Source organism: Microcaecilia unicolor, chromosome 9, assembly GCF_901765095.1.
Source record: "Microcaecilia unicolor chromosome 9, aMicUni1.1, whole genome shotgun sequence".
In the NCBI taxonomy this organism is placed as follows: Eukaryota; Metazoa; Chordata; class Amphibia; order Gymnophiona; family Siphonopidae; genus Microcaecilia; species Microcaecilia unicolor.
In genome coordinates, this window is record NC_044039.1 from 202,645,244 (window position 1) to 202,933,601 (window position 288,358).

The following is a 288,358-nucleotide window of genomic DNA, read 5'->3' on the forward strand; positions in this document are numbered from 1 at the left end:
CCTGTTCCATGGTGCATGACCTGTGCTCATTATTTACATCAGGTGCCAAAATTGCATCCTCATTTAGAGAGTTAAGAAGCTCTGGTTACTTAGAGAGACACATGGGGTGTAATTTAGTACAGGTCGCCTAACGGGGGCTGGGATGCTACACACTTAGTGCAAATTTTGTCTTGGCAATTACTAGCTTAAATCATAAGCAGAAAGATGTGGTAGCCATGTTAGTCCACTTCTAAAGCCAGTCAATAGAAGTAAAAGAAAATAAAACATAAAAAGAAAATAAGATGATACCTTTTTTATTGGACTAACAATACATTTTTTGATTAGCTTTCGACGGTAGCCCTTCTTCGTCAGATCAGAAACAAGCAAATTTTGATAAGTAGCAGCATATAAGTGAAGCATCAAAGTATTTCAGTGACAGTCTGAAAAGATGAGGGAGGGGTGGGCTAAGTGAGAAACAGAGAGGGTTGAGAGGATGGGGGGCATGGGGATATGCATGGTGATCAGAGGGCGAGAAAGCAGTGAAATTTCATGGTTTATAATGGGCTAGAAAAGTCCTGTCTGGTGGGTGTCAAAATATTTAATCATTTTGACTTCAAAGGTCTTGCGTTCCTGTATTACTTTAAAGTTTCCTTTTAGTATTCTCACTATAAAATCATTAGTACAGGGTTCTGATTTTGTAAAGTGCCGTCCCACAGAGGTAACATCTTGATTGGCACTGGCATTTTTCATATGTTATCTATGTAAATTAAACCTCTTCTTCAGCATCTGTCTTGTTTCTCCAATATAGCACCCTTGGTCACATTTTTTACACTGGATGCCATATACTACATTGGAAGATGAGCATGTGAAGGATTCCTTTATGTTGAATATTTTTCCTTTGTGAAAGACTGTGGGGTCTTGTGAAATGTTTTGGCATAGTTTGCAGCTGGATATATTGCAAGGATGTGTGCCATTCTCTTCTTTTTGAGTCTCTGTTGAGAGCTTGCTTCTCACTAGCTTGTGTTTTAAATTGGGTGGAGTCAGAAGGCAAGCACTGATGGGGGATGGGACTCTTTCAGTAATTCATCCTCCTTAGTACATAAGTGTAGGCCATACCCCAGACCTGCCCTTGCCCCTCCCACCATCCACACCCCCTTGCTGTTACGTGTTAAGCGCACAACTGTGGAACACACTGCCAAAAGCAGTAAAAACTACGCTCGACCACCTAAATTTTCAGAAAGCACTAAAGACAGACCTGTTCAGAAGAGCATACCCCACCAACCTAACATAAAAATACCTGGTCACTTGCAACACAATATAACCAAAGACTGTAACGGACATTACCTGATTCTTCTTCCCCATTTCCCTCCCTAAGTTCCCCCCCCCCCCCCCCCAACTGTTCCTACCATACATATACCTCATTATACCACAATATCACTTTGTATTTATTCATACCATGTATTTGTTCAACCCGTAATCGGCTAATGCCGTTAACAGTTATATGTAAGCTACAATGAGCCTGCAAAAGGTGGGAAAATGTGGGATACAAATGTAACAAATAATAATAATTATGACCAAGTTCAGTTACACGTTAACTGTAAATTAACAATTAGCACAGATTAACTCAAATTAGGTGCTAATTGGTTATAATTGACCTATTAAGTTACACGCTTAACTGGCACTATCCTATAGTCTGTGTATGTAAGTTTGCAGGCTAAGTGCACAAATGTGCAGGCGAGATTACAGAATGAAAAGGATGGTACACGTGATTCACATGTTCTACCAGAGCTTCAGCCACTTCATTACAGCATATGGTTAACTAGACGTCTACTGCCACCTGCTGTTTAAAGCAAACATTACATGCCAAGTTGAATACATTCCAGTTGCTAATACAGTTCTGCTGTCTTCCCCCAAACTGCTCAAGGAAAATGCTCACTAAAGTCAGAATGCACTATATAGGCACAGCACAGAGGAACAAGGCGAGCAAACAGCTGAACAGAAGCAGACCACATCAGCAGCTTTAGGATAGAATAGCATGTGCACCCACCCTCTCTCTCTCCTCCTGGCCACCGTTTGGAAATTCTGTCATTTTCATTTATTGCCCAAAAAACAACAAGGCAAACTATCTGCAAAATCCAATATGGGAAAGAAAGCCAGCAGATCAATGTCACAACAAAAATATTTTATTGAAGATACCGTGTATGATACACGGTATCTTCAATAAAATCTTTTTGTTATGACATTGATCTGCTGGCTTTCTTTCCCATTTTCATTTATTGTACTGCAGTCATCCCTGTTTCACTACAATCCCACAGATGAAGCGCAGGGTAATTTTTAAATTTGATTTATGCATCACCCTGCGAAGTAGTGACACAATAAGCATTAAGTAAATCGTTCATTTAGCAGGACTTTTTTTCACTGCCAGAATCTCTGAAAGAATTATATAAACAAAAGTAATTCCAAAACTACAATTACCCTTGCACCAGTTGATGCTCCCTCCATTACCAAACATTTTTTAGTCATGACAGCTGTAAAACAGCACTCTCTTCTGGGGCAGCAGTGGCTTTCACAAAGTCTCTCTCTCCCCCCGGCACTCTTCCCAGTGTATCCCTTTACCCATGCCACTTGTACTCCATATTGCTTCTCGTCTTCCCCTGCCTCACAACATCCTCCTTTTCCCCTCAATTTTCTGCCTAGCAGTACCATCCTAATGGCTTTGCCCTCTTTTTCACCAACCCACGACCCACTCAGCATCTTATTTCTCTGCACCAATTACATTTTTCCAAGCACTTGTCCTCCTCCCCACCCCCCATTGCAAAATTTTTAGGTCTCCTCCTGTCATCTCCAACCACAGGTGAAATAAGCTTCACCAACAGCTCCAGGGAGGAAGGGGAGGGGGGTTAATCACCCTTTGGTCAATGACTAGATAAGTTCTACCACAGCCCCCACACCTCAATTTTCAAATGGCAGGGCCAGTCCTGAAAGAGCATCTGCTGTAGACAGTCAGTCCGTCTGCTTGTCCAGTCACTCACCTCAACATACATATGTATATACAGACAAAAGAGGAACCCAAGAGCAGCATGCATGAGCCCATCACCTGAAAAACATGGAAGGTAGGAGCATGTGAGGAATGGGATCATCAACCACTAAAAGGTGCAGCTCGCTGCAGTAGCAGTCAAGAGAGAAGAGCTGATCTCCACACTTCCCCACCATGTTACTACCCATGACATCTTCCATTCATACATACATATACATACATACCCCATTCACAGCATGACCCAGCATAATCCATCTTTGTGCAATGCTTAAAGCATGAACTTTTCAACTGGTTTCCTAGCAGTGCTGCTTCAGGGAGGAATATTAGAATGAAGAGTGAATCAAACCTAAAGCTACTCAAAATGAACGTCATTTTTAATCTTAAAACAGTCTATTAATTATCAGAAAAACAATATAGAAATACTCCAAAATGGTATGCATGTTCAAAAACAAAAGCTATCTGTACCAAATTTATTTGATGGCTTACAATGCAGAAACAAAGGAATACTGTTCACATTCTGCAGACAATGACAGTGGCACTAAACAGTTTTCCCTCAAACTCAGACCAATAAGCATCAGAATGTTTGCATTCTTCTGGGACCACAAGAAATCTCCTGCAATTTGCACCTGTTATTGACTGTCTTACACAGATTTTCGAAGAGCATCAAGGTCACTCTATAAGCAACTGCAGAATCATAGGTTTCAGGAGTTACTTTAGAAGCATCGGTACAGGGGAGCAGCAGCGCTTAAGTCAGTGTTTTTCCAAGTCTGTCCTGGAGTACTTCCTTGCCAATCAGATTTTCAGGATATCTGCAATGAATATGCATGAGATTGATTTGCAAACAATGCCTCCATTCTATGCATCTCTCTATCATGCATGTTCATTACAGATATCCAGAAAACCTGACTAGCAAGGGGGTACTCCAGGACTGACTTGGGAAACACTGGCATAATTGTCACCTGCAGAAAGCCACTATTTACATACAGAGATCCACACCATGCTGAATAAGGGGGTGACACAAACATTTGCAAGCGTATTCCCCATTTTTACAAAGGAAATGTACATACAGTGGGGGAAATAAGTATTTGATCCCTTGCTGATTTTGTAAGTTTGCCCACTGACAAAGACATGAGCAGCCCATAATTGAAGGGTAGGTTATTGGTAACAGTGAGAGATAGCACATCACAAATTAAATCCGGAAAATCACATTGTGGAAAGTATATGAATTTATTTGCATTCTGCAGAGGGAAATAAGTATTTGATCCCTCTGGCAAACAAGACCTAATACTTGGTGGCAAAACCCTTGTTGGCAAGCACAGCGGTCAGACGTCTTCTGTAGTTGATGATGAGGTTTGCACACATGTCAGGAGGAATTTTGGTCCACTCCTCTTTGCAGATCATCTCTAAATCATTAAGAGTTCTGGGCTGTCGCTTGGCAACTCGCAGCTTCAGCTCCCTCCATAAGTTTTCAATGGGATTAAGGTCTGGTGACTGGCTAGGCCACTCCATGACCCTAATGTGCTTCTTCCTGAGCCACTCCTTTGTTGCCTTGGCTGTATGTTTTGGGTCATTGTCGTGCTGGAAGACCCAGCCACGACCCATTTTTAAGGCCCTGGCGGAGGGAAGGAGGTTGTCACTCAGAATTGTACGGTACATGGCCCCATCCATTCTCCCATTGATGCGGTGAAGTAGTCCTGTGCCCTTAGCAGAGAAACACCCCCAAAACATAACATTTCCACCTCCATGCTTGACAGTGGGGACGGTGTTCTTTGGGTCATAGGCAGCATTTCTCTTCCTCCAAACACGGCGAGTTGAGTTCATGCCAAAGAGCTCAATTTTTGTCTCATCTGACCACAGCACCTTCTCCCAATCACTCTCGGCATCATCCAGGTGTTCACTGGCAAACTTCAGACGGGCCGTCACATGTGCCTTCCGGAGCAGGGGGACCTTGCGGGCACTGCAGGATTGCAATCCGTTATGTTGTAATGTATTACCAATGGTTTTCGTGGTGACAGTGGTCCCAGCTGCCTTGAGATCATTGACAAGTTCCCCCCTTGTAGTTGTAGGCTGATTTCTAACCTTCCTCATGATCAAGGATACCCCACGAGGTGAGATTTTGCGTGGAGCCCCAGATCTTTGTCGATTGACAGTCATTTTGTACTTCTTCCATTTTCTTACTATGGCACCAACAGTTGTCTCCTTCTCGCCCAGCGTCTTACTGATGGTTTTGTAGCCCATTCCAGCCTTGTGCAGGTGTATGATCTTGTCCCTGACATCCTTAGACAGCTCCTTGCTCTTGGCCATTTTGTAGAGGTTAGAGTCTGACTGATTCACTGAGTCTGTGGACAGGTGTCTTTCATACAGGTGACCATTGCCGACAGCTGTCTGTCATGCAGGTAACGAGTTGATTTGGAGCATCTACCTGGTCTGTAGGGGCCAGATCTCTTACTGGTTGGTGGGGGATCAAATACTTATTTCCCTCTGCAGAATGCAAATAAATTCATATACTTTCCACAATGTGATTTTCCGGATTTAATTTGTGATGTGCTATCTCTCACTGTTACCAATAACCTACCCTTCAATTATGGGCTGCTCATGTCTTTGTCAGTGGGCAAACTTACAAAATCAGCAAGGGATCAAATACTTATTTCCCCCACTGTATATGGGAAGACATTTCCACCAGCTCAAAGTCATGTGCAGATTTTTTTTAAAATCAACTATAGTATATGTGTGCTCGAACGCAGATCGACTAATAATTTATAGTATTAGGTTATGATATGGGTATCTTTCAACAGATAGTGCGGTAGAAGCCCTGAAGCAGCCTTGCGAAACGCTGGCCACCGTCGGCCCTGCACCAGTTGAGAGCAACGAGTACAGCGCAGTTAAGCTGCAAACATCCACCCCAAAGATAAGTGTGGAATTAGGTGTTTACTATAACATAATCACGGTTAATCATAAATGAATATTCGCACAAGCAGTGGTTTTTTATGCCAGTGATGATGAAGGAGGTCATTTGACCCGTTATATCTTTTTGAATCAATTCAAGATTTAAAGGGACTTTGAGGCTTTTTCCACTGCTATTTAAGTGCGGCAAGGGTCTAATCTTTTTTTTGACTGCAGATCTGTAATTTTTTGTTTCAGATTTTTTTTAAACCAAATTAGAGCTTCCAGAGTGTAAAATATTCAACAATTCTTTCCTAAAATCAATACACTCTCCTATTTCTACTATTCTGGTATTATATTGGAGGGAAAAGCCTCAAATACGGATAGGCACGGCCCGACTCCGGCCGAGTTTCAACTTCTGCTTCAGGGTGCCGTGGTGTCTTTGAATCGATATTTATCGTGCTCAATCAGCTTGCTCAATCTATCAGCTGATAGATTGAGCACGATAAATATCGATTCGAAGACACCGCGGTACCCTGAAGCAGAAGTCGAAACTCGACCGGAGTCGGGCCGTGGCTGTTAGATATATCGACAAAACAGCTATAAGTGATCCCTACACATTTACAAATTTGAGTGTTAGGAGTCACACCATTAAAATCTATGAGGTTTTTATAGCCTGTGATGATTAGGTAGAAGCTCCCTTAGGTTGAAGTCCAACAAAGGAGTTTTCTATCCGTATTTGAGGCTTTTTCCTCCAATATAATACCAGAACAGATTTTGTTTTTAGCCAAGGCTTTACACAAGGGATTAGATTCTTTATTTTGGAGATGAACTTAAAAACTGTAGATTCACTACTTAATTGGTAGCTATCGGGCTAGATTCTACATAAGGCACTTATATATTCTATAAGCCATGCTAAAGTAAGGCACAGTTTATAGAATAGCACTAACGTCTTGGAATCACGCCCAACTTTAGGCGCAGCCATTTGCTGCAACTGAACCGTGGTGCCCTTCTACGCGCGTAATTAGATGCATATCCCTGTCATTCCATAACAACATGTATTCATTTTAGGAACCCCCCCCCCCCCCCCCCCCGTTATGCCCATGACTCCTCCCAACCCCTTTTCAGATTGCACTGATCCTGTGCCTAAATATCAAATCTAATTAGTGTCCTCCATAATTGCTTGTTAAAAAGGCAGTTGGCACTAGTTGGCTCATTATTCAATTAAACTGCACTTGCACCCAAATTTGCATGCCCAATTTTTGGCAACTTATACAATTAGCGAATAATTTGCAACATGAGAGAGCTCCACATGGTAACTGCGAAATCACCAAATTGCATGTGAAGTGCCAGGTTCAAGCTGCTCTTTTTACATGTAATACATTTGTTAAAATGGCTGCAGCTGCTGTGCATGTCAACAAAGACACATGCACGTGCCCGTGTCCATATAGCAGGGGCGTAGCTAGGTGGGGCCATGGGCCCCTGCAGATTTAGCCCTGGCCCCCCTTTCACCCCCTCCGCCGCCAACCCTCCCCCGCCACCGCTGTCAGGTACCTTTGCTGGTGGGGGTCCCCAACCCCTGCCAGACGAAGTCCTCTTCAGCGCCAGTCTCCGGTGCGTTCATTGATCTGAATTCTGTTTCTGCGAGTCCTGACACCCTGCATGTAGGAACTTGCAGGACGTCAGGACTCACAGAAACAGAATCCAGTTCAGTGAACGCGCCGGACTCGGAGACCGGCGCTGAAGGGGACTTTGGCTGGCGGGGGTCGAAAGGAACGGGAGAGGGGCGGCAGCGCTGGGGGGGGGGGGGGGGGGGGGGGCTAAAATGTGACCCTCACCTCAGGCTCTGGACCCCCCCTCCCACAAAGTCTGGTTACACCCCTGCCGTATAGGTATTTTACTAAAAGGACCGTGTTCAAAGTCAATACCATGTAAAATGGCATTTAATATATGAAGCAGCAAAGCAATACTGAAGGCCTGAGAATAGCTCTTTGTTCCGACAACTGGTTCTTGTAGATTAAATAAAAGCAAAGAACAAATTCAGAGGCAATGCAAATTTATTTTCAGTAGTAGCCTTGACGTTAGTATTATAGGTGCCCAGTTCTGCCAAACCACACCAATAAATACCTTCCTGAACCAATAAATATAGACAAATGTTAATGCATCACTGTTTATTCCATCACCATTACGAGTATGTTAAGAGCTACAGCACAACTGGCCCAGGTGACTCAGCACCAGGAAAGCACGGTAGGAAACCAGAACTGCAGAGTCAACCCCCCGGTCTCCCCCTCACTGGTGCTGTTCTAGGGATCAGTGGTCTTGATGCTCTGCCGACAATACTCAGTTTTCTGACAGCAGGGCAATCTTAGCAAATCCACCTAGACAGGGGACCTTGGAAGAGAAAAATCTCACTATAGACAAGATATTCACCCATCCTCTGAGGACACTCAGACAGGAGGAAATTAAAACGATCAGAAATAAACAAAACAGAAATACAGTTCTACAATCATCTGTCTTATCGCTTTTCAAGCAAGGTAAAAACATCCAAAAGAGTCTGCTATTTGGACATAAGAATACACCCTGCACTTTAATGTCTCTTCAACACCTTCATTGCCAGGCAAATATAGGAAGTAAGGCTTTGCTGGTAATAAAAGGTCTATTTTCTTCCACAACTTTGGCAGCTTTTATTTTTTCTCCTGTCCTTTATCTGCGTCTAGAAGCGCCGACCGCATTCCCAATTTTTTCAGCTCCTCCACCAGGTCTCCATTCTGATGCATCTGGAGCAGGATGTCACAACCACCCACAAACTCTCCGTTCAGATACACTTGAGGGATGGTTGGCCAGTTGGAATAGTTTTTAATTCCTAGGTCAAAGAGAGAGACAAAATACAAACATGAGCTCTTCCAAAACAGAAAAATACGTGCAAAGCCTTAAACCATCTGTAATGTAACTGGCGCTTGGATTTATGTCTCTTACACATTAGGAGTATATTGGATCCACTGCCCCCCCCCCCCCCCCCCCCCCCGAAAACATTTCTTATGAGTTTTTAGTTCTTTGTTTTGTTTTACTGCACTTTTTGGGGGGAATTCTCTACCTTTTACTAAGGCGTGTTAGCATTTTTAAGACGCCTACAATTAGTGAGCACACTAACCGTATAGGTGCCTATAGGGATATTGTAGGCGCATTCAGTTAATGCGCGTTAAAAACGCTAATGCGCCTATTACATGGCTTAGTAATAGGGCCCTTAGTTAGATTGGAGACTATTTTTTTTTTGTAAGAATTTGAAAACTTTCCTATATGATAACTGTTGATTATTGGAACTGGGTGGGTTGATTTTGTATTATTTTATATTTTAATCTGTAAGGGATATTGTGGTATACACGTGTTACATTGACATAAAGTGCTTGCAGGCCTGTAGTCCATGGTTAAGTGTGAGAACTGCCTAGATAAGTACTATTGTATTTTAGTAGGTGCGTTTATATTTTTAATGATGTTATTATGACATTTTATTATAAGCAATCTTGGACTGAATTTACTCAGAGGTGACATGCTACAAACATGATCATTACCAATTCACTGTATGATGACAGTGTTGGCAGTATTTCCGCCTCTGGATTGCTTCTGAAACTGAGGTGCCTTGAAATGCCTCCTGCAGTTCTACACATGTTTTATCTTTCTCTCACAGCCCTTGAAATTCCAGGAAAAAGAACAGCATGTTGCAATCATAGTTCAATGACATCAATATGGACTTTCACTAACATTAACATAGGCTGACTGCTTTTGAAGCAACTAATGGAAATCCTTTGTGGTCAAACCTTACTGCATATGATCAAGACTAAAGGAAAATGTCTTCACATTTAAGTTGCTCTCCCTTATTTGCTGCGGGGCTTTTTAAATCCTTGGCTACTGCCCTGAGCAGTGCACCAGACACCAGCACAAGTACAGCTCTCCCTAGACCATATGCCTGGCCAGTCAGGGTGAAATACTATTTTTAATATTTCTGTATTTACATCCACAAAAACGTATGAACACAAATGGGACTGCCTCTTTACAGATGTAGTTTCTAAAGCTCCTTATCCTACAGTGATGATGGCCAACATGTAAAGGGCCCCTTACTGATGTAGTATATTGATATTACATAAGTAATGCCACACTGGGAAAAGACCAAGGGTCCATCAAGCCCAGCATCCTGTCCACGACAGCGGCCAATCCAGGCCAAGGGCACCTGGCAAGCTTCCCAAACGTACAAACATTCCATACATGTTATTCCTGGAATTGTGGATTTTTCCCAAGTCCATTTAGTAGTGGTTTATGGACTTGTCCTTTAGGAAACAGTCTAACCCCTTTTTAAACTCTGCTAAGCTAACCGCCTTCACCACGTTCTCCGGCAACAAATTCCAGAGTTTAATTATGCGTTGGGTGAAGAAAACGTTTCTCCGATTTGTTTTAAATTTATTACCCTGTAGTTTCATCGCATGCCCCCTAGTCCTAGTATTTTTGGAAAGCATGAACAGACGCTTCACATCCACCTGTTCCACTCCACTCGTTATTTTATATACCTCTATCATGTCTCCCCTCAGCTGTCTCTTCTCCAAGCTGAAAAGCCCTAGCCTCCTTAGTCTTTCTTCATAGGGAAGTCGTCCCACCCCCCCTATCATTTTAGTCGCCCTTCGCTGCACCTTTTCCAATTCTACTATATCTTTCTTGAGATGCGGCGACCAGAATTGAACACAATACTCAAGGTGTGGTCGCACCATGGAGTGATACAACGGCATTATAACATCCTCACACCTGTTTTCCATACCTTTCCTAATAATACCCAACATTCTATTCACTTTCCTAACCGCAGCAGCACACTGAGCAGAAGGTTTCAGTGTATTATCGACGACGACACCCAGATCTCTTTCTTGGTCCATAACTCCTAACGTGGAACCTTGCATGACGTAGCTATAATTCGGGTTCTTTTTCCCACACGCATCACCTTGCACTTGCTCACATTAAACGTCATCTGACATTTAGCCGTCCAGTCTCCCAGTTTCGTAAGGTCCTTCTGTAATTTTTCACAATCCTGTCGCGAGTTAACAACTTTGAATAACTTTGCGTCATCAGTAAATTTAATTACCTCGCTAGTAACTCCCATCTCTAAATTATTTATAAATATATTAAAAAGCAGCGGTCCTAGTACAGACCCCTGAGGAACCCCACTAACTACCCTTCTCCATTGTGAATACTGCCCATTTAACCCCACTCTGTTTCCTATCCTTCAACCAGTTTTTAATCTGCAATAGGACTTTTCCTCCTATCCCATGACCCTCCAATTTCCTCTGTAGCCTTTCATGAGGTACCTTGTCAAACACCTTTTGAAAATCCAGATACACAATATCAACCGGCTCCCCTTTGTCCACATGTTTGTTTACTCTTTCAAAGAATTGAAGTAAATTGGTCAGGCAAGATTTCCCCACACAAAAGCCGTGCTGACTTGGTCTCAGTAATCCATGTCCTTGGATGTGCTCTGTAATTTTGTTTTTGATAATAAATAGCCTCTACCATTTTCCCCGGCACTGACGTCAGACTCACCGGTCTATAATTTCCCGGATCTCCCCTGGAACCTTTTTTAAAGGTGGCATCCATCCACTTACAAAGACCAACATAGTCAGGATTTCAGGTGCACAGAGGTGGCTGTATATGAAGCTGAAAAAAAACTAGGCTAACAGGAACTGCTGCACAAGACTGAAGTTATAAATTCAACTGACAAGTGAATACATTGTATGCCTTCAAACAAGTTCTACAACAAATAACGAAAAAAACAGTATAAGATGGCATTAATGCCAATTTACAAGTACCTGCTGGTCTCCATGAGTATTCTCAGAAGAGAAATCCAGTTAGTACTGCGTTTGCCAGGTCAAGACCCCAACAGTAAAGAAAGTTGCCCTCCACTGATACACTATCAAGGCCAACCACACCTCTTCTACAATGGAAAGCCCTGCAAACCACCCTGGGCAAGAAGGAGGTAACACTCACTGCACTTGGAGGCCACTCCTGATCACCCACTTAATTCTGACGTATTCAACCTTCCCTAATTGTCTTCATTCTTCAACATTCTTCAATATACAAGCATGGAATTATGTTCTCCGAACTTTGGCACCAGTGAACAATGTTTAGGAGCCAGGGGGAAAACAGCTTCCATTTTTTGTTGTTTTGCTGTTGCTATTTGGCTTCCTTTATTAATGAGTTTTTTGTTTGTTTTTTTTAAGTTAAATGTTTTCTTCCTTTATTTTTTTTTTTACTTTTCTGAATTTGAAGAACACAAATGACCTGGTTCCTGGTATTATGAACTGTGCACTGAAGCAGGTTGTCACTATTGTTTTAAATCACATAAAAAGCAGACAATGGTTCTTAGGAGAACTGAAAAACAAGGTAACACTCCGAAACCCACTCCTCTCCCCCCCCCCCACCTGGAAAAAAAAAAAAAGTTACAGAGAAAAAATGCTTAACTAGATTTGTTTAAAAAATGTGCTCTTCTTTGAAGCCACCAATTCAGTACAATAATCCTCTGCACTACGAGTCTGAATGTTTCTTTGCTAAAAAACAAAATTCTTATTTTATCAAAGGAAAAAAAAATGCAATGCCTTTACCCCCCGCCCCCAAACAGCAATTCATATAATCCAGAAATCTGTGGTTTTAAAATCCTACCTCTCCTTTCCTTAATACAAAGAAAACACTGTACACAGGTGTACTTAAATCAGCAAAAGAGACGAAGGGTAAGTAATGGGCAGGGTAAGCAGGGAGCATGCTGAAATTCAGGAGGAAAAAGCAAGGAAGACAGAACACCAGGAAGGAAGCTCAAACTAACCAGGACCAACAGCAGAAATCAAACTGGACAATTTGCAAAAAAAAAAAAAAAATTATATTATATTATATATATATATATATATAATCAGATGGCAAGAGAAGGAGCATGCATGGAAATCTTTTGTTCATTTCTGAGTTAGTTTCAGACATATTTTGAGCTTCTCACATTCATTTCAATAAAACATTTGAGACACATGTTAACCACTAATACACATGAGTTTGTAAAGTAATGTATTAATGATGTTACAAATTGTTAAAATGCACTAATGAATGTGCATTCGTACTATGGATTCAGAAGACTATTTGTGTTCCTGCAGGCAGCGGCGTACCAAGGGGGGAGCAGTGGGGGCGGTCTGCCCCGGATGCACGCCACTGGGGGGTGCCGCGGTGCGCGCCTGCTCAGAATTCACTAAACTTCTTTGCTCGTTCGCTGCAGCTCCCTCTGCCCCGGAACAGGTTACTTCCTGTTCCGGGGTAGAGGGAGCTGTAGCGAACGAGCAAAGAAGTTTATCGAATTCGGAGCAGGCGTGCACCACGGCACCCCCCCCCCCCAAGCGGTGTGCACCCGGGGGGGGTGTCATTTCGCCAGAGGGGGGGGAAGGTGTCATTTAGTGGGGGGGGGGGGCGCATCGGCGCTCCGCCTCGGGTGCCATCCAGGCAAGGAACGCCACTGCCTGCAGGTATCCTGTATAATAAAACGCACCTCCAACATTCTGAAGCTGACTGCATGGCTGAGGCATTCCTGCTCTCTGTATCCATCTCCTGAATTGACATGAAGTACTTCCGGGTTCGTCACAAACAGAAGTGACCAACCACACGAGGTTTCTCGGCTTCAGAATGTTGGAGGTGCATTCTATTCAATAGGATTGGTCAGTTCCTTGAAGCACAGCCAGAGCTCAGCGCCCTGCACTGTAACGCTCAGACACCAGAGAGAGAGAGGGGGAGGCCTGACACCAGAGAGAGGGAGGGAGGGGGAGCCTGACACCAGAGGGGGGGACGTATCTCTGTCACAAACACACTCTCTCTCTCTCACAGTCAATGTCTTTCTCTCTCTCACTCTCAAACACTGTCTCACACACACTCACCCACACACTCTCTTGGTCTCATACACTCAGTTTCACAGACAGTCTGTGTCTCTCACACACTCTCTCTCTCTCTCTCTCGCACACACTGTGTGTGTGAAACACTCTCTCTCACACTGTGTCTCACATACGCACTTGCACACACACTCATTCTCTCTCACCCAGACTCTCTCTCTCACACACTCACACATTCACTCTCTCTCACACATTCTCTCTCACCCAGACTCTCTCTCTCTCTCACACACATTCTCTCTCTCTCTCAGACTCTCTCTCACACACACATTCTCTCACACACACATTCTCTCTCTCACACATTCTCTCTCTCACACACACATTCTCTCACACACACATTCTCTCACACACACACACATTCTCTCTCTCACACACACACACACTCTCTCTCTCTCACCCAGACTCTCTCTCTCACACACACTCTCTCACACACAGTCACTCTCACATACATTCTCTCAAACATACACACTCCGAGGAAAACCTTGCTAGCTCCCATTTCATTTGTGTCAGAAACGGGCCTTTTTTTACTAGTGTTTATATAAAATCTTGATATACTACTGGGACTAACAAGCAGATCACACTGGTGAACACTTAAAATTATCTTCAAAGAAAGAGTGGAAAGAAACTCCGTAAAATAAAAGGAAAGATACATTCATACCTGTCTGGAGGTGCTAGTTACATACTGCACACTATTCTATATGGAGATTTATAATCTGCTTTTAAACCGTAAGGTGCAAAGCAGAGAACATCTCTTTAATAAAGCGTACCACAAAGAACAACTAATGTGAATATGCACAACTCATCCATCTATATTCAGAACTGTTTCTTAATATCTGCTTTGTTTTAGTATCATCATGCTGACCAAGATCCTGCAATACTAAATGTTTATTTACTAACATTCTTCCACCACTCATGATGTACTGTAAGCCACTTTGAGCCTGCAAAGAGATGGGATAAGGTGGGATACAAATGCAACAAATAAACAGAATAAGAAACTTCCCAATTGGAAGGAATTTATCTAACATTTTACAGTTAAAATATAACAATAAAAATGCTCAAAATTACATTATCATCAAGATGTTTGGTCTGGTAAACAAATATATGTCTTAAGTGTCTTACAAAAAAAAAGACTAAGAAGTCATAGTTCGTATTTCAGATTTTACTGGCTTGAAAGCCGAATGAACGTTCCCAGCATACCTTAAGAGCCATTGCTTTAACTGAGGGGATATCCAGAGTTAGATTCAACCTACGTCTCTCATTGGAGGGTCCTTTTACTAAGATGCGCTGAAAAGTGGCCTGCACTGGTGTAGACGTGTGTATTGGACGCACGCAGGTTCATTTTTCAGCACACCTGCAAATAAAGGCCTTTTTTTTTTTTTAAGCTGAAAATGGACGTGCGGCAAAATGAAAATTGGTGCGTGTCCATTTTGGGCCCCCGAGACCTTACCGCCACCCATTCACTTGGCGGTAATCGTCAGTGCATGTACAATGCAGATTACCCCCCTGGCACTATTTTTACAGGGGGTTACCTGGTTACTGCTGGAACCCTTACTGCCACCTCACTTACATCTGCACCAAGCTCTGGAACAATCTACCTAAAGACCTAAAGTCCATAAACTATCTACAATTCAGAAAACACCTGAAAGCCCACTTTTTTAGATCATCCTATCCCGCCAAACTTTCGTAGTTCAAACAAACAACCTACTAGCGCCTCAAACACAAACTCGACTTAAATCAGAACCTGTTCCATTACTATACATGACCCTATACCATCTATCTACCACAAATCTCATGGCAGCAATCTGCCTTCAGCATAAAACCTGACTTTCCTAAGCAACCTGTAACGCCAACTTGAACCTTACTCTGTAGTCTGCTTTCCTATATAACCTGTAAGCCACACTGAACCTACTCCAGGTGGGAAAACGTGGGATACACATGCAATAAATAAATAAAAATATTTTCTTCTTCTCCAACTCAACGCATTCTACCTTGGTTTGTCCTACACCCGAACAGAGTCTGTATCTTGTGCCCTCTCTGGCCATATTCAAATTAAGTGTGAACACATCTTTTTTAATCGGCTTTGAAATTTTAACCATAGTTCTATAATTAATATATTTCTCTAGACTTGTGTTTGTCACGTATATTTGTCTTGACCAGAATTAAAGCTACACAGAATAGGAACTGTCTCTTGTGTGACTTTGGACAGAACTGTATACCCCTAGCAATAGTTTAGATATAAAGTTGTGTTAGCTGGGTACAAGAGATAGAGCTTGCTAAAAGAAACCCTGAAGCCTTCATGAAAATATGCTATTTAACTTGAACACTGTGGTTATTTTAAAATCACAAAAGCCCAGACAGCATTTCAACGTCAAACAATAGATCAGTGTTTCTCAAGCTGTCCTGAAGTATCCTCTATCCAGTCTAGTTTTCAGGCTACCCATAATGAAAACGCATGAGATAAGATTTTCCTGCAACAGAGGCAGTGCATGCAAATCCCTCTCACCTATTGTGGATATCCTGAAAACCAAACTGATTAAGAGGGTCTTTTACTAAGGAGCACTAAAATTGTGGGCGCGCTAAACGTTAGAGATGCTGATGTATTCCTATGGGCGTCTCTAACGTTTATAGCGGCCACAATTTTAGCGCACACTAAAAACGTGAGCATGCCTTAATAAAAGACACCCTAAAGAAGGAGTGGGAAACCTCAGTCAGGTTTTCAGGATTTCCCCAATGAAGATCTATTTGCATGCATAGCAGATAGATCCCATATATATTCATCGATGCAACTGCGATAGACTTTAAGACATTTATTTCACTTTATCAACGTTATCATATATTGTATTTTTTTTCACAAAATTGTTATAAAAATAAATGTTTTAAAATCTATCGCAGTTGCATTAATAATTAGTTACTATACAGCGACTGGATTAAAATTCAGGGTACTTGTAGGAGTTAGTTAATACATATTCATTGGAGAAATCCTAAAAACCCAACTGGGTTAAGCACCCCCCCCCCCCCCCCGACCAAGGTTGCTTACCCCCAGGCTAAAGAGTTTGCCAAGAATGGCTACACATTCACTGCAGGGACTGTCCTTCTATGTTAAATTGTACAGCGCTGCGTAACCCTAGTAGCGCTTTACAAATGTCAAGTAGTAGTAGTGGATCACCCAAACCCAGGAGTGTGGTGGGCCTGAACAAATTTAATTACAAGGTAGGAAGCATCAGTGCCACGTTCACAGGCGAGCAAAAGAATCCTTTTATTTGAAAAGTGGTAACGCTGCATACGACTTGTAAACATTTTAAGAAAAGAGCAACACTTACACACATTTAAAGGTGAACAGTAAAAGTCTAAAGTTGTTTTAAACTTTTACTTACTCAACCCCTTTTGTTGCATTAGTATATCTGTAATGTATGTACTCTCTACCTGCCTGTTCCACCAAATTTCACAGCTTGTGTGTCTTGGCTAGATTATAGCCTACAGAAACTACAATCCACAGCCAAAATCCAAGAGTGTCTCTTGTGATGGCCGTTGTTCCTGTTCCGTTTATCCTCTAATGAAATAGTTTCTACTGTAGACTCTACCACAACCAGTCACTTCCCAATGGGCGAAAGCGTAGGACAGAAAAGGAAAATGCTACTCCAACATCCTGATTACAATTTAGGATCCACTTATTGTCTTGTATATTTGTCTGTAAATAACTGTAGGACTATCATAAGTACATGTTTCTCAATAACAGCATTCACGTTTTAATTGAAAGCCTATAAAATAGATAAAACAGAAGAGACTGGGAAATGCATTGAAAAGAGCGACTTGAGAAAAGAATTAGGATGAGGAGACAAAGAGAATGAGTTAAAGGAGGGGGGGGCAGAGACTAGTATCTGATCATGGTCAACTCTGGGCTTGCTTTTCCTAGACAAATAGGTTATCAATAGAAATCAAACAAAATCAAACATGGAAAAAAAAATAAGATGATACCTTTTTTATTGGACATAACTTAATACATATCTTGATTAGCTTTCGAAGGTTGCCCTTCTTCCTCAGATCGGAAATAAGCAAATGAGGTAGCAGATAGTATATATGAGAGAAACATCGAAGCATTACTTTGACTGGCTGACAGAGTGGGAGGGTGGGGGTATGCATGGGGACATCAAAGCATTTCATTGATATTCTAACAGAATGGGTGTTGGTAGGTGAGAGGAGGGTAATAAACAGAGAAATAAACAGAGAAATACAGCTTTATGTTTTATAATGAGTTAGAAAACCCAGATCCTTATTAAGTCCTGTTTGTTGGGTGTCAAAATATTCAATCATTCTTATTTCAAAGGTCTTACGTTCCTGTATGGTTTTAAAATTACCTTTCAGTTTCTTACCGGTGCCAGTCAGGCCCCCACCCCTGTCGGCCAACACTTCACAAGACCAGAACACTGCACCAGTGATTTCACAGTATGAATACTAAAAGGTAATTTTAAACCAATACAGGAACGTAAGACCTTTGAAATAAGAATGATTGAATATTTTGACACCCAACAAACAGGACTTAATAAGGATCTGGGTTTTCTAACTCATTATAAAACATAAAGCTGTATTTCTCTGTTTATTACCCTCCTCTCACCTACCAACACCCATTCTGTTAGAATATCAATGAAATGCTTTGATGTCCCCATGCATACCCCCACCCCTCCCACTCTGTCAGACTGTCAAAGTAATGCTTTGATGTTTCTCTGATATATACTATCTGCTACCACATTTGCTTATTTCCGATCTGACGAAGAAGGGCAACCTTCGAAAGCTAATCAAGAAATGTATTAAGTTATGTCCAATAAAAAAGGTATCATCTTATTTTCTTTTCCATGTTTGATTTTGTTGATTTCTATAGATTCTACATGGAATGTTGCTATTCCACTAGCAACATTCCATGTAGAAGTCGGCCCTTGCAGATCACCAATGTGGCTGCGCAGGCTTCTACATGGAATGTTGCTAGTGGAATAGCAACATTCCATGTAGAATCTCCAATAGTAGCAACATTCCATGTAGAATCTCCAATGGTATCTATTTTACTGTCATAGTAATGCTTGAATGTTTTCACTTATATACACTGTCAGCTAGCACATTTGCTTATTTCCGATCTGAGGAAGAAGGGCAACCTTCGAAAGCTAATCAAGAAATGTATTAAGTTATGTCCAATAAAAAAGGGATCATCTTATTTTCTTTTCCATGTTTTATTTTGTTTGATTTCTATAGATTCTACATGGAATGTCGCTATTCCACTAGAAGTCGGCCCTTGCAGATCACCAATGTGGCCGCGCAGGCTTCTGCTTCTGTGAGTCTGACGTCCTGCACGTACGTGCAGGACGTCAGACTCACAGAAACAGAAGCCTGCGCAGCCTTCTACATGGAATGTTGCTAGTGGAATAGCAACATTCCATGTAGAATCTCCAATAGCAGCAACATTCCATGTAGAATCTCCAAGAGTAGCAACATTCCATGTAGAATCTCCAATGGTATCTATTTTACTGTCATAGTAATGCTTGAATGTTTTCACTTCTATACACTGTCAGCTAGCACATTTGCTTATTTCTGATCTGAGGAAGAAGGGCAACCTTCGAAAGCTAATCAAGAAATGTATTAAGTTATGTCCAATAAAAAAGGTATCGTCTGATTTTCTTTTCCATGTTTTATTTTGTTTGATTTCTATAGATTCTACATGGAATGTTGCTATTCCACTAGCAACATTCCATGTAGAAGTCGGCCCTTGCGGATCACCAATGTGGCCGCGCAGGCTTCTGCTTCTGTGAGTCTGACGTCCTGCACGTACGTGCAGGACGTCAGACTCACAGAAACAGAAGCCTGCGCAGCCTTCTACATGGAATGTTGCTAGTGGAATAGCAACATTCCATGTAGAATCTCCAAGAGTAGCAACATTCCATGTAGAATCTCCAATGGTATCTATTTTACTGTCATAGTAATGCTTGAATGTTTTCACTTCTATACACTGTCAGCTAGCACATTTGCTTATTTCTGATCTGAGGAAGAAGGGCAACCTTCGAAAGCTAATCAAGAAATGTATTATGTCCAATAAAAAAGGTATCATGTTTTATTTTGTTTGATTTCTATTGATACCCTTTAAGAGTGGACTAACACGGCTACCACACCTCTCTACCTAGACAAATAATAATAAACCCCTAGTTGGAATGGGCCAAAGGCGGGGCTGACCTTGCCGGAGATCCTGGTCTTCCAGCACATTGTAGGTGGCGTAGTCCTCCACGCCGTGCATGCGGAGAATCTGCACCACGGCGTTACTAAAGCCGCACAGGGGCTGCGCGGGGGTTCCCTTCATGAACACCACCACTTTGTCCTTCTTCACCAGAGCGTCCAGGCGCTCGCGGGAGCTGCTGTCCTGACTCAGCAGCCGGCGGCAGGGCTGAGGAACGGGCCGGGCCCTCAGGGCGCGGGACAGCAGGCGGAGACTGGTACTCATTGCAACCGGAGAAGGAGCAGAATAACGGCAGCGAAGCCCAGCACCCTACCTTAACTCCCAAGACCCTCCTCTCCCTTCTATTGGTCTAATACTGACCTCGGGCTTCCCATTGGACCAGGGCAGCCTAAGATATTGTTCAACCAATCGGATCCAAGGCCGCGAGGAGGCGCGGATAGGAAGAGGGGGAGAAACGATTTGCACGCCCACTTGGTTAGAGACAGAACAGGAGGAGACGGCATGAGCCTATCGGGCCCATGATATGGTCTGAAGCTAGTAGGCGGAGCTTGCCGCCCTATCAATTAGATTGTTTTGGATTAACAATATGGCGACGGATTCTGCATTGGCGAGAATGAAAATCTCCTTGGGTGGGCCGGCTTCTGCATTGTGACGTCACGACATGTTGTATCTCCAACTTTTTTTGGTTCAGCTTAATCCTTGGGTTGGGAAAAAAAAATAAACTGCTTCCAGGAGGAGGGCGATGATGATGAGGGTGCGTCACTTCCGCTGGCCGGAAAAAAAAAAATCTTCCGTTAAGCAGCTTAAAAGCTGCTAAATTCGAATCTGTGATGAATGGATTGGAAAGCACGAGGTGTTGTAGCAGGTACTTGAAGTGTATGGTGGTGTCTTTTTGGGTTGGTTTGTCTGTTAAGCAGTATTTCGTTACGGGGATGCTCTGGGAGTTCGGCAGAGTGGTCTGAGCAAGTCTAGAATTGTCTGCCTGCTTTTCCGATCCCTTAGAAAATGCCCAGCGCTGCAGTTTCTGATCGCCTGGAGGATAAGGTGCGGGTGAGTATGTTTCGCCTACTAGCAGCACTGCTCTCCGAAGGTTGGCTTTCTGCAGTACTGCTGCAGGTGGTTGAGGGAGCGGATAGAAATCAGAAAGTTATCTAGTCTGCTTCATATGTAAATTGTTTATGGAGGTGTCAACACTTTCAGATCGGTAGTATTCAACTTAAAAGGCTATTTTGAAGCGTGTTAGCTGCTATAATAAAACACGTGGTCAGATATTTGTTATAGCAAACTATGTAAAGTAACAGCAATCTGTTATGCCTGCTCTGTACTAGATCCCAGGGATGGGGGGGAGGTGTAGAATTGGAAAAAAAATTAGAGGGGCAGGGAGATCAATTCCTTCTCTTTTCCCTTACTTTATCTCTTTACATTCTAATTGTAATTGTACAGATACTAATTATATCTGATATCCTGGAATGAACATGTCATAACAAAATTCTGTAAGTCACATTGAGCCTGCAAATAGGTGGGAAAATGTGGGATACAAATGCAATAAATAAAAAGGAATTGGGAGCTATCTTTATTTTCCCTGTCCCCTTTACATTTTTGTGGTGTTGAGTCCGAGATCATGCAGTGTATTTACACCGCAAATTAATAAATAGGGGTAAGTTTATACCTGAGTCAATGAAGGGTGAAACAACTTGCCCAAGGATAAAAGGATGTGGATGGATTGCCCTTATCTGGCAGGTTGACTCCTAATGGTAGTACCATGAGACAACTGGTAGGGCTCAGAACCACTATTGTGAACCCAGAAAAGCTACGAGGGACGAGCAGAGGGGGTCTGCTCCTATCAGAGAGACCCCCGGGTGAGTCTGGGTGAAGGTCAGGGATTGCATAGTTGGAGGGGGAAAGGCTTCTCAGTTGGGAGAAGTTTCTTGAGGGGGTGAACTTGTAATACTTTATATGTATATCCAAGTTTGATTTGTCCCTGTGTTTCTCGGGGCACAGACCGTAAAAGTCTGCCCAGCACTGTTCCTATACTAACAGTTCTGAAGCCAACGTCAAAGCCCCTTAAAATTTACACTTCAGCCCCTCCATATCTATTCAGTCACGATCAGGCCACAGACTGTAGAAGTCCGCCCTGCACCGGTTTTATTCTCCAAATACCGGTGTCGCCACCCTTTCAGGGGAGCATGCTGTTCAAGGGTTGCATTGTATTGTGCCACTGTGGCGGCTGACTTTTTCCTGATAGCAGAGCCTGCTATAAGTGTTAATGAAAGGCAGATGCCAGCCATGCCTCTTGCATTTCTTACACAAGCTTTGTCCTTACCACACCTGAAGCTTTGCGCTTAAGATGCAGTAAGTGCAAAAACTTACTGTACTTTAGTAAAAATGCCCCTTATAACATAAATGCATAGTGATGTACGTAAAGTAATCCCAAACACCAGCATAAATTGCTGGATTCTGAGTTACAAGTCACCGCACAAGAAAAAGATATTGGATAATATGTTGGACATTTTCAGCCCAGTTGAAGCTGCTAAAAAAAACCCCAGAATATTAAGTATTGTTAGAAAAGGGATGGAGATCAAAGCTGAGAATACATTGCACCTTGGTTCTAATTGCCTCATTTCAAAAAGGTTCAGAGAAGAATGACTAAAAAGATAAAGGGGATACAATACTTCCCTTATGGAAAGAGGTTATAAACAAATTAGGGCTTTTCAACTTTGAGAAAAATAACTGACAGGAAATATGCTAGATTTATAAAATTGGATGGGGCGGAATGATTAAATAGGCAACAGTTTTTAACATGTCACACAGTATCGAGTCAAAAAACAGCAAGGCAGGTGAACCGTCAAATTCAATATGGAAGATAAAACAACAAGACAGACCTTGTAAGAAACAGGGGCAGTAGGTGCAGAAAAAAACCCACGATTGCTATGCTAGACTCCGTTACTTCGTGCAGCTATATATATATATATATACTTCACGTCTTTTTAAAGTGACCTACTGCCTCTGACACAGCCATTTGTACTGGCGAAACATGGCCATGTCGGATGTTTTATGTTGAAATTTGGGAGCTTTTAATCTATTAATAAAGACTGTTTCTTACAAGATCAGCTTTGTTTTATCTTCCACACAGTATCAAGAGGACACTCCCTGAAATTTAATGACTAGCAGATTTAAAACAAATCGGGTAGTTTTTTTTCACGCCGTGCATAAAAGCTGCAGAATCTGTTGCTGGAGGATGTAGAATTCAAGATAGGATTAAACAGGTTAAGAACATAAGAATAGCCATACTGCGTCAGTGGACCATCTATCCCAGTATCTTGTTTCCAACAGTGGCTAATCCAGGTCACAAGAACCTGGCAGAAACCCAATTAGTAACAACATTCCATGCTACCAGTCCCACAAGCAGTGGCTTCCTCCATGTCCATCTTAATAAACAGACTATGGACTTTTCCTCCAGGAACTTGTCCAAACCTTTTTTTTAAAACCGAGATAACGCTAACCGCTATTGCCACATCCTCCAGCAGTGAGTTCCAGAGCTTTGAGAGAAAAAATATTTCCTCCTATTTGTTTTAAAAACTCCTAGAAGAAAAGGCCATAATAATTATTACCACAAATGCGGGGGCGGGGGGGGGGGGAACAAATTGTAAAAATGGATGAGAAAGGTAATGAACCTTCAAAGCATTAAATTCCCATCTTAGTCTCCAATCCTAATAGCATATTAATCAAATATCTTTAATAACATTTCCTCCTATACATAAAACACTGTGTATAGGACCGTGCTCGTATGCTTTTTTTGGGGGACAATCACCGACTTGAAAGTTCAAAAGTCTTCATTGGACTGTCCAGATATATAATCATAGCACGTGTCTGTTTCAGTGGAGTGGAGGAGTGGCCTAGTGGTCAGGGTGGTGGACTTTGGTCCTGGGGCACTGAGGAACTGAGTTCGATTCCCACTTCAGGCACAGGCAGCTCCTTGTGACTCTGGGCAAGTCACTTAACCCTCCATTGCCCCAGGTATAAATAAGTACCTGTATACAGTATGTAAGCCGCATTGAGCCTGCCATGAGTGGGAAAGCACGGGGTACAAATGTAACAAAAATAAAATAATAATTGCCTCCAAGTGCTTTTTACCACCCTTTGTGCAAAAAACCTTTTTAACTTTAAGAAAAAAAAAAGCATTCACTTAGCTTAAGAGCACCCACTGTAAGCTTTAGAGTGCAGGGGCGTTTGTCATTGCCAACAACACACAAGCTTCACTGGTGGGTGTCTTGAAACAGCCTCGGCGAAACATGAATCATGTCGAGATACACGTTTAATTCTTAAGCCAAGTGAATGCTTTTCTTTTTTAAAAAATTTTTAAGGTTTTTTGCTCAAAGGATGGTAAAAAGCACTTGGAGGCAATTATTGCACTGAAACAGGCACGTGCTATGATTATATATCTGGACAGTCCATTGAAGACTTTTGAACTTTCAAGGCGGTGATTGTCCCGAGAAAGCATACGAGCACGGTCCTATACACAGTGTTTTATGTATAGGGGGAAATGTTATTAAAGATATTTGATTAATATGCTATTAGGATTGGAGACTAAGATGGGAATTTAATGCTTTGAAGGTTCATAATAATTATTAGCCAGGTAAAATAGTGACCTAGTAAATGACAGATAAAATCAGCATGGCCCACCTAGTCTGCACCATAAGATTGGTGGTGGTTTGGGTTGTAACTGCCACTCTGTGGGCCTCAGACTGACCCAGCATGGCTCTTCACGTGCTCTTAAGAGGAAAGATTTATTTCAGGGAATTGCACTTCCAATATCTGCAGCCTTAGTATTGCCCTTTGTTGTTTGTACTTTGGGTGTTTAAGGCTTGCAGAGAGAGTTTTCAGGAGGAAGCCGAGGCATGGCTGTGCGAGCGTTAGCAGACTCATGTGCAATGTTCCTCCAACACTCAAAGCTCTGTTGCCACGGAGGTAATGACTGTTCCCGTGTCATTATCTATCAGTCAACAGGAGAGAAATGTAAAGCAGTAAGATATTGATTGCAGAACAGAGAAGTTTCTGCTCATCACTAAACACCTGCTACAACTATTCAGTGGACTTCACTGAAGAAAAGTGTAAGTTTGGGGGGGGAGGGGTTCTAGGATCAGTACTGCTAATAGAATTCATAATTATAGAACAACCTTTCAATCTCCATCTTTGCTTGCACTAATAGTGTGCATTTTTAATTGAGATTTTGTGGAGCAGTTGTTGGTGCAGATGGTGCATTAAACAATTGGAAAGATCATTTGTTGAAACTAGGGCTGTACTGAATATTTGTATTTGATTTGATTCGGTCCTAAATATTGTCCTGAACACATTATTCGTATTCAGCCGAATAGTGATTTTTTAAAATTCAAATATGAATAATCCAGGGCTCTATTGTGCTAAATCCTACTGAAATAAACACTTGATCTCTGATTTCACATTGCTTCTTTTTATTATTTGCTAGTAAAAAAAAAAGGCCCGTTTCGCACACAAATGAAGCGGGTGCTAGCAAGGTTATCATGTAATGGCTATTATGTTTTTAAGGGAACCATTAGGAGAAATGTTCTGTCATGATAAGTAATAATCAGGAAGGGTGTATAATGAGTAATATTCTCCAGGGGTATGAGATACGGATTGTTTTTATGTTTTTTTATTTTAATCTTTCTTTTTTTTGTGATTTTTATTTATAGTATTTTTTTAAAAAGAGTGCACAGACTCCGTCCATGTCCAGCATTTCTCCTCTCTTCCCTCCCCTCCGTCCATGTCCAGCATTTCTCCTCTCTTCCCTCCCCTCCGTCCATGTCCAGCATTTCTCCTCTCTTCCCTCCCCTCCGTCCATGTCCAGCATTTCTTCCCTCTCCTCCATCCATCCATGTCCAGCAACTCTCCATTCTCCCCTCCCTCTCCTCCATCCACCCATCCATGTCCAGCAACTCTCCATTCTCCCCTCCCTCTCCTCCATCCATGTCCAGGAACTCTCCATTCTCCCATATCCAGCAAATTTCCTCTCTCCCCTGCCCCTAGTCATCCATCCATGTCCAGCAGTTCTCTTCTCTCCCCTGCCCTCTCCTCCATCCATCCATGTCCAGCAACTCTCCATTCTCCCCTCACCTCCTGTCCAGCGATCTTTTTTGTTGTTGTTTTTTGTTTTGTGAGACCACAAAATCTTATCCTAAACATCATTGAATATAGCATTGCAGATGCTGGTATCTTATTATTAGTACAATTAGGTGCTTATTTTTATAAGCACTATTTGTCATGCTTAAACCAGGCATTTAGATGTGAATAATGCTTGTACGTCTGAACCCTGATTTTTACAAAGCTAGGATACAGACATCTGGGGTGGGGGGAGTGTATTCCCTATTCCCCACCCCCCTCACACCACGCAAGGGAGTACCAGGTTCTGTGACAGCATGAGGAAAAATACATGTGTATGTTTCTAAAGTGCCTGACATATATGTGCCAGCAACAGTGAGCCTGTTCATTTTAGATATTTATGGTTCTAAAATGGATGCCCACTGCCGCATGTAAGTGGCACATAAATGTCCAGTCTTACACGTATTTTAGAACAATCCCCTAAATACCTGTGAAACGTATCAAATTAGATTGAAAATAATTGTGCTCATAATCTTGAGATGGAAATGACATCAACAGGTGTCAGCAAAAAGCATCTCAGCAGTTTTGGTTTTTTTTAATCATTGCACAAAATTATTTTGAAAAAGTGATCATAAGGAAACATTTAAGCCAAAAAAAACCCCCAAAGAACAAGCACAGAGGTGTGCTCTAAATATCCAGAGTAAATGCAAACCTAAAACGTTTATTGAACTTTATGATATGATTGGGGTGGAGACTTGGAACTTTTTTATTGACGCACTTTAAGAACTCACATGAATCAAGAAGTTGAAATAGGTGGTGGTTTCATTTAAGATTTTTTGGTTGTTTTTGTTTTTAATTCTGATGGGGGTTTAACTTTCAGATTTTTTTTTTCTCCAACTGAAACATTTTTGTTGCTCTGTATATATCCTTTCTAAAATCTGCCTCATTATCCTGCAGCGTGTGCTGACATAAACACAGTTAACAGCTTTCTGTTTTTTTCTACATTTTGCAGATAGAAGACCGGCCTGGCAGCAGTACAAGTGGTCGGATGCTTTTTCCCTCTTTCCCAAGAAGGCTTGTTGTCTTGCTTCAATAACAAAACATGAAGATTCTTATCAAATTAAGGAACTCGTTACCACACCTCAGCTGCAAATCCAGTCTTGTTGAGGAAAAACCAGGAGGCAATTATCCATCCGTAGCAAAACGTTAGAATTAGTTTTAACCCTTTAATGCTACACCTGGGGCAAGACTGTGCCATGCAGATTTTACACAGACCTCCCCTCCTACACAAAACACTACAATTTTTTTTTATAGAATTTGGAATAGGGATTAGGAGCCAGTGCCTCTTGCAGGAAGGAGGAAATAGTAGCTGACTTCAGGCCTTGCTTGGACAGAAAGGTGGAGTAATAGTGAGCCAGCATCTGCTGCCCAGGTGATAAAATGAGACTTAACAGAAGCAAGAGGCAGTGTCGGGGTAGAGAGTTGAGGATCTGTCTTATTGGCGCATATATCCAGCCTTATCAAAACCAATGATTTGCCCAAGGTGGTTTAGAACAAAATTTTAAGTTTTAACAATTTTTATTGGTGATATTATAAATACAAAACAACCAAGCAACTCGTCTTTTACCATCAAATTAGTAACTTAGCTATGTTACCCCCCCCCCACCCACCCATATCCAAGCCCCGCCTTCCCCTCTGGACCTTATAGTGGACAATAAGTTTTGTCAAAGTTATAACAGTAAAACAAACACTGGAAATTTTCCCCCCTCCCTCCCCTGCTGAGAGATATCCAGACCCCCACTTCCTATCCACATGGATAGCCTCATCTCATTGTACGCCTAAAGCGAATTCACCACTAAACTCCGTCCTTTAGGAGACAAACTTTGGATATACGGCCCCCAAATGTTTAGAAACCGCCTCCGCTGCCCAGGGGAGCTGCCTATACCCCTCCTTTCAAACAACATGAACTCATGTAGTCTGTTCCGCCAGTGCCAGAAATCTGGGGGGGGGGGGGTCTCCCCTACCCTACCCATTGGCTCAATATTAGTCTCTTGCCAATCAAACAGGCTTTCTGAACCAATTGGCAGGCTGAACCACCTTGTAGAAGGAAAGCCTCGTATTTGTCCAACAAAATTCCCGTGGGGGGAGCACATGACTCTCAAATGCAAAAGATCTGCCAGATACTGAACAATGGAATCCCAAAAATGTCTCACTTTATAACAACTCCACAAACAATGATAAAGAGACCCCGGAGCCCTCCCACACAAAGGCGTGGATACCCCTCCCATTCTAAATATCTGAGCCTTTGTTAGGTAGGCCCTATGCAGAGTACGATATTGGCATTCTCTTAAGTCCTGCATTGCCCGTCAAGCTTGGTATTCTGGTTGTCAAAGCATCGAAGTCTAGGGTAATATTCGGCCGCTCCAAGTCCCCTGCCCACCGCTGATGTATACGCTCTCGATCTTTGGGCGTTTAGAGTCCTCCCTAGCACTTTATGTAACCCAGAGATAGAAAGACGCTCCCTCTGTACTGAGTGGAAAAATTGCCGCAAAAGGCGACAGTGCCCAGAGCCCAAGGCCTCTCTTTCTAATGAATCTACGTAATGTTTCAACTGAGCATGGGCAAATATTCCTCCCATATCATAACCTAACCCTAGAACAAAATTTAAAAAAAAACAAAGAAGATTTGAGTCTGGGGTATGTGCAGAAAGCCAGCCAGTGAATTGGGAGCCTGGAGGGGGGGGGGGGGGTTGAGAGAACTAGAGAGAAAGCTAGTCTTGAGGAGTTGAGTCTGCAAAAAGAAAGAGAATTAGGGAGGAGGAGACAATACATTAATCCTGGATGGGGGGAGGAAGGAGACTTGAAGAAGTTCCACAAGAAAAGTCTACATTTTTGAATAACACTTTTTCTCTGGCTTGTATCTGAAATTGTTAATGGGTTAGTACTTATATAGTACCACATAGACAACATCCTGGACACATCCACCCTCCCCTGGTTTCCCTGTTGCTTTCGTTCCTTCCCCATCCTCTCCATTATTTCTTATGTAGGTTTTATTTTGGATTAGCTTAATTTACTGGATTGGCGTTTTGCCTTTGCGGTGTGATGTAAGCCACATTGAGCCTGACGCAGTTGGGAAAATGTGGGGTATAAATGTGATATAAATAAAAAAAACCATATGCAGAATCTTAAAATACTGTATGCTGATTTTGTAACTTTTTTTTTCCCCCTGTGGAAATCCTCAAGGACTACTATTTGTGAAGGATTCCACATGAGTCTGGACAGATAGCTTCTGTTCCCTACCTTACTGAAGGCTGAGTGTCACAGCACTGCACATCAGTGACTTGTAATAAGACACATGTATGTTGATTGTAGGACTTGTACTAAGATATTGGGATTAGGATGAATCCTGTGCATAATGAGGGTAAAAACTCTACTGAAAACGAGAGCTCATGCCACCAACTCCCTTTAGTGGCCAGTTTTGCATGAGCTGAAGGCCAAAAGAGCATAAGGACAATATTGACTGACCTTTTCAATAAAAATCACTATGAATGTACATTTAATCGTAATTGTGTCAGGAATATGAACATAAGGAAGGTGGTCTGCTCATTTCTAGAGGAAGTCTAGATGGAACTAATGAAACTGAAAATAGCAATGGGGCCACAGAAAAAGAAATAGTGGGATAGTAGAGTCAGCTCAATCACTTTCTGGAACCAAAAGTGATCTAGAGGAGGGGTGCACAAGCCGACTCTTCAGAATGAACCCCGTTAATAAATATGCATGAGAGTCTTCTAAACCTACCACTTCATTTGTATACAAATGTAATTCATGTAGAGTGTTCTGAGAACATGACTAGCTTGTGCCCCTTGAGGAGCAAACTATTTCACCCCTGTCCTAGACAAAAAGTTCTATGTAGATAGAGCCCATCGGCACCAAAGTGGAGGCTGCATGCGCATGTTGCTGTAATGGTTGTTAACTGGTCTCATCTTGCAATGCAGCACACCACGCGCCTTCCTCCAATGACACAAGCTTAAGCACCTCTTTAGTAAAATCACTTCGCCACACTTCTCCCCTGGAATTCATGTAGAACCACATTTCCAATAGTTTGCTCAAGATAATAAAGTAAAATAACAGTATTATCAGTTTACAAAACTAATTACATGTTAAAATGCAGTTCACACAGATTTGGGGCCCTTATTTGCGGGTGTTGAGTTTCAGAGGGCGCAGTTTGCTTCTTAATAAAATGTAACATGATCTTAGCAAGAGGCTCCATGAGCACTCCTGAGGCACACATAGCTCCACGGGGGGGGGGGGGGGGGGGTATTCTGGGACTATCAGAGCACAAGGCCTATGGAATACAAGGTGGGGGGGAGACGTAAGATTGCTGGGGGGAGAGGAAGGAGGGGAAAATGGGGGAGGGGGGAATGATGATGGAAGAAGTGTTTTATGTTTAAATCTTGTTTATTCAAAAGATCAACCAGCAAGATACAATACGAACCTTAGTGTTTCCTAACATAGGATGATCAGTGAAACCAACCCCCCTCCCTTGTTCTTCCCCATCCCTCTCGTCCTCCCCCCCCCCCCCCCCTTCCCACACAGGAATTTGAAATTATGGGCTTAAGCAGTGTCAATGTCCAGTGACCGCCTAGTTCAAGATCCTGCTCCTGGCTGCAGGCTGTAGTGTGTCCCAAAAGTTTGCCTACGCGTTTTGCAGGTGTTCACCCTCCTTGGAGGACATGTCCGAGATCCCACGCCTTTCAAGCTTCAGAAGTTCAATCATTTGTATTCTCCAAACTCCCACAGATGGCGCCGTGCTCTCTCGCCAATGCATCAATATGGTTTAAGTGTTTTAAAAATTCTTTCTTTTTGAATACAGTTTGCATTGTTGTATACTTAATGCAATGGTTATGTATGATGTATTGATCCATCAATAAAAATATTGAAACATAAATGTTAAAATGCAAAATAACTGCTAAAAATGAAAACAACTGAAAATAGCAAGAAACCATTGAGGGTAATTCGATAGCAGGTTGCTACAGTTAAGCAGCCAGAGAGCATGCGGTCGGAGCCTATTCTATAAAGGATGATAGGCGCTTACTTTCCTATGTAGGATACTAGTGTAACTGGTATATATACACCTTTTTAAGCACAAGCATACACTAGCCATAGAGTTGGTGTAAGTGTGAGCACCTAAGTTTGGCAGAGAGGCACCCGTCTACCTTGCAGCATTTTGTAAGTTGTTCATGTAAGTGGGAGCTCTGTCTTGTGTCTCGTCCATGCTCCACAGCTGTGTATGCCTCCCCAAAATGTACTATGCAAGCGGATGTTTGCAGAATAGCGCTTGGGCACTCAAACACATATATGTTCTAGTACTCTAAAAGGCAAAAGTAGAGGTGGCATATGGACCTTCCAAGCGCAACAAAGAGAAAGTATTAGGAGGTCAAGAGATAAGTGTATAAAGGTTTATTGGACATCACCAATGTTAGGCCCAGGGCTGGTTCTAGGGTCTCTGGTGCCCCCCCTGCTCCAGCATCTCCTTTCTCTGTTCTCCCTCCCCCTTTTTCAACCCAGTGCCTTAAAAGGTGAAGAACAAAAGCGTTTTGTTTTTTTTTATTTGACAGCTTTTTAATTTGTTTGAAAGCTTCCCATATGTAGATTACATATGAAATAAAATTGAATATCACTAAAACTGCTTTTGTTTTCACTTAATTTGATTCTGGATGTAGATTGCTGCTTCTTACATGTGAGCTCCGGTATTTCCTTACTTTGTAAAATGTTACTTGTTGTTATGTTGTGAGCTGTTGATTGTAGCTGTATCAAAAATCAATAAAAGAAATTAAACTTAAAATTATTGTAGTTGGTGGAAACAGCACTAATAAAGGCTATATTTTGTGTTCCTTTTTCTATACAATACAGCAATACATGGCCAAATTTCAGTGAGGATATCCTGTTTACGGATGGGTTCATCTTAAATGTTATTGTAATCTGCCTTGGGAAGCCTGGCATTATAAAGATTGGAAGTAAAATTAAACTCTCCTTTCATTGAGGCATGTGGAATCACATCTTCAACTCATCTCTTTTGTACAAATGGATTATTATGGTTATGTTTCAGGGACAAGTGCTTTTCATAAGCCAACTAATGCAGGCCAGTGGGTTTGATATGCAGGAGGGGGATGGCGGCAGTGGGCAAAATGCAGTTACCGTTGTTACCACCACACCCCCACCCACTACAGTCCTACCTTGAAGGGCCCGCCCACCCTGATGGTGTAGTGGCCTCTGCGGCTGTGGAGGAAGAAAGAATCCCACTCTTTACTGCCCACTTCCACTACTACATCTGTACTTTGCTCTTCTGTGCTATGGGTGGTGCTGCTGTGTTTTCAAAATGGCTGCCAAGACTGCCTTGGCAACAATTTTGAAAACAGCAGAGATGGAATAATGGCAATGAGCAGGAAAGAGTGGTATTTGGAGGGCTGTAGTGTGTGGCGGCAAGGGCCAGCGGAGCACAGCACAATGGGTAAGCATGACAGTTTCTGGTGCCCCCTTGCCGTGCATACCCTGCTTACCGTGTTCTGATGGCCCTGGTTAGGCCCAAAGGGGCACTATAAAAACAACAGCTCATCACCAGGAGGATTGTAATGAGGCACTGTAACGTAAGAGTGGATTTGACACAACTGTGTTTGGGTAGCTAATACTTCAGGATTCACAGAGTTGAAGCACTGTAGTGCCTAGCTAGTATGGGTTAAATAGCCTCCATGGAGAAACTGCAGAAATGGGGAAACCAACAGCAGCCAATCCAGTTCACAAGTAAGCTTGCAGGATCCCAAAAAGTAGTTTCCATGCTACTAAACCCAAGCGAGAAGCAGTGACTAGGCCCTGACCGAAACCAAATCTGCGACTGAAATTGGTTGCTTGGTTTCAGGCGAAACTGAAGACAAAAATAAAACAGCCCCCTCAACTGACCAATACGAGTCCTCCCTCCTGCTGGCAGCAGTCCCCTTCCCAAACCCAACTCTCGGCAGCAGCCTCATGACCACCACCACCTCCTGCTGGAAGTCCTGAAAGCCATGTTGAAGGAGTGAGTGTAGATCGCCCCTGCAGCTACAATCCACCAATGAGATGGTAGGCCCAGGAGGGGCTGCTCCTGGGGATGTTAAGTTCACTGAGGGGTGGATCCAGAAGGGGAGATGTTTTGGGGTGAGGGGAGGAGGGTGGGAGTGAAGGTTGCACACAGTTTCAGTTCCAGCCAAAAATGCACAGGCTTTTGCAACTGAAACCGAAACAAGGCCGAACATGGTTTCAGTGCTGAAACCGACATTCAGTTGTGGCTTACCCCAAGGTCTGCCTTAATAATGTTTATACACTTCCTCCAGGAATTTTCCCAAACCTTTTTTAAACCTAGCTACACTGGGTTTTACTACATCTGACAAGTTCTAGTGCCTAACAATACACTGAGTGAAAAGTAAAACTAAAGCAGCTTTAGTCTTACAGCTGGTTTAATTTGCATTTACATTGATGAAACTGCTATAATCATTGGAAATATTTAGATTTAAAGGTGAAAGGTTAGTTTGTAGCTGAATTTGTTTTATCAAATTGTGTCATTGCTTGTCCCTCCTAGAGAACATTTTTGACTTGGCTGATTTGCTGGGATTTATAGTCCCACCCAGCCTTCCCAGGGGTTTCTCATATATAGACAACCCAAAAATCATTAATATTATTCCTCAGTCACTACCTGCTGCATGAGTGAAATGTTGCTTTTTCTCATAGGCATAGGGTTACCATATGGCTCCAGAAAAAGGTGGACGGATTGAGCCCGCCGGGTTAGTACATAAGTACATAAGTAGTGCCATACTGGGAAAGACCAAAGGTCCATCTAGCCCAGCATCCTGTCACCGACAGTGGCCAATCCAGGTCAAGGGCACCTGGCACGCTCCCCAAACGTAAAAACATTCCAGACAAGTTATACCTAAAAATGCGGAATTTTTCCAAGTCCATTTAATAGCGGTCTATGGACTTGTCCTTTAGGAATCTATCTAACCCCTTTTTAAACTCCGTCAAGCTAACCGCCCGTACCACGTTCTCCGGCAACGAATTCCAGAGTCTAATTACACGTTGGGTGAAGAAAAAGTTTCTCCGATTCGTTTTAAATTTACCACACTGTAGCTTCAACTCATGCCCTCTAGTCCTAGTATTTTTGGATAGCGTGAACAGTCGCTTCACATCCACCCGATCCATTCCACTCATTATTTTATACACTTCTATCATATCTCCCCTCAGCCGTCTCTTCTCCAAGCTGAAAAGCCCTAGCCTTCTCAGCCTCTCTTCATAGGAAAGTCGTCCCATCCCCACTATCATTTTCGTCGCCCTTCGCTGGCTCAATTACTTCCATTGAAAGCAATGGAAGTAAAACCCGGCTGGCTCAATCCGTCCTCCTTTTTCTGGACGACTGGCTCAATCCGTCCTCCTTTTTCTGGAGCCATATGGTAACCCTACATAGGCATATCTACTGGCTCTCTGAACTGCTGCCTTTTAGCCTTGCAAGTAGATTTTCCAGGTTCCCTGCTGACATCTCCCTCGGTCACATGACCCCAGCATACCTACTGGCTCTCCAAACTGCTGCCTTTTACCCCTGCCAGTGGCTTTTTCAGGTTCCCTGCTGATGTCATCTCCCAGGGTCACATGACCCCCACATACCTACTGGCTCTCCAAACTGCTGCCTTTTGTTTCTGCAAGTGACTTTTCTGGGTTTCCTGCTGATGCCATCTCTCTTGGTTACATGACCCCCCATAAGACTGCTACCTGAACTACTGAATTTGTGTATTTAAAGAGACTGTTTTACTTCTGCCTGTTTGCTTAGTGAGTACCTGCTCAATGAGTGAAGTGTTGCTTTTTCCAGTAGGCATACCTACTGGCTGTCCAAACTGCTGCCTTTTACCCCTGTGAGTGACTTTTCCAGGTTCCCTCGGTCACGTGACCCCCGTTAGATTGCTACCGGAACTACTGAATTTGTGTATAGAAGGACATTGTTTCTCTGCTGCCTGCTTCATCAGCCTGGATGCTGAGTGGAGGAGTAGCCTAGTGGTTAGTGCAGCGGACTTTGATCCTAGGGAACTGGGTTAGATTCCCATTGCACCATCTTATGACTCTGGGCAAGTCACATAACCCTCCATTGCCCAGGTACAAATAAGTACCTCTATATACTATGTAAACCATTTTGAATGTAGTTGAAAAAAAACACAGAAAGGCAGTATATCAAGTCTCATCCCTTTCCTTTTCCCCCCTTTCTGCAGCCTTGGCCCGTGTGGACATCTGCATGTGTTTCCTCCTTGGCCCCTAATTGGGCGAGTCCTGCAAGAATCAAGAGGCACTGGGGGTCAGTTATTCTGGTTACTCTGGATTGGCCATGGCATCTGTGGTATGCAGACCTGGTCCGTCTTCTAGTAGATGTCCCGCCACGGCTCCCTCTCTCAGCCGATCTCTGGCATCAGGGACCGGTTCTGATGGAGGATCCTTTCCACTTTGGTCTTACGGCCTGGCTCTTGAGAGGTCAAGATAGGTTTTGAGACATGGTCATTGCTACTCTTCTTTGCGTCAGGAAAAGATCTATGACTGCTTCTTATGCTCAGGTGTGGTGCACCTTTGAGGCTTGGTGCGCCGAATGAGCCTGGTCCCCGTTGCAGGGAATGGTTGCCCAGCTCCTGGCCTTCCTGCAGGAGGGTCTGCAGAAGGGGTTGGCTTATAACTTCATGTTCAGGTGACGACGCTTGCCTGTTATCATGGACGCGTCTTGGGCTCCTCCTTGGCAGCACACGGTGATTTGGTTCAGTTCTTGCGCGGCACTGTTCACTTGCGCCCTCCCCTTCATCATCTGTGTCCTACCTGGAATTTGAATGTGGCTCTTAAAGTTTTTCAGCTGATTCCCCTCAAACCTTTGCGCACCGTAGTTAGGAGACTGCTTTGGTATATCCCAGCAGTTTCTGGATGAATCTGCTGCTGATGCATAGGAAGGTAAAATTATGTCTTACCTGATAATTTTCTTTCCTTTAGTCGCAGCAGATGAATTCAGGATCCCTCTCATTCAACTACGCCAGATTGTTCCTTTTTGGCGTCTCCTTTGATTGCTTTAGGGTTCATTTAAAAAATAAAAAAAAACAGACCGTATAAGTCTGCCCAGCACTATCCCTGCCTCCCAACCACCAGTCCCGCCTCCCACCACCGGCTCTGGCACAGACCGTATAAGTCTGCCCAGCACTATCCCCGCCTCCCAGCCACCTGCCCCTCCTCCCAACCACCGGCTCTGGCACAGACCGTATAAGTCTGCCCAGCACTATCCTCGCCTCCCAACCACCAGCCCTGCCTCCCAACCACCGGCTCTGGCACAGACCATATGAGTCTGCCCAGCACTATCCCCGCCTCCCAACCACCTGCCCCTCCTCCCAACCACCGGCTCTGGCACAGACCATATAAGTCTGCCCAGCACTATCCCCGCCTCCCAGCCACCTGCCCCTCCTCCCAACCACCGGCTCTGGCACAGACCGTATAAGTCTGCCCAGCACTATCCCCGCCTCCCAACCACCTGCCCCTCCTCCCAACCACCGGCTCTGGCACAGACCATATAAGTCTGCCCAGCACTATCCCCGCCTCCCAGCCACCTGCCCCTCCTCCCAACCACCGGCTCTGGCAAAGACCGTATAAGTCTGCCCAGCACTACCCCCGCCTCCCAACCACCAGTCCCGCTTCCCACCACCGGCTCTGGCACAGACCGTATAAGTCTGCCCAGCACTATCCCCGCCTCCCAACCACCAGCCCCGCCTCCCGATCTTGACTAAGCTCCTGAGGATCCATTCCTTCGGCACAGGATTCCTTTATGCTTATCCCACGCATGTTTGAATTCCGTTACCGTTTTCATTTCCACCACCTCCCGCGGGAGGGCATTCCAAGTATCCACTACTCTCTCTGTGAAAAAATACTTCCTGACATTTTTCTTGAGTCTGCCCCCCTTCAATCTCATTTCATGTCCTCTCGTTCTACCATCTTCCCATCTCCGGAAAAGCATTGAACAGGAATGGGTAGACTAGATTGGATTGTCACTGACACTGCATTAAAGTCTTGAAAGCAGAGACAACAGAGCCCCCACCCAATATTTGGCAGCTTATCTGCTTTCACAGGGGCTTATCTTTCAGCCCAGTATCTCCAGGGCTTTTCCTTTTGTGCTTAAAAAAAAAAAAGTGATACACTTTGACAGTCTCATAGACCAAACAATAAAACTTTCTCTCCTTTTCATCTTTCACCATAAAGAATTCATTAGATATATGATCTTTTGACCATTGAAAAATGATTTTTAGGGGAAAAGATTGATTTTATTAGTTACTTTCCACTTGCATTGCTTTTTCTAAACAAAGCCAGAGGGACCATGAAGGCATGCTGTAAGAGAAAAGCACTGGGCAACCTACTTCTAAGAACTCTGTGGGGGGGGGGGGGGGGGGGGGAGGAGGGAGGCCGGGGGGGGGGGGGGGAAGGAGGAATCGCTGATGCATTAATTGATGGCACAGCTTATTACAACAGTTTACTCCGTGTTTTCCATTGCAGATTTGTTTTTCACGATACACAATTTATCATCCACTTTTACAGCTATAAAATGAAAATACGACATACTTTCAATTTTCAAAAAAAGGAAAGTAGGAAAGAAAGTACACATCCAACAGAAGGATAAGGGAATTTTACAGTTCACAAGAAATCAAATAAAGGAGTCAAGAAAGTGGTTGTCAATCAATACCGGCATCCGTGCAGATCCTAGGGTATTTATCCTATTCAACAAATCCCATCTGAACATGAAACTTATCCAGAAAATGCTGAATTTTCACTAAACGTTTAGGAGGAAATCATGAAAAGGTCTCCACCTACTTCAAAACTTTGTGGTGGAGCTGCAGAAAACGCTTACAACCCCCAACCCCCGCCAGCCTTAGTCTTCTTCAGCGCCGGTCTCCGGCACGTTCGCTGATCTATGCTGTGAATCCTAACTGACGTCCTGCATTGGGAGGGGTCGGTGTCTGGGGGAGGCAGGCTAAAATGTGTCCCCCCCCCACCTTGGGCTCTGGACCCCCCTCCTGCCGAGGTCTGGCTATACCCCTGGTGTAACATGGGATGTACAACATTTAGCATGCACTAATGTTCATAGCCAGACCTCAACGTTTGGGGGGTCCAGAACCCAAAGTGGGAGGGCACAGTTTGGCCCCGCCTCCATGCTGCAACCCCCGCCCTGCCGCATCTCCACATACCTTGTCTGGCGGGATTCCCTATCCTCTGCCAGCTGAAGCCTTTCTCCAGTGCTGTTCTCTGCGCATTGCCTGCTGCCCTTCTTTCTCTTATGTCGCGTGCATGCTTGGTTTTAGTGAAAAAAGTGCGTTTTAAATGGAATTGAAAATTAGTATGCTAATGGACCCACCTCTTCTTTCAGCTCTATAAGTAGTTAGCTAAAGTGGCTTTTTTGAGTCAGAGGGAAGAATTAACTCTCAGCATCATTATTTTGCCATTAGAGGTATGGATTTTTCTAGCATACTTATCTGCAGTTAATTAGTTTAACAGACCTTTCTGTCAGAATAAATAACCCATGAGCTCAGTGACAGTAAGGAGCTCATTTTTTTAAAGTATTTACATGTGTAAAGGTGACATTTACATGGATAGACAGAGATTTCACAAAGCTGCTATTTACATATGTAAATCTCTTAGGGGTTCATTTACACATTGAGCCCTGCAAAAAGGTGGGAAAAAGCGGGATAGAAATGCAATAAATAAATAAATAAAATAAACAGTGGCCTTAGCAGGCCTTTAGGTCAGTTTTTCCTGCTAGCTAAGACAATTTTTACCACAGCCAGAAAATGGTTGATTGTTTCCCATTTTTTGGAATTAATGGCCAAGTACTAATGTTACAGGAAGCAAACAAGCAGACCAGTATTTCTGAAGCAGTTTATTAAAACAATCACCCAACGACGTGGCCACATTTTGCCTACAGGCCGCATCGGGGATAAAACTTGTAGATAAATAAATACATGAATTAAATAAAAAAGGAGAAAAACTAGTACTGTAAAAATATTTTGATAGAATTCCTTTAAAAAAAGAATCCAACGACTCCATATACAAAATGATCTTGCTCAACTCCAGATCTTGTTTTTTTTTTCTGTAGTTCGTCTGTGGAATGATTTACCGCTTCCAAATTTGTTTGCTTTTAGAAAGGCTTTAAAAACACACTTGTTTTCTAATTAATTAATTTTGCACTCGTATTATTATTGTTATTATTATTTTTTTAATTGTTGTTATATCCTGATGAAATGCAACAGCATCTTTTACGTCACCCCGCCTTGAATTCTGTATTTGAAGATTTGGGGCTCTGTTTACTAAGATACGTTAGTGGTTTTAGCGTGCCTACACTTAGCACACGCGCTAACCATGTAGGCGCCTATAGGGATATTGTAGGCACGTACACGGTCAACGTGCATACATGGTTACCACGTGTTAAAAATGTTAACGCTTTCCTCAGAAATATTTCCTCAATTATTACTTTAAAAGGAGTGAAGCCTGTGAAAACTGGGATTACTTTAAAAATCAGTGGGATTTGAATTAGAGACTTAAGTATATGTATTGTTAAATAACTTCTGGTTTTTAAAAGAGAAAGAATGTAATCAGATGTATTATTTCTAACTAATATTGGACAATAAGTATGTTTTCAATGAAATGATTTGACTATACACCGTATTGGCCTTGAAGAAGCCAACCAGATAATCAATGTGGAATAATTTATTTATTGCATTTGTATCCCACATTTTCCCACCTTTTTGCGGGTTCAGCGTGGCTTACAATATGAGTTAAATGTTGGAAATACAATTTGTTACAGATTGGTTATGGATTACATTTTGCAGAGTTATGCGAAACAATTGAATTGTCGTTAAGGAATGTAACAATGGAGCACAAACATTGAAACATTGGAAGGAAACAATGGGAGCTTAGAGGGCGATAAAAAGGCATAAAGACATATGATATATATCTTTCTGTGATTGAAGGTATGGATGATGTGATATTACGGGAATGAGAGTTCAGAGGTGAATTAGACGAGTAATATCTGGGGATAATCAGGTTAATACCACGTTTTTTTTTTTTTCTGTTTACTATTTAATTGATCTCCTTGTCTTGTTTCACTCTCCCTATTTGGTGGTCTAAGGAAGAGAATAGAATTACCTGATTGAAATAATTCCTATATATTACCTTCTCTGTATTTCTGGCAAGTTGTTTTATCGCTTGTAAAGATTTAAATGGTTATAAATAAAAGTTTTTAAAAATGTTAACGCGCCTATGACGCTGCGTAATAAACAGGACCCCAGGTGGGTTATAAATCCTGTATAACATAACACAAGGGATAGGACTCGACACAACCATGTTTCAGCGATGTTGCCTGCATCAGGAGTCACACAATCTGATAGCTGTATCACACAGGGTTCGGTAGTGAGGTTACAGTGGGGGAAATAAGTATTTGATCCCTTGCTGATTTTGTAAGTTTGCCCACTGACAAAGACATGAGCAGCCCATAATTGAAGGGTGGGTTATTGGTAACAGTGAGAGATAGCACATCACAAATTAAATCCGGAAAATCACATTGTGGAAAGTATATGAATTTATTTGCATTCTGCAGAGGGAAATAAGTATTTGATCCCCCACCAACCAGTAAGAGATCTGGCCCCTACAGACCAGGTAGATGCTCCAAATCAACTCGTTACCTGCATGACAGACAGCTGTCGGCAATGGTCACCTGTATGAAAGACACCTGTCCACAGACTCAGTGAATCAGTCAGACTCTAACCTCTACAAAATGGCCAAGAGCAAGGAGCTGTCTAAGGATGTCAGGGACAAGATCATACACCTGCACAAGGCTGGAATGGGCTACAAAACCATCAGTAAGACGCTGGGCGAGAAGGAGACAACTGTTGGTGCCATAGTAAGAAAATGGAAGAAGTACAAAATGACTGTCAATCGACAAAGATCTGGGGCTCCACGCAAAATCTCACCTCGTGGGGTATCCTTGATCATGAGGAAGGTTAGAAATCAGCCTACAACTACAAGGGGGGAACTTGTCAATGATCTCAAGGCAGCTGGGACCACTGTCACCACGAAAACCATTAGTAACACATTACGACATAACGGATTGCAATCCTGCAGTGCCCGCAAGGTCCCCCTGCTCCGGAAGGCACATGTGACGGCCCGTCTGAAGTTTGCCAGTGAACACCTGGATGATGCCGAGAGTGATTGGGAGAAGGTGCTGTGGTCAGATGAGACAAAAATTGAGCTCTTTGGCATGAACTCAACTCGCCGTGTTTGGAGGAAGAGAAATGCTGCCTATGACCCAAAGAACACCATCCCCACTGTCAAGCATGGAGGTGGAAATGTTATGTTTTGGGGGTGTTTCTCTGCTAAGGGCACAGGACTACTTCCCCGCATCAATGGGAGAATGGATGGGGCCATGTACCGTACAATTCTGAGTGACAACCTCCTTCCCTCCGCCAGGGCCTTAAAAATGGGTCGTGGCTGGGTCTTCCAGCACGACAATGACCCAAAACATACAGCCAAGGCAACAAAGGAGTGGCTCAGGAAGAAGCACATTAGGGTCATGGAGTGGCCTAGCCAGTCACCAGACCTTAATCCCATTGAAAACTTATGGAGGGAGCTGAAGATGCGAGTTGCCAAGTGACAGCCCAGAACTCTTAATGATTTAAAGATGATCTGCAAAGAGGAGTGGACCAAAATTCCTCCTGACATGTGTGCAAACCTCATCATCAACTACAGAAGACGTCTGACCGCTGTGCTTGCCAACAAGGGTTTTGCCACCAAGTATTAGGTCTTGTTTGCCAGAGGGATTAAATACTTATTTCCCTCTGCAGAATGCAAATAAATTCATATACTTTCCACAATGTGATTTTCCGGATTTAATTTGTGATGTGCTATCTCTCACTGTTACCAATAACCTACCCTTCAATTATGGGCTGCTCATGTCTTTGTCAGTGGGCAAACTTACAAAATCAGCAAGGGATCAAATACTTATTTCCCCCACTGTATATAGGATGGCCATACAAACCATAACAAAGGGTTTTGGGTGTGCCAGTGTGTAGAAAATTGCAAATGAGACTGAACATGTGCAATATTGTGTTCAAATCTGGTCGCCGTATCTCAAAAAAGATATAGTGGAATTAGAAAAGGTGCCGAGAAGGGCGACGAAAATGATTAAGGGGGATGGGACGACTTCCCGATGAGGAAAGGCTAAAGCGGCTTGGGCTCTTCAGCTTGGAGAAAAGGCAGCTGAGGGGAGATATGATAGAGGTCTATAAAATAATGAGTGGAGTTGAACGGGTAGATGTGAAGTGTCTGTTTACGCTTTCCAAAAATACTAGGACTAGGAGGCATGCAATGAAGCTACAATGTAGTAAATTTAAAATGAATCGGAGAAAATATTTCTTCGCTCAACGTGTAGTTAAACTCTGGAATTCATTGCCAAAGAATGTGGTAAAGGCGGTTGGCTTAGCGGAGCTTGAAAAAGGTTTGGACGGCTTCCTAAAGAAAAGTCCATAGACCATTATTAAATGGACTTGGGGAAAATTCACTATTTCTGGGATTAGCAGTATAGAATGTTTTGTACTTTTTTGGGATCTTGCCAGGTATTTGTGACCTGGATTGGCCACTGTTGGAAACAGGATGCTGGGCTTGATGGACCTTTGGTCTTTCCCAGTATGGCAATACTTATGTAAGAAGTGCCGACATCAGTGGCTGGAAAGCACACTGCCAACTTCCTCACGCTAGGCGAGATTCAGGCCACAGAGCTCTTCAGCTGGCGGGCCTTGGGCATCCCACCCAGCAAAGGTAACATTTTTAATGGGAGGTGGGGATGGCAGAGAGGAATGGATGTTCTAGCCCGGGGCCCCCAAAATAGGCTGTAAACCACTCTGATTTAGCAGTAGGACGGTATATCAAATACATTAGATAAATAAAGCGAAGTCCATCGATCAAGATGGCGTTCGTGTGAGGGAGTGCAGCTTGCAGCTACCCGAACACCAGACTCTGCTTCAGAAGCGTGCTTTCCTTCAACCATTATGGTGAAGAGAAAGGGAAAAGTCGGGGCGAAAGCCGCTGCTAGCCCTGGCGGTTCTTCAACGCTCCGACAGCCAACTCTGGAAAGTTTTGGCCTCCAAGCTTCAGGAGCCCAGGTACCTACCTTGGTTGGACCCCCGGACCAGCTAGGGGATCTTAGCACGGAGGCGGCGTCTTTAAGTCCGCCATACCAGACTGCCCCGCCGAGACCAAGCGGAGAATCGGGAGCGATGGGAGAACCCCAAGCGGAGGCTTTGGAGGTTAGCGGCGGCCCCGTCGAACACTCGACCCCGGAAGGTACAACAACAGGTCGTAGGGCGGGAAGTATTGATTCCTCGCCCTCCCCCATCCAGGAGGCTCCGCAGATTGGACTCGGAGGGAGGCCTAGGCCGGCAGTCGTTACTTTGGAGACCCTCTGGGATGCAATCCAGACCCTCAATTCATCGCTACTTCAGACAACTAATTTCTTCAAATCAGAACTAAAGGATTTAAAAACATCTCATCAAACTTTGGAGGCGAAAGTTAAGCAGCAGGAGGAAAAAAGTGAGTTGAATTTGTTTGAAATTAAAAAGCTACAGACTGTTGTAACTAATATAATAACGGAAAAAGAACTGACTCAAAGGAAACTTGAATTTATGGATAACCAACTCAGGCGAAATAACCTGAGATTTTTGAACTTTCCGAAGTCTCCTTTGATACCACCTTTGGATATGTTGAGAAAATATTTTCTTGAAATACTTCAAATTCCAAAAGAAGCTTTACCCCCAATCATAAAGGCTTATTATATTACAGGAATTAAAACTACTCAAGCTGGAGCTCCAGATTTAAATTTGACACAATTTTTGGAAACTTCCCTAGAAACTATTACAGAGCGCACTACTCTTCTTGCTTCTTTTGCTTTCGAATCCGATAGAAATCATGTTTTTAGATTATACTTTAAATTTATATCAACTCAATTTCTAGGCTCGAAGATACATATTTTTCCTGATTTGAGTAAATCTACTCAAAAAAGGAGAAGAGAATTTCTGGGACTTCGGTCCCGGGTTCTCTCTTTGGGCGGTACTTATAAATTGAAATTTGCCTGTAGATGTATTATTTCCTTGGAAAATGTATATTTTGTATTCTTTGAACCAGAAAAACTGAGACAATTTATAATTGCTAGAGAAAGTGGTGGTGAATTGGCTATGGAAACCCCGGTAGGAAGCTGAAACCGCTGGCAGAGAATGGACTCTACCCTCACATTAAGTTTTCTTTATTTTTTTTTTTCCTTGAAATGGAATTTCCTTGTATCTTGATCAATATAATGTGGACTAAGTAACAATATCATTTCATGAGTTCTTTCTTTTTTTCTTAAAGGACAAGATTTTTGTCATATATATAATTTCCTGTATTTTCTCACATTTATTATATGTAAATGTTTATTTTGAAAACTGAGAAATAAATATAATAAAAAAAATAAAAAATAAAAAAAGATAAATAAAGCACCAGTGATTATAACACGCTATACAAACCAAATAAATGAAAATACAGTCAGGCTTATTTTCGAAAGAGAAGGGCGCCCATCTTCTGACACAAATCAGGAGATGGGTGTCCTTCTCCCAGGGTTGCCCAAATTGGCATAATCGAAAGCCGATTTTGGGTGTCCTCAACTGCTTTCTGACACGGGGATGATCAAAGTTCACAGGGGCGTGTCAGAAGCATAGCGAAGGCGGGACTGGGGTGTGCTTAACACATGGGCGTCCTAAGCCAATAATGGAATAAAGAAGGGCATCCCTGATGAGCACTTGGCCGACTTTACTTGGTCCATTTTTTTTATGACTAAGCCTCAAAAAGGTGCTCAAACTGACCAGATGACCACTGGAGGGAATTGGGGATGACCTCCCCTTACTCCCCCAGTGGTCACCAATCCCCTCCCACCCTAAAAAAACACTTTTTAAATATTTTTGATAGCCTCTATGCCAGCCTCAAATGTCATACCCAGCTCCATGGTAGCAGTATGCAGGTCCCTGGAACAGTTTTTAGTGGGTGCAGTGCACTTTAGGCAGGCGGACCCAGGCCCATCCCCCCCTACCTGTTACACTTATGGTGGTAAATGTGAGCCCTTCAAAGCCCACTAGAAACCCACTATACCCACGTGTAAGTGCCCCCTTCACCCCTTAGGGCTATGGTAGTGGTGTACAGTTGTGAGGTGTGGGTTTTGGGGGGGCTCAGCACACAAGGTAAGGTAGCTATGCACCTGGGAACAATTTCTGAAGTCCACTGCAGTGCCCCCTAGGGTGCCCGGTTGGTGTCTTGGCATGTGAGGGGGACCAATGCACTACGAATGCTGGCTCCTCCCATGACCAAAGGGCTTGGATTTGGTCGTTTCTGAGATGGGTGTCCTCGGGTTCCATTATGGCCGAAAATTGGGGATGACCATCTCTAAGGTTGACCTAAATTTTGCGATTTGCGCGTCCCCAACCGTATTATCGAAACGAAAGATGGACGCCCATCTTATTTCGATATTATGGGTTTCCCCACCCTTTCGCCGGGATGTCCTGCGAGGATGTCCTCAGGAAAACTTGGGCACCCCTTTCGATTATGCCCCTCAGTGTCTACATCAGTAATTCCCAACCTTGTTCTAAAGAGTTTGGTTGTCAGGATATATTTAACAAATATGCATGGTACAGAGTTGCAAAGCTCATGTATAATCATTGTGGTTATCCTGATAAGCAGACTGACAGGTTAGTTAGTAGATGAGAATCACTGATCTACAGTCTGGTTGCTAGATTATCCAGAGTGAATATTCATTAGAAGGATTTGCATGGATATGATCTAAGTACAAATCTTATTTGTCTAGCTTAGTTAAAACCTGATCTGTGTCCTCAAGGACTGGGCCTGATCTGGTCAGTTTATCTAGTATCTTAATCCCCCGCAAAGGAACCAAAGTGAAATTACATCATCATGTAAAATACAATGCATTAATACATCATATTATAACACATACAAAGTAATTTAAATGAGTCACACTACATTACTTATTAGGTGCAGTGGCATAGTCAGACATTAATTTTTAGGGCGGGGAATAGATAACAGGGTGGCACTAGGTACCCCCTCCTTTCCTCTTTTTCCCCTCCGCCCTACCACCAAAATTAAAATTAAAAATATCTTAGCTGGGCCTGAGACCTTACCGCCACCCATTCACTTAGCAGTCTCACGCATTAACCAGCCGGTAATTGTCAGCGCACGTACAATTCCGATTACAGCCCAGTTAGCACCGTGCTTCAGAAAATAAAAAATATTTGCCGACACGCGTATCGGATGTGTGTAAAAAAATGGAATTACCACCCGGGGCACGCGGTAGCCAGGCAATAGTTCCAAATTGACACGCATTGGACGCTCATAGGCGCCTATGCGGCTTAGTAAAAGGACTCCTAAATAGAAGGAACCCTGTGGTCCTACAGAAGTCCTTTGGGGACCTGGTTTAACATTATAACAATATTATATTTTGTAGTTTTCTTCAGTAGTTTCAGAGAAAATGCATCTCTTGATGCTGCCTTAAGGAAATGAATTAAAATTCATGAACCCTCTAGTAGTGCTGGCATAAAGAATCAAAGATTGAAGCTAATTTAGGAATCCTTTTACTGAAGTGTGTTAAGTTTTGGGCTTAACTAGGTATAATGCAGGAATTAATGTGCGGCAAGCCCAAACCTAATGCTGTATTAAAAAGAAGCGTTCCTGGTATTTTTAATTGCAGGTCATGCATCTTTTGCCCAGTGTGTGGCAGCAGCGGCCAAGAAAGCAAACAGGATGCTAGGAATTATTAGGAAAGGGATGCCAAATAAGGCCAACAATATTATAATGCCTCTGTATTGCTCCATGGTGCGACCTCACCTTGAGTATTGCGTTTAGTTCTGGTTGCAGTATCTCAAAGATATAGTGGAATTAGAAAAGGTCCAAAGACTAATTCCTCCCAAATGAGGAAAGGCTAAAGAGGTTAGGGCTCTTCAGCTTGGAAAAGAGATAGGTGAGGGAGATGTGACTGAGGTCTACAAAATTCTGAGTGGTGTACAATGGGTAAAAGTGAATCCATTTTTCACTCTTTCAGAAAGAGCAAAGACCAGTGGATACTCAATGAAATTACATGGAAATGCTTTTAAAACAAATAGGAAGAAATATTTATTCACTTAAAGAATAGTTAAGCTCTGAAACTCGTTGCTGGAGGATGTGGTAACAGCAGTTAGCATATCTGGGTTTAAAAAAGGTTTGGACAAGTTAGAACATTAAAATAGCCATACTGGGTCAGACCAATGGTCCATCTAGCCCAGTATCCTGTTTCCAATCCAGGTCACAGATACCTGAGAGAAACCCAAATAGTAGCAGTATTCCATGCTACCAATCCCAGGGCAAGCAGTGGCTTCCCCATGTCTGTCTCAATAGCAGACCATGGACTTTTCCTCCAGGAACTTGTCCAAACCTTTTTTAAACCCAGATACGATAACTGCTGTTATTACATCCTCCGGCAAAGAGTTCCAGAGCTTAACTAATCAATGAGTGAAAAAATATGTCCTTCTATTTGCTTTATGTTTAAATCTTTTTTATTAAATGCTCATATATACAATATTCATTATGAAACATCCTGTTACTCCTAACACATAAGATCTGTTACAGGTCAAAGTATTTCTGATCATAACTATGAACTCTCTTGTTTATATTGAAACTTTCTCTCTGCCTTAATCTTTTATGCCTTTTTCCACCTGATCCTGGGCTCTGCTTTGGCTACATTCTTTCAGGTATAAACTTATCTGAGCCCAGGTTGTATGTTAGATATCGCTATGGTTCTTGCTTCCTCTCTATTATCAATTTCTTAATTTATTTAACCCATTAACATCAACGTGAACAACTTAACCTTCATTAACGTTTCTTTTCGTAATTGCACTCAACTTTTAAATTTTAATACATTATGTTTCGAATCTTAATTTCTATTTCTTTCCCCCCCCTTCTCTTCCCCCCTTTTTCCCCCCTCATTGTTCTCTGTCTTCTTCTTGCCTATTGGGTTTGTTTAATCTTTACCCAAAGAGTTCAGTTCTTCTGTCCAAACTCTCCATCTCTGTCTGTTCATGCCCCCTGTTCCACCATCTTCCTCCTCTTCGTTAGAAGTTTATCAGGTAACTGCGGGCTGCATGCGTGAGCGTGTTTAAAAGGGGACTCCAGCACGCTTCAAATTTCTTCCCTTCTATCGATTCCCAGTTCTTCACACCCATCCGTTCTACCCTCATCAACATCAACATTCGTGTCCTCCACTGTTGTCTGAATGGTGGCCTGTGCGAGAGCCATTCGGCCAGAATAACTTGCTTAGCAATTATAACCGTCTTTGAAGCAAATTCTGTATACCCTCTCCTTGTTGGTTTGCTTAGTCTGAAATGACCAAAGAGGATCGCCACATCATAAGTCCAAGGTGCATTCCACAATTGTGACACATAAATGAGCAGTCCTTTCCAAAATTCCACCACTGCTGAGCAGTTCCATATCATATGACCCAAAGTTGCTCCAGCACCATCACATCTGGGGCAGGATCCCCAGGGTGACACACCCATGTGAAAAGCTTGCCTGGGCGCTATATACGTCCGCATAACCAGTCTGTACTGTTGTTCCCAGTGTATTGCGGCAGCCGTGGAGTGCCTCATTCTCAAGATATGTGCTTTTATCTGCGCCTCTGTTACTGTCTGCATCAGATCTGCACTCCACTGCTGCGCTAGCTTTTTGTAATCCAATTCTGCGGCCGTATCTCTGATATACCTGTGATGAAACGCAAGTGGTACTTTCTGCTGCGCTGCCAGGGAGAATGCCTCTGAGATTTCTATTTGCACGTCTTCCGTTAGATCTTCCCACGGTAAAGAATGCACATAATGTTTTAGCTGCTGGTAATGAAATCTGTCTTGATCTGGCAAACCATATTCTCTTTGTAATTCCGCAAAGTTCTTAATTTTGCCTTCTGCGGTTAGTACTTGGAGAAGATACATCACCCCTCGTCGCTTCCACTTCTGAAATGTCCCATATAGCTGTCCCGGTGCAAAGTCCATATTGCCGCATATTGATCGGAAGGGCGTGGCTTTGGCGGAAAATTTATGCAGCTTACATATCCATCTCCACACTGCTTTCGCAGTGGGCATTATCAATGCATATTTCAAGATTTCTGGAATTACTGGCCCTCCTACATGTAGGTAATTTGTGAAATGCCACCCTGGTTCCAGCTGCAATTCCAGATCTGTATTAGAGAACTCTGTCGTCCCTCTGAACCAGTCATTGATGTGCCGCATTCCACTGGCCACCGTCAATTGCCTCACACTTAACAATCCCAATCCCCCATATTCAACTGGGATGGCCATTGTAGTTACTGGTAGGCGCGGTTTCCTCCCCCGCCACAGGAAACGTTGTACTAGCTGGTTTAGTTTCTGTTCATCTTGTCTCTTCAGGAACAGTGGTATTAACTGAAAAACGTACAACCACTTCGGGGTTATACACATATTGTATAAGGCTATCCGCCCTAATAATGAGATAGGCAGGGATCCCCACATGCCCAGTCTGTCTTCTGTCTCTTTTAGCAGTTTGATTACATTTATTTTATATAATTGTCTGAGATCTGCCGGTATCTTTACTCCTAGGTATGTTATGGGTTCTTCCGTCCACTGTAATGCTTGTGTGCCTGTCCACCTCTCCACCCCTTCTGCGCCCACCGGTAGAACACAAGATTTCATAATGTTTAGTTTAAACCCCGAGATTTCCCCAAACCTCTTCACTTCCTGCAATAAACAGCCCAGAGAGTGTGTTGGGTCAGTTAATATCAATAACAGGTCATCTGCGTAGGCCAGCACTTTTATTTGTCGGCCCGCCACTGTAACTCCCTGTATTTCTTGATTGGTCACGATAGTTCTTAATAGTGGTTCTAGTGCCAGCACAAAAAGGAGTGGGGAGAGCGGACAACCCTGTCTAGTTCCTTTGCTAATCCGAAATTCTTGGCCCTTCCCCCCGTTAACAATTACACTGGCTCTCGGGTTATTATATAATGTTTTTAATACCTCCCTAAACCATCCCATGATTCCCATTCTTGTCATTACTTGCTCCAAGTATTCCCAATTGACGTGATCAAACGCCTTTTCGGCGTCTAAACTTAATACCCAAACCGGTACTTTTTTTGTCTTGCATACCGACAAGGCTACCAGTAGTTTCCGAACATTATGCACTGCCCGCCTTCCCCGGACAAACCCAACTTGGTCTGGGCTCGCCAGATCAGGCAAGCACTGCGCCAAACGCTCTGCCATTATTTTTGCTAGTATTTTAACTTCTACGTTCAGTAACGAGATGGGCCTGTAGGACCCTGGTCCCTCTGGTGACTTGCCCGCCTTTGGAATCAGTGTTATATATGCTACATTGGCATAAGCGGGTAGCTCTCCCATCTCAATCACTTCTTCATAATAAGCTAGTAGATGAGCTTGGGCCTGTGGTGGAATTAGTTTATAATACTCCCCTGATAGCCCATCTGGACCTGGGGCTGATCTTAATTTTAACTCTTTTATTGCCTTCTGTAATTCTATTAATGTTAATGGCATATTTAAGCCTTCCTGCTGTTGCTGAGTAATCTGTGGTATTTTAATATTTCCCAAATAATCGTTTAAAGCTGTTTCTGATAATTGTGCTTGGTTGGTGTACAAAGTCTGGAAATACTCAGTGAAGACTTGGGTAATTTCTTTAGGGTTACTGGTTAGTCTACCCTGACTATTCCGTATTGTGGCCACTGTCCTAGAGCCCCCCCATCCTTTAATTACTCCTGCCAACAAGCGTCCCGATTTATTCCCAAACCTATGAAGTCTATATTTATAGTATAGAGCCGATCTATTTTCAATTTCATGTAGTTTAGTATTTAAGGCAATTTGCAATGACTTCACTGTGTCTAGGTTTATCTTGGTTGAATTCTGGGTATATCTCTTCTGAGCTTTTTTCAATCTGGATTCTAATAACAAGATTCCGGCTACTCTACTTTTATTCTTTTTGCTGCAATATGCCAGGATTTCCCCCCTCATAACCGCCTTAGACGCTTCCCAGAAAAGGACTGATTGCGTCTGAACGTGTTGTCTATTGTTCTGGGCGTAGTCTTCCCATTTCGCATGTAGATATTTGATAAATTTCTCATCCGTGTGTAAGTATACCGGGAATCTCCACCCTCTCCCACTTTGGTTATCTGTTTGCAGCTCTAAGTCTATCCATACGGCCGCATGATCTGATATTTCTTCTGGGCCAATGGTTGCTCTTATTAAATGCGGTAGTGTTAAGCTGTCTATCAAAATATAATCCAACCTACTTAATGTATCGTGGGCTCTAGACCTATCCTTCTATTTGCTTTAAAAGTATTTCCATGTAACTCCATTAAGTGTCCCCTAGTCTTCATACTTTTTGAAAGAGAAAAAATTGATTCACTTCTACTCAATCTACACCACTCACAGGTTTGCAGACCTCAATCATATCTCCCCTCAGTCATCTCTTTTCCAAGCTGAAGAGCCCTAAACTCTTTAGCCTTTCTTCATATGAGAGGAGTTCCATCCCCTTTATCATTTTGGTAATTCTTCTTTGAACCTTTTCTAATTCTGCTATGTCTTTTTTGAGATATGGCGACCAGAACTGAACGCAATATTCAAGGTGAGGTCGCACCATGGAGCAATACAGAGGCATTATAGTATTCTCATCTTATTTACCATCCCTTTCCTCATAATTCCTAGCTTCCAGTTTGCTTTTTTGGCCACCGCCACACACTGGGAAGAGGATTTCAGTGTATTGTCTACAATGACCCCTAAATCTTTTTATTGGGTCCTGACCCCCCCAAGGTGGACCCTAGCATCAGGTAACTATGATTCAGATTATTCTTCCCAATGTGCATCATTTTGCATTTGTCCACATTAAATTTCACCTGCCATTTGGATGCCCAGTCTTCCAATTTCCTAAGGTCTTCCTGCAATTTTTCGCAATCCGCATGTGTTTTAACAGCCTTGAATAGTTTTGTGTGCAGGTTACACCCTTCTGTGCCTCTGTTTAGCATTTTATCTGCCGCTCTGTGCAGATTACACCCCTCTGTGCCTTTTCAAAGCATGAAAGTCATTTAAGTTTCACTTTAATTATTACCTCTTGCCAGTGACGTAGCTACGTAGGGCCACGGGGGTCTGGGCCCCCCCGTAGATTTGGCCCTGGACTCCCCTGCCGACGACCCTCTCGACCCCCTCCCGCCGCCAACCCTCCCCCGCCGACACTGTCAGCTACCTTTGCTGGCGGGGGACCCCCACCCCCGCCAGCCGAGGTCCTCTTCTTCCAGTGAAAAGGTTTCGTTCTGCTTCTGTGAGTCTGACGTCCTGCAGACTTACAGAAACAGAACGAAGCCTTATCGACCGAGGGCGACCATCTCTCCTCGGCCGATAAGCACGCCCCAGTCCCGCCTTCACGCCTCCGACACGCCCCCGTCAACTTTGTTCCCGCAACAGACTGCAGTTGGAGGCGCCAAAAATCGGCTCTCGATTATACCGATTTGGGCGCCCATGAGAGAAGGGCGCCCATCTCCCAATTTGGGTCGAAATATGGGCGTTCTTCTCTTTCGAAAATAAGCCAGAAAAGGAACTTAGCTCTTTTGTATGCTAATTTACCCCCTCCCCTTTTACAAAGATGCACTAGTGGCTGCCAGTGCGGTAATGCTGACACAGCCCATTCAAAGTGAACGGGCTGTGTCAACATTACTGTGTGACTTTGTAAAAAAAAGGGGGTGGTAATGTTCTAAGAAATATTTTTACTACCCCCCCCCCCCCCATTTTCCCCAATCATTATTTCACTAATATGTTTTTTTAATGAACAAAAGTAAAATGAGTACATTGTGTAGCTAAATAATTTTGAAATGTATTTCTTTATTTATTCATTCTTATATCCCACAATTTTTGGTTCAATGTGGCTTACAATTAACAGGTACAAATTACAATTGTGTTGTACAGTTACATAGCAGAAATGAACATCAGTTACAAATTCATGAACCATAACATTTCTTGAAAAGGTACATTTTTAATTCTTTTCTGAAATGAAGGACATTTGTAATACTTCTTGCGTCTATGGGAATTGAATTCCACCATTTAGAACCCAAATATGATTCAGGAAAATGAACAGGGTGAAGCAAAAAAAAAAAAAAAAGTAATCCCCTACAGTTTTGGGGGGGGGGGGGGTTTTGCCATTTTCTCAGCAACCGCTTTGAATATTTTACATACTTATTTAGTCATTATACTTACGTATTACTATTAAACATTTATTTATCTTAAGCTATGTTGATGTTACTGACATTAGCATTACTACTTACGGCACTGTTTACTAAGGTGCGTTAGTGTTTTTAGCTCGCATACACTTAGCATGCATGCATAGCAGCCAAGAGGGTGGGCAGGGGGGGACGACAAAATTTCCCGGGCCTCCAAGGGTGGGACTGTGGCGCCGGGCCCCCCTTGGAGGCCCGGCGCCACAGTCCCACCCGCCCTCCGTCGTCAACCGTCTGCCCCTGCATTGAAATGGAAGTCTCACCTCCGCGAGGGCGGGACACAAGGAGGGAAGGAGGGCCGAAGGGAGGCGTTCTGCTCTCTGCAGCACTGCTTTCACGGAGGTGAGACTGCAATTTCAATGCAGGGGGCCCGGCCCGGAGGCGGACGGAGGGGGGAGCAGCAGCAACGACCTCGGGGGGATGGAGGGGGGGAGCAGTGGCTGTGGTGATATCGGGGGGGGGAGCGGTGGCGACCTCGGGGGAGGTGGAGTGGGGAGCGGCGGCGGTGACCTCGGGGTGGCGAGGGCGGGGCCCAGCCCAGTCTCTCAGCGGCCCTGCGTGCACGCTAACCATGTACACGCCTATAGGGATATTGTAGACATGAACATGGTTCATGCGCGTACATGGTTAACATGCGTTAAAAATGTTAATGCGCCTAAAACGCTGCTTAGTAAACGGGGCCCTTAGTGATTTTTGAGCGTTAAAAATGTTCAAGCTAAAACACAGTAAAATAATGTCATTAAACAAGACGATTAACAGTGTGTCAGAATTTCACAGTCACTGTGAATGCTCAAAGTGTCCACCCCCAGCTTAAACACAAGCCTTCAGTCGCTTTGGGAAGTTCTTAACAGCCTCGTTGATTGGTCCCTGTAGCAGCCTGTCCCAGATCAACTGCAGCCCTTCCTTGAGATTCGGCGATTGTTTGCGGCTTTGGGTAGAGCTTGTGATAGGCCTCCAACATTGCTCCTCAGACACGCTAACAAAGGGTCCCTTTTACTAAGCTGCAGTAGGCTCCGCGCGCATGCAGCATGCGCCAAAATGAGACCGCCGCCAGGCCAGCGCGCCCTCCTGAAGGTAATTTCAGATTTGGCGCACACCCATAACAGCTGGGCGAATTATTTCTTTATTTCCTCCTAAACGCGCCCGTTCTGGTGGTAATCGGCATTTGGCGCGTGCCAACCGGTCACCGCGTATGAGCCTTTACCGCCAGATCAATGGGTGGTGTTAAAGGCTCGGGCCGGTTTTGGGCGCATGCTGGTTTCATTTTTACCACAGGACCTTTTCCCATCCCATTAAAAAACACACACACACATTTTTTTGTAGATGCGGTAAAAACTGGCCCGGCGCACGCCCAATACAGGCGCCTGCACTACCGCAGGCCACTTTTTACCACAGCTTAGTAAATTTTCTTCACGGTGCTGACCTTCCAGTTCTCGAGTTAATTCGCAGCCATTATCGCCTTTGCTCCAGAAACCTGTTCACGCAGTGTCTGGATTTTCATTTTGTCTGCAACCGACAACTTACCCGTGTTTGCCGTTGCGATCTGAAATGCTTTTAAAAAGAAATCTGTAAATGATCATATTATGAAATACAAATTATTCAAATTCATATTATTGTTTACAAAAGTCTGTGTCACTGTGACATCATTAGTAGTAGCTGAAGCCCCTTTTTCTTCACTAACTAACTAACTAACTACTAACTAAGTAACATTTCTAAAGCGCTACTAGGGTTACGCAGCGCTGTACAATTTAAACATAGAAGGACAGTCCCTGCTCAAAGAGCTTACAATCTAAAAGACAAGAGAAATCTAAAGACAAGTGTACAATCTAGAGGACGAGTTAATCTGATAGGGTGGATAGATTGGGGGATTCTATATTTCTCAAGCGGTTAGGTGCCGAAGGCAGCATTAAAGAGGTGAGTTTTAAGCAGAGATTTGAAGATGGGTAGGGAGGGGGCTTGGCGTATGGGTAAAGGAAGATTGTTCCAGGCATAGGGTGAGGCAAGGCAGAAAGAGCGGAGCCTGGAGTTGGCAGTGGTGGAGAAGGGTACTGAGAGAAGGGCTTTGTCCTGTGAGCAGAGGTTACGGGCGGGAACATAGGGGGAGATGAGGGTGGAGAGGTAGTGAGGAGCCGCAGACTGAGTGCATTTGTAGGTAAGGAGGAGGAGCTTGAATTGTATACGATATCTGATCGGAAGCCAATGAAGTGACTTGAGGAGAGGGGTGATATGAGTATATCGGTTCTGGCGGAATATAAGACGTGCAGCAGCGTTCTGAACGGATTGAAGGGGGGATAGATGGCTGAGTGGGAGGCCGGTGAGGAGCAAGTTGCAGTAATCAAGGCGAGAGGTAATGAGAGCGTGGACAAGAGTTCTGGTGGTGTGCTCAGAGAGGAAAGGGCGAATTTTGCTGATGTTGAAGAGGAAGAAGCAACAGGTCTTGGCAGTCTGTTGGATATGCACAGCGAAGGAGAGGGAGGAGTCGAAGATGACTCCGAGGTTGCGGGCAGATGGGACGGGGAGGATGAGGGTGTTATCAACTGAGATAGAGAGTGGAGGAAGAGGAGAAGTGGGTTTAGGAGGAAAGACGAGGAGCTCGGTCTTGGACATGTTAGTAGTAGCTGAAGCCCCTTTTTCTTCTTCAAATAATGGTAGTTTTACAGTGCAAATGTTTTTGAACACACGAAAATTGCTGGGTCGTCACACTAAAAAGTCAGTAACTTCACTGTATTTAAAGTTAATAACATTCCACTCTGCACATGTATATTGATAGTAACAACAAATAAAGCTGTACATCAGTGGCGTACCAAGGGGGGGCGGTGGGGGCGGTCCGCCCCAGGTGCACGCCGCTGGGTGGGTGCCGCGGCGCGCGCCTGTCAGCTGAGTTCGCTGACTTCGCTAACTTCGCTGCAGCTCCCTCTGCCCCGGAACAGGTTACTTCCTGTTCCGGCCGGGGCAGAGGGAGCTGCAGCGAAGTCAGCGAAGTAAGCTGACAGGCACGCGCCGCGGCACCCCCCCAGTGGCGTGCACCCGGGGGGGTGTAATTTCGCTGGGGGGGGCCACGCTGCACCCGGGGGGGGGGTCATTTCGCCGGGGGGGGGGGGGGCCGTGCTGCTCCCGGGGGGGGGGGCGCATCGGCGCTCCGCCCTGGGTGTCACGCCGGCTAGGATCGCCACTGCTGTACATTTATCACGCTGAAATTCCAAGTGGTTGCTGAAAAAAACAGCGAAAAGAACTCCAGAGGGTTAGCTGTGGTTTAGGGTGACATAGAAAAGGAAGCAAATTGAGCATACCCCATTATATTTTTTGTCTGCTGTCACATTCTCCATTTCTCTGTCTCAGTTGCAAGCGAGAAGGTCTGCAGCTCTAGCTCCCTGACAAAAGCTACAGTCTGGAGAGGATCATCTTTCTAAGACGATGCCACCACTCAAAGTTTCAAGACAGCTGAGCGTTCTTTTATAACCTGACAGCAACTGTGAAGTTAAATCAAATTTCTTTCCCGTGGCAGGAAAACTTGCAATGTAACTTCACACTGGCCTAAACCAATTGTAGCCTCTGTGACTTACTAATAATTCTTTGATTTTCTGGTTTACATAAAAATATTAGAAAATCCATGCTTTATCAGACCAACATCCACCAAGCACAGAGGTCAATCCAGGTCCCAAGTATCCGGCAGATCCCAAAACATAGATCCAGTTTTTATAGCTCATTTGAAGGGCTAAACCATGGATTTCCTTGTCTATCTGACTATTAATTTGTATTGACTTTTCCTCCAGGAAATGTACAAACCTCTCTTGAACTCCAAGGGAAAGGGGAAGGCAGTGGTGTAGGTATAGATAGGCCCGAGTAGGCACAGGCCCACCCAGCAGTGGCGCCTCACTCCCCTCTCCTGTGCCAGTGGCCTTGAATTTGCCCACTCTCTGGAAACACCCCCACCCCATCCCTCCCTGTTGTACCTCACAGGCTTCCCTCTGCTGCATTCTACCCTCCATGACTTCCTGTTTTCTCACTCTGAATCTGGTCCCACCCTCATTTCCTGTTTCCACAAGGGAAGGCAGAAGACTCGCGAGGCTCTTCACTGCTGCCGCCGGGACCCCAGTAAGGGGTGGAGGGGAGGGTAGCAGAAGGGGGTTGGCGATTTTGGAGGGGGGGCGACGTGCACGTAGGGACGTCTCTGCCCGCTCCCGCTGTTCTTCAACGCGCGTCTCTCACTGGGATCGTAACCCCCTGCTGACGTCAGGCAAACAGGGTTCTACTGCTGGCCAGTGACGTCAGCAGGTGGTTACGATCCCAGGTAGACACTTTAGAATGTTCACATAGCAAATTATTATATTAGATATTTTGGGAGGGTGGAGAATGGGTGTAGAAGTGTTAACCAGTTATTGTGCGCTAACTGACTAATGCTAAGTTGGGAGGTGGTAAGCACTCTCACATCAACTTTTTACAGGTAACACGTGCTAACGCAAACATTAGCACATGGCTAGAAAATAAATTACTCAAACATGCCTTAAATTGTACCACATTGAATCTGAGCATCACATGAAGACACACTAAGCCCAGATTCCAACACCCTTCTGAAAGAGAAAGCAACTGACCCCTATTTAACTGTTTCACCCCTTCCCACCAGGTACCCTATACTCTATATTTACTAGATGGACAAAACAAGGAGTCACGTATCTACAACCCATACTTACGGAGAATGGGAGACTACAATCTTATGTGCAACTACAAGGCCTAAAACTTCTAGGGCCTAAGGACCAGTTTCACTACTGGCAACTAAAACACTATCATGTGTCCAATTTGCCCTGGGAAGCACTTTCAGAGGACATTCAAGAGGAACTTCCCACAGCTTTGTCCTTAAACTCACAGCAGAAGGTACCATTATCATACCATCACAGGCATATAAAAGACACCAAGTCGGAACTGGACTATGCTAAGTATGCTAGAGACTAGAGTAAGGAATTATCGGTGCAGGTAGCTCCTAGCATGTTTAAGGAGCATGTATTGACATTAAAACAAACAACTAATTGGGCCGCGTACTGGGAGTCCCAATACCGGTTTGCCCTCCGGCTTTATATTCCACCGCGAAGGGCTTTCCACATGGGCTTATCTCCGGACGGGGCTTGCCCCAAGTGTGGAGAGGATGGAGCAACTCTGGGGCATATGTTCTGGAGTTGTCCCCGAGTTGTGCAGTTCTGGACTAGCCTAGTTAGGCAAATAACGAAACTGTGGAAGACAAGATGGACATATTCGCCCTTACTATTATTTGGTAAACCGCAGCTCAGCAGGCCGAGACCTAAAGGTTATTCTGAATTTGTGAAAAGAGCCATCATGATGGCAAAGAAAACTATCTTAACAGACTGGTTGGAGGTAAAAGGACCATCGATTCAGATATGGAGAACTCAAATGATACTTCTGATGAGGTTGGAGAGACTAGCATGTAAGGAAAGGCCTCGCACAGAGCTTGATTTATTCATAGACAGATGGAGCCCATTCCTAGGCACAATGCCCTCGGAGGCAAGAAGCCTATTACTGAATATGTAATTATGTGTCATTGCTGTACACCTTGAATATTAATAACTGGGGGAGTAAGAGATGGGTTAGAGGGAAGGGAGGGGAGAATAGGGAAGGGAGGGGAAGGGGTAAGATAGAGTAGGGAAAGATATATAAAACGATGGTAGATGTTGGCTTAGTGGAAGAATGTTTGAATGCATTGTTTCATACCATCAATAAAACTGATTTAAACATTAACTGTTTCACCCCCATTCAAAATTTCACAAACGTCTGTCATATCGCCTCTCAGTCATCTCTTTTCTAAGCTGAAGAGCCCTAATCTGTTTAGCCTCTCATCGTGAGGTTTTCCATCACCTCTATCACTTTTGTCACCCTTCTCTGAACCGTTTCTAGTTGCACTATGTATCTGTTTTGAGATGGGGCGATAAGAACTGCACACAGTACATAGGGCAGTGTTGATCAATGCAAGGCCTGGGTACCAATGGTGGCCCCTTTGGAACCTCTGGTACGGCCTCTGTTGTCTTTCTGATTTTTTTTCTCTGCTACTCTGTCTCTTTCTCCAGGCTCAGGACAGAAAGTTATTTATTCCGCTCTCCCATATAGTTGTCTAATGGAAGAGTAAAAAAATTAGCACGGAATAGAAAAAAGATGCGAATTGCCAATGGCAATGTTGAAAAAAAAAATTTATTCACCACGTTATTTAAAATTATTTTTCTCAACATTGCCATTGGCGATTCGCATCTTTTTTTCTATTCCGTGCTGGATCTTGAGAATCGCCTGCCTATTTGTTTTCTTAGAGTAAAAAATTATACTTGATTTGGAATTGGAATTATTCATGTATGCCTGTTTTTCTTTGATTCTGTATTTCTTGAGTGCACTTGTTAAACGTTACTTAAAATTATAAATAAAGATATAAAAAAAAAAAACCCCACAGCTTATAAGGAGTAAGAGGCCCACTTACTAGCTCTCACTCTAGCACATCTGCAGCACCATGAATCAGATAAGCACTTTCCCATAATAGCTGTTTATGCTTAGACCACAGGTCAAAGGTGACTTCACCAAATATTTAAAAAAACAATTTAAAAAACCCAAATATCTCATTGTGCCCCTAAAAATAAATACAGACCTAATCAAGGTTCTGAGCATTTCCAAATGCATTCTGTTTTGTCTATTGAGAAATGCCTTGTCCTTCAAGCATGCCTTGTCTTTGTCACATCCATATATATATTTTATTTTTGTTACATTTGTACCCTGCGCTTTCCCACTCATGGCAGGCTCAGTGTGGCTTACATGGGGCAATGGAGGGTTAAGTGACTTGCCCAGAGTCACAAGGAGCTGCCTGTGCCTGAAGTGGGAATTGAACTCAGTTCCCCAGGATCAAAGTCCACTGCACTAACCACTTGGCTACTCCTCCACTAGCAACATTCCATGTAGAAGTCGGCCCTTACAGATCACCAATGTGGCCGCGCAGGCTTCTGCTTCTGTGAGTCTGACATCCTGCACGTACGTGCAGGACGTCAGACTCACAGAAACAAAAGCCTGCACAGCCTTCTACATGGAATGTTGCTAGTGGAATAGCAACATTCCATGTAGAATCTCCAATAGTATCTATTTTATTTTTGTTACATTTGTACCCTGCACTTTCCCACTCATGGCAGGCTCAATGCAGCTTACATGGGGCAATGGAGGGTTAAGTGACTTGCCCAGAGTCACAAGGAGCTGCCTGTGCCTGAAGTGGGAATCGAACTCACTTCCCCAGGACCAAACTCCACCACCCTAACCACTAGGCCACTCCTCCACTACATATATAAATCCAAATCTTCTGATCTTGAAATAAAGCATTTGATCTTCTAAAGTACAACCTCATCATTGCACTTAAATCTTGTTCAAAAACAAATTTTACCAATAAGGTCGCTCAGATTGTTCAGATTAACATCTTGTCTGGCCACATGTTCCTTAACTTGGTTTTTGAGTTGACTGTTAATTTCACCTAAGTCTGTAGCCTTGTCTCCAGGATTTTTAGTAGAATTTTTATTAGAAGAAGGTAAATAAGACACCTTATTTAATGGAGGAATATGTTCAGAATATTTTAAAACTTCAATAAGGTATTTCTTAAAGGCATCCCCTAGATTCAGTCCTACAAACTTTGGAAAATTCAACACACGAATATTCAACCATCGATGATCATTTTCAAATTTTTCCAACTTTTTGGGAATCACCAAATTATTTTGAACTAAAGAGCTGTATATTAGAGGGGCACAAGGCTCCAGACTCCATAATATCTGTTCTCCCTCTTAGATAAATAACTACAAATCTATTATATCTAACAGTGTCCACCACAGTAGAACATAGAATTTATATTTATATTATAAAGAAGGAGAGACAGACACAGAAGGCAGGTTCTAATTATAAGAGAAAAAGTTTCCTTTATTATCTTACCAATATAGGCAGTACCGCAAATCAAGGCTAGTCAATCAGCACAGGCCTCAGGCTTTTTCTCAGAGAAAGATGGCACAGGTCACAACTCGCGACTACGCAGTAGTACATCTCTAATTCTAATTGATTTGGTTACATCTTATATACTTTTTCTTGTCCATTGAAGTCTATCACAAACGCATCAGATCACATCATTAGCTCCACCTTCTCAAAGTTCCCTAAATGCTAGTTTCGGGATAGTTTCAGCTTCTCTCTTTACACCATCTGGATTTCTTTTTATCAGCACTTATTTCTTAGTAATCTTTATTCTTAATTAATTAATTTATTTGTAGCATTTATACCCCGCTCTTTCCCGCTCGATAGCAAGTTCAGTGCGGCTTACAATGTATGGGTACAAAGTGTCATAGAGATAACACAATGTGTGGTTACAAAGTATCACAGAGATAACACGATGTATGGGTACAAAGTATCACAGAGAATAACACAGTTGTATAGAAAAGAACAAGAGGAAGAGATGTGGGGGGGAAGGATTGAGGTATGTCAATGTTAATGGTGTGGATTAGGTTCGTAAATTAAGTTGGGTTGTTTGGATAGGCTTGTTTGAAGAGGCATGTTTTCCACAGCTATAAATCATCACGTTTTCTGTTTATTCAGGGTCATAGCTGCGCACTTTCCGACCACAAGTTTCATACCCAATTACTTTGTTCCATATTCCCCTTAATTCCATTTTGGTTATATGGCCTTCTTCTTACCAACAGATATTATAGTTCCTTAGTAACAATGCTCAGCAGCTAACAGGCATGCTCAGTAGCTGGCAATCAGGGTCTTATCTCATGTTTTATTGCAAAGAAGCAATTAACATCTGTGCTCTGTAGCAGAGGTCATTTGAGCAGTTCTGCTTTCACTATGAACAAGTGCAGAGCAAGTGTAGACTTATTCCATACAGCCTTTAACCTTGAGGCCCAGCTACGCACAGATATGCAAGATGTTAAAGCTTCATATAGGGTCTCAGGTCATGTCCAGCATCAAACCTGGAGCCCCCATATTAACAGAGCCAGTCAAATCCTGTAGTGCTTTCAAATCCTTTGTAACCCATCCAACTTGTACAGAACAGTCTAATTTAACAGCTTCAATAGTTTTGGATAGTATTATCGATTTTACTCACAAGAGTAGAGCTGTAGAAATCTTGGCTAAAGAGGCTTCCGTGCTCAGCAAAACATGCCACACTCCTTCCAAAGTCACTACGCTTGTGGCAGAAGCTGAATAAGTGCCTTCAGTGCGTAGTTGCCCAGCGGTGATAGAATCCTGAAGAGAGGTCCCCTCTAGCAGCTCCCCGCCTAAGCCTTCCGCTACTGGTGATTCCACGACCAAACTTTTCGTTCCTGCTGGGCATGGAGGAGGTTTACAAACTGATGGAGACAAAGATAGATCAAAGCCTAAATCTTCGGGTGCTCCCACGCCCAAGGAAACAGAAGGCGCTCCAACTTCGGAAACTATAGGAGATCCGATGGTGTATCTTTCGAGCGTCTGTTGCACAGGAGTAGATGTACTGTTTGTTAAGGGAGCGGGCTTCACTACTCCTTTCCGCTTCGTGTGAGGTATAGTTGTAGGAATATCTTGAGTAAAACAGTCAGAGCCTCAGAGAACACGAGAGAGATGCTACCATCGGTCATGTTGCCATCTTGGATCCGCCCTCCTGCAAATCCCAGGGCAAGCAGTTGCTTCCCCATGACTGTCTCAATAGCAGACTATGGACTTTTCCTCCAAGAATTTGTCCAAACCTTTTTTAAAACCCAGATATGCTAACTGCCATTACCACCTTCTCTGGCAAAGAGTTCCAGAGCTTAACTATTCGTTCAGTGAAAAAATATTTCCCCCTATTTGCTTTAAAAGTATTTCCATGCAGAGGCGTAGCGAGGGGGGCTGCCACCCGGGGCGGGGCGGGGCGGTTCGCCTTTGCACCCCCCCCAGGTGCAGCACGATGACATACCCCCCGACCCAGTGCCCACCCTCCTCCGTCCAACCAGCTCCCTACCTTTAAAAAAATATCGAATCCGAAGCGAAGCGAGGCATAGCGCCTCGCGCCTGCACGTAAAAGAAATGTGCACCGTCTCATCGGGCCTTCCCTCGCTCTGTTTGTCCCACCCTTCGCTGACGCAACTTCCTATTTCCGCAAGGGCGGGACAGACAGAGCGAGAGAAGGCCTGATGAAACGGTGCGCATTTCTTTTACGTGCAGGCGCGAGGCGCTGCGCCTCGCTTCAGATTCGATATTTTTTTAAAGGTAGGGAGCTGGTTGGACGGTTGAAGGTGGGCACTGGGGGGGGGGTGTCGATGCGCCGAGGGGGGAGGAGCTAGCAGGGAGCACACCCCCCCCCCCCCGAGCTGACACCCGGGGCGGGCCGCTCCTCCCACCCCCCCCTTGCTACGCCACTGTTTCCATGTAACTTCATTGAGTGTCCTGTAGTACTTTTGGAACAAATAAAAAATCAATTTACTTCTAGTCGTTCTACACCACTAAGGATTTTGCATACCTCAATCTTATCTCCCCTCAGCCATCTCTTTTCCAAGCTGAAGAGCCCTACCCTCTTTAGCCTTTCTTCATAAGAGAGGAGTTCCAACCCCTTTATCATTTTGGTGGCTCTTCTTTGAACCTTTTCTAATTCCACTGGCACTTAACCACTTATGTGCCAGCCAGCCACACATACCTGGATATTCAGTGCTGGTGCCTGGGCATATCCAGGCACATGGCTGGTGGCAGTGACAAAAAAAAATTGCTGACTGCCAGTAGCTACATATTTATCCTGTTGATTATGTAAACGGATACCGTATATACTGTTAACTACTACTACTATACTTAACATTTCTAAAGCGCTACCAGGGTTACGCAGCGCTGTACAATTTAACACAGAGGACAGTCCCTGCTCAAAGGAGCTTACAATCTAAAGGACAAAAAGTGCAGTCAATCAAATTGGGGCAGTCTAGATTTCCTGAATAGAAATATAATGGTTAGGTGCCGAAGGCGACATTGAAGAGGTGGGCTTTGAGCAAGGATTTGAAGATGGGCAGGGAGGGGGCTTGGCGTATGGGCTCAGGGAGTTTATTCCAAGCATAGGGTGAGTCGAGGCAGAAAAGGCAGAGCCTGGAGTTGGCGGTGGTGGAGAAGGGTACTGACAGGAGGGATTTGTCCTGAGAGCGGAGGTTAACTCATGAAACTTCATAACATGAATGAATAATAAGGACAAAAGTATTAATCTTACAAAGTTGAGATAGTAACGCTGCTAGATGAATCAAAGAAGACTATAACAGAAAAAAAGACAGGAAAAGACCAACAGACCCGTCCATTATCCCTCTCCATGTTGCTTGGCACAAAAATGTCTACTTATAGAATGTCTCACCTTATCCAGGACAATATTTGGTATATTCTTAATCATCTTGGGTAGCTGAGCATACAAGGTCCCCCAACTGATTCACACCCAGAAGCACCCCCAGTCCCTATGCTTCATCACAAAGCTTTGCAATAATCTAAGCAATTACCAGAGCTAGTGTGTGCCTGGTGCCTGAACCTATGGAGGGGCATAATCGAACGGGGATGACCATCTCTAAGGACGTTCAGGCGAAGGGGCGGGGAATCCCGTATTATCGAAACAAGATGGACGTCCATCTTTTGTTTCGATAATACGGTCGGGGACGCCCAAATCTCAACATTTAGGTCGACCTTAGAGATGGTCGTCCCCGGTTTTCGGCCATAATGGAAACCGAGGACGCCCATCTCAGAAACGACCAAATGCAAGCCCTTTGGTCGTGGGAGGAGCCAGCATTCGTAGTGCACTGGTCTCCCTCGCATGCCAGGACACCAACCGGGCACCCTAGGGGGCACTGCAGTGGACTTCACAAATTGCTCCCAGGAACAAAGCTCCCTTACTTTGTGTGCTGAGCCCCCCCAAAACCCACTACCCACCACTGTACACCACTACCATAGCCCTTACGGGTGAAGGGGGGCACCTAGATGTGGGTACAATGGGTTTCTGGTGGGTTTTGGAGGGCTCACATTTACCACCACAAGTGTAACAGGTGTGGGGGGGGGGGGGTGAGCCTGGGTCCGCCTGCCTGAAGTGCACTGCACCCACTAAAACTGCTCCAGGGACCTGCATACTGCTGTCATGGAGCTGGGTATGACATTTGAGGCTGGCATAGAGGCTGGAAAAAAATGTTTTTTAATTTTTTTTTTTTAGGGTGGGAGGGGGTTGGTAAGGGGAGGTCATCCCCAATTCCCTCCGATGGTCATCTGATCAGTTCGGGCACCTTTTCGAGGCTTGGTCGTGAAAAAAAGGGACCAAGTAAAGTCGACCAAATGCTCATGAGGGACGCCCTTCTTTTTTCCATTATCGGCCGAGCACACCCATCTCTTAACCACGCCCCCGTCCCGCCTTCGGTACACTGCCGACACGCCCCCGTGAACTTCGGTCGTCCCAGCGACGGAAATCAGTTGCGGACGCAAAAAAATCGGCTTTCGATTATGCCGATTTGGGTGACCTCGGGAGAAGGATGCCCATCTCCCGGTTTGTGTCGGAAGATGGGCATCCTTCCCTTTCGAAAATAAGCAAGCTAGCCTCCTAAGTGTCCTGTGCAGCCTGCCAGACAGACCCAGCTCCCTCAGCACCTTCATTTCCAGGAGTGCTTCTAGGTATTACTTGCAGCAAGCAGACTGATTGGGCTGCTAGTTAATTCTATTATCACACTCTAGCTTGCCAGACAGACCTGGCTCTGCAGTTCCCTGAATTTCTATTGGAACTTAGGCCCAGATGCATCAAACAAACGTAACAAAATCTAAATCGTTAAAGTCCTTAACGATTTTGAAAAATCGAAGCATGCACCAAAAAAAACAGGTCAAACATGTTCGTTGCGGTATCCAGAAGTTTCTGGTTTGCATTCCGTTTTCGTTATCTGCTAGTGGCTTCAGAAAAAGGACTATAATGCATGCAACGGCCGCAAATTTTGTCGTTAGAGGGTCATTAATGGGTCGTTACAGTTTTGTGCATCTAGGCCCTAGACAGTTTCACATTATGCACTTTGTCACACGTTGGGGCAACCTCAACACTCATGGTTTAATTATTGTAATAGTATGCTTGTCTGACAGTAGATAAGATTTCTGCAGTCTTTCCGTGTTTTTGTTTTTTTTTGTTACAAATAAGGATTGTCTGTGCTGCTTGCATGCCTTCTCAAAGTCTATTAATATTTTACCCACCATTGCCTGTCCAGGAGGGCATTCTGTGGGTAGTGGGGAAAAAACAATATATATATTTCCTGGTGTTGTTTCTGAATCTATTCTCTCTAAGCTTCATATAATGAGTCATCATTCTCGAACTGACTTTCCGGTGAATTAGGTTTATTTCTTCTTTGGTATGTCTCTATCGTATGTCCCCACTGTTTCTTCTGTTCAAGGGCAAAGAAAACAACAAGGCAGCCAATCTGCAAGTGCTAAGCTGAAGATAAGTAGACTAGAGAGAGAGCCTATAGTCAATTTATCCTGTTCAGAAGGAAAGGATCCTCAGGAGCTTAACCGAGATTGGATAGCAGAGCCGGTAGTGGGAGGCGGGGCTGGAGGTTGGGAGGCGGGGATAGTGCGGGGCAGACTTATACAGTCTGTGCCAGAGCCAGTGGTGGGAGGCGGGACTGGAGGTTGGGAGGCAGGGATAGCGCTGGGCAGACTTATATGGTCTGTGCTAGAGCCGCTGGTGGGAGGCGGGGATAGTGCTGGGCAGACTTATACGGTCTATGCCAGAGCCGGTGGTTGGGAGGCGGGGCTAGTGCTGGGCAGACTTATACGGTCTGTGCCCTGAAGAGCACAGGTACAAATCAAAGTAGGGTATACACAAAAGTAGCACACATGAGTTGTCTTGTTGGGCAGACTGGATGGACCGTGCAGGTCTTTTTCTGCCGTCATCTACTATGTTACTATTACACTATTACAACACATAAAACTTTGTTCTACAGCACTGTGAGCCAGATGCACTAACTCCACGGAAAGAGCCATTCCCTTCCCGATCCCTTAGCGAATCGGTAAAAAACAGGCATGCATGAAGGAAATCGCATGCAAATGAGCTGCTCGCTGTTAGCTCATTTTCAGGCGATTTCTTTCCTAGGGGGGGAAGCCAGTCGGTCAGCTCAGCACGCGCAGAGCAGCCAAGCGTTAAGTGTGGCTGCTCTGTGCATGCAAAAGACGGCTTCATACATGTCCTTCTCTCAAAAAAAAAGGGCGTCCCTGACGAGCACTTGGACGTTTTTCCCTTCAGATTTTGTGATGGGTGTCCTTCTCTTGGACGTGTTTCTCTTACTTGTCCGAGATGACCACGCCAGAGAGAATCGGGGATCGGGACAAGCGAGGGCATCCACATCAAAACTATTTGGTCATCCCTTTCGATTATGCCCCTCCACACACCAGGCAAACAATGTTTAATTTTTTTCAACTTGGACTAATATGTTTCCCACAATGGCTTCCCGTTCGTAGATGTGCCATTGCATATTCACCATGTGGACTGACATCAAAGATGAAATTGGTAAGCCAATAAAAATATAATTACAATCGGGGCGTATCTGAAAGTCAGCGGTAGCGGGGGCCGAAGCCAGAGTGAGAGGGCACATTATAGCCCCCCCCCCCAGCCGCCGCCATTTCCGACCCCCCCCTGCCGCCGTGGGTACCTTTGCTGGTGGGGGACCCAACCCCCACCAGCCGAGGTCCGCTTCCTCCTGCCGCTGCGAGGTTTTTTAAATTCATCGGGATTCGTCCTCCGTCACTCTGTGCTGCTGTTCAAAGAAGCTGCTAGCTGAATGCAGTTTCGGACTGAGTCTGACGTCGCTGCTGCACGTTGTACGTGCAGGACATCAGACTCATGTACAACGTGCAGCAGCGACGTCAGACTCAGTCCGAAACTGCATTCAGCTAGCAGCTTCTTTGAACAGCAGCACTTAAAAAACCTCGCAGCGGCAGGAGGAAGCGGACCTCGGCTGGTGGGGGGTTGGGGTCCCCCGCCCGCAAAAGTACCCACGGCGGCAGTAGGGGGGTCCAGGGCGAAATCTGCGGGGGCCCAGGCCCCTGTGGCCTGTTAATATATGGCCTGGCTTTAAGGCTACCACTGGAATAGTGATGGCCAAAGCTATGCAGCCTAAAACAACTGAAAAAGTACTGACTAGGCCAAACAACAAGTAAATGATTTAATATTTGAGAATCTGCAAAAAGCAGGTCTGAACAATGAGTCCTGCCACAAAATGGTACAATTTTTAAATCAAATACAGCACCTGTAATGAAAGAATGATGGATCAGATGAATAAAATGGGGCTTATTATTTTTGTATAAAATGATACAGAGGTCATACAGAGTTCATAAGATGGTATGAAAAGTATTGCAACAGGGAGATGTGACACTGGTATCTCAACCGCAAGATAAGAAAAACAACTTGTTCCCAAAACATGCTGATAAGACCGCGTGGGAAAGTATCATGTAAGAAATTGAGAGCAAGGTATCTCACCATGTACTTCTATGGAGAGGTTTGTGTATAAAAGAGGGGAGATTTTGCCTTAGTTTCGGAGTCCTCCCCAACGCTTCTCTCAGACGGCAGGGCGCTGTGCAGATGAACCCAGAATCTGTCTGATGTCTGTATTTGTATCAACTTGAAGACTTGTCTTAGGGTAAGGAATAAAATGTACCTATCTATTTAAACCTATCTCTGTCTCTATTTTTATTGATTCTATCTTCTCTTTACCTTACATTTAGCCTACAAGGTAGATCCCATACAAGTGACACTCAGTTTTGGACAGAAAGCAGTAGTTATGGGAATTAGTTTTCAATTACGGCTCCTAATGCCACCCCAGAACAGACCCCCTTGTGATTGGGTGACAATGGAGGTTAGAGAAACTATACAGAACCTGTTATATGAAATAAGTACCTTTAGTCCCCCAGTGTGAAAGGGGCAGAAAGAGGTCTTTAAGAAAGGGACATTTAAACAGGCCCCACGCAGATACGCCCCTGATTACAATAATCAAGAGCTGATAAAATCTGTCCTGACATGTTTATTTATGTTTAGTGGATAGTGCCTAAGTGAAAACCAGCTATATTGGGGGAGTTTCAGGGGTGGAGTCAGCAAAACATATGACAAAAACATTCTCAGCTTATCTTATATTCAAAGCGTAAAGGATTTATTTACTAGACAATAGCCTGATTCTGAACCTTTTATTCAGTGCTTTTTTTGTAGGAAAAAAGGTGCCATTACTCATTGTGGGCGGGGTCGCCACATGTGGCTCCACCCCTATTATAGCCACACCCACAGCCACACCCCTTATACCAGGCATGGCGCATATAAACAGACATCATTGAAAATATTATACTAGCATAGGAGAAAAAAATAATGTGATTTTTATTCAATATAAATAATTTCTGTAAGCTGTTACAGGTCCAGTATCCCCAGCCCATCCATATCTATTCAGTCACGATCAGGGCGTAGACCGTAGAAGTCTGCCCAGCACCGGTTTTGCTTCCCAATTACCAGTGTCGCCACCTAATCTCCGCTAAGATTCCGTGGATCCCTTACTTCTAAGCAGGATTGCTTTGTGTTTATCCCACGCATGTTTGAATTCCATTACCGTTTTCATCTCCACCACCTCCTGCGGGAGGACTTTCCACATATCCACCTCCCTCTCTGTGAAAAAATACTTCCTGACATTACTCCTGAGTCTGCCCCCCTTCAACCCCAATTCATGTCCTCTAGTTCTACCACCTTCCCGTCTCCGGAAAAGGTTCATTTGCGGATTAATACCTTTCAAATATTTGAACGTCTGTATCATGTCACCCCTGTTACTCCTTTCCTCCAAGGTATACATGTTCAGGTCAGCAACAGGCTTATTTTCAAAAGAGGACGCTCATCTTTCAACACAAATCGGAGGATGGGCGTCCTTCTCACAGGGTCACCCAAATCAGCATAATCGAAAGCCGATTTTGGGCGTCCCCAACTGCTTTCCATCGCAGGGATGACCAAAGTTCACGGGGGCATGTCGGAGGCGTAGCGAAGGTGGGACTTGGGCGTGCCTAACACATGGGTGTCCTCAACCCATAATGGAAAAAAAGGGCGTCCCTGACGAGCACATGGACGGCTTTACCTGGTCCTGTTTTTCTTATGATCAAGCCACAAAAGGTGCCTGAACTGACCAGATGACCACCGGAGGGAATTGGGGGATGACCTCCCCTTACTCCCCCAGTGGTCACTAACCCCCTCCCACCCTCAAAAAACATCTTTCAAAATATTTTGTGCCAGCCTCAAATGTCATACTCAGCTCCATCGCAGCAGTATGCAGGTCCCTGGAGCAGCTTTAGTGGGTGCAGCGCACTTCAGGCAGGCGGACCCAGGCCCCACCTATCTGTTACACTTGTGGTGGTAAATGTGAGCCCTCCAAAACCCACCACAAACCCACTGTACCCACATGTAGGTGCCCCCTTCACCCATAAGGGTTATAGTAGTGTACAGTTGTGGGTAGTGGGGTTTTTTTTTTGGGGGGGGGTCAGCACACAAGGTAAGGGAGCTATGTACTTGGGAGCTTTTTATGAAGTCCACTGCAATGCCCCTTAGGGTGCCTGGTTGGTGTCCTGGCATGTCAGGGGGACCAGTGCACTATGAATGCTGGCTCCTCCCACGACCAAAGGACTTGGATTTGGTCGTTTCTGAGATGAGTGTCCTTGGTTTCCATTATTGTTATGTGAAGGGAAAGATGGGGCTTGTTTTTGAGTTCAGATTGACCACATTCCCACAGAATGGCTTGTTTCTCAAGCATTCTGTAATTTTCCTTAGCTCTGAACATGAGTTCTAAGCCTAATAAAAAGGGGAGTTTCTTTCAGTGAAATTGGGCGCTCATCTGTGAGTAACATACGAACTGCGCAGAGAACCATGTTTCCTGGTCAAAGAAGCTCCTGGCTTTCGCTGTGAACAGGGCTCCCCCTGCTGATGATGAGAGCCTGGATGATGTAAAGACCAGTGATGATTGTTTATAGTGTATTATTGCTTCTTTTCCTGGTCTAGGAACTCTTAGCATTGCTTAGATATAGAGACCAGTGATGTAATGATTGTTTATAGATAGGTATTGTTTCTTTTTAGTTATACAGCTAATCATTGTGTGTATATATTTCAATCGTTGTATATATTTTAATCATTGTAGATTTTAGAACCTCTAATAAAGATCTCATTTACCTAATGGAGGAGTGGCCTAGTGGTTAGGGTGGTGGGCTTTGGTCCTGGGGAACTGAGGAACTGAGTTCGATTCCCGGCACAGACAGCTCCTTGTGACTCTGGGTAAGTCACTTAACCCTCCATTGCCCTATGTAAGCCACATTGAGCCTGTCATGAGTGGGAAAGCGCAGGGTACAAATGTAACAAAAATAAAATAGATACTATTGGAGATTCTACATGGAATGTTGCTACTATTGGAGATTCTACATGGAATGTTGCTATTCCACTAGCAACATTCCATGTAGAAGGCTGCGCAGGCTTCTGTTTCTGTGAGTCTGACGTCCTGCACGTACGTGCAGGACGTCAGACTCGCAGAAGCAGAAGCCTGCGCGGCCACATTGGTGATCTGCAAGGGCCGAGTTCTACATGGAATGTTGCTAGTGGAATAGCAACATTCCATGTAGAATCTCAAATAGTAGCAACAGTGGAGGAGTGGCCTAGTGGTTAGGGTGGTGGACTCTGGTCCTGGGGAACTGAGGAACTAAGTATGATTCCCACTTCAGGCACAGCTCCTTGTGACTCTGGGCAAGTCACTTAACCCTCCATTGCCCCATGTAAGCCACATTGAGCCTGCCATGAGTGGGAAAGCGCGGGGTACAAATGTAACAAAATAAAATAGATACTATTGGAGATTCTACGTGGAATGTTGCTACTATTGGAGATTCTACATGGAATGTTGCTATTCCACTAGCAACATTCATCTAGAAGGCTGCGCAGGCTTCTGTTTCTGTGAGTCTGATGTCCTGCGCGGCCACATTGGTGATCTGCAAGGGCCAACTTCTACATGGAATGTTGCTAGTGGAATAGCAACATTCCATGTAGAATCTCAAATAGTAGCAACAGTGGAGGAGTGGCCTAGTGGTTAGGGTGGTGGACTTTGGTCCTTAGGAACTGAGTTCAATTCCCACTTCAGGCACAGGCAGCTCCTTCAAGTCACTTAACCCTCCATTGCCCCATGTAAGCCTCATTGAGCCTGCCATGAGTGGGAAAGCGCAGGGTACAAATGTAACAAAAATAAAATAGATACTATTGGAGATTCTACGTGGAATGTTGCTACTATTGGAGATTCTACATGGAATGTTGCTATTCCACTAGCAACATTCCATGTAGAAGGCTGCGCAGGCTTCTGTTTCTGTGAGTCTGACTTCCTGCACGTACGTGCAGGACGTCAGACTCACAGAAGCAGAAGCCTGCGCGGCCACATTGGTGATCTGCAAGGGCCGACTTCTACATTCCATGTAGAATCTCAAATAGTAGCAACAGTGGAGGAGGAGTGGCCTAGTGGTTAGGGTGGTGGACTTTGGTCCTGAGGAACTGAGTTTGATTCCTGGCACAGGCAGCTTCTTGTGACTCTGGGCAAGTCACTTAACCCTCCATTGCCTACTGCATTGAGCCTGCCATGAGTGGGAAAGCGCGGGGTACAAAGGTAACAAAATAATAATACGAATCCAAAAGAATCCACAGTAATTATTGAGTAGTCTGTGTCAGTGAAGCAGGCTGTAAATCCATAGCAGTACAGTGGTGTAGAACAAGTAGAAGTGAATCAATTTTTTTACTCTTTCAAAAAGTACAAAGACTAGGAGGCACTCAATGAAGTTTCATGGAAATACTTTTAAAACAAATAGGAGGAAATATTTTTTCACTCGACAAATAGTTAAGCTCTGGAACTTGTTGCCAGAGGATGTGGTAACAGCGGTTAGTGTATATTCATTTAAAAAAGGTTTGGACAAGATCATGGAGGAAAAGTCCATAGTCTGCTATTGAGATAGACATGGGGAAGCCACTGCTTGCCCTGGGGTTGGAAGCATGGAATGTTGCTATTATCTGGGTTTCTGTCAGGTACTTGCGACCTGGATTGGCCACTGTTGGAAACAGGTTACTGGGTAGATGGACCATTGGTATGTACCGGTATGGCTTTTATGTAACTGTTTTTTTCTATAATTTCTGAAAAATGGCAAGGAAGAAATTGGCCTGAAATTAGCTGATTAATTAGAAGATAGTTTCTTTATTCTAGTCCTTTTAAGACCTGACCCTCCATTAATGGATAGGATGTTGAAATCTTCAGCTCAATGTGCTGCGGCGGCTAAGAAGGCGAACAGAATGTTGAGTATTATTAGAAAAGGGATGGAAACCAAGCATGAGGATGTTATAATGCCGTTATATCGCTCCATGGTGCGACCGCACCTGGAGTATTGTGTTCAGTTCTGGTCGCCTCATCTCAAAAAAGATATAAAGGAATTGGAGAAGGTGCAGAGAAGGGCGACAAAAATGATAAAAGGGATGGGACAACTACCCTATGAGGAGAGGTTAAGACGGCTAAGACTCTTTAGCCTGGAGAGAAGGCGGCTGAGAGGTGATATGATAGAGGTTTACAAAATAATGAGCGGGATAGAGCGGACAGATGTGAAGCGTTTGTTTACGCTTTCTAACAATAATAGAACCAGGGGACACAAGATGAAATTAGCATGTGGTAGGTTTAAAACAAATCGGAGAAAGTTTTTCTTTACTCAGCGCGTAGTTAGACTCTGGAACTCGTTGTCGGAGAAGGTAGTGACGGCAGCTGGCCTTGCTGAGTTTAAAGGGGGTCTGGACAGATATCTAAAGGAAAAGTTCATTGATTGTTATTAAATTTGGGGTTTTTTGCCAGGTTCTTGAGACCTGGATTGGCCGCTGTCGGAGACAGAGTGCTGGGCTTGATGGACCTTTGGTCTTTTCCCAGCGTGGCTACTGTAACAAGCATACAGCAGTGATCCTTCATCATTCGAACCACCCATCATGGTCAGGGTTAAAAGACCAAAGTGCCTCAGGTTTAGAGAGGGCCAAATTAATACCCATACCGTCAACAATAATATCACTACAGTCTGCATGATGTGGGGATTTAGAAAAGTGCTCAGGAATAACATAAAGGAACTTAACAGTAACTTCAATCTTCTAACTCACTACCAGGCCTAATTTTGTGCCTCTGCGTCATTTGCCATGCTGATGACACATCTTGCATTTTTCCTACAACCACGGTAACATAATCTATGATTCACTGTATGATCAGGAAATACCATCCTTTGCTTCGACAGTCTCATTTTGTTTTGACCTGATGAAGGAAGTGTAGCCAGGGCCAACTTTAGGGAAGAGTGAGCAGAAGTATTGGCCAAGGTACTGTTTGCCAAATTTTAAAACTAAAATGGACTGTTTCCCCAAACAACCTTGCTCCATATTTTTTTTTTTTGTTACATTTGTACCCCGCGCTTTCCCACTCATGGCAGGCTCAATGCAGCTTACATGGGGCAATGGAGGGTTAAGTGACTTGCCCAGAGTCACAAGGAGCTGCCTGTGCCTGAAGTGGGAATCAAACTCAGTTCCCCAAGACCAAAGTCCAACACCCTAACCACTAGGCCACTCCTCCACCACTAGCAACATTCCATGTAGAAGTCGGCCCTTGCAGATCACCAATGTGGATGCGCAGGCTTCTGTTTCTGTGAGTCTGACGTCCTGCACGTCAGACTCACAGAAACAGAAGCCTGCGCAGCCTTCTACATGGAATGTTGCTAGTGGAATAGCAACATTCCATGTAGAATCTCCAATAGTAGCAACATTCCATGTAGAATCTCCAATAGAAGCAACATTCCATGTAGAAGTCGGCCCTTGCAGATCACCAATGTGGCCGCGCAGGCTTCTGCTTCTGTGAGTCTGACGTCCTGCACGTACGTGCAGGACGTCAGACTCACAGAAACAGAAGCCTGCGCAGCCTTCTACATGGAATGTTGCTAGTGGAATAGCAACATTCCATGTAGAATCTCCAATAGTAGCAACATTCCATGTAGAATCTCCAATAGAAGCAACATTCCATGTAGAAGTCGGCCCTTGCAGATCACCAATGTGGCCGCGCAGGCTTCTGCTTCTGTGAGTCTGACGTCCTGCACGTACGTGCAGGACGTCAGACTCACAGAAACAGAAGCCTGCGCAGCCTTCTACATGGAATGTTGCTAGTGGAATAGCAACATTCCATGTAGAATCTCCAATAGTATCTATTTTATTTTTGTTACATTTGTACCCTGCGCTTTCCCACTCATGGCAGGCTCAATGCGGCTTACATATTGTATACAGGTACTTATTTGTACCTGGGGCAATGGAGGGTTAAGTGACTTGCCCAGAGTCACAAGGAGCTGTAGTTGGAATTGAACCCAGTTCCCCAGGATCAAAGTCCAGTGCACTAACCACTAGGCCACTCCTCCACTAGCAACAGGACGTCAGACTTACAGAAACAGAAGCCTGCGCGGCTGCAAGGGCAGGCTTCTACATGGAATGTTGCTAGTGGAATAGCAACATTAACATTCCATGTAGAATCTCCAATAGTAGCAACAGAATCTCAATAGTAGCAACATTCCATGTAGAATTCGGGCCCTTGCAGATCACCAATGTGGCCACGCAGGCTTCTGCTTCTCTGAGTCTGACGTCCTGCACGTACTCACAGAAACAGAAGCCTGCGCAGCCTTCTACATGGAATGTTGCTAGTGGAATAGCAACATTCCATGTAGAATCTCCAATAGTATCTATTTTATTTTTGTTACATTTGTACCCTACGCTTTCCCACTCATGGCAGGCTCAATGCGGCTTACATATTGTATACAGGTACTTATTTGTACCTGGGGCAATGGAGGGTTAAGTGACTTGCCCAGAGTCACAAGGAGCTGTAGTTGGAATTGAACCCAGTTCCCCAGGATCAAAGTCCAGTGCACTAACCACTAGGCCACTCCTCCACTAGCAACAGGACGTCAGACTTACAGAAACAGAAGCCTGCGCAGCCTTCTACATGGAATGTTGCTAGTGGAATAGCAACATTCCATGTAGAATCTCCAATAGTATCTATTTTATTTTTGTTACATTTGTATCCTGTGCTTTCCCACTCATGGCAGGCTCAATGCGGCTTCCATGGGGCAATGGAGGTTTAAGTGACTTGCCCAGAGTCACAAGGAGCTGCCTGTGCCTGAAGTGGGAATCGAACTCAGTTCCTCAGGACCAAAGTCCACCACCCTAACCACTAGGCCACTCCTCCACTCCAATATACTCCTAGCCATTCAAACGTTTTATCGGGGGAACAGGGGTTTTCTAAATTCTTTTGTTTAACCTTTACTTTGGTGGAAAAATGAGTAAAGTAGTTGAGTAGATATCATCTTTACTAGGCAGAGAAATGCTTAAAGATGGTTTGTCCCCTCTTTGGGCAATGTACAAAGTAATAATTTAAAAAAAAATAGAATTCTGAAACTGTTACTTCATTTTTATTAACAGTAAACCTTGCGTATTCTGAACAGGGTGTGGAGGGATTGGGGATAGAGTTTTATAGGTGCTATTCGTAAATTCAACACTACCAGCACTACTGTACACCTTCTTTAAAACCATTTAGGTGGCGAGAAACGACTCCTGGACGGTTAAATGGCACTTAACTGACTATCCGGCAATATTGAGCAGGAGGTAGCCGGTTAGAAGGCTTAATCTGCGAATTTCAAATTTTCCAAAACCCTCTGGTGTTTTAGCTATAGAACTCTTTAAGAAATATCTGGTTGAGGTATTAGGTTATTCCTCCTGTTAATAAGGTATATTATAAGCCAGTTGCCAATAAGAAAACCCAGAGAGAGAGTTGGATTTAAATTTAAATGCACCTCAAGAAGCTTCTATGGATTTAAGGAATATCGCGGCAAGTCTGGAGAAGTTTACCGCAGAAGTTCCTCATAGAGCAACTTTCCTGGCGTCTCTGTTTTTGCGCAAGGCCTGAATGCGACACTGGAAACGTTTTCCTGGGGATGTCTAAAGTAAAGTCTAACGTTTGTGGTCAAAAACTGTGGATTTTTCCAGATGTAACCAAAAATTTCCCAGAATTGGAGGAAAGAATTTTTGGCAACAAGAAAGGAGGTTAAAGACCTGGGAGCTGCTTTCCTTCTGTCATATCCCTGCAAATGTGTCGTGAGACATGGCAGAACAAAATACGGTCTTTTTTTTCTTCCTGAGCAGTTTCGTTCATTCTTAGATGTGAAGAAAATCGTCTAACTTTAATTGTGTGGCTAACTGAGCGATAAGAGATAGTCTTCCTGTTATTGCCTTTTCTTATTATTTGATTATTCCTTTGTTTTCCCTTAATAGCTAATCTCCTCCCCTCTGTTACGGTGGTCTAAGAAAGATTCTAATGTTTCTTGATGCATAATTCGTATTTATGCTTTCTTCTATTATTTGCTTTCTCTGTTTCTTGTTCACGAGTTTATCTTGTAAATTGTATTGAAAGTCATAGATAAATAATTTAAAAAAAAAAACAATGGCTGTTAAGTTGGAAAAATTGCTCTGGGACGTGACCACTAACACCCCACCAACATTGCCTTCATAGGCCTGGTTCACAGCAGCCTACTCTCTTTATCCTGTTACTCCATACACTGGTTCCCTATGTGGCCATTTCATGAGATAATGTTTGTTTACTTAACTCACCTCCGTCCTTATCCTTGGAGTAGCCCTGTTCCAAGTTGGGAGGTTTCCATTGTTTACCTGCATGCTCCTGCTAGAGCTTGGCAGCACCTAGAAGGCGATGTGTAATGAGGAACTGAACAGGGCACAGGGTGGCCTGATCACATTCATGCCTATGTGACCAAAGCCCTTACTTACAAATGTCCTAGAGGCGCAGCCATTGCTGAGTGACACAACCTACATTAAAACGTGCAGTAAACAGGCACTTGGAGCTCTGTGTGGTAGCAAATGAACAACCCTGTACTTACATATCCTCAGTAGCCACGGCATTGACGGCCATACAACACACTGTCCTCAAATGGTCAGACTTTTTAATCATTCTGACTTCAAAGGTCTTACGTCCCTGTATTGTTTTAAAGTTACCTTTCAGGATTCTTACTACGAAATCACTGGTACACCAGAACACTGTACCAGTGATTTCATAGTAAGACCTTTGAAGTCAGAATGATTAAAAATTTTGACATCCACCAGACAGGACTTAACAAAGATCTGGGTTTTCTAGCCCATTATAAACCATAAAGTTGTATTGCTCTGTTTATCAGCCTCCTCTCACCTATCCACCCCCCATCCTGTTAGACTGTCACTGAAATGCTTTGATGTCTCACTTATATATACTGTCATCTACCAACACTTGCTTATTTCCGATCTGACGAAGAAGGGCAACCTTCGAAAGCTAATCAAGAGATGTATTAAGTTATGTCCAATAAAAAAGGTATCATCTTATTTTCTTTTCCATGTTTTATTTTGTTTGATTTCTATAGATTCTACATGGAATGTTGCTATTCCACTAGCAACATTCCATGTAGAAGTCGGCCCTTGCAGGTCAACAATGTGGCCGCGCAGGCTTCTACATGGAATGTTGCTAGTGGAATAGCAACATTCCATGTAGAATCTCCAATAGTAGCAACATTCCATGTAGAATCTCCAATGGTATCTATTTTACTGTCATAGTAATGCTTGAATGTTTTCACTTATATACACTGTCAGCACATTTGCTTATTTCCGATCTGACGAAGAAGGGCGACCTTCGAAAGCTAATCAAGAAATGTATTAAGTTATGTCCAATAAAAAAGGTATCATCTTATTTTCTTTTCCATGTTTTATTTTGTTTGATTTCTATAGATTCTACATGGAATGTTGCTATTCCACTAGCAACATTCCATGTAGAAGTCGGCCCTTGCAGGTCAACAATGTGGCCGCGCAGGCTTCTGCTTCTGTGAGTCTGACATCCTGCACATACGTGCAGGATGTCAGACTCACAGAAACAGAAGCCTGCGCAGCCTTCTACATGGAATGTTGCTAGTGGAATAGCAACATTCCATGTAGAATCTCCAATAGTAGCAACATTCCATGTAGAATCTCCAATGGTATCTATTTTACTGTCATAGTAATGCTTGAATGTTTTCACTTATATACACTGTCAGCACATTTGCTTATTTCCGATCAGACGAAGAAGGGCAACCTTCGAAAGCTAATCAAGAAATGTATTAAGTTATGTCCAATAAAAAAGGTATCATCTTATTTTCTTTTCCACGTTTTATTTTGTCTTATTTCTTGTGTTATTCTAAAATCTTCTAAAATAACTTGTTTAAACCTGCATTTGTGTTTTGGGCTGGAACTTCCCAACTATGGCTTTTCAGGTAAGCATCCCTTTGTCCTGGCCCAATGTTCATTAAAATGCAACCAAATATTGCTATTTAAATAAAATGAACTGAGTGTGCACACCAAAATAAAAATGTAAAAAAACTTCAAAGGCTCCAGCGCTTTCTTGCATTGAGTACCATGTAGGGTTACCATACGTCTGGTTTTACCCAGACATGTCCTCTTTTGGAGGACATGGCTGGGCAACCGGGCAGGTTTTGCCAGTCTGCCCGTTTGCCAGGATTTCCAGACAAACAGGCAGGATGGCCTAAGGGTGTCCTATCCTCCCCTCCCCTCCTTTACCTTAGTGTGGTGTTCTGGTGGTCTAGTGACCTCTTTGGGGCAGGAAAGAGCCCCCTCTTTCCTGCCCGGCACATCTGCAGACTGTCTTTCTCCTGGCACCGATTCAGAAGTCTTGCAAGTTCACTCTGGGCAGCCATTTTGAATCAGTGCCGGGAGCAAGGCAGTCTGCAGATGCGCCAGGCAGGAAAGAAGGGGCTCTTTCCTGCCCCCAAAAGGTCACTAGACCACCAGAACACCACACTAAGGTAAAGTGGAGGAGTGGCCTAGTGGTTAGGGTGGTGGACTCTGGTCCTGGGGAACTGAGTTTGATTCCCACTTCAGGCACAGGCAGCTCCTTGTGACTCTGGGCAAGTCACTTAACCCTCCATTGCCCCATGTAAGCCGCATTGAGCCTGCCATGAGTGGGAAAGCGCAGGGTACAAATGTAACAAAAATAAAATAGATACTATTGGAGATTCTACATGGAATGGTGCAACTATTGAGATTCTACATGGAATGTTGCTACTATTGAGATTCTACATGGAATGTTGCTACTATTGGAGATTCTACATGGAATGTGGAAGATTGTTGCTATTCCACTAGCAACAATCCATGTACAAGGCTGCGCAGGCTTCTGTTTCTGTGAGTCTGACGTCCTGCACGGTCAGACTCACAGAAGCAGAAGCCTGCGCGGCCACATTGGTGACCTGCAAGGGCCGACTTCTACATGGAATGTTGCTAGTGGAATAGCAACATTCCATGTAGAATCTCAAATAGTAGCAACAGTGGAGGAGTGGCCTAGTGGTTAGGGTGGTGGACTTTGGTCCTGGGGAACTGAGTTTGATTCCCACTTCAGGCACAGGCAGCTCCTTATGACTCTGGGCAAGTCACTTAACCCTCCATTGCCCCATGTAAGCCGCATTGAGCCTGCCATGAGTGCGAAAGCGTGGGGTACAAATTTAACAAAATAATAAAGGAGGGGAGGGGTAGCAAATGAAGTCATGTGGGTGGAGGGAGGCTGGAAAATTGGGGGTGGGGATCTACATGAGGGGAGGGGGAATCTGGCTTTCTTTAAGGTGGGGGGTAAAAGTGACAGGGGTTGGGCAGGGTGGGGTGTGACAATATGCCCAGGGTGTGACGGGGGGGGGGGGGGTAGGGGTGCATCAGGGAGTGGGCATGTGTCCTCTTTTTTTCTTAGGGCAAATACGGTAACCCTAGTACCATGGGTTCCTGAGCAGCTGGACCAGTCTCCAGATCTCCTCCTTGGAACCTCTTCTGGGCAAGTTCTCAGGACCCACTAGTCTTGTCAACAAAACAAACAAAGCAAAACCTTAACTCCCTGTGTGAGTAACTAGGTCAGTGCCTTCTTAGGCGGTAAAGCTGTGTATGCTAGCTAATTAGGAAAACAAAATATTATTATTTGTCCCTGCTTTAATTTCCCAAAAACCAATAAGGTGTTTTGATACAGTCTCTCTCAGCAGTGCTCAATCACACCAGTGCAGCACACAAATCTCTTTTTCCTTAGGAGACCATAAATTCAGCAAAATGACAAGTCTCAGGCTCTGTCACATCTCTAGGCAGCCTCCAGCCTTGCTCAGATTCCAAGCTGCCTCTTTAGTTCCTATTCAGTGCTGAACATTCCAAGCTGCTTCAAGCTCTGATCTTCCCTTTCACTCAAGAAATCCAGGGAAAACTCAGGAATTACTTTTAAAACACAGTTCTTTCCTGAAATTACACTTCCCCAGAAGCAGGGTTTAAAGGCTCTTTTTAAACCCAAACTCTAAAGACACCAGCTTCTCTTTAAAACAAAATCATGAAATAAACAGCTCTCTCAAATAATCCCCTGTCATATTCCTTAAGGGAATATTGTTTTTCTAAAGTCTCAGAGGTTCCTTAGACCCTTTTCAGAGCTCTTACACATGGGCGTAGTTTGACTGTTTCACCGGGTACCTTTGCTGGCAGGGGTCCCCAACCCCCCGCCAGCCAAAGTCCTCTTCTCCGGCGCACTCGCGTTGCTGATCTGCAAGGGCAGCCTTCTGTTTCTGTGAGTCTGCGCGGCCGCGTTGCTGATCTGCAAGGGCAGCCTTCTGTTTCTGTGCGTCTGACGTCAGACTCACAGAAACAGCAGCCTGCCTTTGCAGATCAGCAACGTGGCTGCGCAGAAGAGGACTTCGGCTGGCTGGGGTTGGGGACCTCCGCCAGCAAAGGTACCCGGTAGTGGGGGAGGGTTGGCGGCGGGAAGAGGGGATCGAAAGGGTTGGCAGTGGGGGGCAGGGCCAAATCTATGGGGGCTAATGCCCCCGTGGGCCCACGTAGCTACGCCCCTGATGAGTAGCATATCCCAGTGACAATTGAGACCATTTCCCCAATTATAACAAAATATACTGCACATCTAGAGCTTAGTACAAGAACAGTACTGGGCAGACTTCTACGGTCTGTGCCCTGAGAATTTAAGGCAAGGACAAATCAAACTCGGGTATACATATAACCAGGGCTTTTTTTTTGAGGGGGTACTCGGGTGTACTGAGTACCGGCACCTTTTCCAGTGTCTGCTAAAATTGACCCATGGACCACAAGTTTTAATGGAAGAGCTCAGGCTCAACACACCAATTCTGCCTTGTCATAGATTCTGTGACTGGTTGCAGGGGGTCCTGGCCAGGGGCGTATCTGCGTGGGGCCACAGGGGCCTGGGCCCCCGCAGATTTCGCCCTGGCCCCCCTCCCCGCCGTCAACCCTCCCCCGCTGCTTACTTTTGCTGGCGGGGGGCCCCAACCCCCGCCAGCCGAGGTCCGACCCGCAATTTCCATATTTCGTCTTCCTCCGTGGCCATGTGCTTCAAGGAAGTAACGCTGCAGTGCTGATTGGTTGAATCCAGTTTGGCGTCTGACGTCGCTGCGACGTCAGACGCCGAACTGGATTCAACCAATCAGCACTGCAGCGTTACTTCCTTGAAGCACATGGCCACGGAGGAAGACGAAACATGGAGATTGCGGGTCGGACCTCGACTGGCGGGGGTTGGGGCCCCCCGCCAGCAAAAGTAAGCAACGGGGGAGGGTTGACGGCGGGGAGGGGGTGGAGAGAGGCGGCGGCGGTGGGGGGGGGGGGAGGGAGGCAAAAATGTGCCCCCCCTCTCTGGCCCCCCCTACCGCCGGATTCCAGATACGCCCCTGGTCCTGGCTATTGTGGGGGTGAGTCCCTCAGTGATCACCCCACCCCTGAAGGGTGGCCTGGCATTTGAGTACGGGCACCTTTTTTTGCTAGAAAAATTGCACTGCATATATAACGTATCACATACCACATATAAAATGAGTTTATCTTGTTGGGCAGACTGGATGGACCGTGCAGGTCTTTTATCTGCCGTCATTTACTATGTTACTATAGTGTCCACATTCGAGTTGAGTTTGTATGAAGCAGTGAGTAGACAAATTAAGCCATCGTGTATTTTTTAAGTGTTCTCTCTCTACCTCGAGCAGTCACAAAACCTATCTTTTCCTGCTATGAAAATGCGGACGGGGTTCCTCCTGATGACGCAGCTCACCGTTTTCGTGCAACGGCTCGTACAAAAGTGCATCTTTCACAACGCTCCCCCCGTATAGATTTGCAAAGCGGCCCCGGGGGTTTCCTTGCACAGTACTTTTCCGGAGCACAAACTGCACCAACGCTGCTGCTTCGTCCACCGACTCCTCTCTCTGACGCAACTTTCTGTTTCCGGCAAGGCGGGATGTAGAGGGAGAGAGAGGGTTGTGTGTCGTGTGTAGTCACCTCCTTGTGTGTAATAGTGGATCCTGGATCGTAAGGGACGGTCACGGGGCGCCGGAGAAGGCAAGCTCTGGGAATTGTTAGTGGATCGAGCTCAGGTAGGAGTTTGATGGGTGTGATATAGCGGATAAGGAGGACAGTGAGTGGAAGATAGGGGAAGAGGTGGCAGATCATGCGGAGAGGAAGGCGATCCCCCGATCTGCGAATGCGTGTGACTTGGGAGGGACGCATTTCATTTTCAAGGCACTTAGACGCACAAAGTTGCAGAGGAACCTATGGAACTTTGGAAGGCAAAGTGCTTTGAAAATATGCGTCTATGGAACTTTGGAAGTCTATGAGGCTCATTTTCAAAGCACTTAGCCTCCCAAAGTTCCATAGAAACCTATGGAACTTAGCCTCCCAAAGTGCTTTGAAAATATGCCTCCAAGTGCTTTGAAAATACGCCCCCATTGGTGGCTGTGCATTGGGCCCCTGAAGCAATCGTCCAGTGCATTAGTTGAGTAAGTTTCAGTGCCTGCTTGACATGGGGCTAATACCTTCCTCCTCCCTAAAATAGTTAAGGATTATTTGGCCCCTGAAGAATGTTGTCTAGTGCTGGGTGATACACAGGTGCAGGTAGGATGTGTGATTATTACACGATCACTTATTTCAGGTGAATCACTGAAGGTGCATAGCCAAGATCCAGTCAGAGGGCGCTCTGGAGTGTTTCTGACATTAGTCAGCCTTTACCTGTCACATGGGAAAAATGTAAACAAACCATTGACTGGTGTACCGTAGACGGCGTGCTCAGAGAGAGAGGATGGACTTGAAATGTTTACACAGAAATGTCCGTGTTGATCCAGGCCGGTGTGGAATTTCTACGTTCTGCATGCAACCGCACCTTCCTAATTTATTTCCCCTTTACCTCGCACGTTCCTCTTTTTCTGCTGTTTAATCCTGATGCATGCTGATTTGGTTTTCAAAGACTTGACATTAAGGCGATAACAACCCAAAGCATGCTGGAGTGATGCAAAACAGCCCTGAGAGAGGGACAACCACAGAGTGAAGAGAACTGGAAATATTGATCTGCTGCAGGTGATAGCTCTTTATTGGACCATGAAGAATAACAGTGAAGAACTTTCTAGAGCTCAGCTGTCTTTATTAGGTCAGTGCAGAATGAGCTAGAGAGACAGTGGTGCTGAAACAGACATGAAAATGACACTTGGGTGAGAGACAGAGCCGGGGCAGGGCAGCCACCGCCCCTCACGACATCCGCGCCTCCCTTGGTCTGGTCTGTCACTCTTCTGTGACCTGGGTTATCACGATGCAATCACCCGGGCTGATACATAGGATCAGGAGAGAGACAGACCCCGGTTACAGCCCTGCACATAGTAGGCATATTTTCAAACACTTAGCCTTCCAAAGTGCCATAGGTTTCTATGGAACTTTGGAAGGCTAAGTGCTTTGAAAATATGCCTCAAAAATTTTGTGAGCATTGAAAATGAGCCTCTTTGTGTTACAGTGGTGGTGTGGGGTGTTTGTTTTCAGATCTGTAAAGGCGTTGTACAGTGAAAGGCTTTAGGGGTGGGGACGTATGTGTGACAAAACGGTCAGCCAAAAACAGATTTTACAACTTGAAAAACCAAGAACCACCACACCACTCTTGTAGTATAACCTGTAATTTTTGTGTACATTTGGGTCACCCTTTCTTCACTGACCTCGTAAAGGGAACATAGCTTTCCAAAGCTAGTAAAATATATTGCGTTAGTAGATTTATGTGGTAAAGCACTGTACAGATGCAGATAAGAGACCGCCCTTGATCCAGGAGCGTACAGTCTAATGAAGACAGACCAGGTAAATAAAGTGTTTGAGGGGAGGAGGGCTAAGATTTAAAGTCTGAAAAATAGCAGATTTACATTCAGGAGGGGGGAGGGCACTTTAGCTTAGTGGTAAGTCTTCAAGAAGTTGTTTTAGTTGGTTGGTTTACTGCATTGAGATCCTCCATTACTGCATTTAAATTTAGGCGGAGAAGATACCTAACAGCTTTTAGTGTTGGAAGATAATTTTCTGTCAGGGGAGGGGTCTGCGAAGGATCAGGTGGACCCAAGGGATGTCTGAGAGTTTTCCAAACCTGTCCGGGGGGGGGGGGGGGTCCAGCCGGTCAGGTTTTCAGGATATCCACAGTGAATCTGCATGAGATCGATTTGCATACCGAGGAGGCAGTGCATGCAGCTCGATCTCATGAATATTCATTGTGGATTATCCTGCAAACCTGACTGGCTGGGATTCCCCCAGGACTGGTTTGGGGATCACTGTCTCAGGCACCAGGTGATATTGCCATTGAGAGAATCAGGATCACTCCTTCTTGTAAGTCTGTTTCTTGGTTTACAGAGGACCTGTATTTACTGAAGCAAGCAGGACGTAAGCTGGAAAGGACCTGGTTGTAAGGAGGACAGTAGAATTTATCATTTACATCTAAATATTTTTACTGCTGTAATTGCCTATTGCTCATGTTTGATCTATTATTATTATTACTAGCCGTTGAGCCCGTGAAAACGGGCTACTTTTGGAATGGGGGGGTTTCCGAGCCCCCCCCCCGGAGTCGCTGCTGCCGCCCCTCCACCCGGCCCGAGCAGCACTGTAAACTTACATCAGCACGCAGCAGCAGGCACATCAGCAAAGCTGCCGTCGGGGCGGGCTTCCTTCTCTGCCTGTGTCCCGCCCTCGTATGACGTAACGTCGGCGAGGGCGGGACAAAGGCAGAGAAGGAAGCCCGACGGCAGCTTTGCTGATGTGCCTGCTGCTGCGTGCTGATGTAAGTTCACAGTGCTCGGGCCAGATGGAGGGGCGGCGGCGACTCCGGGGGAGGGGGAGCGGTTCCGACGTCTGCAGTATGCCAGTAGAGACTTCCCTCTCTGTCCCGCCCCCATCATCACGTATTGAAGTGGGGGCGGGGCAGAGAGGGAAGTCTCTACTGCGCATTTGCGAGTGAGTACGGTCACTCGCCCTTTATATGTTTGATTTGTTACATTTGTATCCCTTTTCCCACCTTTTGCAGGCTCAATGTGGCTTGCATATCACCGTTAACGGCGTTAGCCGATTCCGGTCTGAACAAATACATGGTATGAATGAATACACAGTGATATTGTGGTAGAATGGGGTACATGTATGGTAGGTACAGCTGGGGGGGGAACGTAGAGGGAGAAAGGGGGAAGAAGAGTCAGGTAATGTCCGTTGCGGTCTTTGGTTGCATTGTGTCGCAAGTGAACAGTCATTTTTATGTTGGGTCGGTGGGGTATGCTCTTCTGAACAGGTCTGTCTTTAGTGCTTTCCGAAAATTTAGGTGGTCGAGCGTGGTTTTTACTGCTTTTGGCAATGCGTTCCATAGTTGTGCGCTTAGGTAGGAAAAGCCGGCTGCATAGGTGGATTTGTATTTGAGTCCTTTGCTGCTTGGGTAGTGGAGATTTAGGTGTGATCGTGCAGATTTTGTGGTGTTTCTGGATGGCAGGTTTCTGGACACCAGTGGATTGCAGGACCTAAGGAAGCGTCGTTATTCTTACTGTACACCACCTTGAGTGAATTCCTTCAAAAAGGTGGTAAATAAATCCTAATAACTAAATAAATACCTTTAACGCGGGCCAAGGAAGAGAAGAAGACATTTTTCACAAAGAACCTGCAATTACCTCCTAATAAACCAGAAGAGATATTTAAACTTGTAAAGAGGCTACAGCTGTATGATGATAGGAACTATGTGCCCTTCGGATAATGACATGATTAAGGCTGTCGCAGTTTGTTGCGTTTTCCGGTGATGAAAGTGAGAGTGGTTAGAGATTCCTTAGGAGAAGGGTGTTCAGTTCAGTGGATGTGGGGCAGCGAGTACTGTCTGGTCCAGAGTTTGTGTCCGCGTGCATACAATAGCTTTGATTTTTGTGATGCTGTATCCCAAGAAGACGTTGGTTCACTTAAAAACAAAGGAACAAAAGCCTCAGGTGCTCTTTCTGATCCCCTTTCCTGCATTCCTAGTTACAGAATCTGTGGATGTTCTTTTGTCAGTCAGTGTGTTGAATAGAATGTTGGGTATTATCAGGAAAGGTATGGAAAAGAGGTGTGAGGATGTTATAATGCCGTTATATCGCTCCATGGTGCGACCGCACCTTGAGTATTGTGTTCAATTCTGGTCGCCGCATCTCAAGAAAGATATAGTAGAATTGGAAAAGGTGCAGCGAAGGGCGACTAAAATGATAGCGGGGATGGGACGACTTCCCTATGAAGAAAGACTAAGGAGGCTAGGGCTATACAGCTTGGAGAAGAGACGGCTGAGGGGAGACATGATAGAGGTATATAAAATAATGAGTGGAGTGGAACAGGTGGATGTGAAGTGTCTGTTCACGCTTTCCAAGAATACTAGGACTAGGGGGCATGCGATGAAACTACAGTGTAGTAAATTTAAAACAAATCGGAGAAAATGTTTCTTCACCCAACGTGTAATTAAACTCTGGAATTCGTTGCCGGAGAAAGTGGTGAAGGCGGTTAGCTTAGCAGAGTTTAAAAAGGGGTTGGACGGTTTCCTAAAGGACAAGTCCATAAACCGCTACTAAACGGACTTGGAAAAATCCACAATCCCAGGAATAACATGTATAGAATGTTTGTACGTTTGGGAAGCTTGCCAGGTGCCCTTGGCCTGGATTGGCCGCTGTTGTGGACGGGATGCTGGGCTCGATGGACCCTTGGTCTTTTCCCAGTGTGGCATTACTTATGTACTTATGTCCTCTACTTGGCTCACTTTTATTACATAGAGCAGTGATTTAACCTATTGTGATGTCATAGTGGCTCATTCCACCAATAAGAGCCAACCTCATTAGTGATGTCACAATGGCTTGATTGTATAGAATGTTTGTATGTTTGGGAAGCTTGCCAGGTGCCCTTGGTCTGGATTGGCCGCTGTCGAGGACAGGATGCTGAGCTCGATGGACCCTTGGTCTTTTCCCAGTGTGGCATTACTTATGTACTTATGTCCTCTACTTGGCTCACTTTTATTACATAGAGCAGTGATTTAACCTATTGTGATGTCATAGTGGCTCATTCCACCAATAAGAGCCAACCTCATTAGTGATGTCACAATGGCTTGATTGTATAGAATGTTTGTACGTTTGGGAAGCTCGCCAGGTGCCCTTGGCCTGGATTGGCCGCTGTCGTGGACAGGATGCTGGGCTCGATGGACCCTTGGTCTTTTCCCAGTGCGGCATTACTTATGTACTTATGTCCTCTACTTGGCTCACTTTTATTACATAGAGCAGTGATTTAACCTATTGTGATGTCATAGTGGCTCATTCCACCAATAAGAGCCAACCTCATTAGTGATGTCACAATGGCTTGATTGTATAGAATGTTTGTACGTTTGGGAAGCTCGCCAGGTGCCCTTGGCCTGGATTGGCCGCTGTCGTGGACAGGATGCTGGGCTCGATGGACCCTTGGTCTTTTCCCAGTGCGGCATTACTTATGTACTTATGTCCTCTACTTGGCTCACTTTTATTACATAGAGCAGTGATTTAACCTATTGTGATGTCATAGTGGCTCATTCCACCAATAAGAGCCAACCTCATTAGTGATGTCACAATGGCTTGATTGTATAGAATGTTTGTACGTTTGGGAAGCTCGCCAGGTGCCCTTGGCCTGGATTGGCCGCTGTCGTGGACAGGATGCTGGGCTCGATGGACCCTTGGTCTTTTCCCAGTGTGGCATTACTTATGTCCTCTACGTGGCTCACTTTTATTACATAGAGCAGTGATTTAACCTATTGTGATGTCATAGTGGCTCATTCCACCAATAAGAGCCAACCTCATTAGTGATGTCACAATGGCTTGATTGTATAGAATGTTTGTACGTTTGGGAAGCTCGCCAGGTGCCCTTGGCCTGGATTGGCCGCTGTCGTGGACAGGATGCTGGGCTCGATGGACCCTTGGTCTTTTCCCAGTGTGGCATTACTTATGTCCTCTACGTGGCTCACTTTTATTACATAGAGCAGTGATTTAACCTATTGTGATGTCATAGTGGCTCATTCCACCAATAAGAGCCAACCTCATTAGTGATGTCACAATGGCTTGATTGTATAGAATGTTTGTACGTTTGGGAAGCTCGCCAGGTGCCCTTGGCCTGGATTGGCCGCTGTCGTGGACAGGATGCTGGGCTCGATGGACCCTTGGTCTTTTCCCAGTATGGCATTACTTATGTACTTATGTACTTATATTGTTAATGTTTCTTTGTAGGAAGGGTTTTTTTTTTCCCAGCACAGTGAAAAGAAGCTGCTGTAAGGCCCTGTTCAGAAGAAGAATGATTTAGATCCATTTGTTCAACAGAATTATAGACAGATTTCTTTGGAAATTGGCAGAGCAAGCAGTAGCATTACAATTAGGTGAGATTTTTAAATGAGACAGCTTTGTTGGTTATGACAGACAGTGGTACTGATTCAAAATGAGGTTTATTATATGCTTGGGTTTTTTTGATGATGTATGTTGATTTGTTGCCATGAGTGGGATGGTCCAAAGACTAGCAATCTAAGGGCCCTGTTTACCAAGCTGCGTTATAGTATGTTAGCATTTTTATGTTTCAAAGTTTTTATTGATGATGCCACAGATTAACACAATCATTTGATTAAGTACATAACAGTTTAAACTTTGTCAGTCATATGTACACTAATCCGCGGTCATTATCATCAAATTTGATTTACAATTTCCTTCCCAATTCCCCCCTTCCCCCCCTTAATACTGTCTTTAACATAATCCTTGTATCAAAATAGAACAATAAACAACAATGAACATTACCCGCTATCTGCACTTTCCAAGAATAATAACTTGTATTTGTATCGCAGTTAACCCCTTATCTAATATCTCCCTCCCTTTCATCCCCTTCCCCCCTCCCCCCTTTTATCATGAAATATTCCGCATTCACTTCATGAGCCTTTCGTATGTTAGCATTTTTAACGCACCTACGATTAGCACGTGCTGTAACCGTGTATTTATTTATTTTATTTATTGCATTTGTACCCCACATTATCCCACCTTTTTGCAGGCTCAATGTGGCTTACAGAGTGTTTTTATGATATAGTCATTACATGATTTTAAATAGGCGCCTATAGGGATATTATAGGCATGTACACGGTTAATGTACATTCAAGTTCCTGTACGTGCGTCTGACGTCAGACGCACGCACAGAAACTTGAACAGAGGATGATTGAGGAAGCAACGCCACACGAAGGCCAGAACAGGACTTCGGCTGACGGGGGTTGGGGTCCCCCGTCAGCACAGGTACTTGACGGCGGCGGGGGACGGTTTTCGCCGAGACAGGGGGGTCGACAGGGTTGCGGAAGGGGGGTACAGGAGTCCATAACGCGGAGGGGGGGGTGTTGAAAACTGAGGGAGGGCAGAGTCTGGAACTCGGTGGGAGGGGCGTGAGGGGGCCTTGAACTGGGTGGGTGGCAGGCCAGGGAGGCTGGGAGGAGACAGAGCGACACAGCGAGGGAGGGTGGGGGATTGCCTTGCTAGTGCCCGTTTCCTTGCCTTCAGAAACGGGCCTTTTTTTACTAGTCTCTGTATATAAAAGGCACCACCAACGTTCTAATGAAGCCTCCAGCCGGAAGTGTGAAGGGGGAGAGATATCCGGTTTCCCCATGAGTGTCTGCCCCGCCCTCGCTCTCCCTGTAACACAAACAGTGAAGGAAAACACAGCAAAGCACGAAATCAAATCGCTCTCTCTGTAACAGTGAAGGACTCAGAGGGGGGAGGGGAGAGAAGCCCTCACTATCTCTGTAACACAAACACAGCAGGAAACTTAACACTGAAGGACTCGACTCCGAGGGGGGAGGGGACAGAGAGGACAGACAGCACAGGGGAAGGGAGAGAGGGCAGAAGCCCTCACTAGCTCTGTAACACAAACACAGCACAGCAGGAAACATAACACTGAAGGACTCGACTCCGAGGGGGGAAGGGACAGAGAGGACAGAGCACAGGGGAAGGGAGAGAGGGCAGAGGGCAGGGACACACACACTCCCACATGCACACAGAAGAAAACCTTGCTAGCCCCCGTTTCATTTGCATCAGAAACGGGCCTTTTTTACTAGTTAATAATAAAACAGCTACTTATCTTGTTAGGTAGAATGTTGTATCGCTAAAGGACCGACACCAACGGTCCATGTTTCGGAACCTACATCAGGGCTTAGTCCTAGCTTAGCCTCAGCTTATTCTTAATTCATTTTCAAAAAATGAATTTTTTAGTTACTTTTTTGAAAATGAATTAAGTAAGAATAAGTTGAGGCCCGCATAAATTTTTTTAAAATAAAGCCCCAGAGCCCCCTCAACTCCCCCCTGCCAGTGTTCCCTTCTTTCAAACCCCCAGTCCACATCAAAACCCCACGCCCCCTCCCAGCCATGCAGGCAGGCCCTCTCTCCCGGCCTACCTGTATCCCTGGTAGTCCAGCTGGGTCGTTAGGGGCAGGAGCGCAGCCCCCTCGCTCCTGCTCCTTGCGGCACCGGTCTAAAATGGCTGCCGTGACCTCTCGCAGCAGCTTGCGGTACTACACAAAGTTAAGCCCATTTTCAGCCTCTCACCGCATAAGCCAAACTGCTTACAGATAGGATTGCTATTTATGCAGCCCAATTTACGCGATTTACTTATACGACGAGGGGCTGAATATCGATACTTAACCCGACTCCACCCCTGGAATGCCCACATTAGCTGCTTTTGAATTTAGTGCTAACCGTTAAGTGCTGCTGACAATGACTGGATAGCCACGATCAAGCGTTTTAACGGGTTGGCGGCCTTTTCCGGCTGACGAAATCGTTTTGACTATCGGTGAGATAGTTGATACTGTCCCTAGAATGCCCTAACTCCATCCCTTAGCTCTACATATAGTGCTTTGCAAGTACCCCCAGATTCTTTGAAAGTCGCTGAAATTTGCCAAATGTTGGGTGTGATTCTGAGATGAGTGCACAACGTAATTACTTAACAAGCCAATTGATACCAGTTATTGGTGTTAATTGGCATTTATTTGGATCTGTGTGGACTTTGCTATAAAGTTGCGTGCCGAAATTTTCTCACATGCTACCCAAAAGGGGGCGTGCTGATGGGAGGGACATGGGCTGGTCGGGGTGTTCCCATAATTTAGTTGCGATGTTATAGAATTCTGGGTTTGTACTCGACTTGCGCACAAGGATTTACACCAGGTTTCACTTGGTGTAAGCCCGCGTGCCCAAAGTTGGTTGCGTGAATCAGCACTAAGGGTTAGATTCTATATATGGCGCCGATAAAAGTGCTGTTCTGTAAGCTGCGCTTAAAGCTAGGTGCGGTTTATAGAATAGCGGTTATGCCCTGGAATCGCTCCTAACGTTAGGCGTGACCATTAGTACCAGCTGAAATGTGGTGCGTAGCCCCGATATTAGCACATAAGCACCGCCATACTGGGAAAAGACCAAGGGTCCATCAAGCCCAGCATCCTGTCTCCGACAGTGGCCAATCCAGGTTTCGCGAAACCGGCAACCCCCCCCCCCCCCCCCAAAAAAAAAAAAATTTAATAATGCTCAATGGACTTTTCCTTCAGGAATCTGTCCAAACCCCCTTTAAACTCCGTAAGGCCAGCTGCTGTCACTACATTCTCCGGCAACGAGTTCCAGAGTCTAACTACACGCTGAGTAAAGAAAAACTTTCTCCTATTTGTTTTAAATCTGCCATATTCTAGCTCCATCTTGTGTCCCCTGGTTCTATTTTTTGTTTTTTTTTGTTACATTTGTACCCTGCACTTTCCCACTCATGGCAGGCTCAATGCAGCTTACATGGGGCAATGGAGGGTTAAGTGACTTGCCCAGAGTCACAAGCTGCCTGTGCCTGAAGTGGGAATCCAACTCAGTTCCTCAGTTCCCCAGGACCAAAGTCCAAAGTCCACCACCCTAACCACTAGGCCACTCCTCCACTGTTGCTACTATTTGAGATTCTACATGGAATGTTGCTATTCCACTAGCAACATTCCATGTAGAAGTCGGCCCTTGCAGATCACCAATGTGGCCGCGCAGGCTTCTACATGGAATAGCAACATTCCATGTAGAATCTCCAATAGTAGCAACATTCCATGTAGAATCTCCAATAGTATCTATTTTATTTTTGTTACATTTGTACCCCGCGCTTTCCCACTCATGGCAGGCTCAATGCGGCTTACATGGGGCAATGGAGGGTTAAGTGACTTGCCCAGAGTCACAAGGAGCTGCCTGTGCCTGAAGTGGGAATCGAACTCAGTTCCTCAGTTCCCCAGGACCAGAGTCCACCACCCTAACCACTAGGCCACTCTGTCCGCTCTACTCCGCTCATTATCTTGTAGACTTATATCATATCACCCCTCAGCCGCCTTTTCTCCAAGCTGAAGAGCCCTAACCTTCTCAGCCTTTCCTCATAGGGAAGTCGTTCCATCCCTTTTTATCATTTTCGTCGCCCTTCTCTGCACCTTCTCCAATTCTTTTATATCTTTTTTTTGAGATGCGGCGACCAGAATTGGACACGATATTCTGTAACAATGCACGTTAATTTTAGGAGTATCCCTGTTACGCCCATTACCCACCCATTTCCACGCCTCCTTTTACAAATCACACATAAATTTTAGGTGCGGATCCCGTGCCAAAACGTTACATGCAAAAATGCCAATTAAATCTAATTAGTGCCAATAATTGCTTGTTAAAAAGTTGAGTGCTTTGTGAATATCAGATTCCTGTTGTTCAGGGTTGTAAAATCGTAATTGCTCTGTGCAGGTTAACCCAGTCGTTTTAGAAGCCTGATGCAGTCCTACTCCAGCTCTTCCTGTGCATTAATATTTCCTCCCTCTAAGGTTTCATACAACTAGGTGGGGCTGGTGGTTGGGAGGTGAGGATAGTGCTGGGCAGACTTATACGGTCTGTGCCAGAGCCGGTGGTGGGAGGCGGGACTGGTGGTTGGGAGGCGAGGATAGTGCTGGGCAGACTTATACGGTCTGTGCCAGAGCCAGTGGTTGGGAGGAGGGGCAGGTGGCTGGGAGGTGGGGATAGTGCTGGGCAGACTTATATGGTCTGTGCCAGAGCCGGTGGTTGGGAGGAGGGGCAGGTGGTTGGGAGGCGGGGATAGTGCTGGGCAGACTTATATGGTCTGTGCCAGAGCCGGTGGTTGGGAGGAGGGGCAGGTGGCTGGGAGGCAGGGATAGTGCTGGGCAGACTTATACGGTCTGTGCCAGAGCCGGTGGTGGGAAGCGGGACTGGTGGTTGGGAGGCGGGGATAGTGCTGGGCAGACTTATACGGTCTGTGCCAGAGCCGGTGGTTGGGAGGAGGGGCAGGTGGCTGGGAGGCGGGGATAGTGCTGGGCAGACTTATATGGTCTGTGCCAGAGCCGGTGGTTGGGAGGAGGGGCAGGTGGTTGGGAGGCGGGGATAGTGCTGGGCAGACTTATACGGTCTGTGCCAGAGCCGGTGGTTGGGAGGAGGGGCAGGTGGCTGGGAGGCGGGGATAGTGCTGGGCAGACTTATATGGTCTGTGCCAGAGCCGGTGGTTGGGAGGAGGGGCAGGTGGTTGGGAGGCGGGGATAGTGCTGGGCAGACTCATATGGTCTGTGCCAGAGCCGGTGGTTGGGAGGCAGGGCTGGTGGTTGGGAGGCGAGGATAGTGCTGGGCAGACTTATACGGTCTGTGCCAGAGCCGGTGGTTGGGAGGAGGGGCAGGTGGCTGGGAGGCGGGGATAGTGCTGGGCAGACTTATACGGTCTGTGCCAGAGCCGGTGGTGGGAGGCGGGACTGGTGGTTGGGAGGCAGGGATAGTGCTGGGCAGACTTATACGGTCTGTGCCAGAGCCGGTGGTTGGGAGGCGGGACTGGTGGTTGGGAGGCAGGGATAGTGCTGGGCAGACTTATACGGTCTGTGCCAGAGCCGGTGGTTGGGAGGAGGGGGCTGGTGGTTGGGAGGCGGGGATAGTGCTGGGCAGACTTATACGGTCTGTGCCCTGAAGAGCACAGGTACAAATCAAAGTAGGGTATGCACAAAAAGCAGCAAATATGAATTATCTTGTTGGGCAGACTGGATGGACCGTGCAGGTCTTTTTCTGCCGTCATCTACGTCATCTACTACTTTGAACTGCCTCCTGTATTTCTTTACTTATTGGCCCCCACCTAGCCTTACCACTGTGCAAGTTCTGCCGTGGGCTTGGTTGCTTCTTATTATTGCAGTAGGTTATTCCCTGCGTCCTCCGCCCCCTGAGTACAGCACTGTTTTGTCACATTTCCTCAAACCTCTTTACCCTGCAACTTTACATCATAACCCTTTCTCCTCGAATGTCCTCTTCTGTGGAAAAAAGTCACCTTCCTGTATTCTATTGAAGCTTGTCAAATGTTTGAATATGTCTGTCGCGCCCCTCGGTCCCTTTAGCCTTCCATGAGTAGCTGAGTGGAAAGTCTCTGTGTGTCTGTTACTGTATACAGTTCCTGGACGCTCACCTTGAATGTCCAAGCATTCGCATTTGGTGTGTAAGGAATTTACGAAGGAACACGAAACACTGCTTCTGTCCCTTTCCTGTGTATTCTGCTTTATTGCAGCGTTTGGATGATTGAAAACCCGGTGGCCGCTTGGTGCGTGGTAGACGCTGTTACATTTACAACACCGAACTGAGCCTGTTGTTTCTTATTTTCTGCCTTCCTTTAGTGCTGTCATTAATATCCAGACCATCTTCATGTGGACTGTAGACGTGTGATGCCTCCCGGGATATTATGTACCTGTTGCAGGGCAAATATTTGCAGGCAGCCTGAAGTCCAAAAATAAAACTGTTTAACATCCACAAGGAAGTTTTCATAGAGAGACTCGGCCTGTTTAATTTCAAAACCACATCCTGCTGCAGTGTGGGTGGAAACTTGGTGTAGGCACTCATGACCTCCTCAGATGATCGAGTGCTTCGGGAGAAGTTTAAGATGTAAGATTAGGGAAATTGGATATACATGCTTATGCAGGTGCTCCCTGAGCCCCACCTGGAACCTGTTGTTCTAGTAACTGTATTTATGACCACAAAGATTAAAGAAGGGAAGGGTGATCTGAGTTTAGGACTGAGCCAGACGCCGAGGCATAAGAGCTTCGCAGAGAAACGAGAGCAGGAAAAGGTAGAGCGAAGAAGCAGCTGTGTGACATTGTTCAGATAAAGCAGGGGTGGGCAGCCTTGGGGGTCCTTTTACTAAGGTGCGCTGAAAAACGCCCTGCGGTAGTGTAGGCGTGTGCTTTGAGCGCGCGCAGAATCATTTTTCAGCGCACCTGTAAAAAAAATGCCTTTTTTTAAATTTTTGGCTGAAAACGGACGTGCGGCAAAATGAAAATTGCCGCATGTCCATTTTTGGGTCTGAGACCTTAACCGCCAGCCATTGACCTAGCGGTAAAGTCTCACGCAGTAACCGGGCGGTGATGACCTACGTGCGTCAAATGCCACTTGGCACGCGTCCGATACGCACGTCCGCAAAGATTATTTTTCAGGCCCACGTTATCAGACGCGTGCCAAAAACGAAATTACCACAAGAGCCATGCGGTAGCTCCATTTTTGGCACGCATTGGGTGCGCATAGACGCTTACGCGGCTTAGTAAAAGGGCCCCTCGGTGCTCAAGGACTGCAACCCCGGTCAGGTTTTCAGGATTTCCCCAATGAATGTGCATGAGATCTGTTTGCATGCACTTCCTCCATTATATGCAAATAGATCTCATCCATATTCATTGCAAATTACTCACTAGTAACTGTTTAACTGCTTATGGTGAAAATGGACAGTTTTGGATGTTGCTGACTGACATCATCAATGGTTGTTCAAGATTTATCACTAACGTTACAATGGTTTGTTGGAAAAAAGGACAGAACTCTTTTACAAGTTGGTGATTCAATGAGTCTGATTTGAAGCAAGGCTGAATCTTGTGGGAGACTCTGGAGCAGTGGATTAACACATGACTAAAGAGCTATGATCACACATTGATGTAAAAGATTGCCAGATATATGCTATTTGAACGTGTATTGAAAGAGTAATGTGGAGAATTGTTTGGTTTTAAATGTATTGGTGTATGGATTGGTTAATAACTATGGGTTAAGGGAATGGATTTTATTTTAGGAAAATTGTATTGATCTATTAATAAAGAAATATATTTTAAAATGTTAAACAGTTATTAGTGAGTAATTTGTAATATAATGTGTAACTAATTATAGAGTTGAGACCTAGATTGTAATTGTGATCCATATTCATTGGGGAAATCCTGACAGCCCCACTGGGTTGCGGCCCTCGAGGATAGTATTGGTTTTCTAAGAAAGTGGCTAGGACAGTGCTTTCCACACCTGTCCTGGAGGCTCCATAGCAGTCAGGTTTTCAGCATATCCGTAATGAACAAGCATGCGATCAGTTTGCCTATATTGAGTCTCAGGTTATCTCATGCACGTTCATTGTGGATACGCTAAAAACCTGAGTCCTGTGGATTCTCCAGCGGCCTGATTCTCAAAACCTAACGCTAGCAAACGAAAGGTGAAGGCTCTGGTGTTAACATAAGCTATTAGATAGATACTCAGCAATATTCAAAAAGGTTCTTATGCAATATACCCAATTCTTATTTTTTTTCCCTTTTTTTCGAAGACCTCAGTCAAACGGAGTAGTGAAGCTGTATGATTTCTTGGCTGCCACTCTCCTGTCGTCACCGGCCTTCAGTTTTTTAATTTTTACGTTTGCTTTCGCGGGAGGTGGTGGAGATGAAAACGGTAACGGAATTCAAACATGCGTGGGATAAACATAAAGGAATCCTGTGCAGAAGAAAGGGATCCTCAGGAGCTTAGCCTGGAATGGGTGGCAGAGCTGGTGGTTGGGAGGCGGGGCTAGTGTGGGCAGACATATACGGTCTGTGCTGGGGCTGGTGGTTGGGAGGCGGGACTAGTGCTGGGCAGACTTATACGGTCTGTGCCAGAGCTGGTGGTGGGAGGCGGGGCCGGTGGTTGGGAGGTGGGAATAGTGCTGGGCAGACTTATACGGTCTGTGCCAGAGCTGGTGGTTGGGAGGCGGGGTTGGTGGTTGGGAGGCGGGGATAGTGCTGGGCAGACTTATACGGTCTGTGCACTGAAGAGGACAGTACAAATAAAAAAAAAGTAGCACATATGAATTTATCTTCTTGGGCAGACTGGATGGACCGTGCAGGTCTTTTTCTGCCGTCATCTACTATGTTACTATGTGTTATCTCAAAACTACTCAAAATTTCTTCTACAATCATAAATCAGATATGCCACTTAGCTCAGACAGTTTTCAAAAAGAATTTTTTCCTCAGTTATATCTCAAATGTTGTCAGTTGTCTTGTTGAAGAACGTTTTCAAAGGGGATTTTTATTCGACATGGCGTCATGTTTCGCCCGACAGCTTTATCAAGAATCGAAAGCACTTTCTGGGGACGATTCCCTCCCAGTGCTCCGAAGACCGCGTAGAAGCAAATGTTGGCCTTAACGTTGAAAACTTACTGCCAGCTCAGGGATGACACTCAAGGTTTTGAGGAGAGGATTTCTACTGCATTTCTCACATTAAACTGCTGGTTTCGTGTTCTTTTTGAAGTGGAAGGAAGCCCGTGCAGCCTCTGAATGCCGATAGTGAGAAACAAACACGTGTAGGAGTCCCAGCAAAACTGAAAGTGAAAGCACACATCGATGCCTGTTGTCCTGCACTTAAATATGAGCCTTTTCAAAAATGTAATTGCAAAGAGCACAGAAGAATGGTGCCGATGTGAGCTTGCACGTCTAGGTTTGCCTGGACATGCGAACCAGAGCTGTGCTTACCATGAAAATTTGTACATGTCGCCTGGTACGTTTCTCCTCCGTGTTTTTGGTTTACTAGCACGCATAACATTTGAATGCTATTTGCTTTGAGCGGTACAGGGCTAGGTTTCTGCGCTGTTCTTGCGCTGTTGGCTTTAGAGCCGGAGCTTTGAGCATCGGGGGGCCCAGGACAGGTGTGGGAAGCCCTGGGGTTGGATGTTAATAGGAAGTTTCATGTTCCAATTCCCTATTCAAAAGCAAATGGTTAAAATCTCTTTCAGACGGGATTCTAGTACCTTCCAATTTCTAATAACTTGGGGTCTATTTTCCCTGTTTTAATAGACCAGACCTCCCACCTTTTGTTAACCCTGATAATAGTTCTTCCAAATTTCTCTCCCAAGTAAATGCAAACCAGGGACCTGTACTAAAGCTGTGTAAGGAGAGTGCAGTGTTTCTGTATAAGGTTCTATATAATTAATTTTCTGATTGTTTAAACTAATCTATCATGATTTAAGTTTTATTATTCCTGATTGTTCAAGCTAATTTATCACGATTGAAGTTTAATCCTATACCTTTTATTTCTCATCACGAAAATGAACTTTCTTCCCCTGAATCCACTCTATCACCTCTATGGTAACTATGTATTTCTCTTTTCCGGAATTGGTGGTCACCAATACGGAACAATGTAAGCCACATTGAGCCTGGAAATAGGTGGGAAAATGTGGGATACAGATGCTCAGGGCTTTTTTTGAGGGGGTACTGAGTACCGGCACCTTTTCCATTGTCTGCTAAAATTGACCCACGAATCCCAAGTTTTAATGGAAGAGCTTAGGCTCTACACACCAACTCTGCCTTGTCGTAGATTCTGTAACTGGTTGTAGGCCTGGCTATTGTGGGGTGGGTCCCTCAGCGATCACCCCACCCTTGAAGGGTGGCCTGGCATTTGAGTACCGGCACCTTTTTTGCTAGAAAAAAAGCGCTGCAAATGCTACAAATAAATAAATAAATAAATTGTTCCATGCCAGTCATTGCCGCCAGAAGCCATGTACCAGAGTGCGGTCTGGAGCCTGTATCCTGGGCTACAAATTCATTCACATGGTGTCAACAGTGACCCTCCCCCCTATAGGGGCTGCAGGATCTGGAAGTCTTGGTTGGGCTGGGCAACTGCAGTTCAGAACTTCACCAGAGCTCATCATTTTTGTGAAAACCAGGCCATGAGTACATTTTCACATGCTGCTGAATTCTGCACTAGTGAGCTCCTTTGCATATAGAACGTCACAGCAACTCTTAAATGCAGTATTAAAAAAAAATAATAATCCTTTGCACTTAGCAGACTTTGCACAAAAATGTACTGTTTACAAAAGGGATCTCGGCTTGTAAAAAAAAAAAAATTCAGTCCGTTTTGCAAATGTTTTCACATAAGCATGTCTTTTTGCAAATATCTTTACAGTTTAGCATTTCAGCCGCCTAATGAGGTACATTGTCGTCTGCAGGTCCTCCTTCACAGCTTGCACAAGAAATATGATTGATTGCAGTGTTTGACTGGGATACTCCCCAGATGAAAATGTATTTAAAGGGGGGGGGGGGGAACCCAAAGAACTGATTCATTCAGCATCCGCCAGTGGGACATACTCACTTCTCTTTCTGTATTGTCAGGAAGTGTGGCCTGTTCCTATCAGCAGCTCATTGTTCCTTAAACAAATTTGCTATATTTGCATCTTTGGCAAACAAGCCTGTCAGTGGTTTGTGGAGGAGAGGGTTGTGCTCTTTTGGAGAAGGCTGTCTCTCCACAAGCCACCTTTGGTTATTAGCAGTTTTGATAACCTGGTAGTCAAACCCCTGTACCGATAAGCAGTGGGTTCTGTTTTAATGGGTTGCTGCTGCGAGACTGTTAAGCTGTGCAGAAAATGGATTGGAGAGAGAGAGAGAGAGAGACAGGATTTCTAAACAAGAAATCATTAGGTCCTCAAATTTTCAGTTTCTGCGTAGGTGTAATCTGATGTCGTATTCTGCCAAGATTCAGTTGTCATGATGTCAGCTAATTAGTCAGATGTCGTTTGTCATATTTTTCTGTAATATTTTCATTTTCTCATGGTTTGTGTCTTCCTTTTCCTTTTTTGTTGCTTGTGGATGTGATATTTTGTGTCAGGCACATTATGTCGCATTTTCTTATGTGCTGTGTCCGTTTTGAGCTTCAGAGTATGCAGTTTATGGTACTCGGTCAAAATAGCCCTGACAAAAAAGCTCCCGACATGCCCCTGACATAACGGCCACTGTCAAAACGGCCTGCCCACAATATAGCCCTTGACAAATTAGCTCCCCCCCCCACCCCGACAAAAGGGCATGATCAGGCTGCCCAGAATACCGCACTGCATTTTTTTTTACCTTGCCAAACAGGGTAAGGTTGGTAAAACAATGCAAATGATGACAATATTGTTTTTTTTTTTTAATTAACATATTTATGGAAGAATAGTTTCCTTAAACAACAGAGCAGATCATGAATACCAGTTGGTAGCTGTAGAATTTTGTTTATTTATATATGCTTTACACAATGCAATGCTGGTAGGAGCCTTTTTTTAGTTAGGTCAAATTTTGCCCCCCCCTGACCGCCGAAACAGTAACCCAAGCTATCAGGAAGTTCTCCCACTCTCACTGCAAACTAGATACCTGTCCCAGCTACCTACTGAAATCCATCCCGGAACGCTTCATAACAGACCTCACATCCCACCTAAACCACATGCTACAACAAGGTCGCTTCCCCAAAGAAAATGGCAACATTCTACTCACTCCAATACCAAAAGACACCAAGAAAAAAATACTGACGACATCACCAACTACCGACCGGTAGGATCCATCCCACTGGCAGTTAAACTGATGGAAAGCATGGTAACCAAACAACTCACAGATTACATAAATAAATTCACAATATTACATGAATCACAATCAGGATTTCGCCCCCTCCATAGCACTGAAACAGTATTACTCACTCTCCTAGCCAAATTCAAACAAGAAATATCAATAGGCAAAAGTATCCTCCTCCTTCAATTCGACACGTTTGACGTGGTAAACCACAATATATTAATAAGTCTACTAGATAAGTTCGGGATCAGTGGAAACATACTCAGCTGGATCAAAGGTTTCCTAACCACAAGATCATATCAAGTAAAGTCAAACTCTAACATATCATCACAGTGGAAAGCAAACTGTGGAGTACCACAAGGATCACTGCTATCACCGACCCTCTTCAACCTAATGATGATCCCACTAGCTAAGTCCCTAGCCAATCAAGGCCTCAACCCTTTCATCTACACAGACGATGTAATAATTTACATCCCTTACAAAACCAATCTGCAAGAAATCGCCAACAAAATTGAGCTAAGGCGGAATATCATGGATTCATGGGCCAATGCATTCCAACTAAAACTCAATAAAGAAAAAAACACACTGCCTTGTCCTCTCATCCCAACACAGCACGGACTACCCCACAAGCATCGACACCCAAGGTCACACCCTCCCCATCTCAGACAGCCTGAAAATCCTTGGCCGCAACCTAACACTGGAGAGCCAAGTAAAATCCACCACAAAGATGTTCCACTCAATGTGGAAGCTCAAACGCGTGAAACAATACTTCCCGAGGGTACCTTTCGTAACCTGATACAATCAATGGTAATTAGCCAACTAGACTACTGCAATGGAATCTACGCAGGATGCAAAGAACAAACCTTAAAGAAACTTCAAACTGCTCAAAACACGGCAGCTAGACTCATATTTAGAAAAACATGATTCAAAAGTGCAAAAACCCTCCGAGAAAAACACTGGCTCCCAATCAAAGAACGCATTGCCTTTAAAATCTGCACCATGGTTCATAAAAGGTCACTACTCCATCCTCATCGTCCTCGACCTATCCACCGCTTTTGACACTGTCAATCACAATTTACTTCTTGCCACACTGTCCTCATTTGGGTTCCAGGGCCCTGTCCTCTTCTGGTTCTCCTCTTATCTCTCCCACCGTACCTTCAGAATACATTCTCATGGTTCTTCCTCCACCCCCATCCCGCTCTCTGTTGGAGTTCCTCAGGGATCTGTCCTTGGACCCCTTCTTTTTTCAATCTACACCTCTTCCCTGGGCTCCCTGATCTCATCTCATGGTTTCCAATATCATCTTTATGCTGACGACACCCAGCTTTATCTCTTCACAACAGACATCACTGCGGAAACCCTGACCAAAGTATCGGCCTGCTTATCAGACATTGCTGCCTGGATGTCCAACCGCCACCTGAAACTGAACATGGCCAAGACCGAGCTTATTGTCTTCCCACCCAAACCCACTTCTCCTCTCCCTCCACTCTCTAACTCAGTTGATAACACCCTCATCGTCCCCATCTCATCTGCCCGCAACCTTGGTGTCATCTTCGACTCCTCCCTCTCCTTCTCTACGCATATCCAGCAGATAGCCAAGACCTGTCGCTTCTTCCTCTATAACATTAGCAAAATTCGCCCTTTCTTTTCTGAACACACCACCCGAACTCTCATCCACTCTCTCATTACCTCTCGCCTTGACTACTGCAACCTACTCCTCACTGGCCTCCCACTTAGCCATCTATCCCCCCTCCAGTCCGTTCAGAACTCTGCTGCACGTCTTATCTTCCGCCTGGACCAATATACTCATATCACCCCTCGCCTCAAGTCACTTCACTGGCTTCCGATCAGGTACCGCATACAGTTCAAGCTTCTCCTACTAACCTACAAATGCACTTGATCTGCAGCCCCTCCTTACCTCTCTACCCTCATCTCCCGTTATGTTCCTACCCGTAACCTCCGCTCTCAAGACAAATCCCTCCTTTCAGTACCCTTCTCCACCACCGCCAACTCCAGGCTCCGCCCTTTCTGCCTTGCCTCACCCCATGCTTGGAATAAACTCCCTGAGCCCATACGCCAGGCCCCCTCCCTGCCCATCTTCAAATCCTTGCTCAAAGCCCACCTCTTCAATGTCGCCTTCAGCTCCTAACCACTTTACCTCTATTCCTAACCACTTTACCTCTATTCTGGAAATCTAGACTGCCCCAACTTGACATTTCGTCCTTTAGATTGTAAGCTCCTTTGAGCAGGGACTGTCCTTCTTTGTTAAACTGTACAGCGCTGCGTAACCCTAGTAGCGCTCTAGAAATGTTAAGTAGTAGTAGTAAAATTCTCTATGGTGAAGCGCCAGGATACATGATAGACTTAATCGACCTGCCAACCAAAAACGCCTCCAAATCAACACGATCATACCTATACCTACACTACCCAAGCTGCAAAGGTCTTAAATACAAATCTACTTACGCATCCAGCTTTTCCTACATAAGCACACAACTGTGGAATGCGCTACCTAAAGCAGTGAAAATGACCTACGACCACCTAAACTTCCGGAACATGCTAAAAACCACCCTGTTCAAAAAGGCATATCATCTCGATCCAACATAAAAGACTAACCTGGGCTACACAAGAAAACCAAAGCACATATGATCACAACACTACTCTTCCACATTACGACTATTCTGTGGCTTTGCCATATAAACTTCATCTTAACACAACAGCACAATATATGTGTTCACACCGGAAACAGTAAATTCCGATACTATGTAAGCCACATTGAGCCTGCAAAAAGGTGGGAAAATGTGGGATACAAATGTAACAAATAAATAAAAATAAATAAAAAATCAGTGAAGAGTTCACTTGTTGTTTATAATCTTTTCTTGTGATGTGTTACTTTTGTCTAGGGGCTATTTTGTCAGGGCTGTTATGTTGGGGTGCCGCAGTTTACAAATGTAAGTAATGGAATTAATTTGAATGGAAAGTTTTGAGAAGACATGTGAAGTGGATTGATCTCGGCTGCCATCCTACTGCCCGCAGGTTCATTCCCCCCCCCCCCTCCCCCGGTGCTTTCTATCAGTAATGATGGCTTTACATACATGGTGATATGTGTCGGCTTTAGTATTACCACACCATGAGCACAGTTTTACAGCACAAAGCTTCTGTCTTGAATTTCTTCTTGATTTCTGTTTTGTACTTTTGCCGGTCTAATTTGAAGGAGATTAATTGGTGCATTCTTACATTACAGCTATTTTTAACTTTTAAGAAAATATTTAAAAAATAGTTTTGCATATTCTGAAAATTCCTCCACGATATGCTTCTGCTGTGTCTGGTTTGGTGCAGATAAAAGGCAATTTTTGGAGTGTGTGAGTTACCAGATTGTGGCAGATCATTCACAAACTATGGGGCTCATTTTCGAAAGAGAAAAACGTTTAGAAAGTGTCATAAAGCACCATTTGGACTGATTTCTTCTCAAGACGTCCAAATTGATATTTTCGAAACCTGTTTTACAAGCGCGTTTATCATTGCATTACGTCGTCAATGCGTCCAAATCACAAGGGGGATTAGGGTGGGCTTAGAGCATGCCTAACACTTGGATGATTTACAGCCATAATGGCATCCAAGGTAAAAATATAAACTGTTTGGGCTAGACCTGTTTTGAGAATGAATAAGACACAAAAAGGTGAGCTAAATGACCAGATGTCCACTGGAGGGAATCATGGATGATGCTCCCACCCCCCAAAATGTGAAAAAAATATTACTCACCAGCCTCTATGACAGCCTCAAATGTTTTAGCCAGGTCTATTAGAGCAGCATGCAGGTCCCTGGAGTAGTCTAGTGGTCAGTGCAGAGCACTATGGAGTGGGGGATTCACGCCCCTGTCTCACACTTGTGGTGGAAACTGTGACTCCACCCAAACTGTATTGTACCCATATATAGCTGCCCCCTTCACCCATAAATGCTATTGTAGTAATGTACAGTTGGGGTGTGGTGGGTTTTGGAGGGCTCAGCAGACAAGATAAGGGAGCAACTGTGAGATGTGTCCCTTGGAGTAGAGTTACCATATGTCCGGATTTACCCGGACATCTCCTCTTTTTGAGGGCATGTCCGGGCAACCGGGCGGGTTTTGCCAATTTGTCTGTTTGTCCAGATTTCTGGACAAACGGGCAGGCTGGTGGGCGGACGGGCCCGCCCGCCAGCCTGCCTGCCTGTTTGTCCAGAAATCCGGACAATCGGGCAGATTGCTAGCCTCCCCTCCCCTTACTTACCAGTGCCCTGGTGGTCTGGCGACCTCTTCCGCCTTTGGGGCAGGAAAGAGCCCCCTCTTTCCTGCCCGGAGTGCTGGCCTGCATGCATCCTTCCTGTTGGTGTTCCTCGGTACCGATTCAAAATGGCTGCCGAGAGTTGAAGTGACCTCGCGAGACTTCAACTCTCGGTGGCCATTTTGAATCGGCGCCGAGGGTCACCAACAGGAAGGATGCATGCAGGGCAGTGCTCTGAGCAGGAAAGAGGGGGCTCTTTCCTGCCCCGAAGCGGTCAAAAGACCACCAGGGCAGTAGTAAGGTAAGGGGAGGGGGGCGACGGGGGTATGTGACAGTGGGGAGGGGAAAATGTGACAGGGGGCGGAGCAAGGGTGTGAAAGGGGGCGGGGCGGGTGTGTGGTGGGGCGGGGCATGTGTCCTCCTTTTTGGGGGAGAAAATATGGTAACCTTACCTTGGAGCATTTATATGAAGTCCACAGAAGTGTGCCCCCTAGGGTGCCCCATTGCTCTCCTGGGATGTCTGGGGGACCGGTCTACTAGGAATGCTGGCCCATGCTACATCCCAATGGTTTGATTCTGTATATTTTGTACGTGCACATTTTTTTTCTCTGAAAATGCCCCCCCACCCCCCAAAAAAAAAAACATACAAAGCACAAAACTGTGTTAGAGACAGTATTTAAAAAAAAAAAAAAAGATGTTTTTCTTTTTTCAAAAATGGACTTATTTCCTAGTCAGAATTTGGACGTTTTGCACAAAAAGTCCGACTTAGGCACCATATAAAAAATGCCCCTCTATACCGGTAACTGGCTTAGGGGTGTAGTTATCAACATGGGCTACCATTAAGAAATGTTATTTTACCACAGGTCCCATTTTATGCAATGAGACCTAGTTACTAATAACTGGGGTCAACAGTAAAATAACATGTCTTAATTGTAGCCCACATAGATAACTTCCTCCCCCCCTTAATTAAAGAAAAAAGAAATGTCTTTAGAGGAAGGAAGAGTAGTGTGGAGGAGCCTGACGAGTGACCTGAGGTACCTGGAGGTGTTTACTACTATCTGACAACGTGGCCTCTCGATTCCAACATCAGATGTTAACGGCCGTCAATGCGGGCCGACAGGGTATAAAACATAGCAGTCTCCCGTGGAGAGTGGAGTGGCTCTCTTTGGACTGAGATTTTAGGAGCTGGATTTGTCCAGTTCTTGGATAGGGGTCTTCCCAAGACCAGTGGTGCTTCAGAGGATGGTCATGGTGGCTTGGTCGGGGAAGACTGTCCCCTCTGATCTAGAACTGATACAGTGCTCCCAGCAGTATGCTAGGCGACACTGAGGACACCATCGTGCTGATGAGCCATTACACCAATATTCTGTCTGCTCTGTTGACATTGTTGTCTCACAGGAGTGGTGTCCCTTGGTCAGCTACCACCTGGGGTGGATTGCCGCTGCGCACCCCCCCCCCCCCCCCGAGTGTAGCATTGTCTCCCAGGTGCAGCGTTATCCCCCCCCAGAGCATCATCTCTAACCCCCCCCCCCCCCCCCCAGGTACACTGCTGTTACCTCTTAGGGTGCTGGGAGCAGCCGTACGGCTGTTGGCTCTGCCGGTTCCTTCTCCCTCTGCCCCAGAACAGGAAGTATCACAGAGGGAGCAAGGAATCGGCGCAGCCAACAGCTGCACAGCTGTTCACTGCACCCCCCCCCCTGCAGCATACACCCGGGGCGGATTGCCCCCACCGCCCCGCCCTTGGTATGCCGCTGCCCACAGGCACTTTTTAGAAGAAGTTCCCATGACAAAACTCTAGTCCTGCAAGAAAGAAGGGAAATTTTGGATAGAATAGATACATTCAAATGATTATCAGGCTTCAATGACATACACAAAGGTGCAGTTTTTCCATTGAAATGGAAATCAGTGGACAAGGGAGTCAGAGGAGGTACTGTACTTGGAGAGAGAGAGGCTTGGAAATAACATGAGAAAACACTTATTTACTGAGATGGTGGTGGGTTCCTGGAAGAGCCAACTAGTAGAGTTGGTTAAAGTCAGTACTGTCAGGACTCTCATAGACTTGTTACTGTAAAGTCTTGATATCTTGGAGTATAACCTTGGCACACCAGAAAATACCTGAAGTCTCTCTTATTTTTCTGAAGTCTCTTTTATTGAATAAATCACAGATAATTTACTCACAGTCAGATGTTCAGAAGTGCTGCCCCAGGGCACAGAGACTCCGTAATTCTGAGAACTGTTTCAGTGGTTGGAGGTGAGAAATAGTTGAGAAGATAGAAGTATCTCAGAGCTGGGTGACGGGAGGGTGCGATATCTTATTAGAAATTCAAGGTAAAAAACCAAATTCGTTGCAGGTAGTTCAGCAGGACAGGTGCTGTCTGAAGCAAGATGGTGAATGCCTCATGGCGAAAGGGACAAGGAGGCCAAGAAGCCTCACACAGGCCCAGGGAGGAGGAGGTAAGGACCAATAGGGACAGAGCCTGCCACCGGGTGGCAAGGGAGATGCTAGAGGATGGCCCTCAACTGGAGGGAAAGGTCATACCTGGCTGATCTCTCAGGACAGAGATAGTAACAATGACCAGGAAATGATAGCAGGTAGACAAAGGAGCCAAGCTTGACTGAGAGAGAGAGAAGGTCTGGGCAGCCTCACAACCAGTGGTAACCGTTCTTATACAGACAGACAAGTGTGGTTGCATTGCCTGTGAACTACATTGCACACAATGCCTTGCTTACGTATCTTTGCAGTGAGAACTGCAGCCATGATAGTCCTTAGAAATGAGAATAACAGTAAAGGCATTAAACACATTTTAGGATCACATTATAAACTAGTGCGAGGCTGTCAGAGGACAGAACAAGTACCATGACAGAATTTAAGCACACTGGAAATAGATATTTTTTTATTTATTTAAACTTAGTTCACAATTTTTTCAGTAGCAGCTGAAGGTGCATTGCATTCAGGTACGGTCGGTATTTTCCTGTCTCCAGAGAGCTTACATCTAAGTTTGTACCGGAGGCAATGGAGGGTTAAGTGATTTGCCCAAGGTGACAAAGAGCAGCAGCAGCAGGATTTGAACTGAGCTTTTCTGGTTGTTAGCCTAGTGCTCTAACCTGTTGGCTACTCCATCAGCATTGAAAGGTTAGCTAAAGTACATTTTGGAGCGGAGGCCTGCCTGTTTCTTAAAGTACGGGAACTTGTTTTCTCATCTACCCAGAATAATAGAGAACCAATTGGAGAAGAGAATGAAACCAACTTGGCTAAAGAGCAGTATCCTGAAGGCGCTGAAGTCTGGATGACTGACAGATGGGAGATATCTTGAACTAGAGCAGCGGGGATGGGAACAATCAGACAAATTGGATGGGCCGACTGGTCATTATGAGCTGTCATTTACCTATGTTACTGTCTAAAGTGCTGCCTCCTTCTTTCCCCTTTAATGAATCCATCAGTGAAGGTAGTAAAATCTGTAACTAGTTTAACTGTAGGGACGGATGTGTTTCTCAGTTACTCAAAGAATGGCATATGTCCACTTAGACCAGAGGTTCTCAACCCAGTCCTCAGGACACACCTAGCCAGTCACATTTTCAGGATACCCACAACGAATATGTATGAGATAAATTTGCATACAGTGGAGGTAGGGCGTTCAAATACTTCTAAAACAAATAGGACGAAATATTTTTTTTCACTCATCGAATAGTTAAGCTCTGGAACTCTTTGCCAGAGGATGTGGTAACAGCAGTTAGTGTATCCGGGTTTAAAAAAGGTTTGGATAAATTCCTGGAGGAAAAGTCCATAGTCTGCTATCGAGACAGACATGGGAAGCAACTGCTTGCCCTGGGATTTGTAGTGTGGAATGTTGCTACTCTTTGAGTTCTGCATGGAATCTTGTCACTCTTTAGGATTCCGGAATCTTGCTTTTCTTTCGGGTTCTACATGGAATGTTGCTACTCTTTGAGATTCTGCATGCAATCTTGTCACGCTTTAGTATTCCGGAATCTTGCTATTCTTTGGAGTTCTACATGGAATGTTGCCACGATTTAGGTTTCTGCTAGGTACTTGTGACCTGGCTTGGCCACTGTTTGGAAATGGGATACTGGGCTAGATGGACCATTGGTCTGACCCAGTATGGCTACTCTTATGTTCTTATCATAGTCTGCTATTGAGACAGACATGGGAAGCAACTGCTTGCCCTGGGATTTGTAGTGTGGAATGTTGCTACTCTGAGATTCTGCATGGAATCTTGTCATTCTTTAGGGTTCCAGAATCTTGCTATTCTTTGGGGTTCTACATGGAATGTTGCCACAATTTGGGTTTCCGCCAGGTACTTGTGACCTGGCTTGGCCACTGTTTGGAAAACAGGATACTGGGCTAGATGGACCACTGGTCTGACCCAGTATGGCTACTCATGTTCTTATGGGTTGAGAAGCCTTACTTAGACTGAGGTATGTTGATAGTTGTTGCGTGTTACAGCATTGGCAGGATGCCATTCTGCCTGTGTTGTCACCTGATCTGCCTTTCATATGCTCAGCGTGGGAGGAGGTTGGGCAGTGGGTTTTTTTTTTCCGCAGACTGAAAGAGGTTAGGTGGCATCAGCAGATGTTTTCCAGATCCTGTTGTCAGTAGTGAATATGTTTTCCTCTTTATGGTGGCAGTCCAGGAGCCAGTGCAAACTGTGTTATATGATTGTAGTCACAAGGTATCTTTCATCTCTCAACCAACAGATGCAAAGGGTTTTCTTCCCACACCACTTCTGTTTACCCAGCAAACAACTTGCAACAGAGCACAAGTATCTTTATTCAAGCCAGAATCTCAGAGAATGAGGTTAACAATCATCAAAGCTTGAACGTTTTGTTTGCATGGACACACATTAACATATTTTAAAGAATATATTTATTGAATATTTTAATAAGTAAAGTTACAAACAGAGTAATATAACCATAATGCAACAGTGAACTACAAGTAGAATTTCACATGGGAATAAGCTATATATATATATATATATACTAGTAAAAAAGGCCTGTTTCTGAAAGCAATGAAATGGGCGCTAGCCAGGTTTTCCTCAGAGTGTGTGTGTTTTACAGAGTGTGTGATAGAGAGAGAGTGAATGTGTGAGTGTGTGTGACAGAGAGAGTGAGACTGGGCGCGACAGTGTGTGTGTGAGAATGACAGTTAGTGGCAGGGCCCCCCCTCCCAGTTGTAGTGTTGTGCGTCCCAGTTGCAGTGTTTTCCGTGCCCCTCCCTCCCAGTTGGTGCCTGTTCCTGCAGCACCATCGGCAGGTGTGTGTGTCTATTCGTAAAGTGTCATAGCGCCGCCCTCGACGTCATGACGTGTTTACGCGAGGGCGGGGCAGACACTCGTGGGAAAATTCCGATCTAGACCACCTCGGAAGTTGCAGCTTCATTAGAACGTTGGGGTTGTGAATTATGTGCGGATGGGGCGTGGCTGAGGGCGGGTCTATGAGTGAGAGTGAGTGGTGCTGACAGCCTAGCCTACCGACAGTGCAGGGCTTCAGTGTTTCCCTGCCACAGACTGAGCTTCAGAATGTTGGAGGTGAATGCTTTGAATGCTTTGAAAAAGGCGGTAAATAAATCCGAATAAATAAATAATCACGATTTTAAAAAATGAACCACATTGCTGCATCTCCTGTCTCCTCCAAACATCTCTTCTGCTCTCTTCCAATCTCAATCCCTGTCCTTGGCGCGAGTCGGCATCTGGCATATTTCTCCCCACCCCTATGCCGATCTGCTTTAAGGGTAGCCTTCTGTTGGTCCCCAGCAGCAGCGGTATTGCAATCTGCAGCCTGCTCTGAAGCTTTCCTTCTGACATGTTCTGGCCCTGCAGAAACAGGAAGTGGGATGGGCCAGAGGACAAAAAAAAAAGGAGGAAGGAACAGGTGATGAACCGACCACAATAGCTAGGTATTGAAATGAAAAGCTTCATTGAATAACCATGTTTTAAAAGCTACTTTAAAGCAGGGGCGTAGCCAGATGGCCAATTTTGGGTGGGCCTGAGCCCAAGGTGGTTGGGCATGGAATTCACCCCCCCCCCCCCAGTCCCCCACAAACCCCAAATATTAAATACTTGAGCTGGCGGGGATCCTCAAACCCTGCCAGCTGAAGATTTCCTCCTCCTCGAGCAGCCAGCAGCACTTGCCTCAAACTGATGCTCATGCCAGCAGGCCGTGCATGCTGAGTGCTTTTGCATGTGCGAAAACTGAGCATGTGCAGAAGAGCCGGTCTCAGAGTCAGCTCAAGGCGAGTGCTGCTGGCTGACATTTGGAAGAGCGCTGGCTGCCCAAGGAGAGAAAATCTTCAGCTGGTAAGGTTTGGGGATCTCCACCAGCCACAGCAAGAGTGTCACAATTTTGGGTGGGCCTGAGTCCAAAGTGCCCACCTGTGGCTACGCTTTAAAGTTTTTGAAAGAGGGTTCAGAACGCATAGAGAGAGGAAGAGAATTCCAGTAGTGAGGGGCCTTAAAGAAGAAAGCATTTGTGAACTCGTGCTGTGCTGCTTTGGGACTGGGAACAACAAGGCGGATATTGCTAGAACAACGCAAAAGAGACGTCAATTATTTTTAAAATTACGTCCTAGTGTATTACAACAGGGTGGTTTATTTTGGTTAAATTTCCCGTGCAAATGTGTATTGAAAGTTAATTCAGTTAGATATATTTTTTATGATCCAATTCATCTAACCTCTTTTTTAGATTCTAAGGTCGCCACCACCCCTAAGCAACAATCTGCAACACTATCTACATCTGCTCCGTAATAATTATTGATTTTTTTTTTTTGTTACATTTGTACCCCGCGTTTTCCCACTCATAGCAGGCTCAATGCGGCTTACATGGGGCAATGGAGGGTTAAGTGACTTGCCTAGAGTCACAAGGAGCTGCCTGTGCCTGAAGTGGGAATTGAACTCAGTTCCTCAGTTCCCCAGGACCAGAGTCCACCACCCTAACCACTAGGCCACTCCTCCTCCTCCACTGTTGCTACTATTTGAGATTCTACATGGAATGTTACTATTCCACTAGCAACATTCCATGTAGAAGTCGGCCCTTGCAGATCACCAATGTGGCCACACAGGCTTCTGCTTCTGTGAGTCTGATGTCCTGCACATACGTGCAGGACGTCAGATTCACAGAAACAGAAGCCTGCGCAGCCTTCTACATGGAATGTTGCTAGTGGAATAGCAACATTCCATGTAGAATCTCCAATAGTAGCAACAGAATCTCAATAGTAGCAACATTCCGTGTAGAATCTCCAATAGTAGCAACAGAATCTCAATAGTAGCAACATTCCATGTAGAATCTCCAATAGTATCTATTTTATTTTTGTTACATTTGTACCCTGCGCTTTCCCACTCATGGCAGGCTCAATGCAGCTTACATGGGGCAATGGAGGGTTAAGTGACTTGCCCAGAGTCACAAGGAGCTGCCTGTGCCTGAAGTGGGAATTGAACTCAGTTTCTCAGGACCAAAGTCCACCATCCTAACCACTAGGCCACTCCTCCACTGTTGCTACTATTTGAGATTCTACATGGAATGTTGCTATTCCACTAGCAACATTCCATGTAGAAGTCGGCCCTTGCAGATCACCAATGTGGCCACACAGGCTTCTGCTTCTGTGAGTCTGATGTCCTGCACGTACGTGCAGGACGTCAGACTCACAGAAACAGAAGCCTGCGCAGCCTTCTACATGGAATGTTGCTAGTGGAATAGCAACATTCCATGTAGAATCTCCAATAGTATCTATTTTATTTTTGTTACATTTGTACCCTGCGCTTTCCCACTCACGGCAGGCTCAATGCGGCTTACATGGGGCAATGGAGGGTTAAGTGACTTGCCCAGAGTCACAAGGAGCTGCCTGTGCCTGAAGTGGGAATTGAACTCAGTTCCTCAGGCCCAGAGCCCACCACCCTAACCACTAGGACACTCTTATATCTCTCTTCAATTTCCTATTTTTCCAGTAACTATATTTCATGGAATTTTACCTTGCTTTCCCCCTTGTTTGTGGACTAGAAATGGAGATAGAAATAATATAGACAAAAGTATATTTTGTTCTCAATTTTTCCTGTAATCTAACTGAATTGTTTATTTCATACCATTTTTGCATATCAAGAGTTTCTTGACAAATTGTTAATATTTGATAAAAATAAAATACATTTTTAAAAAGTGTTCTAAATCCGTAGGGTGCAACGGGAAAGCTAAAAAGAAAATAACTTGGTTCTGAAGTTATCTTTATGGATAGGGAATTCCATAGTTTTGCTACCAAATATGAAAAAGCAGAAACATACATTTTGGATCATTTCATCCCTCTTGGACTTGGGAAAATCAACCTTAATGGATTTCTAGCCTGTCACTTTAATGCTTGATCTGTAATAGGAGTCGAATCCACCGTATAGAGAGGGGCCATTCCAGGAATAATTTTAAATATTAAACAACACAGCTTGAACGCAGTTTTGCCTCAATAGTAAGCCAATGTGATTCAGCGTTCCATTGTTGCTAGACATTACTGGAAGGATAGTAGAGGTAGAGGAGTTTGGCAGGAGGGACTGGCGGGCTTTAGAAATCTTTCATTTATTGTGAGACAAATATTCTTCTATTTGTCAGGCGAGGACAAAGAATGTGATACAGGAGCTGGGGAAGGTTGTCCTCCGCACTCTACAGTTTTAAAAGCTTATGTTGGTGCAAAAGAAGATTCACCAACCTCCACAGGGTTCGTGAGCAGTGATTCTGTGTACCCATGAAATCTAACTGGTTTTACAAGGTTCTTTACGGAGAAGAGAAATAGGCCAAGCATCTGCTGAACGTTGAAAAGGTTTGCGCTTGTGAAGCGGAGGGGAGCTGTCAAGAAGTTTGATCGGGACTGGCATGTGGTTAGAGTAGGGAGCTACCGACTTCAGCTTGATTTTCACTCTGTACACCAGTCACTGTGTGACCTTCAGCAAAATCAGGTCGTAGTCCCCATAGCTCTTTAGAGCGTGACTATTATAAATGTGAATTATCGTTCCTATGGATTATATTCCTAAATATAGTACTTCACTGGTAGTGGACATCAAAACTAATAAGAAGCCCACCAAGTTCTGAATAAAAAAACATATTTGGAAGCTAGTGCATCTATCCTCATATTTTTATAAGTTACTTTTACACATTGTCTAAGGAAGTACTTGGACATAGTTTTCGAAAAGAGTTTTGCATCGAACAAACGAGAGATTCCTGGAGTCTTGAAGCTGAACTGTAATCTTCTTATTTCACCATCATAATGGAATAGATTGTTGCCTAGTTGATGACATCAAGGTTTGTTGCTCTTCACTGGTTGCCACTGTGACAATCTTATGCCTTTTGGGGGTTTGTGATTTAGGGGGCTTTTTACAAAGCCACACTAGTGTTTTTAGCTCATGATAAAAATCAGCTGGTGGTAAATGCTGAGACACCCATAGGAATAAAATGTTCTTATCTTTGTGGAAGCTTAAACGTATCAAACAACTCCTGCCAAGAGATATCTTTCGAACCCTGATACATTCAATGGTCCTCAGACACATCGATTACTGCAGTGGAATATGTGCTGGCTGTACACACTACATTCTGAAGAAGCTCCAGATGGTCCAAAACACCGTGGCCAGACTAATCTTTGGAAAATCTCGCTTCGATAGTGCGCAGCCTCTCCGTGAGAACCTTCACTGGCTACCCATTAAAGACCGCATTGAATTCAAAATCTGTACTTTAACACATAAGATCATTTACGGAGAAGCGCCAGTCTATATGTGTGATTTGATTGATTTACCTCCCAGAAATTCATCGGTGTCCTCTCGTACTTATCCTGCAGGAATCTAAAATATAAGTCTGTCTACGCTTCTTCCTTTTCGTTCATCAGCCCGCAATCCTGGAATGCTTTGCCGAGACTACTGAAAGAGACATCGGATCACCGAACATTTAAGAAATTACTAAAAACTTATCTGTTTAGTAAGGCGTATCCCAAAGACCACAATACTCTTTAATCCCCTATTTCCGTTTTGATTGATTACCCGCATTTGGTCTTATGTCTGTTTCCCTCATGTTGCTCCTGTATTCCCATCCGTATTCTTTTATTAAGCTGCTTACGCTATTGTCTTTGTTAATTTTTATATATCTATTTTATCTTGCTGTACTATGTAATTTCTTGTAACTTTGTTAGCCACATTGAGCCCGCACAAGCTGGGAAAATGTGGGATACAAGTGTACCAAATAAATAAATAAATAATGGATGTCTCAGCGTTTACCACCAGCTGTTTTTTTTTTTTTAAAGGCCCATTTCTGAGAGCAATGAAACGGGCGCTAGCAAGGTATTTGTTTTCTGCAATGAATGTTGCGAAAGGGATTTTTTAGGATACTTGTGTTGTGTTGGTAATGATTAATTTACATTGTTTTATTATGTGCAATATCCTTTTTTTTTTTTACATTTTGTTTTTTTTGTAGAGTTGGTTGTTATGTTATTGTATTTGTAGGTTGTAGTAAAAGGAAGTTACATACCTGGGAGTCCAGTGTTTCAGATTTCTTGAGTTTTGTTCTGTGCTTCACAGTGCCACTCCGTTGTGGTTTTTGTGTGTTAGGAGACATAAAGTTTGGCACTTACAGGAAGTGAGTTTGTGTGTATCTGAGAGTGATGCATGGGAAGGAGTATGTCTGCGAGAGAGATGATGTGTGGGTAGGGGGCGTGTGTGGTGATCTGAGAGCGGGCAGCACTGTGTGTGTGACACAGAGAGTGTGGCTGTGTGTCACAGAGATAGTTTGTGTGTGTGTGAAAATGAGAGAGGGTCGTGTTGACTGGGAGGTTGGGTGTGAGTGGCTTTGTACATCAGCTGGCGGTAAACGCCGAGACGCCCATTATATTCCTATGGGCGTATCAGCGTTTACCGCCAGCTGATTTCTACTGCAAGCTGAAAACGCTACTGCAGCTTATTAAAAGGCCCCCTTAATTTTCTAAAATCATATGACAAAGGGAACTAACTAAAACTAAGTTTTGAGAGTCCTTCTTGAAGTCCATATGCCATCGGCAAGCATTTATTTTTTTGTCTTCCTGTCAGTGAGTTACATGGGCTCACAGCTGTAGACGCTGTTGTTAAGTCAGCAGTATGCATGCCATGATCTGTACCAACAGTTTCTTGAATGGGAGATTCCTGACCGGAATTGTTAACCTCTCTTCTGTTTTTAGTAGAGAGCGCTGAAGGTTAATTCCTATCTGACAAACATTTCTTAGGAGTGAGAAGCTGCAGCAGTCACTCCCAGAATGTCTTGTAACACATGTTTAATGAACTAGCTTGTGATATCTTGGGTGTTTTACTACTGAAGAGGAAATATTACCCGTCAGTCTCTCTTACCAAAATTCTCTACCTCTGCTAGCCTACCAGTAATATCTGGCAGCACTGGAATGCTGAATCACATTGGCTTACTATTGAGGCAAGAATTGCGTTCAAGCTGTGTTGTTTAATATTTCAAATTATTCATGGAATGGCCCCTCTCTATACGGTGGATTCGACTCCTACTACAGATCAAGCATTAAAGCGATAGGCTAGAAATCCATTAAGGTTGATTTTCCCAAGTCCAAGAGGGATGAAATTATCCAAAGTTTTTGTTTCTTTTCATGTTTGGTAGCAAAAATATGGAATTCCCTATCCATAAAGATAACTTCCTTTTTAGGAAAGCACTAGAAACAGCTTTATTCTCCAATTATAATCTGTGTAAGAAATGATACTTAACGCCGATTTGATGATTTTTTTGAATTTGCTGTAAACTAAGTTGTACTTTCCAAGGTAAATGACCTTGCTTCTGATTGCAGTCTGTGTTGAACTCACTTTGGAAGTATGCGGAATATAAAAGATGGATTATTTATTATTATTATTATTATGTTTGCAAAGAAACATGAATGTTGGCTATTCTTGTAGGGTTGACTTAACATTCTATTTGCTTTCTTAGCCGTAGCAGCACACTGAGCAGAAGGTTTCAACATATCATCAATGACGACACCTAGATCCCTTTCGTGGTCTGTGACGCCTAACGTGGAACCTTGCATGACGTAGCTATAATTCGGGTTCCTCTTTCCCACATGCATCACTTTGCACTTGCTCACATTAAACGTCATCTGCCATTTAGATGCCCAGCCTCCCAGTCTCGTAAGGTCCTCGTGTCATCAGCAAATTTAATTACCTCACTAGTTACTCCCATCTCTAGGTCATTTATAAATATGTTAAAAGCAGTGGTCCCAGCACAGACCCCTGGGGAATCCCACTAACCTTCTCCATTGAGAATACTGACCATTTAACCCTACTCTCTGTTTTCTATCTTTTAACCAGTTTTTAATCCACAATAGAACACTACCTCCTATCCCATGACTCTCCAATTTCCTGTGGAGTCTTTCATGAGGTACTTTGTCAAATGCCTTCTGAAAATCCAGATACACAATATCAACCGGCTCCCCTTTATCCACGTGTTTGTTCACCCCTTCAAAGAAATGTAGTAGATTGGTGAGGCAAGATTTCCCTTCACTAAATCCATGTTGACTTTGTCTCATTAATCCATGCTTTTGAATATGCTCAGTAATTTTGTTCTTTATAATAGTGTCTACCATTTTGCCCGGCACCGACATCAGACTCACTGGTCTGTAATTTCCCGGATCTCCTCTGGAACCTTTTTAAAAAATCAGCCGCCACCCTCCAATCATCCGGTACCACGCTCGATTTTATTAAACATTACTGTCTGGATGTGGCAGCATGTCAGGATGTGGCATTCGGGGCTTCTGGGATGGATTTTTCCCACCCTTCTTGAGGACTGCTTTGGTACATCCCACAAGTTTCTGGATTGATCTGTGGAATGCTGTGGAAGGAAAAATTAGTTCTTACCTGATAATTTTCTTTCCATTAGTCCCAACAGATCAATCCAGAGGCCCGCCCTTTATAAGACACATTTCTGCTGTTGGTTCAGGTTTAGAGTTTTCATTGTTAAGTAATGGAAGAGTTCCTGCGTGAAGGTGACAAATTTGAAGTCAGTGGCTAGGAAACTGATTATAGCAGTGCCCATTCCTGTGGTAAACTGCCGCCTCTCGCTTCGGCAGTTGAGGTTCTAAATTTGATTCACTGAGGCAGGATTCACATTATTGGGAAGTCTGAAAGTCCACTGCTTTGGTATCGACCATACTGATGAGAAGCTGGCTGCACATGACCTCAACTAGCTATCTCTGACGTTCTCTCTCTGTCTCCATCTGCTGGTAGAGGGACATACTACTACTACTTAGCATTTCTATAGCGCTGCCAGGGTTACGCAGCGCTGTACAAGTTTAAACATGGGGAAGGACAGTCCCTGCTCAAGAGAGCTTACAATCTAAAGGTAAAAACTATGTAGTCAGTGTAGGTATCAGGAATGGGAAGGTGGTTAGGCACCAAAAGCAAGGGAGAAGAGATGGGCCTTGAGTAAGGACTTGAAAATGGGCAGGGAGGGCGCATGGCGTATGGGCTCAGGAAGTCTGTTCCAGGCATAAGGTGATGCGAGGCAGAAGGGGCGGAGTCTGGAGTTAGCGGTGGTGGAGAAGGGTACAGAAAGGAGTGATTTGTCCTGAGAGCGGAGGTTACGGGTGGGAACATATGGGGAGAGGAGGGTAGAGATTGATCTGTTGGGAATAATGGAAAGAAAATTATCAGGTAAGAACTAATTTTTCCTTGCACATGAAGTCAGAGAGGTGATTAAATATTATCCCAGCTAGAGTAGAAGTGGATAAACATGTCTTGCTGCAGTATGTGCAGTCCATGTCACTCCTTGTGTGTGTCTGTGTGAGACTAACAAGTTACTTACTTCTTCCATTAAAGGCCTTGTTGAAGTGCCAAGCTTTCACCTGCTTCCTGAAGTAGTGATAGTCTGTGTTAAGGAGTGCGTTCCAGAGTGTGGGGGGCTACTCTGGAGAAGGCTCGTTTGTGGGTATCACATTGTGTAATGTCATTTGGAGAGGGTGTGGTTAGGGATATTCCTTGGGAGGAACTTAGAGTCCTTGGAGGTTTGTAGAGGGTGATCCTATTTTACTCAGGGTCATTTCCTTTAAGGGCCTTGAAGATCAGACATAGAGTTTTAAATTTAGCCCTGTATTGTAGCTAGTAAAGTCTTTGCAAAAATGATGGGTTGGGGTCGCATCGCTTGCAACTTTCTATTAGCCTTGCTTCTGAATCAGTTGCAGCTGGTGCAGACTTTATAGTCAGACCAGTGTAGAATGCATTACAGTAATCCAGTCTTGATGTTATCATGACATGCACAACTGGAATAAGATTTGCCTTCTCGATGTAAGGAGAGAAGTAGCATAGTTGTCGCAAATAGTAGAAGCTGCTCATGAAGGTTGGTTGGATTTGGGGAATCAGAGTAAGCGTTGAATCTAACTGTATTCCAAGGTTCCTGACTTGTGATTTGAGGGGGAGTTCGTATTTCCCAAAAGAGATTTTGATGTAAGGTATTCGCCCACTTGTGTTAGGGACCCCGAGAAGCTTGGTTTTACTTGGGTTCAGGCAAAGTTTGTTGTTTTTAGCCCATTCTTGAATTGATGTTAGGTTTTGTGGGTTTAAGTAGCTGCACATCATCCGCGTAGATGAAGAACTGATGGCCAGATGCACTAAACTTAACGAGCCATTAACGAGCAAGTGGTAAACCCAGGCATGCGCTAAAGACTTTTTTCCCACGACGGTAGCAGCTAACGAAAACGAAATGCAGATGAGCAAATTGTGTAGAAACCCTATTGTAATGAGATGCACTAACCTTTTCCGATTGCCTTAACGCTGGAAAACGAGAGGTCTGTACCTCTTGTTGAGGCTGTGCGGGATTGAAAAACTGCTACAAAAGTAAAAAAACAAAAAATCGGGGAAAAGGCACGTGCTCGTCAGTGCAATAATAAAAACATCTTTTTTGGCAGTGCTTCACTCAGATGAGAGACCTGGAAGTCTCTGAGCCAATCACAGTGCGTTTAGCTCAGCTAAATGCGTTGTAATTGGCTCAGGGACTTCCAGGTCTCTCAGCTGAGTGAAGCACTGCCCAAAAAGACGTTTTTATTATTGCTGGGGGGAATGACGGCCAAAATGGACGTTTTTTTTTTTATTGGGGGACAGCGGGGAGGCCGGGGCTGCGGGAAGCTGTCTTTTCAATGCAGGGGGGAGGGGGAAGCGGCGGCGATCTCGGATGTCCTTGGCATGCGCAGAGCAGCATAACGCTTGGCTGCTCTGTGCATGCTCAACCGGCTGACTGGCCAACTGTTTAACGACGGAATAGAGAATGCAAGTGAGCTACAACGAGCAGGCTCATTTGCATTCCTATTCCTTGATGCATGCCTGTTCCTTACCGATTCGCTAAGGGAATCGGTAAGGAAAGGGCTTTAACGAGTCTTTAGTGCATCTTGCCCTGAGTGTCGATTGACCAAATCAGCTTGGCTAGTGGCTTGAGGTAGATACTGAACAGAATAGGTGACAGTAGCGATCTTTTTGGTACCCCGCAGGTCAGTGCCGCTGGTGGCGATGAGGTACTGCCAAACATTATGGACTGTTGCCTGTCTGACAGATAGAATCTGAACCAAACAATTACTCTTCCATTGATACCTGTTTCTGCCAGTCATGCTAGCATGATATTATGAAGATTGACTGCACTTTTTTGTCCTTTAGATTGTAAGCTCCTTCGAGCAGGGACTGTCCTCTGTGTTAAATTGTACAGCGCTGCGTAACCCTGGTAGCGCTTTATAAATGTTAAGTAGTAGTAGTGTATGCAACAATTTTTTTTCATTGTTTGTAAGTTGAGGTTCTGATTCTTGATTGGTATTTCATATCTTCTATATTGAAATAAACTCTGCCTAGTAATTCCTGTTAAAGATCTGTAAGAACGGAGTAGTACCAAGCAGGGCTCAGGAGTCAGTCATGGAGTCGGAAACAATTTTGGGTGGAGTCAGAGTTGATAAAAATGTACCAACTGCAACTCCAGCTTCAAAATTAAAAAAAAACCCCATTATATATGGTAGATTTATCATTTTGTACTTTTATGTACGTGTCTTTGTCCTGAATCTAATGTTATATTTACCGGTACTTTAGATCCAGAACAAAAACTTTAAAGCCTAATATCAGTTGGACTTGGAGGTTTGGTGTGCCGAATCCACAGCCCTGGTACCAAGAACCTTTTTTTTTTTATTTTCCAGGATTTTATCTACCATCACGGCTGCGTTTTAAAGTTAGCAGCAATAACAAAACTCTATCCTTTTGTGATTTCCCTAAAGTTATATCTGGCGTTTAACTATTATGCTGCAGAGGGGAGGCCCCATTTCTTCCTGTAATATCTACACCACACGTCTGACTTTACACAGCAGTACTCTCAGCCATGGGATACAGCAATTATGTGTCTCAGTGCACGATTTTCTGCTTTTTTTCCCCAATGGATACACAGAATAGGAGAAAAGCACTAGTGAGTGAGTCAGGCCTTTTTTGTGCAGCCAGAAAGATTTCCCTTCTTTCCCCCTCCTCAGACCTCCCCTCCCCCTCCTCCAATATTTGGAGAGTCCTTTAAAGATTGAAACCATATGCCTGTTTGGTTAGGGCTGCCTGCCGGATACCAGCCTAAAGAATAGAAACTGCTTTAGTACAGGCAGAAAAAATGAGTCACAGGAAGGCATGGTATGCTAGAGTCCAAAAATGCCCACAACCGTTAAAAGTCACGCGAAGCAGTTACTTCTGAGTGGCAGCTTTGTTTAAAAATGTTTGCAATGTTATCTTTCAAAGTTTTGCAGGAGGGGCTTGGAGGATACATGGCTGCCCTCTGTTGTGCTCATGCGCCGCTTCTGTTCTGCAAGCCCTGGGCTGGGCATAAGAATATAAGACCTTCCACTGCCAAACCCAAAGCAGTTTGGATAATCCAGCGGATCCTAAAGAGAAGTTAGCAGCAGGGCCGGTCTTGGCATCTGAGCAAGGACAATTGTGGGCACAAAGCGGAGTGCTTTCAGCACCGCAGCAGGCGTTTTCAAACACCTATGTGTGACCCTCAGCCTAAAAGCTTTTGCAGAGTCAATAAGGTGCACTCTATAGAAATTTGCTCCCCTCCTGACAGCTCTGCTGCAGCCTGCCGGGTGAGCCACTTCAAGGAGGGAAGCCTTGATTCAGTCCTGGCTTTTGAACATCCATCCAGTGAACTGTTAAATTTGCAGTGGCTGCATTCAGTGCAGTGGGTACAAGAGTATATCTGGATGGGGCATGGGGAGATTTCCCCCCCAATATTCAGCCGGTGGCAGGCAGTGTGGTTAGCTGCTGTCATGGTGCTGATCCTGGATATTCAATGTCAGGCTGTATCTGGCATCTGCTTAGATTTCGGCACAGAATCCAGGGGTTAGTGGCTAGATGGTAAGCAGGGCCGGCCCAAGGCAAGATGCCGCCTGAGGCGGAGCTAACATGCCGCCCCCCCCCCCTTCCCTTCGCAGCGTTTTACCTCACGGTGACGTTCCAAACCCGGCAACGATTCCCATAAGCTTGCGTGCCACCGCCGGCACCCGTCTCTTCCCTTTACTGTGGCTACCTGAGCCTCTTGCAAGACAGGAAGTTACATCAGCGAGGTGGCTACAGTAAAGGGAATAGGCGGGTGCTGGAGGCGGCAGGGCAGCTTATGGGAATCGTTGCCGCTGCCGGATTTGGAACGTCACTGTGAGGTAAAAGGCCGCGAAGGGGGAGACACTGCCTCTCCGAGGTGCTGCTCTTGATGAGTGCCATCTGAGTCCTCCGCCTCTGCTAATATTCGGCCAGGGGCGTAGCCAGACTTCGGCGGGAGGGGGGGTCCTGAGCCCAAGGTGAGGGGGCACATTTTAGACACCCCCCCCCCGGCACCGCCGACCCCCCCCCCCCCCCGCCATTGGCGACACCGCCGCCACCACCACCAACAACAACTTTGACCCCCCCCCTGCTGACGACCCTCTCGACCCCCCCCTCCCGCCACCAACCCTCCTCCGCTGATGCCTACATTTGCTGGCGGGGGACCCCAACCCCCGCCAGCCGAGGTCCTCTTCTTCCTTCGTTCTGTTTCTGAGTCTGATGTCCTGCACGTTGTACATGCAGGACGTCAGACTCAGAAACAACAAAGGAAGAAGAGGACCTCGGCTGGCAGGGGTTGGGGGTCCCCCGCCAGCAAAGGTAGCAGATGGCGACGGTGGGTTGGTGGCAGGAGGGGGGGGTCGAGAGGGTCGTCGGTAGGGGGGGTCCAGGGCCAAATCTATGGGGGCCCAGGCCCCCGTGGCCCCACTTAGCTACGCCCCTGTATTCAGCAGAGATAACTGACTATCTCACACTGAATATTAGCACTTGGCCAGCTAAGCACTATTTAACCGGCCAGGAGCCATTCCTGGCCAGTTAAACAGCGCTGAATATCGGGCCCATTGACTTCAAGCATATTTTCTATTTCTGCAATAAGTACACTTCCTGAAGCCTGTTAAGTGTCCTGTCAGTGTGTAAGATCCATGGAGACGGAACTCGCCTTTATATGTGTCTGTACAGTGCTGTGTGTAGCTAGTACTGCTATTAAAAATGGAAAATCCAGAACCGGACCAAAAACTCCCTCCTCGAAGTGGGTCATTCAGTAGCTGTGCCAGTGTCGGCCCTTTGAGAGGTCTAGAGCAGATGCCCTGCCTTTACAGCACAATTCTGTGAAGGATTCGAAACGTTAGGTGCCACAAATCTAGCGGCCTGACATTCAGCTAGCGGGGATCAGCACTTTGCTGACTGCAGCTGGCGTTAAACCCGGAAATTCTGTGCTGGGACATGTCCGGGCACCGGCATTGAATTTCCGGGTTTGTGGAGTCGATATCCAGCGCTTAACCAGATCTGGGACACTGCATAAAGATAGAACTGACTTTTATATGGTCCTATTTATGAAATGACCTTGACTGGTTAAGCGCTGAATTATCGGCATTTAGCCGACCAAATGCTGACTCTGCCCCCAGAAGGTCCCCCAGAATAGCCAGTTTTGAGGTCAGCACTAACCAGCAGGTCCGCCGAGAAGGGGGGGGGGCAGGAAGGACAAAATTCCTCGGGCCCGGGCGTCCAAGGGGGGGGGGCCTGGCACCGGGGTCAGACTCACAGAAGCAGAAGCCTGCGCGGCCACATTGGTGATCTGCAAGGGCCGACTTCTACATTCCATGTAGAATCTCAAATAGTAGCAACAGTGGAGAAGGAGTGGCCTAGTGGTTAGAGTGGTGGACTTTGGTCCTGAGGAACTGAGTTCAATTCCCACTTCAGGCACAGGCAGCTCCTTGTGACTCTGGGCAAGTCACTTAACCCTCCATTGCCCCTTGTAAGCCGCACTGAGCCTGCCATGAGTGGGAAAGCGCGGGGTACAAATGTAACAAAAAAAAAAAAAAAACCAGTCGATTTAACCAGCCAGGAGCAGTTTCTGGATGGTTAAATCTCTTTAAATATCGACCCGTAGTATTTTATAATGGCAAAGTTATGCGTCAGATCCGTTAGAGAATGCTAGTGTAAGTCGGCAGTTACGTGCCAACATTTAGGTGCACCTACTTACTCCTTGTCGATAGCAGGCCTAAACGCACAAACCTTAATTTATTCTATAAGTTGAGCACATTGCTTCATGACATGCCCGCAGCCCACCCGAGCCCCACCCACATTGAACACCCCCCTTTGCAGTTATGTGCTAAAACTCTTAGGGGCCGATATTCACACCACGGCAGGCAGGCCGGCTAATTCCCGCGGTTGGCGGCGAGACTGGATATTCAATGCCGGGCCGTTTCCAGTGACCGGCGTTGAATATCTGGTTTCATTTTGGCCGGTTTAACCGGCCAAGCCATTATTCAGCCCTGGCTGACTTAAGTTTAAGCCAGCCAAAAATAGGCTTCTGTTTGGGTGGCCCGATTTTGCTGCCAAACTTAGCCGTTGATGCGTTGAATATTCGCGGATAGCCGGTTAAGCACTATTTTAACTGGACAGGAGCCATCCCTAGCCAGTTAAATAGCGTTGACTGTAGAATAGTGCCTGAGCACTTCTGCTTGCATCAGTTGATTCACCTTCATTTTTGTGCAGAATTGCCATCGTACACGGAAGTTACGTGGTGCCACACTTTTGGAGCCGTATATAAAACGAGGAGGTTAGTTAGTACCAATGTTCCCTCTAAGCTAAGCAGGAGTCCTCCACCTATAGTCCTGCTAGTGCGTGGTGCTGTTTTCAATAATGGGGGCCGGGCAAGCTCTGCAGGACCAGGGCTGCCAAGAGACTAGGCCGGGCCCAGGGCAAGGCCGCCCCGCTTCCACCACCCCCTCCCCGTCACTCCCCCTGCCGCTACTGCCCCCGCTGCTGCTGCCCTCCCCCCCATCGCTCCCCCCACTGGTGCCACCCCTCACCGCTGCAGTCCGCGATCTTACCTGCCTACCTCCACGGCTCCGGGCCCCCTGCATTCAATGCGGCAGTCGTACATCGCCTCTCTTCGGGCCTTCCCTCCCTGTGTCCCACCCTTGTCTGATGTAACTTCCGGTTTCCGCGAGGGCAGGACACAGGGAGGGAAGGCCCAAAGGGAGGCGATCTGTGACTACCGCTTCGAATGCAGGGGGCCTGGAGCCGAGGAGGCAGGCAGATGAGACCGTGGACTGCAGCGCCTTGGAGGTCCAGCCCCAGGGAATTTTGCCCCCTCTGCCCCCCCCCCCCCCCCCCCTCGGCGGCCCTGTGCAGGACTCCAGGGAGCCTATCTGACTCCAGCAATCGAAAACACAACATTGAAGCACTGCCCCCCAGTGGCAGCAATGCAGTTGGAGGACTGCTGTTCAGCTTGGAGGAAACAGTGGTTAGTACTCAGTAAGTCCATCACCATCCTCCAAAGGCTGATGACCTTCACCAAGCCTGGAGCTCTACAACAATGATGCTGTCTCTCCCCACCCTTCGGTAATTTAAAAGAGACCCTCTTGCGTACAGATCTGGAATCTTTATTCTTTTCTATTCCCAAGCACAGTCTTCCAAAGTCCTTCGGTGTAGTTGGTTCTTTACATTTTCACTTTGGACTTGAGTAAAGTATTACTTAAAGAGCTTGAGGGCCCATTGAAATAACTTTAAACAATGTAATGGTATTAAAGAACATGGAGTACAAAACCCAACAGCTTAAACAGGTAACAAGACTAAAGAGAGAAGTGGTAAACCTGCATTCCAGGGCCGGTTGGTTTCAATCAGTTTCAGGAGGGTTGGAGGAGAGCTTTTGTTTGGAAACTCTTAAAAATAAATTGAATATATAAAGGAGAAGCATACACGGGCCTTGTGGTTATCCAGTCTAGACTATTTGATGTCTTGAACCCTTTTATTTCCTGTTGGTTATGGAAGTGAATTGTTCTCCCTTCTTTTCACTCTCTCCATGTAAAGGGGAAGCAGGCCTTGTCTACCTACCGTGTTTACCTAGGAGAGATGAGGCACTATACCCCTCCTCCTGAGAACAGAAGCAAGACTTCGGGGTACACTGTGCCCCTCCTTCTGAGAACAGAAGCAAGACTGTGGGGTACACTGGACCCCTCCTCCTGAGAACAGAGGCAAGACTATGGGGTACACTGGACCCGACCTGAGAACAGAGGCAGGACTGTGAGGGTACACTAGACCCTCCTCAGGAAAGCAGAGGCAGGACTGTGGGGTACACTGGACCCCTAGAGAGATGAGGCATGACTTTGGGGTACACTATACCCCTCCTCCTGAGAACAGAGGCAGGACTGTGGGGTACACTGGACCCGACCTGAGAACAGAGGCAAGACTGTGGGGTACACTGTACCCCTCCTCCTGAGAACAGAAGCAAGACTTTGGGGTACACTGGACCCTCCTCCGGAGAGCAGAGGCAGGACTGTGGGGTACACTGTACCCCTCCTCCTGAGAACAGAAGCAAGACTTCGGGGTACACTGGACCCTCCTCCGGAGAGCAGAGGCAGGACTGTGGGGTACACTGTACCCCTCCTCCTGAGAACAGAAGCAAGACTTCGGGGTACACTGTGCCCCTCCTCCTGAGAACAGAGGCAGGACTGTGGGGTACACTGGACCCTCCTCCGGAGAGCAGAGGCAGGACTGTGGGGTACACTGTACCCCTCCTCCTGAGAACAGAGGCATGACCATGAAATATACTGGACCCCTCCGCAGGACAGCAGAGGCAAGACTGTGAGAAACATTGTACTCTTTCTTCGGAGAGCAAAGGCAGGACTGGGGGGGGGGGGGGGAGTACACTGTACCTCTCCTCCTGAGAGCAGAGGCAGGACTGTGGGGTACACTGGACCCGTCCTGAGAACAGAGGCAGGACTGTGAGGTACACTAGACCCTCCTCAGGAAAGCAGAGGCAGGACTGTGAGAAACACTGTACTCCTTCTGAGAGCAAAGGCAGGACTGGGGGGGGGGGGGGGGGGGGACACTGTAGCTCTCCTGAGAGCAGAGACAGGACTGTGGGGTAAACTATACCCCTGCTCAGGACAGCAGAGGCAGGGTACTGATCAACACACTGCTCTTCCCTGGGGAAGTAGCCTGGGGGTCCTGGTAGCAGAGCAGAAGTAAGGCCCTGGGGTACACTCTCCTCCTCCCGATGATACGCTGTACCCCTTTCTAGAAGAGCAGAGACACGACCCAGATAGAGTGCATCCAGAGACGCCAAGGACATACCATCACCAAGAGTGTCATTTTACAGACAATACGTACTTTTCTTTGGAGCCTCTGAAAAGATACAGAATGGAGGCAATATAGTTACATTCTCCGGGCTGAAAATTGCTCTGTGCTCAGCACATGCATTTCTGGATTCAAGGAAAAGGGGTGGGGTGGGAGAGCAGTGATTAGGAAGGTTTGCTCAAATTTCTTCCTATTTGGCTTTTCTTTTGTTAGGCTTGAATCTCTTGAAATAAATGATCAGGATTAGTGCACTGATGAATAAAACATACCGGTCCAGCAACGTGTGTTTTTCACCATTTCAAGCTGGTTTAGCAAACACAGAATCTAGCCAAAAATGCACAAAGGGGTTTTGCAGGCTCTTTTCCTTTTGCAAGAACAACCAATGGGAGGTCTGGAGCAGCCGTAGCATGACAGTAGCTTCTCGGCGGAGCAGTCTGCTGCAGGGGCATAGCCAGACCGGCGGGAGGGGGGTCCAGAGCCCGAAATGAGGGGGCACATTTTAGTCCGGCCCCCCCCTACTGCCGCCGCCACCAACAAATTTGACCCCCCTCCCTGCCGACGACCCTCTCGACACCCCTCTCCCGCCGCCAACCCTGACCCGCCGTCACCTACCTTTGATGGCGGGGGACCCCAACCCCCGCCAGCCGAGGTCCTCTTCTTCCGGCGCAAGGCTTCGTTCTGTTTCTGTGAGTCTGACGTCCTGCACGTTCATCGTGCAGGACGTCAGACTCACAGAAACAGAACGAAGCCTTGCGCCGGAAGAAGAGGACTTCGGCTGGCGGGGGTTGGGGTCTCCTGCCAGCAAAGGTAGCAGACGGCGACAGGAGGGGGGGCTCGAGTGGGTCGTCGGCAGGGGGGTCCAGGGCCAAATCTATGGGGGCCCAGGCCCCCGTGGCCCCACGTAGCTACGCCACTGGTCTGCTGCGGAGTTGTCGGCTGTGAGAGTTCCGTGTGGAGCCGGAGAATGGGGTATGGCGGAAGATCAGGCCCCCTACGGCCCTATTAATAACTGGATCCATCAAACCAGCCAGCAATGATCCCGAGTGGGTGCAGCTTGGGGAAGGAGAGAGAAAGCCGGGAGCCTCCCCCAGCCCATCCCCGCTGCTGCCCTGCATGCTGCTCCGGTTCTTGCCCTCGCCACTCCCCCTCCTCCTGCCTTCCGCCACAGCAGCAGCATCGCTCCCTCCCTCCACCCCTGCCCCGCTACAGCCTTGGCACACAGCATCAGCAGTGGCAACTGACAGCATCCCCTTACTCCCTTGCAGAAGAGAATTATTCACGGAGCTGAAGGGCAGGATTGGAGAGGCAAGAGGGAAGGCTGCTGGCATGGGGATGACAAGTAAACCTGGCTGGAGCAGGAGAAGAAAGAGATTCGCGGAGTGCCGACTTTTGCAAAAAAGAGAAGCTACACATGGCTTTCGCACACACAGTTTGCAGGCATATATGAAAGCTGTGTGTAGCTGTTCTGGACATGCGCATAACAGGCAGGCTTAGCGAGTAGCTGCTGTGCACGTGTGCTGCCACTTTCCCCTACTGAGCTGCTCGCTGTTTTTTGCAAGCAGCTCATTTGCATGTGATTTCCTTCAGGAATCGCTGGCTATTTCCACCTCGGTAACTTTTACCGAGGTGGAAATAGCGAGCAGTTGTTTCCGGGGACTTTTGTGCATCGGCCCCTGAGGCTCTAATGATTGAGAGAAGGCAGTTGGTGAATGTGAGAATGAGAGAGTCTTCAAGCAAGTGAGACACACTCCAGTGTGTGAGAGAAGAGACTCATAGCGTGTGCAAGTGAGAGATCATTCAAATGAGAGTTGCACACTCCTAATGAGTAAGGCAAGGGGCTCAAATAGTGTGAGAGCAAGAAGGCGTTCAAAGATTGTGTGAGTGAGAGATCCTTCAAATGAGTGTGACACGCTTAATGAGTGAGAGAAGAGACTCAAGAGTACGAGTGCAAGAAAGCCTTCAAATGAGCGAGACACTGCATCTCTAGGTGTCCCTTTCTAGGACACACAGAGGCATATTTTCAAAGCACTTTGGGAGGCTAAGTTCCATAGGTTTCTATGGAACTTTGGGAGGCTAAGTGCTTTGAAAATATGCCTCATTGTTCCCCTCCCTGGGAGAGGAGAAGAAAGACCTTGACCCTCTGGTTAAGGGAAATTCTAAAATTGTTGCAATTCATTGGTTTTTTTTTTTTATTGGCTCAGCCAAAGGCCCTTTCTCTAGACATGATTTCTGTCATATATTTTTTTAAAATTTGATTTGTATTCACAACTGGCTTTACCTTATATAGATAAGATCAAGAAACGTCCACTTCGCTCTGAAGCAGAAAAATATGAACAGAAATGCGCCCCCCCCCCCCCTCCCACTCTGGTTGTGACTTCTGTCTAGTGATTTTTTTTCTCATTCACCTTTTGATTTGCTGTTTCAGATTCCTCTCTTGCGATGACTCAGCAGCTGCAGGATGAGTTTGAGACCAGCATGGAGAACATTGAAGCCTGGATAAAGGCCATCCATGAGAGACTCCGGGTCAGTGACAACACCCAGGGACCTCGGGCCGCCCTGGAAGCCAGACTGCGGGAGACTGAGGTGAGAGGCCTCCCCCATGGAGAGAAATGGCTCGGAGTGACAATCTTTTTTGTTTTGTTTTTGTTACATTTGTACCCCGCGCTTTCCCACTCATAGCAGGTTCAATGTGGCTTACATATCATATACAGGTACTTATTTGTACCTGGGGCAATAGAGGGTTAAGTGACTTGCCCAGAGTCACAAGGAGTTGCCTGTGCCTGCAGTAGGAATCGAACCCAGTTCCCCAGGACCAAAGTCCACCACGCTAACCACTAGGCCACTCCTTTTGGTGTTTCAAATATTTCCTTTATTGAAGTACACCTCAATTATATACAGACTCGGGCTGCACATACTGCAGCGGGACATGTTTATCCACTCCTACCCTAGCTGAGATCATATTTAACCATCTTTCTGACCTCACGTGCAACTTTCTTCAAATCAATCACCTTACTTTCCAATTCTTCCTACTTTCTTACTCATCTATATGTTACAACTTTGCCTTAACCTTCGCTATCACTTATAATGTTCTATTACGTATTGTGTTGACATTGCTAGTATACCATTCCATATTTTGTTTTGTTTTCGAATATTTTTACTGCTCTAATTGCCTACTGCTCATGTTTGATCTATTCTTACTTGAATTCTTGAGTGAATTCCTTCAAAAAGTCGGTAAATAAATCCTAATAAATAAAGTTAGCATAGTAGTAACAAAGTAAATGACAGCAGATGAAGTCCAGCATAATCCATCTAGTCTGCCCCAAAAAGTGTCCAGGTTGTACCTGGAGCAGATCGCCGCTGTGCACAACGCCCCCCCCCCCCCCCCCGGATGCAGTATTGTCCGTCATCCCCCCCCCCCCCCGGTGCAGCATCATCCGTCATCGTCCCCCCTCCCCGGCGCATGACCTTCAAGCCCCCCCCCCCCCCCCGGGTGCATTCTTCTTACCTGCTGGGGTGCTGGGAGCAGCCGCGTGGCTGTCGGCTCCGCCGGTTCCCTGCTCCCTCTGCCCCGGAACAGGAAGTAACAGCAGAGGGAGCAGGGAACCAGCGGAACCGACAGCCGTGCAGCTGCTCTCTGCACCCCTCCTGAAGCGTGCACCCATGTGCAGCTGTTCGGAACGCCCCTGACACGCCCATGACCACGCCTCCTTTTGAGATACCTTCTAGTATAGTTAGGTGCCATGCCTTATAGAGCAGCTTGCAGTCAGATGCACCCAATTATTGATAGTTAAAGGCTTGTTAGTTGCAACGGAATCTACGCGGGCTGCAAAGAACATCTCATGAAAAAACTCCAGAGCGCCCAAAATATAGCAGCCAAGCTGATATTCAGCAAAAAAACGCTTCAAAAGTGCCAAACCCCTCCAAGAAAAGTTACATTGGCTCCCAATCAAAGAATGGATCATCTTCAAAATCTGCACCTTAGTCCACAAAATCATATACGGCGTAGTCCCAGGATACATGACAGACCTTATAGACTTACCAATAAGAAACAAAGTCAGATCGTCAAGATCCTACCTAAACCTACACTACCCAAATTGCAAAGGACTGAAATACAAAACAACTTACACAGCCGGCTTCTCCTACATAAGCGCACAACTATGGAATGGGCTCCCAAAAGCTGTGAAAACAATCCACGACCACTTGAACTTCAGGAAATCACTAAAAACCAACCTCTTCAAAAAGTCCTATCCCCAAGGACCCCACGTAACCCTCTTCACCTACCAACACAGCATGACTATGATCGAACAGGACAACACGTAATCTTCATCCATTCCGATCCTCCACTTATACCTCATACGATCACTATACAACTTTATATTTGTTAACCACCAACTGGGCAAACGCCTTTGACGGTACTATGTAAGCCTCATTGAGCCTGCAAATAGGTGGGAATATGTGGGGCACAAATGCAACAAATAAATAAATTAATTAATTAATTTGCGTGCGCATAAATTTGGGCGGCATATGTAGAATCTGGGGGTGAGTGATTTTGGCATGTACTTTATAGAATAGCGCCTAGCACTTAATGCGCTTAAATGCCAATTATTGGCGCCAATGATTTGTACAAATGATAATATTCTATAACCTACGCACACATTTGGTGACTAACATTAGGTATCAGCGTATAGAATTATCCTGAATGTGACATTGTTTCCTTCCACAATAAATCTTCTGGATTATTTAAACAACTCATTTGAATATATTCCTTTTGTTTCAGAAAATTTGTGATTTGGAGTCTGAAGGTAAATTAAAGATGGACATGGTGCTGATGAAAGCCGATGCTCTTCTCCATGACAGCGAGGAGGATGAGAAGCAGGAAATCATGTCGAAACTGAAACGCATTAAGGCACTTTTTGAAGACACGACGACGTACATGACTCACTGCCATAGGTAGGAGAGTCTCATAAGCAACTTCTTAATGCAGCCGTGTAACGAGTATACACACTTTCGCTTCAGAAATGCAAGGAGGGGGAGGAGGAGAACAAGAAAAGACGATGCAAATTCTACTTCACAACCTCTAGAAGGGCAATTCTGAAAATGGGAGCCTAGAGATAGTGCTCAGAGAGTACCTGGCAGGAGCCTGTTCTATAAAGGAAAGTAGATGCCTGCTTTTATTATTTTATTTTAAATCAATAATGAAAATAAAACAAGAACATACAAACCCACCAAAACTCCACAAAGTATACTGAAATTCAAGAAACACTCCCACCCAGACCCCTTCCCCAACCCTCCCAAACCACCTCCCAAGAATCTCCACCATGAGGGACATACTGTGATTCTGCAGTGCCCCCCTTTACACCTCAAGCAACCCCCACCCCCAAGCCCTCCCATACACCATTATTAAATAACAAGGCTTGTTATTTATTTATTTATTTATTTATTTTTTACATTTATACCACACATTAGTTCAATGTGGCTAATGGTAAATAACCAACAGACAGGGTTTACAAAGCTATAAACAAAATATCAAATGCAGACCATTGATGGCCAGTTGCAGTCTAAGATACTCCTTCAATGGATAGAAACCTCTCAAAGAAGAGAGTTTTTTTTTCAATTTTTTACTAAATACCAAGTAATCAGGCTGACCCTTGATTGCCATTGGCAGTGAATTCCACCACTTAGGACCTTGTTATCTAAAGTCTGCAGAGTGAACTGACTTATAACACACTCTCTTGCAATCTGGAACAGTAGCGTAGCCACAGGTGGGCCTGGGTGGGCCACGGCCCATCCACTTAAGGTTCAGGCCCACCCAACAATAGCACATGTTTAGTGGTAGCTGGTGGGGATCCCAAGCTCCACCAGCTGAAGACTTCCTCCTGATGGTAACAAAAACGCTACTCTCCATGATACCAGCACCTGCAGACTGCCAAGGTGGATAGAAGCGTTTTCCCACCAGCTGAGATATTTTTTTTTGGGGGGGGGGGGGGTGAGAAGACTTGGTGCCCACCCAAAATCTGTTGTCTGGCTACGCCCCTGGAAGATGAAGTCTAAGGTAGTCCCTAGAACCAGAGGTTATATTGCATAGGGGAATAGTTATTAAGGGCTGCATATAATCCGTTGTCATGCCATTAAGGTGGCGGTAAGGGCTCCCGCACTAACTAGGCGGTAACCGGGCAGCGCACGGCACTGCCCGATTATCATCGGGTACACACCGGTGGTATGCTGGGGTGGGAAGTACTGCCGGGCTGCTGTGGTAGCCCGGCGGTACTTCCTTGTCAGCGAGCGGTAAGGCCACGTTGGGCTTACCGCTGCTTTTTAAAAGGGACCCTATCAGGCCCATTTTCGAAAGAGAAGGACGCCCATCTTTCGACTACGAATGCTGGCTCCTCCCACGACTAAAGGGCTTGCATTTGGTCGTTTCTGAGATGGGCGTCCTTGGTTTCCATTATCGCCGAAAATCAGAAACGGCCAAGTCTAGGGACGACCATCTCTAAGGATGACCTAAATTTCAAGATTTGGGCGTCCCTGACCGCATTATCGAAACGAAAGATGTACGTCCATCTTGTTTCAATAAGACGGGTTTCTCCGCCCCTCCACCGGGACGTTTTGGGGGGGACGTCCTCAGAAAAATTTGCGCGTCCCTTTCGATTATGCCCCTCCACATGAGCCATGCTTACATGTTTTCCGTACTTCTTATATTTGGAGAGTATGCGTCAATGTGGACAACGTTAACTTTATTCCAAGACTCCGGTATAGTGTTATAGCTATTTTGGCACACTGTACTGTTTTTATCTGCCTTTTTTTTGTCGTAGAGCAAAATTATGTTGGAGGCCACAGGTAGAAAATGACACAGGGACGGGGATCTGCGGTAGTCCGCGGTAAATCTGCAGTAAAAGAAAAAGCATCTGGACATTTACCATGGATGAGGGAGCAAAACCTTCTACCGCACTGCGGGAACAGTAAAAAGCTTTGCTCCTGTGGTAAAAAAACAAAACAAAACGGTTGCAGTTACTGTTTCCGGTCCGGCATCGCCGTGCCTGCCTTCCTCCCGCAGTAGCTCTGCCTTATGCAGCCAGGCAGTGGTGTGCTGGAGCCGGCTTGCACAAGCCGTTTATTAATTTTTAAAGAATTTTGGGAGCCCGCGCTAACAAAACGACAGTTGTACAGAATATTGGTTTCTTTTTATTTTTAATACATTAATAAAATAATTTAAATATAAAATCAGAGCAAGGCTTGTACAGATGGGATCCGACAGAGCTCGCGGGGACGGGGACCTAGTTCGCGGGGACGAGGGCAGAAATCGTAGGGGTCGGGGCAGAGACGGGGACAGAGCTCGCGGAGATGGGGACAGACTTTGTCCCTGTGTCATTCTGTAGCCACAGGTTTTCCCAGACACTTGAACCCACTGCTGGGCAGGAATTCCATTCCATGTCCTGCGATAGCGCCGAACTGTGGGTCAGAAGTGGGCTATGGGAATGGAATTTGGAAATCGTCCCAAAATGATTGAGGAAATAGCTTTCAATCACAAGGTCTTTACAGCTACATAACTGCATTGCACCTGGCCATTCTAGCGTAGCCAGCGTGAAAACCTCAGAGCTAGTTAATGTTGTACTAATTCCATTTTTCCTGGAAAAAAACACAAATTGTAAATAATGTTCTCACATAGAAAAAGAATGTATGTGTTAATAGAGGCTGACTGGAGACACAAACATATTCAACGCTCATGAATTCATTCATTCATTTTCTTCTCCACCTTCACACTTACTCCAGTGCAGGGGCTGTCGACCCCAGTCCTTGGGACTCACTTAGGCAGTCAGGCTTTCAGGATACCCAAAATGAATAGGCAGGAGATAAATTTGCATACACTACCTCCGTTGTATGCCAGTTCTATCTCATGCATATTCATTGTAGATATCCTGAAAACCTGACAAATCGGAGAAAGTTTTCTTCACCCAACGCATAATTAAACTCTGGAATTCGTTGCCGGAGAACGTGGTGAAGGCGGTTAGCTTGGCAGAGTTTATGTTTAAATCATGTTTATTCGAACAAAACACACAATAACAGAACTGTTACAAAAAGGAATTTTTTATATTTCTTCCCTCCCCCCCCCCCCCCTTCTATCCCCCCCTACTCCTCCCCTCATTCCCCCTCCCTTTTACTAACATCACATTATTCATATATTCAATAAATGACTTCGTGCTGATGGAGTTAACGTATTCCAAAGAGGTGCCCACAGTTGCTGAAATTTTTCCCTCACCTGTGATTCAAAGTCAACCATCCCCACCCTCTCTATCCGCATCATTAACAACATTTTCAACCGCCACTGGTGGAGGGTGGGAGCGTTAGAAGACAACCACTCCGTTAGGATAATCTGCTTACCAACTATCACGGTTCTGGCTACGAATGCCGTAAATCCCCTCGCCAAGGGCTGCCGCAGAGCTTGGCAGAGTTTAAAAAGGGGTTAGACAGTTTCCTAAAGGACAAGTCCATAGACCGCTACTAAATGGACTTGGGAAAAATCCACAATTCCAGGAATTATTTATTGCACTTGTATCCCACATTTTCCCACCTATTTGCAGGCTCAATGTGGCTTACAAAGACCTGTCTTGGCATCACCATTTCAGGGAACAGAGATACATTTGGTGGTACAAAGATATCAATAATAACAAGGCTAACAGTCATCTCCACCACCTCCCGCGGGAATGCCCTCCCGCGGGAGGTGGTGGAGATGAAAACGGTAACGGAATTCAAACATGCGTGGGATATGCATAAAGGAATCCTGTGCAGAAGGAATGGATCCTCAGAAGCTTAGCCGAAATTGGGTGGCGAAGCAGGTGGGGGGAAGAGGGGTTGGTGGTTGGGAGGCGAGGATAGTGGAGGGCAGACTTATACGGTCTGTGCCAGAGCCGGTGATGGGAGGCAGGACTGGTGGTTGGGAGGCGGGAAGTACTGCTGGGCAGACTTGTACGGTCTGTGCCCTGAATAAGGCAGGTACAAATTCAAGATATGAGTTTATCTTGGGCAGACTAGATGGACCATGCAGGTCTTTTTCTGCCGTCATCTACTATGTTACTATGTTACTATGTATGATCTACTCAAGCGGTTATAGAAAGAAGACGATCAAATTGAGGGAGGGGTGTTGATGTGTTGTAATTAGTTATGGATTCTCGTGGTAAGCCTTGGTGAATAGATAGGGTTTCAACGATTTGCTAAAGTTTATTTCGTTAATTGCTTTCAAGTGGTTTGGGAGAGCATTCCACATCTGTGTACTCTTGTATAGAATGTTTGTACGTTTGGGAAGCTTGCCAGGTGCCCTTGGCCTGGATTGGCCGCTGTCGTGGACAAGATGCTGGGCTCGATGGACCCTTGGTCTTTTCCCAGTGTGGCATTACTTATGTAGATGTGCCCCGAGGACTAGGCTGAGAACCCCTGCTTCAGTACCCAGTAAAGGAGACGGGAACTATAACGGTAGGTAAAGGGTCGTGTATTTGATATACCGCCTTGCTGTGGCTACAACCGAAGCGGTTTACAGATATTGTATGTAGGTATTTTTTTCGGTCCCTAGGGGCTCTCAATCTAAGGGCCCTGTTGACTAAGGCGCGTTAGCGTTTTTAACGCGCCTACAATTAGCGCACGCGCTAACCATGTAGATGCCTATAGGGGTATTGTAGGCGCATACATGGTTAACGCACGTTAAAGAGGTTAATGCGGCCTAATAAACAGGGCCCTAAGTTTTGTATGTGGGGCATTGGGTTAAGTGACTTGCCCAGGGTCGGAAGATCCGAATAGTCGAGATTTTCTCTCTGGTTTTATTCTTGCTTCCTTTCCCTTGAGTAGAAAAACTAAAGATTGTGAGCCCACTAGGGACAGAGAGTCCCGGCATATAATAAATATAAACCGCATTGATTGTACCACAGAAAGGCAACATATGAAGTCCATGACCCTCTACTTTCTATGTCTAGGTATCATAAAGCAGGGGCGTAGCTAGACCTCGTGGGGGGTGGGGGGCAGCGCCTAAGGTGGGAGGCACTGTTTAGCTGTCGACCCCCCCCCCCCCCACCACCACTTTGAACCGCCACAACTGCAACCCCCGCCGCCACATCAGGTACCTTGTTTGCTGGCAGGGGTCCCCAATCCCCGCCAACCAAAGAGTGTTCTTCAGCGCCGGTCGACTCCAGTGCCTTCGTTGTGTGATCTTCTGTTTCTTACGCCTTACGTCCTGCACGGGGCTACATGCACGGTGCAGGACGTAAGGTGCCAGAAACAGATGATCACACAACGAAGGCACCGGAATCGACCAGCGCTGACGAAGACTCTTCGGCTGGCAGAGTTTGGGGACCCCCCACCAGCAAACAAGGTACTTGATGCGGCGGTGGGGGGGGGGGGGCAGATGTAGAGGGGACCAGGACGTAATCTGTGGGGGCCCATGCCCCCGTGGCCCCATGTAGCTATGCCCCTGTCATAAAGGTGCTCGTATTGAACAGTTCTCCTTAAGAGATGAGGGGAAGTCACCACCTTTATCTCTCTGAATACAAAACTGGCAAGTGATATTGGACTCTGTGACAGCTTAGGAAAAATAACTGCTTAAGGGGTCCTTTTACTAAGGTGCGCTGAAAAATGGCTTGCGGTAGTGTAGGCGTGGGTTTTGGGCGAGCTCCGATCCACTTTTCAGTACGCCTGTAAAAATGAAAGGGCTTTTAAAAAATTTTTTTACCGAAAATGGACATGCGCCCAAAATCAAAAAATTGCCACGCATCCATTTTGGGTCTTCGACTTTACTGCCAACCATTGACCTAGCAGTAAATTCTCGTGCGGTAACCAGGCGGTAATGACCTACGTACGTCAAATGCCACTTGGTGCGTGTCCAATACGTGCGTCCAAAAATAAAAATTATTCTTTTGCCACACGTATCGGGCATGCGCCAAAAATGAAATTGCCGCAAGAGCCACTCCATTTTGGCACTCGTAGATGCTTTACACGGCTTAGTGAAAGGGCCCCTACGTTTTTTAAATGGCCGACATAAATATTTATGTTCTGCCATATAAACGTTTATATTTTTATTGTTTATCTGTGACATTTATATCCTACGTTTTCCCAAACAAGTTTGAGTTCAATGTGGCTTAGAATAAACGGTATAGGATACATGACAAAGAATAATGGGTGAATCTCTTCATAAAAGCAGTTAATGTTGGCATTTCAAAACTCAAATGTTTATGTGCCCGTTTTGCCCCACTGGTATTTAATTGTAGACATTTATGAATCTATAATGGATGCTCCTTCTGCATGTAACCCACCTATAATTATCCATTTCTCCACGTATTTAAGAACTGGCTCTGTGGTGGCAAATCCTGTTTTAACAGACTAGTGGAACCAGATGGCTCAATTCCAGTTTGTATGTCCTTTCAAAAACCTGCCTCCACATGTGCCCCTGTTATCGCCGTCGGCTGAATATCGGGCCCTTGGTGTCTGTATTTAGGTGGCAGTTTATAGAATGAGAGGGGGTGTGCCTAAGAAAATAAAAAGTATGTACAGATTAGCTGTAAGACTTAAGAGCAGAGCATCAGATTACAGCTAGCAACCTAAGTGAAAGCTGTTACCTCCCCCCCCCCCACAATATTCAAATGTACTTAATTGACCAGGAACGGTTCCTGGCCGGTTAAATAACAATTAGGGGCCCTTTTGCTAAGCTGCGTAAGCATCTATGTGCGCCCAACACGCGCCAAAATGGAATTACCACCAGGCTACCGCGTGGCTCTTGCAGTAATTTCATTTTTGGCGCGCGTCCGATATGCACGTCTGAAAGATATTTTTTATTTTCAGGCACACGTAACAGACGCGTTGGCGCGCACAGGTCATTACCTCCCTGGTTTGGACCCAAAATGGACACCCAGCAATTTTCATTTTGCCACACGTCCATTCTCGGCAAAAAAAAAAGGCCTTTTTTTTTACAGGCGCGCTAAAAAATGGATCGGCGTGCACCCAAAACCCGCACCTACACTTCCATAAGTCATTTTTCTGCGCACCTTAGTAAAAGGACCCCTCAGCCAGCTAAGTGCTAATTGTCAGCTCGAGATAGCCGGTTATCTCCACTTAATACTAGCGCTTGGCGCATAGCAGCTAACGGGCTATATATCACGTGATATAACCAGCAAGCCGCAAATATTGAGGGCTTTGCAGGCTAAGTTTAGCAGCCTAATTGGACCCCATAAATAGCAGTCCTTTCTTTGGCCACTAGAAACTTAACTGGCCAGCGCTGAATATTAACTTGACCGGTTAAGTTTAAGTTGGCCAACCCCACCCCACCCCCCACCCCCGGATATTCAGTTCCTTCACCGGAAACAGTCTGCCATTGAATATCCGAGCTCAGCCCCGACCATCGGACTTAGCCGGCCTGCCTCCCAATCTCGGAGTTTATTGACTGGAGAAATTTATTACCCCAAAACAGCTAATGCTATTGTTATTCCTGTAAGTGCTGATAATGGCGACTAAGCATCTGTACCCACCTACACTGTCGTCCTGAGCACAAGAGGAGTGGCCTAATGGTTAGTGCAGCAGGCTTTGATTTTGGCAACCTGGGTTCGATTCCCAGTGCAGCTCCTTGTGACCTTGAGCAAGTAAGTCACTTAACCTTCCATTGCTCCAGGTACAAAAACTTAGATTGTGAGCCCTCCAGGGACAGAGAGAGTACCTGCGTATAATGTGTGCAGCGCTGCGTACGTCTAGTAGCACTATAGAAATGATTAGTAGTAGTAACTTTTGATGTGTATGAATGAATATATGGCTCTCCTTATCAGGAATTATCCCTTTCCTCAACAGCCGCATCGAGTGGGTGTGGTTGCACTGGAGCGAGTACCTGAGGGCCCGGGATGAGTTCACCGTCTGGGCCTATAACATGCGGCTGACTCTGCAACCCGAAGTCGAGCTGCAACTGGGCCTTAAAGAGAAACAGTGGCAGCTGAGCCACGGCAAGGTCCTGCTGAAAGACGTTAGGAACCAGAGCGGGCTGATGGAGCGACTGCTGGAGGAAGCCGCTGCCTTGTTCAACAGAATCGGAGATCCCAGCGTGGATGAGGACGTGCAGAAGCAAATGAAGGCCGAATATGAAGACATCAGGGGAAAAGCAGAGGTAGGACGAGGCCCGCAGGCACAAGCCATCAGTCCAGGGGAGGGGAAATGTTACACAGCATAGAGTCATCCGCACTGTGATATAGGATGTGCAGTTTTCAGGGGGATTTTCAGGAACTTTTAATTTTTTTTTTTTTTTTTTGCAAATTTGTCCTGATTTTCAGGGTTTTTTTTTAGATTGTTTGACATGTTCCTTGTAAGAGGAACTTTTTAGTGTGCTAAATTGATTTAACACATACACTAACTGACAAATCAAGGTGTGCTAATTCGATTAGAGCAGTTCAATTAATCTAGCGAGCAGTAAGGGATCCTTTTACTAAGCCCAATACATTACATCTGATACTTGTATGCATCTGATTAGCGTGCACTGACAGGCAAATTACTGCAAAACGCTTTAACGCATTTTGTGGTAGACCAGCCCCTAAGTTTTTTTAAAGTCGTATTAATGAATCAATACCACACCTCTACTGCAAGGAACATGTCATTCATCTCTGGAAAGCCCTCTTAGGAAGACGGTTGCTCTGCTAAGCATATCATTCACCTCCGTAGACCAGTGGCGTAGCGAGGGCGGATGCTACCCGGGGCGGTTCGCCACTGTGCACCCCCCCCCCCCCCCGGGTGCAGCATCAACCCCCCCCCCCCCTTCGGCGCATCACCCAAGCTCCCCCCAAGTGCATTCTTGCCTGCCGTGTGCACCCCACTGGGGGGGTGTCGGTTCAGCTGGTTCCCTGCTCCCTCTGCCCTGGAATAGGAAGTAACCTGTTCCAGGGCAGAGGGAGCAGGGAACCAGCGGAGCCGACACCCCCCCAGAGGCGTGCACCCAGGGCGGACAGCCGCCATCACCCCACCCTTGCTACGCCACTGCCATAGACCCCCTCCCCCATAGTGTCACCCTCTTACATAATCAGAACAGTGGTTCTATAGATGAAGGGGGTATAACGGTTTAAAGGGACCTGCTCTTTGAACTACACAATTTTCTTGTTCTAGAACAGGAGTTGAACCCTGGTCAGTTTTTTTTTTTTTGCTTCAGAAATGAAGGATCACTCTTCCTAGCCAGGGAAACTTTGCAGTCCTTAGAACACAGAAACTACTGCAGGATCATAGCGACCACAGCCAAATCATTGTGGTTCTCTTCACTCACTCACACAAGTGCCATTGATGAAATGATAAGGTGACCATAAAGTTCCAGGTTTAGTTTTGCACCTGTGAATTCCTAGTTGCTGTTTCTAGCAGGGGGGATGTGGGGCTGATGTGCAGAGACTCATTGTGAGTGGAGCTGCTTTTGGATATGTCAGAAGGGGCTGAAGACGGGGCCGTGTGCAAAAGAACCTGTCACATAAAGCTGGGATTGGCCCTGGTTTGCAGATAAAGCAGTTAAGGGCATCCCCCTCCAGTGACATAGAAAGGGAGGAGGAGAGCCCCCTCCAGTGATGTGAGTGTCAATGATCCCCTTTGAGCTGCACAGAAGTAGTGGCAAGGTTGAATTCTGAGAGTGGCCGCCTGTCTCATCCCCCTCTTCTGTTTGTCTGGAGCTGTGTATTGACTCTATAAAATGAGACCCTGTCTGTCAAGGGCTCCAGCCATAAGAACAATCTGGGCCACTGCCGAGCTCCATAGGGTTCCAGAGCCCCACCTCACCATCTACACTGTGTTTTTACATCTTTCTCCACTTCTTTCTTGCACAGTGGCGTACCAAGGGGGGGGGGGGGGCGGTCCGCCTCGGGTGCACGCCGCTGGGGGGGTGCCGCGCGCCGGTCAGCTTCCTTCGTTTCCATGCTCCCTCTGTCCCGGAAACGAAGGAAGCTGGGCACCCCCCTCAGCGGCTTGCACCCGGGGGGGGGGTCTTTCGCTGGGGTGGGGAGGTGTCCTTTCGCCGGGGGGGGGGGCGCTGCACCCGGGGGGCAGGGTGCATCAGTGATCCGCCCCGAGTGTCAGCCCCCCTAGGAACGCCACTGAGCATATGTCAGTTAGAGTGTATAATCCTGCATGTTTTCCACTGACCATTGAAAGTGTTGATTTCTACCCAGCAGAACGTTTTTATTCTAGAATGATCCTTTTGACAGATCCTGTTGAACAGGGATGTGGATTTTCTGCAAAGCTTCTGTTTGTGTGTTTTTGATATGTCTAAAGCTTCTCTCCCCACAGACTTTTAAGCATGGGGGAAAGTGACAGCAGTGCTGCCTCAGGGAACAGGTGCGTTTGGCTCCCATCCCAGGTGTATTATGGTGGGCGTCACTGAAAGGCTGGGGCAGATCCTGCTCAGTGTTTTCTCAGTAATTTCCTCAGGCTCTCTGCATTCTTTGGTCACCAGTCCCCGTCTCTGCTCTTGTGGGGGGGGGGGGAGGAGAGTCAGGGTCTCTGTGAGCCTGGATTCCATGTGCCCTGCACACCAGGGACATCACTACCACCTCCGTTGCCTTTGCAGGCTGAGGTTTAATGATCGTTAACCTGGTTTAATAATTTGCACAGATGAAATTGGTTTCTCCAGGACTAGATCTTATCTGATTTATGCTTCTGTTCAAGCTCTCTGTAAAGCAGATTTGCATGCCTGAGTTTAACAGCTTTTTTTTTTTTCAGTTTGTTTTTTCATTTAGACAAAGAAATGTCTGATCCCTTCTCCCATTAAAACTGACTCTTACCGATTTGCTGAGAAGACCTGCATTTTTCAGTATCACATAAATCTCACCTATTACATAGTCCCTCGGGCTCCATAGGCACCATACCCACCCCTTAACTAGAGCCAAGGAAAAAGATGTAACGCCGTTTATGAGAACTCATTGAATTGCAGTGAACAAACCAGTGACTCCCCCCCCCCCCCCCCCCAGCAATGTCTTAAAAGATGCAGAGAAGGAACACATGGAGACTTATTTTCGAAAGAGAAAAACGCCCAAATTCCGACCTAAATCGGGAGATGGACGTCTTTCTCTTGTGGGTGCCCAAATCGGTATAATCGAAAGCCGATTTTGTGCGTTTCAAAACTGCACTCCGTCGCAGGAACGCATAAAGTTGACGGGGGTGTGTCGGAGGCGTGGTGAAGGCGGGACTGAGGCGTGGTTATCGGCTGAGCAGAGATGTGCGTGCTCAGCCGATAATGGAAAAAAGAAAGGCGTTTTCAGAGAGAATTTAGGTCACTTTTGTTGGACCCGTTTTTTTCACGAACAGGTCCCAAAAAAGTGCCCTAAATGACCAGATGACCACCGGAGGGAACCGGGGATGACCTCCCCTGACTCCCCCAGTGGTCACTAACCCCCTCCCACAAAAAAAAAACGAATGTTAAACACTTTTTTCCCAACTTGTAAGCCAGTCTCAAATGTCATCCCCAGCTCCATGACAGCAGTATGCAGGTCCCCGAAGTAATTTTAGTTTCGTTAGTGCTGTGCGGGACCCATGCAGAGAGGAAAAATCGGAAGAAAAAAAAAAAACAAGCAAGTGCAGTCAGGGACGTCTAAATTACCAGGATAGTAAAAGGGGGAATCAAACCAGCAACCTTCTGATTACAAGCTCAGTGCTCTAGCCAGTGAACCACATCATTCAGGTGCTTAGAGGTCCTTCCCTTTCCATTAAGTCCCTCCAAGTTTCTGTCAGCCAATCACCGCTGTTTAGCTGACACAGATGTCAGCTAAATGAGCTGTGATTGGCTGACAGAAACTTGGAGAGACTTAATGGAAAAGAAAGGACGTCTAATCAGTGGTGCACTGGCTAGAGCACTGAGCTTGTAATCAAAAGGTTGCTGGTTCAATTCCCCCTTTTACTATCTTTTAATTTGGACGTCCCTGACTGCACTTGCTTGCTTGGTTTTTTTTTCTTCCGATTTTTCCTCTCTGCATGGGTCCCGCGCAGCACCAACTAAACTAAAATTGCTCTGGGGACCTGCATACTACCGTCATGGATCTAGGTATGATATTTGAGGCTGGCATAGAGGCATCTCAGGGGGACCAGTGCACTACGAAAATCTGGCCCCTCCCACGACTAAATGCCTTGGATTTGGTCGTTTTTGAGCTGGGACGCTTCGGTTTCGATTATCGCTAAAAAACAAAAACGCCCAGCTCAAAAAACGCCCTAATCCAATGTATTTAAAAAAAAAAAAGATGGACGTCCATTTTTTTCGAAAATACAGTTCGGCCCGCCCCTTCACGGACCCGTTCTCGGAGATGGACGTTTTTACAAATGGGCGTTCGCGTTCGATTATGCCCCTCATAGGGGAAACAACACGTAAGATTAAAATGCGCATAGCACAACATTTACGTAATATCAGATTAAGTAAAATTGACACTCCATTAGTCAGTCATTGGTTGCAATATCAACACTCGGTGGAGGATTTACAATTTGTAGTTCTAGTCAGCATACAGAGAGGTAAGGGTTGCATTGAACGACAGCTAATCTGTAAGGAGCAGCGATCAATATTTAATTGGAACACTGTGGAACCCCATGGATTTAATAAAGAGATAGACTGTCGGTATAAATAGGATCAATGGTCTAACGTAGGTCATCTGATTTAGTGAGATGCTGTCATCACGCCGGAAGTTGAGAGATATCCGGGTGTGTCTGACGCTCTAATAGGGCTGCTTAAGGTATTTCTATTAAAAGGATTTCAAGTTAAATGTGTGGTTATGCATGGGGTTTGTATGTTAATTATATATGCTGTTTATATAAGGTCTCCTGAAGAAGCTATATGAAACACGGCCTGTGTTGAGGCCAAGACAAGGGTTGAGTTATGGTCGGAACATGTGAGATTATCCAAATGGAGCCCTACTGAGAGATGTGCCTTTGAAGGATTTTATCTTAGCTGCTGTGACAGATTAAATGTCAACGCGGAGGTGGTCTGTGTTTATAACATAAAAGTGTCATCTATTGAATTTATATGACTTATCATTGCTGCCTGGACAAGTGACTTGGCAGTGTAAATGGAATACGTTGGAGTGTGAATATCAATATAACTTTGCCAGATGCCATTACGTCAAGATCAGAAGACCATCTCGAGATTTACATATAGTATTGCACTAATGTGCAGGCTGGCTTCTTGGAATTTCTAGTTCGGTGTTTGCATATTTCTTGTTAATTTAAGGTCCCTTATTCTGTATTTGAAGAGGGTTTGTCCGTGTTTTGCTTGTGACTGAGGTGAGGTGTTCTACTGGTACAGCTGCTCTGGCGTCTTCTGTTGTCCCAATAGGAGGTGTCTTGGTGTTCTAGAAACTGTTTTATTTTTAACCTGTCTTTAATAAGCTCAACTGATCCATAAAATAACAGTGGATGAATACAAAAGATGCAGTGGTTTTGTCTGTGTATCAGTCAAAATCTACACATAATGTAGCATAATGTATCACAGTCAAAACAATATAAGCCCAATTATGAACAACAATGAAATTGAAGGTTAACCTGATTGGCAACATTTTCAGTTAAAAATCCCTTTTATTAGTTGCCTTCTCCAATAACAATGGGGCCTGAGCTGATATCATACCTATTCACTAAAGTAGGCATAGTAATCCCAGGCTCCTTCATCCACCCACCCACCCTAAGACCTCCCTTCCTCTCTACCCCCTTCTCCCCTCCCCCTCAAAGCAATCATGTCCTCCCTTCTCCCCTCCCCTTCACAAATTTCAAGTCCTCCCATCCCCTGGTACAAAATAAGTACCTGAATATATGTAAACCGCTTTGAATGTAGTTGCAAAAACCTCAGAAAGGCGGTATATCAAGTCCCATTTCCCCTTTCCCTTTCCCCCTTCTCCCCTCTCCTCACAGCAATCCTCTCTTCCCCTTTACCCCCTTCTCCCCTCCTCTTGTAGCAATCAAGTCCTCCCTTTCCCTCTACCCCTTTTCCCCTCCCCCTCGCAGCAATGAGACTTCCCTTCCCCCCTCTACCCCCTTTTCCCCTCTCCTCATAGCAATCAAGTCTTCCGTTTCCCTCTACCATCTTCTCCCCTCTCCCCTTACAGCAATCAAGTCCTCCCTTCCCCTCTACCCCTTCTCCCCCCCTCACATCAATCATCCTCCCTTCCCGTCTACCCCTTTCTTGCCTCCCCCTCACAATAGTCGTCCTCCCTTCCCCTGTAACACCTTCTCCCCTTCCCCTCACAGCAATCAAGTCCTCCCTTCACAGCAATCAAGTCCTCCCTTCCCCTCACAGCAATCAAGTCCTCCCTTCCCCTCACAACAATCAAGTCCTCCCTTCCCCTCACAGCAATCAAGTCCTCCCTTTCCCTCAAAGCAATCAAGTCCTCCCTTCCCCTCACAGCAAACAAGTTCTGCCTTCCCCTCTATCCTGTTAGACTGTCACTGAAATGCTTTGGTGTTTCACTTAAATGTGTGGTTATGCATGGGGTTTGTATGTTAATTTTATATGCTGTTTATATAAGGTCTCCTGAAGAAGCTATATGAAACACGGCCTGTGTTGAGGCCAAGACAAGGGTTGAGTTATGGTCGGAACATGTGAGATTATCCAAATGGAGCCCTACTGAGAGATGTGCCTTTGAAGGATTTTATCTTAGCTGCTGTGACAGATTAAATGTCAACGCGGAGGTGGTCTGTGTTTATAACATAAAAGTGTCATCTATTGAATTTATATGACTTATCATTGCTGCCTGGACAAGTGACTTGGCAGTGTAAATGGAATACGTTGGAGTGTGAATATCAATATAACTTTGCCAGATGCCATTACGTCAAGATCAGAAGACCATCTCGAGATTTACATATAGTATTGCACTAATGTGCAGGCTGGCTTCTTGGAATTTCTAGTTCGGTGTTTGCATATTTCTTGTTAATTTAAGGTCCCTTATTCTGTATTTGAAGAGGGTTTGTCCGTGTTTTGCTTGTGACTGAGGTGAGGTGTTCTACTGGTACAGCTGCTCTGGCGTCTTCTGTTGTCCCAATAGGAGGTGTCTTGGTGTTCTAGAAACTGTTTTATTTTTAACCTGTCTTTAATAAGCTCAACTGATCCATAAAATAACAGTGGATGAATACAAAAGATGCAGTGGTTTTGTCTGTGTATCAGTCAAAATCTACACATAATGTAGCATAATGTATCACAGTCAAAACAATATAAGCCCAATTATGAACAACAATGAAATTGAAGGTTAACCTGATTGGCAACATTTTCAGTTAAAAATCCCTTTTATTAGTTGCCTTCTCCAATAACAATGGGGCCTGAGCTGATATCATACCTATTCACTAAAGTAGGCATAGTAATCCCAGGCTCCTTCATCCACCCACCCACCCTAAGACCTCCCTTCCTCTCTACCCCCTTCTCCCCTCCCCCTCAAAGCAATCATGTCCTCCCTTCTCCCCTCCCCTTCACAAATTTCAAGTCCTCCCATCCCCTGGTACAAAATAAGTACCTGAATATATGTAAACCGCTTTGAATGTAGTTGCAAAAACCTCAGAAAGGCGGTATATCAAGTCCCATTTCCCCTTTCCCTTTCCCCCCTTCTCCCCTCTCCTCACAGCAATCCTCTCTTCCCCTTTACCCCCTTCTCCCCTCCTCTTGTAGCAATCAAGTCCTCCCTTTCCCTCTACCCCTTTTCCCCTCCCCCTCGCAGCAATGAGACTTCCCTTCCCCACTCTACCCCCTTTTCCCCTCTCCTCATAGCAATCAAGTCTTCCGTTTCCCTCTACCATCTTCTCCCCTCTCCCCTTACAGCAATCAAGTCCTCCCTTCCCCTCTACCCCTTCTCCCCCCCTCACATCAATCATCTTCCCTTCCCGTCTACCCCTTTCTTGCCTCCCCCTCACAATAGTCGTCCTCCCTTCCCCTGTAACACCTTCTCCCCTTCCCCTCACAGCAATCAAGTCCTCCCTTCACAGCAATCAAGTCCTCCCTTCCCTTCACAGCAATCAAGTCCTCCCTTCCCCTCACAACAATCAAGTCCTCCCTTCCCCTCACAGCAATCAAGTCCTCCCTTTCCCTCAAAGCAATCAAGTCCTCCCTTCCCCTCACAGCAAACAAGTTCTGCCTTCCCCTCTATCCTGTTAGACTGTCACTGAAATGCTTTGGTGTTTCACTTATATATACTGTCATCTACCAACATTTGCTTATTTCTGATCGGACGAAGAAGGGCAACCTTCGAAAGCTAATCAAGAAATGCTTTGGTGTTTCACTTATATGTACTGTCATCTACCAACATTTGCTTATTTCTGATTTGACGAAGAAGGGCAACCTTCGAAAGCTAATCAAGAAATGTATTAAGTGATGTCCAATAAAAAAGGTATCATCTTATTTTCTTTTCCATGTTTTATTTTATTTCTATTGATTACCTTTAAAAGTGGACTAACACGGCTACCACACCTCTCTATGTTTAAATTTTTTTTTTATTGAAAGTAACACATATAACTAGTACAGTTCTCCAATAGAAACACAAGTACAGCACGTCCGCACACTAACGGAGGCCACCGTACAATTTTGCATTTTCTCCCCACCCCCCTCCCTCCATCAACTCAAACCTCATATTTATTGGCAATTCCATCTTTCCAACTCCAGCATTGTATTATCATCACCTTTTACACTCTTCCCCCCCCCCCCCTCCCTCCTATCCTCCTTCCTCCCAATCCAACCCCCATTCCTACCCCTATTCTCCCTTCCTACCCCTCCCTCCTTCCATCCCCTTGGACTTGTGCTCTTATAGTCCAAGAGAGCCCCCCCCCACCCTCCCAGGGATGTCATTAAATAAACAGTCTGTACCTTTGGCAACCCAAAGGCTGCTCCAAAGATCATTTCATATGTTAGTTAAGGAGCAAACTACGCCCTCTGGGGCTCCGCACCCTCAAATAAGAATCCCAGATCTGTGTGAAATGTGTGAGTTGTTTCGGGGAACCCTTCGCCGCCTTCGCCTCCCACCTTGCCAGCAAGTGTACCTGGTTCCTCCAGTGCCAATAAGCTGGTGGTTCCGCAGCTGTCCAATACTGTAATATTGTTTTACGAGCCACCAAGCTTATCTTACGACACAAGAAACGCGCACTCCTTGATTGAGTGCAAAAAGCCCTTTGCGTGTCCAGAACATACTGATCCCACGTTCCCGTCACCTGTGTCCCCAAAAGGCATGAAAAAGTGGGGAGAATGACCACACTTAACACATGTGGCCCCCTGCAACGAGCCTGCATGGGACAACTGCTGTCTAGACATATAAGCACGCATGACCACCCTGTATCCACATTCCTGTAATCTCTCATCTGATATGAGGGCCGGGATGCCCCGCAATGTAGACCCAACATCCCACATCAGGAGTCTAGATCCATGGAATCAATGAAGATTGAGTGGCAACACCAGTAATTGGGAAGCAAAACCAGTGCTGGGCAGACTTCTACGGTCTATTCCCTGATTGTGACTGAATAGGTATGGATGGACTTGAGTGTAAATTTTAAGGGGCTTCGACGTTAGCTTCAGAACTTTTAGTACAAAAACAGTGCTGGGCAGACTTCTATGCTCGGTCTGTTCCTTGAGAATGGCAACGGCAAATCAAACTCAGGTATAAAACATCACATACCATGTAAAATGAGTTTATCTTGTTGGGCAGACTGGATGGATCGTAAGGTCTTTATCTGCCGTCATTTACTATGTTACTGTGTTACTCTTTGGGGTTCTACATAGAATGCCGTTACTAATTGGGATTCCGGAATCTTGTAACTCTTTAGGATTCCAGAATCTTCAGAACTTTTAGTACAAGAACAGTGCTGGGCAGACTTCTACGGTCTGTGCCCTGAGCATGGTAAGGACAAATCAAACGGGTATATATATATATATATAAAGTATCGCATACCATGCATAATTTGGATACTTGTCTCTTCCAGATTTAAGCTCAGCACAAATGCAGTTACACAAGTCGTTTCCCTGTTCAAGTGAGTTCCCATTCTAAGTGTTACATGAGACAGCGGAGGGCGTAGTACCTTGCCCAAGGTCACAGGGAGTGCCGGTGGCAGAAGCAGGACTCCTGCGCTAGCTCTGCTGGATTTTAACCTGCAGTGTTTAAACATTGCTCTAGGGCCCAGGGTAACCACCGGGCTACTCCTCCGCTCATAGTGCAATCATCACAGTCCAGCCCAGAGAGCGAGAGGCTGCACTTGCAAGCCGAAGGAACAGACTGGTACTGGCACTTTAAGTGAGGCGGAAACTGAAGAGTTTCCAAGTAGTGAGGAATGGGGAAGTGAATTCCTCCTGTTCTGATTACCTGAATTCCTCTGTTCCTACCAGGCGATGTCTGCCCCCGCTTTCAGCTTTGGTACCTCTGTTCAGGTAAGTGCAGTGTGGAGCCCCTAAAAACACACTCAAGCATGCAGTTAACTCCCTCCTGCTCACATAAATTTTCTGCCATCATGATTTTACACGTATTGCAAAAGTAATGCATCAAGTATTTTCAAAACAAAAGAGGTAAATATTAACATCAAAATAAAAGTGCAAGGTATAGAGGGCGTTAACAAGGATGGTTTCTCGGTTCTGGTGCTGGTCCATATGGTCCCAGGTGAGGTAACATTTGTTGCCTAATGGCAGAACAGAACATACGTTGCTGCTTCAGCTGCTGTTTCTCCTCTCTCCCTCAGGATTGTTCAGCGTTTTTCCCTGCTTATTCTTTTCTGGAGAGTCTCGGGCCAAAGTTTAGGAGTAGGCGTCTCCGGCACCAAATTTTTCCTAGGTGCTGGTGGTATCTTGATGCTTCTGCCTTTCCCCGAGCTTACTGGTAACCACAAGACTTCAAGGAAAGAGGCCGAGAGGCCTGCAATCCAGGGTACGCCCTGACAGGCCCTGCAGCAGCCCAGCCCTGGTTACCAGAAGCCCAGGTGTGAGGAGGAGGGAAGGGCTACTGTAGGGCCTGTGCTGGATCACCAGCCCCATGGGGGGGGGGGGGTCTTTCCTCCGAAGCCTGCTCCTGTTTTCTGGGCCTAATGAAGGTCACAGAGGGGAGCATCTGAACGGAGTCAAGCTTTTTTACTCTGATGTTTTCTGGGTGGGGGCTTTCCCACTCTGCTTCTAATTCCGGTGGGCACACAGTTTTGAAATCTTGCCCTGGGAAGTCTTTGATTTTCTTTCTCAGCTTTCGGAAATGGGCATATCTGGTATTTGTGTGTTTTGCACGGAGCAGGAGGAAGTGCTTTCTTGCAGAGTCTGCTCCGCTTGTGTTTTGCATGTGTGATCAAGGGCAACGACTTTTGACTGATGTCGGTTGATTTACCAGGATTTCACAGGTGTTTGAGGATTACATTGATTACCGGTGCAAGAGCAAATCCCATTTAAACTCTGCACCCTTATTTTTAAGTTTTTGTCTCTGGGAGTGCCAGTGCATGTTGGGGAATATGTTGAAATGGTATGTTTTTGTTTAGTTTTTGTTGCATTTGTACCCTGTGCTTTCCCACTCATGGCAGGCTCAATGCGGCTTACATGGGGCAATGGAGGGTTAAGTGACTTGCCCAGAGTCACAAGGAGCTGCCTGTGCCTGAAGTGGGAACTGAACTCAGTTCCTCAGGACCAAAGTCCACCACCCTAACCACTAGGCCACTCCTCCACTGTTGCTACTATTTGAGATTCTACATGGAATGTTGCTATTCCACTAGCAACATTCCATGTAGAAGTCAGCCCTTGCAGATCACCAATGTGGCCGCGCAGGCTTCTACATGGAATGTTGCTAGTGGAATAGCAACATTCCATGTAGAATTTCCAATAGTATCTATTTTATTACATTTGTACCCCACGCTTTCCCACTCATGGCAGGCTCAATGCGGCTTACATGGGGCAATGGAGGGTTAAGTGACTTGCCCAGAGTCACAAGGAGCTGCCTCCAGGACAGGCTTTGAGATCTATTACTTCTAATCTCTTGGTACTTCTTGGGTTTCAAGTAGCTTGATCAGTGTCATCGGCATCTCTATGGCCAGGGGCGAACTGATAGTAGCAAGGGCACCTGGGCAGTAAAGGTCATTGGGACCCCCCCCCCCCCCCCCCAGCCTCTGCTTGATGCCCCACCGCTGCACCGTTGCCCCCCCCCCCCTACCTAGAGAGGCCTGGTGGTCTAGTGGCTTCTTCAGGGACAGGAAAGAAGGCCCATTCTTTCCTGCCCGCCCCGCCATGTTTTTCAAAATGGCTGCCGAGACTTACTGTGGTACTTTCACGGATCTTGGCAGTCTCACAAAACTTCTGCAGGATGTCTCGGCAGTGATTTTTAAAACTCGGCAGTGCCGGCATTGCCATTCAGAATAGCAGCAGCGGGCAGGAAAGAGTGTGATTCTTCCAAAAATACTAGGACTAGGGGGCATGCGATGAAACTACAGTGTAGTAAATTTAAAACAAATTGGAGAAAATTTTTCTTCACCCAACGCATAATTAAACTCTGGAATTCATTGCCAGAGAAAGTGGTGAAGGCGGTTAGCTTGGCAGAGTTTAAAAAGAGGTTAGACGGTTTCCTAAAGGACAAGTCCATAAACCGCTACTAAATGGACTTGGGAAAAATCCACAATTCCAGGAATAACATGTATAGAATGTTTGTACATTTGGGAAGCTTGGCCCTTGGCCTGGATTGGCCGCTGTCGTGGACGGGATGCTGGGCTCGATGGACCCTTGGTCTTTTCCCAGTGTGGCATTACTTATGTACTTATGTACTTCCTTGCCCTTGCAGAGGCCACTAGACCACCAGGCCCTTCAAGGTTGGACCGGGGAGGGCTGCAATATGCTGCGGTGTTGGTGGGTAACCGGGCAGAGCCTCTGAGTCCCCTAGACCGTCTTGGCCCTCGGGCACTGCCCGGCTGCCTAACTGGTCAGTCTGCCCCGTCTATGGCTGAGAGAAAGTGAGAATGAGGGTAAAATCAAATAGGCGGATATAAAGGCAGAGAAGAGAAAAGTGGGAAAAGAAACGTGAAAAGAAAGATCAACGGCAGACAGATATAGAGAAGGAAAAAAAAAAGAAGACGAGGTGAGAAAAGAAATGTAAAAGGCAAACCTGGAAATAATTTAGGGAAAGACTGTCACAAGGAAAGTGGAAAAGTGACTAGGAACAGTCAATTAGAAAAATAAAATGGCCAGACAACAAAGATAGAAAAGGAAAAAATATTATTGAATGCTTTTTAAGGATTGGGATGTGTCTGCATTGGGAAATGTAGATCGTTTCTATTTTTGTAATTAGCAGAGTACAAGAGAAAATGCATTTGTGTTTCTCTTTTATCAGTATTGCACTGCTCATAGATTTTGAATTTTTTTTTTTTTGGGGGGGGGGGTATCCATTTCATTTTTTTTTTGTTTGCATGTTTTTTGTGGTTTTTTTTTATTTTGCATCAGATGAAGGTCTTTCCATACTCTTCATGTGCGACTGAGGTGAAGGATTCTGCTAGCATATAGAGCTAGATTCAGTAAAAGGTGGGAAAAGATTGGTGCTAAACGCAATTCTATAAAGGGTGTGTGTGCCCTTTATCGAATTGCACTTAAGTGCCGATCTTGCGCCTACCTGCTGAAACCAGGTGTAAATGCTGGTACACAAGTTAGGCACACTCAGTATTCTGTAATTGTGCGTATAACGTTTTAGAATATCCCTGACATGCCCCCTGGCCGCACCCTCTTGTCAGATATGCATAGTGGGATTTAGGTGTCATGCCTTACAGAATTGAGTGCAGTCAAATGCATGCACAAATCCTGATTGCTGCCAGTTAACTGCAATAATCAGTTGTTAACACCCAATTATTGCTAGTTGAGGACTTGTTAAACAGTTAACTTGCTCGTTCACACAAATTAGGGCACCATATATATAAGCTGGGGGAAAGTATTTGTAACAGTCCAGCTTGTTCCAGTAGTAGACTGAAAGATTGGGGGGGTGGAGAAAGAGAGGTTGGGGATATGCCAGGGGGGACAATGAGAGGTGGGTGGGTGTGCTGGGGGGAGAATGAGAGGTGGGTGGGTGTGCTGGGGGGAGAATGAGAGGTGGGTGGGTGTGCTGGGAGGGGGAGAATGAGAGGTGGGTGGATGTGCTTGGAGGGGGAGAATGAGAGGTGGGTGGGTGTGCTGGGAGGGGGAGAATGAGAGGTGGGTGGGTGTGCTGGGAGGGGGAGAATGAGAGGTGTGTGTGTGTGCTGGGGGGAGAATGAGAGGTGGGTAGGTGTGGTGGAGGGAAAATGAGAGGTGGGTGGGTGTGCTGGGGAGGAGAATGAGAGGTGGGTGGGTGTGCTGGGAGGGGGAGAATGAGAGGTGGGTGGGTGTGCTGGGAGGGGAGAATGAAGTGGGCAGGTGTGCTGGGGGGAGAATGAGAGGTGGATGGGTGTGCTGGGAGGGGGAGAATGAGAGGTAAAGGTGTGTGCCTGGAAGGAGGGAGAAAGAGAAGTGGGGGGGTGTACCAGGGATGGGAGAATGAGAGGTAGGAGGTGTGTGGCTGGAGAGAGAGAGAATGAGAGATGGGGGGTGTCTGGGGGGAGAAAGAATAAGAGGTGGGGGGGTGTGCCTGGAATGAGAGAATGAGATGGGAGGGAGAATTTGAGATGGGGGGTGTTCCTGGGGGAGAAAGAATGAGAGGTGGAGGTATTGCATGCAGGAGAAGACTTTGAAGGTAGACAGAATTAGGGGCCTTGCTGGGAGTTAGAGAGAGAGATGGAACAGGGAAGGCTGGAGGCTGAGGAGGGAAAAGTCAGGAAGGACTTTCTGACTTTTATTAGATTGTATTATCTATTATTAGATTGTAAGCTCATGTTCAAGTGTACAGTGATGCGTACATCTAGTAGCGCTATAGAAATGATAAGTAGTAGTGATTTCAGACCTTATGATGAGGGACTTTGTACAAAAACAGTACAATAAACAATGCAGAACAAAACTGACATACCTGTAAAACTAATTTCATGTCAGTAAAAGACCTGTGTCTCCAGGTCTGTGGACTCCAGCTCTGTGAGGCCTGCATTATTCGACAGCTCATAAACGGGTGACTCCTGGCAGACTAACAGGCTCATTTTCAAAGCACTTAGCCTCCCAAAGTTCCATAGAAACCTATGGAACTTAGCCTCCCAAAGTGCTTTGAAAATATGCCTCTAAATACCCCAGTAGGAATATTAAAAGGATCAGTGAGGAAGTGTGGAAAATTTAGCTGAGCGTGAACAGTAAGCCAGCATTACCTTCTGAAAGATCTGACAAAACTTTAAAGAAAGTTGTATGATGGTTGGTGAATTTTCCACTACTGAAAAAACAGTCAGTACCACAGGACTTTGGCTGAATGGTAAAATGGGAGATTCTGGGTAAACACTGGCAGAATTGGTCCTGTTCCCATGACCTGTATTTCCATACAGTGAGCTACACACCAGGCCCAGTGCAGAAATTCATCCTTTTAGAATGAAGGGATTCGGTGTGGGGATTGAATACAGGCCTGGGAAAGTGCCAGATTCCCTCGCACGAGTGATGCTCTCACGCACATCCGAGCAGGCTTCCACGGTTTGTACCCAGTCTTGACAGTGAACGCTAAGCTTCTCTGGACGAGCCACCCATCTGCAGGGCTGGGCAAGGCATTTCTTATCACTGTTTTTAAATCAAAATGTGAAATTTTGCAGAACCTGCTGAATCAGGTCCTAACCTGCCACCCACATGAATGTGTCTTGTTACAGGAACGCGTGAAACTGCTGGAAGACATCGCAAAGGACCATGAGCAGTACCAAGAGAATGTAGAGCAGTTCCGGCAGTGGCTAAACAGCGTGATTGAAAAGTTAAAACACTGTGTCAGAACGACCACAGAATCAACTGCAGTTAGGCTAAAGATGCACCAGGTACTTATGGCGCACACCTGAAGAATGTGGCCAACGCCTCTCGCTTCATCCAGGCTGTTTACTGCATAGTTCAACTAGAACAGGTGACCTTCTGCTTTAAAAGGCTCATCTTATCCTTTTTCGAAGTAAGAGGTGAAAGGGCATCTGAGAGGAGAGGGCACAGGAAGGGCAAGTGCTGTCTGTCTCCCTCTCTGAAATTCATTTAAGATGTTTTTTTGTTGTGGATAAGAAGTACAGAGCAGGGGCATAGCTACGGGGGCCTGGGCCCCTGGTTTGGCTGGCGGGGGTCCCCAACCCCTGCCAGCCGAAGCCTTCTTCAGCCCCGGTCTCCGGCGCAGCCCTGTTCGCTGCCCTGCTCTTCTTTCTTCATGCTCCTCCTGTGCACGCTGACGCTCGCTGACCCCCACCAGCAAAGGTATTTGTTGGCGAGGGGGGGGTGAGGCGTGGCGCGGCGGCACTCAAAATGTGCCCCCAACCTCAGGCTCTGGCCCCCTCCCACCGTAAGGTCTGTCTACGCCCCTGGTACAGAGATCAGCGAGAAAGATGGTAACTAAAGCCTAATAAATAAATATGCCATCTGCCTAAGTGGGGGGGGGGGAGGGGGGGGAAAGGTTCTGGTTTAGTGACGGCATCTGAAACTTCATCGCCATGGACCAGAGAAACAGAGCCGGGCCCAGGGCATGGCCGCCACTGCCGCCCCCTATACTTAGGACGCAGTCTCACCGCCCCTCACTCGCTCAGGCCGCCCCCGCTCCTACCTTCCTGCATCAGTGCGTCTGCTCATCCCCATCCTCCAAGGGGGGGCCCAGCGCCGGGGTGTGTCTCTCTCTCGCTCCTGTGTGCCAGAACTGGATTATTGCGTTAACACAATCACCCGAGTCCCGACAGGAGCAAGGAAGAGACAGATCCCGGCGCCGGGCCCCCCCCCTTAGAAGCCGGGTCTGGGGAATATTGCCCCCCCCCCTCAGCGTCCCTGTCATAGACATTTCATCACGTAACACTTCATCACTTATTCAAGCTAAAAGTATTCCGACAATAAGCATATAAAACTTGCAGCAGATGGAGGGCGGGGGGGGGGGGGGGGGTGCCAGCCTCGCAAAAACTTCTTACGTATAAAATTTTCATGGTGCTCATATTTAGGCGCAGAAGAACAGGCGCGGATGTGTCCTGATGTGCCCCCTCATTTGCTGCAAGTTTTCCGTGCATATAATTTGAATGCGTGTAGCTTGAATATGTGATGAAGTGTCAGGTGATGAAATGGTCTATACCTTGGTTTTCTTATTTGGAGAGCATTGGAACATATGAATTTTGGATGTTCCAGTTGTTGAACAAAGAAAATCCACCGTAATGGAAGAAGGCGCTGCAAAGTCAAGGAAACTTCAAATCTGTATAAATAATTCTCACCTCAAACATTCTGAAGCTCAGTCTGTGGCAGGGAAACACTGAAGCCCTGCACTGTTGGTAGGCTAGGCTGTCAGCACCACTCACTCTCACTCATAGACCCGCCCTCAGCCACGCCCCTTCCGCACATAATTCACAACCCCAACGTTCTAATGAAGCTGCAACTTCCGAGGTGGCATAGATCGGAATTTTCCCCCATGAGTGTCTGCCCCGCCCTCGCGTCACAACGTGATGACATCGAGGGCGTGGCTATGACACTCAGCGAATCGCATCGCTCGGCCCTACACCCCCCCCCCACGTTGCCACCGCTACCACCCTCCACCACCACCACCCCCAACGTCACCGCACCCACTACTCAAGCCTCCACCACAGATCGCCGCCGCTCCCCCCCTCCCTCCCTTCGTCCGACGTCAGCTGTGTTAAAAAGGAAGCGGGGCACCGCAGGCAGCCATCGCCTCTCCGCTCTGCATCCTCTGCTCCTCTCGTCTCACTGCCCCTGCAGTACAACCCCGGAGGACCGCACCGAGGTGAGAGCAGGAAAACCTTGCTAGCGCCCCGTTTCATTTGTTTCAGAAACGGGCCTTTCTTACTAGTGTTCAATAAAACAATATTTATTAATAGATAGAAGAACAGAAGAGTAAAGAGGTCTTGAGAAAGACCTTTGGGGAAAAAGCAGCTGAACACTTAGGAAGCACGTTTGTGCTTAGCTGCTTTTTTCCAAAGGTCTTTCTCAAGACTGCTACTTTTTAATGCTCATTGGCATAATAAACAGTGGCTTGTTTAATTCTCCAGATTAATTTAAAGACTCCTGAGCCAGGTCATTCGGCCAAAACTCACTGCTATGTCGAGTCTTCTATTAATAAACTAGTAAACAAAGGCCCGTTTCTGAGTGCAATGAAACGGGCGCTAGCAAGGGTTTCATGGCTGCATGGCTCGTCGCGGTTTTACCTGGTTCGTGGCGTGCACCGCTGCTGTTTCTTTTGTAGCTCTGTGTGGGTGGCGGTTTTCGTGCCCCGCCCTCGACGTCATCGCGTTTTGACGCGAGGGCGGAGCAGAGCTACAGTGTGGAAATCCGGAGTTTGTGGCCTGAGTAGATCGTTGGAGGTGAGAATCTGCTCCGCCCTCAACGTTTGACGCGAGGGCGGGGCCCAGAGACTGTGATTTTCGTGGCTTCAGAGCTTCGAACATACGAACCTTGGCTTCAGTGACGTCAGCAGACAATAGAACGTTGAGGGTGAGTTTTATATATATAGATATTGTTTTATTGAACATTTGAAGTTTCCTTGGCTTTGGAGCACCTTTGGCCACTTCTCACTGTCTTTTTTTTTTTTTTTTGTCCAGTTGTTGAACAGCCAAAATTTGCGTGTCTCGATTGTATTGGCATTTAGGGAGGCGATGGCAGATTTAAAGTTATACAGAAAGCAGTGAAGTTCGGCCACTCAAGTCCAACAAAAAGGAAAACCAAACACGCCCACAAAAAATGCAAGGCAAGCAAAAGAGGGTGGGAATGACCAGTGCAATAATCCAGGATAAAAGCACAAGTCCTTCATTAAACGTGTACAGTGGCACTTGCATGAAGATAACACATCAGTGAGATGTAAATGACTATTTGTAGTTCGACTCGGCACAGTCCGTGTTTCGGCCTATGCCTTCATCAGCGGCCCTCACAAATGCTTTTGTGCTTCTTTGACCTCATTTCTGCTGAAGAATTGGTTTGTGAGGACTCCTGATGAAGGCATAGGCCGTAAACACGGGCCCTGTTGAGTCCAGTGGCGTAGCCAAGGGTGGGCCCAGGCCCACTCACTTTGAACTCAGGCCCACCAGTAGCAGCACACCTATGATGTGGCCGGCAGAGATTCCCAAGCTGAAAACTCCGAACAACTGTCCCTCTTACATACCTTATAAATAGCAGATCTTCACCTGCAGGAAGCAGCGACTGATACGTACTGCTTACACCGGCCCCTCAGCCTTCCCTCTGACGTATTCCCGCCTATGCGGAAACAGGAAGCTGCATCAGTGGGAAGGATGTGGGGCCTACATGAGTAGTGTGTATTGCTCCTCACTGAAAATCTGAAATTTAAAAGGTGTGCAGGAGAGGAGGGATATTTGAGAGACCAAATCACCTATGGGATGGGGTGGGGTTCTTCTGCCCACCCATCTTGGGCCCAGGCCCACCCAAAATTGGGTGTCTGGCTACGCCCCTGGTTGAGTCCACCTACAAGCACATAGTCTTCTACATCTCATTGATGTGTTATCTTCAAGCAAGCACTGTTGTTCACGTTTAATAAAAGACTTGTGCTTTTGTCCTATCGCATTGGTCATTCCCAAGTTGAGTCACTCTCCATATGACTTACACGCTCAAGTGGTCACAGCCAAATAGCAAATAGAACTTTGTACAAATAGTTTACCCACGCAGAGTTATACGTGTATGTTCAGCGACAACACTTGTCCATTGACCACTGGTGAATATACATATAACTTTGTATGATGAAGGCCTGGCTTTTCTGCAGGATGTTTGGGGATGGTGCGTGGTGGAGAGGGTGGGGTGGGTTTTGTTTGGCAGATTTTGATGGGAGGTTTTTCAAGGGTGAGTTCAGGGATAGATCAGGGAAGATTGTATTTGTGGGTTTGTTGTGGTTGGGTGTAGGAGGGGGTGGCATGTTGTTAAGACCTTATTTGGAATAGCAGCCTGACAAATGATGTTAAGTTAATATGATGAAAAATATAGTTTGTTGATTAAAACACAGTCACCCTAGGGACTGTCCTGTATACAAAAATATTTAAATAAATGAAACCTCAAATCTCCAAGTAGGGGAATTCGTACTGAATAATTTACCGACTACTATAACCAGGGGCGTAGCCAGACTTCGGCGGGAGGGGGGTCCAGAGCCCAGGTGAGAGGGCACATTTTAGCCCCCCTCCAGCGCCGCCGACCCCCCCCCCCCCCCGCCATTGCCGTAAACGTGCAGGACGTCAGAAACAGAACGAAGCCTTCCCCGGGAAGCAAGAGGACCTCAACTGGTGGGGGTTGGGGTCCCCCGCCAGCAAAGGTAGCCCACGGCGGCGGCAGGAGGAGGGGTCGAGAGGGTCGTCGGCAGGGGGGCCCAGGCCCCCGTGACCCCACATAGCTACGCCCCTGACTATAACAGGAATCCCAGTCCTATCCTTGATTTCCATTTCAGGGAGAAAAAAACTCTCTAAGAGAAAAACAATTGATTCCAGAAAAATCCCCCAGCTGCTCACTAACCAAGAATCCAGGAGTGAGTGTGCTTTAAGCATACCAAAAAAGTTCTAACAACTATTAGAAAACTACAGGCTAAGCAGACCTGCCAAAAAATGTGAAACACCCCAAGGTTGAAAAATCATGATACTGCTCTTTGCAGTGAACTCCACAGGAATCCTCCCTTCTCCTTTTGTAATGCAACCCCACTCACGTTGTAATCATAAGCAGTGCACTGCTAACCCGATTACTGTCACCCCCTCCTCTCATGCCCATAGAAACCTGATCAACAACTATGCATCCTAATTGAGAAAAACTGTGTTTAAATAACGGACCATGCTTTTACCATGTCCATTGTGCTGCTGAAAATTTATCCCTTGGGGGGGGGTTCAGTATTCAAAACAATTTATCTTGTTAAGCTCAGGAGTTAACCAGATAAATTGTCTTCTTTATATTTCTAGGGCTGCTGCTATATAAACATAGGAAAGTGAGAGTTTTGCTGGCGTAAGGGGTTGGGGTGTGAGGATCAGAGTGAATTAAAGGTTTGGAGAGGGTGTGTGGTGAGAGTGAATGAAAGAACGGATAGTTTTCGGGGGAGGGGGGGTATGATAATGGATTCTTCCTTCCTCTCCTTCCAGTGAGCCAGAAAGTCCTCTCTCTCACCATCCTTTTCCCCCATCCCACTCCTCTTCCTTCCTCTCATCCCACGCCCTCTCATTTTCCGGTCAAAAGCATGGCAATCACAAAGGGAGCTCTTGCTTTCAGGCCCTCGCTCAGCATGTCGGATTATGAGGAGCAGTAACCTAAAGTTTGCCTCTTCACTGTTCTGTTCTTTAACCAGCTTTCATGGCATTTTCCATGTAGGACATTGCTGAGGACGTTAGACACGGGGAGAGGCTGCTAGAGGACTTGGAAATTAGATCGGCATCTGTGGTGAGAAACACCTCGCCTCTGGGAGCAGAGAAGCTTTCCGAAGAGCTGGAAGAGCTTCGGAAGGCCATGGAGAAGCTCAAGTTAATGAACGAAGAGGAAGAAGAGGAGCTTCGGCGAGCCCACCAATCTGAAAGCACTTATCAGGCCCAGGCTAAGCAGTTAGAGGCAGCCGTCCGTGAATTTCGGAAAGGAATACAGAGTTTGGAAAGCCGCCTGGATCCTGAAGAGCAAGCGAAGAGTGCTGAAGAACTGGAAGGGCTGTGGAGGAAGTGCAACGTAAGTTTTGTGTTTTTATCTGTATAGCAGTGGCGTTCCTGGGGGGGGCTGGCACCCGGGGCGGATCGCCGATGCGCCCCGCTCCCCGGGTGCAGCACCCCCCCCCCCCCCCCCCGATGCAGCGCGGACCCTCCACCCCCGGCGAAATGTCACCCCCGCGAAGGAAGCCCCCCCCCCCCGCCGGGTGCACGCCGCTGGGGGGGGGGGGGGGTGCCGCGCGCACCTGCCCTCCGTTGGTCCGTGCTTCTTCTCTGCCCCGGAACAGGAAGTAACCTGTTCCAGGGCAGAGAAGAAGCATGGACCAACGGAGGACAGGCGCGCGCAGCACCCCCCCAGCGGCGTGCACCCGGGGCGGACCACCCCCCCTAGGAACGCCACTGCTGTATAGCACACAACACCAGGCAGAAACCCTCCAATCACGTCAAAAGGGAACAGTTTTGAACTTATATCGCCTTAGTGCATTTCATTTCAGCTCAGTCCTGAAGCATTTTAAGTAGCCATCTGGAAAATGTAGCGTGCACAGAACTGGGCCACAGTTGTTGTGGACTTGTAAATGAAATCCCCTCTGTACATGGGTTTTCAATAGGACATGGTTTGTGTCAGGACGTCAGACTCACAGAAACAGAAGCCTGCCCTTGCGGATCAGCAACGCGGCCGCGCCGGAGAAGAGGACCTCGGCTGGCGGGGGTTGGGGGACCCCCCGCCAGCAAAGGTACCCGACGGCGGCAGGGGAGGGTTGGCGACGGGAGGGGGGTTGAAGGGGTTGGCAGTGGGGGGGGGGGGCAGGGCAAAATCTACGGGGGCCCATGCCCTCGTGGCCCAACGTAGCTACGCCCCTGATCTAGATCAGGCATTCACAACCCAATCCTTAGAACACATCCAGCCAGTCCGGTTTTTAGGATATCCACCATGAATACGTCCCTACCTGTAACCTCCACTCTCAAGACAAATCCCTCCTTTCAGTACCCTTCTCCACCACCGCCAACTCTAGGCTCCGCCCTTTCTGCCTCGCCTCACCCTATGCTTGGAACAAACTCCCTGAGCCCATACGCCAGGCCCCCTCCCTACCCATCTTCAAATTATTGCTCAAAGCCCACCTCTTCAATGTCGCTTTAGGCACCTAATCACAACACCTCTACTCAGGAAATCTAGACTACCCCAACTTGACATTTCGTCCTTTAGATTGTAAGCTCTTCTGAGCAGGGACCGTCCTTAGTTGTTAATTTGTACAGCGCTGCGTAACCCTAGTAGCGCTCTAGAAATGTTAAGTAGTAGTAGTAGTATGAATATGCTTGCTTGGGAGAGATTTGTACAAAGGGAGTAATTCTGTAAAGTTTGCCTAAAGTTAGACACTAGGATGATGTGCATTAAATGCAAATTCTGTATTGGCAATTACACATAAAATGGCCATTGTAAAATACTAGCATAAATCCGCAGTTACATGCTCACCTATAGGCACCTACACTGACTCGATGGCTGGTGTTAATGCTCACGCCTAACTGCTGTCACTAAGGCATCTAACTATAGTATTCTATGACTTGTACATAAGTATTGCCATACTGGGACAGACTGAAGGTCCATCAAGCCCAGCATACTGATTCCAGCAGTGGCCAATCCAGGTCACAAGTAGCTGGCAAGATCCCAAAAAGTACAATAAAAAAAAATCCAAACCTTTTTTAAACCCTGCTAAGCTAACTGCTTTTACTACATTCTCTGGCAACGAATTTCAGAGTTTAATTACACGTTGAGTGAAGAAATATTTTCTCCGATTTGTTTTAAATGTACTACTTTGTAGCTTCATTGTGGCACCCCTAGTCCTAGTATTTTGGGAAAGAGTAAATAAGCGATTCACGTCTACCCGTCCCACTCCACTCATTATTTTATAGACCTCTATCATATCCCCTCAGCCGTCTTTTCTCCAAGCTGAAGAGCCCTAGCCACTTCAGCCTTTCCTCTTAGGAAAGTTGTCCCATCCCCTTTATCATTTTCGTCACCGTTCTCTGTACGCACCTGACCTGCCCATACCCTCTTGCAGTTGTTATAAATAAGAGTTCTCCTACCGCATGGCCGTGTGTGTCTGGGGGCTTTTTTACCCATTGCGTGGAAAAAAACAGCCCGTCGCTAGCACAGGGCCCTTTCCCGCAACTATCAGAAGTGTTCATTGGGTGAATTTAATTGGCTAATTAAGCAGTCAGTGCTACATTTAGCTAGCTAGCTCTGCACAAACAACAAGTCTAAATTTATCTGCTCAAAGGTTTGAACAGAAAGACCTAGGGGCCTTTTTACCAAAGTGCGTTAAACACAACAATAGGTAACAGTAGTGCACAACCGCCAAAAGACGACTCGTGTTGAGTTTTGATTTTGCCATCCTATTAAAGATTTACCTGACACCTTGATACCAGGGGCGTAGCTAGGTGGGGCCACGGGGGCATGGGCCCCTGCAGATTTAGCCCTGGCCCCCCTGCTTTCACCCCCCCCCTCCCGCCGCCGTTGCCGTCAAGTACCTTTGCTGGCGGGGGTCCCCAACCCCCGCCAACCGAAGTCCTCTTCAGCACGTTGCTGGTCTGGATTCTGTTTCTGTGAGTCCTGACGTCGAAAGGGACGGGGGAGGGGGCGTGAGGGGTCCAAAGTGGCGGGGGGGGGGGGCTAAAATGTGCCTCCTCACCTCGGGCTCTGGACCCCCCTCCTGCCAAAGTCTGGCTACGCCCCTGCTTGATACATTGTAGATTGTGAATTTGTCGCCTTTGCTGTGGTTGGTACTTGTTTCCACACTAGTTAACTAAGAAGAGCCACAGGCTTGCAGTAGGGTGAAGAAGAGGAAGGGTTAGGGAGAGAAGTTCCTCCCTCCTGTCAGCGAGCCAATTTTTTTTGTGCAATCCAGTGGTATTAGTTCAAATTGTGGATCCCCAAGCAGAATTTGTAGAGGACCCCTATGACAACAGGGATCATCCCATATGATCTGGAGCGGGGAGAGGGACCCCTATACCCTCTCTCTCTTCCCTTCCTTCTCTTGCACACCCTCTCCCCTCCTCTTCCCCATAGAGCCTCTACTAAGGCTGGTAAGCATGGCAAACCCTGCACGTATTTCTAGCAGTATTGTTATGCTGCCTTCCAAGTCTCTTCTCCAGGCTTCTGGCTCTGATTGTCAGACTTGCGCCTACAGCTGGAAGAAGTGATGTGTATAAGGGTTGCCCTACTGCCCTGAGGCTGCAGGAAGTGATATGTTTAAGTGCTGCCTTCAGTCTGCAGGAAGTGATGTGTTTAAGTGCTGCCTCGGCTGCCTGACTGCGTAATTGAAGAACAAGGTCAGGAGACAGTGTAGCAGCGCTGTTAACAGTAAAGTAGTGTGCGCCATGCTTTGCTTCTGTCCCCGTATGTCACTGGGCCCCATCTCGACCATGGCCATCCCTCCAATGGCGTAAGCAATGGCGTAGCCATGGGGGGCCTTGGGGTCCTGAGCACCCCCCCACCCAGACTTTGGACTCGAGCCCCCCCCCCTCCAAACTTGCAGCACCCCCCTTAAATGACTGACAGGGATGTCAAAGCCCTGCCAGCCAAAGAAATGCAGTGCCCGAGCTGCTCCTCTTTGTGCTGCTTCTGTAACGCAGAAGTCTGAAGCGTGCCTCTCCTGCTGCCAACGCTGAGTCTTCGCACATACTCAGTTGGCGCAAGAACTGAGAATGCCTGGCGAGTCCCGGAGTTGGTGGCTAGAGACATGCTGCTGACTTTTGCATTACAGAAACAGCGCAAGGAGGTGGGGAGTGGCTCGGTACTGCATTTCTTTGACTGGTCGTGCTTCGGTATCCCTGCCAGCAAATTTATGTTCAACTTGTGCATGGGGGAGGGGAGAGAGAGATGAATGCATTGTCCCCTCCCCCCCAGTTCGACCCCGTATCTGAGAGGGATGGTCATTGCTTTCTGTTTGATATAGCGGATGTTGTCCCCGTCTCAGGTGACCTGCTCGCTCTCTTGTCCTTAAGGTTGTCAGCTCCTCTCTTGCCGCAGAAAAGCCTAAGGCGGAGGCACTGAAGGCTCAGCTAAGGAGCTCTTCCGCTCTCCCAGGATGTGGAGCACCTCTCTGCCAGTGTCCTAGCTGCAATCCAGCAGTACCAGAGGTAATGGACCAGGGGAGGAGGAAGAGGGTCCGATTAAAAGGTCAGGAAACACCTTTGCCACAGTATTGAATTTCCGTTTGTGCCGGGCCTGCTCACGGAGTGACGTTTGATTTGTTTAATTTAATACAGCATTGTTCATTGGATATATTGCAGGGATTCTCACCCGATCCTCAGGACCACGTTAGACAGTCGGGATTTTCAGGATAACCATGAGAATGTCGATAACACCCTAATCCTCCCCATCTCATCTGCTCGCAACCTCGGAGTCATCTTTGACTGCTCCCTCTCCTTCTCTGCGCCATATCCAGCAGATAGCAAGACCTGTCGCTTCTTTCTCTATAACATCACGCAAAAGTTGCCCCTTTCCTCTCTGAGCACACCACCCAAACTCTCATCCACTCTCTCATTACCTCTGCCTTGACTACTGCAACCTACTCCTCACTGGCCTCCCACTTAACCATCTATCCCCCTTCAATCCGTTCAGAACTCTGCTGCGCATCTTATCTTCCACTAGACCGATATGCTCATATCCACCCTCTCCTCAAGTCACTCACTGGCTTCCGATCAGGTACCGCATCCAGTTCAAGCTTCTCTGCTAACCTACAAATGCCTCGATCTGCAGCCCCTCCTTACCTCTCTACCCATCTCCCTTACGCTCCTACCCGTAACCTCCGCTCACAGGACAAATCCCTCCTCTCAGTACCCTCTCCACTACCGCCAGCTCCAGACTCCGCCCTTTCTGCCTCGCCTCACCCTGTGTTTGGAATAAACTCCCTGAGCCCATACGCCAAGCCCCCTCCCTGCCCATCTTCAAATCCTTGCTCAAAGCCCACCTCTTCAATGTCGCTCTCGGCACCTAACCATTGACCTCTATCCAGGAAATCCAGATTGCCCCAATCTTGATTGACTGCACTTTTTGTCCTTTAGATTGTATTTTTTTTATTACATTTGTACCCCGCGTTTTCCTCACTCATGGCAGGCTCAATGCGGCTTACATGGGGCTTGCCCAGAGTCACAAGGAGCTGCCTGTGTCTGAAGTGGGAATCGAACTCAGTTCCTCAGTTCCCCCCAAGACCAAAGTCCACCACCCTAACCACTAGGCCACTCCTCCACTGTTGCTACTATTTGAGATTCTACATGGAATGTTGCTATTCCACTAGAAGTCAGCCCTTGCAGATCACCAATGTGGCCGCGCAGGCTTCTGCTTCTGTGAGTCTGACGTCCTGCACGTACGTGCAGGACGTCAGACTCACAGAAACAGAAGCCTGCGCAGCCTTCTACATGGAATGTTGCTAGTGGAATAGCAACATTCCATGTAGAATCTCCAATAGTAGGCAACCTTCCATGGTAGAATCTCCAATAGTAGCAACATTCCATGTAGAATCTCCAGTAGTAGCAACATTCCAGTAGAATGTCCATAGTAGCAACATTCCATGTAGAATGTCCAATAGTAGCAACATTCCATGTAGAATCTCCAATAGTATCTATTTATTTTTGTTATATTTGTACCCTGCAATTTCCCACTCATGGCAGGCTCATGCGGCTTACATGGGGCAATGGAGGGTTAAGTGCTTGCCTAGAGAGACACAAGGAGCTGCCTGTGCCTGAAGTGGGAATCAACCTCAGTTCTCAGTTCCCCAGACCAAAGTTCACCACCCTACCCACTAGGCCACTCCTCCATTGTAAGCTCCTTTGATCAGGGACTGTCCTTCTTTGTTAATTGTACAGCACTGCGCAACCCTGGTAGCGCTTTAGAAATGTTAAATAGTAGTAGTAGTAGTAGTAGTATGTGAATGTGCAGGAGATAGGTTTTGCATACAACAGAGGATTAGTGCATGCAAATTTATGTCATGCGTATTCAGTATGGCTATCCTGCAAAACCTGACCAGTAGTGTGTCCCACGGATTGGGTTGAGAATCCCTGGTATTTGGTAGTGGCATTCTACATTCAGGTATAATCAGTATTACCCATCTTCAGAGGATTAAATTTAGTAACATATATATCAGGTACATTATTATTCTCACTGGGACTTACTGGTATTTACTAACCTCTTCATAGTCTCTTCATAAAGGCGGTTTAAAAAAATTGAAACTGGGAACTAAATTTGAGAGGCGCCCTGGCGAAGCACCACCCAGATTGAAGGTGGAGGTTATGTCCTGACCCTTTGGGGAACCAGTTAAGGGATCTGGTGGCCCAAAAATGTGTTTATTTTTAAAATGTGTTTTTTGGTCCCATTGGGCCAGGGGATTAAAGGGTTAATTTCTATCCCTCTGTCAGTTGTGTACTCAGGGGTCCGTCCTGGGACCTCTTCTTTTCCTCCATCTATACTTCTTCCCTGGGTACTCTGATCTCATCCCATGGTTTTCAGTATCATCTTATGCTGATGACTCCCAGATCTTACCTCTCCACACCAGAAATTTCAGCCAAACCCAGGCTGAAGTATCAGCCTGCCTGTGTGACATTGCTGCTGGATGTCTCAGCGCCATCTGAAACTAACATGACCAAGACTGAGCTTCTTATCTTTCCCACTAAACCAACCTCTCCTTCCTCCCCCATTCTCTGTTTCTGTGGATAACACTCTCATCCTCCTGTCTCATCAGCTCGTAATTTTGGGGTCATCTTCGACTCCTCCCTCACCTTCTTTGCACATATTCAACAGACTGCTAAAAACCTGTCGTTTCTTCTCTATAATATCAGCAAAATTCGCCCTTTCCTTTCTGGAGCACACTACTAGAACCCTCATCCACGCTCTTATCACCTCTCACTTAGGACTATTGCAACTTACTTCTCACAGGTCTCCCACTTAGCCATCTCTCCTCCTGTTCAATCTGTTCAAACTTCTGCTGCACGACTAATATTCCGCCAGTGTCATTATGCTCATATTAGCCCTCTCTTCAAGTCACTTCACTGGCTTCCTATCCGTTTCCGCATACAGTTCAAACTCCTCTGTATTGACCTATAAGTGCATTCACTCTGCAGCTCCTCAGTACCTCTCATCCTCCCTACATTCCTCCCCGGGAACTCCATTCACTGGGTAAATCTCTCTTATCTGCACCCTTCTCCTCCACTGCTAACTCCAGACTCCATTCCTTTTATCTTGCTGCACCATATGCCTGGAATAGACTTCCTGAGCCAGTACGTCAAGCTCCATCTCTGGCCGTCTTCAAATCTAAGTTATTAAGTATTTCAGCATGGAAACTTAGCCTCTAATACCAACCCTTGAAGTGTGAAATCACTAACCCAGGTGGGCACCAAGGCTTAACTTAGAATAGATTCCCTGCCCATATGAGCCTGTTGGTCTTAGGTGTGCAGGTCAAGTGCTCAGCCACGAAGACAGAAGGATGGTGGTGATCAGACCCTTTATCCAAGGTCTAGACCCAGGCAAAGGTATCGGCCTGCTTATCCGACATTGCTGCCTGGATGTCCAACCGCCACCTGAAACTGAACATGTCAAGACCGAGCTTATCGTCTCTTCCACCAAACCCACTTCTCTCTTCCTCCACTTTCTATCTCAGTTGATAACACCCTCATCCTCCCGTCTCATCTGCCCGCAACCTCGGAGTCATCTTTGACTCCTCTCTCTCCTCTCTGCGCATATCCAGCAGATAGCCAAGACCTGTCGCTTCTTCCTCTTTAACATCAGCAAAATTTGCCCTTTCCTCTCTGAACACACCACCCGAACTCTCGTCCACGCTCTCATTACCTCTCACCTGGACTACTGCAACTTACTCCTCACCGGCCTCCCACTTAGCCATCTATCCCCCTTCAATCTGTTCAGAACTCTGCTGCACGTCTCATATTCCGCCAGAACCGATATACTCATATCACCCCTCTCCTCAGGTCACTTCACTGGCTTCCGATCAGATACCGCATTCAATTCAAGCTTCTCCTTCTCACCTACAAATGCACTCAGTCTGCTGCCCCTCACTATCTTTCCTACCCTCATCTCCCCTTACGTTCCCACCCGTAACCTCCGTTCACAGGATAAATCCCTCCTCTCAGTACCCTTTTCCACCACCCAGCCAGCTCCAGGCTCCGCTCATTTTGCCTCACCTCACCCTATGCTTGGAACAACCTTCCTGAGCCCTTACGCCAAGCCCCCTCCCTGCCCGTCTTCAAGTCTTGCTTAAAGCCCACCTCTTCAATGCTGCGTTCGGCACCTAACCCTTACCGTTTCAGTGAATCCAGACTGCCCCAATTTGACTGCCCCTATCGGACCGACCATTCACTTGTCTATTAGATTGTAAGCACTTTGAGCAGGGACTGTCTCTCTTTGTTAAATTGTACAGCGCTGCGTAACCCTAGTAGCGCTCTAGAAATGTTAGTAGTAGTAGTGCTCAGCGTAGGCTTCAATGCCAAGAGGTTTCCCTAGAACTGCCCAGGCATGCCTTCTTGAATGAGGGGAGGTAAGTGTAAAAATGAATCCCTGACCCAGTAAATTAGGAACCTGCCACAGGAAATGTGAATTTGGATTTCCATGAGTGAGTTCATGGCCCATTTCCTGGCATGCTAGTGTCTTTCCGTTCTCCATAGCGTGTCGTCCTATGGAAGTTGCATGTAGGCCATCGAAAAGCTCACGTGACCCTGCCTGTGTTCTCATTTCTGAGTACCTCATGATACCTTGCATATTTGTTTTCTATATAATACACATGAATAAGACAAGGTTTCCCCAGCAATATCATTTCAGCCTGCGCTATCTGCCAATTTCTTTTAACAGTGCTAAAGGGACAGTGTTTAAGCTGCGCACCATGGCAGAATCCGACCTGAAGAGGCACTTCAAGAAACCGCTGCAGCGAGGTCCAGTACTGGAAGCAGTAGCTCAGAGACTCCTGGAAGCCACAACTAGTCTGAGCGATCCCTTGCTGAATCAGACCTTCTTGCCACAGATCGAGGTAAACGGCGTTTCTGTCATGCGGGAGGACCGTGCTTCCTTCGAGTCTGAAAACGGCTGATTGGCGTGTAACATGGGTCTTTTTAGCAGCTTGGGAAACTCACTTCCCCAGTGCAGGGAAAAATATTGAGGTTGGGGGCGGAGCCTCTGTTAATTGAGCACCTAGGCAGGAGCAGATGTTTTTTTCTGGCTGCAAATCTTTCCATAAGTAGTTTCAAAGGCATAACCCAGCCAAAGCATAATCCAGAGCTTTTTAGTTTGTACAGATTCACGTTGGACATAGAAGGTCTGTCTCAGAAGTGATGTTTATGGGAAAAAACAAACGCCCTCCCTCGGAACTGCTGAAGACCACAGTGCAGAGACTTTCAGCCCCACTGAAATGAGATCTTCCTGAGAGGCGGGTTAAGCTCACCCATTCTTGGCTCAGGCCCACTCGGGCTCACCAAAATGTTCACTGTAGCCACCTCGGTCTCCTCTCGCCTACCCTCCAGATTTAGCATTCGATCCCCTGCCCAGGGCTCAGCAACTCCCCCTCAAGCATCTTGTCAGCATCAGCAGCGATGCACGTCCGTGTCTGCATCTGCCCCACAGGCTTTCCTGTGTCACATCCCGCCCTCACTTGTGTCACTTCCTTTCCTCTCTGGTAGGAAGCAACGGAGGGAAGCCTGCGGGGCCGATGCAGGCAGCGGTTGTGTGTCTCTGCCACCGCTGGCAAAAACTCTGAGATAGACTGAGGGAGGAGTCGCTGGGACGGGGTGGGGGAGGGGGCAAATGCTGGAACCGGAGCGGAGGAGAGGGAGATCGATGCAGGACAAAAAAAGGGGGGAGTTTTGGAAGGCCCACTCAATCTTAACTATGGGCCTGCCCAAAATGAGAGGTCTGGCTACACCACTGGTTTGTTGTTCTTTGATATTTTAATCATGTATATTTTATTGTTACCGGCCTAGAACAGGCTATCGCAGACTATACATTTTTTAATAAATTCATTTTTATTATTTATGTAGCTGTGCTTAAAAAAAAGGATTTGGTCAAATTCCTAGAGGAAAGGTCCATATCCGAATGATCCAACTTAAATGCCTTAAACCCTGCAACACAACGAGTCTAACACTCGAAACGGACATAACATAACTCTTTCCTTTCCGATTAATGTGTCTGTCACACATGATCTCTACCATGATTACTATGTACTTGTCATACCGGAACTGGCGATCGCCAGCACGGTGCTATGTAAGCCACATTGAGCCTGCAAATAGGTGGGAAAATGTGGATACAAAATGCAATAAATAAATAAATATGTCAGCGGAGGGAAAAAACACGGTGCGTAGATTGCCTTTTCAGAGGTTTAGATTTTATCAGAAGATACTGTAGGTATAGGTGACTGTGAGCAACTTGTGCACCTGCGGAAAGTTTCAAAGCAAAAAGTGTGCCCCTGCTTTTGCCGGAACAGTTGGTGCAGAACCTGCCTGTACCAGGTTCAGGTGATCTCTGTCCGAATGCGGACAGATTGGAAATGACAAAAAGAATCTTGCGTCAGGTACGAAAGGCTGCTATGATTATGGATCTGGTACCAGCGGGTTGGTTGATGTCCCTGGCCCGTGGGTTATTTCCGTTGATATTGCTAATGGTGCGGCACAGTCTGGACCTGAGTAAGGTACCAATGGCTTGGAAACAAACGTCGTTATTGCCTTTGGACCCTCTTAAATCAGACTATTGTCTGCCAATTTCAAATTAATGTTTATTGGCGAAATTGGTAGAGAAGGTAGTTGTTGGTCAGTTGGCGAACTTTGTAGAGAGATGGGTGTTTTACATCCTTGGCAAACTGCTTTTATCGAGGTTAGAGTACAAAAACCCTTTAGTGGAATTTGTTAATGCTAACTACTATGGTTTTAGATTCTGGTAAGCTCGTCTTCCTGGTGTCACTTGATTTGACTTCCTCATTTGATGTGGTGGACCATGTAGTGCTTACTCCTAAACAACTTCTCTGTAGAGTACCCCAAGTTTCAGCCCTGTGTCGATTTTATTTAATATTTTATTTAAGTCCAGTTGTTGATGCTATTCAAAAATTGGGGATTAGCCCCTATGTTTATGGGTAGATTGACTTTCTTTTGGTGGCACAGAGTTTCAGTGGGTGATTATGATATGATGGTTTGCAACGTTATGTGAAGGCAGTGGTACGTGGTTATATGATGCTCAGATGGTGCTGAATAAGAGTAAAAACTGTGGCGTGTTGGGTAACCAAGAGAAGGACCGGCCACAATACCTGTGACGTTATTAGATGATACTGTTCCTATGGTGGATACATTTAAGTATTTGGTAGTCTTGATAGATTCTCATCGTACATTTTCTGTTCACGTTACTGCATTAGTCTGTAAGGGTTATGCTACTTTGCGTAAACTGGGGCTGTTAGGAAAAGAGACGGCAGAGGGGGGATATGATTGAGGTCTATACAATACTGAGTGGTTAGAGAACGGGTAGAAGTGGATCAATTTTTCGCTCTTTCAAAAAGTACAGGGGACACTCAATGAAATTGCATGGAAATACTTTAAAAACAAATAGAAGGAAATAGTTTTTCGCTCAAAGAATAGTTAAGCTCTGGAACTCTTTGCCGGAGGATGTGGTAACAACAGTTAGTGTATCTGGGTTTTAAAGAGGTTGGACAAGTTCCTGGAGGAAAAGTCCATAGTCTTGTTATTGAGATGGACATGGGAAGCCACTGCTTGCCCCGGGATTGGTAGCATAGAATGTTGTCACTATTGGGTTTCTGCCAGGTGCTTGTGACCTGGATTGGCCACTGTTGGAAGCAGCTTACTGGGCTAGATGGACCGTTGGTCTGACCCAGTAGGGCTATTCTTATGTTCTTATTATTTTTTTTTTTTAATAATGACACACGTATTTATGTCTCAATTGGACTATGCAAATGCAATTTTGACAGGGATATAAATAAAAAATTTTGAGAAATGCAGACCACGCAGAATACAGCAATCAGATTGGGGGAGGGTTCATATGATTTGATCACATTATGCCCTTATATTTGCATTGTCATTGGTTGCCTGTGGGTATAGGATCCTCTTAAATTGATGGTCCTTACCTACAAGGCTTATTGTGAACATACTCCTTACTCGTTGGTGACATTGTTGACGTCATATGTCTCAACACGGCATTTCCAATCTTTGGAACATTGCAATTGGCAGGTCCTCCTCTGGCTAAGCCTCACTTAGCCGTGACTAAGAAGGGTGCGTTTTTAAATTTGGCTCCTGTGTTGTGGAATGCGCTTCCAAAGGTTTTGTGGACTGAAAGATCTTTACTGTGTTTTAAAGGCCTTCTTAAAGCTCTCTGTTATGTACTTGCCTTTGATGTTACTGTTCCTGGGGATTAGCAGACTTGATGCTTTGGGTAGTTATTGATTGTGGGTTTCTGTTTGTATGACTATCTTGTGTACCTTTTTTTTGTTGTTTAAGGCTTTTATGTTCTGATTGATTGATATATCTGTTAATATGTTTGATTTTTCTCTTGTGTATTTGTTTGTTATTTATTTTATAGATGTTTTTATTGTAATCCGCCCCGGATAAGGGCGGACTTGAAAAATAATGGTGAAGCAGAAAATTTTTGCTTTGTCCCATACGTCTCCCTCCCCCACCCCACCCCGAACAGGAGTTGCAGCACCTCCCTGGCAGTCTAGGGGTGTAGTCAGGGCAGGAGTAATCCCAGTAACTCCTACTCATTCTCACTATACTCTCAAAATGGCTACAGTGACTGGAACATCACTCCTTTCCTGACTACACCACTAGACCACCAGGAATTGTAAGGTGGTCAGGGGAGGGGGGCTAAAGAAGCGTAGTTAGGGGAGACGCAAGGGGAGCGGCTGCTCTCCCAAACGGATTTTGAATGAAATGGCATCTACGCAGATCAGCCCTTAAGCCTTGCACAGAGCCTATTTTACGAAAGGTCTGCTCCCCCTGACGTCAAACCTGGCTGTCCTTTTAGTGATTTATTACTCTTTGTATCCTTTGGGGGGGGGGTTGATACTGTGATTGCAAGTAATGAAGTTATGATCTTACACAATAGTTTATATGGTAAATATAATACTCCAAATAAATTCTTTTGATACAAAATTTTATCAGAAATTTAAGTCTGCAAATTTGGGATGATAAGCCAGTGGCGTTCCGAGGGGCGCTGACACCCGGGGCGGATTGCCGATGCGCCCCACCCCCCCCCCCCCCCCCGGGTGCAGCACCCCCACCCCACCCCAGCGAAAGAACCCCCCCCCCCCCCGGGTGCACGCCGCTGGAGGGGGGGTGCCGCTCGCCAGTCAGCGTCGTTCGTTTCCATGCTCCCTCTGCCCCGGAAACAGATTACTTCCTGTTCCGGGGCAGAGGGAGCAAGGAAACGAACAACGCTGACCAGCGCGCGGCACCCCCCCCCCCCCGCGGCCCACCGCCTCCCCCCCCCCCCCCCCCCCCCTTGGTACGCCACTGTGATAAGCTCCTTAGGAATTAGCCTCTCTGTGGAGTTATGACGTCAGCTTTTAGTTTCAGTTTTCATTAGCTGCGGTCCATGTATGTGGAGGTTGTTGTGCTGGGAGGTAAAATACTGTCTTTCATTATTTAATTATATTTTGTCTTGGATACTGTAGGTTTAGCAGAGAGATTTAGACTGCAAGCTCTGACAGTCCCCAGTGGCCCTCATTGGTTTGCATACACCCAACCAAACTTGTGTTTTCAGGTTTGATTTCAGCCAAAACTGGAGAAAAAAAAAACAGTTCTGGTCAGCTTGTACCAACTGGCCAGGTGGTCCCTGAGGACTGGGTTGAAAACCACTGTTCTAATGCTGTTCCCACTGTCTTCCAGGCTCTTCCAGCAGGTGTCACTGTGGGTACTGTTCCCACTGCTTCGATACTGCTTTCTTTTCCTCTCAGGAGCCTCCAGCAGGTGTCACTATAAGCGTTGCTTTCTGTGCCTCCCTGAAGCAGGTGTCGTGAGTGCTGCTCCCAGCTCTGATCAATGCTATTATTACCATTCTCTGAGGGGCCCTTTTACTAAACCGCGTAAGGGCCTACGCACGCCCGCGTCATTTTGGAGTTACCGCCCGGCTACCGCGTGGCCTGTGCGGTAATTTCATTTTTGCCGCGTGCCCGCTATGCGCTCCGGAAAATATATTTTTATTTTCTGGCGCGCGGCGAAAATTGGGCAGTAACTCCGACTTGGCAAGCGTAGGCGATTACCACACGGTTAACGTGAGAGACCTTACTGCTAAGTCAGTGGCTGGCGGTTAGGTCTCAGACCCAAAATGGGCGCGCGCGCCGATTTTTAATTTTGCCACACATCCATTTTCAGCCAAAAAGGGCCTTTTTCAACGAACCTTAGTAAACGGACCCTGAGCTTTTTGTCATCCACTGAACAGGAACAGATTCTGGATGTCCTTTAACACCCTGCATAATTACTAGCAGGGGCGTAGCTATGTGGGGCCACGGGGGCATGGGCCCCCGTAGATTTGGCCCTGGCCCTCCTGCCAACCCCGCCAACCCTCCCCTGCCGCTGCTGGGTACCTTTGCTGGCAGGGGTACCCAACCCCCGCCAGCCGGTCCTCTTGTCCGGAGCGGCCGCGTTGCTGATCTGCAAGGGCAGGCTTCTGTTTCTGTGAGTCTACGTGCAGGACGTCAGACTCACAGAAACAGAAGCCTGCCCTTGCAGATCAGCAACGCGGCCGCGCCGGAGAAGAGGACTTCAGCTGGCGGGGGATTGGGGACCCCCGCCAGCAAAGGTACCCGACGGCAGCAGTGAGGGAGGGTTGGCGGCTGCGGGAAGAGGGGGTCGAAAGGGTTGACGCCGGGGGGGGGGGGGCAAAGGTGGTGGTGGTGGCGGCGGGAGGGGGCAAAAATGGCGAGGGGGGGCTTAAAAATGGCGGGGGGCTAAAATGTGCCCCCTCACCTCGGGCTCTGGACCCCCCTCCCACCGAAGTCTGGCTACACCCTTGATTACTAGTTGTTAAGACAAAAACATACCACACACACGATGCCCATTGAAAAATAAACAGGACACCGTCTGACAGATTATTGCCCTGTTTCTGTCTGCTAGGCTTCCTTGGAAGAGAGTTCCCGCCTAAAGGAAGAGCTGCCACTTTTACAGCAGAAGAAGGACTTGTTGGACAGGCTGTTCAACGCGGAGGAAGCGCAGGATCTTCTAGAAGAAACAGCACGTGCTGCGCAGGAGGTGGAGGCCTTGCACGCCAGCCTTCTGCAGCGGAAGATCGACCTGCAGGTTGGCAGTCACTTCTGAGCACGTAGAACTCTGTGTAAACCGAAGGGAGTGTTCTGTGACGTCGCTCTGTCCTCTTTGGGTTTTGGATCCCTCACGCAGACATTTCCCTGCTCTCCTGGCTGCCCTGTGCTGGAGCAGTGAGCTCCCACGCCATCTGCCTTTTCAGAGTAGAGGGTTCCCTTCCCTCAACGGGGCCATTTGGCTCCAGAAAAAGGAGGACAGATTGAGCCGGTCTGGGTTTTACTTCCATTGCTTTCAATGGACGCAAAACCCGGACTGGATTAGTGCGTCCTCCTTTTTCTGGAGCCATATGGTAACCCTAAATGGGGGAGGCTCTCAGAGCCTGCTTCCTGCAGAGATCTTCATTCTGTGCCAGGCAGAGACGTTCAGGAGGTACAGCAGCAGTAGGAAAGAGAATCAGTATATTCTCACAGGCTCTGCAGCCAGCCCACCCCTCACTCGGATTCAGGGGCGTATCTGAACTTCAACGGTAGGGGGGGCCAGAGCCGAGGAGAGGGGGCACATTTTAGCCCCCCCCCCCCCCCGGCGGCACCGACCCCCCCCCCCACCCCCCCCCCCCCCCCCCCCCCGCTGAAGACGAAGACGACGACGCCATCACTGCCCCCCCGCCCGACTACTTTAAACCCCCCCTCTCGCAGAAGACAGCTCCAACTACTTTGAACCCCCCCCCTCCTCCCGCCGTCGCGCCTCACCTCCCTTTGCTGGCGGGGGCTGGCCCGCCAGCCGAAGTCTCCGTCCTTCCTTCCGTCACTCTGCCGTCATGCCTCACTTCCCTTTGCTGGCGGGGGACCCCAACCCCCTCCAGCTGAAGGCTCCGTCCTTCCTTCGTTTGGGTTTGGTGGTTTCTGACGTCCTGCACGCTGCACGTTGTACGTGCGTGCGTGCAGGACGTCAGAAACCACCAATCTCAAACAAAGGAAGGAAGGAATGACGGAGACTTCGGCTGGCGGGGGTTGGGGTCCCCCGCCAGCAAAGGGAGGTGAGGTGCAACAGCGGAGTGACGGCAGGAGGAGGGGGGTTGAGAGTGTCATTGGAAAGGGGGTCCAGGGGCAAATCTGCGGGGGCCAGGCCCCTGTGGCCCCATAGCAGATACGCCCCTGCTCGGATTGCCTTAGGAAGCCTGAGCAGGAGGAGGGGGAGTTTCACTGCAGGGCCTGTGAGTGTACTGGCTTAGGGACTCCTGCATTAATTGTCCATCTTATTGTTGCCAGGGCAGCCGAGAGGGAGGGGGGGGGGGCAAAATTCTCTCTCTCTTTCCTGCTCCTGACGGGACCCGAGTGTTCGCATCCCGACAGGAGCAGGAGAGAGAGAACTCCGGCGCCGGGCCCCCCTTGGAGGCTGGGGAGGACCTGGAGCTTCCTCCAGCGCTGCTCTGCTTTTCCTCTCAGGCGCGCTTGCTGGAAACCGAGCATGCGCGCCTGAGAGGAAAAGCAGGGGCAGGCAGTCCGCGCTGGAGGAAGACGTCTTCTGCTGGTGGGGCCTCGGGATCCTGTTGGCGGCGGCGATAGAGGGGGCCCGGGTCAGTCTCTCGGTGGCCCTGATTGCTCCCTCTTCTGCCTGGAGATCTCTGGCACTCCTGTCTTCGGCATCCCTGGTCACACCAGCATCCTCTGCCCTGGCATAGGTCACACATCCCTCTGGCCAGCAAACCCCACAACCCTATTGCAGTGTCATTGGCACCTGCACAAACTGATCATTATGTGCTCTGATATCATGTGTCCACCAGCCCTGTGCTGCAGGGACACCGGCTGCGTTCTTCAAAGTTGGGTGAGGTGCAAGCTCGCAGAGTGACAAAAAAGCTCGTGTGCTGTTTTCTCATCCTTTCACCGGTGCATGTGACCTCCTGCCGGCTGTGCTCATAGCCTTAAGAGATCCCTGGCAGGATCAGACCTCTCCTGTTACACCAGGAACCGGTTGATCTTCTAACACTATGCAAAGCTGATTTTTCACTTCCAGAGAGGGAGTGCCATCTGTAACAGAGAGTATTCTAGCCTATTTGAGTACCACTCTGACCCTCTGCCCTCTCACTTGGCTCTGCATTTCGTAGCAGTACTGTCAGATATGCCCACCAGGCTCCCAGTAGAGCAGAAGGCTAATGCTGATGACATAGAGAGCATTTTGGCACTACGAAGAATGTTCCCCTAGAGCCGCACTATATAAATGTTCGTTTTTCATTTGTGTGTCTTTAATGCTGGCCATTCCCTGAGCCAAGGCTTTTTCACTGTTAGCATATACCAGGTAACTTCCAAGATCATTTTTGAAACTTAAAGAAGAGCCTGACGGGTTTGGTCTTCTGTTTAGGGTCTGATCGACGAGAGCGCAGACTTTGATTTCACCCTGGAGTCTTTGCAGAAGCGACTGGCTGCGCTAAGACAAGATGTGACAGCAGCAAGTGAGAAGCAGCCTGACCTGGCAGGGAAAGAGAGACAACTGCAGAGACTGCAGGTCAGTCCTGGTGCAAGACCGCCCTGGCCTGCCCTACAACAAACCCACTGCTTCCTGCCTTTTCCCTGTCTTTCTCTGCATTAACACTTCTAGTGCTGCTCCAGGTTGTCTCTGGTCAGATTACATTTGTGGCCTGGTGGCAGGGTACAGTCAGCCCAAAATTCAGCAGTGCCTACTAATCGGATAAGTGCTGCTGACTAGGATATTCAAAGTCACTCTATGGATAGTGCCACTGAATAAGCTTACACCGTCTCAGTACTATCTGAATAATACCATCAAATATCCTTACAGACCATCTCAGTGCTATCCGGATAATGCCACTGAATATCCTCACAGACCGCTTCAGTGCTATCCGGATAATGCCACTGAATATCCTCACAGACCGCCTCAGTGCTATCCGGATAATGCCACTGAATATCCTCACAGACCGCTTCAGTACTATCCGGATAATACCACTGAATATCCTCACAGACCGCCTCAGTGCTATCCGGATAATACCACTGAATATCTTCACAGACCACCTCAGTGCTATCCGGATAATACCACTGAATATCCTCATAGACCACCTCAGTGCTATCCGGATAATGCCACTGAATATCCTCACAGACCGCTTCAGTGCTATCTGGATAATACCACTGAATATCCTCACAGACCGCTTCAGTACTATCCGGATAATACCACTGAATATCCTCACAGACCGCTTCAGTGCTATCCGGATAATACCACTGAATATCCTCACAGACCGCTTCAGTGCTATCCGGATAATGCCACTGAATATCCTCACAGACCGCTTCAGTACTATCCGGATAATACCACTGAATACCCTCACAGACCGCCTCAGTGCTATCCGGATAATACCACTGAATACCCTCACAGACCGCCTCAGTGCTATCCGGATAATACCACTGAATATCTTCACAGACCACCTCAGTGCTATCCGGATAATGCCACTGAATATCCTCACAGACCGCCTCAGTATTATCCGGATAATGCCATTGAATATCCTCACAGACCACCTCAGTGCTATCCGTATAATACCACTGAATATCCTCACAGACCGCCTCAGTGCTATCCGGATAATACCACTGAATATCCTCACAGACCGCCTCAGTGCTATCCGGATAATGCCACTGAATATCCTCACAGACCGCTTCAGTACTATCCGGATAATACCACTGAATATCCTCACAGACCGCCTCAGTGCTATCCGGATAATACCACTGAATATCCTCACAGACCGCCTCAGTGCTATCCGGATAATACCACTGAATATCCTCACTGACCGCCTCAGTGCTATCCGGATAATACCACTGAATATCCTCACTGACCGCGTCAGTGCTATCCGGATAATGCCACTGAATACCCTCACAGACCGCTTCAGTACTATCCGGATAATGCCACTGAATATCCTCACAGACCGCCTCGGTGATATTCGGATAGTGCTGGGGTGGACCAGTTACCTGGTTAGTGACAATATTCAGTTCGCTTCTGAATAATTTCTGAATATAGTTAGGACAGAGATATGGCTGTCACAATTTTATCTGTTTAGCAACCCGGATAGCACCAGCAGTGATTCCCTATCCAGATATTCAGTTAGCCACTGCAACTAGGGTTTGGAAAAAGCACTGACCACTGTTGCTCACTCTATTGATAAAACATATTTTGTTGCTGCAGCTTCTGTTTCTCTTCTTTCCCCAGAGATTTCTTTCTCATTCTTTTGGGGGAAGCCTTTGATTTTCTCTCTCTTAGAGCTTTCAGAAATGTGCGTCTCTGATGTCTTTGTAGTATGCACAGTACGGGAGGAAATGCATTTCTGATTTTATTTCTCCAGTGTCTGGCTTCTTGGGGTTTCCAGTTCAGTCTGTGTCTTGCGTCTTTCTAGGTCAAGTCTTTCCTCTCTTATTCTCTGCTTGGTGAGGCTCTGTCTGTGTTTAGTTTCTGCGTAGGAGTGTGGCGCAGTCCAGCTTGTTTTATTTTCCAGTCTGCCTCTCCCAATTGGAAGGTATATTGGTGTTCTAGGGCGTGTTGGAATGTTCGCCATTTGTAGTCCAGGACGTAGCTTTTGGGATTCAGCTTCAATTTTGCCCATAATACGCTGACCCCTTGGCCCAGACTCTGTCACTCGTATTGTAGCACAGTGCTGCACTACAGCCGTGCTCTGCGTGCGCAGCTCCCTGTCCTGCGCCGTTCCGTGGTGTAGTGTTTCATCAGTAGAACGCACGTTCCATTTAGTTCCACCATGTTCCACAAGCATGCAGTGTGAATTGAACTCAAACTTGTTTGGGATAATGTGGGATATAAATGTCACAAATAAATAAATAAATGGGAAAAACAGATGACAGATGGTATCGAAGTGAATGCTCTGGGTACTCGGTAATTGCGTTATTTTCCTTTCCTGCTGCAGAAGATCGAGAATGAACGGCTGAAACTTAGACTTCAAATTGAAGAGTTTGAGACCTCGGCTCAGTCACACCCTACCCAGAAGCACAAAATCAGCCAGCTGAATTCTGACCACCTGAATCTGAAGAGATTGCTTCAGGTTAGCTGGGGGGTGGGCACTAGGGGTATGGGGTGTGAATGGGAGCTGGGGGGGTGGGGGGGGGAGTCACCGGAGTGAGTGTCTCACCAGGTGCTTTTCTATGTTAGACTTTTTGTCCCAATTTTTTTCAAGAGCTGTCAGTAAGGACAAGGGACCCCTTTAGCTCTGGGCAGAGTAATGCAGGTCATGACTTCCCTCCAGTGCCAGATATATTAGAAGTAAAGGAAAGGGTAATACATTTGATATACTGCCTTTCTGTGGTACAATCAAAGTGGTTTACATATTGTATACAAGTACTTTCTGTGTCCCTAGTGAGCTCACAATCTTAAGTTTTACAGCAGGGGCAGTGGAGGGTTAAGTAACTTTCCCAGGGTCATAAAGGAGCTGCAGTGGAAATTGCACTGGAATCCCCAAGATCTCAACCCACTGCACTAACCATTAGGCTGAGGTCTAATGGTTAGGAGGTCTAATAGGAGGAGTAGCCTTGTGGTTAGTGCAGTGGACTTTGATCCTGGGGAACTGAATTCGATTCCCACTGCAGCTCCTTGTGACTCTGGGCAAGTCACTTAACCCTCCATTGCCCCTGGTACAAAATGAGTACCTGAATATATGTAAACCGCTCTGAATGTAGTTGCAAAAAAACACAGAAAGGCAGTATATCAAGTCCCAATTTCCCTTTCCCTATTGGAGATTCTAGATGGAATGTTGCTATTCCACTAGCAACATTCCATGTAGAAGCCTGCCCTTGCAGATCAGCAACGCGGCCGCACAGGCTTCTGTGTCTGTGAGTCTGACGTGCAGGACGTCAGACTCACAGAAACAGAAGCCTGCGCGGCCGCGTTGCTGATCTGCAAGGGCAGGCTTCTACATGGAATGTTGCTAGTGGAGGAGTAGCCTAGTGGTTAGTGCAATGGACTTTGACCCTGGGGAACTGAGTTCAATTCCCACTGCAGCTCCTTGTGACTCTGGGCAAGTCACTTAACCCTCCATTGCCCCAGGTACAAATAAGTACCTGAATATATGTAAACCACTTTGAATGTAGTTGTGAAAACCTCAGAAAAGCGGTATATCAAGTCCCATTTCCCTTTCCCCTATTTTCTCTGCAGCTGGAGAAAGTTTTTTTTATCACTGATTGGAACATATCCCAATCAGTGGCGTAACCCCAGTGGGGCCTGGGCCTCCTCTCTTCAGGCTGAGGCTCCCTCCAACATTGTGGCAGCCAAAATATGACTGGCAGAGGTGCTGAAGCCCCACCAGCTGAAGAGTTTCACTGCCAGAGCCCTGCCCGTACTGCCTGAGCAGCAGGAAGTCGGCAGGGTGCTTTAACCTCCGATGCCGGCACTTGTTCCCCGCATGCTTAGTTCATGTATTTGAAGTGAGCATGAGTGGACGTGCTGGCGTTGGAGTCTGGAGCAGCCTCCCTGCTTCTCAGACAGCACAGGCAGCGCTCCAGCAGCAAAACCTCAGCTGGCAGGGTATCAGCATCTCCACCAGCAAAGGTATGATCCCGGGATGGGAGGTGCACCGAGAAGGAACGCTTGGCCCCTCTGTCCATTCCCAGCTCCCCCCCCCCCCCCCCCCCCCCCGTTAATCAACTTCTGGCTACACCCCTGCAGGGCTGGTCTTAGGCAGTTGCGACAGGGGCGGTCGCATAGGGCCGCGCGCTCCTAGGGGCCCCGTAGCAGCCTTAGCATCTCCTTCCCGCTCCCTGCTTCAGCGGCCATCTCCTATTCTCAGTCTAACTGCCTTCAGCTCTCCCCTACCTGCTCCCTTAGTTCTGGCTCACAGCACCGCTGCCTTCTTCAATTTTCTGGGCCGCCGGCAGCGCCAGTGAGGTAGGCACACTGCCTTCGGTGGCCTGGAAGATTTCTCTCTACTCAATTTCCTGTCCTGCATAGGCAAGAAGCTGCAACAGAGGGAGAGCTTTTGGGTGGGGCAGGGGGCCCCACTCAACTGGTCTGCACAGGGCCCCGCAGTTGCTATGACCGGCCCTGCACCCCTGATGTGTTCCAAAAAGGGAGCCAACAGGAGGAGTTAAATTATGAGCAGGTTCTTGTTGGCCTTTAGACTGAGATTGAGAATCTGTGTTATAGGGTGGGAATGGCGGTGGGGGGGGGGGGGGGGGGGTGGGGATAGGCAGCAGGAGTAACACACTCCTCACTTGAATGAACTGGGTACACTCTGCCCAGACCTGGAGGCTGCAACCTCCTACAAGGACTAGGAGCTGTTCCTACTTGTGCTCCTGCCCCACACCTCAAAACTTTGAGCAGATAATGTAGACTTGCTGTTTTGTGCAGAGTTACCTAGCCAAATTTTAGCACTGACTGTTGTACTGGCCAATTCAGTTCACCCAATAAACACTCCTGATAGTCTTTCTGTTACTGTCCTAAATTTGTGGGGGGCTTACACAATTTTAACTACACAAATATGTCCAGTTAGAAAATCCATACTTTAACCAGATTAACTCAACTAAAACCCAGTTCTAGCCTAGATAAAATCTTTTGCACGCTGACCTCAAGAAAAATAGCAATCCTTAACTGTGACTGTGGCTATACTGTGCCATCTAGTGGCAGATCTCAGAAATGCATGTTTGCATCAAATTATTAGGAGTGAGTATTCATCAACACACAGTCGGATTGTTAGGACATGTGAAAATAATGCATGCAAAATCGATGTAATATACATTAACCTACATACTGATTTGCATAAAGTCTCCTGGTGCATGTTTATAAACTTCAACTGCAGAGCAAAAAAAAAAAAACGTTGGCACCCTTCAATTAGAAATTGATCGAGGTGAATCAGTCTTTCCCATTGGTCTAGATATTATGGCTGCTTTCAACACAGTTTCACATGAAATATTAGTAAATTGCTTCCCCTCACTTTGAATAGGTGAGAGTATTTTGAGATGTTTTGATCGGTTTTTTTTTTTTTTGCCTGGACTGTTCAGCAGAAAAGAACAATGCATTGTGTTTTGGGGTGGATGGCTTACAGTTCAGGAATCCTGCCGGGATTTAGATTTTTAATTTGTGTGTTTTATTGATTTTCAAAATTCTTAACACAGCCAAAGAGCATGGCACCCCATCCCATATCTCCACATTCCCCCAAAACAACTTCAGTTTCCTTTATAACCTACTTGTGCATAGGAACACAAGCTTTGCCGTACTGGGACAGACCGAAGGTCCATCAACCTTCAACATTTACCACACAAGCTTTACACTTACCACAACTTAAGTTTTGCACTTAAGTGTGGATCATTAGAGCGTTAAATGACCCCTTAAAGCCGTTAATTCCTCCACGAGAATTTAGCACTGTCTTAGAAGTTCTAATCATTCCATCTCTGGATTTTTATAATATACTATATTTTGGTTTGTCTTTGTCTACAGAAGGGGCTCTTCAGTTAATACACAAATACAGCAGAATGATAATCACTGGGATTTGCCTATCAGGAACAAATTACCCATGTTTTGCAGCTGCTTCATTGGTTACTAGTATTTTTTAAAGGATCAAATTTAAAACTGTAGTGTTGGAGCCCAATATTCAGAAAATGCTAAGCTCTTCTATTAGTGCTCCCAAGCTCAGGAGCTATTTATAAACATAACATAGTAACATAGTAGATGACGGCAGAACAAGACCTGCACGGTCCATCCAGTCTGGCCAACAAGACAACTCATATGTGCTACTTTTTGTGTATACCCTACTTTGATTTGTACCTGTGCTCTTCAGCACACAGACCGTATAAGTCTGCCCAGCACTATCCCCGCCTCCCAACCACCAGCCCTGCCTCCCAACCACCGGCTCTGGCACAGACTTATAAGTCTGCCCAGCACTATCCTCACCTCCCAACCACCGGCTCTGGCACAGACCGTATAAGTCTGCCCAGCACTATCCCTGCCTCCCACCACCGGCTCTGTTATTCAGATTCATCCATCAAAGCAAATTATGTTTCAGTTATTCTTTATACCACCTTGGGTGAATTTCTTCGAAAAGGTGGTTAATAAATCCTAATGATGATGATAAATTTGTGCACTATTTTCAGCCAAACTTAGGAGCATACACTTTCAGCCGAAAATTCATCTTAACTTAGGAGCTTAAAATTGCACTCCTAAATTTAAGCCTGACGTTCATTTGCCTAGATTTATGATCCTAATTAATGAGCCTAGTGCTGAAAATCAGTGCAAAGCTCCTAACCTCTTTTCCCCGCTTTGACTGAGTTTCTTCCTTTTTCATTAAGCTGGGTTGGTTACCAGTCCAATTTCATATCTAGTTTAAAGTTTGAGGGGGGTTGTTTACTAAGCCACGGTAGTTTTTTTAGCGCACACTAATGATTAGCATGCGCTAAATCCTAGAGATGCTCGTAGGAATATATGACAACTTAACAAACGCTCTACTTCAATCTATTCACTTTCATATAGTTATTCAAAGGTCAATTTGAGACAAGGGATCATAGTAGGATCTATCAGATCAGCGTACTTTTCCCCTAGTTTGGCTAAATGAGCCAAGCATTTGTCTATAAAGGGTAGTAACGCAATCCTCATCAATCCTTAGATGTATCTCTTTATATTTTTCAATATTTTTTTTAGCTTTTATAACTTTTTTTCATTTTAAATATTTTAATTATCAGTATACGTGTTACATTCATATCGTATTTTCAAGGTAGTACTTAGCTTTCATTAGATTCTTAATGCTGGAGACCAGATGTTACCAGCTGTAGGAATATATGGGCATCTCTATTGTTCAGTGTGTGCTAATCATTAAATGTTATGAAATGCCTGGCCACCCACCCGGGGTTACCCTTGTTATAAAACAGTCCCCAGATAACCTGAGAACTTGTACAAAAAGAATTTATGAAACTTGATTTGGTGAAACAAGTCTTAATTAATTTATTATTTCAAAATACACCCTTGCAAGAATGGGTGCCTCTAGAAGCAACAGGCACACCCCTCCTTAATGTTTACAGGTTATATACCCTTTCTTTTTGGTTGCATTAAGTATCTGTCCCTAAGTTTCTCATTGGATATTGATCACATTTACCAACCCCTAATACATCATTGTTAATTATCATATGACAGTCCTCTAAAAAGTTTCTATCACCCAAGCAGCTGAGCCTCTATCCATTGTTAGTTCTGCTTGGTTTGCATTTTCTTATCTTCAAACCTTAATGGAGCTCGGGCTTCTTACCTCCATTTCTTCTCTATTTTCTTGCGTCAGCATTTTTATCACTTTTCACACATTGCTTTAAACTAACAGAGTTCCTTTTGTTAATGATTTTAGAAAGCTATAATATGGTGATTTCTGTTAGAGAGGGCTTACAGAAGTATAATGATACTTCTATCCCTAAAGAGTTCCTTTCTACCAGGGCATAAGCTATTCTTTTGCAATTATGTTAAATGAAAAAACAATATATTTACACATTTTCTCACACCCTGCGGCCACTTAGAGGGTCTATCCCCAGCATGGATCGGGTCTGCTTTCAACTGCCGCTTGTGCTCTACACTAGCACCCTCCTCCCACCGACTGGGTCACAATAGCCTCTGGGCGAGTCTCAAATTATCCCCAATGATTTCTAGGGTACTGGGGCCACACTCCTAGTGGTCCCACAGTTCCCAGAAAGCACTGACAGACACAACACACAAACCACCAGGATTCTTTATCAGTTCAGACAAACAGGGCGAACAAACAATTGTGTTTATTCTCTTAAAAAAATATTGAACAAAATATGGATCAATTATGACACTAACTAAACACTTGCATACTTCCTAGAAAGTTCCTGGCGAGATCAGGGCATATATCTGTTCACAGAGCTTCAGCAAAGAGATCTCTCTCTCTCTTCTCCCGGGCTGAAACTGAAGCAACAGCCAGCATCTTCTGGGTAATTTCAAACTCCAGGCCAATCAGAGCCTAGAACAGTCAAGTTCCAAATAAAAGCTGGTTACATCACTACAGGCACTTCCTACTATCTGTGTGCCAACTAAAGGAAAGAGAAGTCAGTCCTCTGTAACAGCTTTAAGCATAAACATGCACCATCTGGTGGCCAAACAGGAGAAATACACTTCAGACATATTTAAGACAGGAAAATATCCAATACATTTTGTAGGCTTAAAACACACTTTCTTCACAATAATGTGCGCTAAAAATGCTACTGTGGCTTAGTAAAAGACCCTCTTAGTTCTTTCTCATAAAGCCCTATGCACTGGTTGCCCGTCTTATCAGCCTAAATTATTCTTCCCTACACTCCAGTTCAGGGGCGTAGCCAGACACCTAATTTTGGGTGGGCCTGGGACCAAAATGGGTGGGCAGAGGAACTAATACTCACTGCTCATGTTGCTCCCCACAACCTTCCCACTGATGCAACTTCCTGTTTCCACATAGGTGGGAATACATCAGAAGGAAGGCTATGGGGCCAAAGCAAGCAGTATGTATTAGTCACTGCTTGCTGCGGGCGAAGATCTGCTATTTACAAGATATGCAGGAGGGACAATTGTTGGGAGTTTTCAGTTGGTGGGGCTTGGGAATCCCTGCCAGCCACATCATAGGTGTTCTACTACTGGGTGGGCCTGAACCCTAAGTGGGTGGGCTTGGGCCCACCCTTGGCTACGCCACTGCTCCAGTTTTGTGCGCTTTGATCCCTCGACTGCAACCTTAATAATTCCAACCCCCCCCCCCCCCCCCCCCCCCCCAAGAAAGCCTATGATGAGGCAACCCGTAACTCTACTTTCTTTTTTTTATTTCCCAAATTATGGAATGACCTTCCCCCTGCTATCTGGTCTGAATGTTCCTTTACAAAATGTAAAGTGATGTTAAAAACTCATCATTTCCAATTCACACTTAACATTACTTGAAGCTGAAAGCATGCCCTGTGACTTGGCCCGAGAGACTGCACCCCCCCCCCTTTATATTTATTTATTTTAACAACTTTTTTATGTAATGTATTTTATTTTGTTTTATGGTGTTAATTTTGTGTATTATTTTCTGGGAGTGCTTGAGTTGTGTATCTTTCCTAGGTACATATTGTATTTTTTTTTGTAAACCGCTATGATTTCCATTGAACAAAGGCAGTATATCTAGCTCTCAATAATCATAAACTTAAATCTGCCAGTTACCACCCACTTTTTGTGATCCTCAATTTAAGAATTTAGTGACATTTTTTAGTAAAGATTTATGCACTCAGGCCTAGTAAATTTTCAAAGAGGCAAGTTATGAACATAAGTCTCATAGGGGTCCTTTTTACTAAGCCACAGCAAAACGTGGTCTGTGGTAGTGTGGGCGCATGCGCCGCGCCAGTTTTTACCGTGTCTGGGAAAAGGACTTTTTTTTTTTTTTTTTAATGGGCAGGGAAAAGGGCCTGCGGTAAAATTGAAACCAGTGCGTGCCTATTTACGGCCTGACCCCTTCACGCCACCCATTGATCTAGCAGTAAGGGTTCACACACTACATACGTGGTGACCAGTTGGCATGCGCCAACTGCCAATTAACACTGTAAATGCCGCACTGGGTAGAAAATTAAAAAAATAATTTGTCCCGGCCGTATGGGCGCGTTCCAAATCTGAAATTACCACCGGGGTGGGGGGGGGGGGGCACGCTAGACTGGTCTTGTTACCGCACCTTTGTAAAAGGGCTCCATAGTTAAGAGCCATAGGGGAGAGTTCATCAAGCAACTTTAAGGCTTGCTCGCAGGCGTTAGGGCCTTAACGTGCGTTAAGGGAATTAACACACAGTAAGGGGGGTCTTTTACTAAGCCACAGTAACGTTTTAGCTGGCGGTAAACGCTGATATGCCCTTTTAGCTCACAGTAGAAATCAGCTGGCAGAATATAATGGCTTTCACCACCAGCTGATTTTTACCGTGGCTTAGTAAACTGCTAAAACGCCCATAGTTATAAAACGGGCATTTTATCATTTAGTGTGTACATTAAGGTCTTAATACTGCCTGATGAATTCCCCCTAAATCCTTTGAATATCGACCCCTTTGTTTTTTTAAGATCCTCTAGAGTCCCTCATCTGCTTATCTAAAAGAAGTACTGTAATTACAAAATACGTTCTGACCCATGTTTTACATTCTTCTGACTCATGTCAAGTTCCTGTTCCTGCAGTTAATGCTGATTTTTACTGCTAAAAATTTGTCTTTATTTCTGTGTCTTCTATATGGAATGTTTTGCCAGTGAAGTGACGCTAGGTTAATGATTTGGCAAAGTTAGAAAGCAAGTAAAAAATTCTTTCTTTTATGAAGCTTTTGATAGGAATTGCTGAGTGTTTTATGATTATTTTGTTTGTGTCTAATGTTTTTGTTGTTGATGTATGTGATATATTATTATGTGTTTGTTTATTTAACTCTTTTGTGTTTTGATCCTGTTATCTGTGAAGGATAAATTTATTTTCTGGACGGAGAAATATAAATTGTTTTAAATAAATAAAAGAAAAGAAACTTAACTGTGGGGTCCTTTTACTAAGGTGCGTCGAAAAATGGCCTGCGTTGTAGGCGCATGTATTGGACACGTGCAGGTCCATTTTTCAGCGCGCCTGCAAAAAAGACCTTTTTTTTTTGGCTAAAAATGAACATACAGCAAAATAAAAATTGGCACATATCCATTTTGGGCCTGAGACCTTACCGCCATCCACTGACTTAGCGGTAAGTTCTCACGCATTAACTGGGTGGTAATCGTCAGAGTGCGTACACTGCTGATTACCAACGCACCACGTGGTAGAAAATAAAAAAATATTTTCTGCCGCGCATATCAGATGCATGTAAAAAATGGAATTACCGCCCGGGACATGTGGTAGTTCCAAATTGACGCAATTTGGATGCACGTAGGCGCCTGCACAGCTTAGTAAAACGGATTCTGTATTCAGGTGTATCAGACGATTTTCTGATTTTTTTTTTTTTTCACAGTAGGAAATCCTACAGGTCATGTTTTCTTTCCCTGAGTTTGCTGCTGATTTATCCATGTCTGATCCCCCTCTCCTTCAGGCCAAGTTAACCATGTGTAAGCAGGGCATCAGTGAGCACCAGCTGTTCGAGAAGAGACTCGCAGACCTGCAGCTGTGGCTCACATCGACCTCAGAGAAACTCAAGGACATGACGGAGATGCGGGAAGAGGAGGCCGGCCTGGGGGAAGCGGAGGTGAGGCACAATCAGCGCACAATATGCCGTGAATTTTAAAAGGCTAGATAGTGCTCTTCTGCATGAAACAGATAAAATAACATGTTATGCAGAGTCTCACTAGGTACAGTAACATGGTCCTAAAACCTACACTGTCAAGGAATGTCACATGGAAATCGGGGCTTTGCGAGCCTTTTCTAAATATTTAGCATGATGGGCTCTCCCTCTCTCCATACTATTTAGAGCAGAGGTTTTCAACCCAGTCCTTGGGGCACACCCAGCCAGTCCAGCTTTTCAGGATATCCCCATTGAATTCAGTGGGGGATATCCTGAAAACCCCGACTGGCTAGGTGTGCCCCAAGGACTGGGTTGAAAACCCCTGATTTAGAGAGAACTTGCAAAACATCTTCTAATCAATAACAGCAGGCCTTGATGTTAACTAGCTCCTGTGCTTATCTAAGTGATGTACAAGAATAATAATTTCGAACTGGGGAAGTTATAAAATAGGATTACACTTTAGTAGCCTAGTATATAATTGAAGTAAATTACAAAAACCTACCAAATAAAAGCTAAGCTGTAAGTTTCATTGGGATACGCTTTACCTTAGACAGTGGGGGGGAGGGAGAGGTGTTATTACTGTTTTAACAGGACAGAAATACTAATGGGTCAGCGACAGGAGGTGGAGAAGGGTAGAATAGATCCAGTGGATTGCAAGAGGGTAGGAAAGCAAGGGTAAATAATAACCTCGTATGTTAGCCTCCTTAATACATGCCCTGTTTTCAGCCAAACATAATAAGCATTTCATACTGGGACTGACTGAACGTCCATCAAGCCCAGTATCCTGATTCCAACAGTGGCCAATTCAGGTCACAAAGTACCTGACAAGATCCTAGAACAGTAAAACAGAATTTATGCTGCTTATCCTAGAAATAAGCAGTGGATTTTCCCAAGTCTATCTTAATAATGGCTTATGGATTTTTCTTATAGGAAATTATACAAACGTTTTTTAAACCCTGCTAAGCTGACTGCTTTTACCACATTCTCTAGCAACAAATTCCAGAGTTTAGTTACACGTTGAGTGAAGAAATATTTTCTCTGGTTTGTTTTAAATTTACTACTTAGCTTTATTACGAGCCCCCTAATCCTAGTATTTTCGGAAAGGGTAAGCAAGCGATTCATGTCTACCCGTTCCACTCCACTCAGTATTTTATAGACCTCTATCATATCTCCCCTCAGCCCTCTCGTCTCCAAGCTGAAGGGCCCTAGCTGCTTTAGCCTTTCCTCATAAGGAAGTCGTCCCATCTTTAGGAGCCTAAATTTTCAACTGGAAATTCATCTGAATTTAGGAGCCTAAAAGTTAAGTTCATAAATTTAGGCCTGTCATTCGTTTGCCTAGATCTATGAGTCTAATTTATGAGCCTAGTGCTGAAAATTAGTACGAAGCTCCTAACCCCTGTTACCACCTGCTTTTAATTATCCTAATTTAGGGAGTTGAGTGAAATTTTGAGTAGAAATGTATGCATTCAAGTCCTAGCTGGTTTTCAGAGAAGCTAAAAACCAATTGATATTCGCACTTAAACCTCACTCAAGACATTTAAAAAAGCAATGAAAACTTAGGGCCTGAGAGCCAAAGGATTTACGCTCCTAACTTAGAGAGTTATGGTCACTCTCAAAGTTAGGAGCGTAAATCCTTTGGCTCTCAGGCCCTTAAGTTTTCATTGCTTTTTTAAATGTCTTGAGTGAGGTTTAAGTGCGAATATCAATTGGTAAAACTATTTCACAATGTAGGAGTCACAACGCTAAAGCAGGATTCATGAGTTTCAGTCTAAGAACCCGTGAGATGGAACAACCAGAAGATTTTGTTGGTATGATCTAAGAGATTTGTTTTTAACAAAACCTTTTTTCCAAAGAGGAGCTGGAGTTCCAGAAAGTTTGTCACAGGGAGATAAAGAGGTGTATTTTCAAAGCACTTAGGGGTCCTTTTACTAAGGCGTGCCGAAAAATGACCTGTGCTGGTGTAAGCGTGTGTATTGGGCACGCGCAGGTCCATTTTTCAGCGCACGTGCAAAAAATGCCTTTTTGGGGGGGCCGAAAATGGATGTGCGGCACAATTAAAATTGGCACGCGTCCAATTTGGGCCTGAGACTTTACCGCAGTGGCATAGCCAAGGTTGGGCTTGGGTGGGCGAGCTCAGGCCCACCAGTAGCAGCACACCTATGATGTGGCCGGCAGAGATTCCCAAGCTGAAAACTCCCAACAACTGTCCCTCCTGCATACCTTATAAATAGCAGATCTTCGCCTGCAGGAAGCAACGACTGATACGTACTGCTTACACCGGCCCCACAGCCTTCCCTCTGACGTATTCCCGCCTATGCAGAAACAGGAAGCTGCATCAGTGGGAAGGATGTGGGGCCTACATGAGTACTGTGTATTAGTTGCTCCTCACTGCCGGTGAAAATCTGAAATTTAAAAGGTGTGCAGGAGAGGGGGGATATTTGAGAGACCATGTGGCATGCAGGCGAGAGGAGAGACCAAATCACCTATGGGATGGGGTGGGGTTCTTCTTCCCACCCATCTTGGGCCCAGGCCCACCCAAAATTGGGTGTCTGGCTACGCCCCTGCTTTACCGCCAGCCAAAATTGGGCGTCTGGCTACGCCCCTGCTTTACCGCCACCCATTGACTTAGCGGTAAGGTCTCGCGTGTTAACCGGGCGGTAATCGTCAGCGCGTATACGCTGGCGATTACCGCCACGCACCAGAAAATAAAAATTATTTTCCGACCTGCGTATCAGACACACGTAAAAAATGGAAATGCCACCCAAGCCATGCGGTAGCCAGACGGGAGTTCCAAATGGACGCGCATTGGACACGCATAGGCGCCTTAGTAAAAGGGCCCCTTAAACTTACCAAGTTGCATAGTAGCCTTTAGAGGGCCATCTCACGGCTCATAAAGTCAGAGCCATGGCTGCGTCAGTGGCTCACTTAAAGTCAGCCTCCATTGAGGAGATTTGCAAGGCTGCAACGTGGTCATCAGTCCACACAATCACATCTCAATACTGCCTTCAGCAGGATACCCGACGCGACAGTCGGTTTGGGCAGTCAGTGCTGCAGAATCTGTTCGGGGTTTAGGATACAACTCCACCCCCCCCCCCCCCCCCCCAGACCCATTTTTGTTCTGTTCCAGGCTGCACTCTCAGTTAGTTGTTTATAGTTTCAGGTCAATCTACGTTATGTCTTCGCCGTTGCGAGGCCCAATTGACCAATGTTCATTATTTTGAGTGAGCCTGGTTGCTAGGGATACCCCAATCGTGAGAACAAGCAGCCTGCTTGTCCTCGGAAAAAGCGAAGATACTTACCTGTAGCAGGTGTTCTCCGAGGACAGCAGGCTGATTGTTCTCGCAAACCGCCCACCTCCCCTTTGGAGTTGTTGTTTGTTTATTATTTGCTTTTTGATTAAACTGAGCGGGAACGCTCACGCGACGGGCGGGAAGTCGTCCGCGCTGTGCGTGGTTCGCGCGCCAGAAGGCTCTGGCAAAACTTTTTTTTATTTTTGTTCAGTATGGAACTTTGTACGTCTTAAGTGCTTTGAAAATCAGCTCCCATGTGACCTTGTCCCGAGGCTACGCAGGAAATGGCAGAGGAGGGGAGTTGTGACCCACTCCTACATCCGAATCCAAGGTTGTAGGCACTGGGCCCCAGTCCTGAACTGTCTCACTTTCAGGTTAACGTACGTGACCTGCTTCAGCACCACCCAGATTTTCACCCCACTCCCTCTGCGTCACAGAGCCTGCTGTCCGACCTCCATGGTAGAGAGATTCAGCTGCACCGGCTGGAAGCGGGGGGACAGAACGTCACGGAAAACTCATCTGATGCAGGGGCAGCGCACATCCAGGGACAGCTGCGGCAGCTGAGCGATTCCTGGGATTTGACCAAAGGACAACTGGAAGCACTGGCAGGGTAACTACTTACTTATTTATTTATGTATTTACTTATTTAATACATTTATACCCCACGTTTTCCCACTAGTTATAGGCTCAATGTGGCTTACATAGAACCGTAGGGAAGACCGCAGTACAGAAAAGTACAATTAAACAATGTTAGAGTAAGGTAATAGACAAATAGGTATCATTTAAACAAGTAATTTTTGTTACATTTGTACCCTGCGCTTTCCCACTCATGGCAGGCTCAGTGCGGCTTACATGGGGCAATGGAGGGTTAAGTGACTTGCCCAGAGTCACAAGGAGCTGCCTGTGCCTGAAGTGGGAATCAAACTCACTTCCTCAGGACCAAAGTCCACCACCCTAACCACTAGGCCACTCCTCCACTCCTCCACTGTTGCTACTATTTGAGATTCTACATGGAATGTTGCTATTCCACTAGAAGTCGGCCGATCACCAATGTGGCCACGCAGGCTTCTGCTTCTGTGATTCTGATGTGCAGGACGTCAGACTCACAGAAACAGAAGCCTGCGCAGCCTTCTACATGGAATGTTGCTAGTGGAATAGCAACATTCCATGTAGAATCTCCAATAGTATCTATTTTATTTTTGTTACATTTGTACCCTGCGCTTTCCCACTCACGGCAGGCTCAATGCGGCTTACATGGGGCAATGGAGGGTTAAGTGACTTGCCCAGAGTCACAAGGAGCTGCCTGTGCCTGAAGTGGGAATGGAACTCACTTCCTCAGGACCAAAGTCCACCACCCTAACCACTAGGCCACTCCTCCGTTGATTTCCCTTTTATGAGGAGGAGTGACTCTTACGGTGGGAGGGGGGATAGGGGGCGGGAGGTTAGGGAAGGGGTGGGTTAGATAACTGAGGTTCTTGCTATAGGTTTTAGATTAATAACAGCGGGGTATATTGGGGACTGTAAGGGGGTAACGTTTGATGAAGCAGGGTTATCTTCTTAAACTTTGGGGGTCAGTTGCATAGTTGAGACAGGGGTACTTCATAAGGGAATAGGTATTTTCTGACGTGCCAGCTATAAAACATTGTTGATAGATAACAGTGGTTGATGTTGAACAGTTTGACCTTTGTTTATATGTTAACATGAACCTGGTTTATATTAAGGCTGGGGGAGGGACCACAAGAACAAGAGGCTGGGGGAGGGACCACAAGAGCAAGAGGCTGGGGGAGGGACCACAAGAACAGGAGTTCCTTCTCCGATGTATTAATTTATACTAAATTACCAAGTGCAGCTGGAATGGTCGAGGTGCGGGGAGCAGGGGCGTATCTGCTTGGGGCCACAGGGGCCTGGGCCCCCGCAGATTTCGCCCTGGACCCCCCTCCCGCCGCCAACCCTCCCCCGCCGTTGCTGTCACCTACCTTCACTGGCGTGCTTCTGAGTCTGACGTCCTGCACGTACAACGTGCAGCGACGTCAGACTCCGAAGAAATTTTCGGCGCCAGCTTCGCAGACTGCAGTGGAAGAAATGAAAGGACCTCGGCTGGGCTGGCGGGGGTTGGGGGTCCCCTGCCAGCTGAAGGAATTCTTTTAAAGGCAGCAGGCAGGAGGAAGCGGAACTCGGCTGGCGGGGGTTTGGGTCCCCCACCAGCGAAGGTAGGCGACAGCAACGGCGGGGGGAGATTGACAATGGCAGCGGCTGGGGGGAGGGGGATCGGCAATGGCAGCGGCGGCGGGGGGGGGGGCTTTAATGTGCCCCCTCAGTCTGGCCCTGGCCCCCCCCTTACCGCCGCAGTTCAGATACGCCCCTGGCGGGGAGTCCAGGGGCTTAAACGTTCGAAAAAGGGCCGGTACACAACTATGATATAAAGAACCTCTGACACGGTATTTTTCCACTTCGCACAAATTGGGGGGGAATAGTAAGGGTCGGGGAGGGTTAAGAAAAGGGGGGAGGGGGGCTTATGAAAAATAGTTGATGGCACATGTTCTGTTTTTGAATCTTTTTGTGTACGTATGAATACTAGAGTTTTTGGCTATGTACTGGGAGTAAGGTAGCAAAAGAAAATACAAAGTTACATGTTAATAAGGTCGATGAATCTTGCTGAAAACCAGGAATGGGTGGGTTAGGTTGAGTCGGGAAAGTAAGCCTTCTCGAACAGGATGGAAGTGGAGGAGTGGCCTAGTGGTTAGGGTGCTGGACTTTGTTCCTGAGGAACTGAGTTTGATTCCCACTTCAGGCACAGGCAGCTCCTTGTGACTCTGGGCAAGTCACTTAACCCTCCATTGCCCCATGTAAGCCACATTGAGCCTGCCATGAGTGGGAAAGCGCAGGGTACAAATGTAACAAAAATAAAATAGATACTATTGGAGAATCGACATGGAATGTTGCTACTATTGGAGATTCTACACGGAATGTTGCTACTATTGGACATTCTACATGGAATGTTGCTACTGTTGGAGATTCTACATGGAATGTTGCTACTGTTGGAGATTCTACATAGAATGTTGCTACTATTGGAGATTCTACATGGAATGTGGAAGATTGTTGCTATTCCACTAGCAACAATCCATGTACAAGGCTGCGCAGGCTTCTGTTTCTGTGAGTCTGACGTCCTGCACGTCCTCACAGAAGCAGAAGCCTGCGCGGCCACATTGGTGATCTGCAAGGGCTGACTTCTACATGGAATGTTGCTAGTGGAATAGCCAAAATTACCACAGATACTCTGCTATTAATACTAGATAGTCTCAATACAAATATAGCAGAGTTTTTTTGTCCATGAGGGAAAAGTCTCAACAACTACGGCTATATTTTACACACTTACGTGTTCATTTTATAGTCCGTAGAAAAAGTCATCACTGACTCAAAATAGCAACATTCCATGTAGAATCTCAAATAGTAGCAACAGTGGAGGAGTGGCCTAGTGGTTAGGGTGGTGGACTTTGGTCCTAGGGAACTGAGTTCGATTCCCACTTCAGGCACAGGCAGCTCCTTGTGACTCTGGGCAAGTCACTTAACCCTCCATTGCCCCATGTAAGCCGCATTGAGCCTGCCATGAGTGGGAAAGCGCGGGGTATAAATGTAACAAAAATAAAATAGGTACTATTGGAGATTCTACATGGAATGTTGCTACTATTGGAGATTCTACATGGAATGTTGCTACTGTTGGAGATTCTACATGGAATGTTGCTATTCCATGTGCACGTATGTGCAGGACGTCAGACTCACAGAAGCCTGCGCGGCCACATTGGTGATCTGCAAGGGCCGACTTCTACATGGAATGTTGCTAGTGGAATAGCAACATTCCATGTAGAATCTCAAATAGTAGCAACAGTGGAGGAGTGGCCTAGTGGTTAGGGTGGTGGACTTTGGTCCTGGGGAACTGAGGAACTGAGTTTGATTCCCACTTCAGGCACAGGCAGCTCCTTGTGACTCTGGGCAAGTCACTTAACCCTCCATTGCCCCATGTAAGCCGCATTGAGCCTGCCATGAGTGGGAAAGTGCAGGGTACAAATGTAACAAAAATAAAATAGATACTATTGGAGATTCTACATGGAATGTTGCTACTATTGGACATTCTACATGGAATGTTGCTACTACTGGAGATTCTACATGGAATGTTGCTATTCCACTAGCAACATTCCATGTAGAAGGCTGTGCAGGCTTCTGTTTCTGTGAATCTGACGTCCTGCACATACGTGCAGGACGTCAGACTCACAGAAACAGAAGCCTGCGCGGCCACATTGGTGATCTGCAAGGGCCGACTTCTACATGGAATGTTGCTAGTGGAATAGCAACATTCCATGTAGAATCTCAAATAGTAGCAACAGTGGAGGAGTGGCCTAGTGGTTAGGGTGCTGGACTTTGGTCCTGGGGAACTGAGGAACTGAGTTTGATTCCCAGTTCAGGCACAGGCAGCTCTTTGTGACTCTGGCCAAGTCACTTAACCCTCCATTGCCCCATGTAAGCCGCATTGACCTGCCATGAGTGGGAAAGCGCAGGGTACAAATGTAACAAAAATAAATAAATAAAATAATTTTCTAAAATTTAGATAGTTCTGGCTTGATTTTACGGATTTGGGTAAACTATTCCCTAGTTGTGTGCCTATGTAGGAGAAGCTGGAGGCTTAGGTAGATTTATATTTAAGGCCATTACAATCAGGGTAATGTAAATTTAGGTAGGATCGGGTTAAACTTGGAACTGTTTTACTTCCTACTGATTCCTTCCTCTGTGCGTCAGCCTTCCCACCTACATTTACATACACACGCGAATGCCAGTATTCTAGGAGTTTCCGTGTGATTGTGAACACACATGTGCTTTCATGGAGCACTTTCTGAAAGTACACGCCAGCGTCCATCAGTGTGGACTTTGCAGGTGAGCGTTCACGTGGGCAGAGCGTGGGCAGCTGCACATTTACACGCACAGATTATGAAACACTATGATCACATCTATGCAAAGGGATGTGGTCATGGGTGCGGAATGGGCGGGTCATAGGTGTTTCTAAAAACTGTGTGCGTTGTAGAATACACCCGGTCCACGCCTAACTTAGGCATAGGCATTTACACCAAGTTTTACTCAGCGTAAATGAGCACGACTAAATTTAGTCACGCAGACGGGCGCTAGGTGTATTCTATAAACTTTGCCTAATTTAGACAGAGTTTATAGAATACACCTAGTTGGGGGGGGGGGGGGGGTTCAGTGCTGATTTTTAAGGCGCCATATATAGATTCTAACCCTAAGGGCTGACGCCCAAAGGGGCCCTTTTACAAAGGTGCATCCAGCATGTGCCAAGTCTGCATTACCGCCAGTTACCGCATGCCCTGGGCGGTAATCGTTTGGCCCGTGCCAAAAATACACGGTAGAAAATATTTTCTGTTTTCTACCGTGGGGCGCCTACCCGGCGGTAAACAGCAGTTGACGCGCTCTGCATACTTATCGCCTGGGTGGCGCGTGAGACCTTACCACTAAGTCAGTGGGTGGAGGTAAGGTCTTAGGATTGAAAATGGATGCACACTGGTTTTCATTTTGCCGCACGTCCATTTTCCGACCCATTAAAATAATCCAGGTCTTTTTTTCCGGATGCAGTACAATAAGGGTCCGACGCTTGCCAAAAACACGTGCCTACACTGCCGCAGGCCTGTTTTTGGCGTGCCTTTGTAAAAGGGCTCCAAAGTTAGGTGCAGAAGTGCGCACTGAGCTAGTATTCGACAAAAGCCATTCCGCATGGAATGGACTTCATAGAATTCAAGTTTATCACAGATCATCCTTTCACCTAACCGTGGGTACAATTTACTGAATCTGGCCCTGTCAGGTTAAGTTTATAAAAGGGTGCCTGATTTAAGAAGCTACCTACTTATTTACTTTATTTCTTAGAGTTTATTTACTGCCTTTTTGAAGACGTTCGTCAGTGACAGTGTACAGCAAGAATAGGCCACACGTCGACAACAGAACAATTACAGCAGTAAAACTATTCTAATAACAGGGGTGATATGATACAGACGTTCAAATATTTGAAAGGTATTAATCCGCAAACGAACCTTTTCCGTAGATGGGAAGGCGGTAGAACTAGAGGACATGAAATGAGATTGAAGGGGGGCAGACTCAAGAAAAATGTCAGGAAGTATTTTTTCACGGAGAGAGTGGTGGATACTTGGAATGCCCTCCCGCGGGAGGCGGTGGAGATGAAAACGGTAACGGAATTCAAAAATGCGTGGGATAAACATAAAGGAATCCTGTTCAAAAGGAATGGATCCTCAGAAGCTTAGCGGAGATTGGGTGGCAGCACCGGTGGTGGGAGGCGGGGCTAGAGGTTAGGAGGCGGTGCTAGTGCTGGGAAGACTTCTACGGTCTGTGCCCTAAAAATGGCAGATACAAATCAAGGTCAGATATACGCATAAAGTAGCACATACGAGTTTTATCTTGTTGGGCAGACTAGATGGACCATACAGGTCTTTTTCTGCCGTTATCTACTATGTTACTATGTTAATAACAGTACACATTGGGGTGATTTCAAAATATGGCGTTGAAAAGTTCTATAAGCTTAGGCGTTGTTTATAAAATAGCGCTTACACACAGGAATCACACCTAACTTTAGGTGCGGTCCATTTGCACCAACGGAAAAGTGGTGCAAATGTCCGTGGCTAAATTAAGCTCTTATCCCCCCTTATTCTATGAATAACAACACGTGTAAATCCTAGGAACGCCCCTGTTCCACCCATGACCCTCCCTTTTCCTTGCCCCTTTTTTTTTTACTTGCATAAAATTCCAATTAAACCTAATTAGTGCCAAAATGGCAATTATTGGTGCTAATTAGCTTGTTATTCAATTAAATTGCATACACAAATTGAGCGCACACCCAAATTTGCGTGTGCAGTTTTTGACGACTTGTGTAGAATATGGGGATTATATGTGGAGGGGCATAATCGAACGGGGTGGCCAAGTTTTCCTGGGGCCGTCCTCGCAGGACGGCCCCCGTGAAGGGGCAGGGAAACCCGTATTATCAAAACAAGATGTGCGTCCATCTTTCGTTTCGATAATATGGTCAGGGACGCCCTAATCTCAACATTTAGGTCGACCTTAGAGATGGTCGTCCCCGGTTTTCGGCGATAATGGAAACTGAGGACTCCCATCTCAGAAACGACCAAATCCAAGCCCGTTGGTCGTGGGAGGAGCCAGCATTCGTAGTGCACTGGTCCCCCTGACATGCCGAGACACTAACCAGGCACCCAAGGCGCACTGCAGTGGACTTCAGAAATTGCTCCCAGGTGCATAGCTCCCTTACCTTGGGTGCTGAGCCCCCCAGACCCCCCCAAAAACCCACTACCCACAACTGTACACCACTACCATAGCCCTAAGGGGTGAAGGGAAGCCCCTACATGTGGGTACAGTGGGTTTTGAAGGGCTCACATTTACCACCATAAGTGTAACAGGTAGGGGAGGGATGGGCCTGGGTCTGCCTTCCTGAAGTGCACTACACCCACTAAAACTGCTCCAGGGACCTGCATACTGCTGTCATGGAGCTGGGTATGAACACAAAAAGTGAGGACGAGTTGAAGAGGAAATCCAGAAAACTTTATTAGTAATAAAATGACGACCCGACACGGCCGTGTTTCGGCATCAAAGCCTGCATCAGGGATCAAACAAATCTTTTTAAGTTGTCACTCGATAAAAGACCATGTGGCTGTAGGATTTCCTTAGAACACAAGAATTGAGCAGTCAACTGTGAAGCGCCTCGACAGCAATACACATAAATGGGTGTCGGCAATGGCGGCGGGGGGCTAAAATGTGCCCCCTCACCTCGGGCTCTGGACCCCCCCCTCCCTCCGAAGTCTGGCTACGCCCCTGTACAGAACATGGCTGACATCTCTGGGTCTTTTTTTTTTCTCTTTCAGCCTTCCCCAGGTGGATGAACTGGGCCCTCCCTCCGAGGATGTGATGGATTCTCTCAACCCAGGAGAGAGCCGTAAAGTCAAGGTTGGTATAAAGTGTCAATCTGCAGAGTAACTTCTCTTCATGCTCAGCAAATTATGGACACAGGAAATGAGCTGTGAAATGGCCATAAAAGTAAAGGGGGGGGGGGATGTCTAGGACAGTGCTTCTCAGCCCAGACCTAAGTTGAGGCACACCTATCCCCATCAGGTTTTCAGGATATCCACAATGAATAATCATGAGTTAGATTTGCACGCACTGCCTCCTTGTTATGTAAATCTATCTCATACATATTCATTATCAGAATGCATGCGTATTGTGAAAAATTGCGGGAAGACCTTAGGAAACTGGAAGACTGGGCATCCAAATGGCAGATGAAATTTAATGTAGACAGATGCAAAGTGATGCTCGTTGGATAGAATAATCCAAATCATAGTTACCTGATGCTGGGGTCCACCTTAGGAGTCAGCAGTCAAGAAAAAGATCCAGGTGTCATTGTAGACAATACGCTGAAATCTTCTGCCCAATGTGCAGCTGCGGCCAAAAAAGCAAACAGGATGCTAGGAATTTTTAAGAGAGGGAGGCAAAATAAGACCAAAAATATATAATGCCTCTGTATGGCTCCATGGTGCGGCCTCACCTTGAGTATTGCATTCAGTTCTGGTTGCCGAATCTCAAAAAAGATATAGTGGAATTAGAAAAGGTTCAAAGAAGAGCGGCCAAAATGATAGAGGGGATGGAACTGCTCCCATGTGAGGAAGGGATAAAGGGGTTAAGGCTCTTCAGCTTGAAAAAGAGATGGTTTTGGGGGGGGGGATATGATTGAGGTCATGATTGGTATCTGGTTGTGAGGACTTTTCGCCTCTAGTGGTCATTGTGAATTTCAACATTTTTTGGAAGTGGAATCTATACTTGCAGGAAGCTCAAAGAGTTCGGGGAGAAGGACCAACAAGATATCCAACAGGCCTGAAAGTGACTATGACAACTTTGAGATTTTTGGGGCATCATTAAGAATTTTGAACTATTATATTGTGAACTTTTGTCATTTAAGGCAATTGTGACCTATGGAGAATAGTACCTTAACCACGACTCCAGTTAGGTATTTAAAATGTATTTATTAAATGTGTTTTTGTAGTAAAGATAATAAAATGTAATGTAGAATTAATTTTACAATTGCACAATGATTGTTCGTAATATGCATATTTATTATGGATATCCTGAAAACCTGTCTGAGTAGGTGGTTCCTGAGGCCCAAGTTGAAAAACACTGTCTTGACCAGGGGCGTATGTGGACTCCGGCAGTAGGGGGGGCCAGAGCCAGAGGGAGGGGGCACATTTTAGCCCCCCCCCCCGGCCGCCATTGCCAGACCCCCACCCCGCCACCAACGACTCTCTCCACCCCTCCTCCCCCCGCTGCCAAACCTCCCCCGCTGCTGTTGCTTACCTTTGCTAGCGGGGGACCCCAACCCCCATCAGCCAAGGTCCGCTTCCACCTGCCAGTGCCGCTGCCTTTAAAAATAATTTCTTCAGCTGGCGTACAACGTGCTGCGATGTCAGACTCCGAACTGGATTCAATAGCTATACAGCACAGGCCGGCCACGGAGGACGAAGAACTTTACAGACCTCGGGTTGGCTGGCGGGGGTTGGGGTCCCCCGCCAGCAAAAGTAAGCAGCGGGGGAGGGTTGACAGCGGTAGGGGGGTCCAGGGCGAAATCTGCGGGGGCCCAGGCCCCTGTGGCCCCATGCAGATATGTCCCTGGTCTTGACTCATAAATACTCCGGCCATGATGCACAAAGCTTACCGTGCTTGCAATGCTTGCTTTAAACTGGTTTTAGCCGGTCTAAAGCAAACATTATTTAGTGTCTGTTGCACAAGGTGGTTCTGCTTAGCTTTAACCATTCGCCATAGCAGCTACTGATAATCCAATGCATTACAACGAATTCATCAGTATTAAAATGAGCATTCTTTGCGATGCAGAGAAAGGAGAGCCTACCTTTAACGTGCAAAATTTTTCGGCAGGTCTGGAGCTCTCATTGTGTGACCTGATCTCTTTATCTACCCTTTTCCCAGGGGATTTCTTTCTCCTCGTCTTGTACTCTAACCTGGGATAAGGCTGCTCTCCATTTCTGTCCTGGAGTTCCGGGATCCTAGAACCACAAGGAGGGAACCTGCAGATACGGGCAGGGTCCAGTCCCGAAATTCTGCAGACCCCAGGATCCGATCCTGTAGGCGCAGGCAGAAAGTGAATCCTGGATTTGGCAGGCACAGGCAGGGTCTGAGCCTACCAGCAGAATGTACAGCAGCGGGACAAAATGATTCCTGGGCATGCACAGAACGTGGACACTTACTGAAAGAATGTTCTGTGCATGTGCTGAGCACTTTCCCTTGCAGAATTTGTGTGCATCTCATTTGCATTCGATTCCCTTTGAGCGTCAGTCGCTGTTTACAAATCAGTAAGTTTAACTGTGGCTCAGGGGCGTAGCTAGGAGGGGGCATGGCTCCCATAGATTTAGTCCTGGCCCCCTCCACTTTCAACCCTCCCCCGCCACTTTCGACGCCGACGCCGCAAGGTACCTTTGCTGGCGGGGGTTCCCAACCCCCGCCAACCTTAGTCTTCTTCAGCGCCGGTCTCCGGCGCGTTCCCTCACTTTGCTGATCTGTGTTGTGAGTCCTGACGTTCAACGTGCAGGACATCAGGAATCACAGCACAGATCAGCGAAGTGGCGCTGAAGAAGACTAAGGCTGGCGGAGGTTGGGGACCCCCGCCAGCAAAGGTACCTTGCGGCGGGGGGAGGGGTCGAAAGTGACGACGAAGGGAGGCGGGCTAAAATGTGTCCCCCCCCCACCTTAGGCTCTGGACCCCCCCCCCCCCCTCCCGCCAAGGTCTGGCTATGCCCCAGCGACCTTTGAGCATCGGGGGTTTCAGTGGTTTAGAATCCTTTTGCCTCTTTCACTTCTTCAAACAGTTTCTTCCAGTATGATGGGATTTAAGAGTGTCAGGAGTGGTCCAGCATTTGTTACATTTTGCTTTTCAGCGAGGACAGCAGAGCCTGAGTAGGAGGTTCATGCTACAGTGTCAGAAGCTCAGAGCTGTTTTATCTGTTTTGCAGAGAAGCGTAGTCGTGGAGAATAATGAAGATGATTACCAGAGACGGAGGAAGGATTTTGAAGATTGGCTGCTGGGGGAGAATGCCGAGCTGACTTCCATTCTGGCGACAGGAGCCTCCTCCACCAGTAACAGTGTTAAAGTGAGGCAGAGCAAGCTGCAGGTAGGTTCTGGCCCACAGCATCCCCACTAGACTGTGTCCCGGGACAACGATGTCACTTCTTCACGAGAGTGTGGGGATTGGCTGTCACACAGCACACTTTTGCACTGACTGCAGCTCTTTGCACCAGAGAGAAAGCATGTCGGTAAATTTCCCATCTCGAGACGGTTCATAGGCGGGATAAAGCACAGTGCCTGTATTTGAAGGGTTTTCAAGGCTTTCTTTAAAAGATATATATAGAAGAATCGGTTATCAGCTGGCAAAAATCTAGTGTATTCAAAACTTATACCTGCAGGTCAGATACCCACATGGACGTTGTTTTGTCTGACCTGTTGAGAACATACAGATTCCCTTTTCAGGCAGGACTTAAACGGAGAACCTCAGGACAAGAAAAGGGTCAAATTGGCTACTTGGGTGCTATTTTATAAAGAAACGCAGTGTGTCTTTATAATATACTAGCGTAAGTGGCAAAAATTGAACTTAGATACTTTAAATATGCATGTAAACAAGCATATATTATAATCTACACTAGCAGTTGAGCCCGTAAAAACGGCTGGTATTGGGGTTTTCCTTCCTTCCCCCTCCCTCCCCGCGAGGTCACCACCGCTACCGTTCCCCCCCCCCCCCCCCCCCCCCCGGAGTCGCCGCCAACCCTCCACCCGGCCCGGGCCCTCTCTCTCTAGTCCGCTACTAAACTTACACATCCATTCGCCAGAACGCAGCACGCACATCAGCTGAGCTGCCGTCGGCCCTTCCTTCTCTGCCTGTGTCCCGCCCTCCTGTGATGTAACGTCAGCGAGGGCGGGACACAGGCAGGGAAGGAAGGCCGATGGCAGCTCAGCTGATGTGCGTGCTGCGTTCCGGCGAATGGATGTGTAAGTTTAGTAGCAGAGAGAGGGCCCGGGCCGGGTGTGTGTGTGGGGGGGGGGGGGGGTAACGGTAGCGGTGACCTCGGGTGGGCGGGTGCGGTATCAGCCTCGGCGGCGCAGTTTCCCTCTCTGTCCCGCCCTCGTCATCACGTATTGACGCGGGGGCGGGACAGAGAGGGAAGTCTCTACTGCGCATTTGCGAGTGAGTCGGTCACTCGCCGTTTATATGTTTGATATGTATTGTGAACGCCTCCAGCGTTCTGCCCAAATTCTGCTCCTGTACCAGTGGCCGACTGACAGAGATCTGCGCCCCTAGGCAATAAGAGGGTCCAGGGTCCACCTACCTGAAGTGCACTGCACCCATTAAAACCTGCTCCAGGGACTTGCATACTGCTGTCAGGGAGCTGGGTATGACATTTGAGGCTGGCAAAAAAGGTTTTGATTTTTATTTTTTTAGTGTGGGAGGGGGTTGGTGACCACTGGGGGACTACGGGGAGGTCATCCCCCATTCCCTCCAGTGGTCATCTGGTCAGTTGGGGCAGCTTTTTGAGGCTTGGTAGTGAAAATAAAAGGACCAAGTTTTAACTTGAATGAGTCCGCCCATATTTTTCTACTTCAGTTTTATAAACCTCTCTGGCTTTATCTGTGGGTTTATGCAGTCTTTTGGAATTCAAACCCTTTCTGTCTTTGCATTGAGCCATAGCTCAGCACTGGTAAAATCTCTCTCTCTCTCTCTCTCTCTCTCTCTCTCTCTCTCTCTCTCTCTCTCTCTCTCTCTCTCTCTATATCTTGGCTCTGTGCCAAAAATTAGGAAATCTATATATATATATTTTTCATAGCTTTGAAGGCAGTGAGCTTATCTCAGGTCTGGGCTCTGCTCAGATAGATACTTAGTTTGCTGCACGAATGGATACTTTTGCTGGTCACTATGGCAATGCTGAGACTTATACAGTAGCTAGTAAAAAAAGGCCTGTTTCTGATAGAAATGAAACCAGCGCTAGCAAGGTTTTCCTTACAGTTGCAGCTTGGCCTCCTGCCTCCCTCCCTGTCATGTGAATTCCAGGCCTCCCTCCCTGTCCTCGGAGTTCCATGCTTCCCTCTCCTCGGAGTACCAGCTCTCCCTCCCTCGGTCTCTGTCTTTGGAGTTCCACACCCCTGCGTGTCTATCCCTCTCTCTCCTCGGAGTTCCAGGCCCCTTCCCCTCTGAGTTCCATGGCCCCTACCTTCCTCCCTCCCTGTCCTCTGCGTTCCAGGCCCCCCTCCCCTTCGAGTTCCAGGACCTCACCTCCCCTTCGAGTTCCAGGACCCCCCCCCCTTCCCTTTGAGTTCCAGGACCGGCCCTCCCCTTCCAGTTCCAGGACCCCCCTCCAGTTCCAGGACCCCCTCCCTCCCCCTCTCTCTGTGTCCTACGAGTGGAAGCAGGACATGTGCAGCTGCCCCTCCCCTTCGGAAGTGCCGACTGTTCTTTAAAACTTTTTACCTCGTGGGTCCGGTGGCAACAGTGAAGTCGAGCAGGCACGGTGCTTCAGACTGCCTTCGCTTCTGTTTCAGCTCTGCCTCTGGTCCCGCCCTCATTTCCTGGTTTGCGGAAGGGCGGGACCAGAGGCAGAGCTGAAACAGAAGCAAAGGCAGTGCGAAGCACCGTGCCATGCCTGCTCGACTTCACTGTTGCCGGCGGACCAGGAGGTAAGAAGTTTTAAAGAACAGCCAGCACTTACGAAGGGGAGGGGCAGCCCAGGGCCGTGCCTAGGGTCTCTGGTGCCCCCCCCCCCCCCCCCCCCCCCGGTGAAAATGATCGCTCACCACTTGCCACACTGACAGGAATTGTCAGCAATATTCTTAGAAACAAATTGCTATAGATTGCAAAATAAGATAGCAGATGTACATTCTCAAAGTGGACATATTCCAAACACTAAAATGAAAATAAAATGATTTTTTTCTACCTTTGTTGTCTGGTGACTTTCTTTTTCTGATCATGCTGGTCCAGTATCTAATTCTGCTGCTATCTGTCCTCTTCTCCGTTTCCAGGGCTTCCTTTCCATTTATTTCTTTACTTTCCTCCTTTCTTCTTCATTTCTTGCTCTATATCCCTGTGCACCTCTTCACTTAACCCTCCATTGCCCCTGGTACAAAATAAGTACCTGAATATATGTAAACCGCTTTGAATGTAGTTACAAAAACCTCAGAAAGGCGGTATATAAGTCCAATTTCCCTTCCCTTTCTTAAAAACCCTTGTGAAACTGAAGCTTTAAACTGAAGAATTATGTACCACTAGTAAAAAAGGCCCGTTTCCGAAACAAATGAAATGGGCGCTAGCATGTAGTTTTTTTTTTTTCTCCTGTAGTTTTTCCTTTGAAGAGAAAAGCACTGTATGAAGCGGCGCTGTCTTTTCCCGGGGTGATTGAGGTCGGGGAATCCTTGAGGTGGATTAGGGGTTGCCTTATGCCGGGGATGTTTTTTGTTGGTTGGCAGGAGAGCAGCACTGTCTGGGGCCGTCGGTTTTAGCGGTATTTTTGGTCCTTGTGGCAAGCAGCGACGTCTTGTTTTGGGTGGTGTGGTTTGCGGAAGGGAGAGTACGCCACTCAGTTCGTTATAGGGCAGCAGCGTAGGAGCGATGCAGGAGGAATGCAGGACGAATGCGCAGCGGGAAGCAGCGTGGTGTGTGCATCCTCAAGGTGGGTGACGGGTTTTTTGAGGCAGGGGATGGTTTTGCACATCCTGGTTTGCTTGGTTCGTGAGAAGGTGAAGGGGGAGGGAGGTGTTCCAGTTATGTGCACGTGCGTGATAATGGTTTTTTTTTTCTTTGTTGCCTCCGGTTTTGTATATTGAAGGAGTTAGCGGTTTTGTATATTCAAGCAGTTTGCCAGCCAGTCTGTACCGAATCCTAGGCTGGGGAGGAGTAGGGAAACACGCTCCGCGTGTTTCCCTACTCCTCCCCCCGCCTGGGTCTGTGATGCAGGCTAGGTCGGGTTTAATTTTTGCAGGTGGTGGCAACGTCGCAGATGGCGAGGGGCACGCTTCTTTTTTTTTTTCTTTGTTACCTCCGGTTTTGTATATTGAAGGAATTAGCGTTTTTTTATATTCAAGCAGTTTGCCAGCCAGTCTGTACCGAATCCTAGGCTGGGAAGGAGTAGGGAAGTTTCCCTACTCCTCCCCCCGCCTGGGTCAGTCTGTGATGCAGGCTAGGTCGGGTTTAATTTTTGCAAGTGGCGGCACACGTCGCAGATGGCGAGGGGCACGCTTCTTTTTTTTTTTTCTTTGTTGCCTCCGGTTTTGTATATTGAAGGAGTTAGCGGTTTTGTATATTCAAGCAGTTTGCCAGCCAGTCTCTACCGAATCCTAGGCTGGGGAGACTCCTCCCCCCGCCTGGGTCAGTCTGTGATGCAGGCTAGGTCGGGTTTAATTTTTGCAAGTGGCGGCACACGTCGCAGATGGCGAGGGGCACGCTTCTTTTTTTTTTTTTCTTTGTTGCCTCCGGTTTTGTATATTGAAGGAGTTAGCGGTTTTGTATATTCAAGCAGTTTGCCAGCCAGTCTCTACCGAATCCTAGGCTGGGGAGACTCCTCCCCCCGCCTGGGTCAGTCTGTGATGCAGGCTAGGTCGGGTCTAATTTTTGCAGGTGGCGGCGCACGTTGCAGATGGCGAGGGGCACACTGTACTCCTGTTTCCCCGGGTCCAACAACAATATTTGTGTACATACCCATTGCTGGGATATTCTTTGTTTCCAGCGGCGTTAGTCTGCTCTCTGTGCTGCTCAGACAATGAGGCATTCTACAGCTGAATGCTCCTCCCTTCTTCTGTTTTTTTCTTCTGATAGGTGAGTTCTATGTCGCATTCCGTTGCCTGGTAACAGTTCTGCTTTGTTAGTGGGCAAGCCCCTTCTGATAGGTCCCTTCTGATAGGTCCGTGTTATGTCGGATGGCTTCACCACCATGAAACCATGAACCCTTTATCGTGTGCTGTGACTTCAGAATCTTTGTCCTCAGAATGTTCACGGTGCGTTTTATTATATTAGATTAGATGAAAGGATGTAAATTCTGTGCTTCCTGTCTGTGCAATTATAAAACTGTGATAGTCTTGGCAGCGTTTGATGCTTGTTTGTGGCCTATGTGAAATCCTACAGTGATCTCAATCTAGTTCCAGGGTCCCACAAGAGTCCCAGGCACATTTCAGATCCTCTCAGGTTCCCTGCAAGCACATCTCATCACTGACTTGAGAAGAGAGATTGAGGAAGCAAATGAGGAGAAGTACTGGATGCTTAGGAACGGTGCAATTTGCAGACTTTTCTCTGTCCATTCCAGGACATGACCAGCGTGGGCAGATGGGAAAAATTTTCTCCACTCCAAATCGGCCCTAAACCAGCCCAAAACCCACCCAAAGTCAAACCCCGCCTCCAACGTCGCCGACCCTGCCTCCGTCACCGTCCCCAACGTCACCGACCCCGCCCCTGACGGCACCTCTGACGTCGTTAGCCCCGCCCCTGATGTCAACCCTACCCCGGAAAAGCTTCTATTGGACCAAATTGGACCAATAGAAGCCCCCGAAAAAAGCGCAAACCCCGCACAGCTGCAACGAAAAAGAAGCCCAATTTCCCGCAGCCTGCAGCCTTCGAAAATTTCCCGCATCCTGGCTTAAAAACCAGCCCAATTGGGTGGGAAACCCACCCATCTGGCAACACTGGACATGACTGCGTTACATGCCTCGTTCATGTCACACAAGCAAAATTCAATCAACTTCTCAGCCCACCGAAACTAGGGTTGTTTTGTTTTTCGCTTTGCTTTTCTCACTGCTCCAGATGGAGCCTCCCTACAGCTCAGCAGCAGGAACGAAGTGTGAAGGAAAGTAAGTAGCTGCAGGGTAGGGCTTTAGAAATGTTAAATAGGACAAAGGAAAGGGCTTGGTCCGACCTTTCTCCGGCTGGGAAGCCTGCAACGTTTTTTGGCACTTCCTCAGACAAGGTGCAAAGTCCGGCTGTGCGCAAGACACAAATGGAACTCGTTCACTAAAACAGAAACTGCTTTCAACTGAAAGCAACCCCCCACCCAACACCGTAGGGTTAAACTGTGCTTCTTCCTTCTGGTGTCAGCATTAGGAAGTACAGTGCTGCGATGCAGAGACTCTCCGCATTTCTGCCAGGTTCGCCACCTCTGCAATAGGCTTCTTCCAGTATCCGCACAGATTGAGATGAGAACAAGACTCTGAGGAGCTGAGGTAAGCGACGGGTAAGCATGGCGCGGTGGCGCCCTCCTGAGGTCGGTGCCCCCCTGCGGTGCGTACCTCGCTTACCGTGTTAGCACGGCCCTGGGGCAGCCGCACACGTCCAGCTTCCACTTATGTCTCTACCACAACAGACTGCTGGTCATCTCATGGAAATTTTGATATCAGGGTGACTGTCCACTGGTTTGATAGTCTTTAGAGAGGAAGCCTGCTTGTCTGGCCTTAAGACTGAAAGGTTCCCACAAACTTGATGTTCTGGCATCAGTTCTCAAAGATATTCAAACCTGGGGTGTAGCCAGACTTTGGTGGGAGGGGGGTCCAGCGCCCAAGGTGAGGGGGCACATTTTAGCCCCCCCCCCCCCATTGCCGACCCGCCGCCACTTTTGACAACCTCTCGACCTCCCCCCCCCCCCCCCCCCCCGCGAACCCTCCCCCGCCGTTGCCTACCTTCGGTTTTGCTGGCGGGGGACCCCAATCCCCGCCAGCCGACGTCCTCTTCGTCCTGCAGTGAAAAAAGTCTTCGTTCTTCTGTTGCATGCATGTGTCAGCATGCAACAGAACGAAGACTGTTTTATATTGGACTAACTTAATACGTTTTTTGATTAGCTTTCGAAGGGAACCCTTCTTCATCTGGGGCCAGGGGCGTAGCCAGACACCCAGTTTTGGGTGGGCCTGAGCCTAAAGTGGGTGGGCATAAAAATCCCATCCGGCATCTCTCCCTCCACTTCCCCCACCCCCGCCCCAAGCAACCAGTAATTTCTCAATTCCACCCTCCCCTCCTTCCCTTCATACTTTTTCAAATCTTCAGTGCTTCACTGTCAGCAAACAGTGACTCATACCTGCTGCTCTCACCAGTCCAGAGCCTTCCCTCTGACCTGGTACCACTATTGTGGAAACGGGAAGGCTCTGAACTGGCACGAGCTGTGGGTATGAGTCGCTGTTTGCGAAACATTGAAAAATTGAAAAGGTACAGAGAGGTTGGGGGGGTTGAGTTGACAGATGCCAAAATGCCTTTGGAGGAGGGGAGGGAGAGATGCTGGGAGTCTTCTGCTGACGTGGCTTGAGGCTCACCAGCCACATCAGAGTTGTGCCACTTATGGGTGGGCCTGAGCCTAAAGTGGGTGGGCCTGTGCCCACCCAGGCCCACCTGTGGCTACGCCACTGTCTGGGGCTCTACTGTGCTAAAACCTACTGAAATGAACACTTGATCTCTGATTTCACGTTTGCTTCTTTTATTTTTTTTCTTAAAGCTCAATGCCCGTTATTCGTATTCTTATTCAGCTGAATAATAGTTTTCATTATTTGCATTAAGCCGAATGGTAAAATATGCTAGTCAGTACAGCTCTAATGCATAGATTGAAATTTTAATTCATCTCTCGTTATTTTCCACGAAAAAAAAGTCTCCACAAGTCAAAAGGGCAAACAGAAGTGCCCGCAGCGAGTTTCAAAATGAAAGCAAGCATTCACCTTCCCTTTAAAACATGAGGCAAGGCCCGCAGGTACCTGCAGACCTTGCCCCCAAATTGAGAATTGTCCCGCAGTACAAGTGGAAAGAGCCTGTGTGAGGTAGAGAGAGGTGCCAAGCCATAGGTTCTCACCGTCAGCCCTCAGCAGACACTGAGACCCATTCCATGCATAAGAGTTTGCTCAATATTAGGGGTGCTCAAGCACCCACAGAGCTGGCACCTATGATTCCATGTACATCCTGCCAGCTTGTATTATCCGTGGACACATTTTCTTGGTGCCTTAAATGCAAACTTGCCAAAATTGACCTTTAATATAGGCGTGGAGGAGTGGCCTAGTGGTTAGGGTGGTGAACTTTGGTCCTGGGGAACTGAGTTCGATTCCCGGCACCAGGGCAGCCAAGAGCCGGGGCCGGGCCCAGGCCCGGGACAAGGCCACCCCCCCCCCCCAGCTGAGGTCGCGTCGCACCCCCCCCCCCCCCCCCACCGAGGTCGCCGGGGCCCCCCTCCACCCGCTGAGGTCGCGTCGCGCCCCCCCCACCCGGTGTTGCCAGGCCCCCCCTCCACCCGCTGCCAGTGCCGGGCCCCCTGATCTAACCTGAAGCGCCTTCATCTTCGAAGCAAGCAGCAGCAGCAGGGCAGACCTCTCCTTCCTTCCCTGCCCCGCCCTCGCGGACGTTACGTCAGGCGAGGGCAGGACACGGAAGGAAGGCGTGGCCTCTCCTGCTTGCTTCGAAGATGAAGGCGCTTCAGGTTAGTTCTGGCCGGAGCTACGGAGGGCAGGCGGGCCGGACTGCGGCGGCCCCCCCCCCCCCCCCCCGGAGGCCCCCGTCCCCACCTCTCGGCAGCCCTGCCCGGCACAGGCAGCTCCTTGTGACTCTGGGCAAGTCACTTAACCCTCCATTGCCCCATGTAAGCCGCATTGAGCCTGCCATGAGTGGGAAAGCGCAGGGTACAAATGTAACAAAAATAAAATAGATACTATTGGAGATTCTACATGGAATGTTGCTACTATTGGAGATTCTACATGGAATGTTGCTACTACTGGAGATTCTACATGGAATGTTGCTATTCCACTAGCAACATTCCACGTAGAAGCCTGCGCGGCCACATTGGTGTGACTCTGGGCAAGTCACTTAACCCTCCATTGCCCCATGTAAGCCGCATTGAGCCTGCCATGAGTGGGAAAGCGCAGGGTACAAAATTTAACAAAAATAAAATAGATACTATTGGAGATTCTACATGGAATGTTGCTACTATTGGAGATTCTACATGGAATGTTGCTACTACTGGAGATTCTACATGGAATGTTGCTATTCCACTAGCAACATTCCATGTAGAAGCCTGCGCGGCCACATTGGTGTGACTCTGGGCAAGTCACTTAACCCTCCATTGCCCCATGTAAGCCGCATTGAGCCTGCCATGAGTGGGAAAGTGCGGGGTACAAATGTAACAAAAAATAAAAATAATGATGACATTTAATCCTTTTTCGCTGACTTGGTTGAGGAAAGTAACGTGGTCGCTTTGTTCATGGTCTTAGCTGTGTTCTGGGTAACTTGCTGTTACAGAAGCTGCGTTCCCGGATACCAGACGGGCAGGCGCTCTTTGAAGCTGTCCTTGAGTTGCAACCAGTCCTGGGGACCACAGAAGACCTGCAACTGGAGGACCTGCGATATCGCTGGATGCTCTACAAATCAAAACTGAAAGAAGAAAGTAACATGTCGGTAAGAAGCACTTGGAGAGGATGGAAAACCTGATTCCAGCTCAATTAGTAAATCAGAAAGAGATGAGGAGAATACAGGGATTAGCTGAGGGTCTTCAGAAGAACAAAATCTGATGTGAGCGATCACGGCTGGTCCTTTGACTCGCTAATTCACACTGTGCGCAGTGATCGCTCACATTGGACTTTGTTCCTTTGAAGACCAGGAATGATATCCAGGACAGGAGCTGCAGTTCGCCACTAAGCTGGAGCTATTTCTTTTACAGTTTTGTTTTAAGAGATTTGATCTCCGTTTGACCCCCCTGACGCAGGGTTATGAGCGCCGAAACATGGTCCGTGTCGGGTCTTTTGATTAAATGACTCTTGTTTATTCCACCCCTGAGGGCCCTGTTGTTTCTTTGTTGTGTTTGACTGCATTTTTTTTTAACCCTTTCTTTTTGCTGTTTGGTATAATTTCGGATGTCAGCAGATTCCTGGATGTGAACAGTGGTAGCTCACTTCCAGCACCAGCAGGTGTCTCTGCAGGGGGTGAGATTCTGACACAAGATCTGTCCTGGGGGGGGGGGGGGGGGGGTTCCTGCTGCTGCCAGGATTTGCACTGGCAGTTCTTTCTGCTCCTTTGCGCTTCCAGGCTGAATCAGAACCAGGGCTACGATCCAGTGGCGTACCAAGGGTGGGGGCGGTTTACCCCGGGTGCACGCCGCTGGGGGGCTGCTGCGCTCCTATTGGCCGAGTCCGCTCGTTCCCTCCCTGCTGCTCCCTCTGCACGGAACAGGCTACTTCCTGTTCCGGGGCAGAGGGAGCAGCAGGGAGGGAACGAGCGGACTCAGCCAACAGGCGCGCGGCACCCCCCCTCCCCCTCAGCAGGAAAAAATGCACCCGGGGGGGAGGGTGTAATTTCACCGGGGGGGGGGGGGGGGGCGCATCGGCGATCCGCCCCGGGTGTCGGGCAGCCTAGGAACGCCACTGCTACGATGTGACACTAAGGGGGTGATGCTGTAAAGAAGTTGCTGATGTTTACATGCCCATCGCATGTATAGACGTTTAGAATACTGGCATATACGCATGTATGTGTGCATGTTTATGCACCTAAGCGCTGTTCAGAGTTTGCAGGTGGGCGTACAAATGGGCAGAATGTGGGGGAGGATGGAAAGTTATATGCATAAGTTATGTGCATATCTCTGGAGCATAGGTGCACACACCTCAGGTCCATACCTAGCGTAAGCATCCATACCTGAGCACATATGTGTGTATATACCAGTGGCGTAGCCATGGGTGGGCCTGGGCCCACCCACTAAGGGCTCAGGCCCACCCAGCAGTAGCAGGTATTTAGCCGTAGCTGGTGGGGATCCCAAGCTCCGCCAGCTGAAGACTTCCCCCTGATGGTAGTGAAAACACTACTCTCCGCGATACTGGCACCTGTGTATGCTCAGTTTTCAGTCATGCCTGCTTCAGATTGCCAAGGTGGAAAGAAGCGTTTTCCCGCCAGCTGAGATATTTTTTTGGTGGTGGGGGGGGGGGGAGGGGGGAGAACATTTGGTGCCCACCCACTTCTTGCCTAGGCCTACCCAAAATCTGTTGTCTGGCTACGCCCCTGGTATATACCTGGTTATGCCTGTTTTCCACTATAGAATATGTGCTTTCTGGGCACCTATATATAGGCATATACATGGAGGGGCATTTTCGAAAGAAACGTCCAAGTTGCGATTTGGACGTCTTTGTAAAAAAAGATGGACGTCCGTCTTTCGTTTCGAAAATACCGTCAGAGACGTCCAAATCCAAGGACGTCCCTAGATTTGGACGTCTTTGACTTTCAGCGATTTTCGAAACCAAAGACGTCCAAAAAAAAAACCACATCCAGGTGAAAACGTCCAAGTGTTCATCTGGGACGTCCTTGCTTTTTTTCGATTATGGGTCAAAGACATCCAAGTGTTAGGCACGCCCAAGTCCCACCTTCGCTACGCCTCCGACACACCCCCTTGAAATTTGGACGTCCTTGCGACGGACTGCAGTTGGAGACGTCCAAAATCGGGTTTCGATTATACCGATTGGGACGTCTGTGGGAGATGAACGTCCATGTTCCGATTTATGCCAAAAGATGGACGTCCTTCTCTTTCGAAAATTAGCCTGTTAGTCACCTTCCAGTCATACCTCTCCAACCCCTAATCTGATCTGTGCAGTGAAGGTCTTCAACTGGGGACTGCGGACAAATGCTCCTTCTGAAAGCCTGCATTCGTGGGTTCTAACTCCAGCCACTAGGTGTTGCCCTTGAGCAGTGAGCATGACTTAGGGGCCCTTTCACTAAGCCGCGTAAGTGTCTACGCTCGCCCAACGCACACCGAAATGGAGTTACCACCTGCCTACCTCATGGCTCTTGCGGTAATTTCATTTTTGGCGCGCGTCCAATACCCACGTTGGAAAAATAATTTTTATTTTCGGATGCACGCATTGGACGCGCGTAAGGTCATTACCGCCTGGTTACCGCGTAAGACTTTACCACTAGGTCAATGGCTGGCGGTAAGGTCTCAGACCCAAAATGGACACGCACCAATTTTCATTTTGCCACACATTTTCGGCAAAAATTTTTTAAAGGCATTTTTTTTGCAGGTGCGCTGAAAAATGGATCTGCGTGCACCGAAATCACGCACCTACACTATCGCAGGCCATTTTTCAGCACACCTTAGTAAAAGGACCCCTTAATTGTGAATGCTGCTAAGACCTAACTTGGGGATTAAACTGTGGACCTTCCGCTTGGTGGCGTACATCACTGCCGACAGTCCTGTCCCCCAGACCGTGTTTCCACACAGGCAGGCAGCCCTTGTTTATCTGTTTCAGCATCCTAATGTTAAAAGCCTGCAGTGCAGCTAGGTTTCCGCCTTCAAATCCGGGCTAAAGGCCTACCTGTTTGATGCTGCTTTTAATTCCTAACTTGTCACCTGCTCGTAACCTTTATCTTGTCTTCCTCTCTTCAATAGTCCCCTTTTCCCTATGTGTCCTATCTGTCTGTCCTACCCTTATCCCTTATTGGTCCTGTCTGTGTGTCCTGATTTAGATTGTAAGCTCTTTTGAGCAGGGACCGTCTTTTCTTCATGTTCAATTGTGAAGCGCTGCGTACGACTGGTAGCGCTATAGAAATGATTTATAGTAGTAGTAGTAGAAGCCTGCCCTTGCAGATCAGCAACGCGGCCGCGCAGGCTTCTGTTTCTGTGAGTCTGACGTGCAGGACGTCAGACTCACAGAAACAGAAGCCTGCGCGGCCGCGTTGTTGATCTGCAAGGGCAGGCTTCTACATGGAATGTTGCTAGCGGAATAGCAACATTAACATTCCATGTAGAATCTCCAATAGTAGCAACATTCCATTTAGAATCATTCCTATGTGTCCTTCTACCCTTATCCTTATTGGTCCTGTCTGTGTGTCCTGATTTAGATTGTAAGCTCTTCTGAGCAGGGACCGTCTTTTCTTCATGTTCAATTGTGAAGCGCTGCGTACGACTGGTAGCGCTGTAGAAATGATTTGTAGTAGTAGTAGTTTCCTTTGCTCGTGAGTGCTGAAAATCTCTTTTCCTGTGTTACAGCTGAGGTCGGGTCGGAAGTGTGCCTTTCTGCAGCGGGTCTGCTGTGCGGCGCTTCCACTTCAGCTTCTTCTGCTGATGCTGCTGCTCCTGGCGTTTCTGCTGCCCCTGGCGGAGGAGACCCACAGCTGCACGCTCGCCAACAACTTTGCTCGTTCCTTCAAGCTGATGCTTCGGTATGAAGGCCCTCCACCAACGTAAAGTCGCCAGTGTGTGCGGTGCCCAGGCCGGGCTCTGTTCAGAAACATTTACAGGCTCCGCTTGGCCTCTGTGACGATCCTCTGTCTCTGGGAGCTCCTAAGAGGTCACGGGGAAACTGTCTGGACTGGAACTGTGGGCAAATGCACCTCTTCACATTTTGGTCTCTATAAATGCTGTATCTAGGGAAGCCAAGTTCGTTTTTTTTGGCTAAGACGGACTGCCCTTCCTAAGGAGGAGGTGGAGTGTGGTGTGATGAGTTAGAAGCTCCGGAGGTTGTTACATTCCAGCCTTGCCTGTTGGTCTTACTCACTTGCTCTTTTTTATCCAGTGTGTTCCAGGCCTGGTTTTACCCCGGGTCTGCTTTTTCTAGAAAAAACAGAGAAACTTCTTCATGCATGTGGTGGGCATAGAAGCAGGACTAGCTCGGCCTGTCTGGGAAAAGTGGAATCAGCTGGTAGCCTTGTTCACTCAGCCATGCAGCTCTCCTTGGGGGCAGTTTTGGGCAAGTGACTTGATTTCCCCATTTGCACAATTTTTACCAAGGAGAGGTAATCGTAGCACTTGCACACTCTCTCTCTCTCTCTCATTAGAAGCCTCTTCCGGCACCAAAACTGGTAACTGGAAACGTCGGAAGTGTCATTTTGAAATGCCTCGGAACCTTACTTAAAGAAAAGGTTGCATATAATTTAACAATAATTATTTTTAGAAAATAGAATAAAGGCTTCTAAATTTATAAAAAAAATAATAATTGATATCTAGAAAACTCCCTAGCTAGCTTCTCTCTGTTGGCCCCCTTCACTGGCCTCTAGTCAGTATGGTGCATGTATTTTATATACTTATAAATATTTTTTATAATCCTTATTAATTGTATTTAACTGAAAGTATGGAGGGTACCATGCTGTAAGGTCTGTTTTAGGTACTGACCTACCAAAGCAGAACATAGGGTTGTAAGCTATAATTCACCCAGGCTGTTCTCGTACCTGTAGCCTGGATTAGTCACTGTTGGGGAAACAGGTACTGGGTGTAGTCTGGTCCAGTGTGGCAGTTCTTATGTTTTTGTGTTATCTTCATAGTTAGCAATGGATGAGAATACTAAAGTGTTTGAAAATCAAAAGGAAGACTAGATTTTGCACAAGGTATCTTGGGTAGAATCTTTGGTTAGCTGCATGTAACAATCATCAACCCTACATTATCCAAGTTGGACATAGATCGTATGGGTTCATGTGCAAGGTAAAATCGTGACTGACATGAGAATTGGACTTAAATATTGCCTAGAGGTTTGTTAACCATGGTCAGCCTAAAAATAACATCATGGGCCCGATATTCAGCTGATGGCAATCCGCGTTTTGCAGACCGTCGCTGGCATTAAACCTGGAAATTCAATGTTGGGCCTTGTCTGATGTCCAGCATTGAAGGAGATCTTTTACAAAAGCACGGTAGCGTTTTCAGGGGCCCTTTTACTAAGCTACCTAAGGGCCTATGAACGTACAGCACGCACCAAATTGGCATTACTGCCCGGCTTATGTGTGAGCTGGGCATTAGTTCTGAATTTGATGTGCACAGAATCCCGCTTTTCTACCTTGGACTGCTTGCCACATCAGACCTTACCGCTAGGTCAGTGGGTGACGGTAAGGTCTGAGACCGAAAATGGACACGCGCTGGTTTCAATTTTAGCACACGTCCATTTTCTGGCCCCTCAATAAAAAAGGCCCTTTTTCTTAGATGCAGTAAAAAAAATGGCCGAGCATGCGCCCAAAAGACGCGCTGTCACTACTGCAGGCCACCTTTTACCGTGGCTTAGTAATAGGACCCCTTAATGTGCACTAAGTACATAAGTATTGCCATACTGAGAAAGACCAAAGGTCCATCAAGCCCAGCATCCTGTTTCCAACATTGGCCAATCCAGGTCAGAAATACCTGGCAAGATCCCAAAAAAGTACAAAACATTTTATACTGCTTATCCCAGAAATAGTGGATTTTCCCCATTTAATAACGGTCTATGGACTTTTCCTTTAGGAAGCCGTCCAAACCTTTTTAAAACTCCGCTAAGCTAACCGCCTTTACGACATTCTCTGGCAACGAATTCCAGAGTTTAATTACACCCATATATTCCTATAAGCTAGAGACGCTTATAGGAATTTATGGGTGTCTGTAGCATTTAGTGCATGTTTATGTATAGTGCATACTAAAAACGCGAGTGCACCTTTGTAAATGGGCCTCTGAATTTCCAGGTATAGGGAGCCGGCACTCAACCGGCTATGAAGAACAGCATAAAGATAGGACTGCGTTTTATATGGTTAGCTTAACCAGCTAAGTGCCGACTCTGCCAGAATACCCTCAAAATAGCCGGTTTCAGCGTGAGCACTAACCGGTTATTTCCCGTGGCACTATTTGGTTACTTGTCGCTGAAAATGCCTGGTTATTCCTAGACAGGCGATTTAAACGGCCAGGAGCTTCCTGGTTCACGGTCTACCTACTCCAACCACTAAGCCACTCCTCCTCACCCAGGCTGATCACTGATACATCCGAAATTTCATATTTTCTCAGCAACCGACTGTCTTGAACTTTCTGTTGCACAGAACTGGAAAAAAAAAGGTGCAAATTTTTAAAAATACAATCATTGAATATTTCTACTACAGTATTATTATATCTTGTACGCACTGTATAACATTGAAATCATTTTAATTGTGTAAATTGAAAGTTGAAAGATAATTCCATGTTTACTGGTACTTTAATACCTTAAATCAGCCTGGTTCTAATTTATGGGGAGGAGTCCATGTTAGCTGTGCTTTAACGTTTTAACTGTGGATATATTTATATGTACATTTCAGAATAATTGTAAAACCACTTTGGTAACATAGGGACCCTTCTACTAAATTGTGTTAAGGGTTGGGTTGAACGTGCTAAAACACAGAATTTTAACGCGCAGCAAGCCCAAAACTAATTCTGTGTCAAGAATGGGGTGTTCCCAGTATTTTTTATTGCAGGTTAACATTCAGATTAACGCGCAGTATCTGCTCCAGGTTAATGTGGAAGCAGTTATCCCTGTGTTCTTTAAATTGCACGCTCAAATTTGAGTATGCGCCCAATTTGCACACACAATTTGCTTGAATTACAAGCTAATTAGCACAAATAATTGGAATTGTATCAATTGGTGCTAATTGGCTTTAATTAAAATGTATGCATGTAAATTTACATACTGGTCCAAAAAGGGGGTGTTGCTATGGACGGGTCAGGGGCGTTCCTTTAATTTATGCCCGTTGTTATAGAATTAGGATCTGCGCGGGTATTTACACCAGGGTTTCGTTGGTGTAACTGGCTGTGACCATAGCCGCCGAGAGGGGGGGCAGGGGGTACAAAATTCCCCGGGCCTCCAAGGGGGGCCCGGCGCCACAGTCCCACCCGCCCTCCGTTGTCGACCGTCTGCCACCAGACCAGGCCCCCTGCATTGAAATCACAGCGCCTCTCACCTCCGTGTGAAAGCACAGCAGGGCAGCAGATCACCTCCCTTCAGGCCTCCTTCCTTCCCTGTGTCCCACCCTCGTATGATGTAACTTCCGCGAGGGCGGGATACAGGGAGGGAAGGAGGCCTGAAGGGAGGCGATCTGCTTCCCTGCTGCCTGCAGCGCTTTCACACGGAGGTGAGAGGCGCTGTGATTTCAATGAAGGGGGCCTGGCCCGGTGGCGGACGGAGGGGGGGAGCGCCGGTGGCAACCTCGGGGGGACCGGCAGGGGCGGCCTTGCCCCAGGCCCAGCCCAGTATCTCGGCGGCCCTGGTTGCGACTAAAAACACTTCTATAAACGACGCCTAACCCTTTAGTAAAAGGGCCCCTGAAAGAGGACAGATTTATCAAACATGTTGTCTGTTGGTAAAAATGGGACTGGATTTATATCGCTGCCTTTTCAATGCAAAAAAGCAACTGGGCAACACTGAGAAAATCTTTGTAATGGAGCATAACATTACTGAAAAGTATTTGGGGATCTGAATTAGCAAGACTGCACTAAAAGACCTCGATTTTTGCCTGCTGCCTGTCTGATTTGTAAAGTGCCAGAGTTTGAAAGGCCGTCTCTGTTGTCAGTGAGGCCTGCATTGGCTGCCTGCGGAGGCTTGATCATGTTTTAAGCTATGTACGTTTATTTTTCAAATAGTATACGGAACTGTACCTAATTATATGTCCATCTGTCAGATAGGAATATCAATTTTCAATCCAGAAATGTTTTTCACTCTTTCCTTTCCTAGTTGGAGTATTGCCTATAAATCTTCACATTCAGCCAGTTTTGCTTATTTGGCACCATAACGGTGGCGTATTCTACCGGCAGAAATTAGGTGTTTGATGGTCTTTCGAAAAGCGTTAAAATCCTTTTTATTTTGGAAATTTCTTTCTTCATAACGTTCTGTTGTGATTTTGTCAACTTATTCACAAATTTTTTTGTGTTATTATTTGTTCTTTATTTTTTATCTCTTTTATGATTTGTTAGCCGTGTTCAACTTTACGGCTAATGTGGGGATAGAAATGACAGGTTAGGTTATGTAATGTAATGTTACCTGTGATGCATTTTCTGGAGGCAGATCAGGGTCCGGCACCCCAACACCGCGAGTCAGTGGCGTAGCCAGGGGTGGGCCCAGGCCCACCCACTTTGGGTTCAGGCCTACCCAGTAGCAGCATACCTATGATGTGGCTGGCAGGGATCCCCAAGCCCGACCAGCCGAAAACCCCCAAGTGTCCCTCCTGCATACCTTGTAAGTAGCAGGTCTTCGCCTGCAGTGAGCCGTGACATACATACTGCTCGCACCGGCCCCACAGCCTTCCCTCTGATGTATTTCTGCCTAGGCGGAAACAGGAAGTTGCATCAGAGGGAAAGGTGTGGGGGCCAACATGAGCAGTGTGTATTAGTTGCTCCTCGCTGCTGGTGAAAATCTGCAATTTAAAAGGTATACGGGAGAGGGGGGATGTTTGAGAGACTGTATGGCATGCAGGTGAGAGAAGGAGAGACCAAATCACCTGTGGGACTGGGCGAGGTTCTTCTGCCCACCCATCTTGGGCCCAGGCCTACCCAAAATTGGGTGTCTGGCTACGCCCCTGCCGCAAGTGCTGGAAACTCAGGAGAGTGAGGTGGAGGACTGAGCACACTCAGTACAGGCCCTGTGTTTCATATTCTCCCTCCGGTGCTTAGAGTCTGGTTTAGGCTGGAAATAGCACTTTTTCTTTACGCAAAGAGCATTTCGTGGGCACTGTATGTAACTGACAAGTAGAGAACTTAAGCTTTGAGAGTTTGTTTTATGTTTGCTTTCACAGTGCACCCTCTATTCCACCTTCCTGACTGAGGGGTCACTCTGTACCGGGGTTCATTATTCACCTTGTGTTCTCTCCACCTCTCCCCCTCCGTCACTAATGTACAGGAGCCTCCCAGTACAAACTATAAAGGGGGGAGGGGAATTGAGAAGCAGAGGTTAATGGTATTTTTGGTATTTAGTAAAACTTTTCATTTTATATGAACTACTGATTGTTTCTACTAAAAGGTATTCTTAAAAAGGGGATGTCATCAAATGGGTAATGTGTTAACCCGTTGACCCTAAGAGATCACTAGTTAATGAGAGCTGTTTGCAAATGACAGAACATGGTCTGTTCGATGGCTTTCCCAAGTTCCAGCTTTTCATCTGTTACACTGTATGGTTGGTGACGTCTAGAAATCCTTTGTAGGTAATTGTCGAGCCCTTTGGCACTGCTCAGTAACCAACAGCTTCACATTGATTGTGAAAGAGGAAGCAACAAGCATTGGCTGTGAAGGTCAGAGAGGATGGAAGGAAGGGTGTCAGGGGAGCCCTGTGGTAAGAGTGAGGGAGAAGAACGAAGCAGTGGGGGCAGAAATCAGCAGTGGAAGATCAGAAAGAATGGAAGGAAGGGTGTTGGAGAAGCCCTGGGTAAGGGAAGGAGGAGAAAGGAGTGGGGGCAGAAATCGGCATTGGAAGATAAGGAAGGGTGTCGGAGAAGCCCTGTGTAAGGGAGGGAGGAGAAAGGAGTGGGGGTAGAAATCGGCAATAGAAGGAAGGGTGTCAGAGAAGCCCTGGGTAAGAGGGAGGGAGGAGAAAAGAGTAGTGGTGTTTGGGGAGGAAAGAAGGGGAAGTTGGCAGAAACATCACACAATGTGGGATCTTGAGAAGCTTTTGGCTTTTTGTCAAATGTTTTTGGAATTATTTTTACAAAGGTCTAGAGGTATTACAGCCCACCAACACATTTCCCATATTTAATGCCACCACCAGCAAAAAAAAAAAAAAATTCAAAAGACTTCTCACACAGAGAGGAGCCCAGGGTCCCCCAGCTAAAGTGGAATTACTCTACCAAACCCCTGCCTTCTTGAGTCAAAAACATCTTTCTTCCTAAATAAAATACAGCGGTTTGATAGTAATATCTGCTTTTCTTAATGACTTCTTAGCTGGTGGAGCACCTGCTGGCCCCATTCCACCTCCTGGATGTATTTTTGCAGTGTATAAAACAGTGTGTATCTTGTATCACACTACTACTCGACCTCGGTTCTATCCACCTCCCGTCCTGCAAGATGAGACATCACAAACCAAGCCGATTAAGTCTATAAGTGCATAAGCACCGCCACGCTGGGAAAAGACCAAAGGTCCATCAAGCCCAGCACTCTGTCTCCGACAGCGGACAATCCAGGCCCCAAGAACCTGGCAAAACCCCAAAATTTAATAACGATCAATGGACTTTTCCTTCAGGAATCTGTCCAGACCCCCTTTAAACTCAGCAAGGCCAGCTGCCATCACTACCTTTTCCGGCAATGAGTTCCAGAGTTTAACTACGCACTGCGTAAAGAAAAACTTTCTCCGATTTGTTTTAAACCTACCACATTCTAATTTCATCTTGTGTCCCCTGGTTCTATTATTGTTAGAAAGCGTAAATAAATGCTTCACATCTGTCCACTCTACCTCACTCTTTATTTTGTAGACCTCTATCATATCACCCCTCAGCCGCCTTTTCTCCAGGCTAAAGAGTCCTAGCCGTCTTAACCTCTCCTCATAGGGTAGTTGTCCCATCCCTTTTATCATTTTTGTCGCCCTCCTCTGTTTAGAGTGACAGGTAAAATTATCAGTTTCAATCAGATTCCACCCCCACCCCCAGTGTAGATTCCTTTCCAGCCTCATTCCATTCTGATCAGGTTGGGTTTAAATCGTGGGTTTCTCACTGTGCATCCGAGCAACTTTCCACTTTTCTTTCCGTTATCAGAGGAGTAGAAAAGGATTTGCTGGGTTTGGTCTCTCTTTTCTTTGACCCGGTTTACTGGAACATTTTAATCCCCACAGTGTAAATGTATTGCTTAGGTTCCCAGTTGCAAAACCATAGCACTGAAAGTTGATGGGGATTTTGTCGTGATAGTTGGCCGCACAGTCCCATATTCTCTGGGGAAATTCTGAGACTGCCCTGCAGCTGGAAAGGATTCATGTACGTGTGCCTGTTTATACGCTTAACCTCATTAGTTCTTTTTACGGATTCAAGACAGGACCCCATCACTGTACGATGGTCTAAGTATGTTCTGGAAGTCCTCACCACCTGCCCACCCACCTACAGAGTACATTTAACCCCTCTGAATGACTCTAGATCTATTGGTGGGGAGGGGGGACCCCCCTTTGCCATTGCATGTTACAGCAGCCCCTGAAAATCACCCCTCAATGTCAGAGGAGATCACCATCACAAAATAATGATGGGGGCTGCACAGTAGTGCCGAGGCACATTTCTAGAGACAAGACGATTGCCCCTATGTGGTTGTCTAATTCCATCCTTTTCCATTTATCCTGGTAGCAAATTCTCGTATCTGCCTTAAGTAAGTTAGAATTGGTTTGGATGCAGAACTCTAGAGGGCATATAGATACCCTTCTATGCCTCCACTCCTAAATCGGCCACTGAAAGGTGTCTGCAAAAGTGTAATTCTATAAGGGGGTGCCTATTTTTAGATGCCAAGAACGTGCCTGCTTGGAGTACAAGCTGACCGAATTTTGGTTTCGGATTCAGCATCAAAACCAATCTGGAATCCAGGTTCAAGTTTTAGCTGAAAATGCCAGTGCATTTTCAGCTGAAACTGAAACTCCTCCCCCTCCCCATGCTCATTCTCTGCCCCCCCCCCCCCCCCACCCTGCCCTTGGACTGCCAACCACTCGTGGGCCCTCCTCAAACCTACCTTAAGAAGCCTCTGTCTCTCCTTCAGTGTAGACATGATCAGGTCTTCAAGTCTCTTCTCGTACAACTTGTGACGCAAAACCCAAACCATTTTTGTCGCTTTTCTCAGAACTGCTTAAAGCCTTTTTACATCCTTGGCAAGATATGGCCTCCAAAACTGAACACAACACTCCAAGTGGGGCCTCACCAACGACTTGTACAGAGGCATCAACACCTCCTTTTGCTGGTCATACCCCTCTCTATGCAGCTTATCATCCTTCTGGCTGTGGCCAGAAATATTTGTTTAGCACATTTGCTTTGTCCTCATCACTCTCCACCAGAAGCGGAGCCAGGTTGACGGCATGGGAGGAGCGAGAGCAGACTTGCGCCGGCGCATATTTTCAATGCAACACATTGAGAAAAACATAGGCGCTGGAGCTGGCAGAACTCTGTTTGGGGGAGCGTCTGCTCCCCTGGCACCCCCCCCCCCCCCGGCTACGCCACTGCTCTCCACCTAGCCATTTTCAGTCTTACAATTCCATTCCTAGCTTTTCTCCTTTCCTCAATATATCTGCATTGATTTCCTCTTACTGACGGAGCACTGAGTTTAGTGAGCCCTTGAGGGTTCTGGTATCACACCTGAGGGGTTTTTATTTTCTTGGTTCAGGGGTAGGCCACTACAGTTACATGGCATCACGCGAGTGAAGAGTATACTTTAATGGCTAAAGTCAGACCCCTCTTCCTTGTATTAATATCAGCATTTCTGTTCAGTGTGATGCCTATGCAGCTGTTAGATATGTAATCTAACATGAATTTTCTATGCATTTTATATTATATAAATGAGCATGTGTTTGTTAGGGACCATATTTCACTTTTTATTCTATCAATGTACGTTTTCTCCATGCTATGTCAGATTCATAGTAAACGAACCTCTCCTCTACAGGTGACAATAATGAGCTCAGTTCAATAAAGGGGGGGGGGGGGGGCTCAGTGTTCTAGAAAGGAAAATAGATGCCTGCTTTTCCTTTATAGCAGGCTTGTCCAACCTTTTTTCTGTCAGGGGCCACATTTTATATTTTGTAACATTCAGTGGGCCAAAACATCCACCGTCATATTTTGCGACGTTACAATGGAGTATCACCCCCTCCCCAGCTTTCACCCAGTCTCACTGTTATTGGTGAATCCCCTCCCAGCTTCTACCCAGTCTCTCTCACTTATGTAAACCCCCTTCCCCACCCCCCTGGAGCCTTCACCCAGTTTCTTTTTCCTCGCTTGGCTTCAGCTGCAGAAGAAACAGCGGAATTCCTACTTCCCACCGTGACTTGGCTCTCGGCAAGAAGTTTGGGATGATCTTGCCGTTTCAAATCTCATGAGACTTGAAACGGAAAGATCAACCTGAACTTCTGACACTGTGCAACTCATGCTTACAGAGAGCCGAGTCCCGCTGTAAGTACCACAGAACTGCCAGTCTTCTGAGGGCCAGACTCTGGCCCGTGGGCTATAGGTTGGACAAGCCTGCTTAATAGGATACTGGCATAACCAGGTATATATGCATGTATGGGATTAGGAATGATCACACACCAAAGTTGGTGTAAATGCATGCACCAAGATGCCAAAGATACGTGCATAACTTGTAGCATTCTATGAGTGATGTGCGTGTTAGTCCCGCCTATGCTCTTCCAGCCTCCACCCATGTGTACGCCCGCCTGGTGTAGCCAGATTTTTGGCATTTATGTGCATATATGCAAATCTACATCTGTAAGGGTCGCTAAATATCTCCTTTAATTGCCTAAGCTAAAGCTGGCTGTGTTGTAGGCAGTCCGGGGGCGGAGTCAGAATGTAGGTGGTTAAATGCCAATATTTAGCACTGACCCACATAAGGTAACCAGACAAATCAGATCTCATAAAGCGCAGTCCTGTCTTTATCCAGTTTCACTTATCTGGTTAAGGGCTGAATATTGGCCTTAACCGGATCATCATCCGTCCACACATACCTGGATATTCAATGCCGATACCTAGAAATGGCCAGGCATTGAATATCCAGGCTTCACGGGGCTGTGCCTCCAGCTGAATATTTACCCCATTGTTCTAGTCATTTATGTATGTAATTGCCAGCTACATGTCTGCGCCTTCTTTATAGAATTACCCCTGAAGTGTCCATTTGCATCACATGGGTTTGGAATGCGTTGGTCCCTTCCTCTTCTCTTCATGCAAATTGTGGACCTTGCAGTTTTGAGGGTTTCTTTTAAATCAACCTGTTGTACTGTCAAATGTCACCTCTGTACTTTTACATTCTAAGGACCAGTTTTAAGTTACGGACAAAAGCAACGCAAGGGTAGCGCACATCTCGTAGGGACCAAGAGTGTGTCGCATAGAAAACAGTGCATTGCCTGCTCAAGGATTGCAGTTCTGCAGCTTTCTAAAGGGTGAAATAAAAGTCCACAGACAAAACCCTTGCAAGCAGAGTCTGCAGAAAACTCTGGGGGACTGTAGCTCAAAAGTACAAAAAGAAAAATGAAGCAGAAAGGCCCAGCTTGGTGGCTCAGTGGTGATGGTTGGGTTGAATTCCTAGGAGATGTGGTGCAGAGTTATCAGCTTACAGGAGGAGGGAATCTCAAGGGTCTTTTTACAAAGGCATGCTAGATTTTTAGTGCATGCTAAAAATAAGCATAGGCTAAACACTGAAGATGCCTATATATTCCTATGGTTCTTAATGCACTACTCCACATTCAGTCGCTTGAAAGGGGGCCAATCAATCACTCACACATATATGCCCAGCTTCTTTAAATGCAGTTTTACAGGTTTATTCATTAACAGTCGGATCATGAAAAGATTTTTGTATATATCAGAAACACGTGCACATATCCATTTGGCTAAAACGTTTGAGCCAGGCATTCAGTAGGAGAGGCACGTACTCGTCATTAATCCATTTTTGTAAATTAAACTTTTAGTCCATCTTTTAGTCTCAATATCATATATTTTTCAATTTTTTCATTTAAAGAATTTTTAAAGATTTTGTTTAACAACAAGAACCTCTTTCCAGCTTATTGGTGCGGCTTTTCTGCTTCAATCTAAGCACCCAAACAAAGTTGGAGACCATATATCACCGACACGAATATCCATGTTTCGCTCATAGCTGTCTCAAAGTAGTCTCCAGATATTTTCCTGTGACAGCTTCTAAGATGGGCCTACGGGCCTGCATTCCTATGGGCAGCTCTAGCATTTTGCGCACGCTAAAAACGCTACCGTGCCTTTGTAAAAGGACCCCTCGGTTATTAGGAAACAGTGACACCTAGTGGCTGGGCTAAGGACTCCTATGACTAGGACAGGGCTGAGCTGGAAGGGGAGATAACAGAGAAGAAATAATTACTTGGGTGGTTGTGAATGAAGGCTCGGTGTGCTGGATCCCAACACTGGTTCTGATTGAACTAGAAGCCCAAAGAGCAAGAGGAAACTGCCAAGTTAAAAAAATAAAATAAAATAATGAATCCATGCAAAGTTTTTCCCTTCTAGAAGTTGCAGAGGACGGAATCCTTGCTAGTTCAAAACTGCACAAACAAGCTGGCATTTTGCACGGTTTTTTTTTTTTCAGGCTGGCATTTTGCACTGTTACTGCTTGGTTTTGGCTGATAACTTATACCTGGCCCTAACGTGTTCCGAAAACTTGAAACAAACAGACTGTAACCACAGGAGTGTTTTGTACTAAGTGAAAGTTGTGCTTTTAAAATGTATATTTTTGTTTAAAGAAATATAACGTGTGTTTCCAAGTTGGCTTTTGAAGGACCTCTTGCTTATAACATAAACCTGTGTGTTTTGTGTGCTGGGACTGGCAATATGATTAGATGTGGAAGGTGGCACTTGGGGAAAAAAGAAACAAATAGCCGGAAAAAAAAACATTTGATATTAAAAAAAAAAAACGATGTTAGTAATTATCATACTAACACTCTCAACCCAAGCATGATCAGAGCATTTAAGAATCAAATTAGTTATCAAAAATGAGCATGGGATAGTTTTGAACACAGGAGAACACAAATGAAACCCTGTGGGGAGCTTGCGGGCTGTGGATACTGTGTACCCATGGATCTGCGAGGGCATCTTCATAGAGAAATGCTCAGAGATGTTTCACTTAAACTTCACAGGCCACAAACAACTTCCAAGTGCACAATAAACTTAGGATAATATTCAGCTTGCAGTGGTAAGCGGCTTTCAGGCATGCACAGCTCCCACCCTTCAGTATCCAGGTATGTGTGCTAACCGGCAGTTAAGCAGGCACCAGCCAACATTCAGACCAATGCCCAGTTAACTCAGTGCAAAAAGGTAGGACAGATGTGTGTTTGGCCTAGGGGGTTAGGGCTGTGTTCCCTGCATGCAGGGGATGTGGGTTTGATTCCCACTATGGGTGTTTATTTATTTATTACATTTGTATCCCGCGCTTTCCCACACAGCAGGTTCAATGCGGCTTACATAGTAAATAGAGTTACGTGGAGGGGCATAATCGAACGGAAACGCCTATCTCCATGGGCGTTTATCTCCGAGAAAGGGTTCGTGAAGGGGCGTGCCGAACCGTATTTTCGAAAAAATGGACGTTTTTGAGTTGGGCATTTGTTTTTTTTTAGCGATAATGGAAACTAAAAATGCCCAGCTCAAAAACGTCCTAATCCGAGCCATTTGGTCGTGGGAGGGGCCAGGATTCATAGTACACTCGCCCCCCTGATATGCCAGGACACCAACTGGGCACCCTAGGTCAGTGCGGTGGACTTCAAAAAAGCTCCCACATGCATAGCTCCCTTACCACGGGTGCTGAGCTCCCAACCCCCCTCCCCCAAAACCCACTACCCACAAATGTACAACACTACCATAGCTCTTAGGGGTGAAGGGGGCAACTACATGTGGGTACAGTGGGTTTTGGAGGCCTCCCATTTACCAGCATAAGTGTTACAGGTGGGGGGGGGATGGGCCTGGGTCCACCTGGCTGAAGTGCACTGCGGTACCCACTAAAAGTGCTCCAGGGACCTGCATACACGCAGGCCTCTAGGACTTGTTACTGCAGTATAACATTGGCACACCAGTTGACACCTGAAGACTAATCTCTCCGAAAACGTCCTTTATTGGAATAACCGCATTTACTCACAGTTAACTGCAGATCAGAGGTTGTGCCCCACCACTGGCAACGAGTCTCCCTGGTACTGAGATTAGCAGGTCAGAGCTGGCAGAATGTTGAACAATGCCCTCTTTCAGCCTCATTCAAGGTAAGAACTAAGTTCTCTAACGTGGCTAACACATGGAAGGGAACTGGCTTACAAAAATGGCCACTACCTCATGGACTACCGGAAACACAACAGGGCACACTCTGACCCAGTAGGCAGAGGGAAAAGCACCATGGGAGAAGAGCCTAACAACTACCAACATCGTGAGACTGTAACATAAGCTAATGAAATCACCGGGCCCAATACCCTACACCCACCACAATGCAATGCTGATGTGACCCTGTACTGCACCCGAGAGCCACATCTGACCCAGGGAAAGGCTGTGACAGGATCGAACACATTCTGCTGTCATGGAGGTGGGTACGGCATTTGAGGCTGGCATACAGGCTGGGAAAAAAGTTTTTAAAGTGGATTTTTTTTGGTGGGAGGGAGTTAGTGACCACTGGGGGAGTCCGGGGAGGTCATCCTCGATTCCCTCCAGTGGTCATCTGGGCAGTTCAGGCACTTTTTTGGGACTTGTTCGTGAAAAAAAGGGTCCAAAAAAGTGACCCAAAATCACGGTAAAAACGCCTTTTTTTTCGATTATCAGCTAAAGACGCCCATCTCTCCTCAGCTGATAACCACGCCAAAGTTCCACCTCCACCACGCCTCCGACACGCCCCCGTTTTTTTTTTCATCTAAAAAACATACTTGTTAGAGAACATGAATTGCAAGTTATATGAAAAGTTGATACACACATGCAGGTTACAAAATTGGTTCCCTTCTAACATTTAGCATCTAGCACATAATGAACATTAATTAATGTGAGACTAAAAGAGACTGCGAACCGCTATGTGGATAATGATGAAGAAAAAGCAAATTTGCTAAATAGATACTTTTGTTCTGTTTTCACAGAAGAAAATCCTGGAGAAGGACCGCGATGGACTGCAAAAAGTACAAATGAGACTGAAGTGGATAGAGCACCGTTCACGGAAGAGAGTGCGTATGAACAGCTTGAAAAGCTAAAGGTGGATAAAGCCATGGGACCGGATGGGATCCACCCCAGGATATTGAGGGAGCTCAGAGAGGTTCTGGCGGGTCCTCTTAAAGATTTGTTTAACATATCCTTGCAGACGGGAGAGGTTCCGAGGGATTGGAGAACGGCGGAGGTGGCCCCTCTTCACAAGAGTGGTGATAGGGAAGAAGCTGGATACTACAGGCCGGTAAGCCTCACTTTGATTATTGGAAAGGATAGTGAATTTCCTGGAAGCCAATAAGTTGCAAGATCCGAGACAACATGGTTTTACCAAAGGGAAATCGTGCCAAACGAATCTCATTGAGTTCTTTGATTGGGTGACAGGAGAATTGAATCAGGGACGAGCTATGGACGTAATCTACTTAGATTTCAGCAAAGCTTTTGACACGGTTCCCCACAGGAGGCTCTTAATTAAAATGGATGGGCTGAAGATAGGACCCGAAGTGGTGAACTGGATTAGGAACTGGTTGACGGACAGAAGCCAGAGGGTGGTGGTGAATGGAATTCGCTCGGAGGAGGGAAAGGTGAGTAGTGGTGTGCCTCAGGGATCGGTGCTGGGACCGATTCTGTTCAATATATTTGTGAGTGACATTGCTGAAGGGTTAGAAGGTAAAGTTTGCCTATTTGCGGATGATACTAAGATCTGTAACAGAATGGACACCCGGGAGGGAGTGGAAAACATGAAAAAGGATCTGAGGAAGCTAGAAGAATGGTCTAAGGTTTGGCAATTAAAATTCAATGCGAAGAAATGCAAAGTGATGCACTTAGGGAATAGAAATCCTCGGGAGATGTATGTGTTAGGCGGGGAGAGTCTGATAGGTATGGGCGGAGAGAGGGATCTTGGGGTGATAGTATCTGAGGATCTGAAGGCGACGAAACAGTGTGACAAGGCGGTGGCCATAGCTAGAAGGTTGTTAGCCTGTATAGAGAGAGGTGTGACCAGCAGAAGAAAGGAGGTGTTGATGCCCCTGTATAAGTCGTTGGTGAGGCCCCACCTAGAGTATTGTGTTCAGTTTTGGAGGCCGTACCTTGCGAAGGATGTAAAAAGAATTGAAGCAGTGCAAAGAAAAGCTACGAGAATGGTAAGGGATTTGCATTACAAGACGTATGAGGAGAGACTTGATGACCTGAACATGTATACTCTGGAAGAAAGGAGAAACAGGGGTGATATGATACAGACGTTCAAATATTTGAAAAGTATTAATCCGCAAACGAACCTTTTCCGGAGGTGCGAAGGCGGTAGAACGAGAGGACATGAAATGAGATTGAAGAGGGGCAGACTCAAGAAAAATGTCAGGAAGTATTTTTTCACGGAGAGAGTAGTGGATGCTTGGAATGCCCTCCCGCGGGAGGTGGTGGAAATGAAAACGGTAACAGAATTCAAACACGCGTGGGATAAACATAAAGGAATCCTGTTCAGAAGGAATGGATCCTAAGGAGCTTAGCCGAGATTGGGTGGCAGAGCCGGTGGCGGGAGGCGGGGATAGTGCTGGGCAGACTTATACGGTCTGTGCCCTGAAGAGGACAGGTACAAATCAAAGTAGGGTATACACAAAAAGTAGCACATATGAGTTTATCTTGTTGGGCAGACTGGATGGACCATGCAGGTCTTTTTCTGCAGTCATTTACTATGTTACTATGATGTGATTAGATTCCAACTGCTCAATGCAAAGCGATTTAACCAGGCAGGAAAGGCTTCTGACTGGTTAAATCGTTTGTGGTAGGGGCTGAATATTGACTGGCAAGTTTCCGTCTTCCTCTCTGCAGAACCCCTTTCCTCCTGGAAGTCTTTCACCACTCCACGTGCTTTCTGACAGCTTTATTTGAAAGCTTTCCATATGGTCCTGTGTACATCCTTATGCTGCAAAAGCTGGCATGTTTCAAAATATAACTGAGATATAATAACAATGCACAACGACAATATGGATGCGGCAACTACTACTACTATTTAGCATTTCTATAGCGCTACAAGGCGTACGCAGCGCTGCACAAACATAGAAGAAAGACAGTCCCTGCTCAAAGAGCTTACAATCTAATAGACAAAAAATAAATAAAGTGAGCAAATCAAATCAATTAATGTGAACGGGAAGGAAGAGAGGAGGGTAGGTGGAGGCGAGTGGTTACAAGTGGTTACGAGTCAAAAGCAATGTTAAAGAGGTGGGCTTTCAGTCTAGATTTAAAGGTGGCCAAGGATGGGGCAAGACGTAGGGGCTCAGGAAGTTTATTCCAGGCGTAGGGTGCAGCGAGACAGAAGGCGCGAAGTCTGGAGTTGGCAGTAGTGGAGAAGGGGTGTAGGGAAGGACAAGTGTGGAGAGATACTGGGGAGCAGCAGAGTGAGTACATTTATAGGTTAGTAGAAGAAGTTTGAACAGGATGCAAAAACGGATAGGAAGCCAATGAAGCGACTTGAGGAGAGGGGTAGTATGAGTAAAGCGACCCTGGCGGAAGACGAGACGGGCAGCAGAGTTTTAAACCGACTGGAGAGGGGAGAGGTGACTAAGTGGGAGGCCAGCAGGAAGCAGATTACAGTAGTCTAAACGAGAGGTGACAAGTGCTCGGAAAGAAAGGAGCGGATTTTACGGATGTTGTAAAGAAAGAAACGACAGGTCTTGGCGATCTGCTGGATATGAGCAGAGAAGGAGAGCGAAGAGTCAAAGATGACCCCAAGGTCTCGAGCTGAGGAGACAGGGAGAATGAGAGAGCCATCAACAGAAATAGAAAACAGGGGGAGTGGGTAGGTGGGTTTGGGGGGAAAAATGAGCTCGGTTTTGGTCATGTTTAATTTCAGGTGGCGTTGAGACATCCAGACAGCAATGTCAGACAAGCACGCTGAAACTTTGGTTTGGATGCAAGGTGAGATATCAGGGGTAGAAAGGTAGATTTGGCAGTCATCAGCATAGAGATGGTAGGAAAAGCCATGGGATGAGATTAATGAACCAAGGGAAGAAGTGTAGATAGAAAAGAGGAGGGGACCAAGAACAGAACCCTGAGGTAAGCCGACAGGCCAATAGTTTGTTTTGGACATACCGAGATGGTGGCTGCTGGGGGAACCAGCTTCAGCTTTTTGACATCATGTCATCTCCTGCCATTAAACCTCCCTGGGATTTCAGTCTACATATGGTCATGGATCAACCTCAGTATACATCTATCTATCCTGGGCTGGTCTTAGGCAGAGGTGACAGGGGAGGTCGCACAGGGCCTTGCGCTCCCAGGGGCCCCGCAGCAGCCTTAGCATCTCCCTCCTGCTCCCTGCTTCAACAGCCATCTCCTGTTTTCAACCTAACTGCCTTCAACTCTCCCCTACCTGCTCCCTTAGTTCCGGCTCACAGCACCTCTGCCTTCTTTAATTTTCTAGGCCGTCGGCAGCATCAGTGAGGTAGGCACACTGCCTTCGATGGCCCGGAAGCTTTCTCTGTGCTACAATTTCCTGTCCTGCATAGGCGAGACGCTGCAACCGAGGGAAAGCTTTTGGGTGGGGTTAGGTGGGGCCCCACTGAACTGGTCTGCACAGGGTCCCGCAGTTGCTAAGACTGGCCCTGTATCCATCTATCTATATCCACACACACTCACACTCATACATACATATAAGAGGCATGATGGTCCTTAGAGGAAGTGGTAACCATAGAGTGAAAAGGAGCAGCCAACCAGCCAGGTGGAACATGCTGAGACCTGCTGGAAGGAGGTCAGAGTTTCACCCCAGCACTCACCAGAACCTCCCAACTAGAGAGTCTGAAGATGAAGTCCTACAGGCCTTTATGAGCTCACCAATGTGGTTTCCCCCTCTGCTACTGCTTTCTCACCATTATCATTTTGGCTCTAGCCAAGGAGCATGAATAACCAACCGTTAAAAAAAACAGCTCTAATTGTATGCATTACTCAGCATGTTGCTTTATAACAAGTTATGTGAAAAGCAAGTCTTTAATCTAGCGTCCACATTTAAACACACATTAAACGTGTAAATGTGTAGAATACTAACACTTAATGTGACACATACATGTGACAGCAGGGCACCTAAACAGTACTCTGCAAATGCACACTTAACTTACATACGGGCCAATGATCAGAACTCCCACGGTAAAGCCAACAGCGCAGAACCCATACCGCCAGAGCAGTGCCGAAAACTAGCTTGCCGGAGCTCAAAGGAAATGGTATTCAATTATATGCACGCTGTAAAAGCGAAAGCAAGGAGGAATATGCTTGGCTCATGGGCAGAAGAGTTTTGTGGTAAGCTCAGCTGTTGTGCGCATGTTCCAGGCAAAACCAAAAGCGAAGCACACATTAGCACCTGTTTTCTGCACCTTTAAATAAAAGCTTTTTAGTTGTTTTTTTTTTTAAATTATTATTATTATTTGGAAGGCTTATATTTAAGTGCAGGAAACAGGTGCCAATATATTTCTAAGTACCGGTGCTAAGAAACAAGATGGCAAGCGATCCACAAAATCCAACGTGGAGACAAACAAAGCAGATCAATCAGTGATATGGTTCAAAACTTTATTTTCAGAGATTCGCCCGACACAGACTGTGTTTCGCCCACAAGGGCTGCGTCAGGGGCTAATAGTCCAAGCAGGACATGAGATTGAAACGTAAAAAACCAGCAGGGTGCTTTCCTCAATCAAGGTGAGGACATCAGCTCAATACACAGGGTAAGTCTGGTCACATCTCTCAGCTGTGTCAGGCGAATCTCTGAAAATAAAGTTTTGAACCATATCACTGATTGATCTGCTTTGTTAGTACCGGTGCTTACAGACTTGCACGGGCTTTCTTCCACTTTCAAAAGTGGCAGATTTTAAAGGAAGAATCGGGAGAAATCGTCTCTTCAAACACCCTAACACACGGGCGGGACTGACTATTCGGGCAACCGAGCAGTGCCTGAGGGCCCAGAGTCCAACTGGGCAGTGCCCGAGGGCCCAGAGGCTCTGCCCGGATGCTCGGTGCATCACTGGTCATCTAGTGGCCTCAGCGGAGGGGAGGGAACGTTCTTTCCTGCCAGGCCTGCCGGGCTGCCACTATTCCCACCCGCCCAGCACCACCGTATTTTAAAAATGGCAGCTGAGTCTCCCTTCGGAAGTCTCACGAGACATAACATAGTAACATAGTAGATGACGGCAGAAAAAGACCTGCACGGTCCATCCAGTCTGCCCAACAAGATAAATTCATATGTGCTACTTTTTATTTGTACCTGTCCTCTTCAGGGCACAGACTGTATAAGTCTGGCCAGCACTATCCCCGCCTCCCAACCACCAGTCCCACCTCCCACCACCAGCTCTGGTACAGACCGTATAAGTCTGCCCAGCACTATCTCCGCCTCCCAACCACCAGCCCCGCCTCCCACCACCGGCTCTGGTACAGACCGTATAAGTCTGGCCAGCACTATCCCCGCCTCCCACCACCAGCTCTGGTACAGACCGTATAAGTCTGGCCAGCACTATCCCTGCCTCCCAACTACCAGTCCCGCCTCCCACCACCAGCTCTGGCACAGACCGTATAAGTCTGCCCAGCACTATCTCCGCCTCCCAACCACCAGCCCCGCCTCCCACCACCGGCTCTGGCACGTAAACTCGGCTAAGCTCCCAAGGATACATTCCTTCTGAACAGGATTCCTTTATGTTTAGAGACCCCTGAGACTACTGCGGGACATCTCGGCCACCATTTTAAAAACACGGTGGCACCAGCAGGTGGGGTAATAGTGACAGCGTACTGGGCAGGAAAGAACACCCCCCCCCTGCAGATGCCACCAGACTACCAGGACCCCTCAGGTAGGACCGGGGCAGTGGGGGCGTCAGCTGCTGCGGCAAGGGAGGTGTCGGGCAAGCGGCCAGGAGGGGGGCCCAGACCACCCTTAGTCCGCCCCTGCCCTAACATCTGCTCCAAACTGGCGTAAGGGTAGCTTTGTTTTGTGGACTGATCTCTGAGCATTGAAATGATCTCATTAACATCCATTTGACTACATTTGCATGCTATTGGTATTAATCTGTGGCGCACTAGTTTCCCACGCATTCTACACTCACTAATGTGGGCGCTGGTCCAGCGTTAATGGTCTCTAGCGCCCGAATTTCCTTCTGAGCATTGGCGCACACATTGTCTCCCACGCTAGAGCCCTCTGAGCATTTTGCGCTCACACTGGCACTAGTCCAACGCTAATTGCCTCTAGCATTTTGAGCATTGGCCTGATAGCGCATATTTGCAAGGGGGTGTACCCAGAGAAGGAGCATGGGCGGGGCTCCCATTTACGCAGGTCACTTACAAAATACTGCAAGTTACTCATGTCCCTGTTGCATTTAGGGGCCCACACTCATGCCAGCTCTAGGGCCTGGTGTTACTGCAGGTGCCCATACCAAGGCACAAAAACATTCCATAATAAAATCTAGGCCAGTGGCGTAGCCACAGGTGGGCCTGGGTGGGCCAGAGCCCACCCACTTAGGGCTCAGGCCCACCCAACAATAGCATACAGTAGCTGGTGGGGATCCCATGCTCCACCAGCTGAAGACTTCCCCCTAATGGTAGCTACTCTCCACAATACCTGCACCTGTGCATGCTCGGTTTTCAGCACATGCCTGCTGTAGACTGCCAAGGTGGAAAGAAGGTTTTCCCGCTAGATGGGATATTTTTTTGGTGGTAGTGTGGAGGAAGGGAGAACACTCGATGCCCACCCACTTCTTGCCTAGGCCCATCCAAAACCTGTTGTCTGGCTACGCCCCTGATCTAGGCGACTAGGTTCTATCTTAGAACAGCTTCCTTCCACGTGGCCTTGTGTTCTTAGGGCTTAGTAAAGAAGTTTTTCAATGGATTAGACTTTAGACTAATGGACTAGACTTAACAGATGCCGAAAATTGTCCAAGAAAATCCCACACAAAGAGGTCGGTGACAGTAATTGACATGCAAAAAAATGGAATCCATACAAAAAAAAAAAAGAATTTGACATTTGTTAGTCTGATTTCCAGGAAAGATATGGCCTGCTTCCACGTTTGGATCAATAAGGTTTTCTGACTTCCAAAACTGTAATCCTGCCACAGATGCAAATCAGTTGACAGTTAAAAGTACACGGAGCAGCGTCTCATGTTCAAGGAAAAAAAAGAATTGTTAACAATTCCATGTCAAGATTTGCAATAGAACTTGCCCTGAGCTATTAGTCTGATCAAGCGGGCTGCTGAACTCAATCTCAGCGGGAAAGTGCAGGAAAGTACAGAAAGGCTAAAACCTCATTAAGAGCAGGCCAAGGGCCAATAAAAACTCCTTCCACTTCCAGCTCTCCAGCCTCTTGGCAATGATGCTGCTATCACTTGACAGTATGGCCTTAATTCTTACATTTAAACACTTCAAACCTTTCTTTTTATTAAAACAGTCTGCTACATCCAGCTTGTCAGTTACCCTAACCTTGCTTGCATTTCGAATTCAGGCACCGGGGAGGGTGTTCAAGGGTTGGGCGTTGAGCATTTGTGTACTAACCTTCAGGCAGGGGGCCATCACATCCAGGGCCTCCATCAAGATTAGCCTCAGACAGAGAACAGGAGAGGTACTATTAGGCAAGGAATGGAAAAAAATAAGTGCGGACATTATAATGCCTGGTCCACGAATATTGTGTTCAATTCTGGTCGAAGCATCTCAAAAAAGATATAGTGGAATTAGAAAAGGTACAGAGAAGGGCGATGAAAACGATAAAGGGGATGGGATGACTTCCCTATGAGGAAAGGCTGAAGCGGCTAGGGCTCTTAAACTTGGAGAAAAGATGGCTGAGAAGAGATATGATAGAGGTATATAAAATAATGAGTGGAGTGGAATGGGTAGACGTGATTCATTTGTTTACTCTTTCCAAAAATACTAAGACTAGGGCGCATGCGATGAAGCTACAAAGTACTAAATTTAATATGAATCAGAGAGAATTTTCTTCACTCAATGTGTAATTAAACTCTGGAATTCATTGCCAAAGAATGTGGTAAAGGCGGTTAGCTTAGCGGGCTTTAAAAAAGGTCTGGATGGCTTCCTAAAGGAAAAATCCATAGACCATTACTAAACTGACTTGTGGAAAATCCACTGCTTATTTCTGCGATAAGCAGCATAAAACGTATTGAACTTTTTTGGGATCTTGCCAGGTACTTGTGACCTGGATTGACCACTGTTGGAAACAGAATGTTGGGCTTGATGGACCTTTGGTCTGTCCCAGTGTGGCAATACTTACGTACTTTAGTGGGTGGTATAATATTTAGGTCTGTCTCTTGTTTCACCCTCCCCTTTTCTCCTTCCCTAACTAGGGCTTCTCTCTGCTGCCTATCCCGTACTTTCTTGACTTCTGACACTATTGTCACTCTCCCTCCCTTATCCCCTTCTCTGCTGGGTAACTGATTCATGTACCTAGCAGAGGCATAGGTACATGGGGCAAGGGGGCCTGGGCCCCCGTAGATTTGGCCCTGGACCCCCCTGCCAACAACCCTCTCGACCCCCCCCTCCCGCCGCCAACCTGCCGTTGCCGTCTGCTACCTTTGCTGGCAGGGGACCCCAACCCCCGCCAGCCGAGGTCCTCTTCTTCCTTCGTTCTGTTTCTGAGTCTGATGTCCTGCACGTACAACGTGCAGGACGTCAGACTCAGAAACAGAATGAAGGAAGAAGAGGACCTCGGCCGGCGGGGGTTGAGGTCCCCCGCTAGCGAAGGTAGGCGGGGGAGGGTTGGTGGCGGGAGGGGGGTCGAGAGGGTCGGCGGCGGGGGGGGGTCAAAGTTGGTGGTGGCGGCGGCAGGGGCAGGAGGGGGGTCGGCAGCACCAGGGGTGGCTAAAATGTGCCCCCTCACCTCAAGTTCTGGACCCCCCTCCCACCGAAGTCTGCTACGCCCCTGGTACCTAGTACCCTTTTTGTAAAGAAATGCTCACTTTGTTGCTTCTAAGGTTGCCTTCTGTAGTTGGGAAGTTAAGGCCAGTGCTAGGCAGACTTGGTCAGTGTCCCAAAAATGGCAAAAGACAGATGCGGATCAAGTCTACGTATTTTATACCACATTCACAGCACCTGCGTATGCACTGATAGCATATGATATGACTCTCAAGTGGGAGAGGGAAAGACATCTTAAAGCTGAGTTTAAATGTTGTTAGTAATACTGTTGGAATATTGTTTTAATCATGGATTGATAATGAATACTGGATGGACCATGCAGGTCTTTATCAAATTCAAAAATACCAAAACACAGGATTAAAACTCCACACGGTTTGGCTACTCACCATCCTGGAGCATATTATGTACTCGGAGCAAAAATATATTAAGTTTATGGAGGAGCTCTCGTAACAGTTATTTCAAGCCATCAGTACTGCCTGAGATCAGGCTACTGCAGAGCTGTCCAACTTCAGTCCTGGAGGGTTGCAATCCAGTTGGGTTTTCAGGATTTCCCCAATAAACATACTGGAGAAACAAGCCAGATGCAAAAGACGAGATTTCATTTACATAGACATCATATGAAAAATGCCAGTGCCAACCAGTGGCGTAGCCACAGGTGGGCCTGGGTGGGCCAGGGCCCGCCTACTTAGGGCTTAGGCCCACCCAACAGTAGCACAAGTTTAGCGGTAGCTGGTGGGGATCCCAGACTCCACCAGCTGAAGACTTCCACCTAATGGTAACAAAAACGCTACTCTCAACGATACTGGAACCTGCGCATGCTCAGTTTCAGCACATGCCTTTGCACACTGCCAAGGTGGAAAGAAGCATTTTCCTGCCAGCTTAGATATTTTTTTTTTGGGGGGGGGGGGGGGAGAGAACACTTGGTGCCCACCCACTTCTTGCCTAGGCCCACCCACAATCTGTTGTCTGGCTACGCCCCTGGTGCCAACCAGGATGTCACCTCTGTGGGACAGCACTTTACAAAACCAGAACACTATCAATGATTTTATGGTAAGAATACTAAAAGGAAACTTTAAGACAATCCGGGAACGTAAGACGTTTGAAATCAAAATTATTAAATATTTTGACACCCATCAGTACAGGACTTAACAAAGATCTAGGGTGTCTAGTCCATTATAAACCGTAAAATTCTATTGCTTTGTCACCCTCTTAACTACCATCCATCTCTCCCTGTCTCTCATCCACCCAGCTCCCCCCTGTTTCTCACCTAACCCACCCCACCCTCTTCCTGTGAGACTGTTATTGGAATGCTTTTGTGTTTCACTTATATATACTGATATTTCTGAGCTGAAGAAGAAGGGTCACCTTCGAAAGCTAATAAAAAAATGTATCATTAGTTCAATAAAAAAGTTATCTTCTTATTTTATTTTCTATGTTTTCTTTTATTTCTATTTATTACCCAATGAATATGCATGAGATCTATTTGCATGCATTGCTACTACTACTAGTACTTATCATTTCTGTAGCGCTACTAGACGTACACAGTGCTGTACACTTGAACATGAAGAGACAGTCCCTGCTCGACAGAGCTTACAATCTAATTAGGAGAGACAAACAGGACAAATAAGGGATAAGGACAAAGGGTAGCAAGATTCCGGAATCCCAGAGTAGCAAGTTTCTGTGCAGAGTCCCAAAAAGTAGCAAGATTCCGGAACCCAAATAATAGCAAGATTCCGGAATCCCAAAGACTACTACTACTACTTATCATTTCTATAGCACTACTAGACGTACACAGTGCTGTACACTTGAACATGAAGAGACAGTCCCTGCTTGACAGAGCTTACAATCTATTTAGGGCAGACAAACAGGACAAATAAGAGATAAGGGAATTACTAAGGTGGGGAGTGGACCTTGATACTGGGGAACTGAGTTCAATTCCCACTGCAGCTCCTTGTGACTCTGGGCAAGTCACTTAACCCCCCATTGCCCCTGGTACAAAATAAGTACCTGAATATATGTAAAATGCTTTGAATGTAGTTGTAAAAAAAAAACTCAGAAAGGCAGTATATCAAGTCCCAGTTCCCTTCCCTTTCCTTTTCCCTAATATAAGGGTACTGAACAAGTGAGTAAGGGTTAGGAGTTAAAAGCAGCATCAAAATGTGGGCTTTTAGCCTAGATTTGAAGACGGCCAGAGATGGTGCTTGACGTACCAGCTCAGGAAGTCTATTCCAGGCATATGGTGCATTGCTTCCATTGTATGCAAATAAATCTCATGCATATTAATTAGGGAAATCCTGAAAATCTGACCAGGCAAGGGTTGAGGTTAGACACCCTTGGGCTACTGTATGGCTCATAAATGGTTAAATGTAATCAGAGAGCTACCTCCATTCATGTGCTGTATATCCACTGCAGTTGAAAGTATTATTTATTTATTTAACACATTTATACCCCACATTTTCCCACTAGTTGTAAGCTCAATGTGGCTTACACATAACTGTAGGTAGGCTACAGTTCAAAAAAGTACAATTAAACAATGTAATAGTAAGATAGTAATCAAATAGGTATCATATAAAACAGCAAAGATAATAAGATAATACAAGATAAAAGGGTCAATGAATTTTGTTGATACCAAGAAGAGGTAATTTATGTTGAGTCTGGAAGTTAAGCCTTCTTGAACACAGGGCCGTACCAACACGGTAAGCGAGGTAAGCATGGCAGGAGGGCGCCATCCTTTGGGGGGCGCCCCGCCGCACCATGCTTACCTCGCCCTCTTCTCCCCAGATCCTTTTCCTTTTTTTTTTTTTGGTTTAAATTTACCTCTGTCCGGCGGCAGCGTAGCGTTAGTGAGGAGGCGGCACTCCCCCGCCCTGACGTGTCAGTCTTCCCTTCGCTCAGTTCCGCCTTCTTCTGACATCAGAAATGACATCAGAAGAAGGCGGGACACTGAGCGAAGGGAAGACTGACACGTCGGGGCGGGGGAGCGCCGCCTCCTTCTCACAAGCGCTACGCTGCCGCCGGACAGAGGTAAATTTAAACAAAAAAAAAAAGGAAAAGGATCTGGGGAGAAGAGGGCGGGTAGTGTAGCGATCGTTTTCGGGGGGGGGGGGGTGAACTGCAGGGGGGCGCCGGAGACCCTAGGCACGGCCCTGCTTGAACAAAGTGGTCTTCAATCATTTTCTGAAATTTAGATGATTCTGAGTTGATTTTAAGATTTTGGGTAGTGCATTCCAAAGTTGTGTGCCTATGAAGGAGAAGTTGGATGCGTAGGTAGATTAGTATTTTAGGCCGCTGCAGTCTGGGTAATGTAAATTTAGGTAGTTCAGTGTCCCAAACTATTCAAATTCCAAACTTCCAACTCAAAGATATTGCTAAGAAGAAGAGTGCTTATCTTAAATGCTGTCTGGTTCATGTCTCTTGGAGGGTTCATCACTTTGATAACTCTGAAGCAATTGCATAGCCATTCTGCATCCTAAGTTTCACATAGGGTGGACGGACAGTCAGAGGACTTTGGACAAGGGTTTTCAAAATATCAGACACTAGGGATGAGCTTGTCTTCTGCAGTGACATGAAAAATGTCAACTACATATCCCATGTCATTGCATGTCATTCAACAAAAACAAGCCGAAAAAAACATGACATTTTGGACTAAATGCAGTAAATGTCACCAAAATTTGGGCACCAAAAAAAATGAGTGCTATCCTATAAATGGTGCTCTGAGTTGGATGCTGTTTATAGAAAAGTGTGCAGTGCCAGGAGGACCTGGTGAAAATCCTCGTAAGTTAGGCGCAGATTCCCCCGAATTCTACAATACTGCACGCATCTTTAGTGAACACCCCTGACCTCCCCACGCCCCTCCCATAGCCATGCCCTCTTTTCAGTTGCACACTAAAAAATGTATGCATGCATCTTTATAGAATAGCGCCTAGCAAGATGCACATGCAAATCCAAATCGTTGCCAATTAGCATCAATAATTAATTGTGCGCATAACTTTGAGCACCATATACAGAATCCAGGGGTTTGTTTGTTTTTCCAAACTTTGCACGAAGGGAGTAATTTTTAAAAGGTTGTCTAAAGTTAGGCGCTGGATTGATGCATGAATTCTATATGGGGAATTACACACATAATTGTCCTTGTGGAATACTAGTGTAAGTCTGCAGTTATGCGTCTAACTTTAGGCACGAGTGCTTAGGCTAGCTCAGTGGCTGGTGTAAATGCTCACACCTAACTGTTGTTAGTTAGGCACATAAGTATTCTATAACCTATGTGTATAAGTGCTAGGCACGCCCCTGACATGCCCATGCACCTCCCCTGTCCACGCCCCTCTTGCAATTGCATGTTATGGATTTTGTGTGCACACTTTGTAGAATCCCATCCAGGGGTAGTTACATGCATAAAAACAGAAGTGTTTTGCCATACTGGAGCAGACAGAAGGTCCATCAAGCTCAGTATCCTGTTCCAGCAGTGGCCAATCCAGGTTACAGTACCTGGCAAGATCCCAGAACAGTAAAACAGATTTTATGCTTTAAATTGTAAGCTCTCTTGAGCAGGGACTGTCCTTCCCCATGTTTAAATTTGTACAGCGCTGCGTAACCCTGGCAGCGCTATAGAAATGCTAAGTAGTAGTAGTAGTAGTAGTTATCCTAGAAATAAGCAGTGGATTTTCCCAACTCCATCTTAACAATGGCTAATGGACTTTTCTTTTAGGAAGCTAGCCAAACCTTTTTTTTAAACCCTGCTAAGCTAACTGCTTTTACCAAATTCTCTGCCAATGAATTTCAGAGTTTAATTACACAGAATGAAACAAATATTTTCTCTGATTTGTTTTAAATTTACTACTTTGTAGCTTCATTGCATGCTCCTTAGTCCTAGTATTTTTGGAAAGAGTAAACAAGTGATTCATGTCTACCCATTCCACTCCACTCTTTATTTTATATCTCCCCTCAGCTGTCTCTTCTCCAAGTTGAACAGCCCTAGCCACTTTAGCCATTCCTCATAGGGAAGTCTCCCATTCTCTTTATCATTTTTGTTGCCCTTCTCTGTACATTTTCTAATTCTACTATAGCTTTTTTGAGATGCGGTGACCAGAACTGCACACAATATTCAAGGTACGGTCAAACCATGTAGCAATTATAATATTCTCAATTTGTTCTTCATTCCTTTCCTAATAATTCCTAACATTCTATTTGCTTTCTTAGCTGCCGCTGGACACTGAGCAGAGGGTTTTAAAGTATCATCATCGATGACACCTAGATGTTTTCCCTGGTCGGTGACTCCCAGGCTCAGATGCACTAAGATCCCCATTAAGAATCCATTCGTATTTTCAAATCGGTAAGCAACATAAAATGTTTTGTACTTTTTTGGGATCTTGCCAGGTATTTGTGACCTGGATTGGCCACTGTTGGAAACAGGATGCTGGGCTTGATGGACCTTTGGTCTGTCCCAGTATGGCAACACTTATGTACTTAGGATTCTGAATGGAATCTTGTTACTCTTTAGGGTTCTAAATGGAATGTTGCTATACACTTTGAAATTCTGTATGGAATCTTGTTATTCTTTAGAATTCTAGAATCTTGCTACTCTTTGGGGTTCTACATGGAATGTTGCTATTATTTGGGTTTCTGCCAGGTACTTGTAACCTGGATTGGCCACTGTTGTAAACAGGATGCTGGGCTTGATGGACCTTTGGTCTTTCCCAGTATGGCAATATTTATGTACTTATTTTTCACCTGACAAATTTCACTTAACCCAACCATGAGAGCCCTTGCCCTGATTCAGGGGCCACAAAATGCAGCACCTTCGTAATGTGAACATTGCTGCCTGGATGTCTCAAAGCCATCTCAAATTAAACAAATTAAACATGGCTAAAACTGAACTTCTCATTTTTCCCCCTAAACCCTCCTCCCCTCTTCCCCCCATTCTCTATCTCTGTTAATGGCTCTCATATCCTCCCTGTCTCCTCGGCTCGTAACCTTGGAGTCATCTTCGACTCTTTTCTCTCCTTCTCTGCTCATATTCAACAAATCGCCAAAACCTGTCGCTTCTTTATCTTCAACTTTAGTAAAATTCGCCCCTTCCTTTCTAAACACACCACCAAAACCCTTATTCACACCCTTTTACTTCTCGCTTGGACTATTGCAATTTACTTCTCACTGGTCTTCCCCTCAATCATCTTCCTCCTCTCCAATCTGTCCAGAATTCTGCAGCTCGGCTTATTTTCCGCCAGAATCACTATGCCCACACTAGCCCACTTCTCAAGTCTCTTCACTGGCTCCCTGTCCGCTTCCGTATTCAGTTCAAACTTCTCTTACTGATCTTTAAATGCATCCACTCTATGACCCCTTGTTACCTCTCCTCTCTAATTTCTCCCTACATTCCTCCCCGTGAACTCTGCTCTCTGAGCAAGTCTCTCTTGTCAACCCCCTTCTCCTCCACCGCTAACTCCAGACTTTGTTTCTTTTATCTTGCTGCACCTTATGCCTGGAAACGTCTTCCCGAACCCATACGTCTAGTTCCATCTCTACCTGTCTTCAAATCTATGCTGAAAGCTCACCTTTTCACTACTGCCTTTGGCTCCTAACCGCTACTCATTTGCCCTCCTCCTTCCCTGTTCCTCTTTACCCTGTAATTCCCTTGCCCGTAATGTCTTGTCTGTCTGTTTTACCTAGATTGTAAGCTCTCTGAGCAGGGACTGTCTCTCTATGTCAAATGTTTAGTGCTGCGTGCGTCTGGTAGCGCTATATAAATGCTATTAGTAGTAGTAGTAGTGGAGACATGGGTCCCCTGAATCTGTTTCTTTCCTATGTGTCAGCACAGAGCAAGGGGGCAGGATTTCAGGCCTCGAGTGAATATGCATAGTACCACAAAATGAGGACCCTTTATTTCGCTCTAGTTACTGCTATCTCAGAAATCCCCATATAAAGTAACTACATATATTCCTGATATAAACTCTTTATTAGTATCAACACTTCTTTATAAAACCAGTATTTTTTCCCTTGAAGAGATACAGAGCTATATCTGGCTGCATTCTTATTTAACTATACATTTTTTCTATTTTTTGAGTCCACTCTATTATTCCTTGTAATGAGTCATCATCCAAGCTCGTCTTCGGTATCACAGTGATGAATTCAACAACTACCACAATCAAATCTGTGGATATTTGTCTTGTTTCCACTGCTTGTGAGCTCTCTGTTGCTTTCCCTTGAGCTTAAACACAGACGTCAAACCCAAGGAATAACGGCGAACTTTGTGTGAAACGGTGACAAAAGAAAGACAGCTATAATGCCCATTCAAGAAAGCGAGGTTTTGAAAAAAGTACTCCAGGCTGGCTAGTTCATATCATCAATAAATTATAATATGAGAGACTGTATAAAACAGAGAGGACTCTATATAATAGAGTGGACTCAAAAAATAGAAAAATGTATAGTTAAATAAGAATACAGCCAGATATATTTGTGTAACGATAACAGGGGTTATATTGATATACTATCTCTGTATCTCTTCAAGGGAAAAAGTGATAGTGTATGTTGTGTAAGATATGAGAGAATGTGTGTGAGGAGAGTGTGTGTGAGAGATATGAAAGATTAGAGGAACCTGGTAAATTCCAAATACTGGTTTTATAAAGAAGTTTTGATACTAATAAAGAATTTATATCAGGAATATATGTAGTTACTGTTCTGGAATTTTCTGGCCTGTTCTTTTGGGTCTGCTTATTTCTGTGTGTTTCTGTGAGTTTCCACTGATAGTTGCCAGACAGGAATTTCTGGCTGACCACAAACTGAAAAAGACCATTGTCATGACATCCCAACCAACTGTCTTGTTACAAACAAACTGACAAGACCCCCGTTGTCATGACATCCCAACTGTTTGTTACTGAGCAGAGGTGTGGCAAGGACCCTAAGGGCCCTATCACAGGTCTTCTATGTACTTGCAGGATTGCCGATTGGGTGACATATGAGGTTGTCCTTTGTGATGGGAAAGATATGTAAGTACGAAAAGCTACGAAAATGGTACGGGATTTGCGTTGCAAACCGTACGAGGAGAGACTTGCCGACCTGAACATGTATACCTTGGAGGAAAGGAGAAACAGGGGTGACATGATACAGACGTTCAAATATTTGAAAGGTATTAATCCGCAAACGAACCTTTTCCGGAGATGGGAAGGTGGTAGAACTAGAGGACATGAATTGAGGTTGAAAGGGGGCAGACTCAGGAATAAGTCAGGAAGTATTTTTTCACGGAGACGGTGGTGGATACATGGAATGCCCTCCCACGGGAGGTGGTGGAGATGAAAACGATAATGGAATTCAAACATGCATGGGATAAACACAAAGGAATCCTGTTTAGAAGGAATGGATCTATGGAATCTTAGCGGACATTGGGTGATGCCGGTATTTGGAGAATAAAACCGGTGCAGGGCGAACTTCTGCAGTCTATGCCCTGAGAAAGGCAGGGACAAATCAAACTTGGATATACATATAAAGTATTACATACCATGTAAAATTAGTTTTTCTTGTTGGGAAGACTGGATGGACCGTTCAGGTCTTTATCTGCCGTCATTTACTATGTTACTAATTTATGTTATTATAAGTAACTGCTCATCTAAAGAGACTCTGAAATAGTCCGGCTGGCAAGAGAAGTTTCATATCCTTGCCCACAGTCTATTTCCGGGTGGGGGGGTTCCCCCCCCCCTCATAAGAACTAATTCTTTAGAGCTAATAATCTTTCTTTCTTCCTTCCTTTCTTTCTCTCTGTTCTGTGACCTTTGTATGAAACAGGGGCATAGCCAGACAGCAGATTTTGGGTGGGCCTAGGCAAGAAGTGGGTGGGCACTAAGTGTTCCCCCCCCCCCCCCAACCCCCCACATACACACACCAAAAAAAATAGCTGGTGGGCAAATGCTTTGCTCCACCTTGGCAATCTGCAGCAGGCATGTGCTGAAAACTGAGCATTCGCAGGTACTGGTATCGTGGAGAGCAGCATTTTTGTTACCATCAGGGGGAAGTCTTCAGCTGGCAGAGCTTGAGATCCCCATCAGCTAGCGCTAAACATGTACTACTGTTGGGTGGACCTTAGCCCTAAGTGGGTGGGCCCTGGCCCACCCAGGCCCACTTGTGGCTACGCCACTGGTATGGCAGTGAGGAATAAAGTTTTCTTTCTATTGTTAGACTCTGGTCTGTAAAACTACTAATGCTAAGAGTCAATAGTATTTATTGTGCTGTTGCAGTGAGAAATAAAGATTCCTTTTGGTTTTCTAACTTAGCCTGAGTTTTTTTATAATAGCAATCAAACGCAGCCAGTACAATTTTGATACTAATAAATAATTTATGTCAGGAATATATGTAGTTACTTTATATGGGGATTAATGAATATGCATTAGAGAGATCTCCATACAATGAACGTAGTATCCATGCAGATCTCTCTCATGCATATTCGTTAGGGATATCCTGAAATCTGGCTTGTTTGCAGCACTCAAGGACTGAACTCCTGCATCCCTGACAATACAGCAACCAATAATATGCCTTTTATTTTCCCACAGGAACTGTGAAAACGCCTCTGCAGCATCCCTGGCTACCCAGAAATTAGACTTTTGGCCCAGGAATTAAACCTTGATCTTCTGCATGCCTGACAGAGCTCTTAGCATTGCCTCAGAACCAGGGAGCTATTGGGCCAGCCCCCGATCTGCATTTTAAAAGATACTTCTCCTAAACCCAGAATATTAGAAAGGCCTGTCCACACCAGGGGCTTAGCTAGGTGGGGCCACGGGGGCATGGGCCCCCGCAGATTTAGCCCTGGCCCCCCCTGTTTTCACCCCCCCCCCCCGCCGCCAGCCCTCCCCTACCACATTTGACCCTCCCCCCTCCTACCGCCACCAACCCTCCCCTGCTGCCGCCGTCAGGTACCTTTGTTGGTGGGGGTCCCCATCCCCTGCCAGACAAAGTCCTCTTCAGCACCAGTCTCCAGCGTATTGCTGATCTGGATTCTGTTTCTGTGAGTCCTGACGTCCTGCATGCTGGACTCGGAGACTGGCACTGAAGGGGACTTCAGCTGGCGGCGGTTGGAGACCCCCCCCCCCCCGCCAGCAAAGGTACCTGGCGGTGGTGGGGGAGAGTTGGCGGCAGCGGGAGGAAGGGTTGAAAAGGACGGGGAGGGGGCGCCGGGAGGGGGGTTCGGTGGTGCTGGGGGGGGGCTAAAATGTGCCCCCTCACCTTGGGCTCTGGACCCCCCCCCTCCCGCCGAAGTCTGGCTACGCCCCTGGTCCACACCTTGGCATGCTGTTCGTTTTGAATCCACCATGACGGTGTTAGGAGTAACTTTGGATCCCACGTTAACAATGAAAGCCCATATTGTAACCAGGCTTTGAAATATGAAATCTATTTGGACAGCTCATTAGTGAGGTTTCTACCAACTCGAGCACTAGGAAATATTCATGTAGCGCACTACTTGTATTGGTAAGACTATCCGATTTTATTCTATCAGAAATATTTCATCAACTTTGACAACCGTGAGAACTGTCTCTTCTAATTCTTACTGTACACCGCCTTGAGTGAATTCCTTCAAAAAGACGGTAACTAAATCCTAATAAATAAATAAAAATAAAATATTAAAACCTAATGAAGAAAATATACTAAGAACAACAACAACAACAAAAACAACAGCAGGGCATTTATATACCATCCACACCTAGAGCTCAAGATCGGTTTACAAAAGATTGAGTTTTTGTTACATTTGTACCCCGCGCTTTCCCACTCATGGCAGGCTCTAAGCGGCAGGCAATGGAGGGTTAAGTGACTTGCCCAGAGTCACAAGGAGCTGCCTGTGCCTGAAGTGGGAATCAAACTCGGTTCCTCAGTTCCCCAGTCCACCACCCTAACCACTAGGCCACTCCTCCACTGTTGCTACTATTGGAGATTCTACATGGAATGTTGCTATTCCACTAGCAACATCCCATGTAGAAGTCGGCCCTTGCAGATCACCAATGTGGCCGAGCAGGCTTCTGCGAGTCTGACGACCTGCAAGTGGAATAGCAACATTCCATGTAGAATCTCCAATAGTAGCAACATTCCATGTAGAATCTCCAACAGTATCTATTTTATTTTTGTTACAGTTGTACCCTGCGCTTTCCCACTCATGGCAGGCTCAATGCGGCTTACATGGGGCAATGGAGGGTTAAGTGACTTGCCCAGAGTCACAAGGAGCTGCCTGTGCCGGGAATCAAACTCAGTTCCTCAGTTCCCCAGGACCAAAGTCCACCACCCTAACCACTAGGCCACTCCTCCACTCCATTCTGAAAACTGACATACAAATTACATTAAAAAGATCAATAAAGGGAGGTGGAAAAAGTGATTTATATATAAAAATTGATGACAGGTTGAAAATATACCCACAGAGAAGAACAGGTGATAGACAATTTATGTGACTTTAAATGGGATAGTTCATTGTTGCAATGTTATTGTGTGAAACACACTGTTTTGATTGCTCACCTACACATGTTTGTGATATTGTATAATCAAAATGTGGATGAGAATTTTTGTTTGAGAATGTCATTAATAAAAACCGTTGAAACATAAAAGATCAATAAAACTGAGTCATACCTTTCTCTAGATGCAGTTAAATTATGCCAGATATCTATCAAATAACCAGGCCTTCATTTTTTTTTTCTAAATCTGAGGTACTGTAATTAGGATCCCATCTGATAGATGGCGACAAAGAATTCCACATAGGTGGAATTGCGTAATTAAAAAGTTGTTTAGCAAAGGAGAGTAGGTCTTAATGAAGAAGACAGAGAGGGGCATAATTGAACGAAAACGTCTATCTCCATGGGCGTTTATCTCTGAGAACGGGTCCGTGAAGGGGCGGTCCGAACCGTATTTTCGAAAAAAATAGACGTCCATGTTTTATTTGACAATTTGTGAGCGGGGCGTTTTTGTTTTTCTGCGATAATGGAAAATGAAAGCGCCCAGCTCAAAAACGAATAAATCCAAGGCATTTGTTCGTGGGAGGGGCCAGGATTCGTAGTGCACTGGTCCCCCTCACATGCCAGGACATCAACCGGGCACCCTAGGGGGCACTTTTACAAAAACAAAAAAAATAGGTAAAACAGCTCCCAGGTGCATAGCACCCTTCCCTTGTGTGTTGAGCCCCCCCAAATCCCCCTCAAAACCCACTGCCCACAAGTCTACACCATTACTATAGCCCTAAGGGGTGAAGTGGGGCACCTACATGTGGGTACAGTGGGTTTGGGGGGGTTGGGCGAGTAAGCATTAACCAGCACAATTGTAACAGGTAGGGGAGGGATGGGCCTGGGTCCACCTGCCTGACGTCCACTGCACCCCCTAATAACTGCTCCAGTGACCTGCATACTGCTGCCAGGGAGGTGGGTATGACATTTGAGGGTGAAAATAAACAGTTGTGAAACGGCATATTTTGTGGTGGGAGGGGGTTTGTGACCACTGGGGGAGTCAGGGGAGGTCATCCCCGATTCCCTCTGGTGGTAATCTGGTCATTTAGGGCACTTTTTGGGGCCTTATTCGTGGACAAACAGGGTCCAGGAAAAGTGCCCTAAATTCTAGCTACAAACGCATATTTTTTTCCATTATCGGCGAAAGGCGCCCATCTCTGATCGGCAGATAACCACGCCCCAGTTCCGCCTTCACCACGCCTTCAACATGCCCCCGTCAACTTTGTACGCTTCCGCGATGGAGTGCAGTTGAAAACGTCCAAGTTCGGCTTTTGATTATACCGCGTTATTCGTTTTTGGGAGATAAACGCCTATCTCCCGATTTAGGTCGCAATATAGGCGTTTTTGTCTTTCAATTATAAGCTGGAGAGTCACCTCTAACTTATTTAAATGGGATTTGTCAAGTACAGATCAAGCAAGGGTAAATTTTTATTAAATTGAATAGATAGAAATAACAATCGCCATACAAAAATTTTAAAACACAAAACCTTGAAATCCATTCTAGCAGCAACTGCCAACCAGTGTAATCTACGCATCAAAGGAGAAACTCTCATATTTTGTCTTTGCCAAAAATTATTTTCACAGCTGTGTTTTGTAAAAGCTGCAAACATGATAAAAGTGACTTTGAAATACCAAGATAAAAAAAAAAAATTACAGTAATCCAATCTGGCATGGATGAATGCTGGTACTAATTTCTGTAGGCTATTAATTGAGAGAAGTGAATGGATCTGACGTAAAAACATAATTGAGCAAACACTAAAGTCATTAAATGATTTACGTGTGAATGACCATCTAGAGTGTAATCTAACCACATACCTAGACTGCGTACTGTAAACTTCAAAGAAATAATGTTTCCTTCTAGAGTCAGGTTAGAATTGGGAATTGGGAACATCTTCCCTCCAACCCAAAGTAAAGGAAGTTTTTTTCTATATTAAGCTTCAGTTTATAAGAGCATAAGAGTAGCCAAACTGGATCAGACCAATGGTCCGTCTAGCTCAGTATCCTGCTTCCAACAGTGGCCAAGCCAGGTCACAAGTACCTGGCAGAATCCCCAAAAGTAGCAAGATTCTGGAATCCCAAAGAGCAGCAAGATTCCGGAATTCCAAAGACTAGCAACATTCCATGCTACCAATTCCGGGGCAAGCAGACTATGGACTTTTCCTCCAGGAACTTGTCCAAACCTTTTTTAAACCCAGATATGCTAACCGCTGTTACCACATCCTCTGGCAGCTTAACTATCCTTTGAGTGAAAAACTATTTCCTATTTGTTTTTAAAGTATTGCCAAGTAATTTCATTGAGTGTCCCCTGGTCTTTGTACTTTTGAAGAGTGAAAAGTGGAGCATCTATTGGGACTATTGGGACTATTGGGATAGTCTGGCAAATTATGTACATGAAGACAAATATGCAAAAGTTTTCATCAACATTAATTTCACGTTCTTAATCTTTTACCCTGTCTTGTTTTTAACGATTGCAACATTTTATATGCAGGGTCTTCCCATCAAATCTCAACAAAGGCTTCAATTGTTACAACACACCGCACACCTAGGGGGTCCTTTTACTAAGCCACGGTAAAAAGTGGCCTGTGTGAATTGAGCACGCGCTGTGCCAGTTTTCACCGCGTCTGCAAAAAAGGGCTTTTTTAATGGGATGGGAAAAGGGCACGTGGTAAAACTGAAACCAGAGCATGTCCAAAACCAGCTTAAGCCCTTAAATGCCACCCATTGGTCTATCAGTAAGGGCTCATGCGCTACACGCGGGGTGACCAGTCGGTGCATGCCAACTGCTGATTACTGCCAGAAATGACGTGCGTGGGAGGAAATAAATAAATCATCCAGGCATTATGGGTGTTCATCAAATCTAAAATGACCACCAGGGGGTGTGGTAGCCTGGCGGTAGTCTCATTTAGGTGCATGCTGCACACGCGTAGCGCCCAACGTGCCTTTATAAAAGGGCTCCCTACTATGTAATATCTGTAAAGATTTTGACAAGATAACCCTAGGTCCTATTTACTAAGCCAAGCTATAGGCACACTCTCGTTTTTAGCACATGCTAAAAATTAGCACACGCTAACACTAGAGACACCCATAGGAATTTATTGGTGTCTCTAGAGTTTAGCGCGTGTTAATTTTAGTGCATGCTAAAAATGCTAGCACACCTTAGTAAACAGAGCCTTCTGTGCTTTCTCAATTGCATTGAGTTCCCGTTAAAGCTTGAATACTGTTTGAAATTGGTTGCATGGTTTTCAAAATGATATGAGGCTCATTTACATAGGCTGCATTTCATTCCTTTTCCTACTCAAACTACAGTAGGTCTTTGAGGTCACATCATCAAATCTCCTTGAATACCAGACGTTTAAGATCTCTGTCTATTTGCTATCAAATCTTCATAAGGATTACTTTGCATTCCGTCATTCTCTAAAGCCTATTTGATAAAGTGTTTTATCCTGTAGGATTATGTTTTGCTCTCCTATTGATCTTTTAACACAACTGTAACTTGTTATCATCATGTATACTTACGTAATCTGCTCTGCATAATTTTGGATATAGCAGAATATAAGAACCCCAGATTAGATTAGAACTGAGCAGAAAACATGTCAGCCATACAGATCCCAACTCATACATGCCAATTCATGGTCAGGGGCTGATATTCAGGAGTGATAGCAAATGGCTTAATTTAAACACTCTTCATAGCCATCCATAGACTCCAGCAAATCAACACAAGTAAAAGTGTTGGTCGATGAACCTCAGCAATAACGCGCTGTGTTTAGTCTACTCATACAATGTGTATTACATACTCAAGTCTTCACTGGTTCCTTGACCGCCACCTTCCTATGTTGTTTGTATCTTTCTAAATCCGTTTAAGCATAATAAACTTGTCTTGTATTCTTCAAATTATATTATACTCATCTTTAAGACGTAAACTTTGATCCGGTCGGTTTAGGGACACTCTTCTCCGACACGGCACGTGTTTCGCTAAATTGCTTTTTCAAGTAAGTCCCCTAATATTAGCCACCGCTCATCCTGCCAACTGTTGCCAAACATGGTGAACCACCAGTCGGCATATCATGCATTCATGGGCAGATGCATTTCAGCTGAAACTCAATGCAGAAAAAACCCAATGCCTAATACTCGCCTCTCAACATAACACGAACAAATTCACCACCATTAACACGCCAAAACTGAATCTTCCAATTTCGGACTCCTTAAAAATTCTTGGAGTCACCATTGATCTACACCTAACACTTGAGAGTCACGCGAAAAACACAACCAAGAAGATGTTCCACTCAATGTGGAAATTAAAAAGAGTAAGACCTTAAAGAACGCGTCACGTTCAAAATATGTACCCTAGTTCACAAAATCATTCACGGAGATGTCCCAGCCTACATGTCAGACCTGATAGACTTACCACCCAGGAATGCTAAAAAAATCATCCCGCACATTCCTTAATCTTCATTTTCCCAACTGCAAAGGTCTAAAATATAAACTAACGCATGCATCAACCTTTTCCTACTTGAGCACACAATTCTGGAACGCGCTGCCACGCAACTTAAAAACGATATATGAACTAACTGACTTCCGCAAACTACTGAAGACCCATCTCTTTAAGACGGCATACCACAAAAATCAACAAATGTGAACTCCTCCACACATATCCAGAACTGTCTTATAATATTTGCTGTTACTCTACTATCATGCTTATCATTATCATGTTACCCAAAATTCTTCTGTAATACTAAACGTTGACTTTCTCATATATTTCCACTATTCATGATGTATTGTAAGCCACATTGAGCCTGCAAAGAGGTGGGAAAATGTGGGATACAAATACAAGGTCTTAACACTTCTGCGAAAAATCAAAAGATCATTAGTATTCTTTATTAAGGAAGATTGTTCCACAAAGGACCAGAGTAGGCATACTTAGGAGCACACTCAAGCCTAAAGGTGGAGAAATAGCCTAGTGGTTAGTGCAGCAGACCTTGATCCTGGGCAATTGGGTTCAGTTCCCACTGTAGCTCCCTGTGACTCTGGGCAAGTCACTTAGGGGATCTTTAACTAAAGGTTAGCTTGAGTTATCTGCAGCAGGTCCCATTTTATTCCTATAGGCCCTGCTGCAGATAACTCAAGCTAATTTTTAGTAAAAGACCCCATTAACCCTACATTGCCCCAGGTACAAATAAGTACCTAGTTATAATAGGTAAACCACTTTGAATGTAGTTGAAAAAAACACAGAAAGACGGTATATGAAATCCCACTTCCCCAAAAGAACTCATCTGTCATTCAAAGATTGTAGAGAACAACAAGGAACGTAATTATGTTTCCTGTTGTTCTTTATGATCTATGAATGTAATCATTGGCTCTTAATTGGAGTTAACGGACAATTATTGGCTTAAATTGGTGTTAAATGGTATTAATTTGCACCAATTGGCAGTTGTGCGCTCAACCGACCTTAGTCGCCATTCTAGAAGTTGCACACACAATTTCTGTCATGCATAACTTCTGGGCATGGGCAGATCAGGGGCGTGGCTATGAGGTTATAGAATACTGGGGGATACGGGGCGCGAGCACTTATACCAGCCTTTGATCTTTTAGCACAACTTAAGTGTTCGCACTTAAGGTTAGGAACAAACTGTGAACTTAGGGTAGTATTTTGTAAAACTGCTGTTACAGAATTCACACTCAGCGTGCATCATCCCGGGGTCTATATTTTGGCACCATTGATTGAATTTACCCTATGGTGTTTGAAAATAGACAGATAAGGAAGTAACACATTCACCAACGGTAGATGAACATAACAGCCTTTGAATATTTATTTATTTATTTATTTGTTGCATTTGTATCCCACATTTTCCCACCTTTTTGCAGGCTCAATGTGGCTTACATAAAGCCATAGTGGCTATCGCCATTTATGGAATGAGAAATACAAGGTATTATAAGGTTTAGGGTACAAACAGTAATAAAATAAATTAAACTAAGTGTATAAACAGTTCATAACAGGTGTAAGAGATAAGGGAGTAATGCATAACGTTCACTTAGTGACAAAGTAATTGAAGTAAACAAGTATAAAGAGTTCAATGATATCTTGTTCTGGTAGAATTTTGAAGTCAGGTCATTTATAAAGGATCATTATGGTAAGTCTTTTTGAACAGGTTGGTCTTTAGTAATTTCCGGAAGGCTGTCAAGTCGTGCATTGTTTTTATGGCATTTGGTAGTGCATTCCAAAGTTGCGTGCTGATGTAGGCGAAGCTAGATGCATATATTGATTTATATTTAAGTCCTTTGCAACTGGGGTAATGGAGGTTCAAGAATGTACGTGATGATCTTTTTGTGTTCCTGGTTAGTAAGTCTATTAGGTCTGACATATATAACGGGGCTTCGCCATGAACAATTTTATGAACCAGGGTACAAACTTTGAACATCATTCATTCTTTTAATATTGGGTCTTCAGTGTCTTTGTACCATATTAAGTACACTTAAAGGTCTATTTTCAAAGCACTTAGACTTACAAAGTTTCATAGTAACCTATGGAACTTTGTAAGTCTAATTGCTTTGAAAATGAGCCACTTAGTTACACTTTTCATTTCAGTTTTTGTCACCTCTGCTTTCCTCTGTAGCTTTCTAAAGTTAGTTTTGGGTGTGTCTGTTTTCTGGTGTACCTGGGATCTGTCCTATCACGCAATGGTGTTCTGCGCTGTCTTCTTTTCTTTTTATATATTTGTAAAATTTTGTAAATCGCTGTGGGGCCCTTTTACAAAGCGGCGGTAAGCCCAATGCGGGCTTACTGCTCGCTAAAAAGGAAGTACCGGCGGGCTACTGCAGCAACCCGGCGGCGGTAGTTCCCTCCCCCAGCGCACCGTCATATTCGGTGCTACAAAAAATATTTATTTTTGTAGCGCTGGTGTGTTCCCGGTTACTGCCAGGTTAGCGCGGGAGCCCTTACCGCTACCTCAATGGGTGGCGGTAAGGCAGTGGCATACCAAGGTGGGGGCGGTCCGCCCCGGGTGCACGCCACTGGGGGGGTGCTGCACGCCGGTCAGCTTCCTTCGTTTCCATGCTCCCTCTGCCCCGGAACAGGAAGTAACAGTCGGGGACCCGCCGACTGCTGCCATCTGTCTGTTCCTCCAGGCCGCTGGCGTTAACAGGCCTGATTGACTGTTTGCTTGCTGCCACTATGTCTCCCCAGCTGTTTCCCATTGAAGATGTCTGCGAGTGTGTGAGTCGCTGCACCAGTTGCCCTGGGGGGGCAGGAGTGGACGGTTGAGGAGCGGATATCACCTCCATTCCCATCGTGCGAGGTTATCTTGGTGTGTCATCTCTTCTAGCCAGTCGAGAGGTTCAGCCAACTCCAAGGAATCAACGCATTGCCTGCAGTCCTTTCTACCAAAATGTATCTACGGACCATTTTAGTCTCTCTTGCCCTTCCTTATTTTCTCCTTCCTCGTTCCTTCTATTCTAACTAATTTTAATTGTAATTGTGCCACCTCTGATTTGGCGATAGCCTATCAGTGCATTGTAAGCCACTTTGAGCCTGCAAAACTGTGGGGAAAACGTGGGGTATAAATGTACAATAAATAAATATACAGGTACTTTCCCTGTTCCTAGTGGACTCTCAATCTTAGCTTTTTGTATTTGATTAATACTTAAGAAGTCATGGAAAAACAATAGAGATATGCAAGTTGGATCATTCCGAACCTGTTCATCATTTTCAATACTCCTGCAATGCAGGGCTTATGAAACAATGCCCTGCACTTTAGCAATCTTATCTTCCCAGGCCATCTGTGAGCATAATTCATTTAGCGCACAGCTACAAAATAGATTTTCCAGCAGTGGGAGAGGAGGGTGGAATTGCAGCACAAGGAGAAGAATCCTTGACATTCCTTAAAACTAAAAAAAAAAAATGTTCAGTCGTCCTGTATGATTGATAAAATGTCTGATGCACAAGACATTGCCATGGCGACTAGATAAACACAATTAAAACAGCTATGGCTCTGATACAGCAGAATAAGCTGATGCAAAGGTTTATCAAGGTTGAAAGTAAGCAGACCTTTTTCGGTACTGGAAAGCCCTCTTGTAAATTATTTGGCTTGGAGGAAATTCTGCTGTAGATAACTTGGAAAGTGAGCGAGGAAGCTGGTCTTCATTCAGACGGAGCTATGCTGATGGGCCGTGATTACCTTTCTTTTCCTAAGCCAGTTTTGGAGTGCCAGTGATCCATTTTACATAGCTGATTTGCATTAGGGCACAAGAGGCCTTGAGGCAAAACACAGATACTTGGAATTTTCTATCAAAATCATACTCAAAGGTTTATGACCTTAGTTGATGTAGGTGCCGGCTCTGAATAGCTTCATGCACTATAGAGACAGCCCAGCAGAGGGCAGTCACAGGTCATAAGCTATCTACTCTGGTCCAAAGGTTTCTGGAGAGAAATTTTCAGGCTGAGTTACAACATTTGTGCATTTAATATACCGTTTTTCTGTGGTACAACCAAGGTAGTTTAAATATTGGTATATGGGTAACTTTTCCCTGGCCCTAATGAGCTCACAATCTAACCAAGGTTTCCAAATCACGCATTCATGGGCGGACGCGTTTCAGCTGAAACTTAACGCAGAAAAAACACAATGCCTTATACTTACCTCACAACATAACACGAACAAATTCACCACCATAAACACACCAAATTTATCCCTTCCCGTATCGGATACATTGAAACGTCTTGGAGTTACCCTCGACCGGCATCTTACACTTGACAATCATGTGAAAAATACAACTGAAAAGATGTTCCGTTCGATGTGGAAACTAAAAAGGATAAGACCATTCTTCCCGAGGACCATCTTTCGCAACCTAGTACAATCACTAGAGCTTAGTCACTTAGACTACTGCAACGCACTTTACGCCGGCTGTAAAGAGCAAATCGTCAAGAGACTGCAAACCGCCCAGAACACCGCAACTAGACTCATATATGGAAAAACAAAATATGAAAGTGCTAAACCCCTGAGGGAGAAACTACACTGGCTTCCACTTAAAACGCATCACGTTCAAGATATGTTCTCTAGTTCATAAAATCATCCAAGGAAATGCCCCAGCCTACATGTCAGATCTGGTAGACCTGACGCCCAGGAACGCTAAAAGGTCATCTCGAACGTTCCTTAATCTGCACTTCCCCAGTTGTAAAGGCCTAAAATACAAATTAACGCATGCGTGTAACTTCTCCTGCCTGAGCACACAGTTGTGGAATGCATTGCCGCGCAGCTTAAAAACTACTTATGAACTAACTAACTTTTGCAAAGTCCTGAAGACCCACCTATTCAACAAGGCATACCAATAAGAGCAACAACTAGAAATGTAACACATAGAGGGGCATAATTGAACGAAAACGTCTATCTCCATGGGCGTTTATCTCCGAGAACGGGTCTGTGAAGGGGCGGACCAAACCGTATTTTCGAAAAAATAGACGTCCATCTTTTATTCGACAATTTGTGAGCTGGGCGTTTTTGTTTTTCAGCGATAATGGAAAATGAAAGCGCCCAGCTCAAAAACGAATAAATCCAAGGCATTTGTTCGTGGGAGGGGCCAGGATTCGTAGTGCACTGGTCCCCCTCACATGCCAGGACACCAACCGGGCACCCTAGGGGGCACTTTTACAAAAACAAAAAAAATAGGTAAAAGAGCTCCCAGGTGCATAGCACCCTTCCCTTGTGTGTTCAGCCCCCCAAATCCCCCTCAAAACCCACTACCCACAAGTCTACACCATTACTATAGCCCTAAGGGGTGAAGGGGGGCACCTACATGTGGGTACAGTGGGTTTGGGGGGGTTGGACGACTAAGCATTAAGCAGCACAATTGTAACAGGTGGGGGGGGGGGATGAGCCTGGGTCCACCTGCCTGAAGTCCACTGCACCCCCTAACAACTGCTCCAGGGACCTGCATACTGCTGCCAGGGAGGTGGGTATGACATTTGAGGGTGAAAATAAAAAGTTGTGAAACATCATTTTTTTGTGGTGGGAGGGGGTTAGTGACCACTGGGGGAGTCAGGGGAGGTCATCCCCGATTCCCTCTGGGGGTAATCTGGTCATTTAGGGCACTTTTTGGGGCCTTATTCGTGAAAAAACAGGGTCCAGGAAAAGTGCCCTAAATTCTAGCTACAAACGCATACTTTTTTTCCATTATCGGCGAAAGGCGCCCATCTCTCCTCGGCCGATAACCACGCCCCAGTTCCACCTTCGCCACACCTCCGACACACCCCCGTCAACTTTGTACGCTTCCGCGATGGAGTGCAGTTGAAAAAGTCCAAAATCGGCTTTCCATTATACCGATTTATTCGTTTTTGTGAGATAAACGTCTATCTCCCGATTTGGGTCGAAATCTAGGCGTTTTTCTCTTTCGATTATAAGGTGGATAGCAACCTTACCTATTATCAACAATGCTCTTGCTTATACCTACTTGTCTGATTTTCGATTTTGCTATTTTCTATGACATCTCCACCTTACCTATTATCAGTCATATATTTTTTTTCAAACAATTTTTATTGATGACATCTAAACACAGTACAACAGATATCATGTCATTCTTCTTTTGTAAACCACAAAGCAAACATCACAACAAGAAATGTCATCAGGTTTATAATTTTTTTTCCCCTTCTTCCCCTAACCCCCTCCCCCCTCTCTATCCCTCCCTCAACTCTACTCCACCTACTGGTTCTGTTAACAGTTCAATATCCTGCTTCTCGCAACAGGTGTCAGGGTGTCCCAGAACAGTAGCCAGACTTTACAAAACTGGTCTCCTCTTTTCGAGGCCAGGTCTCTCACTTTTTTTCTTTTCTAACACGCAACGTTGCATCATGGCTCCTCGCCATTGTGGTACTCCAGGTGGTTCTGATTGTAGCCACAGTTGTACTATAGTACGTTTGCCCATCAAGACCACACTTTTCAAAAATGCTTTAAATCCCTCCGGTGACTTTCCGTGTACACTATAAACAGTGGTGTGCTGGAGCAGGCTCTCACAGGCTCGCAAGAGCCGGTTGTTAATTTTTTGAGAATTTTGGGAGCCGGTTGTTAAAGTAGGGCCCTCCATGGCTACTTTAACAACTGGCTCCCAAAATGTGGGCTTGGGCCCCCTGCTGAATTCTCTTTTACTTTGCTGGTGGGGATGCTGAGCCCTGCCAGCCAAGTAAATAGACTACTGCTGCTCCCCGCTCCTTGTTTCCAGCTCCGGGCAGCAGGCTGGGACTTCTCGAGCATGCTGCTCAGAGCAAGACGTTGAGAGTGGTGGCAGTCCATTTATTGGCTGCCAGCAAAGGTATGCCTAGCGTGCCCGCACGAAGGGAGGGGAGGAGAGAGAGGCAAGTGTTGCTCCCCCCCCCCCCCCCCCGGCCACCCCTGGCCCTTCCAACTGCAGAGCTGGCTACGTCCGGAGAAAGAGCCTGTTGTTAAAAATTTACCAGCACACCCCTGACTATAAACGTCAAAAAGTTGTCCCGGCGTTGGTTGCCAATGCACTTTCCACATTTGTGAGGTTTGTTCTCCCAACTTTATCCAAAAGGGAGTCACTTTTGTACAGTACCAGAACATGCGTCCTAGAGATGCTCCCACAATTGCACATTTTGGACAGTCATCTGTTGCCCTCGGAGTTACTTTGTAAGCCCTGTGCGGCGATATATAGAGCCTCATAATAAATTTGTAGTGCATTTCCTGCCATGTTACGTTTTCTGTCACCTGATATACACTCATCATGCACAGTTTGATTTGTTCTGGGTCCGGTTTCCACTTCAACTCTTGATGCCATTGTTGAGACAGTTGCGTAAAGATCAGTAATATTTTTACACTTATATTAACTTGTCTGAATCTCGATCATGCTACTTTCCATGTAACACTAACTGCTATCTCCTAATCTGCTATCTACTAACAACAACACATTGTAAGCCACATTGAGCCTGCAAAGAGGTAGGAAAATGTGGGATACAAATGCAATAAATAAATAAATTTTGTACCTGGAGCAATGGAGGGTTAAGTAATTTGGCATCGATCAGAAGGACCTGGATAGCATAGTTCCTCGGTTTTCCTTGTTCTGCTCCATCTTTTCTCTGTAAGGCCTAGATATGATCCTGTACAATATCATTTGCTCATGTTGTTTTGACTTATGTTGTCTTTAAAGAAAATCCATATCAAAGACGTGTTAATGTTTCATCTCCTGGGCTCTCTTTACATCAAAACAAGAACCGGAAGACAGGGCCGGCTCGAAGTATTGTGGCGTCCTCACCCCACCCGTGATCTGGTATCTCCCCCTTTCTCTCTCATCTGTCTCCCACACACCCCCAGCACTGGAGAAAAAGGGTGCCAAAATCCCAGTCTGGAATCTCTCCCTCTCCCTTTCTCCCCTCCTTTATCCTGTGGACACTGAAGCGCAGGAAGGGGAAGGGAAGAGAGAGGGAAAAATACCAGACTGCGATTTTGGAGCCCTTTCTCCCTGGAACCCTGAGTCGGTGCTCATCTGGTCCATAGGTTGAGCTGGACCCGCCAGGAGGCAACATCAGGCACAGGAGGTGATGAAAAAGACTAGCTGGCGTGCAATCTGGAATTCATGCTGCAGTGAGCTGACGAGTTCACTAGGTGGCAGTGTTTCTTACCTTCATGTACCATCCGTGCAACCTGAACTTACTGCAATACTGGAACTGAGGCAGACCTACATAGTGCTCCCTTGAAAAGAAATGGAGAAAGGGAGGGGTAAGCAAGGGAGGATTTGGTCACAGGATGCGGGAGGAGACAGTTTTCTGACTATAGGTGTTATTTATTTATTTTCTTGCTCTTCACATTGCCACGGTTTAGAGTGAACACAGGGGGAGGACTCCCATGCAGCGGGCATTTATGGCAACGCTTAAATAACAAAGTTTTGATCTACTTTCTAAAAAGAAGATATGATTGTGAAAAGGAAAACATTCCGGCAATATCCTTCCACAATTTTCTATCCAGCCCACTATCCTGTTTCCAACAGTGGCCAAACCAGGTCACAAGTACCTGGCAGAAACTCAAACAATAACAACAGTTGATATTACTAATCCCAGGGAAAGCAGTGGCTTCCCTATGTCTACCTCAATAGCAGACTATGGACTTTTCCTCCAGGAATTTGTCCAAATGTTTTTTTTAAACCCAGATGCACAAACCGCTGTTACCACATCTTCTGGCAATGAGCTCCAGAGCTCATTTCTTTGAGTGAAAGACTATTTCCCCCTATTTGTTTTAAGAGTATTTCCATGTAATTTCATTCAGTGTCCAGTAGTCTTTGTACTTTTTGAAAGAGTACAAAATCAATTCACTTTTACTCAGGATTTTGTAGACCTCAATCACATCTCCCTTCAGCCATCTCTTTTCCAAGATGAAGAGCCCTAAACTCTTCAGCCTTTCCTCATATAAGAGGCGTTCCATCCCCTTTATCATTTTGGTTGCTCTTCTTTGAACCTTTTCTAATTCTGCTATATCTTTTTTGAGATACGGTGACCAGAATTGAATGCAATACTCAAGCTTAGGTCACACCATGGAGCAATACAGAGGCATTATAGTATTCTTGGTATTATTTACCTTCTCTTTTCTAATAATTCCTAGCATCCTGTTTCCTTTTTTAGCCACCACCACACGCTGGGCAGAAGATTTCAGTGTGTTGTCTACAATGACACCTAGATCTTTTTCTTGGGTGCTGACACCCATGGTGGACCCTAGCATCAGGTAACTATGATTTCAATTATTCTTCCCAATGTGCATCACGTTGCATTTGTCCACATTAAATTTCATCTGCCATTTGGATGTCCAGTCTTCCAACTTCCTAAGGTCTTCCTGCAATTTTTCACACGCGTTTTAACAACTTTGAATAGTTTTATGTCATCTGCAAATTTAATCACTTGACATTCTTATTTCCAGATCATATATAAATAAGTTAAATAGCACTGGTCCAAATACTGATCCCCGTGGCACTCCACTATTCACCCTCCTCTGTTGAGAAACCCTACCTCTGTTTTCTGTCCAATAACCAATTCCTAATCCACAACAGAATATTGCCTCCTATCCCAGGAGTCTCTCAAGAGGACCTTTATCAAAAGCTTTCTGAAAATCTAGATACACTACATCAACCAGCTCACTTTTATGAAGTAAATTGATGAGGTAAGACATCCCTTGGCTGAATCCTTGTTGACTCTGTCCCATTAAACCATGTTTGTCTAAGTGTTACATAATTTTATTATTTATAAGAGTTCCCATTATTTTGCCTAGCACTGAAGTCAGGCTTACCAGTCTGTAATTTCCCAGATCATCCCTGGAACCCTTTTCATCTAACTCTACCCACACCAGCTCCGGTGTCAACCACATCTAAACGTAGACCAGGAGGAGGGAGTCCTCAGAAAGAGAATGGGTTGCCAGACCCAGAGATGGAGGTTTTGGCCACTGCAGGGAAGCAGGTGAGGCAGAGTTTTGGCACATTTAAGGCTTGGTGCCCTGAGCCAGTGCCTCACCTGGTCCATGCCTTGAGCTGGCCCCGAGAAAGAGATTGAGTTTCATTTCATTGACTTAGTACTTCCATATCAGTAAACATCTGTTTATTTGTCTCAATGTTAGCTAGTTTTTTCAAGAAAAACAAAGCTACTTTCGTTATTACCAAGACCCTTTCTTGAGGATGAATGGTTTGTGCTGTTGAGTGCATGTTGTCAAACTTTTGCTAAACCGAGCAAAATAATAATCTGAACTATTTCCATTTGCTTGATGGTCGGGTTACTTGCAGAAAATTCATTATAAAAGTGCATGAGATTTGTATACGATGGCGGCTGCACATGCAAAAGGATCCATGCATAATCAGATTGTCCAAGTCGAGAACCGCTAGACTCAAGAACAACCCGCCCCCCCCTCCCCAGCATCAAACAAATGTGGTAGACTATGGACCTGGTTCCATATAGATATTTGGAGAAAGGGGGGTCCACATATAGATACACATATCTCATTCATTTCATTTATGCGTATAAATTCTTTGCGTGCACAAATTTGTTCTTATGCAAAATGAAACACAACAAAGGAAATGAAAAACAAACCAAAAAAGACTCTACAATGTGTAAAATAAAGTGAAAGAAAAATTGAGAGAGCTGCTTGGTCCCTAGTTTTCCATAGGCTAGGAATTGTGTGTGTGTGGGGGGGGGGGGGGGGCAGGGAGTGTAGTCCCTTGGGCATAAGGTTGGACTGTCTGGAGACCCAATTCATCCAAGCAAAATAAACCTGGCTTTTGTCTGGAAGAACATCACCAAAAAAAAAAAAAACAGGTAGAAGTAACAAATGAGTTAACCTAATAAAAGACTGAGCAGAAATAGCAAAAAAGCCAGGAAGCACAGCTCAACTCCTGCTGTAATAAAATGCAGGGAAGGTCCCAGGAGAGCTGATCGGGGTAAAAGATTCTGGCAGCAGTGAGTCAGCAAATTTCCCTGATCCAACACCAAACCTGGAGGCAGAGACCAAAGCTCTGTCCTGGGGAGCTAAAAAGGAAACCCCCAGCTTCCAAAGGAAGTGCCCTGGAGGGGCCAGTTCAGGCCCTGCAGAATCTCAGCAAAGGTACAAGTGAGAACAACCTCTAAAAGTCCAGAGAGGAAGAAAGCAAACCATCCCGAAGAGTGAGGGCTTGAGGTGACAGTAAGCAATGGGAGAAAATATGCAGAAAGGAGGGACAGAGAGAGAAAGGAGGAATTATATTTCAACACAGAATGACACACAGAGGGCTCCATGTTTCCTGATGGGCTGATCCAGCTCTAGTTTTAACTGATTGCATGCATGGAGAGTCCAGCTTTCCCTAGAGTGGAGGTTCTCCCCCCCCCCCCCCCCCCCCCCCCCACTACTACTACTACTATTTAGCATTTCTATAGCGCTACAAGGCATACGCAGCGCTGCACAAACATAGAAGAAAAAAACAGTCCCTGCTCAAAGAGCTATGTAATAAAAGTAAGCCAAGTATAGGACAATCAAGCCATTGTGACATCACTGATGAGGTTGGCTCTTATTGGTGGCCTGAGGCATTATGACATCACAATATTAGCTCTGGTTACAAGAGACTACTAACCTACTATTTATCACTTCTATAGCACTACAAGGCATACGCAGCGCTGCACAAACATAGAAGAAAGACAGTCCCTGCTCAAAGAGCTTACACTCTAATAGACAAAAAATAAAGTATGCAAATCAAATCAATTAATGTGTACAGGAAGGAGGAGAGGAGGGTAGGTGGAGGTGAGTGGTTACAAGTGGTTAGGAGTCAAAAGCAGTCCTCGGGACACACCTAGCCAGTCAGGTTTTCAGGATACCCACAATGAATATTCACGAGATAGATTTGCATGCCCTACTTCCATTGTACGCAAATCTATCTCATCTGACTGGCTAGTCAGAGGACTGAGTTGAGAACCTCTGCCCTAGAGAAATCAAGAGTACATGAGAGAAAGGGAAAGGGGATTAAAAGGGGGGGGGGAAAAAACCTTTAAAATGAAGGTATCTTGTACCCCAACTGTAATCTCCCTTCAGCAACTTATATCCCGCCTTTTTGCGATTGAATTCGAGGCAGATTACAATATAAGAAGTCTCCTGCATAGATGGAGAGAAATTATAACAAATCATACATGTTCCATCTCACTGGGGAGCCCCAGTTGTCCGTAGGTCTGGTGTTATGACTCTGATTGTATGCGAATGTCTCCACTAGTAACGTGAACCAAGAAGTAGGGGTGGAACAAAAAATCTTCACAGCTATGGATCGATAAAAGCAACTTTCATTCAGCACCACACTAGTGTATGACCTGACACGGGGCCGTGTTTTGACGGAACAACCATCTACCTCAGGGGTTTGGCACTTGCTGTAGAAAATCACAAAATATGGGTGCAGAATGGTACAACTGATGAACAGTAAGCCGCTGAAGTGTAGCGGAACCCAGTCGGACACCAACAAGACCACCAAAAAAGTCACACAGCGGCTTATTGTTCATCAATTGTACCATTTTGCACCCATATTTTGTGATTTTCTACAGCAAGTGTTATACATAGAGGGGCATTTTCGATCGGGGACGCCCATTTCTAAGGGCGCCCATCTTCAAGGACGGCGCCGCGAAGGGGCGGGGCCAACCGTATTTTTCAAACAAGATGGACGTCCATCTTTCATTTTGATAATACGGTTGGGGGGGCCCAAATCTCGATCTAAATGCTGAGATCGCCGGATTTAGAGATGGGCGCCCTCGGTTTTCCCCCATAATGGAAACCGATGGCGCCCATCTCAAAAACGAATAAATCCAAGGCAAATGGTCGTGGGAGGGGCCAGGATTCGTAGTGCACTGGTCCCCCTCACATGCCAGGACACCAACCGGGCACCCTAGGGGGCACTACAGTGGACTTCGCAAATTGCTCCCAGGTACATAGCTCCCTTACCTTGGGTGTTGAGCCCCCCCAAACCCCCCAAAACCCACTCCCCACAACTATACACCACTACCATAGCCCTAAGGGGTGAAGGGGGACACCTACATGTGGGTACAGTGGGTTTCGGGTGGGTTTTGGAGGGCTTCCATTTTCCACCACAAGTGGAACAGGTGGGGGGGATGGGCCTGGGTCCGCCTGCCTGAAGTCCACTGCACCCACTAAAACTGCTCCAGGGACCTGAGTATGATATCTGAGGCTGGCAAAAAAAGTTTTGAAAGTTGTTTTTTTGAGGGTGGGAGGGGGTTAGTGACCACTGGGGGAGTCAGGGGAGGTGATCCACAATTCTTTCTGGTGGTCATCTGGTCAGTTCGGGCACTTTTTTGGGACTTGGACCTGAAAAAAAGGGACCAAATAAGGTGGACCAAATTCTCGCCATGGATGCCCTTCTTTTTTCCATTATCGGCAGAGGGCACCCATCTCTTAACCACGACACGACATGCCCCTGCCCCGCCTTCGCTACCCTTCCGACATGCCCCCGGGAACTTCGGCCGCCCCGGCAACAGAAAGCAGTTGGGGACGCCCAGAATCGGCTTTCGATTATGCCGATTCTGGCGCCCCTGAAAGAAGGGCGCCCATCTCCCGATTTGTGTCGAAAGATGGGCACCTTTCTCTTTCGAAAATTAGCTGGATAGGGGTTTTTTTTTTACCTCTACTTTCGGGTTTGGTTTGGTCCACAAGTAACGTGACATTTGACAAGAGAAATAATGTGCTCAATGAGGGTCTTCTTGTCTCATGTCAAACTACAAGAACAGGACTGTACAGTGGGCCATCCCAATCCTGTCCTGAGGACCCCACAGCCAGTGAGGTTTTCTGAATATCCACAATGAATATGCATGAGCTCAGTGGCGTACCAAGGGGGGGGGTGGGGGCGGTCCGCCCCGGGTGCACACCGCTGGGGGGTGCCGCGCGCCGGTCAACATCGTTCGTTTCCATGCTCCCTCTGCCCTGGAACAGGAAGTAACCTGTTCCGGGGCAGAGGGAGCATGGAAACGAACGACGCTGACCGGCGCGCAGCACCCCCCCCCAGCGGTGTGCACCCAGGGGGGGCTTTCGCAGGGGTGGGGGGGTGTCCTTTCACCGGGGGGGGGGGGTCGCGCTTCACTGAGGGGGCTGCACCCGGGGGCGGGGCGCATTGGCGATCTGCCCCGGGTGTCAGCCCCTCTAGGAACACCACTGCATGAGCTAAATGTATGTGCCTTGGAAACCCAGCGTGTGCTCATTATCTCCTGCACATTCATTGTCGATATCTGTGGCTTTAAGGTCCCTGGATAGGTTCTGGAGACTGGAAGTCCTGTGTAAGGTCTGTGTCAAAGCAACAAGAAATCCAGCCCAGAGAGAAAAGCTCACAGTCTCTGCCTATTTTTCACTACTGAAAAAGTATCTACATTTTCCTGTGAAATATTCCATGGGAAACCAGACAGAACACTTGCTTGCCAAGGCATTTTTCGATTTAGGTAATTTAAAGTGTTACCTCCCTAACATTAATTTTGACTGGAATATACATCAAGCTATAAATCAAATAAAGAAAGACAGAAGAATAAAAGAAAAAAAAAAAAAAGCCCAGACACGGAGTCGATGGAAAATGTTAGGGAAGGATACATTCTCACAAGAAGGAAATACATTTATAAAAACAGAGAGAAGAAATTCAACCAAACTGGGAAGGCAAAGCAAAGTTCTTTTTCAGATACAATCCAGGCATTATTATTTGAAGAGTACATGGATTACTCATGCGCTGACAAATCTCTTCGAAGGGAATTCAAAACATACTGAAACTGTTGGTTTACATAGGATTCTGGGGGAGTCGTTCTTACAGTCACTGCATTAAGAGCTAACCCAGATATTAACACCAGGGATCCTACATAATAGAGAGGTTGGAACGCTTGGAGGTATTCACCCATCCTCGGGATGCAGAAACATTTACAGCCAAGAAATATCTGAATTTGTCAAATAAACCTGATTGTATTCCATGCACACACACAAAAAAAAACCAAAACAGCTCCGGGCTTCTGAGTCACGTATTTCAGAAATAAAAAACAGTGTAAAGCTCTGCTGATCCTTTTAGACCAGTCCCCCACTCTGATTCACATAATACTTTTAATTATGGACAAACCTCAATCTCCCTTTTTGGATGTTTGCCATTGCTCTTCTCATATCACCAACATCTGGAAGTGGGCAGAGGTAGCACACTATGCACCATCCTGCTGTGCAAGAAGCCCAAAATATCTGCTCACACTTTAGCCCCTGCAGGGCCTCTTTTCAATATGTTCTTAAGACACCTACACAACCCAGCTCCCTAGGAATCAAGATGAAGAAGAAAACACCGCCCTAAGCAAAAGGATGTTAAAAAGAATGGTATTGAGAGTTAGTAGAGGTTAACGTTCATCGCTTTGCCTGGACCACATTTTCTTAGCAGCTGTGGTGTAAATAAAAGGACAAACTATACTACTACTACTACTATAAATCACTTCTATAGCGCTACCAGTCGTACGCAGCGCTTTACAATTGAACATGAAGAAGACAGTCCCTGCTCAAAAGAGCTTACAATCTAAATCAGGACAAACAGACAGGACCAAAAAGGAGAAGGGAAGGACAAACAGACAGAAGGACACATAAGGATAAGATAAAAGTTACAAGCCAGGAGTCGAAAGCAGCATCAAACAGGTAGGCCTTTAGCCTGGATTTGAAGGCAGCCAGGGATGGAGCTAGACGTAACGGCTCAGGAAGCCTATTTCAGGCATAAGGTGCGGCGAGATAGAAGGAGCGGAGTCTGGAGTTAGCGATGGAGGAGAAGGGTGCAACTAGGAGAGATTTGCCCAGTGAACGGAGTTTTAGGGAAGGAGTGTAGGGAGAGATGAGGGTGGAGAGGTAGTGAGGGGCTGCAGAATGAATGCACTTATAGGTCAACAAGAGGAGCTTGAATTGAATAACTATTAGGCCCTTTTACTAAAATAAGAAATATACAGGAATATACTAGATTCCGCAAAATCCTCAAATCGTTCCTATTCAAACAAACCCTCACAAAGAATAACCATAGCTCAATTAATTATTACCTGAATTGATTATTATTCTATTTACCATTAACTTTCTCTTTCCTTCATGCACAATTTCTCATTCATAATAGATTTTCTAAATGTTAAACATCCATAGTTATCCCAGTATGTTTATGATACTGTATTGTAAAATTGGATTCTTACAACAGATTAGGAAAGCGAATAGAATGTTGGGTGTTATTAGGAAGGGTATGGAGTCCAGGTGTGCGGATGTTATAATGCCGTTGTATCGCTCCATGGTGCGACCGCACCTGGAGTATTGTGTTCAGTACTGGTCTCCGTATCTCAAAAAAGATATAGTAGAATTGGAAAAGGTACAGCGAAGGGCGACGAAAATGATAGTGGGGATGGGACGACTTTCCTATGAAGAGAGGCTGAGAAGGCTAGGGCTTTTCAGCTTGGAGAAGAGACGGCTGAGGGGAGATATGATAGAAGTGTATAAAATAATGAGTGGAATGGATCGGGTGGATGTGAAGCGACTGTTCACGCTATCCAAAAATAATAGGACTAGAGGGCATGAGTTGAAGCTACAGTGTGGTAAATTTAAAACGAATCGGAGAAAATTTTTCTTCACCCAACGTGTAATTAGACTCTGGAATTCGTTGCCGGAGAACGTGGTACGGGCGGTTAGCTTGACGGAGTTTAAAAAGGGGTTAGATAGATTCCTAAAGGACAAGTCCATAGACCGCTATTAAATGGACTTGGAAAAATTCCGCATTTTTAGGTATAACTTGTCTGGAATGTTTTTACGTTTGGGGAGCGTGCCAGGTGCCCTTGACCTGGATTGGCCACTGTCGGTGACAGGATGCTGGGCTAGATGGACCTTGGTCTTTCCCAGTATGGCACTACTTATGTACTTATGTTATGTACTTATGCATTATTCTTTGTTATGTTTCCTATACTGTTTATTGTAAACCACAATGAACTCAAACTTGTTTGAGATAATGTGGAATATAAATGTCACAAGTAAATAGATAGATAGATAGATAGATAGATAGATAGATAGATAGATAGATAGATAGATAGATAGATAGATAGATAGATAGATAGATAGATAAGATCAGATAGATAGAACCACTAGGCCTGATAGATAGATAGAACCACTAGGCTATAGATAGATTAGATTAGCCAGAACCACTAGGCCATAGATAGATAGATAGATAGATAGATAGATAGATAGATAGATAGATAGATAGAGGGTTGCTGCATGGCAACCTGGAACTACCCCCGGCCCAACGCGGGTGACGGCGGTAGATCCACCCATACCATGCGCCATTTCCAGCACTAGCAGAAACCTTGAGAAAATATATCCTCAGGGGGATGCCCAGCAATAATTGGGCAGCATCGTTTACTGCCCGGTTACGGCCGAGTTAGTGCAGGAGCACTTACAACCACCTCAATAGGTGACGGTAAGTGCTCCCCCCTGAAATGGCCACGCGGCAAGTATGAACTTACTGCACGGCCATTTCATTTTGTCCTATTTTCACCCGCTGCGGTCAAAGGGGCCCTGACGCATGGCAAAAATAGCTACCGCTGCTAGTGCAGGGACATTTTACCTCAGCTTGGTAAAAGGGACCCAATATTTTGCAACTTTCCACAGCTCAAGAGCTCCAATCTTCAGTGACAATTTCAGTGGCTGAATCTGCAAACTTAGAGGGTCCGAGTCTTCTACTATTTGAGATAAGTGCTTAAAAGTTTATGGACACTATGATGAAATAATGGTGGTCTTTGGAGGTTTTTATGCCTATGATTGTTAAGCGTCAAAACAGGTTGGGTGTTCTGAGGCATTTCCTTCTGATTAAGTTGTTTTAGAGTGTGAAGGTTTTGTTTCTTATTTTTTTTTTGTATGAATTGCCCGGTACATCTTCCCTTTCGTACCCCCCTCTCCCCTTATACAAATTACTGTATTCATCGTGTGACAGTGTGACAGAGTTTTGCTATCTGACTTTATGAGAAACAACTGCACTGGCAAAGTGGACCAGCCTTACATTTTTGTGTAGGCTGCTTCGCTTGGCAACAAATTGCCTGTGATCATTACAAAAACAATGAGTTCTCATAAAATTTACATTTCGTTCTAACAGGCTTTTGATGGTCCCTGACTGATGCTCAATGGAGGGTTTGTGTGAAGAGGTGAACAGTACAAGGGATATTGTATTCGCCATTGTTCCAAAGCACTCGGTCTCACTAGAGGAGGAGGTGGAAGACCACGATTAGCTGCTGGTTCTGCCTTTTAAATGGTAAATTTTATTTTGTGAGAAAGATTTGATATATTTACTGTTTCAGGCTATAACTGTGATTAGTTTTCAAGTTATTATTAAACTGGCCTCACATTTCTGATTACAAAAACAATGCTCAATGGCTTCGCATAAATGCCCAAACCTTACAAAAGGAATGGTTAAGGCCTCAGTGCAGTGGCGTTCCGAGGGGCGCTGACACCCGGGGCGGATCGCCGATGCGCCCTGCCCCCCCTGGGTGCAGCGCGACCCCCCTCCTGGTGAAGGGACACCCCACCCCGGCGAAAGAACCCCCCGGGTGCACGCCGCTGGGGGGGGTGCCGCGTCCCGGTCAGCATCGTTCGTTTTCCATGCTCCCTCTGCCCCGGAACAGGTTACTTCCTGTTGCGGGGCAGAGGGAGCATGGAAACGAATGACACTGACCAGCGCGCGGCACCCCTCCCCAGCGGCATGCACCCGGGGCGGACCGCCCCCACCGCCCCCCCCCTTGGTACGCCACTGCCTCAGTGGCAGCCGTAATTCAGTTGCACTGTCCCTTTCCATTGTCATGGCATGAATGACGTCACCAATAAAAAAATGTGAAGAAATTGTAACCCCAGTCTCACACACCCCACACACCCCACACACCAGCTAAGCTCCACGGGTCCAACACCCAGGACCAGGGCACATAAAACTAATTTGAAGATCTTGGTGAGCTGGGCACAGGCCGGGACCGCAATAATTCCAGTAGGCCGAAGGGTACTCTTCTTCCGGGGTACACAATAGTCCACTTGCATACAAAAAAGTATCCATGATCAACTTCAACCTCCTTTATTTTACAACCAAACTCAAACGGTTCATGGACAACAACAGCAAAGGAAGTATGGTTTCAGGGCATATAAAGGTCTTAAAGCAGCTTCTTCTCTTTCAAGCATGCATCAGTCTTACATCAATATCACTGTGATTTTCAGTATCCCTGTCCCATCCTGGATCAGGATCGCTGAATCTCAGTGAAAGTCCTGCCAAAAGTGAGGCGTGAGGCTCTCCCACTCTCACTTCTCCTCCTACCCCAGGATGCCTTTTCCCCAAGACACTCCTTCTTGTTCTCAGACCAGGAACCACCCGCAGGCTTCCTCTGCCCTGTGGCAGGGGTTTCAGTCCATGCACACCCTTTTACTTCCAGGACTTCCCCCTCAGTACAATGGGTCTTGGCAGGAATGGGCAACCAAACACCACGTTCTCTCAAAAACGCCCTCTTTTATTAAACTCCTGGCCTTGCCTCTTAGGGCTGGCCCTTCCCAAATCCTCCCACCAGGCTGGCAATCCCAGCCCTTGTCACCTTGTCCACACACTACCTTCCTGCCGCGGCCACCACCAGGGCCGCCGAGAGACTGATCCGGGCCAGGGACAAGGCCGCTCTCGGGCCCCACGTCAGACGCACAGAAGCCCTGCAGAGTAAAGCGAAGATCAGCTGAGAGGAGCGCATCTGTGTGGGCCGCGCACGTCTTCTGCTGGCGGGGGTTCAGGTGGAAGGGGCACGGTGGCGGATGGGACTGCGGTGCCAGGCCCCCCTGGAGGCTCGGACCCCAGGAATTTTGTCCCCCCTGTTCCCCCCTCTCGGCGGCCCTGGCCACCACTGCTGCTGCTGTTACAGCAGTGGCGGCAAAAACAGAAATAAAGATCGCGGAGCCGCACTGTTCCTCCTGTTCGTGGCTGCCGGTCCTGCCTTCCTCTAACAATTTCCTGTTCCGGGGCAGAGCCGGTCAGCTGTGAGCGGGAAGGGAACGGTGCAGCCCCGCAATCTTTTTTTTCTATTTTTGCCGCCACTGCTGAAACAGCAGCAGTGATGGCCGCGGCAGGGGGGTATTGGGTGAGAGTGGGGATAGCCTGGTCCTGGTGTGCCAGTGGTAGTGGGGGTGTCCGGTGGGGGGGTTGGGTGCTGGATGGGGCTGAAAAAAGACTGTAACACTGGAAGGAAGGGGGAGGGTGTGATTGTAAGTGAGGGTAGGGTGGAAGACTGGGGATATGGGGATTAGGTGGGGTGATAGTAGGGACATATAAATTGAGCAGGAATAAGGAGGACCCCAGGTACAGGGTGACTGGGTGATGGGGAAGGACAAACGATGGATGGAGAATAGAGTGGGGAGGAGGAACAGATGCCAGATGGAAAGGAGAAGAGATGAGACAGATGCTGGATGAGAAGGCAAGAGGGGACAGATGTCAGATGGAAAGAGGGAGAGGAGGGACAGACACTGGATGAAGGGGAGAGAGGGGATAGAAGCTGGATGGAAGGGGGAGAGAGGGGCCTGAGTGGATGGAAGTGCGGAGAGAGAAGGGTCAGATGCTGGATGGAAAGGGAGTGAGAGGGGGCAGATGCTGGATGGAAAGGGGGAGAGGAGGAACAGACACTGGATAAAGGGGAGAGAGGGGATAGAAGCTGGATGGAAGGGGGAGAGAGGATGCAGATGTTGGCTGGAACTGGGGAGAGAGAGGGGCCTGAGTGGATGGAAGTGAGGAGAGTGAAGGGTCAGATGCTGGATGGAAAGGGGGTGAGAGGGGGCAGATGCTGGATGGAAAGGGGGAGAGGAGGGACAGACACCGGATAAAGGGGAGAGAGGGGATAGAAGCTGGATGGAAGGGGGAGAGAGGATGCAGATGTTGGATGGAACTGGGGAGAGGTGATTGAAATATGTCAGTTTTTGAAATTTCCATCTGTGGGCGGGGGAGTATCAACAGCGCAGCGGGTAGGAAAGAACTGGGATGGTGGGGGCTGCAGCGGTAGGGGGGCATCGGGCAGTGGTCAGGCGGGGAGCCCAGACCACTCTCAGTCCGCCCCTGCCTGCAAGTCATAAATAGGAACACCTGGATGTGCGATGACGCAGGCACACATGGCCATGCGGTAAGAGAACTCTTACTGCATGGCCTTGCGATGGGGAGCCCTTACCACCACCCATTGAGGTGGAGATAAAGGCTCCCGTGTGGCGATGCCGATTACTACCGGGTTATCACCGTACAAGCCATTTCTGGGGGGTTTCTTTTTGCTCCGGAAATGGCGTGCACTCGGGGCGGGACTACCGCCAGCGGCTGCGTTGGGCTGGCGGTAGTCCCGAAAGAGCGAGCAGTAAGCCCGCATTGGGCTTACCGCTGCTCTGTAAAAAGGCCCCTCACTTAATACATTTTTCGATTAGCTTTCGAAAGTGACCCTTTTTCAGATCAGAAAGAAGCAAATGTTGATAAATATCAGAATATTAAGTGAAACACAAAATGATTAAATATTTTGACACCCACCAGACAAGACTTAACAAAGATATGGTTTTCTAGCCCATTATAACCCATAAAATTCTAATGCTTTTTCACCCTCTTAACTACCATCCATCTCTCCCTGTCTCTCATCCACCCAGCTCCCCCTGTTTCTCACCTAACCCACCCCACCCTCTTCCTGTGAGAGTGTCATTGGAATGCTTTTGTGTTTCACTTATATATTCTGGTACTTCTGATCTGAAGAAGACCAGTGGCGTAGCAAGGGCGGGGCGGTGGGGGGCGGTCCACCCCGGGTGCACGCTGCTGGAGGGGTGCAGAGAGCAGTCGCGCGCCTGTCGGCTCCGCTGGTTTCCTGCTCCCTCTGCCCCGGAACAGGTCACTTCCTGATCCGGGGCAGAGAGAGCTAGCGGAGCCGACAGCCATGCGGCTGCTTTCTGCAGCTAAGAATTCCCCCAGGACCGGGGTTGATGCGTCGGGGGTGTGTCATTGCGCTGGGGGGGGTCATCGCACCGGTGGGGTGTCATTGCACCAGGGGTTGTGTCGTGCTACACCCTGGGGGACGGACGCCGCTGCACCAGGGGGGGAGGTGCGCAGATGCAATCCACCCCGGGTGGCAGCCGACCTAGGAACGCCACTGAAGAAGACGGGTCACTTTCGAAAGCTAATCAAAAAAATGTATTGTTAGTCCAATAAAAAAAGGTATCATCTTATTTTCTCTTCTCTGTTTTTCTTTTATTTCTATTTATTACCTTTAAAAGTGGACTAACACAGCTACCAGATCACTTTATTCAAAAATATATTGGTAACTGGAATCTGTGTGTGACTGAAGCACCATATTTTCTCAGCGTGCCATTCCCCAACAGATTCCCCTATCATCTGCGTGGAGCTGATTGACTGAGTTGCTGTCTTCCTTATTCAGATTTTTAAGTGTTGCTGTCTAGCCAATAATTGCTATTTGTATTATTCTGCTATATAATTAAACTAAGATGTAGTTCTGACTGTTGATAGCAGTCTCGCTTCTTTTCATGCGTGCGCAGCTTCCAGGCAGGAATGAAGCACAGCATGCATCAGAAACAGGAGCATGAGAGGCTGAAGATCGTTTTTGGTTATGACAAATGACAAGGTTCACAGGATTCCCCAGGCAGAACTGATATGACAGAGTGGCCTCCCAGCTCCTGAGCATATGGGACAACTGAGTCAGTCCTGGGTTTTGAAGTCTTATTTCAAACGAGTAAGAGTTTCTTAACACAAAAATCAAAACAGTTGAAAAAACCAGGATTGAAACGTAGAAAATGTTGGCAAAACCCATACGGCCTATCCAGTGTGCTCACCTACGCCAACAACTAAGCTCTCCCTTGGAGAACCTCTGTGCTTGTCCCATGTTTCCTTGAATTCAGATCAAAGCCAGCCCGACTGCAAGCATATTACGTATCCATCTAGGGCAGCACAATTGGGGGTGGGGGGGGGCAGCATGGGCAAGTCTCCAAACCAGGAAGTATGCTGGGGCAGGACACAGCAAGCCTTGAGCTTGTATGGAGACTCAAGACCCCGTGCTGGCTGCATTGAGGATGTTTAGAGATGCTGCCTGCTGGTGCCATCCACCAAACTGTGCCAGCCTAAAAGGGGGTAGAGAAGGCAGGAGAAATGGACACCTAAGTGGGTGGAGGGCAGAGAAGGGAAGGGGAGATGCTGGACAGCTTATGGAAGTATGGAAGATGCTGGCTACCTCGGAGGGAGGGGTAGTGAAGAGAAATTGAAATGCAGGACACCTCAGAAGGATTAGAGAATGGAAAGGGAGATGCTGGACACCTCATGATAGGCAAGGAGAGAGGCTGGACTTTTAGGGAAATATGGAAGGAGTGATATTGGTTATTTGGGGGAGTAGGGAAGGAGAGATGGTGAACATTAGGAGGAAGGGTGTGCCCTGGGGGCACACAACTGAAGGTTCACCTAAGGTATCAGATACTCTTGAGCTGGCCCTGATTCAGATTAAGTCTTCATCTGCATCACTTCCACTGTGGCTCACGATTTTTATCTGTGGAAACAAGCGAAGCAGATCAGTAGTAGGTGCAAATAAATCTTTATTGTAGGGTTACAACCCAATAAAATGCCCGACACAGGCCATGTTTCACCCAAAAGGGCTATGTCAGGGGCTATATTGTGATCTTCATCACCAAATGGTTTAAATAGTGTGTACCCTGGTTTCCACCATATACAATTGATGGCCAAATGGCTATTGCACCATAGCAGAAAAAAAAAACCCATCACAGTTGCTTTTTCAAAGGTTGAATCGCTCTCCAGAGTTTATTCTTTATGCCTTGGGACACTGTTTGAGTAAATGCAACCAAATATGCAGGGGTCATTTTTTCATCCAGAGGAAAGTCATGGGCTCTTTTTGACATAAACTTCTCCAGATTAGAAACTTCAAACTAAAACTCTCTCTCTCTAAGAAAAATATACATTCTCTCTCTGACACTCTCTATTTCTCTTCTGCCTTGAGAAACACTCTCGTTCTCTTTGACTCTCCATTCTTAAAGCTCAAGGTCACTGAAGGTAGCAGGCATTAACCTAGGCACACTTTTCACACAGGCAACTTTATGAATTATGCTCAAAAATTGGGCCAGCAAAAAATAAAAGTATATGAGTTTGCCCTTACTTTTAAAACAAAGAAACATTATCACATATCCCAATCCTTCACAAATGTATTATCTACTCAAAAGGTTTCCAAAATAATTAAGGAAACTTCATTTTCAAATAGAACCTTTTGAAACATGGACATGTCAATCAGTTCACATGGGAGAGATAATGGCACAGTATTGATTGCAATTATTTATTTTACTTATTTATTTTCAAAAATTTATATCCCGCTTTAGAGTCAAAGCGGGTTACAATGTCAAACAATCATAATATCAAGGGTAAAAAAATACAAACAGAACAATCACATAAAATCATAAATCTCATCTACTATAATAAAACTCACCCTCAACGTTCTGAGGACACTGACGTCAGTGAAGCCAAGCCCTGACTTCCTTCAAAAAGGTTCGAAGGTTCGTTGTGGTGAAGCCACCAAAATCGCTCCGGGCCCCGCCCTCGAGGGCGGAGCAATGGCAGAACAACGAAGGGGTTGGCAGGGAGGGAGGCGGGGGGGGGGGGGGAAATTGCTCCGGGCCCCACCCTCGCGTCAAACCTCATGACGTTGGGGGCGGAGCAATGGCAGAACAACGAAGGGGTTGGCCAGGGAGGGGGGGGGGGTGTTGGCGACGAAAACCTTGCTAGCGCCCGTTTCATTTCCTCTGAAACGGGCCTCTTTTACTAGTTCAATATAAAACAAAACAGAGCAAAACATGGGAAACTGCCAAAGAAATAAACTCAATCCTATCCATCAATAAAAGCTTTTACAAAATAAAACGTTTTCAATTTATAACAGGTTGACAATTCATCACCAGTTTTAACCATTGTAATACTTTTCCACCAATTCCATACATAGACAATTGTTTTAAATAATTTTGAATGATTTACCATGTCAAAAGCTGAAGCAATGACCAAAGTTACCAAGCAATATCCAACCTGTTGATCCATATTCCTAGTCTTCTTAATTCATTAATCAAAGATAACAAGGCAAGTTCAACACTATGGATTTCCCTAAAACCATACTGGAAATCATTCAGGATATCTTGATTCAATACAAATTCTTACAACCGAAGGAATCGGAAACGGACATGTTGTACAAAAATAACCTCCATCAAACCCATCAAAAGGGTTCAGAACATCGCTCCACTAAACCTGGTAAGGCCGCTCCTTACTCTGCAGAACCATGACTAACTGAGATGGATTAAACAAAAGTTTTACCTTGAAATATAATTAAAGATTTCTCAGGAAATTTCAGGAAAAACCCAACCTCCTGGGGAAGGAGTGGAAGAAATGTTGGCCTTACCCTCTGAGTGGTCAGAGAAATATTAGGAAAGACACTCAAGGTATACCCATTAAATAAAGCTGCTTTAAACTTACAGGGAAAAAAAAAGGCAAAACATTCTTTGAGGTAGCCACAAAAGATGCCACCAAATTGGAACAAGTAGTAGGTTCCTCAGTAGAAGCTTCCAGAACATCAATCAAGTTCATCTTCTCTGGGACAAACTGAGACATATCTTTCTACTGGTTCCCCACCCTTTTCACTGACCACAGTCCATAATCAAACGGCTACAGCAGGAAATCAGGAGGGAGATGCTTAAATCTTACTTTCTTTCATATCCTTACTGAGATCGATCTACCAAAAGGAAAATGAAGAAATTGCAGATTGTTCCCACAAATTACATTTTCCAAACTCACCTTATCTCTCTATATAAAAGGCAAAACCAACGTTCTATGAAGCCTCCAGCCGGAAGTGTGAAGGGGGCGAGATATCCGGTTTCCCTATGAGTGTCTGCCCCGCCCTCTCTGTAACACAGTCAGTGAAGGAAAACAGCAGAGCACGAAATCAAATCGCTGGCTCTGTAACAGTGAAGGACTCAGAGGGGGGAGGGGAGAGAGGCCAGAGGGCAGGGACACACACACTCCCACATGCACTCAGAAGAAAACATTGCTAGCCCCCGTTTCATTTGCATCAGAAACGGGGCTTTTTTTACTAGTTATTCTATAAAACCATATTCCCTTCCGTAAGAACCATGTTCAAAGCATCAAGGGGCCCTTTTACTAAGCCACGTACACGCGTCCTACACGCGTCAATTTTGAACTACCGCTCGGCTACCGCATGGCCCGGGCAGTAATTTCATTTTTTACGTGCATGGCGCTAACTGGGCGTTAATCAGCATTGTACACACGCTGACGATTACCGCCCGGTTAACACGTGAGACCTTACCGCTAAAGTCAATGGGTAGCAGTAAAGTCTCAGGCCCAAAATGGACGCGTGCCAATTTTCATTTTGCCGCACGTCCATTTTCGGCCAAAATAAAGACCTTTTTTTGCAGGTGCGCTGAAAAATGGACCTGCGCATGTCCAATACATGCGTCTACACCAGCGCAGGCCATTTCTCGGTGCACCTTAGTCAAGGGACCCCCCCCCCCCAAGTGCCACAACCTTTTCATTCTACACTGAATGTCAACATGACACCCCTGTAGATCTCTCCCGCCACAGAAAATGCGGAGGAGGTCTCCACAGAGAATTTCAGAGCTGCATTAAGCAGCCAGATAATGTTACCTCCTTTCTAGATCAATCAAAAAGATACCGCACTAGGTGTGGAGGTACCACACAGAGTGTGGAGGTGCACTTAATCCCCACGAAACACAGTCAAGGAAAACAGAGGAGGAGTGGGGAAGATAGGCTCATTCCGAACAATGGAGAAGTCGTATGATTGTAAGTAAAAAGCAATGTTTATTACAACAACTTGACTCAACACAGCCGTGTTTCGGCGCCGTTGAGTCAAGTTGTTGTAATAAACATTACTTCTTACTTACAATCATACGACTTCTCCATTGTTTGGAAAGAGCCTATCTTCCCCCACCCCCCTCCTCTGTTTTCCTTTACCTCCTTTCTAGAGGCAAGTCTCCATAGTTCCATGCGTATACCCTCTTCACCTATATGTCTAATAATAGTGTATCTATGCCACTTTGCTTGACTGCTTTCTAATGTGTCAGTCATTACTTCGTGTACCTTCTAAGCAACGTCAGCTAAGTCAACTAAACAGAGAGAAAGAGAAAGACTGAGACTTTACAAAGAGTTTCAGCTCTTGGGTACAGCTAAATGGCATATTTTTTTTAAATCTCAGCGTCTTTTCAAAGCCCATGAAAATGAATTCCTTTCCCCCTCCTCTCCGACCCTGACTATGCACAGAGCAGTTTGACCCTTGACCTCCTGGAAATGGCCTTCAGTAGATCAGGAAGTGAGCTGAGGCATTTAAAAAAAAAAATGTCAGCCCATGTGGATTCAATTTATGTTTCGAAGGCTGGGGAGTGGGGGGGGGGGGGGGGGGAGGCGTTTGGGGGGAAAAAGAGTCTTTTTAGAAGGATTAACTGAAACTTCTACTGGGTAGGATTGCAGAGCGGTGGTGGAAGTGCCAGAATTTCACAGACAATACCCAAAACAATATTTTATATTTTGAATGTTCTTAGAGAAACTACAATTTTAGAGCAAAGGAAGTCCAAGCAATCACAATGCTGCTTCCAGAAGCTGAACTGTACAGAATTGGTGACCTCACAGCAAATCAGGTTTTCTCGTTGACCACAATGAAAATACATGGAAACCCAGCATATTTATTTTATTACATTTGTACCCTGCGCTTTCCCACTCATGGCAGGCTCAATGCGGCTTACAATGACCTATTACTGGCTAAATCCAGAGGTCAATATTCCATCCTCATTCTTCTTGATCTTTCCGCTGCTTTTGACACTGTCGATCACAGCATACTTCTCGATATGTCCTCACTTGGATTCCAGGGCTCTGTCCTTTCCTGGTTCTCTTCCTACCTCTCCCTCCGCACCTTTAGTGTTCACTCTGGTGGATCCTCTTCTACTTCTATCCCTCTG

General features: G+C 46.1%; 2 protein-coding genes and 1 non-coding gene across 3 annotated transcripts; 2 read left to right on the forward strand and 1 right to left on the reverse strand.

Annotated features, from left to right (window-relative positions):
- Positions 1 to 7,938: 7,938 nt before the first annotated feature.
- Positions 7,939 to 20,362, reverse strand: GLRX5 (glutaredoxin 5). The gene is made up of 2 exons (XM_030215193.1): positions 20,059 to 20,362; positions 7,939 to 8,762 (listed from the first exon to the last, which is right to left on the reverse strand). Exons 1-2 carry the CDS (start codon positions 20,321 to 20,323, stop codon positions 8,584 to 8,586), a joined length of 444 nt encoding a protein of 147 aa, XP_030071053.1. The 5' UTR covers positions 20,324 to 20,362; the 3' UTR covers positions 7,939 to 8,583.
- Positions 20,363 to 24,871: 4,509 nt separating this feature from the next.
- On the forward strand, positions 24,872 to 25,143 carry LOC115478267. Its single transcript, XR_003943484.1, has one exon.
- Positions 25,144 to 84,038: 58,895 nt separating this feature from the next.
- Positions 84,039 to 222,844, forward strand: SYNE3 (spectrin repeat containing nuclear envelope family member 3). The gene is given in 18 exon segments (XM_030213911.1): positions 84,039 to 84,112; positions 131,958 to 132,115; positions 134,310 to 134,482; positions 142,349 to 142,658; positions 158,195 to 158,353; positions 163,839 to 164,183; positions 168,164 to 168,228; positions 168,230 to 168,298; positions 173,016 to 173,190; positions 179,264 to 179,446; positions 181,769 to 181,912; positions 184,317 to 184,451; positions 193,416 to 193,568; positions 197,332 to 197,504; positions 204,838 to 204,919; positions 207,985 to 208,143; positions 217,258 to 217,413; positions 220,985 to 222,844. Coding segments are annotated over 17 exon segments (2,823 nt in total). The 5' UTR covers positions 84,039 to 84,112; positions 131,958 to 131,971; the 3' UTR covers positions 221,183 to 222,844.
- The last annotated feature ends 65,514 nt before the right edge of the window (positions 222,845 to 288,358 follow it).

Bases quoted from the DNA above. Each gene is read 5' to 3' on its own strand.
- GLRX5 (XM_030215193.1), bottom strand. From the start codon at position 20,323: ATGAGTACCAGTCTCCGCCTGCTGTCCCGCGCCCTGAGGGCCCGGCCC. The intron at 8,763-20,058 runs GTCAGCCCCGCC...TCTTTGACCTAG, and splicing joins AGACCAGGATCTCCGGCAAG to GAATTAAAAACTATTCCAAC.